This window comes from Nuphar pumila, chromosome 9 (genome assembly GCF_984573655.1).
Source record: "Nuphar pumila chromosome 9, dmNupPumi1.hap1.1, whole genome shotgun sequence".
Taxonomy (NCBI): Eukaryota; Viridiplantae; Streptophyta; class Magnoliopsida; order Nymphaeales; family Nymphaeaceae; genus Nuphar; species Nuphar pumila.
This window is the reverse complement of record NC_143257.1, coordinates 9,402,326-9,681,416: the sequence shown is the minus strand read 5'-3', so window position 1 is coordinate 9,681,416 and position 279,091 is coordinate 9,402,326. Positions and strand designations below refer to the sequence as shown.

At 37.2% G+C, this 279,091-nt stretch overlaps 5 protein-coding genes across 6 annotated transcripts; 2 read left to right on the top strand and 3 right to left on the bottom strand.

The window, feature by feature from the left end:
• The first annotated feature begins 42,248 nt into the window (after window positions 1-42,248).
• On the top strand, window positions 42,249-46,406 carry LOC149828398 (putative metal-nicotianamine transporter YSL9). The gene is made up of 7 exons (XM_090017554.1): window positions 42,249-43,010; window positions 43,362-43,534; window positions 43,859-43,956; window positions 44,053-44,187; window positions 44,269-44,458; window positions 45,120-45,234; window positions 45,298-46,406. Exons 1-7 carry the CDS (start codon window positions 42,605-42,607, stop codon window positions 46,218-46,220), a joined length of 2,040 nt encoding a protein of 679 aa, XP_089873680.1. The 5' UTR covers window positions 42,249-42,604; the 3' UTR covers window positions 46,221-46,406.
• Window positions 46,407-63,682: 17,276 nt separating this feature from the next.
• On the bottom strand, window positions 63,683-64,899 carry LOC149828397 (uncharacterized). Its single transcript, XM_090016834.1, has one exon. The coding sequence runs from the start codon at window positions 64,803-64,805 to the stop codon at window positions 64,098-64,100; it is 708 nt and encodes a 235-aa protein (XP_089872960.1). The 5' UTR covers window positions 64,806-64,899; the 3' UTR covers window positions 63,683-64,097.
• A 28,178-nt stretch (window positions 64,900-93,077) lies between these two features.
• LOC149828396 (protein HLB1-like) lies at window positions 93,078-179,147 on the bottom strand. Its single transcript, XM_090017555.1, has 14 exons — window positions 178,646-179,147; window positions 177,836-177,961; window positions 177,351-177,420; window positions 176,828-176,941; window positions 175,776-175,859; window positions 174,479-174,529; window positions 173,575-173,604; window positions 173,289-173,351; window positions 173,121-173,186; window positions 172,829-172,957; window positions 168,470-168,505; window positions 121,734-121,853; window positions 95,655-95,843; window positions 93,078-93,517 (listed from the first exon to the last, which is right to left on the bottom strand). Exons 1-14 carry the CDS (start codon window positions 179,029-179,031, stop codon window positions 93,407-93,409), a joined length of 1,575 nt encoding a protein of 524 aa, XP_089873681.1. The 5' UTR covers window positions 179,032-179,147; the 3' UTR covers window positions 93,078-93,406.
• Window positions 179,148-233,788: 54,641 nt separating this feature from the next.
• Window positions 233,789-237,904, top strand: LOC149828395 (cytochrome b5-like). The gene is made up of 4 exons (XM_090017556.1): window positions 233,789-234,033; window positions 234,133-234,221; window positions 237,153-237,219; window positions 237,411-237,904. The coding sequence occupies exons 2-4, from the start codon at window positions 234,135-234,137 to the stop codon at window positions 237,659-237,661; spliced, it is 405 nt and encodes a 134-aa protein (XP_089873682.1). The 5' UTR covers window positions 233,789-234,033; window positions 234,133-234,134; the 3' UTR covers window positions 237,662-237,904.
• Window positions 237,905-239,900: 1,996 nt separating this feature from the next.
• On the bottom strand, window positions 239,901-265,074 carry LOC149828394 (rab GTPase-activating protein 22-like). 2 transcript variants are annotated; one of them, XM_090017552.1, is made up of 5 exons: window positions 264,472-265,074; window positions 261,821-261,956; window positions 243,554-243,603; window positions 242,383-242,436; window positions 239,901-242,209 (listed from the first exon to the last, which is right to left on the bottom strand). In XM_090017552.1, the coding sequence occupies exons 1-5, from the start codon at window positions 264,690-264,692 to the stop codon at window positions 240,958-240,960; spliced, it is 1,713 nt and encodes a 570-aa protein (XP_089873678.1). In that variant the 5' UTR covers window positions 264,693-265,074; the 3' UTR covers window positions 239,901-240,957. The 2 variants fall into 2 exon arrangements, with proteins under 2 accessions (XP_089873678.1, XP_089873679.1); XM_090017553.1 differs by having other exon boundaries at window positions 264,757-265,030.
• Between the last annotated feature and the right edge of the window lie 14,017 nt (window positions 265,075-279,091).

Sequence of the window (279,091 nt, the reverse complement as noted above, 5' to 3'; positions counted from 1 at the left end):
ATTCAGCGGATCCGAATGCTCTTCAACAACAGGTTGAGTAGTAAACATGGACCAAGCAATGAGTTATAGGTGCATATTTCTTATGTTAGTAGCAACCACTCTTCCACAAGAAACTTTCTGTAATCATGTTCAAAGATTGGTACACGACTATTTAATTCCCTTGAAATAGTAAATATGCGAATTGATTTTCTTTGAAAAGCAGAATGCCTTTCCTTAAGAAATGAGAAAAATCAAATGGAAAAATTCATCAATACCCACGTGCTCATATAAGGCCGGTTAGTTTTTTCTCTTTTGCAATAGTATCAATTGTATACAATACATTCCTTTTTTTTATGGTCTGTATACAATACATTCTTATCTTAAACATAGGACGTATTCTGGCAACAAACAAGAGAAAACACGTTCCAATAAAACCTTAGATTGAAACAGCTAGTTAACACCAAGGACCAATCACCATTTTTTGCAAGGTCATGCTCGTTAGATATATAACCAATGGGTATGTAATATGACACAGTGTACATTCCACTCTTTGGAGCCTTGATTGAAACTTTTCACCAGATGTTGAAAATTTACCTTTTGTTCCTAATCTGCATCTTCACCTATAGAAATTGTAGCCATAGTGACAAACGTTTTTTTTCGGCAAAATCTGGTTTTTCAAAAACTCGCAAGAAATTGAATTTTTTTCATAAATTTCACAGTTTTTTGGCAAAATCTTGGCAATAAAAATAAATTAAAAATATAAAAAATAAATTTTATAAGAAAATATTAATAAAAATTATTTAAAAATAAAAATACATGGTTTTTTCATGATAAATAGCCGTTTAAAACGTAAATATTGCGTTTAAATCAGGGTATTCATGTTTTTCCATAAATCTCGTGACATTTTGAAAATCGTGCGAGAAATTGCCGTTTTAAACTTTCAGGCAATTTCTCATGATATTATTTGTCACTATGATTGTAGCTAAAGTCTTGTTACGACATGCTTGACTGGGCTTCCCTTCAATTGCTAAATTCTTAAAACTTGTGTAGTCATCACTTACACGACACTCTTTAACATCACCGACTACACACTACTGATAATTCCTCATTTTTCTGGTGTTGGTCAGATACAAACCCATTTTTCTGCTTTTTGGTCTTCTTCTAAGAGAAACCACAGTTCCTTTTGTGATTGGCGCGTTGATCTGGCTACTGTTTTATACGATTCACCTATCTTGTTAAGCCTTTCTTCAGTTTTGTTGACATCCATTCTAGATCTCTTCTGCCACTTTTCCCGTTCTGGTTTTGTCTCGGTCTCATCTTGTTGCTTAAACCTCCTGTGCAATTTCCTATTTGACACATTGCTTATTGCTCTTCCAATCTTGCCATAATATTGTTGACAAAATCAGAATGATCTTAAGTTCCACGAAGGAAAAGCATGAGCTGCAAACTTGGGAATCATTGAGTTACCCAGTATCACTTTCAGAGAGAAATAATGAAAATGCTCGTTGCCTGAAATCACTGTTCCAAAAATGCAAATATGGGAAACAATTGATTTACAGAGAGGCCCAATTGTAGATCCCACCATGGGAGTAGAAACTCGAGTGTGTTCTGGTTCTTTCTGCAAGATTGATGTCTTCATGGTTGAAGCTGGGTGTACTCCCCAGTGGACAGGGGGGGACCTCAAGATAATCTGCTTTTCCCAATTGATAATCTACTTCCTTAATAATCCGCTAATTAAAGGGGCCAAAAAAGTTTGCTGTCTTCAATAGGAAAACCAATGATTGATATCCCAAGCTAAAGGAGATTGAATGTTTGGCATGAAAATATACAATGTTGCCATTCGGATAAACTCAAAACATCTCTATCAATCCCTAATTACCAAGTTTATTGAGGCTTTTCCACATTATTTCTTAGGGAAAATTCCATTTAGGGCCAACCTCTTTCCCCTAATTCAAAATATGGGCCTCACATTTCTAAATTCCAAATAACTCTCTTTTTTCTTGGAAACTGCCAAACAAGTGCCTGCATTTATTATTGTCATCTGCGAATAGGTGCCGAGAAGTTGCAGCCGTGGCTCCTCTATATTAAATATCATGGGTCAGATACCAAGGTCAGCAGCTAATCATCAATAGTGAGAAGAGGAAACGAAGGAAAGTCTTCATATTTGGATGACAAGAACAGTAGCAGCTCGTCACCTGTGAGAACCACAAAGTTCTCTTTCTCCTTATGCCGAGAACGACTTTATTGACCAACCTCATCTTTTGGTTTCCCCATGTATTGAGGATCTTCATCCTCTTCTCTAGCTACATGTATAAATACTCTTGCCTACTGTTGAATGAAGCACAGAATGAACTGCGTTCCTTATAGTCATGGATGTAGGTTCATTTCTTGAACCCAACCCGGTTATATAACTGTATATTCCTTTTCCTGATTTTCCATATTGCAAAGCTGTACTTTTCTTTATAGTATCAGAGCATCAACAATGAAAATGTTGTCACTGTTCTTTCTCTTGATTATGGTCGTTAGTGTTATGGGTGTTCGGTGCCATCTTCTTCATTCGCTATCCATGGCATCCTATGCGTCGAGTAACACTTCCTCACTCTGTACACATATCCAGAACATTTTTGATGTACTGGGCTTTGTTGAAAAGCCAGGATATGCAAGGCTTTCTTACTAGTGAGATAGCCATGCCGAGCATGTTTATTGATGATTCGAACAACACTGATGCTGTGAATAAACATGTCCAAAATCCAGCCTATTCAATCTGAAGAAAATCTGACCTACTGCTAAAAGGTTGGATAACTGCTATTTTGTCAGAATCGGTTCTTAGGCTAATGGTTGGTTTAGAATCTTTTAAAGAAATTAGTCGTTTCTTATTGATTTCTTTACTCAAGATTCCCAAGAGAGGGAGTTTTGTTTGATTTAGCAGCTGTCAGCCTTCAAAAAAGGTTCTGATGGTTTAAATGAGTACACTAGAATGTTCAAAAGTGTGTGTGACGACTTGGCCACTATTGGAAAACCTATCGATGATAGAGCCAAAGCTTTCTGGCTTTCACAAGGTTTGGGACAAGAATATGAATTGTTTTTAACGAGTATGTTCAAACCTCCCGTTCCTTTATATGAGGATATAGTTCCTTTACTTCAAAGTGATGAGACAAGGAACTCTGTTAATGTGAACGAATCACACAATCAAGCTGCATTCTATGGATATCGGGGGCAAAACAAGAGGAAAGGAAATAACTCTTGATTTTTTTTTTTTTTAAGAAAACTCTAGATTCAACTCAAAGGAACCAGGTTTCAACCAAGGGGGAAACAATAACAGAAAATGATGGTACTATCCTCAAAATTTGGTGTGTTTTCTTAAATACCAAGAAATATGTCAAAATTCTCTACAAATCCTAAATCACAGATTTCAGACTTATTTAAGATCATTTTGCCCATATTTAATTCGTGCAGATCTCCTGACCTTTGCATCAATATCTTGCGAATCTTCAAAAGACATCTAACTAAGAAGATTATTTGCATGATATTTGCGTGCCTTCAAATCAATATCTTGCGAACCTCCTGAATACTAAAATTTAACTAGATAAGAACAAATGTAGATAGATCTTCACACAAAATATTGTTGGGTTTTTTCTTGAAATTTTCAAAACAAGAACAAATGTAGATAGACCTCAGAGCTATAATTCAACCTGCCATATATATATATATATATATATATATATATATATATATATATATATATATATATATATATATATAGAGAGAGAGAGAGAGAGAGAGAGAGATGGTAAATTATAATTCTTAAAGCTTCCAAAGCCCATAACTTTTTAACCTTTCCGATGCAGTTATTGACTAAAGTCAGTCGCCACCAAGTCAACATAAATTCAATGTTCACTGGATTAATAAATTCACTTTCACCTCGACAGGCATTGTAAAACCCCCCTCCAGCAAAGTCGTCGGAGGGGATAAGCAAAAAAAAAAATTATCAAAACAGTTTCCCAGTTGGGGAAAAACTGTTTCGAGGGTTCGAGAAGGGGTGAGGATAAACCTCACCCCCGAAATCCGCAGGAGGGGGGCGAGGTTTATCCTCACCCCCTCACCCTGCGTGAGGGTTATAAAAACCCCCACGCAGGGTCTCCTTCAGCACCCCAAACAGAGAGAGAGAGAGAGGGAGAGAGAGAAGGCTTACCGGCGGCGGCGACTGCGGCAACGACGACAAGGTGAGTGCCTTCCTCCCCTTCTCCAACTTCTTCTTCGTTCTCCTTTCCTGTGTTGAGCTAAGAGGGCCGATAGCCATGGCTGCCGGCGGATTTTTGGAAATGAAAAAAAAAAAAATCGACAGAGGGAGAGAGGTAGAGGGGGGTCGGCCGGCCTCGATGACCGGCCGACTCCGATGGTCAGCCCCGATGGCCGGCCGACACCGATGGCCGGCCCCGGAGGTCGGCCCAGGCCTGATGGGAGAGAGAGGGGGTCGGCAGGGGCCGACCCCTGCACCTGGAATCGGAAGAGGCACAACCCCTTCCGCTCTTTTAATGGGGACTGGTTCGGTCCGGGCACCCGGAACGAACCGGGTCGGTCTGGGTGCGACCCAGACCGAGCCCACTGGTGTGGGTCGCGCCCAGACCGAGCAATAAAAAAAAAATCAGAGGGGGGTTGGTTCGGCCTGGGTGCGACCCAGACCGAACCGGGTCGGTCCGGGTCGCACCCAGACCGAACCGGGTCGTGAGAATTGGGTGAACCAGTTCAGATCGAACCGGTTCAAGCCAAACCGGTTCAAGTCGAACCGGTTCAGGTCGAACCAGTTCAGGCCGAACCGGTTCAGGTCGAACCGGTTCAAGCCAAACCGGTTCGGGTTGAACCGGTTCAAGGCAACTGAGTTGGTTATGCTGGTTCGGGTCTAGATCTGGATTTTCAGTTCAGATCCAGTTCAATCTGGACCTGTATCAGATCCAGATTAACCGAGTCCAGATCTAACTAGATCAGTCTCGGATCTGGACTCAATCAGGCAGATCTGGATCCAATCAGACTGTCTAGGATCCAGTCCAGCAGGCCCAGATCCAATCAATTTGTCCTGGATCCAGTAAGAGATCATGGATCCTGTTCTGGATCCAGTTAGAATATTCTGGATCCAGTCAGACTTTCTGGATCCAGTCAAACAGTTTCAGATCCAGTTATGAAATGGATCTGAATCCAAACAGACAGGATTTGGATACATATCAGAATTGGATCATAAGAAAGTCTCGATTTGGCCCGAAATCCGAAATGTACCAAGAGATCCATTTAGATCCGTGAGATCTATTTCAGTAAAATGGACATATCTTCGCACTCCGAACTCGGAATCGAGTGAGGTTTGGTGCGTTGGATTTGTATTGAAAAGAGGAATCCACTCGTCTATGAACTCCACCGTGGTTTCTTTAATAAGATTCGGGCGGGGTATTTTGGTAATTTTAGTAAAAAGTTTGTGAACTGATTAAAGTATATTACCTTAATGACCAGATCCTAGTGTTAGAGCTTTGTGAGGCTCGATTTCGGAGAGAGCACAGTGTCAGCACTTGAGGTAAGGGATATTATAAGTAATCTTAGATGTCAATAAACATTTTTACGTTGGTTGTTATCGAAATGTTGTTATTGATTAGCATGATAGTTTTGAGAGACCATGACATGCATAAATTTCATGCTTGACATTTAGAGTTGATTTATATACATGTTGATGTGATATGCAAGTTAGTTTTGATATGTCATGCATGATGAAAAAAAATTTGAATTGTGATTGCATGTTTATATGATTGCTAAATATCATGCATTGTGATGAGATCTTGTTTAGTTTAGAGTCTCATTTAATCTATTCACGTGTGAATAAATACTTTGAGATCAGCATGCATGACCCCTTAAATCCCGGAAGTGGCGACCTGTGGCAAGGGCTACCTGGTTCGCGGCCAGAGTGCAGCCACCATGGAGAGTGGGCCGTCGGTGATTTAACGATGTACAAACACTACATCATTGCATGCTAAGTGAGAGAGGTGTGAGTCCTAATGTCACCATGAGATTAAGAATGAGATTGTTGTGATTAGTCATGACACCACTCGTGAGAGAACGAGTGAACTTTGAATGTGAGAATATTGTTCAATGTGTGAACTTAGTTATGACTTAGGATTTCACTCACACTGGTTTGGGGACTCTAGAGGATCATGGATGATTGATAACCATCATGTTTAGGATGTAGCATGAACCATGCCGAGATTGAGGGCTTGACCTCCCGGCTAGTTACCGGTGGGGTCCCCGTGGTGGTTCACTGCAGTGCCTGGTGGTCTGGGGACCACTGAGAGTGTATGGTTCATTGTTTGGCCAACATGTAGAATTGGGGTGTTCTACAGGGTTGCTACGCCCATAGATGACTATTACCAGTATAGCCAACATAGAAATAGTTGTGTGAAAGAGAGTATTTGAGAATGATAATGGGGGAAATTAAAATATACAAACATGTGTGGTGTATCGAGAATTAAAATAAGACTAGGGGCTTAGAGCCCACTACAGTTGTAAATTGTTGTTTATTTACTTATGATTATTTCTTACTGGGTTGTAGACTCACCCCCATTTTTGTTTAATTACAACTGTAGGTTTCAGGCATTAGATCATTCACTTGTGAGCAACTTGTTCTTCTTTAGGAGAGCATTGATATCTTTTACTTTCCTTGTCATTGAATAAGATGTATTTGTTTTATTTTATTATGGATGCTGAACAATTGTAAGGAAAAAGTTGATTATGGAAATAAAATAAAAAGTTTTTTTTTTAGCCACGTTTTCTCTGTGTAAGCTTTGCACTCTTCCCTCTGGGAGATAATACCAACCGAACTCGGACTTCTGAGGTCCCAGATTGGGGTGTTACAAAGTGGTATCAAAGCCAGGTTTACACAGAAAAACTGTTCATCATTCGTAATAAGACTCAATGACAAGATGTAAGTCTCTGCTTGTATAATGCACGTTAGTGATTAAATTATTGTGTAACTAGGAATGACTAACGAACAAGGGAACAACGAAGTCCCACGGGCTCAAGACCCATCTTAGCCTCCCGTGGTAGGAAGAGATGAATTCTTCGCCACAATGGCGATGGTTACTAGAGTCATCACAAGCATGACTCAAGTGGTTAGAGAGTTAACGCCACAGCCTTCTCCGATCTACATCATTCTCGGAGACCGAGATGTTTATCATCAGAACTATCCCTATACTACCCAGGGGCCACATCGTCCACCTTACGGAAGGAGGAATCGATAATGCAACTATCAAAGAGCAAGGTCGGCACGTGGGAGGATGGGGGGAAATCGGATGGCGGCTCAAGGAGAGCATCCCTTAGCGCAAACATTGCGTTTCAGGGAGGGTTTTGTATGACTAGTGCAAGGGCACAACATATGTTCCGAGCCATTTAGGTGACTGCCATGAGTGCAACCAATTGAGGAATTGTAAATTTGATCGAGGAGTTTATTGTTGAAGAAACTAGGAGATGAATAATTCAGGTCATAGACACAATATGACTTGCTGTATAAGCAAATAAAAATATCCCAAGACTAGGTTAGGGATGAGCAACATCTAAAAATTTGTGAGAGAGAGGCAAAGATGAAGATCTCACTGTTAATCTTGCCTCACCTACCCAACCTCTCACTTTACTCTTATGTAATATGGGTATCATTTTTATGCCTGACGATCTCACGATTGATCATACTTTACTCCTATATAACTTGAATGCTCCTTCTATGACCCACCCTTAGCAGACGCGAATTGGTTTAAAGAGAGAACCAAGCTGTTGAGTAATCAAAGAGTAACATGACGATGAATTTAGGGATGCTTAGCTTTATTTAGTCTAGTTCGATTATCCATTATTCTGCTCTGTGTTCTTTTTAGTAATATTTTATTTATGTGTGCTTGGATGAATAATAAAATAAAATAAAATATTTTGAGTAACTAAGTGGCGTAATCGCTAACATATGATAGAATTTTATACCAGTCTAAATGAATCAAATAATAAGCCTATTACGTGGTTAATTCAATATCACATATGGATTGTTTAACTCTATAGCTATATATAGTTTTACTACTTCAACTTTTAGAAAGCGGTTGTCAGTGACACCTTCTCGATTGAGTGTTTCTTATTTAATAAAGACACCTATAGGAGCAACCACTATTGTGGATACTGTGTATCCGGAAATTGCAAGTTACCTGTGAACTTGTTGCAACTCGACTTCAAAGATCTAGATGTTGTTCTGGGCATGGACTGGTTGTCGGACCATCATGCCACTATCGATTGTAGAAGAAAGTGTGTCAGCTTTCAGATACCTCATACTCCAACTTTTACATACCAGAGTGTTAGAAAGTTACATAAGTCAGCTATCATATCGTGTTTAAAGGCCAATATATATATTGAGAAGGGATGCATGGGATTCCTGGCATACATGAAAACTGAAGAGAAAAAAGACCTCACAATATCAGATGTAGACATAGTCCGTGAATATGATGATGTATTTCCAGAAGATCTTCCAAGTCTCCCTCCTGATCGGGAGACTAAGTTCCAAATCGATCTAGTTTCTTGAACAACACCCATTTCGAAGGTTCCCTATCGGATGGGCCCGACGGGACTCAAGGAACTCAAGGAGAAAATACAGGAGTTATTGGAGAAAGGATTTATTCAACCTTCAGTATCTCCTTGGGGTGCTCCAATTTTGTTCGTGAAGAAGAACGACGGATCACTGCGTATGTGTATCGACTATCGTCAATTGAACACAGTAACCATAAAGAATAAATACCCATTGCCTAGAATTGATGATTTATTCGATCAACTGCAAGGAGCGGCATGCTTCTCAAAGTTGGATTTGAGATCAGGATATCATCAACTGAAGATCAAGAAAGAAGATGTAGCTAAGACAATATTCAGATCAAGATATGGCCATTATGAATTTATGGTCATGCATTTTTGTCTGACTAATGCACCAACTGCCTTTATGAACATGATGAATAGAGTGTTCAGACCTTATTTGGACAAGTTCGTTGTGGTATTCGTCGATGACATCCTCATATACTCTACCTCGAAGGAGCAACATGAAGAGCATCTGAGGATAGTTCTGCAGACACTTAGAAAACATAAGCTCTATGCCAAATTCTCTAAGTGTGCTTTTTGGTTAGAACAAGTGTCATTTCTTGTACACATTGTTTCTAAAGACGGGATTATGGTAGACCCTGCAAAGATTGAAGCAATCACCAATTGGTCAAGACCCAAAAATCCTACTGAGATTCGCAGTTTTTTGGGGTTAGCTGGGTACTATCGGAGATTCGTTGAAGGATTTTCGTTGTTGGCAGCTCCTATGACGAAGCTCACAAAGAAAGATGTAAAGTTCGAGTGAAATGAGAAATGTGAGCAAAGTTTTCAGGAGATAAGGAAGCGTTTGACCACTGCTCCAGTGTTGGTCTTACCTTCTGGATCTGGAGGTTTCACTATTTATAGCGATGCCTCTCACAAAGGATTGGGTGGTGTTCTGATGCAACACGGAAAAGTGATAGCTTATGCATCTCATCAGCTCAAAACTCATGAAGTCAACTATCTGACACATGATCTGGAGTTAGCAGCGGTGGTTTTTGCCCTTAAGATATGGAGACACTACCTCTATGGCGAACAATTTGAGGTCTTTATCGACCATCAAAGCCTTAAGTATCTGTTTTCTCAGAAAGGATTGAATTTGAGGCAAAGGAGATGGTTGAAATTTCTGAAAGATTATGATTTCGAGTTAAAATACCATTCGGGGAAGGCGAATGTAGTCGCTGATGCTCTTAGCAGAAAGGTAGGAGCTCTAGCTAGACTTGCAGATTGGGAGTTATTTTCCTCGATGGCTCATCAGAAGGCAGAAGCTCAATGCTTACCAGGTCGATTATTATTCGTGCAAACCACATTGAAGTCAGAATTGTGGGATCAGATTAAGGAAAAGCAAACCATAGACCCAGAATTGATGCAAGTAAGAAAGAAGATTTCAGAAAATGTAGAATCAAAATTCAAAATTGATGATCAAGGGCTTATTAGATTTCGTCAGAGAGTGTGCATTCCCAAGGATGATCAACTTAGAAATGTGTTGATGGAAGAGGCACATCATTCTAGATATGCCATCCATCCCGGTAGCACCAAAATGTACCGAGATCTGAAAGATGCGTTTTGGTGGAGTGGTATGAAGAGAGACATTGCCGAGTTTGTTAGCAAATGTCTAGTATGTCAACAAGTGAAGATTAAGCACCAAAGACCAGGTGGTCTTTTGCAACCACTTCCCATACCTGAGTGGAAATTGACAGATATCTCGATGGATTTCGTGTCAGGGCTTTCAAAGACGAAAAATGAGATGGATTCAGTATGGGTGATTGTCGACAGGGTAACTAAGTCAGCTCACTTTTTGGCCTGTAAGACAACTCAATCTTGTGACCAATTGGCTCAATTATTTATTAAAGAGATTGTTAGACTCCACGGAGTATCGGATTCAATTGTTTCAGATAGAGACTCGAAGTTTACATCTCGATTTTTGCAAAGTTTTCAAGAAGCAATGGGAACACAATTAAAAATGAGTACAACATTTTACCCTCAGCTAGATGGACAGTCAGAGCGAACCATTCAAACCCTAGAGGATATGCTCCGGGCATGTAGTTTGGAGTATAGCAACTCGTGGAATGATATTCTACTGTTGATGGAGTTTGCCTACAACAACAACTTTCAAGCAAGTATAGGCATGGCTCCATTTGAGGCCTTGTATGTTCGACGATATCGAACTCCCTTGTGTTGGGATGAGGTCGGAGAAAGAAAATTGTTAGGGCCCGAGATGGTTCAGCGGATGGCAGACCAGGTGAGATTCATTCATGAGCTCCTTCTCACAGCGCAAAGTCGACAAAAGAGTTATGAGGACCAAAGACATCGTGATTTGGAATTTAAGCAAGGTGACCACGTATTTTTAAAGATATCTCCGTTTAAGGGAGTAATGTGTTTTGGTCGAAGAGGAAAGTTGAACCCCAGATATATTGGACCATTTGAGATACTTACGAGGGTTGGTCAGGCAGCATATCGGTTAGCTCTACCACCTTCCTTATCTCGAATTCACAACGTGTTCCATGTTTTTATGTTGCGGAGGTACGTGCCAGATCCCTCCCATATATTGGATACAGTCGAGACTGTATTAGATATACAAGATGACTTAAGTATGAGAGAAAAGCCATCGAAATTCTGGACACGAAAGTGCAAAAGCTGAGAAACAAAGAGTTATCTCTAGTTTTGGTTAGATGGAATCATCACGGCAATAAGGAGGCTACTTGGGAGCGTGAATTTGATATCCGCAAGCAATTGCCTCATTTGTTTCCAGGTAAGATTCAGGACGAATCTTCTTTTAAGGGGGGTAGAATTGTAAAACCCCCCTCCGGCAAAGTCGCCGGAGGAGATAAGCAAAAAAAAAAAAAATTATCGAAACAGTTTCCCAGTTGGGGAAAAACTGTTTCGAGGGTTCGAGAAGGGGTGAGGATAAACCTCACCCCCGAAATCCGCAGGAGGGGGGCGAGGTTTATCCTCACCCCCTCACCCTGCGTGAGGGTTATAAAAACCCCCACGCAGGGTCTCCTTTAGCACCCCAAACAGAGAGAGAGAGGGAGAGAGAGAAGGCTTACCGGCGGCGGCGACTATGGCAACGGCGGCAAGGTGAGTGCCTTCCTCCCCTTCTCCATCTTCTTCTTCTTCGTTCTCCTTTCCTGTGTTGAGCTAAGAGGGCCGACAGCCATGGCTGCCAGCGGATTTTTGGAAATGAAAAAAAAAAAACCGACAGAGGGAGAGAGGCAGAGGGGGGTTAGCCGGCCTCGATGACCGACCGACTCCGATGGTCAGCCCCGATGACCGGCCGACACAGATGGCCGACCCCGGAGGTCAGCCCAGGCCTGATGGGAGAGAAAGGGGGGTCGGCAGGGGCCGACACCTGCACCTGGAATCGGAAGGGGCACAGCCCCTTCCGCTCTTTTAATGGGGACTGGTTCGGTCCGGGCACCCAGACCGAACCGGGTCGGTCTGGGTGCGACCCAGACCGAGCCCACTGGTGTGGGTCGCGCCCAGACCGAGCAATCAAAAAAAAAATTTAGAGGGGGGTTGGTTCGGCCTGGGTGCGACCCAGACCGAACCGGGTCGGTCTGGGTCGCACCCAGACCGAACTGGGTCGTGAGAATTGGGTGAACCGGTTCAAATCGAACTGGTTCAAGCCAAACCGGTTCAAGTCGAACCGGTTCAGGCCGAACCGGTTCAAGCTGAACCGGTTCAGGCCGAATCGGTTCAAGCTGAACCAGGTTCAAGCCGAACCGGTTCAGGTCGAACCGGTTCAAGCCAAACTGGTTCGGGTTGAACCGGTTCAAGGCAACTGAGTTGGTTATGCTGGTTCGGGTCTGGATCTGGGTTTTCAGTTCAGATCCAGTTCAATCTGGACCTGTATGAGATCCAGATTAACCGAGTCCAGATCTGACTAGATCAGTCTCAGATCTGGACCCAGTCAGGCAGATCTGGATCCAATCAGACTGTCTAGGATCCAGTCCAGCAAGCCCAGATCCAATCAATTTGTCCTGGATCCAGTAAGAGATCATGGATCCTGTTCTGGATCCAGTTAGAATATTCTGGATCCAGTCAGACTTTCTGGATCCAGTCAAGCAGTTTCGGATTCAGTTATGAAATGGATCTGAATCCAAACAGACAGGATTTGGATCCAGATCAGAATTGGATCATAAGAAAGTCTCAATTTGGCTCGAAATCCGAAATGTACCAAGAGATCCATTTCAGTAAAATGGACATATCTTCGCACTCCGAACTCAGAATCGAGTGAGGTTTGGTGCGTTGGATTTGTATTGAAAAGAGGAATCCACTCATCTATGAGGTTTGGTGCGTGGTTTATTTAATAAGATTCGGGTGGGGTATTTTGGTAATTTTAGTAAGAAGTTTGTGAACTGATTAAAGTATATTACCTTAATGACCAGATCCTAGTGTTAGAGCTTCGTGAGGCTCGATTTCGGAGAGAGCACAATGTCAGCACTTGAGGTAAGAGATATTATAAGTAATCTTAGATGTCAATAAACATTTTTACGTTGGTTGTTATCGAAATGTTGTTATTAATTAGCATGATAGTTTTGAGAGACCATGACATGCATAAATTTCATGCTTAACATTTAGAGTTGATTTATATACATGTTGATGTGATATGCAAGTTAGTTTTGATATGTCATGCATGATGAAAAGAAATTTGAATTGTGATTGCATGTTTATATGATTGCTAAATATCATGCATTGTGATGAGATCATGTTTAGTTTATAGTCCCATTTAATCTATTCACGTGTGAATAGATACTTTGAGATCAGCATGCATGACCCCTTAAATCCCGGAAGTGGCGACCTGTGGTAAGGGCTACCTGGTTCGCGGCCAGAGTGCAGCCACCATGGAGAGTGGGCCGCCGGTGATTTAACGATGTAGAGACACTACATCATTGCATGCTAAGTGAGAGAGGTGTGAGTCCTAATGTCACCATGAGATTAAGAATGAAATTGTTGTGATTAGTCATGACACCACTCATGAGAGAACGAGTGAACTTTGAATGTGAGAATATTGTTCAATGTGTGAACTTAGTTATGACTTAGGATTTCATTCACACTGGTTTGGGGACTCTAGAGGATCATGGATGGTTGATAACCATCATGTTTAGGATGTAGCATGAACCATGCCGAGATTGAGAGCTTGACCTCCCGGCTAGCTACCGGTGGGGTCCCTGTGGTGGTTCACTGCAGTGCCTGGTGGTCTGGGAACCACTGAGAGTGTATGGTTCATTGTTTGGCCAACATGTAGAATTGGGGTGTTCTACAGGGTTGCTACGCCCATAGATGACTATTACCGGTATAGCCAACCTAGAAATAGTTGTGTGAAAGAGAGTATTTGAGAATGATAATGGGGGAAATTAAAATATACAAACATGTGTGGTGTATCGAGAATTAAAATAAGACTAGGGGCTTAGAGCCCACTACAGTTGTAAATTGTTGTTTATTTACTTATAATTATTTCTTACTGAGTTGTAGACTCACCCCCATTTTTGTTTAATTACAACTGTAGGTTCCAGGCATTAGATTATTCACTTATGAGCAACTTGTTCTTCTTCAGCAGAGCATTGGTATCTTTTACTTTCCTTGTCATTGAATAAGATGTATTTGTTTTATTTTATTATGGATGATGAACAATTGTAAGGAAAAAGTTGATTATGGAAATAAAATTAAAAGTTTTTTTTTTTTAGCCACGTTTTCTCTGTGTAAGCTTTGCACTCTTCCCTCAGAGAAGTAATACCAACCGAACTTGGACTCCTGAGGTCCCAGATCGGGGTGTTACAGGCATAAACCTAAACTCATCTTTAGTTTCTATTATTGGTTTGCCATATTATTAAGGAAAAATTACCAGAGTTCAAGCTTTCTAAATCACAGTTGATTGTTGAGATGATCTTAGCTTTCCAGCAATAGTATGTCTTAAATCATAGTTGGCAATTGTGATGATCCTAGCTTTCAAGAAAATCATGTCTCTCAAGATGCTGTAACTTGCCACATTTGCCTTTCATCTTGCATTATGATTGATCTACAAAACGATAAGTCTTTTCAATCCAGGCCCTCACATGCCCTTATCTCCAAGAAATGGCCATGTTGATATCACGACAAATGAAAATGATAAACAGTTATCAGGAAAACAGCTCTATCAGACAAAATACAAGAAATGCTAATCTTTTTTTTTGTGTTTTTCGTTAATGATATATAACGATTCAATGGATTAGAGCTCTTCGATATCACTTGAAACGGTTAATTTTAGTGACTACAACGTTTGCAGCAGCAACAGTAGAAACAAAATCACCAGAGTTCAAGCACTGTTTTTTTGGAAGGATGTGTTCAAGCACTTTTTATTCTGTGCTAATTGGGCTTTTGAAAGGTTTTCTCCATGTATTAATTAAAATCTGATCATACACGTGTTTGGCAGGACATGACAATTGGATAATATTTTTTTGATGAAAAACATGATTTTTAAAAATATCATCCATTGGCAACCATAACCAACCTTCTGACTATGCTTTTCCAGCCTCAAGACCCTTTTCATTTTTTTATTTTGCATGACTTTTTTATAGGTCTTTTATTTGCATAGTCTTAACCCACGGATTCACCTGAGTAAGAAGAACCCAGGCACGCTTCGCCAATAGTGCCTTATTCATGTCTATGATGAACAGGATGCCCACCTTCCCTCATTGGTTTACATACTTGATCCCAGGCCAAAAGCCTTGAATATTTAAGAAAATCTTAGACCATCAAATTTTAAACCTTATAAAAACCTATATGTGTATCAGAATCAGATGATCCAAGACTCCATTCCTATAAAAAAACATGTAAAATTCATCTGTACGGTCAGATTTAAGAAAAACATGAAAGAACCCTTAAAAAACTTAGCATAGTAATTAACTTGAAAAGTGATTAGCAGTTATCACCTTCTCTCTCTCTATATATATAGGAAAAATATATGGTGGTTTTTATACCATGATATCATACGGTTTTGACCTTGTGGCAAGTGATGCCTATTCCATATATCAAACTTGCCTTCAACTTGAAACACTTTAAGCTGACCCACCTAACCAAATCTGCTGAACGTTTGTGTGTTCTGTATATTTCTGCACAGTAAACATCCAAGACGTGAAAGGTGAATTCTTTGATGCCACCTTGGCACCCGTTTCGCATTCCCACATTGCCTAATGCCTATTGCTTGGATCTCACAGAATGATATACGATGATGCCTTCAAAGTACCAAACGAGACAAGTGCAATGAAAAGGTTGCATAGATAGAACCCCCAGGATAGGGCCTTTGACAAAGTAAAATTAAAAGTGAAGCTTAACTCTGCTTCTATCCACAAACTGGTGCAAAGGGACATTGATGTCGACTGTTTGGATTGGAATAAAATTAAGACAAAAAACACTACAAGAAAACCAGCTTTTTCTGGCGCACCACAGCGGTAGCGCCAGCGTAAAGTTGGTTTTCTTGGCGCAGAAATAGAATGCGCCATCCAAAAAGGTTTTCGCTAGCGTAGACCATACAAAGCCAGTGAAAACACTTTTTCTGGCGCAAGATAATACTGCGCCAGTAAATAAATGTGTTCACTGGCGCAACAAATTCCTTTTTTAGAATGCGCTAGCGAATAAATTTTTTTTATGCGCCAAAAATTTCCCTCGCTTTCTTTTTTGTTCCCTCTCTTTCCTTTTTTCTAGAACGTCTCCCTCTTTCTCTGAAGAAGCAGCGACAGCACAAGGAGATCTTCCCCTGTTTCACAGACGGATTTGGGAACCCGGCGATGACCGACTAAGGGACCTGGCAGGAGACAAATTTCGCGGCGTGGCTCTACTGCCTGGCTGGATTGGGCGTCGCCGCGGAGGGGGGTTACCAGGCCCTGGTCTCTAGGGTTTTTGTCAAGTACTTGGAATTGATCAACTTTTCGGTTGATGGAATTTAGTTCAGTCCAACTTCTTGCCTTGTTTCCGTCTTTGTTTCTTTGGGCTTATTTATCTTTTCATTTTTGTCAATTTTTTTAGCTTTTTCATCTGTCTTATACATGTTTATAATCGGATTATTATTTTTTGTTCCCAGCTCATCTGCTTTTAGTTAGCCATTTTTCATTTTTCTGCGTTTTATGAGGGGTGCCTTATTGCCTGTGCTAATTACCCTGAGTTTTGGATACAATATGTTCTATGCATGGAGGCCAGTGGAAGTATGGAGCTGGCAAAGAATGCTCTTGCTAGGGCTACTCAAGTATTTGTTAAGGTATTATGTTTATTTTTTATATGGTGGCCTAAATTTTGATTGGGAGTAATCCCATAAACTAGTTTTTCATGATACATTTGGTGTTTGCAAAAATGCCTAATGAAAAAAAAATTACAGAAGTTGGATAAAATAACTATAATACACATTTGAAAATTTAAAAAATTAAAACACCACTGACAAAATTACCATAATGCCCCCAGATAACTCAGTATTTCCCACAGTAACCACATCCAACTAAATATTACCTCTAGAAATATACTGGACAAGTCTTCTCTGCCTGCAGTACTAACTATGTGGGGATTCTTGAGGTTTGGAGTTACAAACTTCTCTACAAGGGAATCCAGATAGTCAATCCGCTTTGGAATAGACTGAATAGACTCCAAATGGATAATGCCCTACACAAAGACAAAAAGATAATGACTCAAATCCAATAGACACAAAAGGATGAGAACGGTTCCCGATGTTGAATAAGCAGCAAGCTGTGTGAGCCTAAGCAATATGACCAACCTCTAAAAGTGGCTTTGACAGAGGAACCCGTTCAAGGAATTCACTTAGAACCTCCCTAGCTTTCTCCACATTGCCAGCAACCTATATATCAGCAGCAAAGATAACAAATTAACTTAACATTCATGCAACCAATCCTGCATTAAAACTTGATAGATGCAGATGAATAGAACAAGCAACAAAAACATGTTTACAACTAAGAAATCCCTTTCTGTCCAAAGTTAAAACAAAGTATTCATGGTTGTTTGTCAACAAAATAATTTGAAAATTGACTGCATTCAGAAACACAAGGCCATCGATCAATATTAAAGAAAAGGACAATCATCAAACCTAATGGTGTTTACCAAAATAACAATTTCCCATCTACTGGACAAACATTGAAAAAATAATTTTAATTCAAAAGCAACAAAATTAACAGTTAAAATAACTTTTTCGGTTATGGCATAAGAGGAACCATTCAAGTTGGATTTCAGAAGTGGGCCTTTTAAAAGGTTCGTAAGAGAAGCAACCACTGACAACTGGTGATTCAAACTGAACAAAAAATATGCAACAAGAACAAAAGATATGTCAAGATCAAACAAATAATTTCTACAAAAAACAAACAAATTGCAGTTGCATTTTTCACTAAATGACAAGACTGCAAATTTTCATCAATGAAACATCTTAGAGATCACCATTTAAAAAAATCAAGTATGAAATATGCATATTCTTGGGTAGAAAAAATACATTAGAGAACTTGGCATATAGCTTATGTTTCATAAGTATTTGCAATACTATTGTTAAGTGCTCTATGTGTTGTTCCTTATTGGTTGAATAGATGAAAATATCATCTACAAATACCACTACAAAGTTATTCAAATAAGGCATGAATACCTGATTCATTAAATCCATGAATATTGTTGGGGCATTCATCACACCGAAGGGCATGACCAAGAATTTATAATGTTCATATCTTGAGCGAAATACTGTCTTGGCTACATCCTCCTCGTTGATCTTCAACTGATGGTACCTAGAATGAAGATCTAACTTCAAACAATACATTGCCCCTTAAAGTTGATCAAACAAATCATCTATTGTAACGCCCCAACAATTTGGACGTGAAATTTTGAGTAATTTTTTTTTTTTGAATTAGCGGAAGTGACAAGTTCAAGTGTTAGGCGAGTTACAGGGTAAAACAGAGAAGTACTGAAATCATTCTATTCATTAATTCAAGCATTAAGTGCATCTCATAAATGGAAATACAATTCTAACTACTCAGAGTCTAAACATAAACACTGAAAAACTGAGATCTCTTGACTACTTCCATATGCGACGCCCACGATGCTCCATTTACTCCCTACTTGAAAAAGATTTAAAGCAGAAGGGTCAGACTCCCCTGTCTGCGTAAGGAGTATTATATTCATATATGATGCTCAGTGTCCCGTGTACAAATATGTGCAACAATTTAATTTCAGAGCTAGCATGTAATTTGTGTTATTATAAGGAAGTAAGCATGCTTTCTACATCACTATACAGTACAGGAGATAAACAGGGCTATAGCTAAGTTTATTCAAACCAGCATGAGCTTATTTCTATCATTTCTATAGATTTTATGTCAATAATTTCCATAATTTCTCAAGAACAAGTTTATAGACCAATTCAATTCCTTTTTGTATTTATCTTACTCTTACACTGTGGGCACGCATAGGCATAGACATCGTAGTGGGACGAGACCATACGGTGAGACGCCTAGCTCTCATGAAAAATATGAGCGTCCATGAAGCTTGTACCACCTACCCTCTCCAAGGTAGACCATGGGTCCGGTAACATATACCATATTTCAGGTATACCCAGAGCCCAGAGAATCCGGTAACATATACCGTCTTTCAGGTATACTCAGAGTCTCGCAAACTTTATGACTATGCATACATTTTTACTATTCATTTATTCTCTTGTGCGAGCCATCGCACCACAAGGGATTTCCAAAATCTCAAACCCATGTTTGGGTTCAAGCACATGATATGCATATTACCATTTGGGGCATCTCAAAAGCACTGCCCAGTTCTGTATATTTCTCAAAACTCGGCTCGACTCGGAGCCCATATTTAAACATTCATTTTTTTTTATCTATGCGTACGCATTTGTACCCACAAACAAAGACATAATCACGACAAGCTTTGTTTATCTTGAATGTGCACACATTTTTTTTGTGTGTACTTTTATTGAGGTCACATAGACTTTAAACACTGCATCGGGTTGTAACATAACCGTCGGTGTCCATCCGAAAGCAACAACAGTGGCTTCCTGTTTCAGCCATATGATGGCAAGGCTAGCGTCAACAAAGGCAGATGATCTACGGTTTCGTTTCAGCCGAACACCGCCCATCGGTCAGATGAGCCAAGGTAACGTGCATCCCATTGGATCACATTACACCACTTTATATCTACATTTTTATTTTCCAAGGGTCGGATTCTTTACAAACTGTCAGCCACTAACATTTCAGAAATTTCTAATAGGTTGATAACGTCTAGAATGGTTTTGACATTTCAGTGAAAATATCCCAACACATTTTTTTCTTAGCTATTGTTTAGGACACACACACACCCTGCTCATGGTATAAGAATACACTCCAGTAAGCAATGTAAGTGTATTGACTTCTTTACACTGTGTCCTACACCTATATATATATATATATATATATATATATATATATATATATATATATATATATATATATATATATAGATCATGTGAATGTACTAGCCTTAGCAACCAATTATTGTGTTATGACTTGCACACCATATAAAGAAATAATACTACAACTATGTAAAACAGTGTTTGTACATCATCAACTATGTTTTCAAGATCTCATATTTAGGCATAATAACCTTACACATGATCCTGACCTATCCTTAACATATTTTTGTAGGCCTGGTATACTCAACTAAATGTCTTAACGTTACATGACATGAATAAACTAGTTAATTTGGTTGCGTATGGTCCTCATTCCAGATTTTTGTTTTATCATTCAACACTCATATAGAGGTGTAACCTCATCTAATCGGGTAACCACCACCCTTAACATCTACTACATGAAATGAACAATGAGCAAGAAGGCATAAACAACATGGACTACTCACGAGTAGTTGGTACGGGTAAACCACCCTCAACGTCAATCACACATGCCATGTGGTTGGCATTTCAAGTAGTTCACCTTCAGATCTGCGACCCACGAGGGAGTGCAACGCTATATATAGATAGCATGCACTTTAGTCTACATTATCAAGATAGCCCACTTTTTCTATGAAATTTGGTCATACCATCTCACAGTAGATGTACCTCTGCAACATCCTAGTTGGGATGAAAGCAAGTTGGATCCAGTCAAACTTTTGACCCAAGTCATCGCACCAATAATCCAACCAATTGGGCGACCCTTCTGTCTTGAGACGGACTGTTGGTTGGGCCACAAGTGAGAAGAAAAAAAAAAGAATCTAACAATTGAGTTTGTTTCCATATTCAGATCAGATTCATCCATGTGGTTAGATCTTATCATATATTATTTTCATTTTTGTACTGCTAAGAATGATTTGCACCCAAACTGTGAGAATCAAACCATTTTGCATTTAGATATGGCAATGTTTCAAGCTCAGTACTTCAAGAACTGTACACTCTTTGTAAATAATACATGACAGGGAAATTGGACCTGGACTCCCTGCACTACGAGTTAGATTTGGGCAGGTATAGGCCATGGCCTCGTTTGGATCCCATGCAGATAATGGAAAGTGCTACATAAGCATTATTTTTCTTTTTTTATGATAAGCACACTAGTACACAGATGAAATTTCCATCGTTCAAGCTCAAAAGCCTGATGCTTAAGAAAAAAACAACAACAATTACATGGCCTAAATTAGATGACAAATGCCCATCATATTAGACACGTTTTTTTTTTAAAAGAAGTAAGGAAAATTATAAGATAAGCTGCATCTCTCCACTAACATATCTAGAGGAAAATTTTAACCTAGAACTTTGGATAACTGGGCTAGGTATGGCTCGGTGATGAGTTTGTTTGGGCAAATGAAATAAGTTCGCTAACTCAAAAAGCCCATGTCACAGCTTAATATGTAACCATCAGCACTATATATATATATATACATATATATATATATATATATGGTGATCTGGTCATTATATACGTCCATGCTTATTCACGATAGTCCACGATTTGGTGGATTCCCAATCAACCAAACAAAAAAAAAGGTTTTGAAATATTCCATCAACAACCATGGTTAAGGCTCGTGACTACCGTAGTAGGTATGTTTCCTTTGCTTGTGTTCGGAAGGGGATGCAACACACTCATACTACAAGGCATTGAACACCCGCATACAAAAATAATACCCCTTACCTCTTTGTTGGAGTTTCAAGCTGACGGGGATGATGCTTCTACTTGGTGATGGTGCAACACATCGTCACGGGTTGGATGAGCTTCACAGTCCAACAATGGAGGCCGATCACCAAGGAGAGAGAGAGAGAGAGAGAGAGAGAGAGAGAGAGAGAGAGAGAGAGAGAGAGAGAGAGAGAGAGAGAGATGTCCAGTGTAACTCCCCACCATAAAATCCCTCATTTAACTCCCCCTTCTTAGGGGAGTTTTAAAACTTCAAAATCTACCTCAACCATATCCCACGACCTTTTTAGTGGGAGTTTTAGCATTTCCAAAATCGTCCTTCCCTTCTCTTGGCTACAATCCCTCTAACTTCCAAACCTTGTTGCTTTATTGGTACCCCTCTTCCATGTCACATGGGATTCTCCTCTTACTTTTTGGAAAAGGGGAAAAAGTAGCCAAAAATGTAGGCTTAACCCAACTCCCACGTTTTTACTATTACTATATATATTATTTATTTATTTATTTTTTTCTTTTAATCCCCATCATCCTCTTTTTGTGCAAAAAGGAAAAATTCATGCATATGGGGTTTTGAACCGAGGCCTTCAACCTAAGGGGTAACGAGCCCCACCACTTGTGCTACATTGCTTTTTGTTGTAAAGAGTATAAATTAAATTATATTTAACCCTATCTGTTTTGTTTCGGATTTCATGAAAAAAATATAATGCTTTTCACCTCTACATGGGCGTGGGCGACCTAGGGTTTTGAACTCAGGCTGTGGCTCCACACAACCATGCGTCCTACCACTACACCACACCATCATATGTTGTTTTTGCAAGGAAATTCCCTTTATCTCTTATTGAGACATTTTCCTCTGTTGGTGGATCTCTCCCGTTATTACATGGATTTTTCTCCCGTTTGTTTCAACCTTGCACTCTCTCACCTTAAATGTGTTTCGGATCTCACGCTATTATCTCGGAACCATCAGATTTCTCCACTTGGCCTCGTGAACCGGGTCAGATCATCGGATCTCGCTGAAGTCTGGATCCAAGTACCCTTTTTAGTATTCGTTACCAGGTTCGCTCTACTGGCCCGCAAGCCTCAAAATCACATTGAATATTTCATAAGCCATATTATTTCACATAAACACACCTTTTTATTTCATTGAAAATTCTTTAAAATTCATGGGTTTTACATCTATCCTTGGTAGTGGATACTTGCTCTTTATGGTGATTGCATTTAACTTTCTGTAGTTGATGCACATCTGCAGTTGCCCGTCCTTCTTTTTCATGAATAAAATTAGTGCGTCCGAAAGTGACACTGATGGTTGGATAAATCCAACATCAAAAAGCTATTGTAGCTGATCCTTGAGTTCCTTAGGTCCCATCTGGTAAGGTGAAATGGAGATAGGTGCAATACCGAAAACTAAATCAATCTAGAACTCTACTTTTCTTTCTAGTGGAAGTCCTGGTGCAATAGAGATGAGTGTAATTTCTATGTCTTTTTAGCCCCGCCACCCCCCTCATAGAACCATCTAGGATGGTACGCCCCTCTCATGGAAGCTCTCTTATAAGAAAAGGTAAGTTTTGACTTTTCAAAATTTGACTTGGTTTTAAGTAAGTTTCAATTTAACTTTGTTTTAAAGCACTATTTTTAATTTATCTTTTTAAAGGTTAAAATAGAGGGCCACATAGGTTGGGATGACCCACCTATGGACTCCTATAAGATTATAAAATTTAGATTAATTACAAGTTCCATTCCACTAAATAAATTCCTAATTAATTAAGTTGAAATTTGGAATTCAATTCTTTCAAAACTCAAATGTAAAATTATGTGAAATGACACTAAATAAAGTCTAAATTAGGTTCAAATATAGGTATGTGTCATCTATGGAAATTTCAAATATATATATATATAATTTAATGTATATTTTTCTTTGCTAAAGATATTTCAAATTCTTCAAAAATAATTTCTGAAGAAAGGGAATTCACTAGGGTCGATATGACCCTTGGGCGTGTGGATGTATTTCATACACTAAAAAAAAATTCTAAGTCATACATATCCTATAGCACAACACGTAGTCAATTTATCATTTTTAATTTATCACACAATAAGGAAATTACAAATATTTACGAAAATTCCTTAAAAAATTCTGAGTTTTACATCCAACCCCCCTTGAAAAAAAAATCATCCTCAAAATTTGGTTAAGGTTACGTACCGAATAGGTGTGGATGTTTTACTTTCATACCCACCTCAGACTCCCATGTACACTCCTCGAGTCCATGGTGCTACCATCGAACCTTCACTAACAGAATTATCTTATGATGTAGCACCTACTCTCGTCGATCAACTATCTCAATCGAGTGTTCATCAAACGTGAGATCCTTATACACCTCTACCTCATCATACTAAATGATATGTGTTGGATTTGTCACATACCTCCTCAACATCGACATGTGAAAAATATCATGGATATTTAAGAATTGAAGCGGGAGTGCTAGTCTATATGCTGCACCTTTGATCTTCTCGGGGATGAGGAAAGCTCCTACATACCTCAGACTCAACTTCCCTTTCTTGCCAAACCGAAACATACTCTTGGTTGACGATACCTTGATGAATACATGATCTCTCACTTCGAATGCGACTTCTCGGTGCTTCGGATTTGTGTAGCTCTTCTGACGGCTCTAGGTGATCAGAAGTCTCTTACAAATCAATTGCACCTAATTCGTGTAGTGCTGCAGAACTATCAGTGACTCGATAGCTCGATCACCAACCTCGCTTCAATAAACTCGAGATCTGCAGGGTCGTCTGTACAATGTCTCATAAGGAGCCTTGCCAATACTCAAGTGATAGCTGCTATTGTAGGCAAATTCGGCTAATTTCAGATGCTTACTCCAATCACCCTTCAACTCTAATGCATAAGAGCACAACATATCCTCTAGGGTCTTGATAGTCATCTCCGACTATCCATCCATCTGTTGGTGAAATGTCGTACTAAACTTAAGCTTTATCCCCAAAGCTTTCTAAAGTTGCCCCCCAAACTTTGATGTAGACATTGGATCTCTGCCTGAAATGATCGAGATAGGTACTCCATGTAACATGACGATCTCGTTGATATACAAATCTGTGATACTCTCCGGTGTCTGATTCGCCCTTGTCGGTAAGAAGTATGCTGACTTTGTAAGGCGATCCACAATAACCTAAATGGTGTCATACTAGTGTCGTATACTGAGCAGACCTACCACAAAGTTCATGGTAATGTCCTCCCACTTCCACTGTGGAATCTCAATCGTCTGCAACATGCCGCCAGGTCTCTAATGCTCTATCTTAACCTGTTGGCAAACCAAGCATCTTGAGACATACTCGACAATATCTCTCTTCATGTCGTTCCACCAGTAGTTTCGTTGAAGGTCCTTATGCATCTTCATACTACCCGGATGTATGGTAAACCTGGTTCGATGTGCCTCGTCTAGTAGCTCTTTTCTCAACTGTGGATCCTCTGGTACCCAAAGCCTCTGATTATACCAGATGCTTCCATCTTCTTCTAGATGCAGGGTTGTCTCATCCAGCTTGCATACAACAACTATCTTCATGAAGCTTGGGTCATCCTTTTGTAGAGCAATGATCTGATCTATAAGCTCCGTCCTTATAGCTAAATTAACAATCTGGATGTGACCTGAGTTTGTGTCAAAAGGTCTCCAGTCAATCAGATCCTCAAGTAATCTCCACTTGTCATTAATCAAACTCACAAGACTTTCTGCCTCTCTGCTCAAAGTATCTGCCACTACATTGGCTTTTCCTAGGTGGCAGGATATAGAAAAGTCATAGTCCTGTAAGAACTCTAGCCATCGCCTTTGCCTCATATTAGGGTCCTTTTGTGAGAAAATGTATTTGAGGCTCTTATGGTCGGAGAAAACCTCAAACTGTTTTCTGTACAAGTAATGCTGCCAAACTTTAAGTGCAAAGACCACTACTGCTAGCTCCAGGTCGTGTGTAGGATAATTTCTCTCATGCACTTTTAGTTGGCGCGAAGCGTATGCGATGACTTTTTCATGCTACATCAACATGTATCTAAGTCCTATACCTGATGCATCGTTGTAGACTACAAAGCCTCCCTGTCCTAAAGGCAAAGTGAGTATTGGGGTTGTAGTAAGCCTCTTCTTCAGCTCTTGAAAGCTTTTTTTGCACTATTGTGTCCATACAAATTTTATTCTTTGCGAAGTAGCTTTGTCATCGGTGTCGTGATATTAGAGAAGTTCTGAATAAACCTCCTGTAGTATCCTACAAGTGCAAAGAAACTACGATATTTGACACGATGTTAGGTTGTTTCCAATCTAAGACTGCTTCCAACTAATCCTAAAACACAAGATTCAAACATATTAAGATGAAGATCCAAGAAAAGTTTTCCTCAAAACATAATCGTCGAGGTGCATTACCTTAGCAAGGTTCACTGACACCCTGTCTTTGGATATCACATGTCTAAAAAACATGACCTACTCCAACCAGAACTCGTACTTAGAGAACTTTACATACAACCGATGTTGTCTAAGTGTCTTGAGGACAATCCTCAAGTGCTCTTTGTGGTCTTCCTCGCTATCTGAGTAGATCAGTATGTCATCGATGAATACAATCACGAATAAATCCAGGTAGGGCAGAAAGATCTGATTCATCAAATCCATGAATGCCGCCAGAGCATTGGTTAGCTCAAAGAGCATCACCAAGAACTCTTTGTGGCCATACCGCATCCTAAAAGCTATATTCTGATATCTGACTCATTGATCCTTAATTGGTGATAACTCGATTGAAGATTTATCTTGGAGAAGACCTTAGCATCTCAAAGTTGATCAAATAAATCATCGATTCGTGGAAGAGGGTACTTGTTCTTGATCGTCACTTAGTTCATTATGTGATAGTCAATGCATAAGCACATTTACTCATCCTTCTTCTTGAAGAACAAAACTGGAGCACCCTACAGTGAAATGCTCAGCTGAATAAAATCTTTGTCAATCAATTCTTGCAGTTGATTCTTCAGTTCCTCCAACTTCGCAGGGGCCATGCGATAAGGAGCTCTAGATATTGGGGCAGTACCAGACAACAACTCTATGGCGAAATCAACCTCTCTTGCAAGCGGTATGTCTGGTAAGTCATCTGGGAAGACATCCACGAACTCACGAACCATGTCTAAGTCCTTTATCAGGGTCGTGCTAGGGTCTATCAACGAAACACTAGCCAAGAAGGCCTCACTGCCCTTCTTCATGCATCATTGCACCTTCATCGCTGAGATCATCTGTCCTTTGCTTTCCTTCTTACTTACCTTGTACTCAAGTACAGGCTGATCAGGGCGAGTAAACCATATTCATTGCTCACAACATATCATACAAGCATAGTGCTCATATATCCAGTCTATACCGAGAATCACAACATAGCCCACCATGTTCAATAAGATCAGATTAGCAGAGAGGTTCTGCCATGAGATAATTACTTCTATATTTGGTAAATAGTTACGAGCGATTGATCCACCGCTCGATGGTGTGATAATATCCAGAATATATCCCAAGGTGATCATTATTATATCAAGTAACTTCGCAAACTGTGTAGACACAAAAGAGTGTGTGACACTCATATCAAACAAAACTTTAGCATCATATTTGGCGATGGGGATAGTACCTTTGATAACATTCGCGTCCTCTTGCAACTCCACTGCAGAACTCACATAAACTCTGTCGGTCACCCTCCTCTGTCCCTGAGCATGGGATTGTTGCTGGAGTCGTTGTTGCTGATGTTGTGCTTGAGGTGTTTGCTCCTTCTGCTAGTCGCTTGGGACAGTTCTGAATAATGTGTCCCATCTCTCCACAATGCAGGCATGCTCCTGTGAGTCTGTAGCATACTTCTGCATGCGCCTTTCTGTAGACAAGGCATACCATGGCAGTCTGCTATGGTCGGCCAATGCCACCCTGCTGCACCTTAGCCTTCTTCGCGGGCGGTGCTCTACTCGTCTCAACTACGGGTCTAGGGCCTTCGACCTGTCGAACCTCTTAGGTTGAATCTTCCTAGAAGACTTTCAATCGTTTTGTGACACGAGAATCTTTGTTACCAATTGTTTGGGAGTAATCTTATGGTTACAAAAGGAATTTTATTTTATTTTTCTACCTGAAGCACAATGGCCATCTCGATGAACTGGTTGAGATTCTGAGGTCGGCTAGTCAGCAGTCGAGCCCTCAACCCGTCTCACAGTCGGTGAACATACTTCTTTGTCCGAGCCTTGTTAGTCGTATAGGTATTCAGGTGATACTTTTCAAGGTGTTAGAACAATGTAGTGTACTATGCCATCTTCATGCTACCCTACTGGAGATCCAGGAACTCTTGCATCCTACGATCTCGAGCATACTAGGGGAAGTAGGTGTTGAGAAACACCTCTGAAAACTATGCTCATATGAGCACCCGACTCTCCTTTGGTGAATATTGCACCTCCCGTACAACCTCCCTCCAACTCTTGGCATCGCCCTGAAGTCACAGTAGGTGGCAAATGCCACTTTTCTCTTTGCGAGAACCTTGAGGATCTCAAAGATCTTGCCAATGGCACAAACTCACTCCTCAACTGCGTCTGGGTCCTTCTTCCCAATGAAGGCTAGATGATTCAGTTCCATGAAGCATTTATAGGATGCTCCATGGTTCGCAACATTCGACGTTGCATTCCATCAAGCTGATGGTCGTTCCCATTGCCATTACCTCTGTTATTGGCGAGGTACTGACAAGTGGCAGTAAGCTTGGCGAGGGCTTCCAAGAGGAAGTCCCTCTGGGCAGTCCATCCTAAGGGCTGTCATGCGGCCATCTACGATAAAAATTAATTCAAATTAAACTTCTAAATTTTGCACAAATAAAATATTTGTTCTGATGTCTCTACTAGGTCTCTATGTTATGAATTTACAACCGCTCATAAAATCTATATAATTTAAGCAGTTAACAATTATTTTCATATCAAAGCATAGAAACACAAAAAGAAAAATATACTCACAATGATGTCGGTTAGTTGGACAAGATTTGAGCCAACCTTTCTCTTATTCTCTGATACTAAGTTGCAACACCTCAAATTTTGCATATCAAAAATTATGATTTTTTTCTTTTGAAATGGTTTTATAAAAACTACAACAAAAAACTAAATGAGACAAAAACTTGGCTCATTACTTCCTGATCACATTCATATCCATACATGTCATAAATTGAATATTTAAATATTTATAAATTAATTAAATATCCATACATTTCCAAATTAATAATAATAGTCCATTTATCAATTTAAATCAAATGACCAGAGTCTTTGAGCATTTAAAAATGCTTGCAGTCAAAAAATACTTAGAGGTTGGAAAAGTCTTGGCTCGGTCCCCATCGCAACCTCTCACCATCACACGTGAGTTCACTCGCTACTTAAAGACATTTAAAATCCACAGGGTCAGAAAAACATGTCTCAGTAGGGTAAAGCTATTTAAAACACATAAATTAAAATTGGTATGCAGAAATTACTTCAATTTCTCATACATTCGACAAGATTAAATATAACACTAATTTAAACATGCGTTTCTAATATATCATTTAAGCATTAAGTTACTAAATTGCTTTCAATCAAACATTCATTAAATCTGAACAAGTAAAAGTGTATGAACAGTTAAAGTGAATGCACTTACCATTGCAGAAATAAATTTTATGCATGTGTTATTTCTTATCTTTAAATTTTTTTTCTTATATGATGCATGATGTCTTATTTTGTGAAAACTATTTAAAAAAATATTTTTATATGAAAAACAATGTAAAAGCCAGACACCAAAAATAAAAACCGACTCTCACAAGTGCTAGAGTCCGGGTCCAACTCAGGGAATGGGAATACTTGTATTCAAACACGCAACTAAACTATACTTTATTGCCTAAAATAGAAAATTATGAGAAAATAAAACTAACTATTACATCAAATGTTTACACTACGCAGAGGGTTTAAAATGATTTTATTACAAACCCAAAATGAATTAAACTCCTAATTCTAAAAGAAAAGTAAAAGTGTCTTCTACGCTCGTGCCTCGTGTCACATGTCACACATGCACCACCACATATCTCGCTCACTTTCCTTCACTCCATGCTATCTTGCACAACACGAATACACAAAGCAGAAAGACAAAACAACTAGTGCTATACTAAAAATGTAAAATACTGTTAAAGGTACAAAATAAAAGGATGTGACATGTAAAAATCAAAATAACTAAAATACCTAAAATGCCTAAATGGCATAAAATGCAATGCATAAAATGAAACTAAAATGCAATGCTTGAAATGCGAGATGAACTAATTAAATGCTAAAAGCTAAATTGAAACAAGAAATGATAATGCTAAAAGAATGCAATTACAACTATGAATGCAATGTTCACTAAATGAAAACTAAATGCTAAATGATAAGTAAACACAAGTAACAATGTTAAACAAAACAAATACAAGAAAACACATGCTAACAGCAAAATGCTAAACACATTACTAAATTCTAAACAGATGCTAAACTAAATGTTGTAATGAAAATCTTGGGTTACCGTAAAATTGACTTTAAAACATGTTGTGAAATTTAAATGTCATGAAAATGCAATAAAATGTCTAAAATGAAATACCGCGAGAAGTGAAAATAATTTGAAATTGAACTACCTTGAAACTTAAAAGACAAGCTGCTGTGAAAAATAAAAGACTCTGAAAACTAGGGATGGCAATGGACCGGGGGAAAGCGGGGCCCCGCCCCGCCTCGCCCCATTTGGACTGGGGATGAAGGGTATGAAATGGGGATGGAGGCGGGGACGAAGGTTAAAATCCATCCCCGTTTGGGGATGGAGGCAGGGATGGACGTACACTTTTCCCCACCCCGCCTCATCCCCACCCCGTCCCCATCACTTTTCCCCGCAATAGCCACACCCCGCCCCGCCTCATCCCCGTTTGAACCGGGGATGGAGGACATGAAACAAGGATGAAGGCGGGGGTGGAGGTTAAAATCCATCCCCGTGCGGGGATGGAGGTTCTAATCTTGAGGCAGGGCGGGGGTGGAGACCTTATCTCCCGCCCAGCCCCACTACCATCCCTAGTGAAAACCCACTACCGTGAAAAGGGCTTCACGATAAATTTCATTTGCCGTGAAAACCACAGTAGCTATGAGTGACTCAGGTGGACTCAGATGCTCAGTCGTGAAGATGCTCAGGCGTCGAGTGAATGGTGATCAACCATGAAGATGGACTGATGCTCAGTGAAGAAGCAGCCATGAATGATGGCTGCTAAAAGTTGTCGTGAAATGACTCAGGTGTCCTGAATGATGTAGCCGTGAAGAAAGATTTCACGGATGAACTTCCGATCAACAGAGGATCTCCAACAGTTTGGAAGAGGAATTTCACGGCCAAACAGAGGAGTTCCAGCAAATCTGATGGATCAGATCTGCTTTCACGGCAGATTCAAGTGGGTTTCGGCAAAAGTAAACCAAATCTGGTAGATCTGATGATGATTCCAGCAAAGGTAAACCACATCCGGCAGACTAGATTTTTTATTAATGCTTAGATGCTACTTCTGAAATGAATCGATGCAATGCAACAATGAATGCTTATGCTATGCAATGTAGAGAAAGAAAATTATGGATGCACAAAAATGCAGATGCAATGCACAAACAGAGATAATCAGATGAATGGATGATGCACAGAAAAATGCAAATGATGCTGATGAATCAGATGAAGAGGAATGATGCGGTAAAATGCAAATGATGCAAATGCTGAACTAAATCAAATACAGGAAACCGAGAATATGAAATGCAGGTACAAAAATTTCAGAGGAAGAGGAAATACATAGGGTTGCGATGAACAGAAATTAATGAAAAAGGATGCAATGCAAATTTGAAATCTACTGAATGAAAATTGTAAGATGAACTGACGTTACGAAAATGCAATTAAAACTGTAGATTGAAAAGAGAGAGGGAAAGAAGGAAGAAGGAAAGAAAGAGGAAAAGAGGGAGAAGAAAAGAAAAAGAAGCTTACGGTCTTGGTTAGGAAAAGAAGTGGACTTTCCCCTGGAATCAAGGCTCCTTGTTGTAGAAGACTCACACCGGTGAAATAGACTAGTTGAGAAAAGAGAGAGGGAGAAGAAGAACCAGTGGAGGAAAGGGGTTGAGAAGAAGAGGAGGAAATGTTTTTTTTCAAAGGGAAGCCAACCCCTCTCAAACCCTACGTGGGTTATTTAAAGAGAGGGGTTTTTAGAAAATGCCTCACTTATTTTCTAAAATTCCTAAAAAGGGCTTAAAATGAAAATGTTTTCTAAAAACTCTAAAAAAAACTACACTATTTACTAAACTACTAAGACTTTCTAAAAAAAACTATTTTGTCGGTTTATTTTTCTAATTAAAAATCTAAATCCTAAAGAAAATATCACTAACTAATTTCTAAACGACCTACATCGCTAAATTAACTCGCAATTTATGTTTTTTTATTTTTATCTTTTTTGCACGATTTCTTGAAACTAACGATAAACTTGGGATTTTAATGCGATTATTCATCGGATCATGCATGAATTAATATGATTTAAATGCTAAAATAAATGTATGATCAATGCATGCCATGCCTATCTAATGCACAGTCATTTAAGTTACAATTTCTTATCTCTTTGAGTACAAACACAGGCAGAAGTTCTGGGTCAGGGCTACAACGCAAACAATGTTTTCAAACAAAGGGTGACCTTGGCCTGACCAGGCACCATTTGCCAGTGATAGGTGAGAGATTTCAAGAGTAAGAGAAGTTCCCACACAACCATCCCGATGCATCACACTTTACTCATGAGATTCTATACCTCCATGCTGCAGTCTAATATAGAAGGTTCTCCTATCTTCGTTGTTGAGGAGGAGCAACCTTCCGTACTTAATTCAATACCCACAAAGCCAGACTAGTACCACTTACCTTCTCTTAATAAGTATCAATCTTTTAATGTTATATGTTTAAACTTTTAAATTATTTGTTTTATATGCAACATTCACATAACAAACCCATTCAAAGAATTCAGCCATTTCAAAGCCTATGGATACACATTTGAAACATTTAGTTCGATATCATTGCATATGCTTCATTCTTTTCAAAATTTTGCATATATGCATAAACAAGGCAATGATTTTTTTTTATACAATAGATGCATCCACTCATTCACATCATTATTATCATGTACATGAAAGTCATATGAAGAAAATTACAGCAAGCTCAGTTCGTTAACAATTCACATTTAGCATTGGGTTCGGAAACAATGCACAAGCTTAGTTCATCTCAATTTCTAGCCCACATGCACTAATGAAACAATGAATTTCTTTTGCCGCTAAATGCATTCAAACATTTCCATCTTTAACATCATTATATCAGAAAAGTGAAGCATGCACAATCCCATAATATTCACATAAATTTGCCACACAGACTCTTCAGTCCATTAATTCATGAGAGGCCATAAAGGCATGCTTGTGCCTTAGCACATCAATCAAATCATGCCTCACAAGTGGGCACTTAAATTTCCTACTGCAAACTAATTTTTAATAGTTCATAAACAGTATAATATAAATTCACAAGGGCACACACGAAAATGCATAAGATTCGGAAACAATCGATAGTCGGGTCCAAAACTGGTTCTAAACTTGCGAAAACCAAACTCTGTTCAACTGTTACAGAGGTTACAAAAAATTTTGCAATTGTTAGTCAGACATAAAATTTTCATAATCTTTAGGAAATTTTGTCAGCTTTCTGATGCCTCAAACAGTTCATAAAAATTCACCCGAACAAGGAAGTTATGAATGATTTAGTGCAGACCTATACTTTTTTGTTCCAACTATCATAGAACAGTGCTCAACCAATGAACAAAGCTAAAAATTTTATAGAAGCTGTGAAATTTTATTAGCTTTCTAACGCAATAAACCGATCATAAAAACTCCTCCAGACGAGAGACATACAAGTGATTTACTGATCGGGTGTCAGGCCAAATATACGTATTTATGGAAAATATGCAATCGGGTGGGCCAAAATAGGCCACCCGAATCCATATTTATGATTTTTTTTTACAAGAACAAGTTAAGTAAGGTCATAAAAACATTATTGCACTTCTTTTAATTAGTGTACTATGGACAAATTGTGTTTTCACAGCTGTTAGGTCAGAAAACAGACCTGTCTCCATGAAGCCTATTTCCTCATAAATAGTTTCGGTAAATTTTATAATATATTATATAAAACACATATTTTTCTATGACAAAAATAAGAAAAATCATGCTAATCATTACAACACATTCATATGATCATTAGCTACCATTTCTAATTAAAATTTGCAAGAAAATAATTAGGTTTTATATATATTTTATAAAAATTATAGATTTTATTTCTGACAAAATTGATAGCATGCATATATAGTTCTTTTTCTTTTTTAATTCAATAATTTAGCTACTTTTGGGGGTGAATTGATTTCTTCTAGGGGAAATTGAAATCAACCCCTTTCTATTAAATCCAATATGATTTTTTTGCTTAAATCCCCTTTTTAATTTCTTTTATCAAAGTTCGAATCAGGTCCTCAAACCGATTTTTTGGAGGAATCAATTTTTAGAGAGGGTTTTCTTTCGAAAGCCCTCTGCATCTTATATTTCGACAACCCTAAGACAAACTCATGTGTGGTGGGCACGATTTAGGTTCTGTCCTTATGAAAAATTGAAAGAACTCGTGCCTAGGAGTTCCGATTTATGTGTAGAGAATAGAACCCCCTACCTCTTTTGTGAAACTGACTCCTATGCTTGCAAAATCGAAGTTCAAGCATGAACCAACTGCCCAACATGTGTGATGACTATGCCAATGAACTCTTTTCGCTCCTCACATGTACCTAGGTGTCCTCCTTGTTGGGCCAAGATCTCAAAGCATAGGAGAGGCGTGAGCCCCTCCCATGCTTTTATAAACCTAAAGTGACGTAAAGGGCTGAAAAAAATCTCAGCCCTGGATCTTTCCATACTTTTCTTTCTAAATCTCTAAACCTCCGCCCTTCCCTTTTCCTTCCTTTTTAATTTTTTTCTTCTCTTTTTTTTTGTTAATATATTTTAGCTTAGGTTATATTATTTATTTTAGACATAGGATATAATATATACATTATATCATATATGTAACATTAGCCACATGGGTTGGTCGACCACTATGGTCCAAGCCCTTTCCAAGTTTGAAAATGTCAAACTTGTTTGCTTGGCAAGCAAGTTTGACTAGTCTTGTTAAAATTTTTGTTTTCTTCTTTCCTTTCTTTTTCCAATGTAATTTCTATTTCTCTTTTTAGCCTAGCCATCCGCCTCCTAGAACCATATAGGAGGGGATGCCCCTTTCATGGAAGCTCTCTTATAAGAAAAGGCAAGTTTTGACTTTTTAAAATTTGTTTTGGTTTTAGGTAAGTTTTAATTTAACTTTGTATTAAAGCTCTATTTTTAATTTATCTTTTTAAAGGTTAAAATGGAGTGCCACATAGGATGGGATGGCCCACCTATTGACTCCTACAAGATTATAAAATTTAGATTAATTACTAGTTCCATTCTACTAAATAAATTCCTAATTAATTAAGTTAAAATTTGGAATTCAATTCTTTCAAAACTCAAATATAGAATTAAGTGAAATGACACTAAATGAAGTCTAAATTAGGTTCAAATACAGGTATGTATCCTCTATGAAAATTTCAAATATATATATATATATATATACATTATTTAATATATATTTTCCTTTGTTAAAGATAGTTTGAATTCTTCAGAAATAATTTTTAAAGAAAGGAAATTCACTAGGGTCGATGAGACCCTTGGGCGTGTAGGTATATTTCATACACTTAAAAAAATTCTAAGTCCTACATATCCTACAACACAACACCTAGTCAATTTATCATTTTAAATTTATCAGACAATAAGGAAATTGCAAATATTTATAAAAATTCCTCAAAAAAATATGGGTATTACAACGTATCAACCCTTATTACTCAAAATAGCAAAAACAAAAGCACACACTACTATATACATCACAGAACCCCACTAGCCCAGTAAGGGGTACTTGGGGTGTATGTGGGCTCCTCCTAGTCTGAAGGAACCCTTACTGGTGCTAGAGAGGCTGAAACTACCAATGTTCATTCTCTTACATGAAAGGTACTGAAATATTAATGCATGTTCATGTGGCCTCTACCTCTCCTAGGTAGAGGTGCAGACCATGCGTTAAACTATTCGTCTCTCAAGTCCCTCCGAACCGACAACACGTCCGTCTTGCTGAGCCACAACCAATGGATTTATTGACCACCTTATGCCCTAGATTGTTCCTGTCCACCATTGATTATGGGTGGTTCTTATGTCCTTTGCCTGGCTTTAAGTGATGATAATGGGGTCCACCGCGATCCACATAGCCAACTACTGCACCCCTATTCTCTCAATTTCTCAATGGTCCTCTAGTGGGCCCAAGTGGGTAATGCCCACATGATACTGGTAACCCACTAGTCGGTGTCAGAGGTGGTGTTAAGTGGTCAGGTCCAATCCTTTTCCTCTCAATGTAGTCCTTATTAATCACAATAAAGACTGGTGTCAAGGGAGGAATGGAAAGCGTCATGAGTCCTATCGCTCTTGCCACATCCATTAGTGTTGTCACAAAGAACGTCAAGATGGTTGCCATTTGTTTAGTCTATATAGTTGTCGGGCACTCTCCCCTTTTTGTGTTCTTGTCCTCATCATAGTCCCTCTCATTTGTACTGTTAGCATCCATACCTGCTAACATGATTCAACTTATAAGCATGTGATTTAACTAACTATATGGACCCTCCTATAACTCTAAGCTATTAGATTGTACTTGGATAGTATAAATCTTTTTCTTATGAGATCTTGTAATCCTAATAATCCTCAATCATCTTTAATAGTCTTTTGATAACCTTACTCTTATACCAATTGTAACGACCTAAATCGAGACCTCTCAAGTCCAGATTCGTGAGCGTCACTTCTCAGAGAAAAAATACCAAAATAACCTCAAAACCAAACAATTTTTTTTATACATGTCATAATAAGGTCTAAATATCCAATAGGTTCCATCCATGCAAGAATACCAAACCATCCATGTTTATAATAAAAAATTCATAAATAAAATGAAGTACACTATAATACTTCAAGTCACCAGCAGTCGAGTATGAGTCCACAAGTCACGTCATCTTCGTCGCAGTGCTTCCTGATCCTACAGTTGTAACCAAGCAAGGGTGAGTTTAAAATTCAGTAAAATTTTATTTATAAATATAAGACACGACTATTACAACTGTAATGAGCTCTAAGCTCCTATTATGAGTTTAGTTCTCTAACTAACACACATGTTGTTTACATATTTTATCCCCCTTTTATACCTTTTTCATACCTTTCCTGAAATTATTTCTTATTTCTAGAGTAGAAATTTTTCAATGTCATCCTCTAAGCTAATCGGCTATTTTGAAAATAGCTTCACAGGCGTAGCAACCCATGTAGACAACCTCTAAAGTCTACGCTGTTGGCCAGGCATATGAACCACTCTATAAACAACATAGTCCAAACTGGTCTAGACTATGAACTTCCAATCGTTATAGTTTCGCTCATCGGTTGCAAGTCGGAGAGCCAAATATGCCCATTGATAGCTAGTTGAAGAGCCCTGAAGGGCTATACCTACCCTAAGGTATCCAAGAAACTATACCTGCCCTCAAGGTTTGTGGTTCATGCTACTTCTTACATACATCAAATAGACAATGTTTTCACTCACAAGGGTGATTTAGGAATTCTTCAAGATCCCAAGCATGAATGCGGTACACACATCTAATAAATCCCTAGACTATGTTCTTCCTAGTAGAGTTCTTTTATCTTTCTCTGTTGTTACCCTAGGTAAATTTTTTCTTTTCTTGCATTTCCCAGTGTTAGTGTATTATATAGTTTTAGATGTATGTTCACTAGCTAGTGTTCAACATGTAATCACATAGGCATGCTACAATTCTAGAGATAACAATCCATCACATAGGTACATTATCAATTAATCATGTCACAACACCTACAATACCCCACCTCAAGTATAAGCGTGACATTCCCAAAATAAATCATATTTTGAGAAACCTGAAACACTACCTCATTTTCTCAAAGCCTAGTATTCCTTTCTATTTTTTACAACATATTACATGTATCCAACCACTATCCCCATTTTAACAACAAACACATTCTAGATACAAGTCATATCATATGCTAACATTATGACATGATCAAGTATTAAGATAAACATATAATATTTACCATAATCCACATGCATCTTATTGAAAGTATCAGAAACACAGATTTTTAAACATGCAATTCAGTGGATCTATTCATGTACATAAAATAATCAGTATATTTTTAAAGCATATAGCATCACATAACATGATGCATTAATGAACAAGCCTATATCTTATTTGTCTAGAAAGTTATTTGCAAATGTTTCTTTACCTCGAATGAAAGAATCACTACCTTACTCTGCAGTTGAATCTCATATAGTCGTTAGATCTGTTCATCACACAAAGACTCACTAAATTTACCAAACCAAGATTTCTTTTATTTATAAAATTACCAAACTTTCATTTTCGAAGATTGTCTATTAGACCTCATTTTTTGTGTTGTGTGTTTGACCATAAAAATAGGATATAAAAATCCCTCTCTGTGTTCTACTTCTAATGCACTAAACCTCACCTGATTCTGAGATCGAAGTAAAGAGTTATGCTCATTTTACCGAAGTAGGTAGAACAGGGGCAAAATGGTTATTTTATCTCTTAACCAGGTTTGAATTTGAATAACAAAATTTGTGAAGGATTCAGCCGACCCTATGGGTCTGATTCTATATTCTGGATCAGATCTTCCTTGAATCCGTATTCTATAGGTCAACCCCAAAACATTATATATATATATATATATATAATTTATTTGCTATCTATGCCCAATTGAATTAGGTTGGCCAACTAGTTAGAGGTAACTAGTTCCCTTCTTATGAGAGGTTGGGGGTTTAAATCCTAACCCCACCCTCTTATACACACACATTTTTTTCTTTAACCACTCAAACATTCCTGGAACCACTGAACCTAACCTTGTTCTGGCCGAGTTTAGCTTCAATGCAAACTGAACCTAAATGGGTTAAGTCCCTATATCCAATTTTTATCTCTGCTATATCCAATTTTTATTTTTAAAATTTTAAAACTAACATAGCCGGCGGTAAAATATTGTCTATGATTTTTCTTATATCGATGATAATTATCGTCAACTATGCTAGTTTCAAAAAAAAAAGGATATAACTGACGATAAAAAAGCATCGGCTATGTGTCTTATAGCGACGATAATTTATCGTCGGCTATATTAGTAACAAAATTTTTAAAAATGGACATAGCCAACAAATTATCAGCCATATTGCTAATATTGACGATCAAGTATCATCGACTATGTTAGTTTAAAATCGATGATAATTATCGTTGTCTTGTAATTGGCGATGATTAATTATTATCGTAATTATAAAAGATTTTTAGCAGTAATTAGTTGTCATTATAATTTTAAAATCAACGATAATATCGTTAGCAATATCTCTTTCTGACCATCTTCTACATCTTCATATTCATATCACCGACGGGATAAGAGTGATAATAAAATATCGCCAGTAATAGATGTTTTCACTATGACATTATATGTTGTCGAAATTAAATTATCGTTGCTATTTTTTTGGTTGCAATGACATGTTTTTCTGTAGTGCTTGCAGCGTCCCAAAACAAAGTGACTTGCATTAACTGCCAGACAAGCGGAGCCCCCCTTTGGTAGCATGATCCAAGGATAGATCTTTAGCAAACAAACCATGTCGAACACATTTATGTGGTTAGATTGTATTGATACAACTTGAACTTATGATTTCTAGCTCATTAGTTTCTTACCTTTATTAGTAGCCAATATTTTCTAAGATATTATTTTACATCCTATTAGATTAAATTGGAATCTGACTTTTGCAAGGGAACCATTTTAAGCATAAGAATTTGTCTGGTATTAAAAGAAAAAAACATATGAATTTTGGCTTTAGCACTATCAGGTTCGCAATATCTGATTAAAATAATGAAAGCCCCAAGGGGAGGTGAGCACGTTATTTGACGAAGGAATGTCAGTGACAGACGCACGTAAGCAAAATTGATCAACGTATCTGAAAACCATTGTTCTTCCGAATCGTTTTTTAGTTAAAGAAACCACGATGTTAGTGAAGAATTCCATCAACCTTTTAGATTGATAGAATACCTTTAAATAATGGCGAAACTATTCGTGGTCCACCATAGGGATAGGCCTTCGAAGGCTGCTGTTAACGCAACAGTGATTCAAACTTTGGTTTTGTCTTGGATTTTTCAAAAACCAGAACAATAATGGAATTTAACGTCACACACACACATAATAATCCGTAAAAGTGGACTAGTAAATCGTCCAATGTCGGGTCGAACTTGGGATTAGCAGCAGCCTTTAGCGGCAGTTGTGACTGCTCTCAGCATAAATTCGGCCATTAGCCGCGGTCCACGATTACTACTAATGGGTCTTTTTTGCTCAAAATCAATGCACCCCGTGTGTCTGACGTTGTTTGATCACTTATCCGTCCACTGTTAAGGTTTTTCTATATATATATATATAGAGAGAGAGAGAGAGGAAAAGAGAGAGAAGGGCCTACACCCTTCTCAGCGAACGTGGCCTGACCTGCCTGACACATTCTTTTATTTTTTCGTGTTTATGACAGCTGCTAAAGATCTGGGAAAAAAAACAGCATTTAGCAGCAATCGCAACCACCACTAAATGCTGTTTTTTACAAACAAATCATGTCCCTCCACTGATCTTGTGTGATTAGCAACAGTAAAACGTCTCATTTTCATCCATACGCTTCTCTCTCTCTCTCTCTCTATATATATATATATATATATTTATATTTATATATATACACACACAAACCCGTATGATCGAATGGGTTTTCGTCGAACTTAGATTGGATGCGCAGCTGCACACCGTGCATTCAACAAATTTTCAAAATTTATTTTTTTAGCAGTTCTAAAGGCCTGGTTTTGGCATGGGTATTTAGTGGCGGTCAAGACCACTATTAAAAATAAATAAATTTGTGTGCCACTGATTGCACGCATGCACGCATGATCAGCCGCACACAAAGGAGTCCAAATCGGGTGCAATATGATTGCACAAAATTTTGGTCTTGGGTCCCACACCTTATCAGGTGCTTAATGCACAAATATTTGTTCCTGATCTTTTCACCACATAAAGTGTTCGATTTTTGTTGGACACATTGCCCGTTTGATGATATGTGATATGGGTTAATATATATATATATATATATATATATATATATATATATATATATATATATATATATATAGAGAGAGAGAGAGAGAGAGAGAGAGAGAGAGAGGTTAAATCTAATTCTTAAAGCTTCCAAAACTCATAAGTTCAACTTTAATTTCCTGTGCAGTTACTTGAATTCAATGTTCAGTGGATTAAGAAATTCCCATTTATCGAGGCAGTCATAAACATAAACTCATCCTTAGTTTCTATTATTGGCATGCCATATTGTTAACAAGGAAATATATCTCGTACCATATCACATAACAAAGTTTTAAGTTACAACAAAATATCAAGCCTCCAGACAAATAAAGATGCTAGATCCTTTAGCAGCGCTTTCAACTCTTGGATTTCGTACCACTGACAAGAACGCCAAAAATCTAGAAGCCCTAGGAATTCTGAAATTACCTATTAGAGGAATTTTGTGGATGTGTGTGTGCGCTCGCGCATGCGAGCATGGGTGTGTCTATGTGGACCTTTTCCTTTCAAAATGATGTTGTTCTCACAGTTGAGGCTATCGAAATGCTCTAAACAAGTTAAAGCTTAACCCAATTTTACAATCCTTTTAATGAGGTTTAACTGGTCTTAGGCCAGTTCGGTTCCACTCCCCTGTGTCATTCCCCATCTTCTTACTCCTTAAATCTTATGATTTCAGATAAAATCTGACTATAAATGGATTCAGCATGATCATTTTAGTAATAAGCTGCCTATTTTAAATGAATAGTCAAAAAAACTTTTTTTATATGACAAGATCTTTTGTTTTGTCAATAGTTAATTTTTGAATTGCAGTAAAAAAAATCTTGCAGAAAAGTTGGTCTTCAGTGGTTTAAATGTCATTTCTCACTGAATGAACAAAGTAGATCACATTTATGGTCTGATTTGATCTAAACAACTTACATCAATTAAATCCACAAGATAAGGAGCAGGGATCCCAAGAGCGGCCAAGTGCCATGACTATTAGAGGCAGCCAATCACATGACGGTATTTCATGTTGCGGCCTGCACTTTGCAGGTGTGAGCCCACACAATGCTGTCATGTGATTGGATATGACATTTAGCCGCGCTTTGATCTCATCTCTAAGATAAGTCTAAGATAAGGATGACAGAGAGGACAGGGATGAGATAAGGGATGAGAGGAACTCATTTACTAACGGGTCAGTGCCCTCAAAAGTCGCTTCCTGTCAGCTTCACGCGTTCAACAGAAGAGCACCAACAAAAATTTCCCTAAAAAAACCAGAAGGAAAAAAGTTGAGCCAAACTTAGTGCCTCGAGTTCCGAACGCGGCTTTTGCTTCATCGGAAGAAGCAAACGCAACAGAAAAGATAAAAGCAAGCCCCTACTCATCTCTAGAAATGATTGAAAGTTCAAACAGTTCACAATTTCCTCTCCTCTTAGGCAGTCGCTTCTTCCCAATATTCCACCCACCGTATACTACAATCTATACTTCCAAGAGGAGTACATTCCATTACATGGGCTATAAATGGAAGCCTTCTTAATAGAGAGGTTGAATGAGGAATACCCAAGTGAAATTGAGGATGAAAGAGGATGGGGGGACGATGGAGAGAAGCGTGGAGCTGCAGCCGCTCGATGGGGAGGAGGAAACGCAAGTAAATGGAGTCACCCACTTGGAGGACTCCAAGAAGCCGCCACCATGGTTCCAACAGATTAGCGCAAGAGGGCTGTTTGTGAGCCTTGTGATTGGGGTTATGTACAGTGTGATCGTTATGAAACTGAACCTCACCACCGGGTTGGTTCCTTCCCTCAATGTGTCAGCTGCGTTGTTAGCGTTCGTGTGCTTGAGAAGTTGGACTGCGGTCCTCCACAAGGCCGGCATCGTCACGGTGCCCTTCACGCGCCAGGAGAACACGGTGGTGCAGACTTGCGCGGTCGCCTGTTACAGCATCTCCGTCGGAGGTGAAGATGAAACCAAATTTTGGGTGTCATCTTCTTTATTATCAACAGCACGCTCGATAACAATGACACCCAAAATTCTCTGGGTTCTGTTTTTCTTTTCTTGATTGATGTTTACAGAGTTTTGGTGATGCTGTTTTGGATTTGCTATCTTCATTCCTTCTCTTTTCGGGGTTTTGTAATGATGTAGATCGGGATTCGTGTGAAACAGATGAAAATGCTTGATTAAGGAGTAACGCCCATAAGAGGAAATTGCCAATTTTATGCATAGAACTCGAAACTAACTTGTTGGTCACGCTGTAATTGAATGACTAAGATGAAGAATTTGATGCATGTTTATGTGTTGGTGAACAGGTGGTTTTGGATCTTATCTGCTGGGTATGAGCAAGAAGACTTATGAGCAAGCAGGGGTGGATACGGATGGGAATAGTCCTGGCAGCTATAAGGATCCAGCGGTTGGGTGGATGATAGGTTTTCTCTTTTCTAGTGCTTTTGTTGGGCTCCTGGCCTTGGTTCCACTCAGAAAGGTGAGATTGCAAGACTTGGTTAAGTTTTTTGTGCTGGGTTAAGCTTTCTCTTTGCTAGTGACAGCGCTTTTGTTGTTGGGCTTGTGCTGTTTTATCTGTTTTCATAAAGGGGTTATGTATTTTGTTTGGTATATTGGGTTATCATGTCTTCTGGATTATGTCTAACAATAACTCATTACCTCAATTACTTGGTTAAAATAACCAAAAACGCTTTTTGATTGGGTATTCTGGTTTCTGACTGTTAAACCCTCCATTAAAGTTTTCTTTTCTTTTCAGTGTCTACAACAGATTGCATTTGATCATTGTATCGTTGGAATTTTGCAGATTATGATAATTGATTACAAATTGACTTACCCAAGTGGTACTGCAACCGCCGTTCTCATCAATGGCTTCCATACTGTTCATGGAGATAAAACAGCAAAGTAATTCATGGACGCTTGCAACTTGAATCTTCTGCTTATCTTTGATCTTCTCTTTATTCTTACTAGTGATGATTAGGTGCCTGCTTTCATTGACAGGAAGCAGGTCCAAGGCTTCGGGAAATATTTTAGCCTGAGTTTTATTTGGGCATTCTTCCAATGGTTTTACTCCGGGGGAGAATCATGTGGTTTTTCACAGTTCCCCACTTTTGGTTTGCGAGCTTGGAAGCAAACGTATTCTAACACATTATCTATGTGAAGTTTACAAGGGTTAGTTTCTTTCTTGGTTCCTGAATTCCTGTTGTTGGTTTGCAGATTTTACTTAGATTTCAGCTTGACATATGTTGGGGCGGGGATGATTTGTTCACATTTGGTTAACTTGTCTCTGCTTTTTGGAGCTGTGCTTTCATGGGGGATAATGTGGCCTCTGATAGGTGACCTTAAAGGAAACTGGTATCCTGGGAGTCTACCTCAAGGCAGCATGAGAAGTCTTCAAGGTTACAAGGTATATCAATCTGATGTTTTCCCCAACTCGTGATAAAACTTGACATGACTCCAATTTTCTTTAATTTGCCACCCAAGTGCAGTTATCGAATCCTTAGATGGTTGAAAATGTTTTCTCTTCTGAATGAGTGGAAATTATTATAAGGCTTTTTCAATAGTGTGAGAAACCGATGTGCTGTTTGCAAGATTCAAGTAGCATGAATGCAAATTTTGGACGAGCAATTGTTGTTCACCCGTAGTTTGTCCTTATAAATCTGCAAGAGTTTAATGCTTCTCTCAGAGGAATTGCAAAATAATGTAGATTCTAGTGGATAATTTGTGAAGTTGTGAGTAGCCCTGAACCGCATCATGTTTCCATTGAATGAGCATGATGATGATGTTTTTTTCTGCTCATTGTTTGAAAACAGAATGTTCTCAACTCTGAGGTGTGTAAGTTCATTGAAATAATGTTCGTGGTTTGCATCTTCTGAATTTTTAAGTGTTTCACTTCTAGAAAGAAATTGGACCAATTATTCGTGGCTGATAATCAGAAATTTGACCAATTATATGAATTGTATAGGAAAAGTGTAAGCATACCTATTGGATCCTTTATTTTTATTATTGAAAGTAAGTTTAATTATCGACCTTTTAATGGCTTCATTTATGTTTTTGGTCTTTTGCAGGTTTTCATCTCCATTTCCCTTATCCTTGGTGATGGGCTCTACAATTTTGTAAAAATACTTGCCTTCACTATTAAGAACATATGCACTCAACTAAAGAACCAGAACATCAAACCAGGTAAAAAATGAAGTGAAGCAAGGAATCAGACTTGATTATGCTTCTAACTTTCTTTTTTTGCAGGCCCTGATGTGAATCCCAGTGAAGATCATGGACTGAATGAGTTTTTTATGAGGGAGAGGATTCCATTATGGCTATCTGCAGTAGGATATGCAGTTTTTGCTGTTATTTCCATCATATCGATCCCTTTCATGTTTCCTGAGATGAAATGGTATTATGTTATAATAGCATACATCTTTGCCCCTGCTTTAGGATTCTGCAACGCCTACGGGGCTGGCCTTACCGATATGAACATGGCATACAACTATGGGAAGGTCTCCCTCTTTGTGTTAGCTGCATGGGCTGGCAAAGATGGCGGTGGGATCGTGGCTGGCCTGGTTGGTTGTGGATTGATCAAGTCGATGGTTTACATCTCTGCTGATCTTATGCAGGATTTTAAAACTGCTCATTTGACTATTACTTCCCCGAGGTCGATGGTGATAAGCCAAGCCGTTGGAACTGCAATGGGATGCATTGTTGCTCCCCTAACCTTCTGGCTATTCTACAAGGCCTTTGATGTAGGAAACCCAAATGGAGAATTCAAAGCCCCCTATGCACTTATATACAGAAACATGGCTGTACTTGGTGTGGAGGGCTTCTCTGCACTTCCACAACATTGCTTGCAGCTCTGTTATGGTTTCTTTGGTTTTGCAGTGTTCCTCAATTTAGGCAGAGACCTGTTGCCAGAGAGAATTGGAAAATATGCACCGTTGCCTATGGCGATGGCGGTGCCGTTTTTGGTTGGTGCATACTTTGCAATCGACATGTGTATTGGCAGTTTGATTAAGTACCTCTGTGGTAGGTTTGACAAGAAGAAGTCAAGTATGATGATTCCTGCTGTTGCTTCTGGTCTTATATGTGGAGAAGGTCTATGGATCCTTCCTTCTTCCATACTAGCTCTGGCTAAGGTGAAGCCACCGTTGTGCATGAAGTTCTCCACAGCATAGTTGAAGGAATGCCATCACATGGCAGTTCAACGATCTTAAATTCACTGGTTACATCAGATTTTCTTAGGAATAACACCAGGTGATCGTATTTTTGATACAAAACTAGTCTATGTTGAGCAACGAAATGTGTTATCAAGCTCATAGCAACATGAGTGGGAATATATATATTTTGGAAATTCTACTTAATTTAGTAGATCAGCCAACTGAGATTGAACAAGTGAGCTTGGAGGCACGCGTAAACACGCTGGCTTTCAAGCGATAGTTGCCCAACTTAAGATCAAATCCTTAGTGCAATGGGTACTCGTGCAACTGTGCTCTCAGGATATAACTAAGTTTTCGCCAACTCGCAAAAATTTGGTCCATGCCCTGCAATGGGTGAGACCAATCACCTCAACACGAACCACCTTGAACAACCTCTTGACTTAGAATGAATGATCTAGGTATGAAATAGTTATGTATTTTGGGTTTAGATATGGATATAGATTCAAACTGCAAGTGGGTGTTTTTTCGAACAATACCCAAATCTGGATAGCAATTGGATCATGATCTTAGTAATGGATAAGTTCATCAACTAGATTTGGATAACGGATGAATCTAAATCTGAACTACAACTGAATTTGAATCTCAAAATTTGATCCGAACTGAAATCAAATTTGGATCCAAACTACAACTTTGAAACCGGATCTGGATTCAAATTGCAATTTTGAAATCGGATCTAGATCCAAACTGCAACTTTGAAACCAAAGAGGAGAGTGTGAGAGAGAGAGCAGAGCATGACTCGTGGGAGATAAAGAGAGAGCACTTGAGAGGAGAGTGGAGAGAGAGTTGAAGATGAGAGAAATGGGAGAGGGCTGAGGTTTATATAGGCCTCAACCCATGGCTACACATAAAGGCTATAAAGGGCCTTTAAGAGGCCAAAATGGTCAGCTATAAATGAGTTATGGCTAGCAAAAAATGGCCAGCCCTAAAAGCCCCAATGGTTGGCTAAGAAGGGTGCTTAAACAAGGCCCAAAATGATCCTGAAAGGGTCAAGTTTGACCTTGACCAAGTTAAAAAGGTCAACTATCAACAAGTCACGGATAAAGGGCAGCTACTGGACCGTTTTGGACCATAAATGCCCATGCAAAAATTGTTGAGCTTGGTTCAAACAAATTCGGATAAGATCCAAAAAAAACTTGCAGAGGATTAATGTTGGGTCAAAGTCAACAAATGTGCTTGTCAATGGTTAGTTTTAGACTTGGGGATTAAATTCATTCAAAGTACTAAAAAGATAAGTCAAAGATCAAACCTAAGCTTAAGCCTAAGTCCAAGATCTAAATCAAAATCCAAGTTCAAAGTCTAAAGTCAATAGTCAAAAGTCAAGGAGCAAGTGTCAAGAGTCAATATCAAGATCCAAGAATAAAGTGATACACAAGTTCAATATCTAATGATCTCGAGGGCCTTGTCCTTTAAGGCACCACCCCTCTATATAAGGACAATTTTTTTTCTAAAACCTTAAATGTGAGACAACTTTTGTTGAGAACCCATTACCCACAAACTTAGGAAAAATTGAAAAATTGAGAAAATACATGAGGATAGTTTTGAGTCAAAATTCAACAATCTTCTGTATGAGATCTTAATAGAGTTAACTTTTATTGAGAATTCTAATTGACCTTTCAAACACCATAATAAATATTTTCACTTCAGGTAGTTATAATGTGTTTACCAATATATATAAGTCGCACATTAAGGGTCTTGTATTATATCTCAGTTTGATGAGTACTTAAGAGACAAAGTCTTAGTCTCATAGAAGGCAATCCTCACATTTTACACTCACATAGCTTAATCCATCAAAGGTGTAAACCTGTTTGAAATACCTCAGCCATAAGACCTATGGATCTTATTAAAAGTTCAATTCGAACTCAACCTCCGTACACAGGTTTCAAGCACTTGACATCAGGAATGAAAAAATTATTAAGTGCTCAATCCAATCACTCATAGACTTGTTCTTTCCATTAAACTACTCGACATAGTTTGGCCATTATCATATGGTTGAGTTTTCATCAATAGTGATTACTTTTATAGATTTTAAATACATTTTTCTCAATATCTTAAATACGATAACTCGAGAAAGTCACTTTATCAATGGATCTGCTAAGTTTTGATAAGATTTCACATATTCAATTGAGATTACTTCTTGCTTGAGTAAACTATTCACATAATTGTGGTTTACACTAGTATGTCTAGATTTTTCACCATAAATATTGCTTTTTGCTTTGTATATAACTGCTTAATTATTATAATGCATAGCTATCGTGGGGTATTGGCTTATCTCTTAATGAATCTCCATAAGCGATTCTTTATCAACTTAGCTTTCATATTAGTTGATGCTAGTGCTATCGATTTTACTTTTAGTTTAGAATGGGTTATCACAGTTTGTTTTTAGAATCCTCAAGCAATTGCTTCAGATCCAAAGGTAAATATTCAACTATTTGTGGATAATGACAAGTTAAAATCAAAATTTCAGTTTATATCATTGTTTTGGATTTTCTTTTGTAGAATATTTTATATTTTAGAGTTTTTTTCAAGTACTTTAGGACTTGATATATTGCATCACAATGCTTCTATCTTGGATTACTAGTATATTGGTTCAACTTGCTCATGCTAAAAGTTATGTCTGATTTAATTCCATTCATAGCATATATGAGACTTTCAATAATATTTGCATATTCCAATTGGGATATGCTTCTTCTAATGTTAGTCAATAACTTAACACTAGGATCAATCAAAGTAGCAAATGGTTTACAATCATAATTATTATATTTTCTCAATGTAGTGAGTTTGAGTCAATGTATAATCATTCTCCTGTATAATCAGTTTAATATCAATTATGACATTAGCTAAACCTATGTCTTTCATATCAAATTTAGATAAAAGAAAATTTTTGGTATTATTTATGCATTCTACATTATTACTCATGATTAACATATCATCCACATAGAGACAAATAATTATAACATGATTATTTTTTATTTTGCTATATATGCATTTATTAAAGTCATAAATTTTAAAACCATATAAAATGATTACTTCATCAAATTTCCCATGTCATTGTTTAGGTGATTGTTTTAAACCATATAATGACCTTAACAATTTGCAAACTTTCTTTTCTTGACATGGTATTATTTAACCTTCTGGTTGTTTCATATAAATTTTTGTTTCTAAGACATCATTCCAAAAAAAAGTTTTGACATTCATTTAATGAATTTTAAAATTATAAATTGATGTCAAAGCAACCATAGTTCTAATAGATGCAATCCTACTTATAAGAACATAAGTATCAAAATAATCAAGTTCGATTTTTTGTTTAAAACCTTTAGCTACAAGTCTATATTTAAATCATTCAATAGAGCCAATAGTTCGAAGTTTATTTTTGAAAATCCATTTGCATCCCAAAGGTTTAAAATCAAGGGATAAATAAAGCAAAATCCAAGTTTTATTTTCTATGAAAGAATTTAATTCACTTTCAATAGAGCCATTAGTTCAAAGCTTTTTTTTGAAAATCCATTTGCATCCCAAAGGTTTAAAACCAGGGGATAAATAAACCAAAATCCAAGTTTTATTTTTTATGATAAAATCTAATTCACTTTCTATAGCCTTTCCAAGGAGTATCAGGAGAGATCATAGCTTTCGAAAAGGAAATAGGGTCTCTATCTATCATATAGAGATGGAAATTAGGACCAAAATCTTTTGGGTTTTTTTATCTTTTACTTTTTCAAATTTCAGTATTTTCAAGCTTACAAATTCTTTTTCTTAGATTATTTTCAATAACTTTTGGAGCTTCAAGTAATTTCAAAATTAAATCTTCTCTAAATTTGCTTAAATAGATTCTAAAATCACTTTGGTTTCAATATCCATAAATCTATATATTTTACTATTTTAAGAATATCCAACGAAGACACATGTTCTAGTTTTTGGATCTAGTTTGGTTAATTTTGGTTCTTTAAGCTTCATATAAGCAATATAACCCAAAACTTTTAAATAATTTAAATTTGGTTTTTTGCCTTTCCAAAGTTCATAAGGTGTAGTGTTTCACTTAGAATATAGAATTCCATTTAGAATATGACATGAACTAAGCAATGCATCACTCCATAGATTATAATCTATATCAGAACTAATAAGCAATTGAATTAACCATTATGTTAAGGAGTATATGGAACAATATTTTGTTTATGTATTTCATGAATGTCACAAAATTTAATAAACTTATTTAAAATATATTCATCACTTCTATCATATCTAAAAGACTTTATTTTGCAATTATGAAAGCTTTAAACTTTTGTTTTTAAAATATTAAATTTTTTAAATGATTCAGTTTTTGTTTTCACGAGATAGACATAAGCATATTTTGTGAAATCATCAATGAATGTTATAAAATAATTATTACCCCCACGAGTTAGAGTATTTTTTAAATCACATAAATCATTATGTATTAAATTTAATAAATTTAAAGTTTTTTCAATACTTTAGAATGATTTTTTCGTAAACTTTGCTTTAATATAAATATCATATTTTTTAAGATATTTAGTTTTGCATTTAGTAATAAGTTCTAAGCTACCCATGCTTCTCAAAGACTTAAAATTTACATGTCATAATCTAGCATGTCATAAATCATATGAGTCAAGCTTATAAACAAAAGCAGAATCAACTTTATTAATCAGATTGAGCTTGAACAACCCATTAGTGGTGTAACCTTTGCCTGCAAACTTATGGTTCTTTAACATTATAATACTATCAAATTTCATTACAACTTTAAAACCATGAGTTATCAGCAGATAGAAAGATATAAGATTTTTCGTAATGATAGGTACGTGGTATATATTTTAGAGGGTTAAACATTTCTCGAAGGTAAAGTAAAGTTTCACTCTCTTTTTTATGAACTTTATCTTCATGTATATCTCTCATATAAATTGTATGGTCTTCTCTTACGATTTTATATGTTTTGAACATACTTCTATCATTATACGAATGGATCGTCGATCCAGAATCTATATACCACCCTTTATCTGAATTAATCATAAATATCTCACTAACTATAACTACTAGGTCATCATTAACTTTACTAGATTTATTGCATTAGAATTTCTTTTTGTGTAGGCATTCTCTCTTATAGTGACCTGGTTTTTCACAAGTATAACAAAAAATAATCTTTCTCGTTTTAGCATCGAATTTGGATTTTGGGTTCTTGTTTTTAAGTTCGAGTTTGAATATTGATTACGTTCAACCATGTTTACCTTAGCACAAACTTTTTTTACTTTATCTTTCTTATTTCAAGATCGAGCTTCCTCCTCGATTCTAAGATGTTGAAGAAGTTGTTTTAAGGTAAACTCTTTATTTTTATGTTTTAATTCATTTCGATAATATTTCTAAGATAGGGGCAATTTGCCAATGATTGCAACCATCTGGAATGATTCATTAAGGTTCATACCTTTAAACTTGATCTGATTAGTCAAGATCTATATTTCATGGACTTGAGGTAGTAGTGTCTTATCATCAAAGAATTTGAAATCCATATACTTAACCAAAAACTTACGATTTTCTGTATCCGCCATTTTGTATTTGGTTTCACGTGCTTATCACAACTTCTTTGCAGTGATGACTTCTGAGTAGAGGTTGAACAGGGTGTTAGAGAGTGCATTCAGTATGTGCCTGTGGCATATGAAGTCATTATGCATCCATTTTTGCTTCTTTTGATTTTCAGCTATGGTTTCGTCCTCCTGTTCTTCAGACAATCCTCCATGAGCACATACACCACATTTGCAATCGCGAGGAAGATGGGCACCTTGTATTGTCATCGTCTAAAATTTGTGTTATCAAACAGAGACAACTTGAGTAACTCCTGGTTTTCAACCTTTACAATCGTCATTTTGAAGAACTATCACTTGAAAATTGTTAAAAAACTTGCTTAATTTAGTGGTCAGGCAACTGAGATTGAACCAATGAGCTTGAAGGCATGCATAAACGCATTGTCTTTAAAGCGATAGTTACCCTACTTAGGATCAAGTCCTCAATACAATGGATACTCGTGCAACTATGCTCTCATGATATAATCGAGTTTTCTTCTACTTGCGAAAATTCGGTTCACTCTCTACACTGGGTGAGACCGATCACCTCATCATGAACTACTTTGAACAACCTCTTAACTTGGAAGGAATGTTCTAGGTTCAAAATGGTTATGGGTCCTAAGATCAAATATGGGTATAGATCCAAACTGTGAGTGGGTATGGATCTGAACAGTACCTGAATCTGAATAGCAATTGGATCAAGATCTTAGTAATGGATTGGACCATCAACTAGATTTGAATAGCAGATGGATTAGAATCCAAACAACAACTAGATTTGGATTCGAAGTACAACTGAATTTGGATCTCAAGATTAGATCTGAACTAGAATTGAATCTAGATCGAAACTACAACTCTAAAACCAAAGAGGAGAGTGAGAGAGAGAGAGCAACATAGCAGAGCAGAGCTCGTGGAAGAGAGAGAGAAAGTACTTGAGAGATAGGGGAGAGAAGACACATGAGGATGAGAGAAATGGGAGATGACCGAGGTTTATATAAGCTTCAGCCCAAGGCCACCCATAAAGGCCATAACAAGCCTTTAAGAGGCCAAAACAGTCCGTTATAAATAGGTCGGTCAAAACCGTTAGTCATAAAATCTCAAACGGCTGGCTAAGGAAGGCATCCAAACAAAGTCTAAAATGATCATGAAAGGGTCAAGTTCAACCTTGATCGAGTAAAAAAGGTCAATGGTCAACAAGTCAAGGATAAGGGGCGGCTACTGGACCGTAAAGGCCCTTTTAAGGTACCACCCCTCTATATAAAGAGAGTTTTTTTCCAAAAACCTTCAATGTTGGACTAAACTTTTATAAAAAACCTATTACCCACAAACTTAAAAAAAATTGAAAAATAGAAGAAATATATAGGGATAATTTTGAGTCAAAATTCAACCTTATGTATCTTTGACAAAATCATATTCTTCATGAACGAAAGAGAATAACCATTCCAATTCTCAATATCTGGCAATGCTGTCATCAATGGCTTCTGTTGTCTGGTTCTCTTTTCCTTCTCTAGTGCAGATGATCGCAGAAATAGTTAAGAACTTGAAATAAAGAACATTCTCATATACACTTTAACATTCTCATATACACTTGAACTGCACTTGAAAGAACATTATATATTTAGAGTGTAAAAAGTGGATATAACATGTGATTTATCAAAGTTTATAGTATACTGAAGCTGGCTTGGTCAACGTCTTATTTTCGAAGTTCCATTAATACGACCACCTGACTTCCTGTGTTAAAAAGAGACACTTTGTAAACGTGGTAACTTCCAGTACTGTTGGCTGCCAACCCTAGCAGTACCCAAATTGGAGAGGGGGACAAAAGCTCGAGTCTGTTGTGCGTTGAGGCCATTTGAACGAAAATGACATGCACCATGGGAGATGAAGAGGTTCCATAAGAATATGGTGTTCGTTTATACGTGCCAGCAGATAGCTGTTCAAAATTCAAACTTACAGCATAAAATAACACAATCAGTTCATCAACAGCATGTTATTAGTTATGTAAATGGTTCAGATTCGGATCGGATGTAACCAACACCATACATATCCAACTAATCTGATAATAGCTAAAAGGATTCAGACTGGAGTGCTGAAAAGCTCATACCAGATCTTTTTTTTTTAAGTGTAAACAAACAGATTCAGATATTCATCAAATTTGGATATTTGTGGGATTCTGTTTCAAATTTTCAAAACCATATCTGCAACCAATTCTAATAGGATATGGTTTTGGCTTACTAAATGCAACTAAAGGAAATCAAATTCGGTTGGATATCCCTACATCTCTCTTGTATATGGTTTTATGCTCTTGCATATTTCTCTTGTATAGTGATTTTGTAATAGCACAAGACGAAATCAAATTCAGTTGGATATCCCTACATCTCTCTTGTATATGGTTTTATGCTCTTGCATATGTTTCTTGTACAGGTGATTTTGTAAGTGCACAAAGACAGGTGATTTTGCAAGAGCACCAAAGGGGCTCCGTGTGGTTGGTAGGAGCTGTCAGTGCACGTCTCCTTGTAGCCGATTGCAGGTTCAAATCTGCAGTGGTATGTTGAATAATAACCGGTGGGGGTCTGCCTAACCCCAGCTTGACTTTCAAAAAAAAAAATGCAAGAACAATTACCCAATCAAGCGACTTTCACATACCCAAAATGTCTTTGTCTCCCCCTGCCCATCCCTCCTTGATGTTCTGAATTGCTAGCTGCATTCTATTTTTTGTTAAAAAAAAAAACTGCCTAACCTCTTCGTAGAAGTAAATATTAAATTATTCTACCGAAAAGTCATGCCCCTCTCTCTATCAGTGGCGGCAGGGTCCTCTCTCCTAATATTTTTTTAGATTTTTCCCAATGTTGATCAACCTAAATTATATGATTTTATCTTTACACAGTTTGGCATTTATTTTAAAATTAACTTTTTTTTTCATTCTGTTATTAGATGGATAGGTAAACAAGCTGCTTGGTTAATCTTTTTAGAGCTTTCTTCCTCAACTGCAAGTAGCCTCAAAGCAATGCTGTCAGTATTGGCATTGGCCATGAATTGATTTTCAAAACGAATCAGGGAATTGGCTGATTCTGATTCTGATTCTGACCTGAATCAGCCAATTTTTAACCAGGTAATGACATGTGTCAGTAAATTTTAAAGTAATATTAAAACATTTTAATTATTTTTAACTACTTTTGAAAAAATAAGCCAAATCAGCCCTGTTTCGGATCTTGGGGCAGATTCAATACAAATCGGCCAATTCAAGGTGATTCGATACTGGCAACATTGCCTAGAAGGATATGTGTTGACTTTAATCATTTTCATATACATATTTTCAGTAAAAATAATAATTTGTTTTAAATGTGTACCTATTTTTATATCTTTATTAAAAAAAATTAACATAACCTTTTATTTATCTAGAGCTCAGCCACATGACGGGCTATTATACAAATGCTAGTCTATAGCCTTCAGATGTGGGCCATATAAGGAAGGGTGGTCTTGGGGCCCCACCCAGGGTTTTCCCACCCTTCAATGAGGGTTCCTTGTCATAAAAATAAATAAATAAATTTGTGCATGGTTACTTGTCTGTTTGTGGCTTGAGGTCCACCATGGGACCCACATGCTACATTTCTTTTGAGCCCACGAAGACTCCTTTTCTTTTTGGGGACTTTCCCATTACATTAGGAAAAGTGAGAGAGAGTGCAACTTATGTTTTGTACGGTGGTGGTATTGTGAGAAAACTAAGAACTTCTCAGAGTAAACAATGTGGGTTTTTGTCATCTGTTGAAAACCGTCAATAAGGTATTCTTGGGTGTTTCATCTTGGCTTGGATGCACTCATTGGTTTATTTGATGAACCGATCCATAAGTGTTTTTGTTTCTCGTTTATACTCTTGCATATCTTTTTTGTACAGTGATTGTTTCTCGTTAATAAGATCATCTGAATGTAAGTACATCGCCGACTTACATAAATTTTCTTGTCTTGTGGTTGATTATTATTTTTGCTTATCTTTAGGTAATTTGTGTTCTCTTTCATGCTCTATCAGATTCGAACATTTTTCTAGATTGTGTTTGACCTTAAAACTATAACAAATTGGTATTAAAGCCATATTTTTTTCTTTTATAAGGATTTGATATGGCCTAAAAAATATCAAGTGTCAAGTTTGAGGTAAAAAAATTTGATGGCAAAGAGAACTTTTGCCTAGAAGATTTTTTGATCGAACATGGTTTATTCTCTAATGAGCGGATTGATGAAATTGACGATGGTAGCCGATGGGCAACAAGCCACCACTTTAACACCCGCAATGGGTAATGAAGATTTAAAGTAGTTCAATTTTAGTGTTGCGAGCACAATCAGACTCTCTCGTATGATATCATGTATAATGTGCTAAAAATTGAATAAGATAAAGAGTTATGAAAGAATTGAGGAGTTTATATATGACAGGTCTCTACTTAATAAGTTGTATTAAAAATAATAACTCTATGAGTTTTGAATAAAGGAAGGTACTAGTGTTCTGAATCACTTGAATGCTTTTAATAAAATTGTAAGTTGTATATGTAGTGATTGATGAAGATGATAAGTCAATTCTTTGAAAGTCTTTGTGCCTTAAATATGCAAACTTGAAGACTATACTTTTATATGGGAAACAAGCTATTAAATTTGATGATGTAATTGTTGTTTTGCTTTTGAATGAGATGTTTGATAAGGCTTCTTTGAATGATAAAAAAAGTGAAGACTTGATTATCAAGATACTAAATGAAAGTAAGAGACAATCTAAGGAGTGCAGACAATCACCATATTATAGCAGGTTAAAATATCATATCTTTGAGTATATTGGATTCCAAAGGTTGCACATTTAGTGTAAGCAATGAGATTTTGAAAGTTACAAGAGGTGCACTTGTATTGATGAAGGGAGAAAAGTCAAGTAACCTGCACTGACTTATTGACACAACCATAGTTGGAGTTGTTGTTATGTCGTCTTCTATAGAGGAAGACAATATTGATCTTTGGCATATGATACTCAGTCACATGACTGAGAAAGATATGATTGAATTTCATAAAAAGAATTTATTGCATGACATAAAATCACGTAAGTTGGATTTTTACAAGTATTGTGTTCTTGGCAAGTAATACATAGTCAAATTTGAGACAGGTATGCATAAGAGAAGGTATCCTCTTAAGTACATACATTTAGATGTACGAGGACTATCCCCGGTGAAGTCTAAAGTTGGTGCAAATTGTACTTTCTGTCATTCATAGATGACTACTCTCGTAAGGTCTGGGTGTACTTTTTGAAGTACAAGTTAGAGACATTTATGAAATTTAAATAATAGAAGGCAGAGGTAGAAAAACAAATTAAAAAATATATCAAGTGCCCAAGATCAGATAATGTGGATGAATTTACTTCTTATAAGTTCAAAAGCTTATGTAGGAAAGAAGGGATCACAAGACGCTTTACCACTCCTGAGACTCATCAGCAGAAGAGTGGCAACAAAGATGAAGACGCTGCTAGAGATGACCAGATACATGAGATTGTGTGTTGACCTTATAAGAAAGGAGTTTTGGACTGATGTAGTTAATGTGATTGCGTACTTTATTAATATATCATTTACTACAATACATGAAGATTTGAAGAGTCCAGAAGAGGTATGGAGTGGCAAGCCTGTAGATGACTTGAATTTGAAGATTTTTTGTTGTCTTGCACATGTTCATGTGCAGAATGGTCATCACACCAAGTTAGATCTCAAGTCTCATTAATGTATTTTTATGAGCTATGAAAAATGTGTTAAGAGTAACAAACCTTAGGATCCTGATGCCAAAAGGATTATTCTTAGTCATGGTAGTGTCTTTGATGAGAACTCCATGTTGAAGGCAAATAGAAGTGAAGTCGATAATAAGAAGAAATGTGATAAAGCTTCGATGCACGTGGAGCTATAGGGACAAAACAAAGAGAATGGAGAAATATCTAGAGAAGAGTTGTCACAAGTATATTCACATGATGATGTTTCACTTTAAGAGATACCTTCATATTTGATTGCAAAGGATAGGTCGAGAAAAAAAATTCAGTCACGTATTTGCTACAGAGGAGATGATGTAGTCGGTTATGCACTTTAGTTGGATCTGAGGATTCATAAAATTATTAAAAGGTCATTGAAGCAGAAAACAATGCAAAGTGGTTGGATTCTATGAAGGATGAGATGCATTATTTGCATAAGAATCATATAGGGGACTTGGTGAAAGTTTTAAAGGATAAAAAATTCATTAGGTACAAATGGGTGATACAAAAGAAAAAAACATTTCATGAAGTCTCATAAATATAAAGTCAGACCAGTTGCAAAGGGATTTCTCACAAGAAAGGTATTAATTATAATGGGGTATTTTTTACAGTTATAAAACATACCTCTATTTGTTTGTTGCTAGCTTTGGTGGCTATGTTTCATTTGAAGTTAAAATAAATAACAGTTTTCCTACACAGTGATTTAGAAGTGGATATTTACATGAACCAACTAGAAGAATTTGAGAAGAAGGGTCATGAAAACTAGAACTATGCTTGTAAGTTGAAGAAATCACTTTATGCTTTTAAGCATTCTCCTGGGCAATGGTATAAAAGGTTTGATACTTGCATGATTAAGCATGGTTATGTTTGTAGCAATTATGATTCTTGTGTTTATTATCATAAGTTGGTTGATACGTTGTAGTGTTGGGTTTATATGTTAATGATACATTGATTGCAATCAAGAATATTTTTTATATTAATGCTTTAAATAATATATTGAGTTCTGAATTTGAGATGAATGATCTAGGTGCTGCAAAAATGATCCTTAGTATATAGAACATGATACAATATATGTCATATCACGTCAAGAGTGCCATCGAAGAGCGGAGATTGCATGTTCTTGAACCTCTCAGCCCATGAGGTGATGTCAGAAATCATCGTCTGAGGTTGACTTTGTTGGGCTCGGGTCGTTTGCAGAAGTTCATACAATATGTGATTCGTAGTGTATTCTGGTGGTATTCTTGTACTTTGACTCATCGGTGATCCAGGTGGAATCTCCATACATACTTCTCTACCCTCTCGTGGAGTATATCTCTCCAGTGTGTGAGTTGCCGCGTGACTTTCCTGAACTTGTGTCCCTTCCGTAGTAGGGGATGATGAGGGTGCTTTTCGCGACGGTCCGCCAATGATCTCCTTTTCTCACCTGACCGCTATTGTGTTCTTTGATAGGTAAGATATTCTCCTGTGAATGGCCATTGATACTACAGAGAAATTTATTATCACGTGATTCGTTGGTACTTATATAAAATTTCGTCACATATCATACAGTATATAAAAATCATTCATTTTATTCTATTCATAATTCTCATAAATGTACGAGAACATCACTAGTAAGGAAAAAAGAAATAATACAATTCAAACAATATGACTCGACTAAACGAACTAGCTAATCCTAATCATTCTTCAATCCATCCGAAGCATGGCCTATTCCCTATGTTCCTTTGAGCCTGATGCTGGTGAGTCTCAGGAGGAGCGTTTAGGTCGTACTGGAGCGAAGCAGGAGTATAAGTGGGTGAGGAAGATGTGTGGGTAGGTGTGGCAGAAGTGTATGTAGGTGAGGCTGGATTATCAATCGGGTCTTCATCCTCGCCTTCTTCTTCCGAACTCCTTGATGTTGCTCATCCTTGCCCAAACCTTGAGTCGCTTCGGTTGGCTTCCGCTGCCTGTCGAGCTGCCTGAAATGCAGCTCTTTGAGTTTCTTCGGACAGAAACTCTCAGACTGGAGGTGAAACTCTTTGGTTGCCCCTACTCATGGCAGTCACATAGCTCGCTCGGGACATATGTCGTCCCCGCACGCTGGCCATACGAGGCCCTGCCCGAGGCATAAGGTTTATGCTCGGAGATGCTCTTCTCCCGATTTCTCCTCGAGCCACCATCAAATTTTTCATCATCCGCCCACATGCAGACCTCGCCCTCTGACGGTTGAACTGACGATTCCTATTTTCATAAGGTGGTGGTTGACGCCCCTGAGTAGTGTAGGGGTAGTCTTGAAGGTACGAGCCTTCATCCCCAATTATAATGTAGATTGGAGGAGGTTGTGGTGTCAGATCTCTAACCACTTGAGTCATACTTGTGATGACTCCAGTGGCCATCACCATTACAACGATGAACTCCTCTCTTCCTCCGACGGGAGGCTCAACAAGGTCTTGAGCCCTTGGGTCGTCATGGTTTTCTCGTTTGCTAGTCATTCTTAATCACACAATAATCTAATCACTAACGTGCCTTATTCGAGCAAAGACTTATATCTTGTCATTGATTTTTTATTATGAATGATGAACCTCTTTCTGTGTAAACTTGGCTCTGATACTACTTTGTAACACCTCGATCTGAAACCTCAGGAGTCCGAGTTCGGTTGGTATTACTTCCCAGAGAGAATAGTACAAAGTTTACACAGAGAAAACGTGGCTAAAAAAAATCTTTTCAGTTTATTCCCATAATCAACTTTTTTCTTACAATGTTCATCATTCATAACAAAAGAAAATCAAATACATTTTATTCAATGACACGAAAATGAAATATACCAAATGCTCTGCCGAAAAGGTTAAGTTGCTCTAAGCCCCTAATCTTATTTTAGTTTTCGACACACCACACAAGTTGATATATTTTAATTACCCCCCATTAACTATCTCAAACACTCTCTCACAACAACTGTCACCAGGTCGGCTATATCGGTTATAGTCGTCTATGGGCGTAGCAACCCCGTAGAATACCTCAATTTTACATGTTGTCCAGACAATGAACCATACACTCCCAGTGGTCCCCGGACCACTAGGCACTGCAGTGAACCACTACAGGAACCCCACCGGTAGCTAGTCGGGAGGTCAAGCTCTCAATCTCGATATGGTTCATGCTATATCCTAACCATGATGGTTATCAATCATCCATGGTCCTCCAGAGTCTCAAACCAGTGTGAGTGTAACCCTAAGTCATAACTAAGTTTACACATTGAACCGCATTCTCAAACTCATAATTAACTCGTTCTCTCACGAGTGATGTCGTGACTGATCTCAATAATTCTTAATCTCATGATAACATTAAGACTCACACCTCTCTCACTTAGCACACAATGATGTAGTGTCTCTACATCGTTAAATCACCGGTGGCCCACTCTCCGTGGTGGTTGCACTCTGGCCGCGAACCAGATAGCCCTTGTCATAGGTCGCCACTTCCGGAATTTAAAGGGTCATGTGTACTAATCTCAAAATATTCATTCATACAACATGAATAGACTAAATGAGACTCTAATCTAAACATGGTCTCACCACAATGCATGATATTTAATGATCATATAAACATGCAATCATAATTCAATTTCTTCCTATCATGCATGACATATCACAGTTAACATGCATATCACAATAAACATGTATATAAATTAACTCATAATGTCAAACATGAAATTTATGCATGTCATGGTCTCACTCAAAACTATCATGTTAATCACATAACATCTGTAACACCATAATAACAAGCAACGTGAAAAATGTTTATTTATATCTAAAATTACTTATAACATCCCTTACCTTGAAGGCGAATCTGTGATCTCTCCAAAATTGAGCTTCACGAAGCTCCAATAATGTGATCTGGTTACATAAGATGTTCATGTTAATGCACAAAACTTCATACATTATTACTAAATTACCAAAATACTCCTTGAATTTAATCATGAACCTTCGATTTCTGTATTACTAATTTGATTAAATATCATGTACTAGTAGATTCCTCTCTACCATACGAGTCCAACACACCAAATCTCACTTCATTCCGAGTTCAGAGTGCAAAGTTATATCCATTTTACTGAAATGGATCTCGAGTATCCAAATGGATATCTTGGTAAATTTTGGATTTCGGTGTAACTCTATAATTACCCGATCTAGATCCAATTGTGATCTGGATCCAATACAATTCAACTTGATCCAGGACAGTCGGACTGGATCCAGGATAGTCTGACTGGATCCAGGACAGTCTGACTAGATCCGAACTTGCATGTCTGGATCCAGAACATTCAGACTGGATCCAGAATATTCAGACTGGATCTAGACCTACCTGACTGGATCTGAGATAGTCTGACTGGATCCAAACCTGTCTGATTGGATCTAGAACAGTCTGACTAGATCCAGACCAGTTTGACTAGGTCTAGACCCGAGACTGATCTAATTGGATCCATAATAGGTCTGGTTCAGTTCAACTGGATCTGAACCAAGAACCCTGATCCAGTAAGACTGGACTGATTCAATCAGACCCGGTTTGGATCAAACCAGTTCGGCTCAAACCCGATTTGATCTGAACCGATTACCCATGAACCGGTTTCATCCAAACTTGTTTGGGTTTGAACCGGTTCGACCTTGACCGGTTCACCCAAACCAAATATATATATAAATATATATATACATATATATATATATATATATGTATATATATTTTCCGTCTCGATTCGGTCTGGGTGCAACCTGGATCGACCCAGTTAGGTATGGGTCACTCCAGACCGACTCAACCCTTTGTTTTTTCTTTTTTTTTTGAATGAAGGCTCAGTCTGGGCGTGACCCAGACCGGTGGGTTTGGTCTGGGTCACGCCAGACCGACCCGGTTCGGTCCGGGTTGACCCCGGACCGACCTGGTCTGGGTTGACCCCGGACCGACCCGATTTCTATTAAAAAGAGCGGAAGGGGCTGAGCCCCTTCCGATTCCTAGGTGCAGAGGGGTCGGCTCCTACTGACGCTCTCCTCTGCTCTCATCCGGGCACGGGTCGGCCGTCGGGGCCGGCCATCGACGTCAGCTGGTTGCCGGGACCGGTGGCCCCCTCTGTTTCTCATCATCATCATCTTTTTTTCCGTTTTCCTGCAACTCGTCAGCAGCAATGGCTGCAGGCTCGCTTTTGCTCGAACAGAAAAGAAGAACAAAGAAGAAGATGAGGAGGGTGGAGGCTTACCTCGCTGCCATCGCCGGTAAGTCTCTCTCTCTCTCTCTCTCTCTCTCTCTCTCTCTCTCTATATATATATATATATATATATATATATATATATATATATAGGGTGCGGGAGAAGGGCTTGCATGAGGGTTTTTATAACCCTCACGCAGGGTGAGTGGTTGAGGATAAACCTCGCTCCTCTCCTGCGGATTTCGGGGGTGAGATTTATCCTCACCCCTATCTAATTTTTGAAACGGTTTTTCCAAATGAAAAACAGTTTCTTTGTTTTTCGTTTTTTTTATTTTATTTTTTGATGTTTATCTCCTCCAGCGACTTCACCTGAGTGGGGTTTTACAGCTAGGCAAAAAAGTTAATGAACAGTCACTTTATTACATCGGCGACCTGAGGGGGGTTTTACAGCTAGGCGAAAAAGTTAATGAACAGTCACTTCACTACATCGGCATACAGTGCAACAATAAACGGAATAATGAAAGTCTCAGACAGCAGATGAAAATCATTCAATCACAGACGCACACAAAAAAAAACATGTAAAAGACAAACAAACATGTTAATAGTTGGTGAAACGTAGCTTTCATGTCAGAATCAGTATTAACTTGACCACCTCAAATTCATCTTACAACAGGAATCCAAGGATTAAAAGAGGAAGACAAGCATAAGCAAACCGAAACCATGTATAAAATAGCGAGACTAACAGACAAAAAAAGAGTCACCAAAAGCCTCAAATGCAGAAAGTGGAAGTGATGAAACGGCTTCAAATGGAAGAAACAGCAAGAATGCGCTGAGCCAAAAGCAAAAAAAACTTCTAAAAGGCAACGTCTTTTCACATCCAAACACATTAATTACATAAAACCTAAAGTTAAGCCACCAGTGAGAATCATGTTATCGCACAATTCCACTGTTCAAGACCAATGGCAAGTTGAACCAAGAAGTACACTCGAGAAAGCAACCCGTGGAAAAGAGGAGACAAAGAAAAGGAGGATTTCAAAATAACCAACAACGCAAACCTCATGTAAATGCCAAGAAAAAGAAAACCACGTTTATTTCTTACACTATGATCGCAGTTCAAATGCCAGAAAAAAAAACAAAACAGGAAAGGCGATCTTTATCCTTCATCCTTACTACAACAAAATTACACCACCAGCCACCCTATTTTAATTACGACCCAATAACTGCAGTCTACAGCTCCCCATGTTAGAAGAACTCAATACACAAGAGGAGGAAAATAAGAGCCCACAATTCACAGAAGAAGTCTATGTAGAGAAGGAAAGACAGGAAGAGGGGAAAACGGAAGAAACCAGAGGTGAACGGATTCATTCCAGAAAACCAGTCTTCTGGAAAACGGCGTTCCGCACCCGCCGGAGATCCCTTCCCTTTAGGGTTCGGCCCACCCCCTCGAACACGGAGAACGTCGTCCTGTGCGACCTCTCAGACTGGAGAGCGACCAGCAGGTGGGGCGGCAGCATCTCGTCGTCCGTCTCGTCTTCCTCCTCAGCAAAGCTGGACAGGTTCACCGGCCCCGGCTTCCCCCCGGGCCAGACCGGCACGTTCATCGGCGCCGATTGGTGGTACTTACCGGAAGACCCCCCGCTCCCGCCGGAGAAATCATCCGAGCCCGAACGCGGGACCGGCACCGGCGGGACGAAGTTGCGCGCCGAGGAGAGGAGCGGGTTGAGCGCGGCCTTCCGCTGCACGAACGACCGGTTCTCGCCGGCGAGCGCGGCCGAGAGGCCAAAACGCTCCGGCCTGAAGGCGTGCACGCGTCGGCTCCCGCCAGAGGCGACGGGAGAAGGCGGCGCTGGCGACGAGGCAGCGGATTTGGTGCCGTTGTCGAAGGTACGGGAGGATTCCGACGACCGAAGGGGGGCAGACGGGTAGGAGAAGTCGCCGGACCAGACGACGTCGCTCTCGTTGAGCTCCAGGGCCCCGGAGTCTAAGTCGGGCTGCTTCAGTATGCCGAGGAAGCGAATAGCCGAGGAGATTCTGCTCCTGCGTGGGACGGCCGGGATCTCGCCACCCATTCCGTCGGAAAATCCCTTTTCCGTCAAGCCTCACGCTGTCGGAATCTAGACCATCGAGAGAGAGAGAGAGAGAGAGAGGAATCAACAATTGCAGCGAGGTGGAGGGGGGGAATTAGGCCTTGCCGTTCAAAAAGGTAGGCTTTCGCTTGTGGAGCCCATCTGCGTGAACGGCCATGTCAGCCTGAGTTCTCGCCGCCAGTTATCGCCGCTGGCACGTGGTTCGTGACGTGTAATCCACGGTGGACATGACGTGTGCTAGGAGAGTGGATCCGTCGGGGGTCTCGTGTAGGGATGACAGTGGACCGGGGGAAAGCGGGGCCCCGCCCGGCCCCGCCTTGCCCCGTTTGGACCGGGGATGAAAACGGGGATGGAGGCGGGGACGAAGGTTAAAATCCATCCCCGTCCGAGGGTGGAGGCGGGGATGGACATGCACTTTTCCCCGCCCCGCCCCGTCCCCACCTCATCCCCGCCCCGACCACTTTTCCCCGCAATATCCCTCCCTCGCACCGCCTAATCCCCGTTTGAACCGGGGATGGAGGACATGAAACGGGGATGAAGGAGGGGGTGGAGGATAAAATCCATCCCCGCCAGGGAGGCAGGCGTGGGTGGAGGATAAAATCTTGAGGCGGGGCGGGGGTGGAGACCTTGTCCCCCGCCCCGCCCCTCCCCATTGCCATCCCTAGTCTTGTGGATGCCATTGATGCACCAAAGACCGAAAAAAATTGGTAGGATCTGATCTGAAAACATGAGTCGCCCCGGCCATATAGCCAAACCCAGTTTCATTAGGGGTGGCAAAACCTGACCCGACCCGCCAACCCGCCTCTTAGGCGGGTTCGGATTGGGCAAAAATGAACCCGTTTAATAAATAGGTTGACCCGCCTAACCCATTTATTAGACGGGTCGGGTTCGTGTTAGGGGTATGCCAACCCGGCTGACCAGTTTAATAAACGGGTTAGGCGGGCGGGTCAACCCGCCAACCCACTAACCCGTCCGCCAATCCGCCAACCCGCCAACCTAACCTGCTAACCTGCCAACCCGTTTACCCGACCCAACCAGTTTATTAAGTGGGTTGGCGGGTCGTGTCGGGTTACCCGTTTAATAAATGGGTCGGGTTTGTGTTTCGACCCGTTTAATAAACGGGTCGGGTTCGGGTTGAGGTATGCTGACCTGCCAACCCGACCCGATTGCCACCCCTAGGTTTCATGCACAATGCTGAAATTTACAATTTTTTTTCCCTTCTACTGGGCCAAGGGAAAACCCCATGTCGATGACCGTATATCGGCAGTAAGGGTGTCAACTGTTCCGGTTTGATTCGGACCATTGATATGATGGTACCGGGTATGAATCCGAGTCTAAATCTAATATGACATAAGCGAAATCATACCTGGATCTTATAAGGATTACATATAAATAATATATTTTTTTAATCTTTGTTACATTAAAAAAGAACAGATCTTAGTCATAACTTGGGTCTTTGGTATGAAATTTCACAAACCATACCCAGTTCCATATATTAATCAGACCCATAAGGTCCAACCTGGATTTTAGGACCTTTTCATTTATTACCAAACCATATCCTTATAAAGTTTGGTACTAGTCGGATCCATGTCAAACCCTACCCATTGACACAACCGAGTACTGTAATTTTGTAGGGAAGCAATCTTTAAATATTTTCAAAAAGCATATTATAAGTACGGTCACCACACACACAAGAAGCCATCGTACACTTGAGGCAGCAATGCAAATGGGTCAGATCCAGAATGGAGGTTTGTAATTTTTTATTGTTCCATATCCTATCAAGTCGGACTCCCCCATGAATTTAGTTGTTCTAGATTCGAACCGTTTGCATTGAGGGCTCGTGTTTTTACATGACTTGCATCTGGTTGACTTCACAAGTAGGGCTGTCAGCGGGCCTGGTTTACTCAGACCCGACCCGAATCAAATCCTATAGGGTCCAAGTATGGTGATAATTAAGAAGAGCCGATTAAGACCCGAGTCCGGACCTGAAGGTCTGATTAATACATGGACCTAGGTGTAGTTTGTGAAATTTTATACTTGACCCGTACCCAACCTTAGTTTCGATTAAGACTCATAATTTTTCAATGTAAAAATGATAAAAAATATGGTTTTATCAGGTATGGTTTGGGTTTGGTTCATGTAATTCTTATCCAGTCCAAAAATGGTTTTTCTTATAATGAACCCAATTAAACCCAAGTCTGAACCCCATATCATACCCAAAAATCTGATCCAAGTCTGGTTCCCACCTGGGTCCAAACCAAACCCTACCCATTGACAACCCTATTCCATGCTTTGGACAACATTATTCAAAAACATTAGCTTGGCCCTCCACGTCCAAAATGAGATAAAAGATGCATAAAGCTAAAGGCCATCAAACAAACATTTATAAACAAACAATATTTTTTGACTTGTAAGCTTAACAATGTGGAATTGTTGCCGACCATACACGTTGATATCACACCTACTCGGTTCGAGTCTATGGGCTAGACCTTTCGTACACAGCTATGCAAACCAATAGCTATATGATTAATGTCCTTTTCTTCATAAGCACAACCAACTTAAGACTCCTATCTTGCATGCAATTACCAAGTTTATCAATTGCCTATGAAAAAAAATTATCAAGTTTATCAATTAGTGAGGAGATTAACTAATGGGCCTGATTAAGCAAATTGGCTAAAATTACATTTACTAACCAGAATAATGAAAGGAATGTGTGTGTGTGCACTAAAATCTATTGTGGCTCCGAACCATAGTTACATTTGTACTCGATACACCATAACGTATTGCGTATCGCGTATTGGACATACTAGTATCAGATATTGGTACAAAACTGGTTTATAAAACCATAAACTAAAGTATCAAATGTTTAAGAAACTTGTCTCAATTAAGTAAGAAACATGTACCATCTTATGTAAAAATGTTTTTATTATATTATAAATGAGTATCAAGTTTGTTTCTCTTAAAAATTTTCAGACAAACAACAATTTCATTTTATAAGTGCACTCTTTTTTATTAAGAATAATAAAAAGATTATAAATTCTGAAATTTTATTATGTAATAATGATTTATTTACATATAATGTCTAACCATTTTAATTTATAGGTATTTTTATAAAAATATATAATTTGTATAGACTTTTGAGAAACTCTTACCAATTCTTTTAAAAACTGTATCAATGTATGTTAGAAACTAGTATTAGTGTTTTTTAGAACAGTTTCAATATGTGTTTTAAATAAAAAATGCACCTGAAACTTTTAATCCCTCACTTACTCACTCGTACTTATTTTTGAGAACTATATTTTAAACCATGATACCATGTGGTGGTACAAACTCTTGTTTGTGTAATCACGTAAATGTCTTTAGCATGATTTATTTTCCATGTTAATATATTTAATCATCTCTAATACCACATTATATTCAATTTTTAAGGTAGTGAAAACTCAACAGATGAGCATGATTTAAGTCAACTCTAGTTAGGGATGGCAATGGACGGGGTCAGGAGTGGGGGACAAGGTCGCCACCCTCACCCCGTCTCAAAATTTGGACCTCCATCCTTGCCTTCATCCCTGCATGAGTTTGGATTTTAACCTCCACCCTCGCCTCCATTCCTGTTTCATGTCCTCCATCCCCGGTCCAAATGGGGGGTGAGGCGGGGCAGGGCTCCATTTCCCCTCGGTCCATTGCCATCCCTTAGAAGGATTGGGGATGAGACGGGGTGGGAGAAAGTGTAAGTTCATCCTCACCTTCATCGCCGCATGGGTTTTGATTTTAACCTTCATCCCCGTTTCATGTCCTTCATCCCCGGTCCAAACGGGGCGGGGCAGGGTGGGGCCCGTTTCCCCCATTCCCCTGCCATCCCTAACTCTAATGCATGAGAATGGTAATTAGATCATGCTAAGCATTGATTCAAGAGTTGGTTTTGGGATTTGAGAATAAAATCTATATAAATCAAGAGTGTAGTATCATTATCATTTTTCTTTTCTTTTTTGGTTAGGTCATATTTGTTTGCTATGATATTTTTAAAACATTAAATGTATTAAAATTTGATTGAAACTTTAATTTATCATCATTTGCTTCATTTTCTGTACTTTTCTTTTTCAAATAAATTTTTTGAATTAAAAAAATGTTATGATTTTCAAATTGTTACTTTTTTAAAATAAACCAAATGAAAATGATTTTAGGCCATTTTTCTAAATATTTTTGAAAAAAAATCCGAAGGAACCGGAACTAGGGCTGCTGAAGGAACCTTAAAAGGGTTGTTCGGGCTTGGATCATTTACAACTATATAGTGTTTGGGCTCAGCTCGAATGGTTCGTGCGAGCTGAGCTCAGCTCAAATGGGGCCAAGCCAAACAAGCTGAGCACGAGTTGGCTCACTTAAATAAAAAATTATTTTTATCAAAAGGGTTCGCATTGAGAGTTGCACCCTTGAATTGTTGGATGCAAGTATTCCTGACCACCCAGCTGAGCTAACATGTAATTTTAAGAACACATGTTACATATAATTCCACTTGGCTGATACTGTGAGACGTAGGGCCATCACAACCGTTCTCGAATTACAAGAGAATAAAATAATATAAGAAATTATAAGAAGATATTAGATCTTAATTTTTTATATTTATAAGTAAATAATTCTAATCCTATTAGACTCCTTAAATTGCTAACACTTTGAAAGATAAAACTCATCTTAATATAATAAAACTTGGATCTTGAATCTAAGATCCATTACAAATGATTCGAATACCAAAATAAATAATATGAATCTCAAACGATCCAATAGGTTGTGTGGATCTAGATATTATCGCTTCTACATAAGATTTTTTTTTTTTTTGAATAGCAAGAAGGGGTTAGGCAGACCCCTACCAGTTATACAACAATACCAATGGGTTTTGAACATGCAATGTCCCGACACAAGGTGGCGTGCACTAGCTGCTCCTACCAGACAAGCGGCGACCTCCATTGGTTCTTGCATCAGATTCGAATCCAAGTTTCCTCCTCCTCTGCCACTGTTTGGGAGTAGGAGAGAGGATGATATGGTTGGGAGAACCCAGAAATATTGATCTACTTAATTCTTTATAGAGATTCACGTTTTTCTGGCTTGGGGGAGAGTTCCTTGTCATAAAAAAAAATCTAGAGCTCTAATTGGGAGAGCCAATTGCGGACTATACCTTTGTTTGAAATCAAATCTCAAATGCCACCAATCCTGCACCAAATGCAGCCTATAAATTTTTTATTTCATATTTAAAATCCAATAATATTAGTAAACTTAGGAAGAAGGTGATGACCCCTTCGTCTTATCTCTAACTCCTGCAACAAAATACTCTTATTAAAAGTAGGGATGGCAGTGGACCCGGGGAAAGCATGGCCCCGCCCCGTTTGGACCGGGGATGAAGGGTATGAAACAGGGATGGAGGCGGGGACAAAGGTTAAAATCCATCCTCGTCCGGGCCGGGATGGAGGCGGGGACAAAGGTTAAAATCCATCCTCGTCCGGGCCGGGATGGAGGCGGGGATGGACGTACACTTTTCCCCGCCCCGACCCAGTCCCCGCCACTTCAATAGCCCCGCCCCGCCTCATCCCGGTTTGAACCGGGGATGGAGGACGTGAAACGGGGATGAAGGCGAGGGTGAAGGTTCAAATCCATCCCCGCCGGGGATGGAGGTTCTAATCTTGAGGCAGGGCGGGGGTGGAGACCTTGTCCCCCGCCCCGCTACCATCCCTAATCAGAAGATTACTGGCTTAGATGGCAAATTTTGTCAAAAAAAAAAATCAATAATCAGACCTATTTTCTTGGCTCAACCTGCTGTACTTACGATCACTATCCTGACAGCGTAAAACTTCGATCACTGTCCTGACGGCGTAAAACTTTCTTGGATTCACTTTTACCTCTAGAAAACACCATGTCTTGTTTGCTAAAAAAAGGTTTAAAAAAAAATTCAAAGGGGTCTCTCTCTCTCTCTCTCTCTCCAAAACAATGACTACTACACAAAAGTTGGCACGGTTGCCCCATACATCTCATGTGACGTGTTAAAGGCATAGTGACAAATATCGGGAGATTTATGAAAATCTCATGAAAATATCGCGAGAAATTGCCTGAAAGTTTAAAACGGCAATTTCTAATGAGATTTTCAAAATATTGCAAGATTTATGAAAAAAACATAAATACCGTGATTTAAATGCAATATTTACGTTTTAAACAGTTATCTATCGTGAACAAATCATGTTTTTTTATTTTTAAATAACTTGATTATTATTTTCTAATAAAAATAAATTTTATATTTTTTAATTACTTTTTTATTGCCGATATTTTGCCCAAAAAATGCAAGATTCATGGTTTTTTTTCAATTTCTCGAGTTTTTTGAAAAACGAGAAATTGCCGATAAAAACGTTTGTCACTATGGTTAGAGGACAGAGTGAATACTGACCAATAATAAAAGTTGGGAAAATTTATGTTTAACCACCTAACTTATGAAAAAATTTATGTTTAACCTACAGTTTAACATAAGTTTTCCAATAAGTGCATGCCTTTTCAACATGCTCAGGTAAAAAACCCCAGTCACTTTTTCCTAACGAAATTACTTATTTAGACTTAATTGCACTACCCTTATAAAGAGTGACTTTCAACAATCTAGAAAATAGAGATGGTTAAAGAGTCATTTTAATGAGCCAACTGGAGTGACGTGATAAAAAAACCTTTTGCAAAATTTTATTTATTCGACTTTACTATAAGCATAAAAAGCGACATTCAGTCAATTCAGAAAAAGAAAATGGTTAAATTGTTATTTTAAAGAATCAATGGTATGAAAACTAGAAAGATAATTATTTGGGTGAATGATAAGTTGGAAACTTGTTAATTAGGCTGGACTCAACCCGGTTCACATTGACTCTATGAGCTCATGGGCTGATCTTCAAACCTGAGCCTATTAAGAACTGGATCATCTCTGAGCCCTGCCGCACTTAAAGCCTGGTGGGCCGAGCTCTAAACGGGCCTGGGCCAGCCCAATGCCTACCCCCTATCTGTGAGTGTACCAGCCTGTGTGTGTGTGTGTGTGCGCGCATGCGCGCACGATATGAAGTTTGGTAATCTAGTGGAATTGTAAAAATAGTAGAATTTGTGTTTTCTATCCACATTTTAGGAAGGAAATTTCAGATGAATGGTTTTTCACCATATCCAAATGTTGTCATGCGTGCTAAGCCAGGTACCAAAACTTCCCTACTGCAGTGGTTATCCATGTGGTCAATGGAGTGATCTTGTTTCAAGCTAAGGCTCAGGTATCTCTGGTGCATGGGGGCTGCCATTGCTTTATCTCGGTTGGGGTCCGTAATATTGGACAGTCGTGTCCTCAACTCGGAGTGTTTTTCCTTTGTCATTAAAAAAAAAATGTGGAATCTTTGGCATAGTGGTGGTTTCATGTCATGCATGTTATTCCCAGGCACTTTATGTTAGGTTTTATGTCATACTTGACAGCCACTATGTTTAGGGTGCTCTTATGGCAAAGTGCTGCCAAATCACTTATATATATATATATATATATATATATATATATATATATATATATATATATATATATATATATATATATATATATATATATATATATATACATGGAGAAACGGCCTCCAAGATCAGAGATCTAATCGCACTAGTTTTGCCTGTCGTACTTACGATCACTGTCTTGGCAGCATAAAACTCCATGAGCATACCCCTTGCCCTTAAAAAGTGGCGACACTTCGGTTTGGGCAACTGATAATGCCCATGAGTGTGGCCAAATCACTTGATCAGAGGGTTTTACCTTTTTATTGCAACTATGTACATTCCAATTTAAAAAATTCAAAATATGGGAAAAGAGAGCAGCTGGACCAATATACTGAGACCACTACCAGCCTTCTATTATCATTGTTATTATTTTTTAGGATAATCTACGAGCCTTTTATTTAGGCAATAGAAATCAATATTTGTGCTCCATTGAATCAACCAAAGCAAGAAAAATAATACGAGGATAAGGAAACGGGTTACAGAAATCTCAGGGTGTCATGATCATCCGATTTGGCACACTCAAACAACCATTGGTTCATAATGACCCATAGGCTTTGTTGAGCAGGTTGTTGGAAAACTTTAGTTGGATATAGGCTACAAGGGGGAGGGGGATGCCCACAGTTTCATATTTTTTAATCATATTTATATGCTTTTATACTTCACTAACTTAGATATTTGTGACGTCCCTAGCAAAGTTTTCAACTTTGGTTGGTTGATTTGGACCTACAAGCATCTTGGCCTTAGAAGACAAAGTTTATCCCTAGTGGACAATGGCAAGTTTTTTTTTTTTTTTTAAAGGCAAGTTGGGGTTAGGCAGACCCCTACCAGATATCATTAAAATCTGAATGTGAAAAATACAGTGAAGCTATAATTCACCCCAGAAAGGAGGAGGGTGATCCTTCCATGATTTTCTAACTCCCTCCTTTGCTAACTTAGTGAGACTTCTCATAGTATAATTGAAATTATATTTGTACTTCTGAACATCAAAATTGACAAAACTATACAAAATTCAGGCAATATAGACTGATGAGAACTCTTGTTAGTTTGTTTGCCTCGCAGTAAACAACAAGTATTGACCATTATATCTGCCCTTCCTGACTCTAATGCAATGTTCTTCTATGGACTAATTAGAGTGAGTACTCGAGCCCACCCCCGGCCCAAGCCTATAATGTTCCACATTAACAGCTTCATCGATGACTGTTGGAGGTTATGTGAAGAGCTCCAGAGAATTTGGCTTGGGATCTCACTTCCTGCTCTCATGCCTGCTCCTTCAACAAGGACTTCATGGTGGAATGTAACTATAAAGGGTTTGATGCATCCATATCATCCTGCTGTGACTCAGGAACGATCAGGAGCTAGAGCTCGCATCGAAGACTTTTGGAGATATTCAAACTCTTACGTTTGTAGGAGGATCACTTTCTGAGTGAGGTTTTTTTCCTTTCCAAGGACACAAGCTCTATGTAATTTCCATGGTTTGGATATGGTACAGGCGGACAATAGCATTCTGTAGTCCTCCATGGATGAAACCTTCCTACACTTTAAGCTGGGTTTGCCTGCTAGAAGTTCGTCGCCCATTGCAGAGGGTAGATCGATGGTTGGGGACCGACCTTGGCCTATTTTCACTGAAGCATTATTCTTCTCAGGGCGCCCTTCATCCTTCTTGCGAGTGGCCATCAAGGGAGTGCTCTTCTCCACCACCATCGGGCTGCAATGAACAGGGAGTAGATCTTTATGTCTACGCAAACCATCTCTAGGAGTAGACGATCATTGGGAGTGACCCAAATCAGACATTCTCTTGTCGACTGATCTCGGGCAGTTGTCAGGCTTTGGATCGATGGCTAGCTGCAATATTATATTCTCTCTCTCTTTGGGGTGGGCTACATATGGTCGTTTTGTTCCTTGGTTTGCATTCAGTTGTTGGACTTTGATTCACCTGGGTTTGATATGGGACAGACTTGATGAGAGATTTTAACCTTCGTCTAGCCCTACTGTCAGTCCTCCTCCATTTGAACCGGGGTCGATTGATTGCTACAGGTAGTTGTTGAGTGGGCAATTGAACCGCATTTTGTGCAAAATCAGATGAAATTCTAATACACGACATCCTAGATATAGATGACTCCCTCTTCTACCTCTATCATCACTAAAGATTGGTAGAGCAGACCTAGAGGCACCTCCATCTTAACCCTAGCAAAATGCCTATTTTCTTTGGTCTTCATATACACATTTGTTCCAACGAATTCCCCTCTCAAATCCAAAGATATCCCAATGAAAATGTCTTCATACCAGAGCTCCAATAAAAAATCTGGAAGTTGAAACCAAATAGAGATAGAAGTATGCACTTGGAGCTTGATGAGGGACTACAGCTTCCAGCGACTTGTGACCAAGGTCATCCCCACTGCCTTCCATGAGCCTCTTCGAGTGATCATTTTGTAGTGTTCTTCTGACTGAACCGAGATTAGGAACATTCCATCATTGAGAGAAGATAGTGTTCTCCTCGGCATGGTAGGCCACTGAGCATTAAGCAGCTCGAACATAAATTGATAGGCGAGCATTTTGTTGGATTCTCTCCCTAGAAACTCGGCTATCATTGTCCACTTGAGCGGTTGGATGTAGTTTCGCGTAACGATCGGCTGGGATCCTTATCTTAGACATTGCATCGTTAGAATCTATGTTGTAGACGATCACTGGAGTTGTGGTTGTTTCTGATTTGCCTACAACCACCCTAGCCCATGACAATTACGTGAATGGCTGGGTTGGCTGAGAATCAATGTTGCCGCTATTGACTGAGGGGATCTGAGAGTTTGGTGAGACAACTTTAACCCTACCCCTAGTGATTAATGGAGGTCACCCTTCAGGTCCAGGTCTATTCTTTCATTCCTTTCTGTGCCACCTTCTTTCGCTTCCATCGCCATTGATCCTCCCTCTTGGGACAACAGACAATGGCAAGTCTAACCCAAATATTTATGATTAACCAACTACTGGTTTAGATTTGTATTGGAACCATCATCACCTGTCATGCCCTGCAGAAACAAAACTGAAGTAGGACGAGACTGACATATTGGGATTGACACAGTTGCTACAATCAGAAATGGCTGCCAAGAAACAATGCCTAAAGCTATTTTTTGATATTTACATAGAGAAACTGCCCCCAAGACCATAGGTTAGATCTAACCATGTTGGTTCTACCTGCCATACTTATAATCACTATCCTGGCAGCTTAAAACTCTATGAAGCGTTTAAAAAGGATAAGAAGAAGCGAGCAAGAAGTGATAATGAAAACAAACAAAAAAATAAAACCCACAAAGGCTATGCTCATCTGGTAGGGGCGACTTGTGAATGTCACCAAGTTGATGGAATATTGCAAGTTTGAAACCCACCAGTGGCGTCCCTTGCCCTAATGTCAAAGTTGGGTTTACTCCCCCACGGTGGTCGAGGGCACCTCAAGGGTTTTACTAACGAGAGGCCAGCCAATGTGTGATCAGTGATGGGGTTTTTTCCCTTAGATCATAAAAAGAAAAGAAAAGATAAAACTTGCACTTTTGACTTAAATACATCTTCACTTAATTTGCCCCAAAAATACCTATCATATGTTGGTTTTATAATAAAAATTTTAAAAAATAAATTTTCTAATTTAAAAAAAAGTGCCTTTCTAACATAAATGGATATTCAACATGGTTGAGAAAGCAAGCTACCATAAAGGTTAGAAAAGAAAAAAAACAAAACTTTCATTTTTACTTAATTACATCTTCACATAATTTGTTTGAAAATACATATCATATATATGATGGTTTTACAATAAAATCATAAAAAAAGTAAATTTCTAACATAAAAAATGCATTTCCAATATTAATCATAGTTCAATTTCATATACAGAGAAGTGTTCCACAAAGGGGTTTGGTGAAGTGGGATGCGGTCTAGGCCGCTAGGCAGACACTCTAGGTTCAAATCCCATGGACTGAACCCTTGCTCAAAATGAAGCATGGCAACTCCCTAGGGGCAAGGGGTAAGCCCACAAAATTTTACACTCCTAGGATAGTGATCTTAAGTACCCCAAGAAGAGCCAGCACGATTAGGTCTATGATCCTGAGGGCAGTTTCTCGGTATAAATACCAAAAAATTATTCAAGGAAGCATGACAAAAGTATGTAGTTTGAAGATTCAAAATCAAGCTATCAAAGTTTTCAAAAGCTTTCGGTAACTATGGATTGACACATATCATTTACTTTGGCTCATTGGCTTTCATTTAGAATGAGTACTAGTTCACATGCGAGTGAAAATCAAAGATTACCCACAAATTCAAGTCTCTTTATGATTGTTTAACATATGCATAAGCTGGTACCATTTCGATCATACCATTCTTCTTCACAAAAAGCATGGTGTATTTGATTTTTGAACTATAATTTTTCACCTGAATGTATTTTTTTTTCTTTCTTTCTTATCGACATTTTTGTTTCGTTTACAAAAAATTACCATATTGTATGACTAATTTGACACGTTTTCCTAAAAAAACCTAAAATTTTTGCTATTCTTTTGATGTCTAAAATTGCAAATACCCAACTTTGTTAGGACATTTCTACCATTCATAATTGTAGATTGATGGGATATTGTGATAGAGTTCTACCATTTATTGGCTAGTGCAAACTCCCACTTAAATCTAAAATCACACATTTTCTTATGCGAACCTCACAAACTCACATAAATTTATTTGCGAACATTCGATGAAACTGAAACCACTAAAATGATAAATATCATATTTTTTGCATATACTTCATGAATTTGCGTAAATATATTTGTTGGTTAGGTTGAAATCACTAAAATCACAAATATCCTACTTGTTCGCATATACTTCACGAATTCACATAAATATTGTTGCAAAAATTAAACCCAAACATTGCAAATATTCTACTTATTCTTATATACTTCATGAATTTGCACATTAAATTTAAATTGAATGTTGCAACATCATAAATATCCTACTTAAATATTTGCAAATTTATGACATATATGTGATATTTCTTTTTTTTGCAAAGTTCACGAATCATATATAAATTTGTTGTCCGCACCCTAGGAATATTTTTGCTTAAACTAGGGTTCTTTATGGACCCCAACTAGTGGTCCCCAACCTACTTCCCTTCGAAAACTATTTTTGGCAACTATTTCTGACAACTATTCATAGGTAGCACTTTATCATAGTTGAACCATCAATGTCTTTTTTTTTTCGGTAAGCACATCTTTAACAGTGTTCTCTGACCAGTGGTGCCCAACCTGCTTACCTTTAGTTCTTTGTTTGTTTATACGTTGTGTAGCTTTTATTATAAGCATGTCGTTAGAAGACCATTTTATTAGGGGATTTACTCATCCTCGCAATTAGCTTGTTTATTTTTTACACTGCTTTTCAATATTCTTTGTCTTGTTATTATAGGAAATTTTGAATTTGTTTATGCAATATGGCCACTAAGAAGACCATGTCGAAGGGGTCCACACCCACATCATCTTCTAGTGTTGGAGCACAACAACAAAATCCAACAAAAAATTACAAACTAGGTCATCTTGATCATTTGCAAGCACAACTTACTATTCACAAGTGGATAGAGAGGGAGCCTCATCCAAAGCAAAAAAATGTGGGTGTCCAACATTTTTCACAAAAAATCACCCTCAATAAACACAAAAAGCTACACTCAAACAATAAGGAGAAAAAAAATAACTACAAATTTCAAAGTGACCCATATCTAAGGTAGCATGTGAAGAAAATGTTGGTTAGTTTATGGCCATATTCTTGTTTCCCATCTCGAAAGCATATAAGGAGGGCGTGGGTGACCCATTGGCTTGCACTGAGGTTATTGCTAACATAAATGCCCTGATAGATTAAGCTAAAGATGGGGTTCACCTGTAATGACAGTGGCAAGATGAAGATTAAGAGGCAAAGCAAGTTCCTCAACAAGGGACCGAAATTAATGTGGACCCTTCTCAGGAAGTGGATATAAGTGAGAGTCATGTGGTTGGATCGGATGCAAACCCTAAGACTGAGGTTAATGTGGACCCTCTTCAGAAGTACGAGGTTGATGTCACAGAAGAGAAAGTGCAAGCTTCGAGGAAGAGGTCACAGTAGGGAAGAAGGTTTGGTGCTCGTGGAAAAGTGTTTTGTTTATTTATTATTTTATAATTATTGTCAATTTTATATTTGATCATTGATTTTATATAAATATATATATATTCAATAATTTATTAGTTTGTCATGTAGGTGTGAAATATGTAAAAATACATATTTGTATGTGTGTAATTCAATGATTAATTTAACCGATTCCAAAAAAAATAATTTTGATTATAGGATCCTCAATCAATTGATTCAAAAGAGCCAATATCCTATATGCACCAATTCCACTAGAACCAAGCACATCATTGGTTTGTAACACTAATGGAGGAAGCGAAAGAGTTGCTAGATCAGATCATTTTTGTAAATTCTTGGAGATCACACCATGAAATATCATTCACCCCCTCTTAGATGTCATTGTGCATTTTTGAAATCCGACAACCAACACATTCCAGTTCAGAGGTCTTGAGATGACCATTACGTTGGAGTATATAACATGAATCACCAGACTGAAGTGCCATAAAGAGCCAATGAGCAGACAACGGTGGAAAAATTTGAAGCACTTGTATGATATATATTTGAGAACGAAGGATGACGTGTTCGAAGGCGAAAGGATCAAGTTTTAATGGCTTGTGAGCCACTATGACCCCAGTATGGCGAAGATGGTGAAGACAAAGCTACCGTGTATTGGAGGGAAGGTCGGTAGTAGGGTAGACAAGGAGGTGAGAGTATTATTGCTCTACTTATTTAGCTCATGTTAGCGACGGATTAGCGACGGAATGTGGTCGTCGCTAATCTACTGCTTTGTTGTAGTGCAATACTGGTGGAAAGTCGGTTCATGCATCGTATAGCAAACTATTGCAAGACCTGGATTATGTCGATCAATGCGCATGGAGAGCAGCCTCACATACACACCTGTATGCAAGTTTGAATAGTGCAAGAAGTGGAAGAAAAAAATTTGTCAGAATGTTGGTGTTGTTAAAGGTTTATTCTTTTATTATACCTAAACTTTTGATTTATACTCATATATTATTTAACATTATATTATACTTGCATACTGTATATTAATTCTAAAGTTTTGATTTATAGATACATATTATGTATCAATCATTGTATTAATCCTTGCAAGTTTTGGTATAAGAGCACATATCTATTGTAAGACCCCAGATGCATGACTTTGTTCTTGAATTTTCACGTATCGCAATGTGGAGTCGATCACGCAATGAAGAGAATCATGACCAAAGATTGGTGGATCCTCACAAGAGACGTGCCAAATGCACTATATTGCTGCGCAGGCTGACCAGGGCAAACGTAAGTATTGCTGTTAATATTTTCTATGCTTTTTTTATAAATATATGCATATAGGCCTAACCATGAAAGAAATATAGGTAAACTACTGCCCTTATGAAGGCACAAAGGAGAAGGAGAATGCAGATGTGGTTGTGGGGGTGAAGGACATCACGAGAAAGGACATTTGGTTGCACAACATGAATGAAGTTGAGCGCCTTGAAGACTGGCATGAGGACAACGAAGACATCAGCTTGTCATCCATAGTACATGCCACCAATAACAATTTTGTAGCTACTCAACGGGTTTCATGTTATCTCTCTGCAAAGAGGGCCTTTCTGGAGGAGGAGAAAGTTGGGGCAATGCACAGAAGAACCTTAAGTGGATTGGAAGCAGAGTTGGCTCTTGCACTTTAAGAAATTCTCATGCTAAAGGATATGATACAGAGTCAAACTGGCATTCTTGAGAAAGCAAAAAAGGTCATTGATGAGCTATGATTGTGCCATTGACAACATCCACAACATTGACTTCATGTGACAAAATTTGGTCAATGTAAATTTGTATTATAAACTTCAAACATTAAGGTCTGGACATGAAGGATACATTGTAAACTTCAAACATTAAGGATGTAAATGCACACACACACATGAGATGTGGAAACAATTATTGTTCTTTTGTTATTGTTTGTATTGTTTAGATTCAGTTTTTATGGTTTGTACATGCAGACACACACTTGTATGAATCAATATATGTGAGCAGGTTCAATTTTTATGATTTTTATGTAAATATTTACTAGAATAAGGAAGTCCATATAATTTATCAAATTTGCAACTATTTTATGCGTAATATCAAGTTTCACAAATATTTTATGCAGAATATCAAGTTTCACAACTATTTTACTCAAATATGAGACTCGCCACATAAAATAATTGTGTAAATTGACAAATATTTGTGATGATAATGACACAAATATTTGTCTACTTTTGCAAATATTTTATGTGAAATGAAGAAGTCTGCATAAAATAATTGCAACACTCGACATTTCACATAAAATATTTGTGAAAGTCGACTAATATTTGTGCCATTATTGTAAATATTTGTCAATTTTTATAATTGTTTTATGCAGAATATCAAGTTTCATAACTATTTTATGCAAAAATGAGACATGTCGTATAAAATAATTACGTAAATTGTCAAATATTTATGATGATAATGACACAAATATTCATCGACTTTCGCAAAAATTTTATGCGGCCTTGTTCATCATTGCAATTATTTTATGTAGACGGAAGAAGACTATATAATATATTTGTGAAAATTGACAAATTATGTAGACTTTCGCATTCTAGTAAATATTTGCATAAATGTATTAGTATTCATTTATTGAAAATGAACCTACTCGTACATGTTGATACATTCATTCATTCATTCATGTTCGCACATATAGTCATTTATGCATGTGTGTGCATCTACAAACCATAAAAACTGAATCTAAATAATACAAACAATAACAAAAGAACAATTGTATCAACTGCTCATATGTGTATGTGCATTGACATCCTTAATGTTTAAAGTTTACAATACAAATTTATAATAAACCCATAATTGTCCACAACTCAGCTATCTAGACAATGACATCCAGTACCTCACTGACCAATGTCTCCTCAAACTCTGCCTTTTCATTGGCCTTCATACCCTTCGAAGCTCGCTTCTTCATGTGCTTATAGAAGTTGATCATATGATTTCTTATATCTATGACATCTTGCTGAAAAAAGGTTATTATCAAACAACTAATTACAATAGACATCTCAAAGAACTGAACAACTGACATATAAACACATACCTGCATAAAGTTCAATCCTTAGTTCCTGCCCAAGTATTGCATATACACTATGACAAATATACTAGAATCATATTTGTAACAATCATATACCAATTAAAAAACATATACATGTACAAATTGAGTTAACAAACCAATGAAAAATAATTACTCATTCTCTTGTTAGGAAATACTCTCCATGGTCTATGCCATCTAATCTATATAACTCAAATCACGCTAAAAAAAAAACTTGAAACACATGAAAGAAAATGAGATAACAAACATACGCAATAAAGCAAATATATTATTGAATACATTATGTTATTGTACTATTTGTTTGAAGCTTTTATCTATTAAATATGTGTTATGCGTAAAATTATACAACCAGAAGTCTTTTTCCTTCATGTTCATTTCCCAAAGAACTCAGTCCTCATTGCCCCAGTTGAAAGGAATTAAGAGTTGCAAAATAAATCTAGTTTAATGTTGTTGTGCACATGGAAATTTAACTTTTGTAAGTATGCAAAGTTGTGTAAGTGATACCTTGACAGCTTCAAGGAAATGATACGGCAAGTCCGTGCTCTTCAAGCAATCAAAAGCTACAACAAGTCCATGCTCTCTAAGGAAATGATACGGCTACTCAAGCTAAACTCCACCAAAGTGCACTAAGTGGTGAACCAAATTTCTTCCAAAAGTTTTTCATCAAATGCTTCATGCAAAATCTAACATGACATGTAGGCCATGTGTAGGAGACAACATATTTTAAACCTTTATGCCTATCTGAGATAATTGTCAGTATTCTCTTTCTAAATTCATTGAAATGCATGAATTCATGTTATAAATGCTCTAGAAAATATGCCCATGACTCATTAGACTCCTTATCAACAATTGCAAATGCTACAAAAAATATCTCACTATAAGGATCAATATTATGGGCTTATAACAATATATCTGCATATCTTTCTTTTAAGAACATGCCAACTACTATAAGAATTGTATGCTATCCTTTAAAAAACTATCGATGCATAGGAAGAAGGATACGAACATGTACTAAAATTGATCTTTTCGATCAATCTGAATATACCCTAGCGATCCTCAGTTAGCCTTCATCAGATGATTCAAATAGGTGAAAAGTGTCTTGATGGACTCTTCAAATAAATCATATAGTGCCTCCTTAGTCTGCTCCTATCCATGCTATGCTTATTTGTAAGTAACCTCCATACCTTCCTTGCAACTGAAGTCATTCATGATTTCTTATAGAGTTATCGTTGAGTTATCATGCATGTGTTTGTGAATAATACCTAAAATCTACTTTAAAGGCACTTTCTCTACTACAAGGTTGCCCAGTGATCCGCTACATGTATGCTTACTTTGATACTTCTTTACTTGAAAGAACCCTGCTCTGTATACCTTTGTGCAATGGATCTTTCAAAGACAATCAATCGCCATCTGCAAGTTTTTCATCGTGCATGATTCTATTATTACATCTCTTTAGAAATTTTGTTTTATAGTTATTCCTAGTTACATGATCTTTCAAAAACTCACAGTATTGTTGGAGATCATTAAACCTTTTACCAAAAGAAATTTCTTGATCGTTTGAGTCTATTGTTAGCTACTGAAATTGTTCACAATCATTAAGCTTTTTGTTACGCAATTGGTCATATAAATGAGATGTCTTTGTTTCAATAATTTTTAGTTGCTCTCATTGTATGAGAATCCATTGAACAACAACATATTTAACTACATCTGATTAGTGTAAAAACATAAACAAGTTACTACCCAATAAATGTTTATATAATTATACAACATATCAAGGGTTTAACTTCTTAAATGTTGTTGGTGCATCGCTTTCACTCGCCATTATTTGTCTCATGTCATTACTGTTTTTGTCCTCTCCTATTGACATGGTATACTCATCATCATCAATATCATCTGATTTTTTACTGTCAACATGATCATTGTTACCGCTATTTTACTATTCAGTTGCACAAACTAAATCAAAATTCATTGTATATATCGTTTTGTTTTCTTTCATTGGTGGTCCTCCACCACTTCAGCCCAACCAGTTCTATCCCTAAACCTTACCGGGTTCACCTTCTTGGCTAGCCAGTTTGCAACCTCTTTAGCTTGGTTCACACCCTCTTGACCCAGCTCTGCCCTTTAGTAATCGGTTCCCCTTTTAACGACCTAATTTTTCTAGTAGTTTGGTTCCTTAGTGACCCGATCTCTCTCAATTTGGTTCTCTCTTTTTACCAGTTTCCCATCACTTGATTCACGTAAATTGACTCCACTTCTATCGATGTACTTATGCATACGTAAGGATTGCCAAAAACACATTTGGAGGAAAATTCCTTGGGATATTTTGGAAATTTTTCATCACTTATCGATACACTCTACAGTGTAGGTCTATATACCAAATGCTCATAATTTTTTATGTCACAGATATATTCTTGTTGTGTATGTGCTAGTGTACGATTAATTATGTTTCGATAATCTCACATGTGTTTATATTACGCACTTTCAACTTGTACTACAAGCTTTCAACCTGTATTATGATTTTTCAACCTATATTACGATCTTTTAACCTATATTATGGGCTTTTAACCTGTATTATGAGCTTTCAACCTTTATTATGAGTTTTTTATCTGTATTATGCATTTTCAATCTGTACTATAGGCTTCCAACCTGTATTATAAACTTTTAACTTGCATTATGGGCTTTCAACCTGTATTATGAGCTTTTGACCAGTATTACAAACTTTCAACCTATACTACGGGTTATCAACCTGTATTATGAGCTTTTAACCTATATTATGAACTTTCAACATGTACTACAGGCTATCAACCTCTATTATGAGTTTTCAACCTATATTATGAAGTTTCAACTTGTATCATAATCTTTCAACCTGTATTATGAGCTATAAACTTGTATTATAAAATTTTAACCTATATTATGAAATTTCAACCTGTATTATGAGTTTTTAATATGTATTATGAGCTTTCAACCTGTATTATGGTCTTTTAACCTGCATTATGAGCTTTCAATCTATATTATGAGCTTCTGACTAATATTACATGCTTTTAACCTATACTACAAGCTTTTAACTTATATTATGCGCTTTCAACATATATTATAAGTTTTTAACATGTATTATGAGCTTCTGGTGTATATTATGTGCTTTTAACCTGTATTATGAGCTTTCAACTTATATTATAAGCTTTCAACCTATATTATAGGCTTTCAACTTGTATTATGAGCTTATGACCAATATTACATGCTTTTAACTTGTACTATGAGCTTTTAACCTGTATTATGAGTTATCAACCTGTATTATTAGCTTTTAACCTATATTACGATCTTTTAACATATATTATAAGCTTTCAAGTTGTATTATGAGCTTTTAACCTACATTATGAGCTTTTAAATTTTATTATGAGCTTTCAACATATATTATTAGTTTTTGACTTGTATTATAAACTTTCAACTTGCATTATGATCTTTCAACCTGTATTACAAGCTCTTAACCTATATTATGAGCTTTTAACATGTACTATAAGCTTTAAACATATATTACAAGCTTTTGAAATGTATTATGACTTTTTAATATATATTACAGGTTTTTGACATGTATTATGAGCCTTTGCCAGTGTGCAAGCTTTTACATATGCTTATGAGATTTCTAATAATACATATATGAATTACTTTAAATGCATAGGAATTATGAATGATTAAGGTTTAGATGCTTCACGTTTTAGAATACGCATATTTTGAATTATGTGATAATTCTGCTTTTTTTTGTTAAAATGTTGTATCATATAACTAATATATGCAATGAATGGTTTCGCTCAATGGATTGATGGGTCACGACACCCTAATAACTGTGTTAGCATGCCATAACATGCATGCATGAATCAGTATGGCTCATGTAGGAATCTAGGAGTTCAAGGAACTTCGATGGTGCCATTGGGCTCACTGGTGTAAATGATATATGAATGGCTGATATTGTATTGTAAGACATCAAGACACACTTATACGTTCTGAGTATAACTTATGATTGACATTGTATTGTAAGATGTCAAAACATGCTTATACATTCTGAGTGTGGCTTATGACCGCCATTGTATTGTAAGACATGAAGACATGCTTGTACATTCTGAGTATGGCTTATGACCATCATTATATTGTAAGACATCAAAACATGCTTGTATATTCTGAGTATGGCTTATAATTGATATTGTACTATAATATGTCAAGGTATGCTTGTACATTTTAAAGGTCTACATGAACCCTAAGGTGCCATAGACACCATGTGTCAATTTAAAACATATTTACAGACATACCTATATTTGTGATCTGCCTCATAGGCGAATTATTTGTATATACAGAACAATTGCTAATTGGGTTGGATATACGATAGTATGATTATTACCTCAAACGGGTATTTTGATCTCTATAATAAAAATAACCCTTCTGACCCATTTTATTCTGATCTCTACCTTAGAGAAGATAGATGGTACAACCTTGAGTGATTTTGATATAATTTTTGAAGCAAGGCGTCCTAGTGCTCTCCACTCACTCGTAAGTCTTGTAGTTCGAGACTATCCATGTGTCCTAAGTGATAGATCCCAACTACTGCAGTAGTCTAAGATGCATCCTATTTTTGTTTTGCCTTAGTGGAGACTTCTTTTGGTCACTAACTGCCCACTTTGGGTCTACTCAGTCAGGCACCCGGGTTAAAACATTTGAGAATAATATACCCTAAGTCACTTCGGTTGTATGCAATGTTGTGCTCCCCCACATACCAGAGTGGATAGTAAATATTGAAACAAAGACCATTGATCCATATAGTTTGAGATAAAAATATGCCATGATAATATAAACAATTAAGTATGTTCTTTTCTATATTTATCAACATGATTAGTGCAAAAAATATACTTTTCTGTGGAATAAATCTATATAAAATTGTTAATGGATTGTGACATCTGAGTTGCATAGATAGATATAAATTATGGCACTTGAATATGTTTTTAATATCCTGAGTTACTTGAAATTGGTATATATATACTAGATTGTCACAAGTCTGACCCTTTTTATGGCAGATAATTCCAGGTAAAGAATACGATGTAGAGTGGATGTGGGATGCAATGATGCTATCGATAAGCCAATCATTTTTCTTTTCCAGACACTGAATTCAGACACATAATATTGTATTAGTTTTGTAATATTTTAAATGATACACTACTCTTTTGAATAAGTATTTTATTTGTATCATGTTATCCTCTTTTGAATTTAGTATAATCATTTTGATTGTAACGTAACCCACTCAAGGTTTTGAATCCCTATTTGAAAAGGTTTGTACTAATGATTTTAATAAGAAAAAAAAAGTTTTAAATTTTCACCTAATTTTTCAAAGGGTTAGAAATCCTGGAGCATTACATGTTGAATATTTAGGTTCTGTGAAAAACTGTATCGGAAGATCATTGAATCTTTCACATATTCGGTTTTTTGAGATATCAAAGCCATAAATTATATATAGCTACTATTTTTTGAGATGATTATAGATCACCAAGTAGGGGAATCAATGTTAGAGTAATGTACTCTAACAATTTCATAGTCCATCATTTACTACCTACACCAACCATACAACATATCATTCATCTAATGAAAATAGCATGTGAGAAAAGACCATCCATATACACTTTATACATTCAATTAACATAACTACACGCAACAACCGCTCTAAAAACCAACTATCAACAATAAACTCTTAATCGCTATTCAATAGTTGTGCACATTAAAACCTAGTCCTATTACACCAACATACAAGAAAGCAAACATAAATCGTCTAAAACAAAAACAAATATATATATATATATGAAAAAAACCTTAAATGGTAAATCTGGTGGCTAAGAAAGTCGATGACTACACAGGAAAACATACAAAAAACATTCATAGCAACAACCACACATAAATATGCATGGGGCTATTAAATTATCATATCTAAAAAAAAAGTTGAGTGAAAAATAGACAATATGAATATATATAGTTTGTATGAAACTCACCTTTCGAACCTGTAGATGGGGAAAGTTGATGACAAAGATGATACCGCAACTTCAAATTACACAGGAATCGCTGCAAGAGGAGATAAAAAATGCAATTGGTTCTACAAGAAAGTTATTTGCAGACACAAACAAAAAGAAGAAACCCTAAGTACAAAATTGAGTTTATAAGAAAACTTGCATATGTGTAATAAATTCACAAATATTTATTATGGATATTTATAATGTTGCGAATTTTAGTTTCAGTGGGGGTTCGTATATATATTTACAATGTTGTGAATAAATTCATGAAGTATATGTGAATAAGTAGGATATTTGTGATTTTAGTGGTTTTAGACTAACAGAATATACACAAATATATTTATGCAAATTCATGAAGTATATGTAAAAACATTGGATATTTATGATTTTAGTGGTTTCAATTTCATCGAATGTTTGCAAATAAATTTATGTGAGTTTGTGAGGTTCGCACAAGAAAATGTGCGATTCTGGATTTAAGTGAGTGTTTGCACTAGCTGATGAGCGGTAGAACTTTATTGCAATATCTCATTAATTCACAATTGTGAAGGGTAAAAAGGTCCAAACGAGGTTAGATATTTGCGATTTTGGACATTGAGAGAATAATGAAAATTGTAGGGTTTTTAGGAAAATATGTCAAATTAGTCGTACAATACAATCATTTTTTGTTTAGTTTATGTCATCTAGGTGTGTGACCACTAGGCCAGGCGTGTGTTTGGACTTTGAAGTATGTCCAAACCGGGCCTTGGCATTTTAGTAGGCCAAGCCAGAGCCCAACTTGGATAGTCTAGGCCTATGCATGAACACACACATTTATGGACCATATTTGCTACAATCATTTGTAGGTACAAATACGTCTTTATTTATTTATTATTATTTTTTATGAAACTTACATTACAGATGTGATCTACATGTTTTTTAGTGAGAACTGGCTCTTAAATCACTCGATTACGATATGTAGGTTGTGTTTTATAAGGCTTTAAAAGTCAATGGCCTATAATACGTGATACTTTCCCGAGTTGTAAATTTTTTTTTCATAAAAAAATTGAGATTCAAAAGGTGATCCACATTTTTTTGGACATGTTGAATCCATCTATGAGGTCCAATTGGATCAAAGCAACCTGAGCTATAGAGATCGAGAGGTGTTTGAACCTACAAACTTTTGCAATAATACATAACCTACATTTACCATCTGTATGGTCAGAATTGAAAAATGAAATGAGAAAATACCAAAAAACCCATTTAGCATGGATGCAGGGGTGGAGCCATATTGTGGGCAGGGTGGACATGTGCCCACACTGACTCAAAATAACCCCAAAGGGGTTATGGGTCAAGGTGTCCACCCTGACCTGGACTGCAGGTGGGCAGTGTCTCAGGTCAGGGTGTGCACCACTTATGCCTGACCCAATCAAGGTGACCTCGAGATGAGTGGTGAGTACTCTCTCTCTCTCTCTCTCTCTCTCTCTCTCTCTCTCTCTCTCTCTCTCTCTCTATATATATATATATATATATATATATATATATATATATATATATATATATATATATATATATATATTTTTTTTTTTTTTTTTTTGACTCTGTCGACCCCACCTCTCTGTCTTTGTCTCTCTTGATTCTTTTGATCCCCTGATCCCACCTCTCTCTGTCTCTCTCAACTTTTTATGTGCCCCTCCTCAAGTCACCTTGGCCCCACAACCATACGACACATGTGACATGCTCATCGACCACAAGCCACCACCCCCGACCCACATCACTCAAAGTTTCGCAGGACTCCAGCTATTGCCCCTGGTCTAGAGGTAGCCTCTGACACACTGTGCACAAGACCAAGTCCTCTCTCTCTCTCTCTGGCCAGTGCCCTATGTCAGGCCATTCGTCGTGTGTTTTTTTTTTCTTTTTTGCATGCCCTTTTTTAGGATTATGGTTTTTGGTAATTTTTAATTAGTTTTTAATTAACTTTTTATTATAGTTTTTTTTCAATTAGTATATGAAATTAAAAATGTTGTTTGTTAGGATTATGATTTAGGTTTTTGATTTACTTTTTCTTAAATAGTTGCATTTCAGTAACTACGGTTTAGGTTTTTTGTGCTTTTTTCTAATTAGCATTTAAGTTTTTAAGGTGATGGATATTACTAAGTTATTTCTGTATTTTTTAGTCAGTATTAGACATAATCGACATGTTTGATTTTAGTTAGAAATTTGGGGATTTTGTTATCTTTTTTTGTTTCAATTAGCTTATGAAAACTATGAATGATGTTTGTCAAGATTGAGGTTTTTATTTAGCTTTTTTTAATGGCATGAATATTTAATTAGGTTTTAGAGTTTTTTGTATTTTTTTAATAGCATTTTGATGAGTATTTAATTTATGTCTTTTTGTGTTTTTAATTAATATTAAAAATAATTCTACATGTTTGATGAGCATAAATGCATAATTGATGATGTAAGAATTAGAGTTTCGATTTTCTATTTGTTTAAATGATATGAATTTTGGATTATGCTTTTAGGGTATTATGTATTTTTATTTTTAATTAGCATTAAACATGAAGAATGAATACTTGACTTTGGTTAGAACTTACAATTTTAGGGATTTTTTTTTCAATTAGTATAGATGAGAATTTTATGTTTTTTTTTTGTTTTTGTTTTTGTTTTTGTTTTTGTTTTTGTTTTTGTTTTTGTTTTTGTTTTTGTTTTTGTTTTATATAGCATGTATTTGTTTTTCAAATAGCAACTTTTTACTGTACATTTGTGCCCACCCTAGTTTAAATTCCTGGCTCTGCCCTTGCATGGATGTGTGTGTGTGTGTGTGTGTGTGTGTGTATATATGGTAACTAAAATATGTTTACCAACCATATATGTTTATCGGTATGAGCCAAGATTTTCATGGGTTTTTTTATTTTTTTTTTAAAATTTCATCATACAGATGTGATCTAGACACTTGGTTTTATAAAAATAGACTCTTGGATCATCCAATTACGATGTATAAGAATGATATTTTAAGGGTTGAAAATCAATGGCTTAGAATTTTCATAAATATTCATGCATAAAAATCACATTTCTTGATCTGATTAGGATGATCCAACAGACTATTCCTAGCAAATGGACCACGCCGAATGCATGTGCAGCGTTAGAATTATAAAAAAAAACTATAAAAATCTCGGTTCATACCAGCAAACATATTTGGTTGGTAAACATATTCCAGTTTCCCTATATGAGTGTTATTTATTTTACTGTTCAAGCATCAGACTCGGTTAATGGTGAAAGAGGGTGCCCATAAGGGATATCGGACTTGAATTCCATTGAAGAGGATGTCGTGGCACCCTCGTGTTGGAAGTAAACATACCCTAAAATGTCATCAAGTTTGAGGAATGCTAAGGGCATGTCTGTCCCATAGAACATGTGGCCTTTCCATGCAAATGCATGAAAAACTGAGTGCTTTTGTGAGCCCTACATTGACAAACAAACGAGGCACCAACTTTCCTTGTGGAAAACAGGGGACTCCAATTTTAAATGAAGTCCATATTTGCTTTGATCGTAGGGTGGATTAGTCATCATAATTGAAAGAGTTGATATGTGATTGTTGGTTAGAAGATCAGTCTTGTGACTACCTTTTCCCAGTTTTAAGGGAGGAGCATTCTCAAGTGAGAATCATAATCACAACTTACACTTTCTCATGTTTCAGTAAACTTGAGGAGATGAATGTAGTTTGCAATTAGCGGCTCTTGAGAAATCCAACTTTCACAGGGCATTGCAAACGTGAATGCCCCGGAGTGTGTGTGTGTGTGTGTGTGTGGGGGGGGGGGGGGGGGGGGAGAGGGCTCGATCCATGAATTTTGAAAATAAACTTTTGCCGGATAGAACCAGATATTTCCTTCCATATTACAAGCTACAAAATACCCAGATATCACTAGATTTGTTTGTAAATTGCAGCTTACAAGACGGTTTAAGATGATGGGACATCGAAGAATTGACATGGAATTCCCTTCAGCCACTCAAGCCAAAACCCCATGAATCACTAAAAGAACTGACACCCTCACCAACCCCAACGAGCAAGAATTTACACGTCAAAAATGCAGTTTCTCAAGAAATGATAGAAGAGACTAATATGTGGATCTTGAGATCCAAATATCCATTTTATTCGCCCCCCTCAAACTTTTGGCTCTGCATCAATTATTTGTTCAACCCCTTTCGCTGTCTGTACAGTTCGCAAGCACCATTTGTGAAAACATATGAATATAAGACCGCACCCAGATGAACAGAGAGTTTCCTCGGTGAAATTCGTACAAGGACCTATTCTGTTAGTGGAAGATAAACCCAATCAATTTGTTCTAAGAATTACATTTTTCCGGAAACTCAACGTCCATGTTCATAACATACAAGGAAATGGCTTTTTTTTATGACGAGAAACCCTCGCCAAAGCGAGGAAGATCCCAGGTGTATTTGTTGTTTTAACAGAGGAAAGAGCTCTCGCACGATTTTGAGCTTTCAATTCCAAAGGCCAAACAGCTCATTGTCTGCAATGCAGAAACCCAAGAGATTCCAGATGATAGCAAGACTCCCACTGGCAAACACATCTTTTTCAGGAAACGTTTTGTAGACTAAAATTTATATTAAAAAAATACTTCATAAAAAACTCAAGCATGAATTGAATTGTATCAAACTCAGTTTCAAATTGCAGCCTTGAATGTAGATCACGGTTCCCATACTGTAACTTTTATTTCATAGAATTATATGACTATTTTCCACCTCATTTTATAAAATTAGAAACAAATTAAACCCACATATTATTTGCTGACTCGGTCTTTTGAATGTAAAACCTTTTTAATCATGTTCTGGCTTCTGATGGTACTTGGAAGTGCCTTTCTGTACCACAGAGGATCCTATATCATTCAGATCCAGGATTTCTAGTTGTTAATGCAACCAAAAGCATCGTTAGATTAAACAAAAACATCTCGTGAAAATTCTAAGATGTTGACACTAGGTTGCACAAGGGGAACTTGAGCAACAAAAAATGGTTATAGACCTTTGAAATACCTTAATTGTGAAGAAAAAGGCATCCAAAATAAATAGAGATTAAGAACTTACACTTGTGGAGATTCGACAGTACCTAACGAACAACGAGCTTAGCAGTTTAACCAACAGATATCTAAGTGAAAAGAGAAACGAAGATATGACAAAAGTTTAAAAAGTATTACAGTTGTTTCCACGCACTCAGCATGACGGCATCCACAAACAAATCGGACCAGCAGCTTTAGATGTTAACCATTGAAGATAAATAAAGGATTTGGCAAACATCCATTTTAGTCTTTCAGCTGGATACCAGATTCCACATTATCTGTATAACAAAGATGAAAAAGCAGGGCATTCCTCGGTCTTTATGTCATCAAACAAATAGCGCTACCTGGAAAGTTCACTGAATCATTACTGAAGAGGCATAGAATGCCAAGGATCCGAGAAATGCTGAGGTCGATTGCATTGATGATGTATCCGAGCATGTATTAGAATACACTGTTGTCTAAATGTCGTATATCTGGCACTGTGTCCTATTCCAAACTAGGAGCTGCTTTGAGCTAAATGAGTATTCATTAACTGCTGTTTACACAAGCTTTCAGGTAACTCTGTGTGCTATAATTAATAATGAACAACATAATACATTGACTTCAATTATTTGCAACCTAAGAGATCGATATCAATTTGGAAGAAAGCTCACTCCAATAGAACAAACCAGTGAATTTGGCATAGGCTAAGAGAATCCCTCTGCCAAAAACTCTCCTAGACGTTCAGCCGGTTATAACACCTGCAAGTATGTCACTCTTTCCACGTGCATAGATGGTGTAAACAAGACGAACTGCATCCATCCATCCATCCATGGACTCCCATGTGTCAGCTACCTGAAATAAATGGTCGATGTTAATCATCCTTTGGTAAAGTAATTTATTGTGCATATCCAAGTCAAATAGGCACTTCCAAAAGAGCCAATCTAAAATAACACATCTTATAAGAAATAGCCATTGCAGAAAATATAAGAAAACAACATACGCAAGAACAGATTTTTATACTTTAAAACCTTTTCACTTGTGCGATTTCTTTTTACTGTATTCAACCGTCTACCAATAATAATTGATAATAAGAGTTTTGGAAGGGTAGCAAAAAGCAGCTGGTCAAAATAGGTGGCTTGGAAAAAGAAAAGGACTTACATTTGAAATATATCATTCCATTAAAACTATTCAGCAACTTCAACTAACAATTCCATTTAACATGCACAATTCAGGCATAAACCCATGATATAATGACAATTCCTTCAATTCAATCTCCAATATTGAGTTCCATAACAAAATGAAGAAAATGCAGACCACAGAACCATGGCTTGACCTAGCAAGAAATGCTAGAGAAAGCTGGATTTTTCTGAGTAATTTACAAAAAACTGCCTGACTTATCAGATATTTATAAAAAGTTGCCTAATGTTTCGGTTATTACATTTAGCTGCAAGCTTTTATAAGTAATATTTTCAAAGACATACTTGATCCTAAAACCAGTTAGTTGCCCATTAGTCAAGGAGTGACTTTGCTTATTTGTTTAACAAAAAACCATAAGATGACATAAGATCAGTTGCTTAATAAAAAAGACAAAATTGTTATTTAATACCTCAGGCAGGTATTTGGTATGCATCCAGATAAAGTAGGTGATTAGATGTAATAACTCAAATGTTAGGCAGCTTCTTGTACATACTGGATAAGTTAGGCAGCTTTTTGCAAATTACTCATTTTTTTTTCTGTAACAAAATACGCAGTGTCCAAGACTATCAATGCAACAATTTATTGTGCTTCAGAACACTAATTGCGGCCATTAGATCATAAGAATGATGACTTCAGATGCTATATCATTATCATCATAGGAGAAGTAACAATCCCAAAGCACCTTGGTCATCCAAAGCTTGTTTGCCAATAATGTTACAAACCTAGGAAGGTAGTTTTTATACAGGGTTTCTTTGCGTCTACATTGGAAAAGATGAGATGGGAGAAACAGAAGATTGGTGCGAAGACATTTCCTACACATACTGAAGTTCGTACTGTCTTCAAATCCTTTTAGAGTCTATGTACAAGTGTGCCATTGGACCCTTTAAGTATTTTGGCTAGTGACTATTCTGCTACATGTACCATGTTGTCGTCCATCTTCATCGCAATACAAAATTTGCATTTAGTATAATATAATAATGACCGCAAATATGAACAATATGAAACCGCTTAACAGTTGCCAAAACCAAAGCCAAAGGTATGGATGGCAACTTGCAAGACTCATCTCAAACACTTCTATTTAACGAGCTGAACAAAAGCGGTTCTGTGGATTGCTTAACATATGAACTGATATCAAATGTATACGCATCCAGGTCAGCTAGGATTGTTTAGGCTTCTTAAAGAAGCATCATTCACGTGTGTGCAGGTGTGCCTGTGTACATGCATGAACGCATGTGCAAAATTTGTGGTCATCATATTTGTTTCAGCAGATATGTGCTTCAGGCACTAGAACTCACTTAGATACGTCAAACAAATTGAAGCAAGGCACCATGCAATGACATGAAATGTCTATCACGGTGAAAAAATGAGCACACTGGACTGCAATCCCAGTATATAACTCCAACAGATGACAGTACAGTGGGAAGAACTTTCACCCCGTCCCGCATTTTGTGCTTTCTGAGGCCCATCTAAGTGGTGCACAGCACATAGTTCATGTCGATTTAGAAGATGTGTTGGTGTAGTGAAAGTGTTTGCATCCAAGAGCTCACAGGTTCAACAATCATTTCTCTTCTCCTTATTCCTTCTCATTTTAATAATGCAAAAAGGAAAACCTCTTCTCTCATGACTTTCACTCAGCTGCACCAAGCAAAGCTTGAGCATGGTTGTTCAAGGTTCTGTTTAATCATTTAATGTCAAGTTTAATCACAAGCCAAGTTGATAATTGGTCACTAAAGAACAGAAACATGGTCCTCTTATTTCCATTTCTAAGATAACTAGAGGTTAAGAACTTTACCAAGCACTGTGGTCCATGAACTGTGTCAATGCACAGGCCAGCACCTGGAGGTAGTGTAAGATCTGCACATGGCGAGACAGAAACAATATCCGGAATATCAATTTTGATCAATGATTTGTCAGCTCTTGTGCTGCTTCCAAGCTTGCTGGAAGGGCCCTGCGACAATTGCACCTGCTCAATCTTGTTTACCTGCACAATGCAGCAAATTCCAGGTTCTAAAATATTGACAATATGATTGGAGTTTAAATCTTTTTCTAAAATAAACGAATCGCTTAGGTCCATTTGTTTCAGGCTACTTTCATGGAAAATGCCATGATGGCACTCCCTTCTCACCATGGGTGAAACAAACAGGCAAAAAGTAGGTGGGAAAGTGCCAAGCTGGCCCAAGTAGGCCCCAGTATTTCCACCTCCCTCTTATTTTCATGTGTAAACTCAGTCAAACTTCCCCCATGGGGAAGGTATTTCACAGGAAAGGCAACGTAGCAGGAGTTTTTGGAGACTCATGCCAGTTCCATGAAAATAGACAAAAATATATAATATGAAAACCAAAGAAAAGGGATGAGCAATTGAAAATGACGCATCCAAATAATCTCACAAACAGTATCTCACAAATAATCTCTTATCCAAAAAGATGACACATCCAAATTTTTAAAATTCAGCTGCATTGGATGAACTAATGTACACACTTATTTCAGCTTCCTCTACCAAAGGAACCACTATAACAACTTTTGATAATTTGCATCATTTCCATGTATTAATACCATTTATTCCTTGATGATATCAAGATCATGCTCGCATTATTTACAGCACTGTTTAAATAATGCTCCAACGTACATTTCCTTGCTAAGGATTGGCATTCACTTATATCTTCCTATTATATTAGGTTATTTGATTTAGAAACTCCGAGGTTTACTAACAATGTATCATCTATAAGATAATTGTTTCTTTATGTCATTCATTGAATTAATTTATATAGCAGCTAATAATGGATCAAGTGACACCACATATACAAGAGGCGACCTCATGGCGTATGATTGCAGATAATTCGATGCGTATAACAAAATCAAGGAAGAGACTGTTAGACATCACGTCTGAAGGGGTATTTTTGGTATTTCCCATTTATGTATTTTGTTGTAATATGTTTAATACCTAAAAGGTATTATCGTATTTTCTCCATGTAATCTCAACATGATATATATACAAGAGGGACGTCCCAGCTAGGGCATGACCTCCAATTCATCTCCAATCTTTTCCCTTCTCTCTCTTCCTTGTGTAACAGGTCACACAGGCCAAGGGACACTACAGCTTTCACATGGTATCAGAGCAAGTCGAGGCGAACAACATCAGGTCGTGATTCATATTCTTTTCTTCTTATTTCCCATTCTAATCTGAATCTGGTCACGTTGAACCAGATCTCATTGTTTTCCTATTTCTTTTCTCAAAACCAAATCTGGTCACGTCAGACCAGATTTTTCCCATCGTTTTCTTATTCCTTTTGTCTAAACCCAAATCTGGTCACGTCAGACCATATTCTTCTTTTCCTTTCCTTTTATCATTTAACGTCAAATCATATATGATCACAAAAGATCAGATCCGTTCTTATCCTCTATTCCTTCTCATTCATTTCAGTTTTTTTTTAAATCAAATCTGGTCACGTCAGACCAGATCTTGGTTGTTTCAATCTCGTTATATCAAATTTGATCACATCAGATTAGATCTTGATTCCTTCTTATTCACTTTAAATTCAAACTCGTTCAATTTCGTTTAATCTCCTTTTGTTTTTGTTTTTTTATCTGGAATTTTATTATACATTGTTTGCTTCAGATCTAATCAAACCCAATCATCTCAACGTGAAAAATCCCTTTCCTTTTCACATTTTTCTTTAAGCCCAACAAAAGATTTTGACTCAACAAGACCTTGTCTCGATTTTGGCCAAGGGGAGTGTGAATAGTGGCGGTTCCAATGTGGGTAATGGAATGTGCTTTGTCATCACCAGTGACTATTCTCCCATTACCATAATAAGGATTAAGATTTGTGAGTTTACCTGCATCACCGGTGACATGGTGGGCAGCACCTAAATCTAGAAACTAAGCACCCGGTTGTGGGACCTGAGAAGTGGAAGAGGTTGTTCAGGTGGGCTGATTGAAGTGGTAGGCCATGGTGAGCTCATAGAAATTGTGGGTTTCTGATAAGCTCCTACTGACCAAGAGGAACTATGATAATTTCCAATGCCATGCATGCCAAATTGAGAAAAAGAGGCACTCAAGGAGTCCATATCCTGATTATGTCCTGGAGAAAAAGAAGATCCAGACCCTGTGAACGCATTGGAGGATGTTGGTCGTGGGCTTCTTCCCCCTCTCATACCGCTGACCTGTGGAGCAAACTAACGAAAACAGGCTGTGTAAGTAACTGTGGGAGGATGATACGTTGGGAGATATCTCCAATAGCAATTTGAGCACGAATGTTCCCGCTTTCCACATCTGACATATTACATTCTGCCGATTTTCATTTGTTTTGGAAGTATGAGGATTATGAAGAATCCCTAAATTTTTGTTATTATACTGATTTCGGCCTCTTCCCCGACTACGATTTGAGGTGGCAGCTATCATCACCTCATGATTGGGATGAGAGTCCTCTTTCTTTGATGAGATACCAAAATTCGATTAAAACTCATTGTGTTTATTCTGATCAGGCTTATATTGCTATCATTTTTATATATGTAAATGATCATGTTATTGCAGGCAGTGATCCAGATAGAATCACACATCTGAAGTCCATGTTCAGGAAGCAGTTCCATATGAAGGATTTAGGCCCTTTACGATATTTTCTTGGCATTGAGGTTGATCAAACTAGCCGCTCTCTCATTTTATATCAGTGAAAATATGCTCTGGACATTCTTTCTCATTTTGGGATGACTGACTGCAAACCAGTTCCCACTCCCATTGCAGTCAGTGTGAAATTGGTTGATGATGATCTTCAAGATCCTCCGCTGCCTTATCCAAAGCAATTCAGAAGTCTCATTGGAGCTCTTCACTATCTTACCTTCACGAGACCAGACTTAGTATATGTCTCCAGGTTTATGCAGCCACCCCGTCTCAGCCACATAGAGGCAGCTAAAAGAATTTTGTGTTATGTGAAAGGCACAATCAGCGATGGTCTTGTTTATAAAAGGCCCTCTTCTCAATCTCATGATGGTTTGGCACTTCTTATTCTAGCTTACTCAGATGCCAACTGGGTCAGTGATCCCTCCTCCAGGTGATCTGTCATAGGCTATGCAGTCTTTTTGGGACAACATCTTGTTTCTTGGTCCAGTCGATGACAGAAGACAGTTGCACGTTCTACTACTGAAGCGGAGTATCGTGACATGGCAGCCGTAACGGCAGAGGTCTTATGGACAAGACATTTACTAGTCAATCTCCATCAAACGCTATTGCAATCACTTCTCTTCTGTGATAATCGAAGTGCAATAGCTATTGCCACCAACCCCGTGCAACATGAAAAAATGAAGCATGTGGAGATTGATCAACACTTCGTCCGTGAAAAAGTTGAAAGTAAAGAGCTTCATCCTATGTTTCTCCGAGGTGAAGACCAAGTAGCAGGTCTATTCACTAAGCCGCTATCCTCTTTGTGTCATTGGTTCCTTAAGAGCAAATTGTCCATAGTTATTCAAGACCCATGCACAGTTTGAGGAGGGCTGTAAGAAATCACGTTTGAAGGGGTATTTTTGGTATTTTCCATTTATGTATTTTGTTGTAATATGTTTCATACCTAAAGGGTATTATTGTATTTTCTCCATGTAATCTCAACATGATATATATACAAGAAGGACGTCCCAGCTAGGACACGACTTCCAATTCATCTCCAATTTTTTCCCTTCACTCTCTTCTTTGTGTAACAGGTCATGCAGGCCAAGGAACACTGCAGCTTTCACAGAGACAACCATGGAACAAAACTCCAAAGAAAAGAAATTTAAGAGCCACTATGATGACAAAAGAATACATTAAGTACAATTCCAAAGAAAAGGCTAATGAAGAAAATAATATGGTTAAACTAGAAGTCCTATGGTAATAAAAATGCAATGATTCTTAACATTTGTGGGTTGGGTGACAACCCTAATATGTTAAGTCCTGGATGAATCTATTGGTGTTATCAACTAGAGGGATGTTATTTTATATTTTATCTTAATATCAGAATAGCTGATGTAGTCATGATTCAATGGTCCACTTTTCTCATTTTTTTGCTAGACATGTCCAGATTGGAATAAAAGAGAACTATGAATACTTTGGAAATTGCTACTTGGGTATCAAGAATATTGATTGTTAAAAATCACACATTATTATATACCTTGAATGTTGGGCAACAAAAAGCAACAGGCAGAAGAGAGTGCATGTAGGTAAAGTATGTTAAGATGAATGTGTGGAGTGACAAAAATAGCACCAATGAAATAGAATAGATTACCAAGTATGCTCTGAGATGATTTAGGTATGTCATGCACATGAAACAACATCATGATACAGGTCAAAGAAACTAACACAAAAGATGGCCTAATAATGACTTGAAGGGAAACAATAAATATAGACAAGGAAAGATAGTTGGACAGGGAATAAAAAATGGATCTGGACCTATTTTGTTTTGCATTTATACGTATCTGGTACCAATATAGCATGCAATGGAGAAATTGGAAGTTGCAAAGCTGACCCAAGTAGAGGGGAAAAAGCTTCATGAATATGATGACAAATATGTGAATTGATCCCCCTAGACAAGCTATTATACCAAAAAAGCTATTATACCAAAAACAAGCAAAGACAGTGAGTCACCTCAACAGAAAACTGAAGTTATAGCTTGGCATTCAGCATGTAAACTAGAATAAGCAACATTTCTATGATTTTGACTTTTAAAAAGAAAATTCAAGAAAAGCACATCATCTTGTATAGTTAGGGCCATGGATTTGATCAATCAATAAATTTCCAAGAGGCAACTAATTCTCATGAGAAAGTGGACAGAGATTAACTAAAAAAAAGTGGATGCCGAAATAGGCCCAACAAAACGTACCTAAAACAAACCAAGTTCTTTGCAAAAATGCAGCCATTTGAAAAGATTTAGTACCTTCCTGAAAGATAATCATAAAGCACAAAACCCAAAATTGTTTACTTATCTTCCTTTTTCTTGATCCTTGTTCTCTTAATTATGCAAGATAGCTGCTGGCTGCATCGTTGTTTGGATTTTTTTTTGCAATAGAATAAATTTGATTTTCTTTAATTGTGTGCACCATGTCAAGTTTGACAATAGATTTTCTTTAATTAGTGAGAGAATTATTCATCTGGCAGTGTAATGAAGTATCAATGACATGGCATTTATTCACTCAATGTGCACAGGTGTATGTGTTAATCACTCAATATTCATAGTTGCATACAGGAACTAGGCTTGGGACAGGCTCGAGTCAGAGCTGAAGGAGCTGAACAGGCTAGGAGAAATGTCTGATCTCAGCAGCCTTCACTCAGTTCTTATGCAGCTTGGCTCTAGGCCAAGTTTTTCTTAAGCCAAATACAAAAGTTGTCCCAGTCATATGTAGAGATGGGCTCAGAGCAAACCAACCAGGCCCCATTAGTTCACATTTTTTGCTTCCAACCTATGTAACATGGATACACCATTTTGACTCCCATCCCGTATCCCCTTATATACAAGTCATATTGGAAACTTCATAAAAATAGCCGTATCCCTGTATCCTCAGCCGTATCAACGTGACATGGCTTCCAATGCTAGGACCATTTTCATGTCTGATCAAACCTAGGCCAGGGTGTTAATATATATATATATATATATATATATATATATATATATATATATATATATATATATATATATATATATATAAAATTTCCTTTTATCCTTTGTAATGCTCACTAGGGGCAATTTAGTCTTTTCCTTTCAATGTAAAACATGCATGTCCATTAGGGTTATCCTTCTAGTTTCTTTTTATTTTTCTTATTTTTGTTTTTTATTATTTCATTAAATGATGTAAAGGGCCCTCATTAGAGCCGTTGGGGGGCTCCCAACGACTCTATGGGAGCCCCCTTGGGTCCCATTTTGTGTATAAATATGGGGCTTTGCCCCATCTTTCATTAATGTTTTTTCATATATTTCAATAAGAGATTCTTATTATTTTAAGCTCTCTGCTCCTCTTTGTATGTGTTTGGTGTTTGCCCTTTGAGGCATATAGTATCTTGTCCATTAAAGACATTGTGCTTATGTGATTGTGCCTTCTTGTAATCACTCTGTGACATTGTTTTTTGCACTTATTTCATTACATGGTATCACAGACCCTAGGTGTTTGAACACTCTTGGGACTTCTTTCTTTTGTATTTGAGTGTGATTAAGCTCCACGCTCTTGATCTTCAACTCTTCTGCAATGACCGACAAAGATGCAAAGATTGGCCTCTCATTCAAATTGAATGGGACCAACTATAGAACGTGGGTGGTCGCTATAGAAAACAACCTCAAAGGCAAGAAACTTTGGAGATATGTATGTGGCAGCGCTCCGGAACCACAATTAAAGCTCATTAAGAAGGAAGAGAATGAAGAAAAAGCTTTAGGTGATAAAGAAAAAGCCAAAGCTATTGAAAAATACCAATCCAAAGTTGAAGATTGAGAAAGTGAGCATGCCAAAATATTGGCATGGTTCATGAATAATGTGGAGCTCAAGATTTGTGTTAATCTAGCTAAATCTAAGAAGGCAAATGGAGCATAGTTCTTCATGAAAGGTAATGTAAACTCAAAAAGATCTTGCTAGGCATTTCTTTTTTACAAGAAAAAGTAAGACAATCCAAGCAAGGGGATATGAGTATTAGAGACTATTATAGTACTTTATCTTTTCTATGGGATGAGCTTGCTTTCCTTAAACTTTAATGGAAAGGAAGTGTTATTGCCATGAGGCAAGAACAAATGGAGAAAGAAAGATTTTTTCAATTTATTCATGGGTTTCGCCTCAAATTTGAACTAAGAAGATCCCTTCTTCATAGGGCTTCTACTCCTCTTAACGAAGTTCTTGCCAAATTTACGCCAAGAAGAAACTCGCTTGGCTCTTAAAAAAGACTTTAATAAGGTTCACGCGGTATCTAAATTGGGAAATAACATGAGGACATATAAACCTCCTCATTTTTGGAAAAATAACAATGGTGGAGGAAGAAAAATTATTTGTCACTATTGTAATGAACCAGGACATGTAATATCTCATAAAAACGTGGTTTTTTTAATTTTATAAATGTTATTTTTACTTAAATAAATATATTTTTTGAGGTTGACCTTAGCTCCAATTTTGACGCTACCATCAGGATCAGGAGGTTTTGTAGTTTACAGCGATGCCTAGAAAACCGGACTGGGTTGTGTCTTGATGTAGCGTGAAAAGATGATTGCTTATGCTTCTAGGCAGCTTAAGGTGCACAAGAAGAATTATCCAATGCACAACTTGAAATTAGCATTGTCTTTGCGCAGAAGATGTGGCGACATTACTTGTATAGAGAACAGTTTGAGGTTCTCTCTTATCACAAGAGCCTCAAATATATATTTACGCAAAAGGATCTGAACTTGAGATAGGGCAGGTGGTTAGAATTCTTCAAAGATTATGAGCTCTCCATTGTTTACTATCTAGAGTAAAGCGAATGTTGCAGCAGATGCACTTAGTAGGAAGACTTTAATTTCAGCAGCCAGTCTAATTGGGCAAAGTTGGGATTTACTTGAGGAATTCATCAAGTGATAGTCATTTGCGGATGAAGTCGGGCGTATGTATTGTACAGGGATGAAAGTGAAACCCAAGATCATAGATCGTATTGAGGCATTACAATCGGATGATCCGAACGTCGAGAAGATGTGTGAGAGCGCTTAGAAGACGAATGTGCAGTTCCACCGTGAGGAAAACGAGACCATTATGTTTGAGGATAGATGGTGGATTCTGAAGGCTCTTCGAGAAGAGTTGATGAGCGAAGCCCACAGATTGAAGTATTTTGTTCATCCTGGTAGCACCAAGATGTTCAAAGACTTACAAAGGACTTTTTGGTGGAATGGGATGAAATGGGATGTGGCAAATTATGTGTCCCGATGTCTTACTTGCCAACAAGTTAAGATCAAGCACCAGAGGCCTGGTGGGCTGCTAAAGGCTTTGGACATCCCATAGTAGAAGTGAAACGACATCTTGATGGATTTTATAGTGGGACTATCGATAACCCATCGTCAGCATGATGTTATCTGGGTAGTAGTGGACCGACTAACGAAGAGCGCACCGCACACTTTATGCCTATCAAGATGAGTCAGACTTTGGAGAGCTTAGCATACTTGTATATCGATGAGATCATCAGGTTACATGGTGTACCACTTTCGATCGTGTCGAATCGAGATCCCCGCTTCACATCACGTTTCTGGAGCCAATTGCAGAAGACTTTGGGTACCCGACTAAAGTTCAACACAACTTTTCATCTATAGACCGATGGACAATTTGAGCGGACGATCCAGACTTTTGAGGGCATGTTGAGAACATACGTGCTAGATTGGACAGGAGATTGGGATAAGCATGTGAAGCTTGCAGAGTTTTCATACAACAATAGCTATCACGCTAGTATTGGTATGGCCCAGTACGAAGCTCTATATAGTAGGCCTTGTAAATCCCCGATGTGTTGGGATGAGGTTGGTGTTAGAGCAATTGAATTTTCAAAGGTAATCCAACATTATTCAGATCATGTGCGATTGATTCACCGGCGATTGATAGCTGCACAGAGCTAACAGAAGAGCTACACCGATGAATGGTGCAGGGAACGCCAGTTTCATAGTGAGAGATCATGTTTTTGTACAAATATCATTGACAAAGAGTGTTTTCAACAACAACAACTACGCCTTCATCCCAAAACAATTGGGGTCGGCGATATGAACCAAAAAAGAAAATCATTCTGGGTCTGACAAAGAGTGTTTTCAAGTTTGAAAAAAAGAGGAAGCTTAGTCCTCGGTACGTGGGACCTTTTAAGATCCTTGAGCAGATTGGCGAGTCGGCATATCGAGTGACACTTCCGCCTCAGTTTTCTCGGATCCACGTCTTTCATATTTCGATGTTAAGAAAGTACGTATCAGACCCCTCACATGTTATTCAGTATAAGGCAGTCAAAGTACAACCAAACTTGACGACAAAAGAGAGATCGATGGAGATTGTAGATCGCCAAGAGTGGGTGCTTCGAAACAAGACGATTTCATTGATGAAAGTGCGGTGGCAACATCACGGATTTGACGAATGCACTTGGGAAACTGAGAACGATATGCGCGAGCACTACACACATTTATTCAGTACGTTATAATTCCGTGAACGAAATTCTTTTAAGGGGATAGAGATGTAATATCTCATAAAATTATGGATTCTTTAATTTTATAAATGTTATTTTTACTTAAATAAATATATTTTTCATTGTTTTAGGTTAAAATATTATATAATATATGATTTTAGGGGTTGACACAACTTTGGATCCCAATATGGATCATGGACCCGTTGGCCGAGATCCATGGTCCATCCATGTTAAGTTAAATAAGTCAAAAAAATATTATAATAATAATAAAAATAACTATCATAATATATATATATATATATATTTAAGAGTTTTTGTTAGGAAGAGACGTCTATTTCTGAAATAGGGACGTCTCCTCCTTAGAGGGAAACTCCCATGCTATAATAGGGTGTGACCCTCTCCCTCTCAAATCACGATTTTGAGAGAGAGAGAGAGGAGAGCAGCTTTAACGAGAAAGAGAGAGAGAGAGAGAGAGAGAGAGAGAGAGGAAGGTTGCAGCATGTTCACCCTCAACGTCTTCTTTATGGTATCAGAACCTTGAAAACTTTTAGATCTTGAAGAATTCTCACCTCGTTTTTTGTGCCTCCTTTGCAAAGGCTGATTTGTTCTCTTGTTCGTGACTCAAGAGGTCTATTTTAAAGAAGGAAAGCATTTGGAGGAAGCTTGACTACGAAAACTTGTATTGGTGCTCATTCTTCTCTTCTCTTCTCTTATCTTTCACTTTCTCTCTTTTTTCTTCTTTTATCTTTCTTTTTTTCTATTTTTTTCTTCTCTCATCTATTCTTTCTTTTTCTCACCCTTGTAAAAGATGGATGACAATGATAAGATCACCATCATACCCATGAAATTAAATGACACCAACTATGTGATGTGGGCTTCTATCACGAAGCACCACATTTGGAGAAAAGGGTTGTGGGGTACGGTGGATGGTTTCGATTCGAAACCGAAACTAATTCTCACAAAAGTTGAGAATGACAAAGAAGTACCTCTCACGGAAGGAGAGAAGAATAAGGCCTTGGCGACCTATAAGAAAAAATGGAAAGAGTGGAGGATAGGGCACGCCAAAATTATGTCATGGCTAATTAATATCGTTGACATTAAGAAATGCTCTAGCCTTGCTAAATTTGAGCATGTCGATAAAGCTTGAGAATATCTTAAGAATATGTATTTCCTTAAAGATATTGCACATTTGTGCAATTTGCAAAACAAAGTTCGGACGATGACTCAAAAAGACAAAACTATTAGGGAATATTACAATGAGTTATCCGATCTTTGGAAGAAATTGACTCTTCTTGAGCCAAAATGACATTGTTCTGAAGATATCGAGCCTCGCCAAAAGCAACTCGATATGGAACATTTTTATCAGTTTATAAACGGTTTAAGACTGAAATTTGAGTCGACCAAATCGGCTCTTCTACATCGAGGTAATGTTCCCTCTATCATTGATATTATAGAGGAACTGACTATGGAGGAAAACAGACTTAGGAAGAATAATCCAAAACTTGAAGATGATTCCGTTCTAGCTATGTCTAAACCGGGTAACTATGTGCGCACTTATAGGCCATCTCATTTTGGTAGACAAAATGGTGATTTTGACAAAAGAAAAATCATTTGCCACCGTTGTCATGAGTCAGGGCACTATAGGCCTCAATCTCCTAAGCTAAAAAAAAAAGATAAGAAAAAGAAAGTTTCATCTGTCGGATCGGAGTCAAAAGACCAAGATGTGCAGGTATCTATGGCTCAATTAATGGAGATCCTTCAACCTCTTCTCAAAGAAACATCATCCTCAGTTGTTTCATCATTTTTCGAATCCCGATAACTTTCTTTAGCTCCTTGACTCTGGTGCTTCTTTTCATATAACCTCAAATATCAAAAGCTTATCTGAATGTCTTAACAATAACCCAAGTGTGTCAAAAGTTTTCACAGTTGATGGTACATCACTTAAAATAGAAAGAATAGCCAATTTTGAAAAACTTCGTAAAACAAAAAAAAAATTATCCCAAAAGTTAGATATATTCCTAAACCAAATGTAAATCTTGTATCTGTTTCTCAAATATTTGATTATGGGTGTAATATCTTTCTCTTTTCATGATTGTTAGGTACAAGATCGTCAGTCAGGGAAGCTGATTGGTGAAGGCCATAAAGAAGGAGGACTCTATTACATGGAGTTTTTGAAATTGCCTAAGAATGCTTTATGTTATAATGTTCAGAAACTAGAGTTCGATTTGTGGCACAAAAGACTTGGTCATTCTCATATGTTTAAAATTCAACATTTTCCAAGTTTAGAAAAATTTTGTAATTCTGAAAGTTTTACTTGTAAAGATTGTATTCTTGGCAAAATGAAAAGATTACCATTTCATAATAGAACTTTTGTTTCCTCTAGACCACTTGAATTAATACATTTGGATGTTTGGGGTCTTGCACCAGTCATTTCAAAAGGTGGATATGTATATTATATAATTTTTGTCAATGACTTTTCTAGGCATATTTGAATTTACTTCCTTAAGCATAAATCTGAGGTTTTTTACACTTTCAGACATTTCATAAAATGTTAAAAATAAATTTCAAAATAATATTTTCATTTTTCGCACCGATTCAAGGAAAGAATTTATGTCCAAAGAATTCAAAGACTATCTCAACTTACATGGCATCACACATTAAAGATCTTGTCCACACACACCACAACAAAAGGGTCTGGCCGAACGTAAACATCGACACATTATAGAAATCACTAGGACTTTATTAATAGCAAATCAAGTTCCAAAAGCATTTTGGGCAGAAGCTGCCCTAACTGATACATATCTTATTAATCGAATGTCATCTTCTTCTTTGAAAAATATAACTCCAATTGAAAAACTTGTTAACTTATCTCTTGATTACTCTAGATCAAGAGTCTTTGGATGCAAGTGATTTGTTTTCACCAAAAAAAATGACAAACTTTCTTTCCGTGTGATTCCTTGTGCCTTCTTAGGATATGCTGATAATAAAAAAGGTTATATGTGTTTTGATTTTCAAAATAAAAAATTATATGTATCAAAAAATGTATCTTTTCTGGAAAAAAAAGTTTCTTTGAATTTGAAAAACCCAAGAAAGTCACTGAATATTCATTTTTAATGGATTTGACTTCAAAATCCAATGAATGTGATTTTGACAATGATCAAAATACTATTGATTTTGAACATAATCTTGAAGAGCAAACTCATAGGGACGTTAATCTACAATATTCAAGACATAGAGACTCAAATCTTCCATGTGCATTAAAAAAATATTTCGAAGTACCACCCAGAAGGTCATCCAGAAGATCTAGACCTTATGAAAAAATTGTGTCATACGAATCTTTCTCACCCACATACAGGGCAGTTATCGCATTAATACAATCATATGTAGAACCGTCATCCTATTCTCAATCCAAAAATCATATAGAACGGGTAGAAGCCATAAATGCAAAGTTGGATGCATTAGAAAAGGTTAATACTTGGACTATTCAAGATATTTCACTAGATAAAAAACCTATAGGCTGTCGATGGGTTTACAAAGTCACAACCAAGGGATGGAACTCTTAAAAGGTATAAAGCCCCATTAGTGGCCAAAGGGTTGTTAAAATATGTTGTACATATATATATATTTATATATATAGATCACGACACATACACATATATATATTAATTATATATATGTCTATGTGTCTATCTACATATATAAATATATATATATATTTATATCTTTTGTAAATAGACCCATATAGGGGTAAAACAGTCTTTTTACTTCTTATCGCATATTGTAATTTTTCTCCTTTTTCTTTATTTCCTTTTTTCTTTCTTTTTTTATTTTCTTTATTCTTTTTCTTTTCCACCTTGGAATGGGCCCCACCTACGAGGACGTTGGAGCATCCAACGGTCATATTTATGACCGTTGGAAGGGCTCCAACGTCCCTCTAGGAGCCCTTCCAAGGCCTCCTCTTTTGTCTATAAATAAAGGGGTTTCTCCCCATTGTAAAGCATGCTTCTTTGAAGCCTTTTGAGTGGAATATATATTTTTCCTCTTCTTTTGGGTGCCTTACCACTTTAAGTGGTTGAGTTGTTCTTTTGCCCATTAGTGGCTATTTGTGTATGTGCGTGCTCTCTTGTTTTGCTCTTGGAGACTTCATCCGGCACTTCATTACATGGTATCAGAGCCTTGGTTGATAAAGCTTCATCGGATCTTCTTTTGACAAGTAATATCCTTCTCTTTCGTGCATTTATATTCCTCTTCTACAAATGGCCAACAAGGATGCAAAAATCGACCTCTCATTCAAATTGGATGGGACCAATTATCGCATGTGGGCGGCCGCTATGAAAAACAATCTCAAAGGTAAAAAACTTTGGGGTTATGTATGTGGAACCATTCCGGAACCACAATTGAAGTTGACTAAGTTTGAAGGTAATGAGGAAAAAGCTTTGAACGAAGAGGAAAAAGAGAAGGCTATTCTTGATTACTCTTCTAAATTAGAAGATTGGGAAAGTGAGCATGCTAAAATTTTAGCATGGTTCATGAACAATGTTGAATTAAAGATTTGTGCAAATCTCGCCAAATTCAAGAAGGCTAATGAAGCTTGGTTCTTTATGAAAGGCATGTACACTCAAAGAGACCTTGCTAGGCATTTCTTTCTACAAGAAAAGGTAAGAGCTACCAAACAAGGTGATATGAGTATTAGGGACTACTATAGTGCGCTATCTTCTTTATGGGATGAACTTGTCCTTCTCGAACCCCAATGGGAAGGTAGTGCTATTGCTATGAGGCAAGAGCAAATGGAAAAAGAAAGATTTTTCCAATTTATTCATGGGCTTCGCCCCGAATTTGAGCAACTTAGAGGATCGCTTCTCCATAGGGCCTCTACTCCTCTAAGTGATATTTTGGCCGACTTATGTCAAGAAGAGACTCGTTTGGCATTAAAACGAGATGTTGATGAAGTTCATGCCGTATCTAGACCCGGCAACAATGTAAGGCCATACAAACCACCGCATTTTTTCAAAAATAATGGTGGTGGAGGAAGGAAAATCATTTGCCATAATTGTAATGAACCGGGCCATATTCGTCCGGATTGCCCAAGATTTAAAAAGAAGGTGGCCTCCGTTGGTGAAGCTCCTCCAAATGAAGATTCAAAGAAAGATGGTGACATAAAAGAGTCTCTTGCTCATCTTACCGAAACTCTTCAACAATTCATGAAGATGAGCTCCTCTCAGTTTTCCTCTACACCATCCACTTCCGGCGCCGCTATCTCCTCCTTCCCAGGTATGACCTCTTGGATTCTTGATTCGGATGCCTCCTTTCATGACTCCGAATGCATCACTCTTATCAAAAACAAGTCTCAACAAATTTAAATCTTTTGTCTCCACTGCCGATGGAACATCCTTGGATGTTGAAGGCATTGGGAATCTTGAGAAAACTTATAATGAAAACAAAGAATTTTTTGTTCCCAAAATTCGAATTATTCCAAAACTTAATTTAAATCTATTTTCCGTTTCCCAAATTACCGATTTTGAATGTAATGTCACTTTTTCACCTACCCATTGCTATGTGCAGGATCTCCGGTCCGGGAAGCGGATTGGGCAAGGCTATAGAAGAGGGGATCTTTATTATATGGATTTTTTGTCATTGCCAACCAAATCATTTTGCAATCATGTTCAATCCAAAGATATTGAGACTTGGCATAAAAGACTTGGACATCCTAGTGTTTCTAAATTGTATCTCTTTCCTTTTTTGGAAAAATTTTGTAATACAAATACATTCACATGCAATGATTGTATCCTTGGAAAAATTCATTCGCTTCCGTATTCTCATAGTAATTTTGTGTCAAAAAGACCTTTTGAACTTGTGCATTCCGATGTATGGGGACCGGCACCCGTTCTGTCCAAGGGAGGCTACTCCTACTATGTTAGTTTTGTTGATGACTTTACTAGATATACATGGGTATACATTATTAAAAACAAATCCGATGTCTTTAATAATTTTAAAGAATTTCATATTCTTATTCAAAACCAATTTCAAAACAATATAGCTATATTTAGATCCGACTCTGGAGGAGAATACATGTCTAAAGATTTTCAAAACAAATGGAATTTTACATCAACGATCTTGTCCTAAAACCCCACAACAAAATGGTCTTGCGGAAAGAAAACATAGACATTTAATTGAAACTACAAGAACACTTCTTGTTTCTAAAAATGTTCCTAAAAACTTTTGGGCCGAAGCTCTTCTTACCGCAACATATTTAATCAATCGTATGCCCTCTGCTTCTTTAAAAAATGTATCACCTTTTGAAAAATTATTCAAAATTACTCCAGATTTTAATAGATTAAGGATATTCGGATGTAAATGTTTTGTGCTTGTTCAAGGACAAGATAAACTATCACCTAAAGCTATTGAATGTGCATTCATTGGATATGGTGAAAATCAAAAAGGTTATAGATGCTATGACACTCGAAATAATAAACTCTATATATCAAGAAATGTAAACTTTCTTGAAGAACAAAATGGATTTGATATTCACACATCTAGAGAAAACCTTGACTATTCCTTCCTATTTGATCTTGCTCCTAGAATTGAAACACCAGATACAAGTACTTGCGATAATACTTGTGATGGCATCTCCCATCATAATGATATACTCCAACATGGTAATGATTCTCAAGTTGAGAATCTTAATGAAATGAATGTATATACCCGGCGGTCAGGAATTGAACATCAACCTGCTCTTGAAAGATATTCTCAAGATCTCTCATTAGAAGAACCTATTAATGCACCTAGGAGATCTTCTCGTAATAGTAGACCTCCACAAAAAATTGTATCTTATGAATCTTTCTCACCTAATTATAGGGCTTGTCTCATGTTAATTCATTCATATCATGAGCCTACTTCCTTTAAAGAAGCTAAAGATCATCCACATTGGATTGAAACAATGAAAGTTGAATTAGAGGCTCTTAACAAAGCTCAAACTTGGAGTATTATTCCCCAACCATTAGGAAAAAAGGCAATTGGGTGTAGATGGGTATATAAAGTTAAAACCAAGTGTGATGGATCTCTTGAGAGATACAAAGCTCGTTTGGTTGCAAAAGGCTATGCCCAAGAATATGAAATTGATTATGAGGAAACCTTTGTTCCCGTAGCTAGGATGACTAGTGTGCGAACTTTAATTGCCTTAGCCTCCATTAAACAATGGCCTATATATCAACTTGACGTTAAAAATGCTTTTTTAAATGGAAATTTATATGAAGAAGTGCTTATGGATCCTCCGCCAGGTCTTGAAATTGGTAAAGGAAATATTCTAAAGTTAAATAAAGCTCTCTATGGTCTTAAACAAGCACCTAAAGCTTGGTATGATCTTTTTAGCAAAGTAGTTCTTGATAATGGTTTCTCCTCATGTTACACTGATACTGCTTTGTTTGTTAAAAATTCTAATGATCACATTACAATTCTGTTATTATATGTTGATGACATGATTATCACAGGTAATGATAAGAGAGGTATTAACCTTATTAAGAATATTCTCAAAGAAAATTTTGATATGTCTGATCTTGGTTATCTAAGATATTTTTTAGGTATTGAAGTTGCATACTCTCCCAAAGGGTATGTCCTCTCTCAGATGAAGCTTGCCTCCGACATTATTGACAGGTCTGGACTGACTGATGACAAGAAGGTGGAGACGCCAGAAATAATCAATGCCAAGATGAGAGCCAGTGATGGCACTCCTTTAGCTGATCCCACACCTTATCATCAATTGATTGGGTCGCTCACATACTTATCCATCACTAGGCCCGATATTTCTCATGCAGTTCATAGTGCAAGTCAATTTCAGACTGCTCCCTCCACCATTCACATGGCTGCTGTCATGAGAATTATCAGATATTTGAAAGGCACCATAACAAAAGGATTATTCTTACCCTCTTCTTCATCTCTTACTTTACTTGCTTATACTGACTCTGATTGGGGTGGTAACCCCGATGATCGTATTTCTACCACAGGGTATTGTGTGTTTCTTGGAGAGTCACTTATCTCTTGGAGGTGTAAGAAGCAACAGAAAGTTTCACTCTCTTCTACTGAAACAGAGTATCGTGCGATGACCACTACCACCACGGAGATCGTATGGTTAAGAAGTTTGCTTAAAGATATAGGAGTCTCATTCTCAACTCCCTCAAAGCTGTGCTGCGACAACAAGAGCTCTATCTACATTGCCAGCAATCACACCTTTCATGAAAGAACAAAGCACATTGAGATGGATTGCCATTATGTTCGTGATGAGTTCCTACGAGGCACCATTCAATTGCCTTATGTTCCAACCGAGTACCAGTTGGCGGATTTCTTCACCAAAGCTTTGCCATCGCCTCGTTTCTTCTTTCTCCTTAGCAAACTCTCGGTGATCTCACCGTGTGTTTGAGGGGGGGTGTTAAAATATGTTGTACATATATATATTTATATATATAGATCATGACACATACACATATATATATATTAATTATATATATGTCTATGTGTCTATCTACATATATAAATATATATATATATATATTTATATCTTTTGTAAATAGACCCATATAGGGGTAAAACAGTCTTTTTACTTCTTATCGCATATTGTAATTTTTCTCCTTTTTCTTTATTTCCTTTTTTCTTTCTTTTTTTATTTTCTTTATTCTTTTTCTTTTCCACCTTGGAATGGGCCCCACCTAGGAGGACGTTGGAGCATCCAACGGTCATATTTATGACCGTTGGAAGGGCTCCAACGTCCCTCTAGGAGCCCTTCCAAGGCCTCCTCTTTTGTCTATAAATAAAGGGGTTTCTCCCCATTGTAAAGCATGCTTCTTTGAAGCCTTTTGAGTGGAATATATATTTTTTCTCTTCTTTTGGGTGCCTTACCACTTTAAGTGGTTGAGTTGTTCTTTTGCCCATTAGTGGCTATTTGTGTATGTGCGTGCTCTCTTGTTTTGCTCTTGGAGACTTCATCCGGCACTTCATTACAAGGGTATGCCTAGGAGTATAGCATCGATTATGAAGAAACTTTTGCTCAAGTTGCTCGAATCACCACTGTCAGAACATTAATAGCCCTAGCTTCCATTAGAAAATGACTCACATTTCAGATGAATGTCAAAAATGTCTTTCTCAATGAAAATATAGTTGAAGAAGTATACATGGAAGCCCCGTCGGGTATTAGTATCCTTAAGAGTAAAGCTCTTCATTTAAAAAAGCTCTTTACGGTCTTAGACATGCACCAAAAGCTTGGTATGGCAGGTTTAGTTATGTTATGCTTGATATTGGTTTTCAATCTTGTTTGACTGACACTGTTTTGTTTATTAAGAATCTTGATGCAGGGATTATTGTTCTCCTTTTCTATGTGGATGACATGATCATCACCGGAGGTGACAAATAGGAAGTTGAAAACATCTAAAAACCTCTTAAAACTCATTTTGAAATGACTGATTTAGGTTTATTAAGATATTTCTTAGGAATTGAAGTTACTTATTTCCCTCGTGTATTTGATATCTCAATCTAAATTTGCCTTTGATATTATTTACAGGTCTGGAATTACAGTTGATAAGAAAGTGGACACTCCAGAAGTTGTCAACGTTAAAATGAGAATTGATGATGGAGAATTTCTTGATGATCTCACTCCTTACAGACAGCTTATCGGAGCAATTTCCTATCTTTTCATTACTAGGCTAGATATAGCACACATTATACACACAGCTAGCTAGTTTCAGCAGGATCCCACCTTTGTTCACATGAAAGCAGTTTTGTGTATTATTAGATACCTAAAGTCCTATCTTTCATGAGGCCTCTTCTTGTCTGCTTCATCGTCATTAAATTTAATTGCCTATACTGACGCTGACTGGGGAGGTGATCCAAATAATAAATATTCAACCACTGGTTTTTGTGTTTTCTTAGGTGAATCCTTAATTTCGTGGAGGTGCAAAAAGCAACAGAATGTCTCTCTCTCCTCCACTGAAGCTGAATATAGAGTCATGGCGACCACGACAATGAAAGTTGTTTGGCTCAGACAACTGTTAACTGACATGGGAGCTGAAGCAACACAAGCTTCAAGAATGTGTTGTGACAATAAGAGTGTGATCTATATTGTCAGCAACCGGACATTTCATGAACGCACCAAACATATTGAGATGGACTGTCACTATGTCAGAGAGGAATATCTACATGGAACCATTGATCTGCCATATGTTACATCAGAATATCAATTAGCAGACTCCTTCACCAAAGCTCTTGCTGCTCCCAGATTTCACTTCCTCTTAGACAAACTTTTGTTCATTATACCGTAAGTATGAAGGAGAGCATTAAAATGTAAAATATAATATATATAATATATATAATAATAATATTATATTATATTATTATTATATATTTTTTATTTTCTTTTTCTTTCTCTTTTTATTTTATTTATTATCTAGTTCATTTAGAACTAGATATTATAATCTAGTCAAGTCTCAACTAGGACTTGACTAGAATATAGTCGTCGGACCTAGCCGTTGTCAAACGGCTATATTTAGAGCCGTTGGACTAGGTCCAACGACTCAAGGAGAGATTCCTCTCCCTTTTGTACAAATAGGGGTCATCCCCCTTTATTGTATATCAACTTTTTAAGCATTTCTTGTGAAGAAATAAAGATTTATTATTTTAGTGTGTTCTTTCATTTTTACCCTTTTATGGGTTGTGTTTAAGATGCCTTCAATAGACACTCTTTTGAAGGATTCTTGCACTTTTGTGGAAGATCACCATTTCATTACATTAGACGTTAGAAATACTTTTTTAAATGGGGACCTTTGTGAAGAAGTTTATATGGATCCTCTGTCGGGTCTTGATATTGTGAAAGAAAAAACTCTTAAACTTAATAAAGCTTTTTATGGTCTTAAACAAGCTACAAAAACTTGGTATGATCGTTTTAGTAAAGTTTTTTATAGTGGTTTTACTTGTTATACTGATACTACTCTTTTTGTTAAGAATGAAAGTGATCACATAACTATTTTATTGTTATATGTTGATGATATGATCAACATTGGGAATGATAAAAAGGGCATTGAGTTTATTAAAAAAGTTCTTAATAAAAAGGGCATTGAGTTTATTAAAAAAGTTCTTAAAAACAATTTTGATATCCTGACCTTGGATTTCTAAGGTATTTTTTAGGGACTGAAGTTGCATATTTTCTTCGGAGATATGTTCTGCCTCAAATGAAGCTTGCAAGTTTGACTTGACTGACGAAAATAAAGTGGAGGCTCCAAGTAATAAATGCTAAAATGAGAGCCAATGATGGACCTCCTTTAGAAGATTCCACTCCTTATCGTCAATTAATCAGATCTCTAACATATTTGTCTATTATCAGGCCAGACATTGCTCATGTTGTATGCAGCGCAAGTTAGTTCCAGAATGCTCCTTCTCCTACTTACATGGTAGTTGTCATGCGAATTATCAGATATCTCAAGGAAACTATAACAAAAAGATTATTCTTATCTTCTTCATCTCTAAATTTAATTGCTTATACCGACTCTGATTGAGGTGGAAACCCTAATGATTGTATTTCTACCACAGGTTATTGTGTTTTTCTAGGAGAATCATTAATTTCTTTACCATACCCTAGGTTCTCCTTTCTTCTAAGCAAACTTTTGGTGATCACACTGTCAACTTGAGGGGGGGGTATTAAATATATATATATATATATATATATATATATATATATATATATATAAAATTCCTTTTATCCTTTGTAATGCCCACTAGGGGCAATTTAGTCTTTTCCTTTCAATGTAAAACATGCATGTCCTTTAGGGTTATCCTTTTAGTTTCTTTTTATTTTTCTTATTTTTGTTTTTTATTATTTCATTAAATGATGTAAGGACCCTCATTAGAGTCGTTGGGATACCCCCCAACGGTCACAAATGTGACCATTGGGGGGCTCCCAACGACTATGGGTGCCCCCTAGGTCCCATTTTGTGTAAATATGGGGCTTTGCCCCATCTTCCATTAATGTTTTTTCAAGCATTTCAATAAGAGATTCCTTATTAATTTAAGCTCTCTCATCCTCTTTGTGTGTGTTTGGTGTTTGCCCTTTGTGGCATATTGTATCTTGTCCATTAGAGACATTGTGCTTATGTGATTGTGCCTTCTTGTAGTAGTCACTTTGTGACATTGTTTTTGGCACTTGTATTTCATTACACAGGTGTTCAGATTTAGGTGCAAATTCTTGGCCAAAACCCAATCCATTCCAGACAGGTTACCCAAAATCCCTAGATACCCAGCCCAAGGTCCATTCCCAAATATCGAGTGCTGAAGAAAGGACAATTTTGTTCTTTGAAATGTACCATCATGGTACTAGGTAGCATTGTTTGCCTTGATAAAATTTTCCATTTTGGATGATCTGCAAGAAATACCAAACATCAATGACTGTAATCTAAAATTCTTGAAGTTTATCTTCAATCGATTAATCATCCTAAATAACTGCTGTAATTTCTTATCATTCAAATTATTCAATCCATATGTAAAGAATGTTTAGTTGCAAGAGTGTTAACCTCACTTCCTCTTACATTCTATATTCTTTCAATCTTTCTCTATCTTTATTTCTTTGATAATGCTTAATGTTAATGATCCTTAGCATTTTCATATTTAATTACCTTCCTAAATCTTTCATTATGCAAGATTCACTCGTATAACCTTTCACATAACCTCCTCCTTCTCTTGTATCACACTTCCACTTCTTCTTTTTTCTCTTTTCGGACGTTCAGCATTAGTGATGTTTAGTACTATCATATTCAATTCCCTTCCTAAGTCTATGGTTCCATAAGTTCTAATCATATGCATTGTCAGTTAATTACATGCAATCTGATTACCATATAGAACATATTCACAATGAGAACTCTATTGAAGTTCTTGTTAAATATTACTACCAGTATCTTAGTTTTCAAGACAATTTAGTCAGGGATAAACTAAAAAAATGAACCTAGCCATTAAAGTGTATTATAATGAAAAAGCTTTTCTTGGACCTATTATGGCTCCCACACTCATCATGCTCCACTGTTACTCCACAATGAGTTCTTCCTAAAGACCTCAACCGGAAAATGCTGCTCTTTTTTATGAAAAACGCCTTTCAAAATTGTCACTGATAAGATTGCCACTTTGCAATTTTTGGTATAGTATAAGCTATCAGAATGTGCACTGCTGTGTGCAAAGTATAATACCAGGTAACAAATTGTTTAAATGAATACCATATGATAATACAAAACCAATTCCGGTTTTCAATAAGGGAGGAAGCATTGAGAGTGGAAATTATTATAGATCACTTTAGCTCTAGAACTGCTACTCAAAAGCCCTAGATAGAAAAGACACATTGTTAAGACTGTGTTCAATTAGAGGTCAAAATTTGGCCACAATGGTCGACAGAATGCAGTAAAACTTAATTGGTTTACATTTGAAATAGCGATCAACAGCCAAAATGCTGGTCAAGAACTTTTTATGAACAAAATGATCATCATTGCTAATGTGCTTTATGCATTCTATAAAATCTTTGTCTTTTGGAGGATGCAGTTGTTTACTGATACAATAACATGGTTGTGTGAAGACAGACCTCGGCAAGCAGTCATCATGGTGAAATTTTTTCTGGTAGGGTTTCAAAATTGCCTTGCACCATACTTGAAACAATTGTATTTCATTTCAAGCAACTCTAGAATTTTCTAATGGATGGTAAGTTGGAACCAATTAAACTTGCATTATTTTGTCTGTCCTACATGACTGAGTCATAGCATTTCTGGTTCTGCTCGAATTTACCACCAAAAAGAACAATTTATATTCATGATGGTATCAAATAACAGATCATGGACGATACTGTTTGCACAGCATCAAACATATGGAAGTAAAATTGGAAAAATGAAGTTGAACTCAACCAAACTGGACAAGTACCTTTAATAAACATGCTTAGGGATAGAGGATCCTTTTGAATGATGAATGTACTAAAGGTTTGAATGACAGACATTAACCTTTTGCCAGTGGAAAAAGTGTTCATGCCTTGGTAATGGAGAGCACCCATTTGCAGCTGGTAAGTATATGAATGGCATTCTTTTCATGGAAAACACTTGGCATGGTAAGTAAACTTTGAACAAAAGTAAAGAAAGATGAAACTAATGAAATATTCAATTTTCTTATAAAAACTGGCATTTCATGTTTTTCCAAATTCAGGAATCTTTACTTCAACCTTTCCCAGTGTAAGTTGGAATATGCCCCTATCAATGTCCAAAAGAAGATACTGTTCCAGTTACAATATGACAGATAGCTCAAATGACAAGCACACAATATTGACTTCAAAAGGTTTCCATTACATAGCATACAGCTTGACATGCCCGATCAACATATGGGTATCTCCTATGTCTGTGTAGGAGAAGAGTGCCGATGATATACAGGCATCAGTGAAGGTTTGAAAATCTACAATGAATTTCCATGTTCCTAGCATTGGGATGCAGTTCAACAACAACTACTACGCTTTCATCCCAAAACAATTGGGGTCGGCGATATGAACCAACAAAGAAAATCATTCTGGGTCTTCCACATGAATCCTTCTCCTCCAATCATTTCTATCCAATGCCATGTCCTCGGTGAGGTTCAAAGCATTCATATCCTTTCCTATCATCTCTATCCAACTCTTCCTAGGCCTACCCCGACCTCTTTTAACTAATATATTTTCTCATTTCTCCATCCTTCTAACTGGAGCATCATTAGGCCTTCTCCGAATATGTCCAAACCACCGTAAACGATTCTCTCTCATCTTATTTTCAATGGGTTCAACGCCTACCTTCTTACGTATCTCCTTGTTCTGAATCTTATCTTTTATTGTATTTCCACACATCCATCTAAGCATACACATCTCAGCTACACTCATTTTTTGAATATGATGTCTCTTGGCAGCCCAACATTCCGTACCATATAGTAAAGCGGGCCTAATAGTCGTCCTATAAAACTTTCCCTTCAACCGCAATGGCATTCTACGATCGCACAACACTCCAGTTGCACTTTTCCATTTCATCCACCCAACCTTTATCCTATGATTTACATCTCCATCAATTTCTCCATCCTTCTGAATGATAGATCCCAAATATTTGAAACAGTCATCCACCGGTATTTCTTGCTCACCAAGCTTCACTACACTCCCATCACTACTTCGTTGCTTACTAAACCAACATTCCATATATTCTGTCTTACTCTTACTCAACTTAAAACCTCTTGTTTCCAAAGTTTGTCTCCATAATTCTAACTTAGCATTAACCCCAGCTCTAGACTCATCAATCAAAACAATATCATCAGCAAACAACATACACCACGGCACATTTTCTTGAATTGATCTAGTAAGCTCATCCATCACTATAGCAAATAGGAAAGGGCTTAAAGCAGATCCTTAATGTAACCCAACCGTTATAGGAAAATTGGTTGTCACCCCTCCACAAGTGCGGACATTGGTTACTACTCCTTCATACATATCCTTAATTATACTAATGTACTTGAGAGAAACACCTTTCTTCATCATTGTCCACCTATCGTATGCCTTCTCCAAATCAATAAAAACCATATGCAAATCTTTGTTCCTCTCTCTATTTCTCTCAATAAGTTGTCTAAGAAGATGTATAGCTTCCATAGTTGATCTTCCAGGCATAAAACCAAATTGATTCTCCGATATCATGACAACCTTCCTCAACCTAGACTCAATCACTCTCTCCCAAAGTTTCATAGTATGACTCATGAGTTTTATACCACGATAGTTTGTGCAATCTTGTATATCACCCTTATTCTTATATAGAGGCACCAAAGTACTCTTCCTCCACTCATTAGGCATCTTATTTGTCCGCCAAATCTTGTTAAAAATATTTGTCAACCATTCTAAACCTTTCTCTCTCAAGCATTTCCAAGCCTCGATAGGTATACCATTTGGGCCAACTGCCCTTCTTGATTTAATTTTCTTCAAAGCCTCTGCCCTTCTGGGATGCAGTTCAAGAATTGATTATTAAAGAGTTAAAGCACAAGTCACTGCCAAGGTATACATCTTAAGGGCAATGTGGCTATCCAAGTTGCAATGACATGGGAAAACTGGTTTAGCAGAAAACCAAGTGCCAAAGTTCAAAGGCGAGCAGGCAACAAATTATTTGGGGTATTATGCATTCTTGAAGCTAATCTTAATCACAGTGAAAGGTACCACTCCAAATGTGTGTTTTCGGTGCTTAACACGGCCCATAAAACAGTTGATGCATCTTAACAAATCAGCGAAAAGAAGTCCCATATTCAAAGGAAAGAAATATACATAATAAAATAACAGAAAATCTAAAGCTAGTTTTTGAACCTTTTCAATAGTTTATAAATGTTTGGGCTTTTCTTAAATGTTCAAGCATAAAAGAGTTACTAATCCAACCACGATAAAATAGAAGCAGACAAGCATCAAGCATGCTGTATAATTCACTGCAAAAAAAAAATCCACAACCTGGACAAGCCACAAAATAAAAGGTAAACAATTATCCTGATAGAGTAACAAATATATACAAATTAGAGAGCAGAAAATAAACAAATGAGAAATTGGAAGTTCATATTTCAGCCTAGGGATATGTTAAAAAAAACTAATGATTCTATCACTTAAATAAAGTTGACATGTTTCCATACTGTATAATTTGGAAGAACTCCACTATAAAGCAAATACATGAGTACAACATGATTGACGGAGTTCCTGAATTGTATTTATCAAAGGAAATATGACCTGTCGTAGACCTTCATGATTCAAGACAAACTGGGAACTTTTCCAATCACCATGTGGCGCAACTGGATTCCCTGCAGGTGGTGCAAGCAAGTATCCCACCTTTAGGTAGGGCAGGGGCAGCTGTGAAACAAGATTTCATGAGAACAGCTAAAATACATCTATATATACTTTTTTTTCAGCATTTGTTTTCAGGTAAACCAATAGCAAAAGAAACTGACAAACTGTAATAAACAAAATTATCAAGATAGCAGCTAGAGCATTTGACTACCAAAGATGATAAATTGGAGACACAAACCAAAGCTCCAAACGGGTAATTAAAACCAAGGAACAGACAAGATGAACAAAATAAAAATTCAAAAAAAAAAAACTGGCACAAGTAATCCTTGACAGGGAAAAATGTGAAATATTGTAATGAAGATCATAATTCTAGCTTGGGATCGGAAACAAGCCAAGCTCGATCATGTTCCACTCATACAGAGCATCTTCAAACTTGTAAAATAGGCTCGGCAAACTGAATATGAACAATAGGTACTCAGCTTGGCTCGACTTGTAGAAGCTCGTAAGGTAGTAATAAATATACTTTAGATATATTTTACAAATATTTTGCATGTACTCTTTTGTAATCTTATTTCTCCCAGCTCTAAAACAATGTATTTTTTTCTATAAACAAGGCAGCTCAAATTCAGCTCATTTAGGTGGCGTGTTGAGAAAGATCGATCCGTTAAGGATAGCAATGCAGCTGCCAGAATACCACCGGAGAACATTAAGTCTCCTGGAGCTCAGCTTTCATCCTCAAGCATGCCAGAAGCCTGTTCGACCTCCAATTGGCCCTCTCTACGTATGGACGGTCAGGGGTCAATGGCATCCAGCACTTGGCAAGCTGCTGGTACCGGTGGCTGGTATTCACTGGCAGCAGGGGCTGTCGAGCAACCGTGCTGCCCTCTCGTGCCTGGGATGCCTGTTATCTGAGTGGGGCATCTCCTCCAGTTGGAGGAAACATCCATGGCTCGAACAGTCTTTTTTCTTGAAATTGTCAAGGGCACTTAAGGACTGCTTAGACACTGATTCGCTGTGTGTGGAAGATGTCCGTAGATTCATTTGGGGTGATTTGACAACATCTATGTACGAGCTGTGACTCAAAAAGATGATGGTGTTCCCATTCTTTTACATGGATCCCCCCTTGGAGGCTCTCTAAGAGGGGAAGGGTGCAGGGAGCGGGGCAACGGATTCAGGGTGAACGGGCGTGCGATCGAGAAGCTTTTTATGAGCTCGTAAGACACTTGGCCGAACGTCCAACCAAGGTGCTCGGGAGGGGGATTGGGTGTGCGAGAAGTGCTTCTATGTAAACTTCAGATCCAAGGGGTGCTGCAAGTGTGGAAAGGTGCTTGTCCTCAAACAACCCAAATCTCATCTTTTGCAGCTTCCCCGATTCAAAGCGGGCAGGAGCAGTGGAGGGACGAAGGACGGGAGACATTGCGGACTGAGAGGGGCATGTCAAACCTGATGGCTTTGCTGCACAGCAGTCATTCAGGTCAGCCCTCCTGTCAGGCATGGGTCCAAGAACGGAACAGGAGGGGGACACCTGTGTATGGCGGGAACGGTGATGGTCAAGGTAACACCGCTCAGTGAGTTCAGTAGGGTGACGAGAGCAGGGGGTGTCGGTTTGGCCGGGACCTTGCAACGTTGCTATTAAAATACAGCCCCGCCAAGAAGGTCGTCAGCAGGTATGGCGCCGGAAGGGACAACACAGGGAAGAGTGGCCGGCTTGTAGGGAAATCGGGCAAGCCGGCGAGCCTGCTCTTTTTCGGCAGGGTCAACTGATGAAGCTTCTTCGTGATCCAGGATCGAGCATTAAGGGAAAGGGAGGTGCTGATTGGGCATTGGAGGGTGGTGGCACAAGAAACTGCAAGAGAAATGATGATGTGAGGGAATAGGCTGACATGTTTTGGGTCTCATAAAAATGAAAATTGTTTTTTGTTATGAGTCGCTTACCATTCAAAGGAACTCAATGGGTGGGGCCCACTGCAAGAGGTTCATCATTATTGAGCCTCAAATGTTGCCTCCTTGGCCCCTTTGGGCAGTGGGCCTACAATGGCTCAAATGATCCTAGTTACCGTGTTTGGGATCTACCATGCAGGAGTCGCATCGCCGACCCCACTGCCACCCTCAATACTCGGTGCCCAGTCTGAGCTGCCCAAGTGTAATGAAACACGCAGAAATACAATGGACTAAAGGAAAACAAGAAACAATAAAGAGTCCACAAGCACTAGTGCACCAAGGGACAATACAATAACCAAGTGACAACAATCCCAAGCACACTATAAGTTCATACAAAAGCCACTAAGGGCAAGCACAACATATAAAAAATAAAATATACACTTGGAAAAGCATTGAGCATTATAAGAGGGAGAGTGCCTTTAAATAGGCACTCAAGGATTCAAATGGGCTGGTCCATCTTGTAAAGCCCAAGTTTAAAAAAAAAAAATTAATAATAATAATAATAATAATAATAATCCAGACCTGGGTCAAATCTGGATTCAAACCCGGTAAGACCCCCCACCCCCGTGCCTATTTAAAGCACGTAGAGGGGCAGGATTTCTCATTCGAGAAACCCTCCCCCTCTCACTGCCTTCTCTCTCCTAGCTCGCCCTCCTCCCCTGCGCCGCTCCCTCTCCCCTATCCAATCATCGCCCTAACCCCCCGCTCCTCCGTCCTCCTCGATTCGTCGGAGGAGTCCCAGCATCGGCAGCTCCCTGCATCCCTCTCCCTCTTTCCCTCTCAGTAGGTCGGTGGGTAGGGGCATGTTCCCCTGCCCCTGCTTCCTTTTTGGACCGGACAGCGAGCAGGGGCTGCACCCCTGCCCCTTCCTCCTTTCCTTCGTTGTGTGGCGGGCAGAGACGCTGCCCTGCCCTCTTTTGGGGTCTCAACCTCCTTTCTTTTTAAATTTTAAAGCATATATGATTCTCACTTTTTATTCTTTGCAGCTTGCGCAACAGATCCCGATCGCACCCCGCGGCCCGAGTCCTTCATCACTTACACTCGAAGGCCTTCGCAACCCCGAGACTCCCCAAAGTAGGGAAAAGTTGCGCAAAAAAGACAATGGACGAACTAAAATTAAACAACTAAAACTAAAATGAAAAAATGACAAATACATATATATATATATATATATATATATATATATATATATATATATGTACGCTTTTAACTCAAGGACGTGGTTTCTGAAATGAAATGGGGATCTTCGAAACACGAGCTTTGATTAACAAGAGCAAGTGTCAAGAATGACACTAAAGCATAACCCTTAAAAAGGGTATAACTGGAAACAAAATAAAAATAAAAATGTATTCTTTATTGATATGAAAAACCAATTGCTTAAGAAACATTGGAGTGAAATACAAGAGGGGATGCACCCCTTTATATACACAGCTGAAAGAGGACTCAATAGAGCTGTTGGGCACAGTCCAACAGCTCTATTTAGAGTTGTTGGAATGTGTCAGTCCAACAGCTCTATTAAGAGCTGTTGGACTGTGTCAGTCCAACAGCTCTATTGCTAGTCAAGTCTGGACAGGACTTGACTAGCAACAGTCATTCTAGTTCAAACTGAACTAGATGACATAAAGACAAAAAATAAAAATAAAGGAAAAAAAATACAGAAAAGAAAGAAATTAAAAATGTATTTATATATATATATATAATAATATAATATTATTATATATACATATATGTACAGTTTTACATTTTAACACTCCCCCTCAAACTTACGGTACAATGAGCGAAAGTTTGTCTAAGAGAAAGTGAAATCGGGGAGCAGCGAGAGGCTTTGTAAAGAGGTCTGCTAACTGATATTCTGAAGTGACATATGGCAGATCAATTATCCCGTGTAGATATTCCTCTCTGACGTAGTGACAATCCATTTCGATGTGTTTGGTGCGTTCGTGGAATGTTCTGTTACTGGCAATGTAGATCGCACTTTTGTTGTCACAACACATTTGTGAAGCCTTTGTTGCTTCAACTCCCATGTCAGCAAGCAGTCGTCGGAGCCAAACTACTTTCATGGTCGTGGTTGCCATGGCTCTGTATTCAGCTTCGGTGGATGAGAGAGATACCTTCTGCTGCTTTTTACACCTCCACGAGATTAATGATTCCCCTAAAAAGACACAAAAGCCAGTGGTTGAGTGTCTGTTATTGGGATCACCTCCCCAATCAGCATCAGTATATGCAATTAAATCAAGAGAAGAGGAGGAAGATAAGAAAAGTCCTCGTGAAAGAGAGGACTTGATGTATCTGATAATACGCATGACTGCTCCCATATGAACAGAAGTAGGAGCATGTTGAAATTGACTTGCTGTATGAACAACATGTGCTATATCTGGTCTGGTAATGGATAGATAGGAAAGGGCCCCGACAAGCTCTCTGTAAGGAGTAGGGTCTGCAAGAAGTTCTCCATCATCAATCTTCATTTTAACATTAACAACTTCTGGAGTGTCAACTTTCTTATCATCAGTAATACCAGACCTGAAAACAATATCAAAAACAAATTTAGTCTGAGATAATAAATATCCTCTAGGAGAATAAGCAACTTCAATGCCTAAAAAATATCTCAACAAGCCCAAATCAGTCATTTCAAAATGAGATTTAAGAAGTGTTTTGATTGTTTCAACTCCCTGTTTATCGCTTCCGGTGATGATCATATCATCCACATAGAGAAGAAGCACAATGATCCCTGCATCAGAATTCTTAATAAACAAAGCAGTGTCAGTTAAACAGAATTGAAAACCAATATCAATCATAACACGACTAAACCTATCATACCAAGCTTTTGGTGCTTGTTTAAGTCCATAAAGAGTTTTTTCTAAGCGAAGGACTTTACCCTTAGGAATACTTAGACCAGGAGGGGGTTCCATATATACTTCTTCAACTAGCTTTCCATTTAAAAAAGCATTTTTGACATCCATTTGAAAAATAGACCATTTTTTGATAGAAGCTAAGGCAATTAAGGTTCGGACAGTAGTCATACGAGCCACCGGAGCAAAGGTTTCTTCATAATCAATCCCATATTCTTGGGCATAACCTTTGGCTACTAAACGGGCTTTATATCTTTCAAGAGTACCATCACTCTTGGTTTTAATTTTATAAACCCATCGACATCCTATAGTTTTCTTCCCTGGAGGAAGATCTTGAATATTCCATGTAGAAGCCTTTTCAAGTGCATCTAATTCAACTTTCATGGCTTCTATCCATTTGATATCATTTTTTGCTTGAAAATATGTGGATGGTTCTTCATATGAGTGAATTAATGCAATAACTGCCCTATATGTGGGTGAGAAAGACTCGTATGATACAAACTTTTCTGGAGGCCTCGAGATTCGGGATGATTGTCTAGTTGGAATGTTAGAATATTTCTCAAGTGCACATGGAGTATTAGACTCTTGTCGCCTGGAATATTGAATACTAGTATCTCTATGAACTTCTTCATTTTCAACATTAAGATCAATAATTCTTGGATCATCATCAAAGTTACAATCAAGGTCATATTCATCAGATGTTGATGTTAGATCTAGCAAAAAGGAGTACTCAGTGACGTCTTTTAATTTTCTAAAATCAAAGAAGCTCTCCTTTTCAAGAAAGGAAACATTTCTAGACACATATAGTTTATTATTTTTGAAGTCAAAACATCTATAACCTTTCTGGTTTTCAGCATATCCTAAAAAGGCACAGGGAATCGCACGAGGGGAAAGTTTATCATTTTTGTCAGTAAATATGAAACATTTGCACCCAAATATTCTTAATCTATAGTAGTCTGGAGAAATGTTCATAAGTTTTTCAATGGGAGTGATATTTTGTAACGAAGAAGATGGCATCCTATTAATGAGATAGGTGGCAGTTAAGGCAGCTTCTGCCCAAAAGTCTTTAGGGACTTGATTTGCTATTAATAAAGTTCTAGTGGTTTCTATAATATGGCGATGTTTTCGTTCTGCCAGTCCATTTTGTTGAGGTGTATAAGGACAAGATCTTTGATGTGTGATGCCATGCAATTTAAGATAATTTTGAAAATCTGTGGATAAAAACTCTCCCCCTGAATCTGTGCGAAAAATAGTAATATCATTTTGAAATTTGTTTTTAACCATATTATGAAAAGTTTGAAAGTATGAAAATACTTCAGACTTATGTTTGAGAAAGTACATCCACGTATGTCGGGAGAAATCATCGACAAAAATAACATAGTAAACAAATCCTCCTTTAGAAATTACTGGTGCAGGACCCCAAACATCCGAGTGTATTAATTCAAGTGGTCTTGAAGAGAAAAAGGTTCTTTTCCAATGAAAAAGGACCCCAAACATCCGATTACAAGGAGAGAAAGAATAGGGATAGAAGAGAAACAAGAAGGAAAATGAGAAAGAAAGAAAGAAAAACAATACAACAAGATGTGAAATCTTTTCCAATGAAGTGATAAAACACTTCTCTTCAAGTGGCGAACACTTTTGCAAATGGGCACGGAAACCGAGGCAGCTTTTCCTCAAGATTTAGTACTTCTGCGGCTCTGATACCATGAAATGAAATGGGGATCTTCGAAACACGAGCTTTGATTAACAAGAGCAAGTGTCAAGAATGACACTAAAGCATAACCCTTAAAAAGGGTATAACTGGAAACAAAATAAAAATAAAAATGTATTCTTTATTGATATGAAAAACCAATTGCTTAAGAAGCATTGGAGTGAAATACAAGAGGGGTTGCACCCCTTTATATACACAACTGAAAGAGGACTCAATAGAGCTGTTGGGCACAGTCCAACAGCTCTATTTAGAGCTGTTGGAATGTGTCAGTCCAACAGCTCTATTGCTAGTCAAGTCTGGACAGGACTTGACTAGCAACAGTCATTCTAGTTTAAACTGAACTAGATGACATAAAGACAAAAAATAAAAATAAAGGAAAAAAAATACAGAAAAGAAAGAAATTAAAAATGCATTTATATATATATATAATAATATAATATTATTATATATACATATATGTACAGTTTTACATTTTAACAGTTTCGCGATCATTTCCTTTTCCTTTGTCATTTACTGTTTTCTGTCTTTACCTTGCCGTCGTGCTTTAGTGCACAGGCTTTTGCTTTCGTATTTAATGTTCATGTCTTTACTTTGCTGTCGTACTTTAGTACACAGGCTTTTGCTTTCGCATCTATTGCTTATGTCTTTACTTTGCCGCCGCACTTTAGTGCACAGGCTTTTGCTTTCGCATTTACTGCTTCTGTCTTTACCTTGCCGTCACGCTAAGTGCACAAGCTTGCATTTTGATACATGTAATTACATAAATGCAACCTCGCAGGGCGTGCAAGAGCGTATACCATTCTCGATCTTTTCTAGAAGATGTGAATTTGTGTATGAATACTACAACCTCGAGAAGAGGATTCCTTGCACAGATCCAGCTTCTCAAACACGCAGTCTTGCAAAGCAAAGTTTGAAAGCCTTGTAAGTTACAAAATAACAACTAAGTTTCCCTAAATCGACGCATTTGGGAGAAGTGTTTCAGATCTGTGGCGATCTTATATTATGCAAGTTGTACTTCTATTTCAAAAGACTAAACATGTCAAAATAAGTTATTTGATTACATCATGTCTTTGCGAAACTTTGAGTTGGGTTTTCTTTTGAGAAATCCATACCCCTCTCATCGTAGTGGTACTTTTAGATAGGTACGGTATGTTTTTACTCTGATGAGTAGAATGAGAGGTTTGTGGTAACCTCCAAGCATGCGAATAGCTCGTTGTGAAAATCATTTACATAGTGACATTTCGCTTTCACAGGCAAGATGCTCATGTTGGTTAAAAGGACCAGAGCATGTCAAATATAAATTAAAATGATTATATAGTTTCTTTTACAACACATTAAAGCTGGGGTTTCTTTCTAAGAAACCTATACCCCTCTCATCGTAGTCGTACTTTTAGATAGACACGGCATGTTAACACTACGATGATTAGATAAGAGGTTTATGCTAACCTCGCAACGTGCAAAGGTACAATGATGAAATGAAAATCACATAAATGGTGATGATTCGCCTTCACAGGTAAGATGCTCGAGTGGGTTGAAAGACCAGAGCATGTAGAATGGGTCATCAGCTAAATAAAACTTGACACACACATTCGCCCGTTGTTTTTCGTCAAGGGAGATTATGGGATGATACAAAAACTCTAATGAACAGGTTGTTAACAACCACCCGTCGGGCAAATGACTCGGTATCCCCAATCATTAGAGTTAGAGGACAGGACTACTGAAAATTATCCTAGGTGGCAGATCCCATAGACTTCTGCATAAGTTGGATGCATCCCTTAAACGAGTGGCCTTTGAGAAATTCTCTCTCGGTCATTGGTCGTCCCCTTAGGAGCGGACTCAACTAGCTACCCAAGGTATCGAAAATACATAGCATAATAAACCCCCGGATTAGTCTCAGTTGTTTCTACGATTCGCGTCTGTGCATACCCGCAGGCCAGCTAATATCGAAACAAAAGTTACCCTGCTCACATTACTTGTTGAATTGTGCATTTTGTGTTAATTAACTGCTTATATGTATTAGTTGACTGCTTATTACTTGTTTAAATCAAATGCTCATGCTAGTTATACCTTATTACTTGATAAAATTGCTTACCAAGTTAGAATGAAATTCATATGCTTAATTTTGTTCTATATTGTCTTAGTTATGCACCTACCAGTTTTTCGTGAAACTGGCATATTTTATGGGTACAGGTGATAATTAGGTTTACGAGACGAGCGATGACATGATTGCAAGATGGCTTCAAGATCCCACTGTTTCTGATGACGTTCTGCGTTCAGGATACATTTTAAAGTTTTGCATTTTGTATAAAGGTTTCCTCAAAAAATCCCATTTTTGTATAAACTCGTTATTTCCTTTTAATACATATGATTTTCTAAATGTTTTGCGAGGATTCAATCTAGTATGAAATGGAAGTTTTTACACTAACGCACCCAAGGTTGTTAACTTGTTTCTTTTCTTTTTTTTGTTTCCGCTGATTTACTAAAACAAAAACTCTGAAAATAAAAGATTTTCTAGTCTCTTTCCCACTTTTTGAAAGGTTTACAAGTTCGAAATTTTGGGGCGTTACACATCTAGTCATTGGACCAGCCCCAATGCCTATAAATATAGCCATTAGGACCAGTCCAACTTGACTTGTCCAACAGCTATAAAGAAAGAAAAATATCCTTTTTAGGAATCGAATGGATTCAGACAAACCATTTTCTGAGTCATCCCATAGAGGGTCGACACCTATTACATATGTGAAATGATTGAAATACCCTTGATGGGTATTTCAGTTTACATAAAACACTATGAATACATATACGTATATTAAAATATATATACACTATATTTTAACACTTTCTCTCAAGCTTACGGTGAGATCACCAAAAAGTTTGTCAAGAAGAGATACAAAATGAGGTGAAGGCAAGGCCATATCGAAGAAGTCCGCCAACTAACATTCTGAAGTCACATAGGGCAACTCGATAATTCCTCTTAAATATTCTTCTCGAACATAGTGATAATCCATGTTTATATGCTTGGTTTGTTTATGAAAGGTGTGATTGCCGCAATATAGATGATACTCTTTATTGTGGCAACATATCTTCGTTGAACTAGAGATAAATAAAACCATATCTTTGAGAAGACTCCGCGACCAAATAATCTTCATAGTTGTTGTTGTCATGGCTTTATATTCTGCTTCGATGGATGATAAAGAGACCTTTTGTTGCTTCTTATACCTCGAATATATAAGTCTACCAAAAATATAGAAACTAGTAGTTGAGACTAGCATTAGGGTTACCTCCCCAATCTACAACAGTATATGCAATTAAATTTAAAAAGGAAGATGATAGAAATAACTCTTTGGTTATAGAATTCTTAATATATCTAATAATTCATAGAACAACACTCATATGCACCATAGATGGAGCATGTTGAAACTGACTGGCTGAATACACCGCATGAGCAATGTTTGGTCATGTAATGGATAAGTAGGTTAAGGAACCAATCAGTTGGCGGTATGGAGTTGGATTTTCAAGAGGAGTTCCATCTTCCAATCTTAATTTTGCATTTACAACTTTCGGTGTGTCAACCTTCTTATCATAAGATTTATAACTCAAGCTTTGCATAACATTGCTACACCTATCATACCAAGCTTTGGGGGTTTGCTTAAGCCCATACAAAGCTTTCCTTAACCAAAGAACTTTTCCTTTCGCGATCTCAAGACTAGGAGGAGGATCCATGTACACTTCCTCATTTAGGTCTTCATTCAAAAAGGCATTTTTGACATCAAGTTGGTAAATATGTCACTTTCTAATGGATGTTAAAGCAATGAGGGTTCTAACACTAGTCATATGAGCTGCGGGAGCAAAGGTCTCCTCATAGTCTATCTCATACTCTTGTGAATGACTCTTGGCTACTAGTATAGCCTTATATCTTTCTAAAGAATCATTCCCTTTTTGTTTTGACTTTATAAACCCACCTAAAACCTATATTCTTTTTTTTTATGGGTAATGGTTGGATTTCCAAGGTCTTGGCCTTCTTGATGGCTCCTAGTTCTAGATTCATGGCATCAACCCATTCGAGAATTTCTTTTGCCTCATTGTAGGTTAAAGGTGTTAAAATGTATACTCAAGGATATTATTGTAAGTATAAATATATATACTTATATACATAGAGATACGTATACATATGTTATATGTATACGTATCTCTATATATAAGTATATATATTTATACATTTTCTCCTTTTTACCCGAAAAGGGTATTTTAGTCTTTTTACATTTTACGCATATTCCATTTGGAATATGCTGTAATTTTTCCTTTAATTTTTAAATTTCTTTTATTTTTTATTTTTCCTTTTTGTTATTTCAAAAAGGTGCATTGGGGGTCTCCCCAATAGAGTCGTTGGGGAGCCCCCAACGATCACAATTGTGACCGTTGGGAGCTCCCCAACGACTCCTTTGGGGAGCCCCCTTGCACCCCTCCTTTCTTGTATAAATAGGGGTGTTCCCCCTTGTTGTAACAAAAGCTTGAGAGTCTCAAGCATTTGCTTTTATATATTGAAATACATGCATTATTGCATGTTTATTATTTATACGCTTTTGTGTATTTTGTTCAAGTGTTGTGAGAGTGCTTTCGTGCACTTCTTTTATAAAGTTTTTATGCTTGTTTATGTATTGTCTCTTCGTAGACAATTTCACATGGTATCAAAGCAAGGTTGGTGATTGAAGATCGTGGGATCCTCTTTTGTTCGAGTGCCTCGAAAACCGTGCCTTCAGATCTTTAGAGATTGAAGTGGTGGATCTTGCTTCTCAAATATTTTAGAAGGATCTTGTGCAAAGTAGAAGTTGAAACATTGTATTGGTAAGTTTTTTTTCTCCTTCTCTTTACGCCTTAATGGGTGAGAAAGAGTCTCACTTTGCCCTTGGCTTCAAGTTGAATGGGTCCAACCATCATATTTGGGCCGGGAATATGGAGGCTCACATAAAAGGAAAAGGATTGTGGGGTTATGTGCAAGGAACGATTCCGGAACCGGAACCCAAGATAACCGTAATGGACAGAAGCGATATCAAGATTCTTGAGGGAGAGGAAAGAATCAAAGCTCTTGAGGAATACTCCAAGAAACACGACGAATGGGAAATGAAGAACTTCAAGATTCTTTCTTGGTTCTTCGCATCCGTCGAAACAAAGATTAATGCCAACATTATCAAATTCAAAAAAGCATCGGAAGCTTGGCATTATCTCGAGAAGATGTATACATCAAGAGATCTATCTCATAAGTATTACCTTCAAAAGAAGGCCCTCTCTCTTACTCAAGGTGAAATGTCTATTAGGGAACATTTTGCCGATCTTTCTTCTATTTGGGATGAGCTCTCTATGCTTGAACCAAAATGGAGTGGAGAGGCAATTGAACTCCGCCACAAGCAACTTGAAGAAGATCGTTTCTTCAATTTTTTAAATGGGTTGAGACCGGAATTCGAGCAAATAAGGTCATCTCTTCTATCCTCATTTACTCCTCCCTCTCTTGAAGATGTTCTCACCAAATTAAGTGGTGAGGAGACTCGTATGAATTTATGTAAACAAGGACCAAGTGTTCTTATGGTTCCTTGTAATCATGAAGAAAACAATGAGGTTAATGCCGTATCAAGACCCGGAAATAATGTAAAGACCTATCGGCCTCCTCATTTTAAATTCCAAAATCAAGGAGGAGATGGTGGACAAAGAGGAAAGCGGGACTATAGCAAGACTATATGTCATTTTTGTAAAGAACCGGGGCATATCAAGCCCGTATGTCCCAAATGGAAGAAGCTTCTCGCTATGGCCACCACCGGCGCACCACAAAAAGAAGAGGCTTCATCAAGTGGGTCACTCGTTGAACCAAATAATGGAAGCGCTTCAACCTCTTCTCAAGGGGGCTACATCCGGTGCCGCCGTGTCTACTTCTTCCATTCCAGGTAAAGTCTCTTGGCTCTTGGACTCAGGTGCATCCTTTCATATGTCCCCAAACATGTTTTCACTTTCCGATTATTCAAAAAATGCTTCTCCATCCTTTGTTTCCACTGCGGATGGAACTTCTCTTGAAATCAAAGGAATAGGTAATTTTGAAACTCAAGATTTTTTTATTCCAAAAATTAGATTTATACCTAAACTTAACTTAAATCTTCTCTCTGTTTCTCAACTCTCGGATCATGGTTGTGATATTAAATTTTCATGTGATAAATGTTTAATACAGGATCACCTATCCGGGAAATTGATTGGGGAAGGCTTTAGAAAAGGCGATTTATACTACATGGAATCTCTTCAAGTTCCAAAATCTTTTTGTAATGTTGCCCGAAACAAAGATATAAACATGTGGCACAAAAGACTTGGTCATCCTAATATCACCAAGTTATCTTACTTACATTTTGCAAAGGACCTATGTAAAAGTTCTTTATATTGTAATGACTGTATTCTCGGAAAAATGCAAAGTTTACCTTTTGAGCAAAGAACTATGTTCTCATCAAAACCCTTTGAAATTGTTCATTCCGATGTTTGGGGACCGGCACCTGTTGTCTCAAAAAGAGGCTTTTCTTATTATGTTATTTTTGTGGATGATTTCTCTAGATATTCATGGATTTTTTTTCTTAAATTCAAACATGAAGTTTTTTCATGCTTTAGAACCTTCCATTCAATGATCAAGAATCAATTTAATAGTAACATAAAGATTTTTAGAAGTGATTCTGGAGGAGAATATCTCTCCAACCAATTTAAAATATATCTTGAAGATCAAGGAATCATTCACCAAAGATCTTGTCCTAAAACTCCTCAACAGAATGGGTTGGCCGAAAGAAAACATAGACATATCATTGAGACCACTAGAACCCTTCTTATTTCCCAAAACATCCCAAAAAAAATTTGGGCTGAAGCAGCTCTTGCTTCTGTTTATCTAATAAATCGTTTGCCTTCTAGAATATAAGGAAGGATATCCCCTTTTGAGATTTTGTATAAACTCGAACCGGATTATAATAGGTTACGAGTCTTCGGGTGTAAGTGTTTCATACTTATGGATAAGAATGACAAACTCTCTCCCAAGGCTATCCCCTGCGCTTTTCTTGGATATTCCGAAACTCAAAAGGGATTTCGATGCTATGATCTTCGAGAAGATAAATTATATGTTTCTAGAAATGTAACTTTTTTGGAAAATGAAAGTGGATTTGAAAAAAATGTTTCTCAACAAGAAAATTTTGATTATTCCTTCCCTTTTGACTTATTGTCTAGTAATGATGATACATCTAGTGATGATGATATATCATCAAACCATGATGAGAACATTGAGAGTAATGTCGAAGAGCATAACCAACAAGAAGGCAGGATTTCAAGTAATCCTATAACATACTCTCGTAGAAACCAAGACACCTTTAGAAGTGCTATTGACCAATATAGTGAACTTGTTCTTGTTCTCGATCACCGAAGGTCTGAGAGGAATAGGAGACCTCCCACTCGTTTTGTCTCCTTTGATTCTTTTTCACCCCGATATAGGGCTTGTCTTAGTGTCATTCATTCTTATTTTGAACCAAGAAACTTTGAAGAAGCAAAGAAATGTATAGAATGGCAAGAAGCTATGCAAAATGAACTTAATGCTCTTAAAAGGGCTGAAACTTGGGTTTTTCAAACTCTACCTATAGAAAAAAAACTATAGGTTGTCGATGGGTTTTTAAGGTTAAAACTAAGAGCGACGGATCCCTTGAAAGGTATAAGGCTCGCTTAGTTGCAAAAGAGTATGGGCAAGAGTATGGGATTGATTATGAAGAAACTTTTGCTCCTGTAGCCCGAATGGTTACAATTAGATGTCTTATCACTATTGCATCTATTAAAAATTGGAATATCTTTCAAATGGATGTAAAAAATGCCTTTTTAAATGGTGATCTTAATGAAGAAGTGTATATGGATGCTCCACCTGGCATGGAGATCCCTAAAGATAAAGTCCTTCGTCTTCGAAAGGCCCTTTATGGTTTGAAACAGGCCCCCAAAGCCTGGTATGACAGATTTACCAGTATAATGCTGGAAAATGGCTTCTCCTCATGTTATACTGACACTGCTTTATTTACTAGAAAATCTAAGGCAGGGATTGTAATATTATTGCTATATGTTGATGACATGTTAATTACAGGTGATGATGTTCAAGGAGTCAAGGGTATTAAGTCCGTCTTGACTTCAAAATTTGAGATGTCAGACTTGGGTTTTCTGACATATTTTCTTGGAATTGAGGTTGCCTATTCGCAACGTGGTTATTTTTTATCTCAGTCTAAGCTTTCTTGTGAGATTATTGACAGATCAGGAATTTTTTATGACAAAGTATGCGAAAGTCCTGAAGTTGTGGGAGCCAAAATAAAGATTGACGACGGTGTTCCTCTAATCGATCCTACTCCTTACAGACAGTTGGTAGGTTCTTTAATGTATCTCAGCATTACTCGACCTGATTTGTCACATGCTATACATATCGCCAGCCAGTTTCAGCATGCTCCTACAACCGTCCATATGAGTGTTGTGCTTCGCATCATCAGATATTTGAAGGGAACGGTGAATAAGGGAGTATTCCTATCCTCTTCTTCTGAATTAAAATTGCTTGCTTATACTGACTCAGATTGGGGAGGTGACCCTAGTAACCATCACTCCACCACTGGTTTTTGTATTTTCTTAAGAGAATCTTTGATCTCGTGGCGATGTAAAAAGCAACAGAAGGTCTCCTTATCATCCACGGAAGCCGAATACAGAGCCATGACATCTACCACCATGGAAATAGTATGGATTCGACGTCTTTTGGAAGATATAGGAGTAGTTGTCAAAGAACCAACAAAGCTTTGCTGTGACAATAAAAGTGCAATCTACATTGCCAAGAACCACACATTTCACGAGCGAACAAAGCATATAGAGATGGATTGCCATTATGTCAGGGAAGAATACTTGAAGAAGGTCATTGATCTACCTTACGTGACGTCTGAGTATCAACTTGCGGACTTCTTCACAAAAGCTCTTTGTTCGCCTAGATTTCATTTCCTTCTTGACAAACTTGCGGTTATCACACCGTAAGTTTGAGGGGGGGTGTTAAAATGTATACTCAAGGATATTGTTGTAAGTATAAATATATATACTTATATACATAGAGATATGTATACATATGTTATATGTATACGTATCTCTATATATAAGTATATATATTTATACATTTTCTCCTTTTTACCCGAAAAGGGTATTTTAGTTTTTTTACATTTTGCGCATATTCCATTTGGAATATGCTGTAATTTTTCCTTTAATTTTTAAATTTCTTTTATTTTTTATTTTTCCTTTTTGTTATTTCAAAAAGGTGCATTGGGGGTCTCCCCAATAGAGTCGTTGGGGAGCCCCCAACGGTCATAATTGTGACCGTTGGGAGCTCCCCAACGACTCCTTTGGGGAGCCCCCTTGCACCCCTCCTTTCTTGTATAAATAGGGGTGTTCCCCCTTGTTGTAACAAAAGCTTGAGAGTCTCAAGCATTTGCTTTTATATATTGAAATACATGCAGTATTGCATGTTTATTATTTATACGCTTTTTGCGTATTTTGTTCAAGTGTTGTGAGAGTGCTTTCGTGCACTTCTTTTATAAAGTTTTTATGCTTGTTTATGTATTGTCTCTTCGTAGACAATTTCACAAAAGGTTCATGAAATGAGTAGATAGACATAAGGCAAACCCTATATCCAGTGTTGTGAAAAGCGTTCAGGCGTAGCGAGGCGCTCCACCAAAATCTGAGGCGAGGCGTAAGCCTCAAGGCGCAAAGCGTAAGCCTCAAAAAAAAATTTTAACTTAAAAAAAACTATAAAAATTATCTAAAATTATAAATAAATAAGAAATGCTTTATTGATGAAGCGCCAACCAACACGAAATAAAAAATCTCAAATAAATACGAAAAAAATATGAGATTAACATGTAAAAGTAACATTAATGCAGCAACTTGATCTATATAAGTATCTAATTGCATAAAAACGGAACTACCAAATGAACAACATTAAGCACTCTCAAAGTCTTCAAGTGCTAAGAAGAAAAAACGCATTACTGTTTCACCATCATCTGACCATTCACAAACACAGAAAACAAAGGGATGAGTACCAAAGACTTCCCTTGTTCAAATTCCCATAAACAGAAAACACAACAAAGGAGAAAATTAACAAGAAACCATAACTCCAAATGGAATATCACCACAACACCCACCTATCATAACACCATTACCACCATAGCAACAAGAACTAAATCCAAGCAAACCTCTCAAAAACCACCAAACATGGGAAAATTTCAATATGTGGGCGCTATAAAAAGCAAAATCAGGGAACACCCACTTTCCCAAACCATTGATTCAGCAATTGGGTATTGCATAAAATCACAGAAAAAGGAAGAATAATCAAATGGGCATATGGTCCAATGGCTTGAATGACAAAAAAGAAGTGAAAAAACAACCTATAGTTTCCTCCGTTGCAGGATTGATGACGGGAAGACACTCCCCATTGAATGGTTTTTCAAACCACCAGATCAACTCTTGAATCACAAACGAGATAAATCACTATTGCAGCCAAATCTATCCAAAATAAACCTCCAAATCTTCTTTAACTGGATAGAAAATAAAAACATGCTGATTGGACTCCTCACGACAACCACAAAGCAGACACTGGTTAGCCAGTTGAATGTCATAATGTTGCAGTCTGTCAAACGTTGGAAGCCTGCTCTTACAAGCTAGGTAAACTGTCCATAAGGCCCTAGGTACAACATGCTTATACCAGAGATATTTGTACCATGCCTCTGCAGGAAAACTCATGTGCAAAGTCCTTCCAAATCACACCACGAGGAACTGAATAAAAAATCGTGTTTCCCCACATGAGTTTATTTGGGCCCCAACTAAGCGAGATCGAGTGCAAGAGTGAGGAAGACACTAGCACATGAGAACGAGAACCCTTGCGCTCTCTAATGAAGTCAGCAGTCGATAAATGAAGATCTTTACGCACTAGATCATAGTCTTCAGCCACAACAGTGTTTAGTAGAATATGGGATAACCAGGGCTTAGTCTAAACTCTGCATGTCTCAACTCTCTCGAGCTATTAAACCAAGCATCTTGGGATCCATTCGTAAGTTTGACAAAGAAGTAGAAGTGACACGAATGTCTAGCAGAAAAATGGAACTACCAAATGAACAACAGTAAGCACTCTCAGTGAGGAGTCAACCAAGAGAGAAATAGGGAATCTGAATGGGAGTTAATAGGGAATCTGAATGGGAGTTAATACCCACCAAAGGCGACGACAGGCGCTCCGCCCCCTGTCGGTCGACCAAGAGAGGCAAGAGAGAAAAGCAGATTGGGGGCGACAGGGGGGCTCTGCCCCCCTGTTGGTCGACCCATCACTGAGAAGAAGAAGCAAAGAATGGACTGTGTTTACCTGTTACCGGAAAACGCAGAGGTCGCTGGAATGGACGGCGGTGGCTGTGAGTCGCCGGAATGGACGGCGGTGGCTGTGAGTCGCTGGCGCGGCGGGTCGTCGATGCCTTCTCAGCAGAGGAAAGAAGAAGCGATGATCGGCAACGGGTGGTGGCCGGCGGCGAGTGGTGGCCGGCGACAGCAGTGGCGGGGGACGAAAGGGGACGGAGTGGAGAGAGAAGGGGCGAGGGCTTTCCCTCGCCCCGAAGCGCATGTGTCTTTTTTAAAGACACAGGTTCTCGATCTTTTGAGAATACGGGCCCGGATCCGGGTCGAACTCGGGTCTGGGCCATCCGATTTTTAATGCGCGCCTCACTTTGAGGCGCGCCTCGCCCCAAGGCATACGCCTCAAGGCGCATGAGGCGTACGCTTTAATGACGTTGCGTTTTTTAAGTGTGCCTCAAGGCGAAAAGGGCCTCGCCTCGAGGCGAGGCGTGTTTTTTGCGCCTTGAGGCGCGTTTTTAACAACACTGCCTATATCTACGAGAAAAAGTCTCATAGGACACAAACCTTTCAGGAAGTCTAGAGGTTCTATTAGATTTTCTAATACTAGTTTCTCCTAAATTTTGGTTTTTTGAATATCACGGTTTTGGGTATCCTCCATGTGAACACTAGAGCCATCAATATGCATATCATTATGATTATCAACATGTATAATTTCATCAGAAGCCTTCTTAGGCAATAAATCAAATAAAAAAGAATACTCAAGATCATCCTTAGGCTTATCAAAATCAAAACCATTTTCATTTTCTAGGAAATTCATATTTCTTGAAATATATAATTTGTCATTTCATATCATAGCATCTATACCCTTTTTTATCATTAGCATAACCAAGAAACACACATTCTATAGCTTTAGGGGATAATTTTTCTCTTTTTTCAATACGTACAAAACATTTATATCCAAAAACTCTTAATCTACTTAAATTTGGAGAAGTTTGATATAGATTTTCAATTTGAGACATGTTTTGTAAAGATAATGAGGGCATTCTATTAATAAGATATACCGCACTTAAAGCACCTTCAACCCAAATTCTTTTTGAAACATTTTTTAAATAAGCAAAGATCTCATGGTTTCAATGATATGATGGTGTTTTCTCTTGACTAATCTATTTTGATGAGGGGTATTTGGACAAGATCTTTGATGAGAAATCTTACTTTCTTTCAAATAATTTTTGCAGTCATTAAACAAATATTATCCCCTTGAGTCTAATCGAAAAATAACAATATTAGTTGGAAATTGATTTTGTACAATTTTGTGAAATTCTTTGATGCATGAGAATACATCAAATTTTTGCCTAAAGAAATAAATCCAAGTATACCTAGTATAATCATCAATGAATATAACATAGTAAGAGAACCCTCCTTTTCACATGACCGGAGTCGGTCCCCATGCATCCAAATGCACAAGTTCAAAAGATTTAGAAGAGATAAAAGTTCTAGAGCCAAAACAAATGTTCTTCATTTTTCCAAGAATACAATCATTATATGTGAACTCTTTAATAAAAGAGTCTTTAAAAAAAAAGGACAATTTATATACGACCTAATCTTTGATGCTACAAAGTCATATCTTTTTCCTTAACAAAATGATTCTTTAGGAAGATGAATAAAATCAACCTTATACTCATAATTTGAAATTTAAGAAACTGAAAACAAATTTAGATTATGTTTTGGAACAACTCTAACTTTAGGAACTTGAAATGTGTGATTCTTAGCAATGTAGATTGCTCCCTTATTATCACAACATAATTTTGTAGGCCCTTGAACTTGAACATTCATATCCTTCAACAAGTTGTGAATCCAAACTATTTCCATGGTGGTAGATGTCACGACTCTATACTCAGCTTCGGTGAATGAAAGCGATAACTTCTGCTGCTTCTTGCATCTCCAAGAAATTAAAGACTCACCTAGAAAAAATACAAAAACTAGTGGTGGAGTGACAGTTATTTGGGTCACCTCCCCAATCAGAGTCAGTATAAGCAATTAAACTTAATTCAGAAGAGGAAGATAGAAATACTCCCTTGTTTACTGTCCCTTTTACATATCTGATGAAGCGAAGGATGGCACTCATGTAAACGGTTGTAAGTGCATATTGAAATTGACTGGCAACATGTACGACACGAGAAATATCAGGCCTAGTAATGCTGAGATACGTAAGGGATCCAACCAATTGTCGGTAAGGCGTGGGATCTTGTAGAAGAATGCCATCATCAATCTTCATCTTCGAACCTACTATTTTAAGAGTTTCACAGACCTTATCATCTGTGATTCCTGATCTGTCAAGAATCTCACAAGCAAGTTTAGTTTGAGACAAAAAATAACCTCTGTGAGAATAAGCAACCTCAATACCCAAAAAATATGTCAAAAAACCTAAGTCCGACATTTCAAATTTTGAAGTCAAAATTGATTTAATACTTTTGATGCCTTTAGCATCATCTTCTGTTATCAACATGTCATCAACATATAACAATAATATAACAATTCTTGTATCAGATTTCTTAACAAATAATGCAGTATCAGTATAACATGAAGTGAAACCATTTTCAGTCATTACATTATTAAACCTATCATGCCAAGCTTTGGGAGCTTGTTTCAAGCCATAAAGGGCTTTACGAAGACGAAAAACTTTATTTTTAGGGATTTTCATACCAGGTGGAGCATCTATGTAAACTTCTTCATTAAGGTCTCCATCTAAAAAGGCATTTTTGATATTCATTTGGTAAATATTCTATTTTCTAATTGAAGCAATGGTGATAAGACATCTGACAGTAACCATACGAGCTGGAGAAAATGTCTCTTCGTAGTCAATCCTATATTCTTGATTATACCCTTTAGCCACAAGACGAGCCTTATACCTTTCAAGAGAACCATCACTCTTGGTCTTGACTTTGAACATCCATCGACATCCTATAGTTTTCTTTCCACTGGGAAGAGTTTGAAATTCTCACGTGTTAGCTTTCCTAAGAGTTTTAAGTTCACTCTACATGGCTTCTCTTCATTCAATACATCGTTTGGCTTCTCCAAAAAAAATTGGTTCAAAATATGAGTGAATGGCACTCAAACAAGCTCGATATTTAGGAGAGAAAGAATCAAAGGACACGAATCTGGAGGGAGTCCTTCTAGTTCTTTCAGTTCTCCTAGGATGTGAATCATGAGTGGAAATAAACTCGCTAGGTTCACTATAGCTCAATAGCACTCCTAAAGGTGCTTCTATCTCTATGAGAATAGGTGATAGGTTCTCCAGTCATTATGATGGTTAAGAAAAAGACAAAAAAGAATACAAAAAAGGAATAAAAAGAAATAAAACAAAAATACAGAAAAATAAATATTACAAAGATATACGTATATACTTTAAATATATATTTATAAACATATATATATATATACATATACATATACATATATGTACTCTTATATTACGAAGAGTATGTATATATATATATATATATATGTTATTTTCTAACATTTTCTTCTTGAGAGGTAGAAGGGTTAGAGTTATTGTTGATTACAACCATTTCATTGTCACTGTTATATGTTGATTCATCATCACTAAAGATATCATCATCCTTAGATAATAGGTCAAAAAGAAAGGAGTAATAAATGAGATTCATTTTTTTTAAAACCACTATCATTTTTCAAAAAAGTTACATTCCTTGAGACATATAATTTATCATTCTTAGTGTCATAACATCGAAATCCTTTTTGGGTTTCGAAATAACCAAGGAAAGCACAAGGGATGGCTTTTGGTGAGAGTTTATCATTTTTATCGATAAGAACAAAGCACTTACAACCAAAAACTCTCAATCTATTGTAATCGGGTTTTTTTTATATAGAATCTCAAAAGGAGAAATTTTATCTAAATTTTTGGATAGAAGACGGTTAATAAGATAGACGAAAGCAAGAGCCGCCTCGGCCCAAAAATTTTTTGGAATACTTTGGGAAATGAGAAGGGTTCTAGTGGTTTCAATGATATGCATATGCTTTCTTTCGGCCAAACCATTTTGTTGTGGGGTCTTAGGACACGATCTTTGATGGACAATGTCACAATCTTCAAGATATTTCTTAAACTCATTAGAGAAATATTCACCTCCGGAATCGGTCTTAAATATCTTTAAATTACTATTAAATTGATTTTTGATCATCACATGATATGTTTTAAAACATGAAAAGACTTTATGCTTATGTTTGAGAAAATATATCCAACAATAACGTGAGAAATCATCCACAAAAATCACATAGTAGGCAAAACCACCTTTGGATATGACGGTGTCGGTCCCCAAACATCCGAATGAATAATTTCAAAAGGTTTAGTACTAAACATAGTTCTTTGTTCAAAAGGTATACTTCTCATTTTTCCAAGAATGCAATCATTACAAGAGAAAGTATTTTTACAAAGATCTTTAACAAAATGCAAATAGGACAACTTGATAATGTTGGGATGACCAAGTCTCTTGTGCCAAACATTTATGTCTTTATATTGGGCCACATTACAAAAAGTGTTTTTAGGAATTTGAAGAAAGTTCACATAGTACAAGTCTCCTTTCCTAGAGTCTTCCCCAATCAATCTCCCGGACATGTGATCCTGTATTAAACATTTTTTAGATGAGAATTGAATGTCACACCCAAGGTCCGTGAGTTGAGAAACGGAAAGCAAGTTTAAATTCAATTTTGGTATAAGTCTAATTTTTGGAATAAAGAAGTTTTGGGTTTCAAAATTTTCAATTCCCTTAATTTCAAGAGAAGTACCTGTTAAAATGCATCTCTCTTTATGTAAATATTTACATATATACATCATGTATATATGTATATGTATCTATCTCTATATATATATATGTAAATATATATGTTTCCTTTTTCTTGTAAAACCCGCAAGGGTATTTTAGTCATTTCTCTTTTGCGCATATTCATAATATGAATATGTTGTAATTCTTTTTGTATTTTTACTTTTCCTCTTTTTCCTTTTTTCTTTTCAGTTTTTTTGTCTTTATTTTTGTTGACTCAAAGTCAACTTGGAGGGCTCAACACTAGCTGTTGAGCCTCTCCAACGGTTAGAATTCTAACCGTTGGAGGGGCTCCAACAGCTAGTGGAGCCCCTCCAAGGCTCCTTTTCCTCTTATAAATAGGGGAGTTCCCCCTTCGTAAAATGCACTTCTTGGAGCTTTTGTTCTCCATTCTTCTTAATAAAATTCTTTATATTTTGTATGCCTTTGTGCATTTGAGTTTCTTTATTGTACCTTTGTGTACATTTGTTCTAAGTGTTCTTGTGCATTTGTGCACATTGGTGGTGTTGTGCTTATCGCACACTTTATCTCTTTTTTGAGATATTTTCACATGGTATCAGAGCTAGGCTTAAAGGAAAAGAAGATCGTGCTTTTTTCTCTCTTCGTTGGAGTACCTCATAAAGCGTGCCATTAAGTTGTGGTGGTTGGAGTGAAGACTCGGCTCTTTATTCTATATTTTAGAAGCTTCCTACATCAAGAAGGGACTCATTTCGCATTGTGGTACGCATTTATTTCTCTTTGTATCCTCTCTAATGGGCGAAAAGGATTCTCACTTCTCTCTTGGCTTCAAATTGAATGGAACGAATTATCATGTATGGGCCGGGAATATGGAGGCCCATATAAAAGGAAAGGGTCTTTGGGGATATGTTCAAGGAACTATTCCCGAACCCGAACCAAAAATTACTACCCTTGAGAGAGGGGAGATCAAGGTTCTTGAGGGAGAAGAAAGAGAAAAGGCTTTTGAAGATTACAATAAGAAGCATGAAGAATGGGAAATAAAAAATTACAAAATACTCTCATGGTTGTTCTCTTCGGTTGAGACCAAAATTAATGCCAACATTCTAAAGTTCAAAAAGGCATATCAAGTATGGGAATATCTTGAAAAAATGTATACTTCAAGAGATTTGTCCCATAAATACTATCTCCAAAAGAAGGCTTTAACCCTTCAACAAGGAGAAATGTCCGTTAGAGAGTATTTCGCCGAGTTATCCACTATTTGGGATGAGCTTGCCCTCCAAGAACCTAAATGGAGTGGTGAGGCTATTGAATTGAGAGCCAAACAATTAGAAGAGGATCATTTCTTTAACTTTTTAAATGGGCTTAGACCCGAGTTTGAACAAACTAGATCCTCTCTCTTATCTTCTTTCTCTTCCCCTCCTTTGAAAGATGTGCTTACCAAATTAAGTGGAGAAGAAACTAGATTGGGAATGAATAAAACCAATCTAAGTGTGTTAGCCGTTCCCTCTAAAGATGAGGATGAGGGTGTTTATGCCGTCTCAAGACCGGGGAATAATGTTAAAACCTATAAACCCCCTCATTTTAACAAAAATCAAGGAGGAAGAGAAAATGGTGGGCATTATGGAAGAAGAGATTATAGTAAGCTCATATGCCATTTTTGCAAAGAACCGGGTCACATTAAACCGGTATGCCCTAAATGGAAGAAGATGGTGGCTATGTCTACTACTTTCCAATCAACTAAGGAGGAAGGTCCTTCTACTTCCAATCATGCTACTTTGTCTCTCAATCAAATCATGGAAGCTCTTCAACCACTCCTCAAGGGATCCGTTTCCGGAGCCGCCATGACCACCTTCTCTCCTCCCGGTAAGACTCTTTGGCTCTTAGACTCGGGTGCATCCTTTCATATGACTCCAAATGTTTTTTCACTTTCTAAATACTCAAAAAATTTGTCACCGTCTTTTGTCTCCACCGCGGATGGGGCTTCTCTTGAAATAAAAGGAATTGGTAATTTTGAAAGACAAGGTTTTTTTATTCCAAAAGTTAGATTTATACCAAAACTAAATTTAAATTTGTTTTCCGTCTCTCAACTATCGGATCATGGGTGTGATATCAAATTCTCATCAAATAAATGTTGGATACAGGATCGCCGGTCCGGGAAGTTGATTTGGGAAGGCTCTAGGAAGGGAGATCTTTATCTCATGGAATTTCTTCAAATTCCAAAAACCTCTTTTTGTAATGTTGCCCAACATAAGGATATAAATGTTTGGCATAAACGCCTTGGGCATCCAAATATTGTCAAGCTTTCGTATTTACATTTTGCTAAAACCTTATGTAAAGACAAATTCAATTGTAATGATTGTATTCTTGGTAAAATGAGAAGCTTACCTTTTGGACAAAGAACTATGTTTTCAACTAAGCCTTTCGAAATTGTGCATTCGGATGTTTGGGGACCGGCACCCGTTGTGTCTAAGGGAGGTTTTTCGTATTATGTTATTTATGTGGATGATTTTTCAAGGTATAGTTGGATATACTTCCTCAAACATAAACATGAGGTTTTCTCTACTTTTAAGGTTTTTCACATGTTAATACAAAATCAATTCAATAGTAAATTACAAATTCTTAGAACCGATTCCGGGGGAGAATATCTCTCAAATGATTTCAAAAGTTATATTGAAAATAATGGGATTGTTCATCAAAGGTCTTGTCCCAAAACTCCCCAACAAAATGGGTTGGCCGAACGAAAACATAGACACATAATTGAAACTACAAGAACTTTGTTAATTTCTCAAAAAATTCCAAAAAGATTTTGGGCCGAAGCGGCTCTTACATCGGTTTATCTCATCAACCGACTTCCATCCAAAAACTTGAATCAAATATCTCCATATGAAATCTTGTATAAAAAAGAACCCGATTACAATAGGTTAAGAATTTTTTGTTGTAAATGTTTTGTTCTCACCGATAAGAATGATAAATTATCTCCCAAAGCTATTCCTTGTGCGTTTTTAGGATATTCGGAAACCCAAAAAGGTTTTAGGTGTTATGATATTAAGAATGATAAACTATATGTTTCAAGAAATGTAACCTTTTTAGAAAACATAAGTGGTTTTGAAGAACACAAAACTCATGAAGATAATGCTGATTATTCTTTTTTGTTTGAACTATTATCTAGAAATGAAGATTTTTTTAGCGATGATGAATTAAATGAGAATGAGGATATAAGTGAAAGTATTCCTCAAACCATTCATGATGAAGAAGAAATGATAAATGAACCAATTACCTATACTCAGAGATAAAAACACTTTTAGAAGTGTTATAGAGAAATATAGTGATCTTAGTGAATCTTCCAACAACTCTCGAAGAACTGAAAGATCTAGGAAAAATCCTTCTAGATTTATATCCTATGAGTCTTTTTCTCCAAAGCATAGGGCATGTCTTAGTGTCATTCACTCATATCAAGAACCTAGAAATTTTAAAGAAGCTAAGAAAATGATAGAATGGAGGGATGCCATGGACAACGAACTTAGAGCCCTCAACAAAGCCAAAACGTGGGTTTTTCAATGTCTTCCAGAAGGAAAGAAAACAATAGGATGTAGATGGGTTTTTAAAGTCAAAACCAAGAGTGATGGCACTCTTGAAAGATATAAAGCCCGTCTTGTCGCAAAAGGATATAGTCAAGAATACGGCATTGATTGCGAAGAAACCTTTGCTCATGTTGCACGAATGGTTACTGTAAGGTGTCTGATCACCATTGCATCTATTAAAAAATAGAATATTTATCAAATGGATGTTAAAAATGCATTTCTAAATGGGGACCTTAATGAAGAAGTCTACATGGATGCTCCTCCTGGTATGAACGTACCAAAGGGGAAAGTCCTTCGTTTGCAAAAAGCGCTTTATGGTTTAAAACAAGCCCCTAAGGCTTGGTATGATCGATTTAATGATGTGATGGTTCAAAATGGTTTTTCCTCATGCTACACTGACACTGCTCTGTTCGTCAAAAAGTCTGATGCAGGAATTGTGATTTTACTGTTGTATGTTGATGATATGTTGATAACAGGTAGTGACATAAAGGGCATCAGAAACATTAAAACCACTTTAAAAGAAAGGTTTGAAATGTCAGACCTGGGGTATCTGACTTACTTTCTTGGTATCGAGGTAGCCTACTCTCATAGAGGCTATTTTTTGTCTCAAACTAAATTTGTCTGTGAGATTCTTGACAGATCAGGTATTACTGATGATAAAATCTGTGAGACCCCTGAAATTGTGGGATCAAAAATGAAGATCGATGATGGGAAACCTTTGGAGGATCCTACCCCCTACCGGCAACTTGTGGGATCTCTAATGTATCTTAGCATCACAAGGCCGGACATCTCTCATGCCGTGCATACTGCAAGCCAATTTCAGCATGCTCCTACATCCGTTCATATGAGTGTCATTCTCCGAGTTGTCAGATACATAAAGGGAACTTTAAACAAGGGAGTTTTCCTTTCCTCATCTTCTGAGTTGAATTTAATTGCATATACTGACTCTGATTGGGGAGGTGACCCAAATAATCGTCACTCCACTACAGGCTTTTGCATTTTTTTAGGTGAATCCCTGATCTCATGGAGATGTAAGAAACAAAAGAAGGTGTCTCTATCATCCACCGAAGCAGAATATCGAGCCATGGCGTCTACAACTATGGAGATTGTCTGGATTCATCAGTTGCTGCAAGACATGGGGATTCCAATTCAAGAGCCCACAAAGTTGTGTTGTGATAATAAGAGTGCAATCTATATTGCTAAGAATCACACGTTTCATGAGCGGACAAAGCATATTGAGATGGACTGCCATTATGTCCGAGAGGCATATCTACAAAAAGTCAACGATCTTCCTTATGTAACTTCAGAATATCAGTTGGCAGATTTCTTCACCAAGGCGCTTTGCTCTCCAAGATTCAACTTTCTCCTTAGCAAACTTTCGGTCATTGTGCCCTAAGTTTGAGGGAGGGTGTTAAAATGTATCTCTCTTTATGTAAATATTTACATATATATAAAGAGAGATACATATACATATATACATCATGTATATATGTATATGTATCTATCTCTATATATATATATATGTAAATATATATGTTTCCTTTTTCTTGTAAAACCCGCAAGGGTATTTTAGTCATTTCTCTTTTGCGCATATTCATAATATGAATATGTTGTAATTCTTTTTGTATTTTTACTTTTCCTCTTTTTCCTTTTTTCTTTTCAGTTTTTTTGTCTTTATTTTTGTTGACTCAAAGTCAACTTGGAGGGCTCAACACTAGCTGTTGAGCCTCTCCAACGGTTAGAATTCTAACCGTTGGAGGGGCTCCAACAGCTAGTGGAGCCCCTCCAAGGCTCCTTTTCCTCTTATAAATAGGGGAGTTCCCCCTTCGTAAAATGCACTTCTTGGAGCTTTTGTTCTCCATTCTTCTTAATAAAATTCTTTATATTTTGTATGCCTTTGTGCATTTGAGTTTCTTTATTGTACCTTTGTGTACATTTGTTCTAAGTGTTCTTGTGCATTTGTGCACATTGGTGGTGTTGTGCTTATCGCACACTTTATCTCTTTTTTGAGATATTTTCACATTACCATCCACGGTTGAAACAAAAGAAGGTAACACATTTTTAGAATACTCGAAAAGAGAGGAAATGTTTGAGGTCATATGAAATGATGCACCCGAATCTAAGAGCCAAGAAGTTTTACCTGGAGGAGGAGTGGATATGACGGCGCCGAAAATAGCTCCATTTTAGAAGAGGTTGAAGAGCCTCCACAATTTGATTGAGAGATAGAGCTTCATTTGAAGATTCCTCTTTAGATGGTTGAGAATCTGAGATGTAGTTGCCATTGCTAGAAGTTTCTTCCATTTTGGGCAAACTGGTTTGATATGACCCGGTTCTTTGCAAAAGTGGCACAAAATTTTGCTATAATCTCTTCTTCCTCCTTGATTACCTTGATTTTGGTTCTTAAAATGAAGAGGTCTATATGTCCCTAGATTGTTATCGGGCCTAGAAACGACATTAACACCGTCATACTCTTCTTGATTTGTTGGCATTGCAAGCACACTAGGATTTTGCTTGCTAATGCCCATACGAGTTTCTTCTCCGCTTAATTTAGTTATAACAACTTCAAGAGAGGAAGAGGTGAAAGAGTAAGAGAGAGGATCTTATTTGCTCAAACTCGGGCCTTAGCCCATTCAAAAAGTTGAAGAATCGATCTTCTTCTAATTGCTTATGACGAAGCTTTATAGCTTCTCCACTCCACTTGGATTCAAGCATGGCAAGGTCGTCCCAAATAGAAGAGAGTTTCGCAAAATACTCTCTTATAGACATTTCTCCTTAAAGAAGAGTTAACGCCCTCTTTTGAAAATAATACTTATGGGACAAGTCCCTAGAAGTATACATCTTCTCAAGGTATTCTCATGCTTGAGAAGCCTTTTTAAACTTTATAATGTTGGCATTGATTTTTGTCTCAACGGAAGAAAAGATCCAAGACAAGATCTTGAAGTTCTTCATTTCCCACTCCTCATGTTTCCTACTATACTCCTCAAGAGCCTTAGTTCTTTCATCTCCCTCAAGAATTTTGATTTCCCCTTCTTTAATCAAAGTAATTTTAGGCTTCGGTTCTGGAATCGAGCCTTGAATGTAACCCCAAAGCCCTTTCCCTTTGATGTGAGCTTCCATATTTCTGGCCCACACGTAAAATTTTGAGCCATTTAGTTTGAAACCAAGAGAGAAATGAGAGTCTTTTTCGCCCATTAGAGAGGTAAGATGAGAGAAAAGAATATGTACCACAATAAGATTATAAATCTTGTAGTAATCTTCTAAAATATTGAATGAAAAAGAGTCTCCACTCAAATCACCAAAAATTTTGAAGGCACGCTTTTCGAGACACTTGATATTATGAAGAACCGCACCAATTTCTTTCTCCAAACAACCTTGCTTTGATACCATGTGAAAATCTCTATACAAAGAGATTTTGTGTAGCACCACAATACAAGAAAAACAAAGAGTGCACAAAGGCACAAAGGAGAACACTCACAAGTGCACAAAGGCACAGATACCTATGTCACATGGGTGCGGGTGCGGGGATGTGGCACTTCCAAAAAACCCGAGTGCGAGGGTGCGGCAGGGGCAAAAATGTAAATATATATATATATATATATATATATATATATATATATATATATATATATATATATATATATATATAATTTTGAAGTTTTAACAGTTTAACATTTAACAGTTAACATTGTCATAATATCATTCATCATGCATGCAGTATATCAACCTAAATATCAAATTATCAATCAAATAAGTAAAGCAATTACATAAATCGACCTAAATATCAATCAAATAAGTAAAGCATAAAAGAACTAAATTACATACCAAAGTATATCCTAATGAAGTAATGGATGCTAATAATTTTCTTCTTCATCATCAAATGCATCATTAGAAGGAATACTGGGCTCAGCTAAATCCATGTTTGTTATGTTGAAATCATGTTCTCCCTCGAAGTCACATTCTTCTGGGTTTACATCCCAAAATTTGGATGTTCCTTGTCTGCGTTACAAACCCAATTTGAAAATGTTAAATACAATACAAGTATATTTAAATAAAAACTAAGAAATAATCAAATAACTAAGAGAGCAAATTAGTATCTGTATTCATCATTGCTTCGCGAAAGTAATCGAAGATTTGAATGAACATATACTAAATCCTCTACAGGCTAGATGGTGAGTTTGTTTTTCTTCATGTTATAGATTTGAGAATATGTGCTCCAATTTCTTGCTGCGATAGCAATCTTAATGCAAGACGTTGGAGAAGAGATGTTTCTGATCCAAATGTTGACCACCATGTGATAAGATCTATATTATCTTCTTCTCTCGCGAATAATGTCGGTCCATATAATCTCGAAGATGAAAATTTTCCAAACTCTTGTGTGACTTGATATAGAAGATATACTTCTGGAAAAAGTCTTGTCATACACATATTTCTATGTCTTGATAGCTCTGGGTCTAAATTTGGAGGGGCACGACCAATACCACCAGCCCGACACTTATTTGCATAATATTTTGGATTAAGATAATGTGTCATGCAATGCAAAGAAGTGTTGCTCTTATCTCATCTTCTAACTAAAATTGAATGAATATGATTAAAAAAATCTGAGTCATCCAATGCAGGATTTTTTTCTTCATGCTTGAAAACTATAGCTTGTGTTTTTTCAATCATATTATCCCACATTTCATAAACTCTGTGAAGTATGGGCTCATCTTTATCAACTTCTCTTAACATTTCCCAAATAGATTGCGTAAATTGAAGGAAGTATACCACTCTGTCCCAAAACTCATCATCAAGAATCAATTTTTTAATTTCTTGAGCCTTGATATTATCATCAGCACGATAAAATGTCCAATTTTCATCAGTCACCATGTTAATCAAAGCATTCTTCACTCTTTTAATCATCTTCATCATCACAATGATGGACGCAAAACGTGTGTCAGCGACCTTCAACAATTTCAAATCAGAATGCCTATTAAATATAGCATTAGCACGATGGTGGTTAACAACAAAATTCTTAATGCTTTTGACATTTCTTTCTAAATCTTCAATCCATGAACATAAAGCATATGCTTGTGAATTTTCTTCTTCTTTGAAGTTGAAGATGCTCTTTAGGGCTAGATTTAAGTTGTGTACTACACAGGGAGTCCAAAAAATATGAGGGTACTCACTCTCCAAACTCAACGCTGCAGTTTTACAAACTGGAGCGTTGTCTGTAATGATTTGTACCACTTTCTGATCACTCACTTCTTTTATCACTTCTATAAACAATCCCTTCAAATACTCTGCATTTTTATATTCCCCAGATGCATCAACTGTTTTCAAGAATATTGGGTCACTAGGCGAACAAGCAATGAAATTGATTAATGGACGCCTTTGAATATTTGTCCATCCATCAGACACAATAGAAACTTCATTTTGCTCCCATGAATATTTTTTAATCTCCAGCAACCTCTCCACATTTCCCCTCTCTTCTGCAAGAAGTGTGGTTTGTATTTTTTCTGAACTTGGAGGCACATAACCACTCAAATTACAATTTGCCAAGGATGTTACTAAATCCTTCCAATAAGGATTTCTAGCCGCATTAAATGGGAGTGAACCAGAATAAAAATACCTCCCAACTTTTCTATCCAATTCTTCTCTTCCATATGTATTGAATGTTGCTTGTATCGTTCCTCTACCTCCTACATTGACTTTTCTTTTTTTCAGCATCTTTTTGATGGCTTGCAAATGGCACACTAATTGCAAAAGAATCGGCCATTGTCTTTCTCTTCTCATACTCTTCTTTTATTTTCTTACATTGTCTTCGCATTGCCTCAACAACTTTTCTGCAAGCTGAAATGCCATGTCCTGGTATCTTCAACAAATGAGCCTTCACTCTTGTGTAAGACCCAACAAAATCTTTTTCGCAGAGCTTGCATCGAAATCTCTTGTTTCCACTACCTCCTTCTCCAGTTTTTGCAAGTTTATCTACATGTACCAATAGTAGCCCCACATCATCAATCCCACTACAACTATCAGCAAAACTAGCAGCAGAACTCACATGTTGGGATCCCCACATCATCAATCTCACTGCAACTATCAGCAAAACTAGCAGCAGAACTCACATGTTGGGATGACGCAAGTCCTTTCCCTTTATCCGTCATTTTTATCCTGAAAACACAAAAAAAAAATACATTCAAATTTTCAAATCAATTATACTCGACCCCCTCCCCCTGTCGAAAACACAGGGAGAAGGAGGGGCTCAGCCCCTCCCCTGCCGACCCAACAAGAGAGCGAGAGCGAGGGGGGCTCGGCCCCTCCCCTGCCGAAAATAGAGGGAGCAGGGGGGGCTCAGCCCCTCCCCTGCCGACCCAACAAGAGAGCGAGAGCGAGGGGGGCTCGGCCCCTCCCCTGCCGAAAACAGAGAGAGCAGGGGTAGCTCAGCCCCTCCCCTGTCGACCCAAAAAGAGAGCGAGAGGGGGGGCTCGGCCCCTCCCCTGAAATCAAAGGGAGTAGGGTGGGGGGCTCAGCCCCTTCCCTACCAAAAACAAAGGGAGCAGGGGGTGCTCAGCCCCTCCCCTGTCGACCCAACAAGAGAGCGAGAGGGGGGAGGGGCTCGACCCCTCCCCTACCGACCCAAAAAGAGAGCGAGAGGGGGGGCTCGGCCCCTCCCATGCCGAAAACAGAGGGAGCAGGGGGGGCTCAGCCCCTCCCCTGCCGACCCAACAAGAGAGCGAGAGAGGGGGGGGGCTTGGCCCCTTCCCTGTCGACCCAACAAGAGAGCGAGAAGGGAAGGGGGTGCTCGGCCCCTCCCCTGCCGACCCAACAAGAGAGTGAGAGGGGGGGGGCGAGGCTCGACCCCTCACCTGTTGAAAACAGAGGGAGCGAAAGGGGGGGCTCGGCCCCTCCCCTGCTGACCCAACAAGAGAGCGAGAGGGTGCAGGGGGGGCTCAGCCCCCTCCCCTGCCGACACAAGAAGAGAGCGAGAGAGGGTACGTACCTGCGAAAGGAAAGGAGGAGCCTGGGAGGTGGAGTTGGGACGTCGGTAAGAGAGAGCTCGAGCTCAGGGGGAGAGAAGAGGAGAGATTAGGGACAAAAAAATTTTTGCCCTAATCCTCCTTTTCATCGAGGAATTTTTTTTTAATGCCAAAAAGTGGACAAAAATGACCCTGGGTGAGTTGACCGCACCCGGTGCCGCACCCGCACGCGCACCCACATCGCGTCACGTCGACGCGGGTGCAGCACCTGTTTTGCCGGGTCCCTGTGACTTAGACAGATACACATGCACAAAGGCATTAAAAATTATGAACTTCAATATATGAGATCCCAAGAGGGGCTTTACAAAAGCTTAACAAACCTAAAGGGGATTCACCCTTATTTATAAGAGAAAGGAGCCATGGGGGGGCTCCAATACACATGTTGGAGCCCCTCAACGGTTAGAAATGTAACCATTAGAGAGGGCTCCAATGTGTGTGTTGGGGGTCCCCCATGTTACATCAAATCAAAGCTACAAAAAGCAAAAAGTAAAAAAGCAAAAAAGAGAAAATAAAAAAGGAAAATAAGTTACAATCATATTCTCAAAAGAGACTATGTGCAAGACATGTGTAATTACATAAATACCCTTACGGTATATAAATATATATATATATAAGATACATCATATTTTAACAATTATGCCCATAAACCTGATGTGGTGGTTCACCTCCCGACCACGGTTTTAGGGAGATTTAAGCCACTTTGTCTGAGGGTGGTGTTGTTGACTCAGCTATAATTTTGGTAATACCAAGAAAGTAGCGTCAATGGTTGAGGATTTTCATTGATGTCCCGGCATTAGGTAGAGATTTCTAATGTTCCGATAGGAGGTGAGGATTCCTGATATCGGTCAAGGAACAAGTGTGGAACCCAATAATAAAGTACAAATTGTGTGTTAAGCTACAACTGGGAACTTAACTTGGACTTCGACAATTTATGCCTCTTTTGAGTATCTGCGAGTTTAAGAAAAAGTGAAAATTAAACTTGTGTGCATTTAATAAGGACATGTATGAAAAAACAACTCTGATAAATAACTTAATAAGTTATTCATGCATATGCATCAAATCATGCATATTTATTGTTCAGCATTAGTTCATGCATTTATGCATATTTGACTTTGCATAATATTTGTTATTGCATGATATTTTGTTTAAATACATGAATAGTAAGTTGATTGTGTTAAGTTGTTTAATTGTGATATTTTTTTGAAATTTATGCATGAATTTGTTTATGCTATTTTCTTTACCGTTTGGATTTTTAGAGGAATTCGTACAAAGGACTTTGGTTCTTACCCGTTTTCTTAAAATTGTTTTACAGGCATAGATGCTCAGTGATATCCTGACTAACTGCCAGGAGACTACGAACCTCGTGACTGATTTTTTGGTTTATGACAGTGGCTCTACTGAGACGGACGATTTTGTTGTCCTAGATTACTTGACATTATTGATTTAATAAAGTTGATTCTTCTTCTTTTGATTCAATGCATAGTTTGGTTTGTGGTTTGGTATATTAAATTTGTGAGGCCTCGGATCCATAGGTTAGTTTCTACAATTGTTTTAAAAAAAAAGTCCACTATTTTTATGAGGGTCAGTTGGGGTCGTTACAAAAACTATATTTTTTTCCATGTTCTCTCTTATGAGTTGTTAGTGTATCTCTTTGGGAGATTGTATTTGGTGCATAAGTGGCCTCTTTGTATTTGTGATCTCTTGTAGCCCTTAGTGGCATTCTCTTGTATTTATTTTGCTTCATTACATGGTATCAGAGCTATCAGTATTGAGATCCGTGTGAAGCTTATTCGCATAGATGCGAGATTGTGGATCGTGTGATCGTGAGCTCGTGGTGTCCAAAGGAACCTTGCTTCCATGCTCTCTTTATTTCTTTCTCTTTCTCTCTTTATATCATTTTTTTCTCTTGTATAAGTAGAGGATGAACGAGTAGTCATCATTTTCTTTCCCGTGAGACTCAGTGACACTATGTGATATGGGCATCCACAGTGAAGCATAAAATTTGGGAAAAGGGTTTATGGGGTTTGGTGAATGGCTTCGAGAAAGAACAAAGCTCGTACTTTTCAAGAATGAAAATGGCACTTCAATGAGATTATATGAATAAAGTCATTGTCGACTACGAAAAGAGATAGAAAGGCCAAAATCATGGGATGACTTATCAATAGTGTTGACATAAAAAGGTGCTCTAGTTTGACAAAATTTAAGTTTGATAATGACGCTTGAAAGTATCTCCAAGATATGCATTCCCTAAGAGATATAACCCATGTATGTAACCTCCAAAAGAAAGTGAAGACCATGAACCAAGGGACATGAACACAAAAGAATATTATGATGCACTTTCTCTTCTTTGGGATGAGTTAGCTCTTATAGAGCCTAAGTGGCATTGTCCAGTAGACAGAGAACTCCGTGAAAAACAAATCAAAATAGAGCACTAGACCTGAGTTTGAGGGGACAAATCACCTCTCCTTCGTAGAGGACGTGTTTCTTTCATAGTTGAAACCCTAGAAGAACTATGGAAGATAATAGATTAAAGAAACCCTCCTCCACAAAAGATGAAGAATTGGTGATTGTTATGTCAAGGGCTGAAAATCACACAAGGGTTTATAAACCTCCACGTTTCGGAAGAAATTCAAATGACTATGATTCCAAAAGGAAAATTATGTCATCTTTGTAATGAATCGGGTCACATCAAGCCGTTTTACTCAAAAAGGAAAAGAGAAGATAGAAAAGAAGAAAAGAGAGTGGCCTCTATGAAGTCATCATTCGAAAAAGGTGGTGTAAATGAAAGCTCCAAAAAATATTGAAAACATGTCCCTTGATCAACTCATAGAAGCTCTCCAACCACTATTCAAAACTCAAACTTCTTACTTTTTCGGTGCGGTCATCTCTACATGCGTGGACCCCAGTAAAACTTCTCCAATTCTTAATTCTGATGCTTCCTTTCATATGACTCCTAATGAGTCTGTACTATCCGAATGTCACATTAACCCCAATGAGTTATGTTTCAATGGTCGATGGAACATCTTTAAATATTAAATATCTTGCAATTAAGAATATGCTACATGACTCATACTTTCATATTAAATAAACAAAAATATTATGGCAATAATTGCACTCAATTTTCAATCGGTTTTCACTCATTACTTGAGTGCCCCATTGTCATGTCGGATCATTTGATGTCATTTTTGTTAGAGTGTGGAGCCTGATTTCTATCTTGAAATAAATCTTTAATTTTCGCGGATCCAACTTCGCGGTAAGTTGGCCAAGGGTTGTAGGGGCAACGCCCCTGAGGCAAAAATATTTTGGAGAGTAGCTTTGTAATTTTACTCAGAATAAATATTTTTTTACCTTAACACATTTTCTTGAGTAGAAAAATGATGAAAATGCATTTTTTTTACCTTAACCCACTTCTTTGGGTGAAAAGATTGGGCCCAAAACGGTCTCACGGCTCTTAGGGTGCGTGGGAAGCTCTCCAGTATGTTCTATGCGAATGAGGATTTCGGCCCTCAAAAGCTATTTAAAACCCCAAAACATAAAAGGATGGTTTTGCCCATTTTGAAGTCTACAAGGACCGTATCGTAAGATACATGCGATACACCTATGATACACACCCGTATCGAGATACAGGTGTGTATCGGTTTGATCTCTTGCATCGATACAATACGGACAGCATTCATATCAAGGATGTTTTCAAGTCCAACATTGATACGACAGATCTTGATTTTTTACGTTACTTTTTTGGTATTGAAGTTGCATATTCACCTCGTGGTTATTTTTTGTCTCAAAGTAAGTATGTTGTCGAGATAATAAAACAATTTGGGCTTCTGATGAAAAAGAAGTTGATACACCCGAGTAAAGTTGTTTGTATTGTGTTGTATCGTAGGATACATATCGTTACTTTTGGGGTTTATGATATGATACACACTTGTATCGCAATACAAGTGTGAATCGGGTGTGTCGTACGATACACCTGTATCGTACGATGCGGGTCTGGCGCACTTAAAAAGACCCGAAAGTCAAAAAAAAAAAATTTTTTTTTGGGGGGGGGGGGGGTTAAAAGGCCTCTTGAGGGTCGAGTTCTCCATATGTCTAGAAGTTGTTAGAAGGGAACCCACGCACCCTAGGTTTCATGAGATCGATTTGAGGGTTGATTCGTGCGCAAGGGAAAGGGCTTTTGCGACTTTCTCAAGAGTGCATTTCTACCCATTTTTTCACTCAAGGAAGTGGGTTAAAGTAAAAAATCTTTATTCTTTGCTTGTTATTGAGTGTTTTTGGGAGAAGATGACATCGAAAGATCCGGCATGGCAATGGTGCACTCAAGTAACAAGTGGAAACCGATTAAAAATCAAATTCAACTATTGCCAAAATAGTTTAGCGAGTGGTATCTCTTGGTTGACACATCATTTAGCCGGGACACAACATAATGTGCATGCATGCATGTCAAGAAAATTACTGGATACCGTAAAATGGCAATGTCAACAATTACTTGATGATCTAAGAGGAAAAAGACGTGAGATGAATGAAGCAAAAATGGAGTATGTGAAACCTTGGGAGGATGTCTATTATGAAGATGAGCTCCCTACTTCTGATCCTACAGCCCATAACATATGATCAGAGTAGCAAGTTCTACAGCGAAGGGAAAATGTGTGGTTGGTGCCAGTAGTAGTGTCGTGGTTGCCGCCGCAGGCACAAAAAGAAGAGGAGAGAGTTCTTTAAGAGGAGTACTAGGAGGTAGAGCTAGACTCTCTTAGGAGCTTTTTCCCTCCTACGACTGCTCCTGAGGCGCAACCCAACATTCGTACTGCAATGACTCCTCAACATTTAGTCGAGCAAGCGGATGTCACAGTTGGGAGATGGTTCTATGATGCTTGGATTCCTTTCAATGCGGCAAATTCCTTTTATTTTCAGGTCATGGCAGATGTCATAACCAGTATCGGGCCTAGATATAAAATGCCTAAATATCATGCTTTGAGAGGAAAAGTTTTAGATACTAATATGAAAGAAGTGAAGGCATAGTGTGAGGAGATGGGGCAGTCATGAAAAGAAACTGAGTGTAGCATCATGGCAGATGGGTTGACAGACTGAAAGTCGAAGACCTTGATAAATTTTCTTGTTTATTGCCTCAAATAAACTATGCTTTTTAAATCAATTGATTTGTTTGATATGCCCAAGACAGTAGATGTATTAATGAGGATTTTTAAACAGCTTGCAAAAGAGGTTCAGTCTCAAAACATTGTATAGTTTATTACTGATAATGCAGCAAATTATAGGGCAATAGGCAAAGAATTGGCATAAAATTTTGGGTCATTCTTTTGGACCTCGTGTGATGCTCATTGCATAGAACTCATGCTTGAGGACATCGACAGCATGAATGAGGTACATTAGACAATTGAATGCTGCCAAAATATTACTAAATTTATTTGCAATCATGCATGGGTTTTAAGCCTAATGAGAAAGTGTATTGATGGTGTTGAGTTGATTCATAGTGTAGTTACTAGATTTGATACGAAATTTTTGACAGTGCAAAGTCTAATAAAGAATAGAGCTGCACTAAAAAAATGTTTTCATCAGATAAGTGGAATGCACATCTCCATTCACAAAAAAGAAAACCTGGAGAAATTGTAGATATTGTATTCAGAAGTGAATTTTAGGATTCATGCGTCAAGTTGTTGAGAATAATTATACCTTTGGTGAAGGTGTTTCGACCAGAGTTACCGGAAGCGCCTAGGTAAAAGGGGAAGCGCGCTTCGGAAGCGCAAAACGTCGCGCTTTCAAAGCGTGAGGGGAAGCGTCCCCCTTTTTTGGGAAGCGCGCTTTCCCATTTTTTCCATTTTTTTGCTTCCACCTCGCTTCCGGTTCGCTTCCGAGACGGTTCGGAATTTTCTTCTAAGTGGTCCCACACTTTCTAAATTTTTGAAAGTGCCTCGCTTCCCACTCCCGCTCCCGCTTCCTCGACTTGTAACTCTGGTTTCGACTGTTTGACAGTGAAGACAGACAAACTATGGATTATCTCTATGAGGCGATGGATAAGGCAAAAAGAAGTCATTAGAGATAATTTGAAGGGGAAAAAAATTGTGCATGCCTATATGGAACATCATTGATCATAGGTGGACTGGGCAACTTCATCAACATCTTCATATTGCAGCATATTATTTAAATTCTGCATTTAGATACTCCCCTACGTTTAAAATGGACAGGGAAGTCAACAAAGAACTTTTGCATTGCATCGAAAGGTTGAACTCTGATTATAGGGTTCAAGATCAAATTCATAAGGAAATGAAAACTTATGATAATGCATTATATAATATGGTGAAACCTACAGTAGTGTGAAACCATGCCACGATGCATCCAGGTAATTTATTTTGTTTATTTCAATTTTAATTTCAAATTGTTATTTAGTTATGATGTTTTGTATAATTGTATATTTGTTATTGCCATGTGGTGGGCCAGGTTTGGAAATGATGTTTCAAATTTGAGAGCTTTTGTCATTCGCATTTTGAGCAAATCCATATCAAAAGAAGAAATAGATTACAACACTAAAGCCTCAATGATCTTATTTACGTTCTCTACAACTTACGATTGAGCTAGAGGTATATAAAATTATAAAGTTTATTTGTCATTTTCATTCAAACCCAACTAATTTTAAATTTTTCATGTCATCTTTTTAGGCAAATCGAAAAGTTTTCAGCAACGAAGCACAAAGAACAATTTGATCCTAGCATATTGATTGTTGGTGTGTATTGACCGATCGTGCTCTAATATATCAAAATCCCTATGTGATTGTTTTGATTGTTGGTGTGTAAGCTTGATACACATGATATAACCTTGGAACAATGAACACCACAAAACCATAGAGACCCTACCTCTTGGCTGTTTTCACCCCTTGCTGCAGTGGTTGCGTGAAGCCTCCTTCTCTGGACCGTGTGAGAGAGAGAGAGAGATAAAAGATGGATCACGACATGCTAGGGTTTTTATGATTTTCGTGAAAGGGAGAAGGAGAGGTCGTGGGTGGAAGTTGGAGATGAATGGGGAGGAAGAGAGGTCGTGGGTGAGAAGATTGGGGAAAAAGGGAAGTTAGAGAGGGTTTTCCGCCCCCACCCTCTCACCCTCATGCGTGAATGGGGGGTTTCACGCCCCCCTCCTTTTCTTTTTTTTTCTTTAGTTGTATTAAATTTTTTCTTTCTTTTTGTTGGGGTTCAGTATAGACCCCCCCCCCCACACACACACACACACACACCAAATATGCGTTATACAATATAGGGTTTGAACATGCACAACCCAACACTTGATAGTGTGGGTTTAAAAAAAAAAGAACTCGTGATTTGTTATCATTATGATATAGGTAAAATTTTTTATTGGATCTTTCATATGAGGACCCACGATCCAACACGTATCGGATCCCTAATAGGACTTTCTGGGTCCATCCCAAAGATCCGAATCTTCTAGTATTAAATTTAGAGATTCAAACTTCCGATATGGATCCAAATAAAATACTATGGATCCAATATCAAAATTTTAATTGGACCATTACGATTTCGATGTAAAATCTACATTAAGATATTGAAAATTCGATGTCAAAGATCCACACAAAGCATTTTGGATCCAGTATTGGATATCCAAATACGGTTTCTAGAATCTGATATCGAAGATCCCAAAAATATCCGGGATCCAATATAAATCAACTTAAAAATGAAAATACTCTCGTACTACATTTTGGCCATGAAATTCAAGTCTATTTATGCGATAAAATTTACAAGTATTACATCACATGTGATTTTATAGTTTTATTTTGCGCAATTCATCATTATTTAATGTGATATGATTTTTTTAGAATTTTTACTAATTTTTTCTGAACTTTTTATTTTTGGGGATTTTTTAGAATTTTTTATTAAAAATTTATGATACGATACGATATGGTGTTACTATTGGGCCGACCGATTCGAGTAACAATACGCTACTTACAACCTTACTCTAGAGGTCATCAACGCTAAGATAAGAAAGATGATGGAGAACCTCTAAAGAACTCAACTCCGTATAGACAAATGATTGGAGCCTATCTTATCTCTCTATTACTCGTCTTGATATTTCGCATGCTATTGATTTTTTAGAATTGTGCCGACCCTAATTGTTTTGGGATGAAGGCGTAGTTGTTGTTGTTGTTGTTGTTGTTGTTGTTGTTGTTGTTGTTGTTGTTGTATTCATTTTGTTAGTTAATTTCAGCATGCCCTTGCTACATGACACATGAATGTTGTAATGATAATTATTAGATATATTAAAAACACTATAAATTATGGTTTATTTCTTTCATCTTCTTCTGCATTAGAAGTTATTGCATATTCTGACTCTTATTGGAGTGGAGATGTGAATGATAGACGCTCAACCACCAGTTTTTTTATATTTGTAGGTGACTCGCAAATTTCGTGGAAATACAAAAAACAACAAAAGGTGTCTCTTTCTTCTATAGAAGCAGAGTACTGTGTCATGGCGACAACTACTTTCGAATTAGTATGGTTAAGACACTTATTAAAAGACTTGGGAGTTCACGTAGCATAACCCTCAAGACTGTGTTGCGACAAAAAGAACGCAATATATATAGCAGGAAATCATATGTTCCATGAAAGAACCAAGTACATTGAAATAAATTGTCATTGCGTTCGTGAAGACCATTTAGTTGTTATATGTACCATCTGAGTGCCAGTTACTTCTTCACCAAAGTGCATTCGTCGCCCAGATTTCACATTCTCCTTGACAAACTCTCGATTTTTGCACCATGAGTTTGAGGGGAGGTGTTAAGATATTGTGTCTATCTAATATGTATATTTATATATAATATATATAGTTCTATATATATATATACAACAACAACAACTACGCCTTCATCCCAAAACAATTGGGGTCGGCGATATGAACCAACAAAGAAAATCATTATGGGTCTTCCACATGAATCCTTCTCCTCCATTCATTTCTATCCAATGCCATGTCCTCGGTGAGGTTCAAAGCATTCATATCCTTTCTTATCACCTCCATCCATGTCTTCCTAGGCCTACCCCGACCTCTTTTAACTAATATATTTTCCCATTTCTCCATCCTTCTAACTGGAGCATCATTAGGACTTCGTCGAATATGTCCAAACCACCGTAAACGATTCTCTCTCATCTTATTTTCAATGGGTGCAACGCCTACCTTCTTACGTATCTTCCCGTTCTGAATCTTATCTTTTATTGTATTTCCACACATCCATCTCAGCATACGCATCTCAGCTACACTCATTTTTTGAATATGATGTCTCTTGGCAGCCCAACATTCCGTACTATATAGTAAAGTGGGCCTAATAGTCGTCCTATAAAACTTTCCCTTCAACCGCAATGGCATTCTACGATCGCACAACACTCCAGTTGCACTCTTCCATTTCATCCACCCAACCTTTATCCTATGATTTACATCTCCATCAATTTCTCCATACTTTTGAATGATAGATCCCAAATATTTGAAAGAATCATCCACCGGTATTTCGTGCTCACCAAGCTTCACTACACTCCCATCACTACTTCGTTGCTTACTAAATCGACATTCCATGTATTTTGTCTTACTCTTACTCAACTTAAAACCTCTTGCTTCCAATGTCTGTCTCCATAATTCTAACTTAGCATTAACCCCAGCTCTAGACTCATCAATCAAAACAATATCATCAGCAAACAACATACACCACGGCACATTTTCTTGAATTGATCTCATAAGCTCATCCATCAATATAGCAAATAGGAAAGGGCTTAAAGCAGATCCTTGATGTAACCCAACCGTTATAGGAAAATTGGTTGTCACCCCTCCACAAGTGCGGACATTGGTTACTACTCCTTCATACATATCTTTAATTATACTAATGTACTTGAGAGAAACACCTTTCTTCATCGTTGTCCACCAGAGAACATCCCTAGGTACTCTATCGTAAGCCTTCTCCAAATCAATAAAAACCATATGCAAATCTTTGTTCCTCTTTTTATTTCTCTCAATAAGTTGTCTAAGAAGATGTATAGCTTCCATAGTTGATCTTCCAGGCATAAAACCAAATTGATTCTCCGATATCATGACAATCTTCCTCAACCTAGACTCAATCACACTCTCTCAAAGTTTCATAGTATGACTCATGAGTTTTATACCACGATAGTTTGTGCAATCTTGTATATCACCCTTATTCTTATATAGAGGCACCAAAGTACTCTTCCTCCACTCATTAGGCATCTTATTTGTCCGCCAAATCTTGTTAAAAAGATTTGTCAACCATTCTAAACCTTTCTCTCCCAAGCATTTTCAAGCCTCGATAGGTATACCATCTGGGCCAACTGCCCTTCTTGATTTCATTTTCTTCAAAGCCTCTGCAATTTCTTTCTTTTGAATCTTGCGCATGAAGTCACGATTCATCTCATAAAAAGGAATTGAAAAGTCTCCAAGATCCTGAGCATGACTTTCATTAAATAGCTTATCAAAATAATCTTTCCATCTCTCCTTAATCTCCTCATCTTTGACTAAAACCCTATGTGTTTCATCTTTGATACATCTAACCATACCCAGATCCCTCGATTTCCTATCTCTCATCTTTGCAAGCCTATAAATATCCTTCTCACCCTCTTTGGTATCCAACTTGTCATAAACCTCCTTATATACCTTATCCCTCGCGTTCCGAACTACTTTTTTAGCTTCCTTCTTTGCTATCATATACTTCTCCAAATTCTCATTATCACGATTTTTACTTAGATTTCTATAACACTCTCTTTTAACCTTAATAGCTAATTTGACATCCTCGTTCCACCACGATGTATCCTTACCTAGCGGTGCACCGCCTTTAGACTCACCCAATACCTCCTTAGCCACCTTTCTCATGCCACCCGCTATCTTATTCCACATAGATTCTGAATCCTCCTCGAGACACCAATCAACTTCCTTAACTACCCGCTCTACAAACATTCCTTGATTAGCTTCTTTCAGTGCCCACCACTTAATTCTAGGATCTATCATATGTCTATCCCTTTTGCGGTATTGTCTAATTCTAAGATCTAAAATTAAGACTCTATGTTGTGTAGCTACACTTTCTCCCGGTATAACCTTACAATCGATGCAACAACCCCTATCTCTCTTTCTAAGTCGAAAAAATCTATCTGACTCGTATTAACCCCACTTTTAAATGTTACTAGGTGAGACTCTCTCTTCCTAAACCAAGTGTTTGTTAAGATCATATCATAGGACAAACCAAAATCTAAAATCCTTTCTCCACTTTCGTTTCTTTCTCCTATACCATAGCCCCCATGGATACTCTCAAATTCATCCCTACTAATGCCTACATGCCCATTAAGGTCACCGCCGATGAAAAGCCTTTCTCCATAAGATATCCCTTGTACTACTCCATCTAAATCTTCCCAAAATTGACGCTTAATGGAATCATCTAAACCTACTTGAGGTGCATAAACACTAATAATATTAATAATATTCGTACCTAATACTAATTTAATAAGTAAAATCCTATCACCCTTCCTACGGACCTCAACTACATTATCTATAAACTCACGACTCATAACAATCCCTACTCCATTCCTATTCCTATTTATTCCTGTATACCAAATCTTATATCCCCAAGGTTCTATCACTTTTGCTTTCTCACTTACCAATTTGGTCTCTTGTAGACATAAAATATCAATCTTTCTCCTACACATAACATCTACTAACTCTACCAACTTACCTGTTAAAGATCCTATGTTTCAAGTGGCTAACCTAATTTTATGGTCTTGGACTAACTTCTTTACCCCCACCCGTCCAACAAAGTGAGGGAACCCTTGCCTATTTGACACCACACCCGGGCGCCGGTGTGACGCGTCGCTTCCGGGCGACGACCTAGCAACCCTTGCCCGGAAGTTATATATATATATATATATATATATATATATATATATATATATATATATATATATATATATTGAATAAATATTTTTTATTTTGTATATATTATATATAATATTTATATTTTTTCTGTGTATGTAAATTGAAATACCCATCAGAGGTATCAGTCATTTCACTCTTGCAATAGGGGGCAGCCTAGTAGGGGGCTGCACAGTACTTTTACTTCTTCTTTTTTTGCAGATTTTCTGTTTTTTTATTTTTATGTTTTTAGTCAAAATGGCTGTTGGGCAGTCCAACTAGTCGTTGGACTGCTCCCAACAGTCATAAATATGATGTTGGAGGCAGTCCAACAACTAGCTGACTGCCTCCCATCTCTCATGTTTGGTTCTATAAATAGAGCCCTCCTCTATTTTGTAAGTAATGCTTCTCTAAGCATATTGGTGATTAATACAAAACTATATTTTTTATGTTTTATGTTATGAGTTGTTATTGTGTATCTCCTTTGTGAGATTGTATTTAGTCCATAAGTGACCTATTTGTATTTGTGATCGCTTGTAGCCCTTAGTGGCGTTTTCTTGTATTTCTTTTGCTTCATTACACTAATTTGGTAAAATGATAAATGAAGTCTTAGTTATTGTTCTGTTCATCAACTTCAAAGGTATCAAAGATAGAGTTTTGAGGAACAACCAATTTGCATGCCTTCTTTTTCCTAATGGCCAAGGGGCAAGTAATGGAGATGATGTCAAATTCCAGCAACACGTTACTGGCAGTATGAGGCATCTGTTGCTAGAGCACCATGAAGAAAAGGCTAACTCAGATGATTATGGCCTACCATGCCGTTTCAGGTTATAAGATCATACATATGTGCCGTATAGGGCTCTACTGTTTCTGAAGGGTACTAATTTGCGACTAAACTTATGTTTATTTTTATGAATCAACATGTAAATTCACTCTTTACATAATAAGTTATTTGCCCCCATTGAAATGAATAAGGCAACAACGTTTTTTTTCACTTCACTGGAACATAGTTGATTGTAGAAAGTTTCTAAAAGTTTGATTTTTTTTTCTCTATGCAGTTAAATTGAGTCGTTCAAAGCAACCTAAAAGGGGAATAAAAAAACAACCTACAGCAGGTTTATGTGGGAAAAAGGAAGTCTTGAGAGCTGACTACCACATCCAGTGTAATGAAAGTTCTCCAAAAGTGTCTCCACTTTCTATTAGTTCCATAGCTGCCACTGAAATTTTTGTACAAATGGCAGAGTGAAGTGATGGAGGTGATGTTTGGTCAGTCTGGGCCACTGCATCACCAATCAGTGAAAAAGAAAGAGAAAAAAAGAGGGATTCCATTTTCCAAAACAAAGAGAAAAAAAGAGGGATTCCATTTTCCAAAACAAAGCCAACTAAATATCAAGGCAGACAAGAAGAACGCACATTCATTGGCAATTTAATTATTATCAACTAAAATACAAATATATGCATAATAGCTATTCTGTACTAACCATGGATCGTACAAGCCTCAAGGCACTTCGGTAAACCTGCATGGCCATGCACAAATAACCATGAAAAAGGTTGCTTCCGTGCAGCTAATTAATAATTGCAGCAATTGGAGGAAAGGAAGATGAACAAGTGGTTTTCAATCACTAATGTATTTAAGAGTGTTTCTTCTTAAGGCAGATTGAATCAACATGCAAGACTGAGAAGACAACTAAAATCAGTCAGAATCTTCATCAATGATACAGCCAAACCTAACAATTTCTTTGGCTTTGATAAGAGATCATCCTACTCAATTCTATATACATGGAAACAAAATCTACTTTAACCATAGAATCATAACAATAAAGCAAATAAAAATAACATTTATAGCATAAATGAAAAATAAGAAACATAAAAAAAAAATTGACTTGCAATCAGCACATATATTTTGCATGGACAAGGATAGCAAGTTGCACATGTGGTGGCAGTCAAATCCACTAGTCTTACAATCAGATTACTTATCTTTATTTGGGCTATTTATGTTAGCAATAACCAGCATCAAGGGAGAGAAAACTAACGTATAAAATTGTAGACTTATGCTAGTTTTAGGTCTCTCCTAGAGATCCAATAAATTACAAGGATATCACTGATGCAACCAAATCATGATATCCTTTTCCCATACCCTAAGTATTCCCGAGTGTCTTAGTGCACCACCTCTACATGTATGTATTTCTGTGTGGTATGCTTTTACAAAACTCCATTGTTACACAAAGCATGTTAATGTGATATTCACGCCTGTGTCTGCATCATGTAACATAGTGTATATGCCACTCCAAGAAGGCACCAAAAAGGTTCAGTGAGAAATTGGATAAGGGGATATCTGGTACATTTTGCCCATCTTACCCATTAAATGTGTGCCAGCTCACATTCATGTGAAGATGAATTTTTCACACTAGACCAAGTGTTAGATGATATCATGATGATACATATTATCTAATTCACCCAACATGAATTTTATCCCAAACACAGAACTTGTCAAATTTCTGATCCTCTCTTTCTGCTTGCTACTTTTGGCACTCCTAAAGCAGTCTCTCTCTCTCTCTCTCTCTCTCTCTCTCTCTCTCTCTCTCTCTCTCTCTCTCTCTCTCTCTCTCTCTCTCTCACACACACATCTAACTCTAATGAGCTCCTCTCCACCATCTCCTCATAGCAACATCTATGGAAGACACCATCCTATGCCTCTTAGCAAGTCTTTGCCAGAATGGTAGAATATCAAGAAGGTATTTCAAGATCCCAGTAGAGATCCAAGAGAAGTGACCACTCCTCCAAGAATCCTAAAGGACTTCATTGGTTTCATTCTGATGTATCATAGCACAGAGATTTTATTAGATCTCTTTTGTCAATATTTATGTCACATAGGTGCGGGTGAGGATAGTGGTGTGGATGAGGCAATGGGGCACTTTAAAAAAACTTGGGTGTGGGGTGCGGAGAGGGTATATATATATAATTTTTAACAGTTTTAAGTTAACACTACATGTATGTGTGTGCATTTATGTATTTATATATATATAATATAGATAAAACTGGACTTAGTTAGGATTAACTGAATCTACTTTTGGATAGAAATGGACTCAGTGTGGTTGACTTCACCTGACACAAAGGAAGCCATATCCAAGTGTAGCACCCGCATGGGTGCGGGTGCAACGCGGGTGTGGTGCCCTGTTAGAAGAGTCTGTGTTACATAGGTCAATATGATGTTAGCTTTCTTTTTGGTTCTTTCTTGGCCAATCAAGAATTAAAGAAGGGTTTCTTTATTGTGGGATGTATAATTTGTGGAGGAGGTTTCGGTTATGATGAATGAAAGGGCACTTCTTTCATGGACCGCATCAAAATATCGGAATGAGAACCACACAGACTTCTAAATGAAGAAATGGGGTTTTGGTTGATGCTTCTTCACAGCCGTGGTGGAGGAACTATGATGGTACAACTAGCCAAACCTTTTATTCCTCATTAAAGCCTCCTTCAGATGACACACAAAACCAGGTTGTCAAACCAGGTTTTACCCTTAAAACCTGGTTTGGTGGTTGTTTGAGTATCACCAAACCAGGTTAGGTACAACCTGGTTTTTTTTTAAAACTGGGTTAAAACCCAGATTTGAAAGACCCACCCCCACCCTGATTTTTCACTAAGTAAACTTGGTTTATCGGGTGAGGGCGGGAGGAGAGGCGGAGCCCACTTCTCTCAACCCCACTCCACATACCTCTTTACAAACCGACCACTGGCCAACCAGATTCTCGCTGGCCAACGGTTGAAAATCATTCTGGCCGTATTGTCCCAGCCATTTTCCAACCACTAGACGGCTGGAAAATGGTCATATTTTATGTTTTTTTTTTTACTTCATTGTCCGGCCATATTTCGGCCAGCTATTGGCTGAAAAATGGCAAGGAAGAGTTTCTTTTTTACTTCAAAAAATAGCCAAAAATTTTATCTATTTCGCTATTTTTCAGCCAGCCACTGGCCGAAATGGCGGGGATAATACCATCCAGCACGGATGGTACCAACCGACCTATGTTACATGGACACTTCACCTAAGCTGAACTGTCGGTGTCAGACACTTTCCGACACCGACACCAACACGGCACCGACATACTGTTTTTAAAATTAGAAGTGTCCAAAATTTTGGACATGCGTGTTGAGTGTTCGACACTTTAAATTGTGTTTGGACATGCCATGTGTAAGGAGTGTCCATACAAGTGTCCAGTTCCTTGCATAAAGGACAGGGGTGTACAACTTTATGGACACTTGTTAAACAAGTGTCAATTAATCTAGAGTGTGGAAGAGCCTATGAAGTATCCATCACGCATTAACACTTGCATTAGTCTTGATGATTTGTTTTTGACTTTTTGTACTTACAATCTTAGTTGTTCATAAAACTGTGAATTATCAAGGATCAAAATTCAAACTACAAATGGGAAGGGAATGTGCATTTTATATTTTATGGTTTTGTTTGCATAATTCTTTAAATCTCTGTTTTATCTCTTATATATACATTGCCATGTCCAAGTATCTAGTTTTTTAAGATCCACCGTGTCCCACACTTCTTCCTGTGTCCAACACCGACACCCATGTCAGTGTCCAAGTAACATAGCAACCGACTATTTTCCGAGCAATGGCTGACTGAAAAATGACTAAACACTATTAAGAAAAGAAAAGCCTTTTGGTCATTTTTTGGCCAGCCATTTTCTGGCCATTGGCTGACCAGAAAATGACCAAACACTACTTTTCCTTTTTTTTAACCTTCTTGAGTTTTGGAAACTCAAGACCTGGTTTTCCAGGTTTTATTGTCATCCAACAAGCTAAACCAGGTTTCTGGCAAAACCCAGTTTGCTAAAAACATGATTTTGAGGGCAAAATCTGGGTTTGTAAAACCCAATTTTGCCCTATGACATCCAAACAGGGCCTAAGAAGGTTTTTCCCTTTTCTGTTGACAATTTGTAAAATCAGTCTGTGACAGATTTAGTTTTTGCAAAATGTACATCAGTTATGGTAGAATGCCAATGTTTTCAAGATCTGAAAATTGTTGAATATGTCAAAAAATTGCCTTGAGAGAATTAAGACTGAACCTTCTCGTCATCAAGTGTTCTTGTCAAAGTGTTTGCTAAATGGATGACATTAGTGGCCACGTCAGCACCTCACGTCCCGGCTAAACTCAAACGCAAGGCCCAACTTAATTTGTAATCAGATCTATAGAAACCAATCCATTTCATAACACATCTATACAAACATTTTTACTTATGAGAAGAATTTTTTTTTAGAATACGAAGAATAAAATATTTAAAAAAAAATTAAAACATAGATGAAAAGTCAACACGCATGGAAAGAGTTTACAGAAATTATGGTTCCATGGGAACTCCAATTTGTGGAGCACCCAATCCAGAATAAGTCTGTTCACAGCCATTTTTCTTTTTCATATATTAGGATTTCCACCTGATTTCTCCAACATATTAACGTATGCATCTATAATTTTCCCAAACCAAGCATAATACATGTCTACAAGTTTATATTCAGAACCAAAAAAGTTATGAAGTTGAATATGTTCAAACAATTCATGTTTCTAAACAAAATTTTAGGGAATGAAATGTATTTGTGCTGATATGGACAGCAAACCATCATGGGACATCATTGCATAACTGAAACATCAGAAGCCCTAAAAAGAAGAAAACGAAAGTCTGTATTTTGCAAGCAAATGTGTCAAGTCAGATATTGATTCCAAATAGGAAGTACAAAGAACTTTCCTAGGCCACCAAATTCTATGCTGAACAATCCTCTCCAGTTCAGCAATAATATACAGAATATAACTTGTAAAGAGAATGGATACAACTTACCGAATAATTTGGTTTCAATGCATGGGAAGCAGCAATATAGATAGCAGACTGGCTATACAGCTCATCAGGTGTAATTTTTTTTGCATTAACCTGGTGTCCAGTTCTTAATGTGTCTTCTGCTAAACCATACTACACAAAAACTCAAGTTCCATGACATGATAAAATTAATAACTCACCTTCATAGTAATAAACATGATAGAATGCATATAAATTTCAAAAACCATATCTCTAATGATGACAAAAATCAGCTTTATAATTTAAAACTAATAGATAACTGAATCAAGAAACGAACCAGAACTGTGCCCAGATTGTAAATTGCTCGATGGAAGTCAAATTGTAACCTGATTGCTGCACGGAACTAGCAAGGTAATAGCAAATTAATAGATAATCAAGGCAGAGAATGCAACTTCTACACAATTTTCTTGATTAATTACACAAAAGTTTATTATAAATGCTGCACCTTACTGATTGCAGTTCTTACTATGGTCTGTTTTTCCTTAAGAGCAACAATAGCACTTAATTCCTGAATGTGACATCAAAACCAGACCAATCACAAATATGCAGATAATGACAGGAAAAGTCACATATTAGGATTAGAACAGTATGGTGAAACTGAAACCAAGCAACAAAAGAAGAAGCGTGGAAAGAATTAGGTAAAGGAAAAAGAAAAAACAAAAGATTTTTTAAATCATGCACTGCATTACAAAAGAACAAAATAAACCACATAAACACTGCATGGTGAATACCTGTAGAGCAAGCCCCCAATTGTTGAGTGCCTATAACAAACAAGACGAAGCAATGTAAAAAGTAAGATAAATGAATCAAAATTGGTTCAAGGTTAAATTGTACATACAAAACATGTATGTACGCACACAAACAGGGGCATAGCATTTTTTTATGGAATCTAACCACGATACCTTCCTGTGACTTTTGGTTTGCATAGGTCCAATTGTCAAAGTTAGAACTAACTTCAGGGATATGTTGGTATAGCCAACTTGCTATTCCTATACGCCAAGTATAATATGACAATTGGACCAATTACTTGGTCATGAAAATCTTTGTTTGTTTGGTATAGACCATTAATTTTTCATTCTCTCATCTAATGTTAATCCAAGAACAATGAAAAAAGAAAGAAAAGAACATCAACCAGCATTAGCTCATTTTTTCTACAAATAACATATCCACAATAACTCAAGATGCAACAACTTTTTTACCCCCCTTCCCAAGCGAAAAAAAGAACAAAAATGGGAAAGATATGCCCTGCTCACCTCCCAACTTGTTCATTTAGAATTTTCTAAATGGTTGTTTTAGATGCCTGAACACACTAAAAAGAGAAGGATGCAGGAAGATGCAGATGAATTCAAACATTTGTTCACCTTATTGAAAAATGAAAACATTGCAAGTTGGGATTTGACATAAATTGTCACAATAAAAAAGGTTCATAGTTACTTAAAAGATGAAAACATGAAGTTAGAACAAATGTTGAAAAAAATGGAATGGGAAAAGAAACAGATAACTAGGATCATGAGCATTTGATGTTGCAGAATGGAAGGATGTTGCAGAAATGGAAGGAACCATTTGATTACAAGACACCGAGCAGTAGATGCTAAGGGGAGTAACAAGACAATATAAAATCTTCAAAAGCAATACCTGTGGACTATTCCAGTTGAGTTGAACAGCTCTCTCATAGTTCTTAGTAGCCTGCACAAGGTGGTTATTCAACAAATTATTGTTATCAGGTCACACAAAACATTTAGAATAAAAATCAACCACTGCCTGAACCATGCTACCAGCACTCAACAAGGATAGCACAACTTGGCGTGAATTCAGAAAATTGACAATATAACGCAGCATTGAGATTCAACATATTGCTTCAAATAAGTAAACTCTCAGAATCAAGATATGGTGGCCAAGATTTCCAGAGGAAGTTGTATCAATGAGAAGCATAGTCACCAGTATCAGTCTCGCTATTTCTCAGCAAGTGTTTTTCAAGCAAGATTTTAGAAAAGCACAAAACCTCTCCATTTTTAAAAATTGAAATTTTTCAAAAATGATAAAATAAGAAACAATAGGTTTTCATTTTTTTCCTTAATAAAATATAAAGAATTAGTCCAAAAAGTTTTCAACTACAAAAGAAACAAAGAACCTGATAAAATATATACTTAAAATTATGAAAATAAGAAATTTTTTAAATATTGCAATATTTATAGGATATTTGTGTTGCAGTGGTATTTTAAAAACATCATGTTATTTTCAAGTTAAATATCACAATATTTTCAAAATATCAGCAGTATTGGTGACTATGGTGAGAAATACCATCTTATTTGGACTAGGCTTAATCATGAAATGGAGTAAAATAAGTCCATTTGATGTCAACAGAGCTCCAGTGGCCACAATGTCAAAAGGACAAACTTGATAAAACAGTAAACCTGATCCCAGAAAATCTTATAGCCACAAGATATCTTAGCAAGTGGTGAACCTGTCTGTGTAATGGCAAGCACCCAGGTTCTCATGCTCTCAAGACAAGAATTTGGTTGCTTGCACACTGTTAGCTAAGTCCCAGAAAAAGCAAGAAAATAAAAGAAAAGAGAGACACTATAGAAAGTAAGGAAACGAACTTTGAGACAGTATGATGCTTTGCAAGGAGGCAATAAAAGAACTTCCTACCAGACAGAGGAAGGATGCCAAGGCCCTTGGAATGGTTGTCACTTATAGGCTGTTATCCACTACTTGGAAAATAAATGGTTGGAAACTGATTGTAGTGTACTGCTAGCATGTTGTAGATGCTTCTAGTCTACTGGTGGTAAGTTGGTATCTTGCAGCCTTTTTGCTCTTTTGGGATTCTATATAAATTTATATTTTGAACTTTATAGGTCAATTGTGTTGCAACAGACATGTTGCAATGAGAATATATGATACCAAAATTGCAAAGTTAACATGAAGGCACCTGCTTCCATAATTCTTCTGCTTCCCTGGTTCGACCACGCATTTTTGCCCGGTCAGAGATAGCGATGGCCCAATTGTAGAATGCCTGGTATCAAACATAACTTGTGTATCAATTAGAAAGCACCAATGTAATCAGATTTTGAGTGCAATAACTAAAGACAGTTCTCACCAAGCTCATGAATTTTGGATTGAAGAGAAAAATCTAACAGATGATTACTGGCTATCAATCTAAAAAACACAACCTGGAAGCTAATATTCTATGACAGAATAACACGATAGCAAAAATAACTTCAAACTTGATACCTCTAAAAACCTCAAAAGAAGAACATAATATGTTAAAAAAGGAGAAACAAGAGCATAACCCTTTCAAGCTTCTCACTCTTGCTAGTTAAGCCCCCACTTTTCTATTCACTTTATTTCAAACAGAATGATACTTAAGGCATGTTTGCTTTGGTCATAGGTGGGATGAACGATTACAGCTGAGAATCCAAAAGCTGCGATTGTTGGTCACAAGGTCAGTTTTGTGACCAACTTTCACAGGATTCAAGGGAGAAGCAATCTCAAGTGAGAATGACATCAAAACTTGCACTTTCTCATGTTCCACCAAACTTGAAAAGGTGATGCTATTGTGATTTACAATGACAGGAAGCTGAGAAAACCCAAGAATCACTGGGCGTTGAAAACATGTCCTTACATCCAATAACCGAAAAACCAAACATATGGTTCCCATGTTTTCACTGTTTTAAGGGACTATTATCAATTGCATGTACCACAACTACAGCAGCAAAAGAACCAGCTTCATTCTTCAAATGGTCATGAAATACTAAGTAGGGGTAACACTCTTAGTAAAAGGGCAGATCTAGAAACAACCTCCATGTGTAAATAACTTTCAACAACATAGAGGTTACATACCAAGGTTCACTAGTGTTTCAGATTCATGGAAGACAAACAAATCAGTGTTAAAGCAATTCTTTCCCATGAAATCCAAAATTGTAAGATCCATATCAAAAAACAAATGGCATTGAGGAACAAGACATGGATATGCAAGCATACATCATGAAGAGTAGGGCAAAGTCGAGTAGCCTCATCATATTTCTTACAAGCCTCTTCAAGCAAAGCATCTTTTGAAGGCAAGATAGAATCTGGGCCGACATTATCAGCACTTTCCTGCATGATGAAAATGCCCTGGGTAAGTCCTCAATGATTGAACCCAAAACAAGAGAAGATATAAATCAATCAGCACTCAGATTCCATGCAGTTGTCTGAAGGTAATAGAACTATTTATCTGAAAGTCTAATAAGTTATAACAGATTTGAATAGCACAGCTACTTGTGGATTATCAACTTCTACTAAATTACATTTCTGTTAAGGCAACTGAGAAGAATGAGTGAAGCATGCTTTGGACTCATTTAGAAAAAAGAAAAACTAACATCAAAGTCAAACATGAAATCAGATGCTCTATAACCAAACATACTGCAAAGGCAGCATAAAGCAATCACATTTTCTTCATTTTTCAACAGCACCTTTTAATAAATTCAGAACACAGGTTACTCAATCGAGATGCTTAAAACATAACCTGAAGAACTAATGCCCAATTGTAAAGTGCATCATAGTCTTCCGGATTCCTTTCTAATGCATTAGCATACCTGTAAGAAATCACCAAAGATATCATTTGGGATGGTGTGGAAAAACCAAAAAATGTTTCAAAATAAATAAATAAAATGTTTCACTAGCAAACTGTCAAGTAGAAATAAGGTAGCATGCAGAAAGTAGTACAATAGAAAATTTGAAATCTAAGCAGAATTGAAATGCCAAAAAGTATGTCATTGGATATGGCTACAGAGATGGCAGTATAGAGTTTTCTGCTAGTACAAAAAGGGAATAAGGTAAAGAAGAAAATGGAGTATCTGTGTTACAGGCCTAAAGGTAAAAAATGATTGTTACTGAAAACAAAAGACGATTGTTCGGATGCACCAAGGAACCTGTGAATCCCAAAGCAAGTCAATGGGAAAAGTATACAATGTAGATTACCAAAAGCACAAATTAATAAAGGAACAATACCGTTTTGCAGCAAAAGCAAGAATACGCTGGTGTGAACGTCCCTCCTCATCCACTCCAGTGACACTGTTGATCAAATCCATGGCAACATTTTTTTGGCCAACATGTTGCTGTTGTGCAACTTCCTGGCTGATATCAAAGAGGGAAACAAGCGTAAGTTATATAAATGACAGAAACGTTCATTGACAATATAAACAACACTGACAATACAATATTATCAGTGAACCAATCAGGAAATGCAGCATCTAGCTGACAAATTTATTGCAAAACTCAATCGGAACCTAATGATTTATGGCAAGAGATATAACCCAAAGTTCCTCGTTCATTTTCTGTTAAGAACCACAAATTGAAGCATTCTAAAAATTTGGTTCTACTTAGATAAAAGAACCCTGCTTCCATGCAATTTCAGAAGCCATAGAACTGTAACGTAACCACTGCTCAATAGCTATAACGAAATTCACTCTGCCTGAGGAAATTTAACTCAGAATAAAATTCAAAAAGAAAAGGAGTACACATCTCAGTTCGTTTGGCTTCGGAAGCATTACGCCTAAGTTGAAATTTAAGAAGCCTAGTATTCTTTGATCATAAATTGCAGTGTTTAGGGCAAAATTTCTCGCCGTCCCTAAGACGACGCAAACATCTATTAAACTAAAAATGAAACGCAAAAGGAAATCAATTTCCACGAATCTTGCAGAGCTCTGAGATCCGAAGAAAAATCTTTGTTTCTACTGCAATTTCTCAAAAAACTTTATCAAGTACTGGAAAGTTAAAAGTTGAAGAGACAAATTTATGGCCTCACAACAAGATGCTTACTTGTACGAAGGACCCTCGTTCGGTCGAGCTGCATCGGAGGCCTCGGTGGTTCTAAGCAATCCTCCATCATAAGCTCCCGCCTCTTGCTTTCTTTCCCCGTTCTTCTCCTTCAATTCATCCAGCAACTCCCTCATCGTGAACGTCCGGCCACCTTCCCTCAGCGGCGGCTCCGTTTGCCCGCGTTCTTCCGAGGCGGGATCTTCCGCGGCCTCAATTCCGGATTTCTCCACATCCTTTTCCCGATCAGCCGCACTTTCTACAATCTCAGGCTCCGGCCGATCTCCTGTCTGCGAATCCGATCTACCGATTGCATTTTCCTCGATTTCCCGCAAATCCGCCTCGCCGACGCCCTTGTTCGGCTCGGATTCATCGACATTTCCAGACATTTCGAAGGACTGGGGCGAGAATCAACAGAAGCAGAGAAGATCCGATTGGGAGAGTATACTACACGCAGTCTTCTCCCTCCTTCCCTCTTGCGTAGTAGTATGAAGCGGGAAGCAGCATACAGTTACGAAACGATTATGAAAATACATGAAAAATGAAAAGAAAAGCATGGAAAACAATACGAAGCACCGACAAAAAGCAAATTTACCTAAATAAAAGTACAAAATGATATAAAACTAACTTAGTAACGTGTAAGCTACTAAGCTTGTTACAAAAATAACTTTTATTCTCTAATATGAAAAATGTAGAAAGTAATGAGGAAGCTAGAGAGAAACGTTAAGGAAGCGTACGAAAACCGATTTGTGAAACGAAGAGGAAGCGTAAGAAAACCGGTTTGTGAAACGAAGAGGAAGCGTAAGAAAAAAAACGATTTGTGAAACGAAGAGAAAGCGTAAGAAAAAAACCGATTTGTGAAACGAATAGGAAGCGTAAGAAAACCGATTTGTGAAACGAAGAGGAAGCGTAAGAAAAAAACCTAATTGTGAAACGAAGAGGAAGCATGGCCACTAAAAAGAACGAGTTTCTCACATTTTGCAAGCGGGTTTCTCAAAGCTTCCTCTCTTTTTTAGCGAAGTGATTAATTTTTCACTGTCAAAGCGCGAGGCAAGAAGCTTCTGGGTCCAAACCAAGGTCAGACTCGATCTATTTTGCATGTTCCCAGTGGATCCAGTACCACAAACTCAGATCAGACCCTTATCCTGAATTCTGTTACGAGAACTGGGGATGGGCATCGGGCCGGCCTGACCTGGCTCAAGCCCGTTTACAGCTTGGTCCATCGGGTTTTAAGTGTGGCTCGGCTTGGAGATGGCCCTATTCTTAATGGGCTCAGGTTTGAAGAGCATCCCATGACCCGATCCATTGACTCAATGGGCCAATGTGAAGCGGGTCGGGTCCAGCCCAGCCCAACCCAAACTCATTTGTAGCCTTGTAGGTTATTTTTTAATAAAATTAATAAATTGATTCTTATAAAATTAGTGCAATTAATTAAGTAAATAATAATAATTAACAACTTTCCATGTACCCAACTAATTATCTTTTAGTTTTGATAAAATCAACGTTATCATTTGCATCGCTGTAGTCAGCGATGGCAAACAATCGCTGTATTTGTCTTCGCCAATAGTTTGCGCGCTATTCTTTCGAGGCGAAGACAAATACAGCGACTGCGAGGACAAAGATCTTTGTAATAGTAATTTCAATTATAATCATTGCATTTTTGGAAAAATGAGAAGCTTGACTTCCGAACAAAGATCTACGTTTACAAACAGATCTTTTCAACTTGTGCACTCGGATTTATGTTGCGATGCCACAGATCGTTGTCTGACTCAAAGTCGAAGTATCCAGCGATGGCAACAAATCCTTTCCTTATCTATTGATTATTTGCATCGCTGTAGTCAGCGATGGCAAACAATCGCTGTATTTGTCTTCGCCAATACTTTGCGCGCTATTCTTTCGAGGCGAAGACAAATACAACGACTGCGATGACAAAGATCTCTGTAATAGTAATTTCAATTGTAATCTTTGCATTTTTGGAAAAATGAGAAGCTTGACTTCTGAACAAAGATCTACGTTTACAAACAGATCTTTTCAACTTGTGCATTCGGATTTATGCTGCGATGCCACAGATCGCTGTCCGACTCAAAGCCGAAGTATCCAGCGATGGCAACAAATCATTTCCTTATCTATTGATTATTTGCATCGCTGTAGTCAGCGATGGCAAACAATCGTTGTATTTGTCTTCGCCAATACTTTGCGCGCTATTCTTTCGAGGCGAAGACAAATACAGCGATTGCGAGGACAAAGATCTCTGTAATAGTAATTTCAATTGTAATCATTGCATTTTTGGAAAAATGAGAAGCTTGACCTCCGAACAAAGATCTACGTTTACAAACAGATCTTTTCAACTTGTGCACTCGGATTTATGCTGCGATGCCACAGATCGCTGTCCGACTCAAAGCCGAAGTATCCAGCGATGGCAACAAATCCTTTCCTTATCCATTGATTATTTGCATCGTTGTAGTCAGCGATGGCAAACAATCCCTGTATTTGTCTTCGCCAATACTTTGCGCGCTATTCTTTCCAGGCGAAGACAAATACAGCGACTGCGAGGACAAAGATCTCTGTAATAGTAATTTCAATTGTAATCATTGCATTTTTGGAAAAATGAGAAGCTTGACTTCCGAACAAAGATCTACGTTTACAAACAGATCTTTTCAACTTGTGCATTCGGATTTATGCTGCGATGCCACATATCGCTGTCCGACTCAAAGCCGAAGTATCCAGCGATGGCAACAAATCCTTTCCTTATCTATTGATTATTTGCATCGCTGTAGTCAGCGAAGGCAAACAATCGCTGTATTTGTCTTCGCCAATACTTTGCGCGCTATTCTTTCGAGGCGAAGACAAATACAGCGACTGCGAGGACAAAGATCTCTGTAATAGTAATTTCAATTGTAATCATTGCATTTTTGGAAAAATGAGAAGCTTGACTTCCGAACAAAGATCTACGTTTACAAACAGATCTTTTCAACTTATGCACTCGGATTTATGCTGCGATGCCACAGATCGCTGTCCGACTCAAAGCAAGAAGTATCCAGCGATGGCAACAAATCCTTTCCTTATCTATTGATTACTTGCATCGCTGTAGTCAGCGATGGCAAACAATCGTTGTATTTGTCTTCGCCAATAGTTTGCGCGCTATTCTTTTGAGGCGAAAACAAATACAGCGATTGCGAAGACAAAAATCTCTGTAATAGTAATTTCAATTGAAATCTTTACATTTTTGGAAAAACGAGAAGCTTGACTTCCGAACAAAGATCTACGTTTACAAACAGATCTTTTCAACTTGTGCATTCGGATTTATGTTGCGATGCCACAGATCGCTGTCCGACTCAAAGCCAAAGTATCCAGCGATGGCAACAAATCCTTTCCTTATCTATTGATTATTTGCATCGGTGTAGTCAGCGATGGCAAACAATTGCTGTATTTGTCTTCGCCAATACTTTGCGCACTATTCTTTCGAGGCGAAGACAAATACAGCGACTGCGAGGACAAAGATCTCTGTAATAGTAATTTCAATTGTAATCATTGCATTTTTGGAAAAATGAGAAGCTTGACTTCCGAACAAAGATCTATGTTTACAAACAGATCTTTTCAACTTATGCACTCGGATTTATGCTGCGATGCCATAGATCGCTGTCCGACTCAAAGCAAGAAGTATCCAGCGATGGCAACAAATCCTTTCCTTATCTATTGATTACTTGCATCGCTGTAGTCAGTGATGGCAAACAATCGTTGTATTTGTCTTCGCCAATAGTTTGCGCGCTATTCTTTCGAGGCGAAAACAAATACAGCGATTGCGAAGACAAAGATCTCTGTAATAGTAATTTCAATTGTAATCATTGCATTTTTGGAAAAATGAGAAGCTTGACTTCCGAACAAAGATCTACGTTTACAAACAGATCTTTTCAACTTGTGCACTCGGATTTATGCTGCGATGCCACAGATCGCTGTCCGACTCAAAGCACGATGTATCCAGCGATGGCAACAAATCCTTTCCGTATCTATTGATTATTTGCATCGCTGTAGTCAGCGATGGCAAACAATCGCTGTATTTGTCTTCGCCAATACTTTGCGCGCTATTCTTTCGAGGCGAAGACAAATACAGCGACTGCGAGGACAAAGATCTCTGTAATAGTAATTTCAATTGTAATCATTGCATTTTTGGAAAAATGAGAAGCTTGACTTCCGAACAAAGATCTATGTTTACAAACAGATTTTTTCAACTTGTGCATTCAGATTTATGCTGCGATGCCACAGATCGCTCTCCGACTCAAAGCCGAAGTATCCAGCGATGGCAACAAATCCTTTCCTTATCTATTGATTATTTGCATCGCTGTAGTCAGCGAAGGCAAACAATCGCTGTATTTGTCTTCGCCAATACTTTGCGCGCTATTCTTTCGAGGCGAAGACAAATACAACGACTACGAGGACAAAGATCTCTGTAATAGTAATTTCAATTGTAATCATTGCATTTTTGGAAAAATGAGAAGCTTGACTTCCGAACAAAGATCTACATTTACAAACAGATCTTTTCAACTTGTGCACTCGGATTTATGCTGCAATGCCACAGATCGTTGTCCGACTCAAAGCCGAAGTATCCAGCGATGGCAACAAATCCTTTCCTTATCTATTGATTATTTGCATCGCTATAGTCAGCGATGGCAAACAATCGCTGTATTTGTCTTCGCCAATACTTTGCGCGCTATTCTTTCGAGGCGAAGACAAATACAGCGACTGCGAGGACAAAGATCTCTGTAACAGTAATTTCAATTGTAATCATTGCATTTTTGGAAAAATGAGAAGCTTGACTTCCGAACAAAGATCTATGTTTACAAACAGATCTTTTCAACTTGTGCATTCGAATTTATGCTGCGATGCCACAGATCGCTGTCCGACTCAAAGCCGAAGTATCCAGCGATGACAACAAATCCTTTCCTTATCTATTGATTATTTGCATCGTTGTAGTGAGCGAAGGCAAACAATCGCTGTATTTGTCTTCGCCAATACTTTGCGCGCTATTCTTTCGAGGCGAAGACAAATACAACGACTGCGAGGACAAAGATCTCTGTAATAGTAATTTCAATTGTAATCATTGCATTTTTGGAAAAATGAGAAGCTTGACTTCCGAACAAAGATCTACGTTTACAAACAGATCTTTTCAACTTATGCACTCGGATTTATGCTGCGATGCCACAGATCGCTGTCCGACTCAAAGCAAGAAGTATCCAGCGATGGCAACAAATCCTTTCCTTATCTATTGATTATTTGCATCGCTGTAGTCAGCGATGGCAAACAATCGCTGTATTTGTCTTCGCCAATACTTTGCGCGCTATTCTTTCGAGGCGAAGACAAATACAACGACTGCGATGACAAAGATCTCTGTAATAGTAATTTCAATTGTAATCTTTGCATTTTTGGAAAAATGAGAAGCTTGACTTCTGAACAAAGATCTACGTTTACAAACAGATCTTTTCAACTTGTGCATTCGGATTTATGCTGCGATGCCACAGATCGCTGTCCGACTCAAAGCCGAAGTATCCAGCAATGGCAACAAATCCTTTCCTTATCTCTTGATTATTTGCATCGCTGTAGTCAGCGATGGCAAACAATTGCTGTATTTGTCTTCGCCAATACTTTGCACATTATTCTTTCGAGGCGAAGACAAATACAGCGACTGCGAGGACAAAGATCTCTGTAATAGTAATTTCAATTATAATCATTGCATTTTTGGAAAAATGAGAAGCTTGACTTCCGAACAAAGATCTACGTTTACAAACAGATCTTTTCAACTTGTGCACTCGGATTTATGCTGCGATGCCACAGATCGCTGTCCGACTCAAAGCCGAAGTATCCAGCGATGGCAACAAATCCTTTCCTTATCTATTGATTATTTGCATCGCTGTAGTCAGCGATGGCAAACAATCGTTGTATTTGTCTTCGCCAAACACCCGTAGTATCTAAGGGAGGATTAGCTTACTATGTTATTTTTTTTTATTATTCAAGATTTTGTTGGATATACTACCTTAAACATAAGCATTAAGTCTTTGCATCGTTTAAGACATATCATATGATGATTAAAAATCAATTTAATGATAATTTAAAAATCTTTAGAGTTGATTCCGGAGGAGAGTATCTTTCAAATGATTTTAAAAACTATCTTGAAAACCATAGAATAGTTCATCATAGATCTTGTCCAAAAACACCACAACAAAACAGTCTAGCTGAAAGAAAACACAGGTATATTATTGAAACAACTAGAACTTTACTCATTTCTCAAAACATTCCAAAAAGTTTTTGGGCCGAGGCGGCTCTTACATCTGTTTATCTCATAAATCACATTTCTTCAAAAAATCTAAACAAAACTTCAGCTTTTAAAATTTTATACCAAAAGGAACCCGACTAAAATAGGTTAAGAATCTTTGGATGTAAATGTTTTGTCCTTACCGACAAAAATGACAAACTCTCACCAAAAGTCATTCCTAATGCATTTCTTGGATATTCTGAAACTCAAAAAAGATTTAGATGCTATGATGTTAAGAACGACAAACTATACGTTTCTAGGAATGTGACTTTCTTAGATAACGTTAGTGGTTTTGAGAAGGATGAATCTCATAAAGAGAATATGGATTACTGTTTCTTGTTTAAGTTACTATCTAGAAATGATGATATTTTTATTGATGATGAACTCAATTAGTTTAGTAAAAAAGAAAATATAGATGAAGACAACCATCCTTCTTATCAACCTACTAATCCTCCCATAGAGGAAAGTTTATTTATTGCCGAGACCCAAAGTCGGAAAGATGTAATAATAAAGAATTAAAAAGTAAAAGAATTTCACGTTACCGCAACTCATTATACAATTACAACAAATGTATAGCGTGATAAAAAATAAAATCTAGGATTTATTCCGAGTCACTGGACGAATCAGATGAAATTTCATAGACTTGTCTCTCACTTTTTATTGGTGGACCGTCTATCCTGGGTGGCCTCCACGTTGCGACACCTTGCCTAAGAAGACTGGTCATCATGTCCACCACTGCATTCAATTGGGTCCCCATAGTGCTTACTTTTGTCCTTAATTTCTTATTCTCCCTCTCAATAAGTTCGAACCTTGCGGCAGAGACAGTCTTCTCTTTTGGAGCAAGAGTTCGGTCTTCCTCGTGATTTGTTACTGATGGACTAGTCGTATTAACCTGACCGAGGCGACGTTTTGGTTGTAGAGGCTGGGCTACAACATGAGAAGGGACAGTTGGGAGGCATGGGTTGACAATTTTCTCAATCTTCCGATTTCGCCGCATTGGTTCCCAATAGCTTTCGAAATAGAAGGGATCAAATTGTCGTCCTTCATGATCATACGGTACGGCAGGGACACCACCTGAGTTCCAATTCAATAATTCGTCCCTGTACCAATCGCTCCAATTCACGTGCCTGCCCCCACCATTATTCATCTTCCTTCTCACCTCCAAAGGCTTATTTGGGATAGACTGCCCCAAGCCAGATTGTAGGAGAACTCGACTACCTTGCTGCATCTCGGCTTCAAAATTGCAGAATACCCACAAATCGCGGCCAGACAATCTGGCAGCCTCCGCAACAACGTCTTCATCATCGTCCTCCCCATCTCCATAAGGTCTCCACAAAACCTGTACATTGGTAATTCTTTTTAATAACGAATGACAAATATATTAAAATTTATTTACGCATGATATGGAAACAACGATATGCACTACGGAAGACAATCCTGCAGCGATGTATACTTAAGAATGTTGAACATTACAACGACTTATAATACTCAATGGTAAATGCTGACGCGATTGTAAACAATTTTAGAACGTTTACCTCGTTTAATTGCAGCCCATCCAAAATGGACTTAGCATTATAAACTGCGACGTTTATTCTGGCCCAGCGACCGATCTTTGGAAAACCACAAATCGGAGGGCCACACCGTGGACGCAATGGGATAATATGTTCTAACGCCCAGGCCTAACAAAAAAAAATATTATTAGCAACGCCACAGACTGCAATGAGATTTGTCTACAAATACTAAGTATGTAATCAACAAATACCTGAACAAATGGCCAAAATCCGCCAACTGTTTTCGTACCATTACTCGCACGGTGGAGTTGACTGTACAGGTGTGCGAGCATAGCGGCACCTCAGGCATAGTTGTCGACTTCGTCTAAGTCTGCCAGGTACTGCAGCCACATGGAACTTATTCTCGAACCAGAACAATCGAAAAATAATGTAAGAGCAAAAAAATATAGAAGGAAGCCGCGCAACTCTTGGTCAGCTGTTTCAGATGCACAAGTAGCGGAGTGGCATTCCCATTTATTACGGAAAACTGAGACCTTCATTGATGTGGAATTGCTTCCACCAGAAATACATTGACTCCATTCGTTCATCGACATTCCTAGAAGGGCAGTGCAGTTTTCCCTTGCGTTATAGTTTGAATGCCGTAATAGGACAGCACTGTCAGCGCACTTAAGGCCAGTGATCCTCGCCACATCTTCTAGAGTCATGGTGATCTCAAAAGAATCAAACTGGAATGTGTTAGTCTTATCATTCCACTTATTTACCAGGTGAGTCATGGTATTCCAGCAAGTTTCAAAATATTGCTGGTCCAAAAGGCCACCGAAGTGCATATTTCGTAGTCGGTCCTTCTGATATGCACTCAGTTGACCATACCAAAACAGAACTACAGGCCATTGACAACGACCTCCGAGCTTTTCACTTGGTGCTCTACTTCTCCTGTGACCTCCCTGTAACACAAAATAACATATTATTCCTACAAATTATAAATTACTTCCATTTGTACTTATAAATACTATTCTACTAACCGCTATAAATAATATCGGTTGCAGACATACTATCGCAGTAATCGCTATAAATATCAATACCTAACACAGTAATCGCTATACCAAAATCGCTAAACATATTATTAAATCTTCGCAGATAGGACGGATATATTTACCTTGGTCGCTATTTTCTGCTGTTCTCGCTCCAACCTGGGACTTTCTGGTGGGTCCACTGCCTCGAACTGACTTTCAATCTCCATCTCTACCGGCTCCACCGTCGCCTTCCTTTCTCTCGCCTTCCTTTTCTCATCCTCCTTCTGCTTCCTTTCTCTGTCCCTATTCTCCTCCTCCTCCTTCTGCTTCCTTTCTCTCTCCTTTTCCGCCTGCTCCTTCTGATTCCTTTCTCTCTCGCGTTTCTCCTCCTCCTTCTCCTTCATTTCTCTCTCCCTTTTCTCCTCCTCCTCCTTCCTTTCTCTCTCCCTTTTGTCCTCCTCCTCCTTCTGCTTCCTTTCTCTCTGCCTTTTCTCCTCCTCCTCTTTCTGCTTCCTTTCTCTCTGCCTTTTCTCCTCCTCCTCCTTCCTTTCTCTCTCCCTTTTCTCCTCCTGCATCCTTTCTCTCTCCTTTTTCGCACCCTCCTCCTTCTCCTTCCTTTCTCTCTCCTTTATCTCCTCCTCTTTCTGCTTCCTTTCTCTCTCCCTTTTCTCCTCCTCCTCCTTCTCCTTCCTTTCTCTCTCCCTTTTCTCCTCCTCCTCCTTCTGCTTCCTTTCTCTTTGCCTTTTCTCTTCCTCCTTCTCCTTCCTTTCTCTCTCCCTTTTCTCCTCCTCCTCCTTCTGCTTCCTTTCTCTCTGCCTTTTCTCCTCCTCCTTCTCCTTCCTTTCTCTCTCCCTTTTCTCCTCCTGCATCCTTTCTCTCTCCTTTTTCGCATCCTCCTCCTTCTCCTTCCTTTCTCTCTCCTTTATCTCCTCCTTCCTTTCTCTCTGCCTTTTCTCCTTCTCCTTCTGCTTCCTTTGTCTCTCCCTTTTCGCCTCTTCCTCCTGCTTCTTCCTTTCCCTTTCCTTTTCTTCCTCCTCCTTCTCCTTCAGCCGTCTTTCTTTCTCCTTGATTTCTTGTTTCCTTCTTTGCAGCAGTTCTTCCACCTGCTTCTTCCTTTCCCTTTCCTTTTCTTCCTCCTTCTCCTTCCGCCGCCTTTCTTTCTCTTGCAGTTGTTATTTCCTTCTTTCCTGCAATTCTTCCTCCTGCTTCTTCCTTTCTCTTTCTTTCTCTACCTCCTCCTCCATCTCCTTCCGTTGCCTTTCCTTCTTTTCCTCATTCTCCTTCTGCTGCCTTTGCATTTCCTTAGCTTCCTCGAACTCCAACTCCCTCCTTCGCCTTTCATTTTCTTCCTCAAACTGAGGAATATTCTGTTCCTTCTCTTCCTCCTTATTCATTTGCCTTTGCCTCTCCTCCGCCTCCTTCTGTCGCATTGCTCTACTCTCCAAGTTTCTCCTATGAGCCTCCGCCATCATATTGCTAACATCCCTTTCCCACTCCTCCACATTCTTCTTCCTCTTTTCCCTCGCATGTGCGTCAATCCTCAGCCTTCTTCTCAAATTCTCAGCAATATTTCTTGCCTTTGCCTTCTCTTCGTCATCCTTGTTCTGCATCTTCCGTTCTTCAGAGTTCTTCCTTTGGTCCGCAGCATCGATATCTGATGGATAATCCTCCGCAAAATATGATTCCAAGGCTTTTTCCCTGTCTTCATCGTTCTCAATCTTAAGTATATTTTGGTATCTTTCAAAAACTTTAGATAGATGGGACTGGCGGATCACTTCTCTAATAGACAACCCATAGAACGACGGGGTATCTCTAATCTGATGAGGCGCAGACATTGCTAACCTGCACAACACAATACACGATCATCATCATTAGAAATCGTCGGAATATTTGGGTTCATAATACAAATCCTTGTATAAGAACCAATCTTCAGATTGAAGAAAGAAAACTTACACGAAACTCACCGAAACGATGGGAATTTGGATATTCCAACTGTAGAGTAAGCAACAGTAACAACTAATACGCAACAGAAGGTGGCAACGATGCTGCGACTGCGCGTAAGACGGAAACAGATGCTTTGGTAAAAAGGAAAGGATGCTCCGGCAACTCGAGATGAAAGCAAAGAATCTCCGGTAGAGTGCTTAGAGCGGAAAAGGATTTTTTTGAACTATTTGTATCATACAACATAACGCTTGCTACATACACAAACTCTGCGGAACGTTTTCCCGCGATATCGATGGAGGGCAGTTTTGTCATTTTCACAAACCGACGATTCAGTTTTCTAGAAGGAGGGCATTTATGTCCGTCCGAGGAAGAGGAACCGACGATTCAGTTTTCTAGGAGGGCATTTATTTCTGTAAATTTTCAGCGATATCTATTATAATTTCATTCCCCATTTTAACTTCAACGATACATTACAACCACTTGCGGAACGTTTTCCCGCGATATCGATGGAGGGCAGTTTTGTCATTTTCACGAACCGATGATTCAGTTTTCTAGAAGGAGGGCATTTATGTCCGTCCGAGGAAGAGGAACCGCCGATTCAGTTTTCTAGAAGGAGGGCATTTATTTCTGTAAATTTTCAGCGATATCTATTGTAATTTCATTCCCAATTTGAACTTCAACGATACACTACAACCACCTGCGGAACGTTTTCCCGCGATATCGATGGAGGGCAGTTTTGTCATTTTCACGAACCGACGATTCAGTTTTCTAGAGGGAGGGCATTTATGTCTGTCCGAGGAAGAGGAAGCGAATGGCGGTAAAGGTTACTTGAGTCTTTGCTGCGGCACCAAATTACGATGCAATATGATGGCGACCCACATGGGGATACATGCTGGTCTGCATCTTAACGTGGCCCGGTTTGGAACCCCGAACATGAGATCTCAGTACCGGCTCTGTAAATAATTCTGCAAATCGCTATAGCGATTTGTAGTGTCTTCCGCAAATCGCTATAGCGATTTGTAGTGTTATTCAGTAAGCAAATCGCTGTAAATCCCGACCTGAATTAGGACCAACTTGTCAGGGTCATATCTCCCTAACCGGAGGTCATATTCCAAATCTGTAAAAAGTGGTGTCTTCGTTATTGAGTCTAGTTTATTTCTGTAAATTTTCAACGATTTCTATTGTCAGTTCATTCCCCATTTTAACTTCAACGATACATTACAACCACAATCATCAAAAGAAAGATTGCCCAAGCCTTGCCGGATTCTGCACTGTTGCTTTAGAAATTGTTGGGGTCCTCTCGAGCGAGCTCTCCAAGCAATGGGAGTCCCATCATCGCCAAATCTTCCAAGGTGATCGTCATCTCTCCCCACGGAAACACAAAGGTGTTGGTCTCCCAGCACCATGCTTCAAACAGAGCCCTTATCACGTTGGCCTGGCACTTTATGTTCCTTAAGGATGCCTTCAAAGCCCCGTAGATCCCAACCTTGTTTCAACCTCCTCCGAACTTGGGTTCCAGTCGCCGAAACTAGTCGGACAGCCCGGGCAGCGGCCTCATTGAACCTTCTAACCTGCAATTTTCGGACCAATCTGCCCTGCCGGACTTGATTTCGGCTTCGAGGGGTGGCATTTCCATCGACGTCTCAAACGCCGCAACCTCCTCTTCTTCTTCCACCTCTCCAACGATTGGCTGCAACAGTTGGGCTTCACCCTTCCAAACAGCTATGCTCAGAGCAACATGTCAACGTCCCACTGATAGGCAAAACAACATTTTAAAGGTTATTTATCATAATGCCAGCTTTAGTTGAATCCGTTTTGATTGCAATGTTTGAAGCATCTCTTTCTTGTTTTGATTGTTTGTGTTTGTTGCTTGCTGCTTAAGTGCTTCTCAGTAAGCAGAATCTGGCCCTCATGCTCATTTCGATTGGATTACTGAGATTCCACCAGTAAGATCCGTAGTCCTTCTTGCTGCTAACTCTTTACATTTGCAGGTTGTTTCTTCAAATGATTATAATAATGACAAATATGCGAAGGAGTTCAGTATCAGTGTTTCTAATGCGCTTGCTACTTGTCCTGCTCGGGTTTTGCCAACTCCTCGTGTGAGTTGATCATATGTAATTTATTGTTTTGTTCATTATTCTGATCAACTCACACGAGGAGTTGGCAAAACCCGAGCAGGACAAGTAGCAAGCGCATTAGAAACACTGATACTGAACTCCTTCGCATATTTGTCATTATTATAATCATTTGAAGAAACAACCTGCAAATGTAAAGAGTTAGCAGCAAGAAGGACTACGGATCTTACTGGTGGAATCTCAACCCTCTAACTCGCTCTCTCTCCCTTCTATTTATGCTTCTGTGCACATCCATCAGAAGATCCTACATTGCTCCATCAAGCACCGACTGACCTGCACATTGACTGTTGTGGGTCCTTACTGATGAGCTGCCTCTAAATTTATTCGACTCTGGGTCCTTACTACACTTGAAGTTGAGTTGTTGTATTTTTTGTTATTCGGTGGGTGGTGAGGCCCTCCTCTACTCTCTCAAGACTCTTAGCTTGGGCAATCTTTCTTTTGATAGACTACCATGATTGTGGTTGTAATGTATCCACAATCATCAAAAGAAAGATTGCCCAAGCTAAGAGTCTTGAGAGAGTAGAGGAGGGCCTCACCACCCACCGAATAACAAAAAATACAACGACTCAACTTCAAGTGCAGTAAGGACCCAGAGTCGAATAAATTTAGAGGCAGCTCATCAGTAAGGACCCACAACAGTCAATGTGCAGGTCAGTCGGTGCTTGATGGAGCAATGTAGGATCTTCTGATGGATGTGCACATAAGCATAAATAGAAGGGAGAGAGAGCGAGAGAGGGTTGATGAGCCCCCGGACCCCCCTCCTGTAAGGGCAAAAGGCCATGAACATGCTGGGAGGAGCCCTCAGACCCCCCTTCTGTAAGGGTAAAAGCTCTAAATCAGACTCCATAACTCTTCAAGTTGAATGATGCTACCCACACTGGGAGGAGCTCTCAGACCCCCCTTTCTGTAAGGGTAAAAACTCTAAATCAGACTCCACAACTCTTCAAGTTGAATGATGCTACCCACGCTGAGAGGAGCCCCCAGACCCTCCTCCTGTAAGGGTAAAAACTCTGAATCAGGCTCCACAACAGTAAATGTGCAGGTCAGTCGGTGCTTGATGGAGCAATGTATGATCTTCTAATGGATGTGCACAAAAGCAGAAATAGAAGGGAGAGAGAGAGAGAGTGAGAGTTGAATGATGCTACCCACGCTGGGATGAGCCCCCAAACCCTCCTCCTGTAAGGGTAAAAACTTTGAATCAGGCTCCACAACAGTCAATGTGCAGGTCAGTCGGTGCTTGATGGAGCAATGTATGATCTTCTAATGGATGTGCACAGAAGCAGAAATAGAAGGGAGAGAGAGAGAGTGAGAGGGTTGATGGCACTGGTTGGAATGTTTGTGAATCATTGCTTTCTTCCATGATGCCTAACGACAGCAGTAATGAAGAGAAGACACTGGAATGTTTTGTAACACTGGAACGTTGATAATGGGAGCACCGTTACAACAGATGGCGCAGGCGAACGTCTCCACTTTAAATGGTTAACATCGAACTTTCTGGAATTTCTGCTTTTTTGTCCTTTTCCCCACCCGTCGTTTCACAACTTTTGAATGGAGGATATTTTTGTCATTTCCTCGAACCGTCATTTCAGGGCAAGAAAAGCAAGTAAGGGTGATTAAGTCTTTGCAACATCACCAGAGTCCGATGCAAAGTTATGTCAACATACACGGGAATACGAGCCCCATGTGCTTGTATACGTGGTGCTCATTCAAAGCCCCGAACACAGACGTGGGATTCAGTGAATCATCGGGGGGGGGGAACATATAACCTGCTCTCCCTTTTATCTGTTATGGATTATTTTAAAGATCTGTTGATGATTATTAAAGATTTTAATTGTATATTAAATGTCAGAAAACAGGGTTGCCGCTTCCTACTTAGTCAAATTGCCATTTTCAAGACTTCATTTCTACAAAAACCCTTTTTAAGATTCATGATCTTATGCATAAGTTCACTTGGACCAATAATCAGAAAGAAGAGAATAATGTACATAACAAAATTGATAGATGCTTTGTAAATTATCAATAATTAGATGATATAGGTACGGGGAGTTCTCTTAAAATCCTCCGTAGGATTATCACTGATCATAGTATGCTTATATTTAATATGGATGGTATTGTTCAACGGAAGAAGGCTGCCCCGTTCAATTTTTATGCTATGTGGTTACTGAAAGAAGAATGTCACAAGATTGTGGGTAGTTGTTGCAACTCATACCAAGTTGGTTGCCTTAGGATTTGCTTACTTAACAAACTTGATGATGTGCAAAAGAAATTAGTTGATTGCAATAGGTATTTGTTTGGGAAGGTGGGTGACAAAGTAAAGAATATTACAGAGCGGCTGCAATGTTTGCAAGCATCTCTAGATTCTAATCCAGGACCGACTGATTTTGAAGAAGTGATTGGGTTCAAAAGTTAGCTTGAAATAGCGCTTTTGCAGGAAGAGCTCTATTGGAAACAAAAATACAAAGTTCAATGGATCTAGTGATGGTGCTAGGAATACAAAGTTTTTTATTGCCTCAATAAAGGGGAGGCAACAAAGGAACTCCATTCATTCTCTTCTTGTGGATGACAATTGTACAGAAAACCCTGAGCGTATCCAGGATGAGTGCCTCCAGTTTTTTTAGTATTTGCTCTCCGAAGATCAGGTCAGCTAGGATGTGATGCCCATGCAACCTAGTTTATGTGTTTTAAGCAAGGAGAATGATAACTTGCCACGATTTTGGATGATGAAATTAAGATTGTGGTATTCCAAGCTAATGGTAATAAGGCACCCGACCCTGATGGATTTTTAAGTATATTCTTATAGAAATTTTGGCACATTGTGGTACCTAGTCTCTCTTTAGTTGTGAAAGATATTGTCGCTAAAGGGAAGATTGTGAAAATGTTAATGCTACTCATATGGTGCTTATTCTTAAGACTAGTAATGCCCAATCACTCTAAAAAATTTGACCTATTTCACTGTGTAATTTTGCATATAAGATTATTACTAAAATCATGGTGAGTAGGACGAGTGATGTAAACACTCATGGCGACAAGCCGACGATACACTTTGATACCAAAATGATGGCATAAACATAACTGCTCTGATACCAAAATGATATCGGAGTCGGCACAGAGGCCAATCTACGATGCAAGATCCAACTGGATCTAGACATGCACAAAAGCTAACAATATGCAGATGAGTCCGAACAAGACTCTAGAAAATGGAAATTTGGGGCTCAAGCACTCTGTTTTGACAGAGGTGGCCCAAACAAGAAAGTTATGCAATGTATACACCTTTCTAACGGATCTGAGATCACTAGAACCAGATCCAAACTGCTTGATCCACAGGTGAATGGCTGGAGCAGTGAGGCTGGTCTTTGACAGACTGACTAAACACGACAGTTAGTTGGTTCGAGAAGGATTTTGAACCATCTAACAGAAAAGTTTTAGAAAACCCCAAACAGACGATTCGAAGATCAGATCAAGATCTTTCTAGAATATCAAAGAATGAATTTTTTGGATTATCCTACTGGTCTCTACATATTTTTGAAACCTAGATTTTCTCTGTTCTAACTGATGTGAAATGAGGAGCAAAGTTTGGATCATGCAGTAGACCAATAATGAATTTCGAACATTCAAAACACTGAATCATGCAAAACTCAAAACAGGAACAAGATTTATCAGAATAACAGCTAACCGGAACAGGTTTTAGTTTCATGAACAAAGCACAAATTATCAGGATAATTAGCAAAAACTAAAATCTATACAAGAAAAAAATAACAGGATTTGAAATCATGATTTTCTGCAAACCGAGAAAGATAGATATTTTAGGCCAACGTCGGTGTTGATTCAACAAAAATTATGAACATAAAAGTTGCAGAACTATGTCTTAACTTTCCAATAAACCAAACCACATAAATTTTCATGCAATAGTTAGGCAAATATGAAGGAAATATGAAATACTTTTCGGAAGTGTTCTGCACAGGAGAGGACTCAGAGAGTTTTGTCTGTCCAAAACTTAACAACAATTTTTTAGGACAAACGAGGATGATTCATGCAAAACCTTAAACTATAATAAAGTCAGACTGAGTCTTAGATTTTCAACATGGTAAAGAACTCCTGAATCGGACCTGTATCCAGGTTGATATGGTTGAATCACTGGGGTCATGTCAGATAACCCGAGTGCAGAGCAACGTGTTCCTCAACAAAAACAGAGTTTGAACAAACCACAACGTGTACGAAGCTATAACGATATTTGAAAGCTATCACGAACATAAAACTTTAAAAAAAATCATTTAAGATCATAAATAAAGTTTCTATTAGGTCACAAGAATCAAGAACAACAATATAAAGACAATAACAAGAAAGAGTAACGATGTAAATTGAGTTATCTGTTTTGCAAGCCAACGAAGAAGGTGCAGCTGTGAAATAGCAGCAACCACCACACCAGAAGAAGGAAAGCACAAGCTTCCTCAGATATGTCACCAACCACCAGATTGAACACAGCCTTCCAAAGAGAAATCCTCTCTACTAAAAACACGATTTTTCTTCAAACAATAGCAAGCTACCTTGATGCCATCAGTAGGCAACTTGCTAGTGACTTTAGAGGCTTAATCAAACCAAATCAAGAAAAATAGTAAACATAAAACTTGTAGGGTCGGATCTTAGCTTTCTAACAAACTAAAGATCATGCAATTTGAACTGGTATCTAGGGAGATACGGTCAAAATACTAGGACTATTTTCACCCTTCAAACATTTCTTCTCTATCATAAAATTTTTTGAATTTTCTTTTCCAAACAAGCAATGCTCTCTCCCCTTGGTCGACCTCCCCCACTTAAAGAAGCATGAGGAAGAGCCACATTAAAGAGAAAGTGGCCTTCCCAAGCCAAGCTCATTCCATGAGTTTGACTAGTCTAGAAATAGCCCATGGACCTTAAAGAGGGTCCAAGAGTCATTTTGACTTAGGGCAGTCAAACTTGAATTCAAATGAGAAACAAAATGGTCCATACCAAGTGGCGCCAACTAGGGGCCTCTTGGGTATGGATCTTGGTCCAGATCCAAAAACGCTGCAATTGGACCCTACATAAAAACGCATTAGAAGTAATGCAGATTAAAAAAATAAAAATTACCTGAATACCACATACACCCTCTAGTGCCACAAAAGAGATCCTACGAGGCACTAGAACTATCCAGATCCGTAGAATCCGACACCTAAAAAATAAAAAAAAAATAAAACAAATTTAATATGATTTTTTAATATGATAAAATAGAATCGAAAAACAAAATTATAATCTTTGAGAAGATAAATGCAAAATATTTAAAAATTTAAAATGTGATATTCAACATGGATTTTCATTAGCAGAGATCCAATTGGACCCAAATAGTCCTGCACGATTGGATCTACAATGGATCACATCCTAGATCAGATCTTGAGAATTGGATTTGGATCCAATTCATCTTCAAAACTCGGATCTTCAGGATGCTCTGCATCAACGAGGGGTATTTTGTCTAGAATTATTTCTAGCAATCAAGGTATTTTTTAAAAGGTAAAGATATTTGTGGCAACATTTTATTAGCTCATGAATTTGTAGACTCTATTATGAAGTAGTAAGCTTTGAACTTATGTACTAAACTAGATTCCTCTAAGGCTTATGATAGGATTAAATAGAATTTTTTGGAGAGCACTCCTTTGGTTGCATTTCCACTCTTTGTGGGTTGAGAGAATTATAATTTGTGTTTCTACTCCTTTTTGTGTGGTAGTTAATGGGGCTCCTAAAAATAAATTTTAGACTTTGAGAGGTCTCAAGAAAGGGGATTCGATATCCCTATATTTGTTATTTATTGTTATGGAACGATTGTCAAAGATATTGGCTTTGGGTATATCGAAAAATCAAATTAGAGCCTTAAGTTTCTCTTGTTATGATAAATGTATCTCCAATTTATTTTTCATGAATGATATGTTATTGTTTACTCAACTTAATCTCATATACCTTTATTAGTCTCAACTAATTTCCTCTTTTCTTCTCCTAACTTAGCCACTATATAAGCCCCTTAGGGAGTCACACATTGGCTGCAAGGATTTCTACACATAGTTCATATGTTAGGCCACCCACATAAGACCCAAATAAGGTCTCTGGTCAACATATGGAAACATAGCACAATTTATCAAATTTGGTTTGGTAGTTTTTCAATGACATCTTTTATTTGAGTTGCGTTAGGGAAACATGGTAATTCACTAGTATAGTGGGGTCCAAATTACTTCAACAGTGCTTGCAGTCTATTTTTCTACATACTATGCTCAATTTACTCTTTCCATGAGTCTTGAAACTCTTGTAAGTCAACACAATCAACCGGTTCATAATTTTGCATAACCATAAACATTTTTAAATCTTTGCATTTGAGTGTTAGGTGCCATTTTAGCATAGGTCTTCAGACCTTCTCTCAACCAACAGAAAATATATAAGTCTCTAATTTGGGCTTAGACTCTTTCATTTATTCGGATTCCATTGCCGAGTTTGGAAAACTTTAATTCTTTTTTAATTTTGGATGTCTAGTTTGCTTCAAGCAAGCCTCAACGTATTTTTTCTACTCTTCTACAAGCTTGGCCACTTTGTAAACCCCTATGAGAGTTCACATTTGCTGCAAGCACTTCTCTACATAGCTCATCCATTAAGCAACCCACATAAGACCAAAATAATGTTTATTGGTGAACATATGGAATCAAAGCACATAGTTCCTCGTATTTAGTTTGGTAGTCTTCCAATGACATCTTTTGTTTGAGTTATTGTAGGGCAACATGGTAATTCACTAGTATAGTGGGCCCAAACCACTACAATAAAGCTGAAAAAATGTGTGCCCAATTTGGTTTTCAATGTACTAGGCTCAATTTACTCCTCACTTGAGTCTTGGGAGTGGTTCATCATTTTACATAACCATAAACATTTTCAAATCTTTTTATTTGAGTGTCGGGTGCCATTTTTCATTACCTTGATAGCATAGACCTTTGGACCTTCTCTCAACCAACAGAGAATATGTAAGTCTCTAACTTGGGCTTAGACTTTCTAAATTCCCTTGCCGAGTTTGAAAAACTAATACTTTTTGAAATTTGGATGTTTAGTTTGCTTCAAGCTAGTTTCAAGGCTTTTTTTCTTTTTATCTACTAGCTTGACCACTTTATAAGCACTTGCCAGAGTTGACATATTGGCAGCAAGCACTTCCATAAGTAACTCATCTGTTAGGCAACCCACATAAAACCAAAACAAGGTCTAGTGGTCAACATGTAAAATCATATCATATAGTTTCTCATATTCAGTTTGGTAGTCTTCTAGGGACCCTTTTTGTTTGAGTTGCTTTAGGGCAACATATTAATCCACTAGTATAGTAGGTCTAAACCTCTCCAAGTCCAGTGTTTTTTTTTCGTGCACTAGGCTCAATTTACTCATCACTTGAGTCTTAGTACTCTTGTATGCCAACACTATCAACCGGTTCATCATTGTCTATAACCATAGACATTTTTTCAAAGGTTTGGATTTGAGTGTTAGGTGCCATTTTTCATCACCTTAAAAGAATAATCTTTTAGACCTTCTCTCGTCCAACTGAGAATATGTAAGAGTCTCTACTTTAGGGTTAGACTCCTCCACTTTCCCAGTTTGGAAAACTTTTAACTCTCTTTGAAATATAGGAGTATGCTTCAAGTAAGTCTCAACTAATTTATTCATTTGTTCTACTAGCATAACCACTTTGTAAGCCCCTTCGAAAGTTAACATATTGGCTCCAAGCACTTATATATGTAGTTCATCTGCTAGGACACCTACACCTACGTAAGACCCAAACAAGGTCTCTTGGTCGACATGTGGAACCACAACACATAGGTTCCTCATATTCGGTTTGCTAGTCTTCCAAGGACCCCTTTTGTTTGAGTTGCTTTTGGGCAACATGATTATTCACTAGTATAGTGGGTCCAAACCTCAACAAAAGAGCTACATCAAAGTGATACCAGCCTATTTTTCCATGAACTAGGCTCAATTTACTCCTTACTCGAGCCTTAGGGCACTTGGAAGTCAACACTATGAACTAGTTTATTAGTGGCCATAATCATAAACATTTTCAAATCTTTGCATTTGAGTGTCGATCGAGTGCCATTTTTTATCACCTTGACATCATAGGCCTTTGGACCTTCTCTCAACCAATTGATAAAACTTATGAGTCTTTACTTTGGACTTATACTCTTTCGCTAGGTTGATAGTTATGTCGTGATTGAAAAACTTTAATTTTTTTTTGAAATTCAGATGTCTACTTTGCTTCAAGCTAGTCTCAACTAATTTCTTATTTTCTTCTGCTAGCTTAGCAACCTTGTAAGCCCCTTTGGGAGTTGACACATTGGCTATAAGCACTTCTATACGTAGCTCATCCGTTAGGCCACCCACATAAGACCCAAACAACTTCTCTTGAAAAATATGGTGAATCATAGCACATAGTTCCTTATATTTGTTTTGGTAGTCTTCTAATAACCCCTTTTGTTTGAGTTGCTTTTGGGCAATAGAGTAATTCACTAGTATAGTGGGTCCAAACTTTTCTAAAAGAAATGGAAAAAAGTGTGCCCAATATGTTTTCCAATGCATTAACCTCAATTTACTCACTTGAGTCTTGGGACTCTTGTAAGTCAACACTATCAAACGGTTCATCATTGTCCATAACCATAAATCTTTTCAAGTCTTTGCATTTGAGTGCACAATGTAATTTTTAAACAACTAGATAGCATATGCATTTGGACATTCTCTCATCCAATTGAGAATACATAATGGTCTATACTTTGGGCTTAGACTCTTTCACTTGGTCAACTTGCTTTGCCGAATTAAGAAGACTCTAATTCTTTTTAAAATTTGGATGCCTAGCTTGCTTCAAGCTAGTCTTAATTAATTTATTCTTTTCTTCTCCTAGTTTAGCCACTATGTAAGCCCCTTCATGAGTTGATACATTGGATGCAAGCACTTCTATACATAACTCATCGATTATATGACCCAGATAAGATCCAAACAAGAACTCTTGGTTAATATGTGGAAACATAGATCATAGTTCCTCATGTTCGGTTTGGTAGTATTCCAATGACATATTTTGTTTTAGTTGCTTTAGGGAAACATGGTAATTCACAAGTATAGTGGGTCCAAACAACTCCAAGAGTGCTTCAACAAAGTGTGCTTAGTTTGTTTTTCTACGCAATGAGCTCAATTTACTCTTTAATTGGCTCTCAAGTCTCTTGCAAGTCAATACTATCAAATGTTTCGCCATTTGCATAACCATAAACACTTTTAAATCTCTGCATTTGAGTGTCAAGTGTCATTTTTTGTTACCTTGATAGCATAGGCCTTTGGAACTTCTCTCAACCAATGGAGAATGCATCTCTAATTTGGGCTTAGACTCTTTTGCTTTGCTAGATTACCTTGCAGAGTTTTAAAAAATTTAATCTTTTTTGAAATTCGAATGTCTAGTTTGCTTCAAGCTAGTTTGAACACATCTTTTCTATTATTCTGTTAGCTTGGCCACTTTGTAAGCCTCTTTGAGAATTGGCACATTGGCTGCAAGCACTTCTATATATAGTTTATTTGTTAGGCAACCCACATAAGACCCAAACAAGGTCTATTGGTCAACATGTAGAATCATAACATATAGTTTCTCATATTTGGTTTGGTAGTCTTCTAATGACCCCTTTTGTTTGAGTTGCTTTAGGGCAATGGTAATTCACTAGTATAGTGGATTCAATCCTCTCCAAGAAAGTTGAAACAATGTGTGCTCAATCTATTTTACCACACACTAGGCACAATTTACTCCTCACTTGAGTCTTAGGACTCTTGTAAGTCAACTCTATCAATCGGTTCATCATTGTCCATAATCATAAACATGTTCAAATCTTGCATCACCACCAATTTGTAGTCATTAACCTTCATTTCTGCGGATATCTCAAATTCTTTTAAGATCATAAAACCATCTTGAGCCGATTGAATCTGTTTTGGGTTGGCGGTTTGATGAGCTTCCTATAAAGTAATTAGGAGTCCCATTATTTGTTGGTAAGCTAGATGTTGATATATGCACTCTGATTGTCTCAAAAGTGCATAAACGAGTAGAGGCCTAGAATTCCAAGTTGTTGTCTTATGCAGGTAGAGTTCTTATTCACTTGCATATGTTGGCCATCTCTTTTGAAGATCCACTTGAAAAACTAGCCATCTCTTGCATCCAAAAGTAATTACTCTCCCACCATCTCTTTTGAAAAACTTTTTTCTCTTATAGATCCACTTGCATTCTGTAGGCATAATGCTTTCATGTATATTAACTAAGGTCCAATAACTCATTTTCATAGGCTAAATGGTTTTACCTTTTAAACTATTTAAAAGACCATTTTCACTAAGCTCTTGATCTTATCAAGATAAACGTGACTAAAAAGTAAATGCTATCAATAAGTGGGGTTGTATTTCTTTTTTCCTAATGCTTGTGTCATAGATACATTAATCGGTACTTGGTTAACCACTGATACACTTTCGAAATTATTCATTGGAGATATAATATATAAAGTCATTTTCAAGTAAAACATAAACAATAATTATTTTATTCATCAAAACAAATATCCATCAAGGAAAGATTTGAAATATAAAGTAAACTTTTATGAAATTATGAACAATAATTCAAAATCAGAATCTTTTAATTCTCAATGAATTAACCACTCCAATGAATTTAATGGCAACACTTTCACTTAACCAATAAAGAGAGTTTGCTCATTTTTCTCTAGGTTTTTTTATCTCCTTGAGTGTTTGCAACATATTATAAACATGCATTGTGGATCAAGAGTTAACACACTATGAATTTGTTGGACCATCCAATATATTAGATCTTGAAATAATAAAAATTGGTTTATACCTTCTTCTGAATCTTCGTATTTCTTCAAGGTGGCCAAATAAGAAAACAATTTCTTTTCTAATGTCATGGTTTCCACAATGGAAACAATTTTCTTTTTCTTGCTTTTTAACAATTGGACCTTCTTTTACAACATTGCCAACATCTAACTTGTGTTTGGGTTTACTCTTAGTCATTTTCTTTCTTTTTCTACTCTTGGATATAATTTTTATAGATTTAAGATTCTTTATCAGCATAGCATTATTTGGTAATCTTGCTTTTTAATTACATTATCTAGTTCTTGTAATGAGTTCAATCTCAGAAAGATTCATCTGAATTTTATTTAAATTATAATTTATCACGTATGAATTAAATAAAGAAGGTAGAGAATTCAAAATGGTGTCAATATGTGTGATAGCATCCATTTTTCCACCTAGGATCTTCAGTTCATAAATCACTAATGTGTTCAACAAAGCTTTGAGCACATTTTGCTTCTAAGTCCTATTTTTCTCTTTAAACATCTCATGCAAGTGGAGCATTATATCGAATATCTAAGTTTTAATGTTGATGTTGCAAAATGTTTGACATGGAAGCAAGTATGTAACATTTTGCTAACTCATTTTTTAATCATGTGTATAAACATCCCAATATGAACATGCCATCAAACACTCAAAAAATTGATAACATGCTCTAAAACTCAGGTATTGAAAACTTGATTACTTGTATAAGTAATGTAGTGCTTTAACTTTCCATTATACTACATTAATCAAGTATATATAACTCTATCTATTGTCATTTCAATAGATCAACTATCTTTTGATCTTCTGTTTTGGTCTTTAAAAATATATTATGCTCACCTTTTTGGGAATATTTTATGATATATTTCTAGTCAAGTAGCAACCCATTGTAACATTTACCTTAATCTCATGAAAACTCATTCTTTGGGAGTATTGCTCCCACTTAATTAACTAAACTTTTCACATAATTAAAAATCAAAAGGAAAATAACTAAGTTTGGCTTTGGCTTTGGCTTGGACTTAACTACATTTCTTTTTACCCTTCTATATACGCACACAATGGAAGACCATGGTGCATAGGTAATTATGCCTTGCCCCATTCATGCAAAATATTAGTGATAAGGGGTTTTATGCTATGTTAGAACCCCGACGCCTAGTGAGGGATGCTTTCTACAAATCCGATCTCAAGAAAGCTTTGGCGCAGAAAAAAGCCTAGAAAGAGATAAATTTGTTCTTGATCTGGCTAGGCTCTGCATCAGATAGAGCCAGCAGTAGGACAAAGAAAAAATAGTAATCCCTCTAGGTGGACTGCTATTGAGAAAGATGTGGAAGAGGAGAGGGAGAAAAGGTGTTTCCTCTAGAGTTATGACACAAAAACATGGAGAACGACAAAAAAATAAATCTACTATTTTCATTTATAATTAATAAAAAATAATAACACTTATTTATAGAGTTTACCAAAAAGTCCTAAAAGAAATAAAAGACCAAATAGAAAGGGCATCCTCTAGTCCCTATCAGACTTGGATGCTTGGGTGGATCTGGATCCTTTACGACTTCTTGTGGTCAAATTTGAGATGGTTCATAATGTGCTATGAGTTACAAAATACGTTAACATGCATCATACACATATCATGCATCATAAAAAGAAATTGAAATATAATTAAACATAGGAAAACCAAATATGCATAGCCTCCTGTTAATTAGAAATCAGATATGATATTTTCCCTTTATAACCCACATAAAAAAGAAAACATAAGGGATGATATGAACCTTAGCATGGAATAACATATTTGAAGGAGATAGATAAGAAGATAAGATTATAGAGGAAAAGAAGTCATTCACATGCATTTTATTCTAGCATAACTTGTAATCATAGATCTCATACATCAACTTGTTTGAAGGATAATGCCATAAGCCAAAAGATTGCATCTACATAAAACATATATTTGTGTTGTATTTCCATAACATAAATACATGTCATATCATGAATTTTCTACTAGAGATTAAAAATATGCTTGGAGCATACCTCTATGCGATATAAAATATTAAATATGCATGAATGTAGAATAAAACAAAATAAAGGCTGTAAAAAATTATTTTCCTAATGCCTTAGCAATGCATGTACAAGTTGGATTTAATTTGGGATATCAAATATTATAAATAAAAACCTAAAAAATTATTTGGATTCAACTATAATTGAAATTGATCTTATCATGAACCAACAAAAAAATGATTTTTAAAATATTTAAAAATGAATATTTAAGTCAAAATTAGATTTAAAACATGAATAATTAGAACTTATTGCATAATGGTATAAATCTGCTGAAAAACTTGCATAATCATTGTATTTAATAGACTATTATTAAATTGGATCTTATTTTAGATCTAATCTCGATCCAACTAAAAAGCAACCATAGATTAACTAAATATCAACAATATATGGATATAGACAAAGCTCTAACAATACATCACATGCAATCAAGATTCATGAATGAGTTATTGTCGAACAATAAACAATCATCTTCATTCAAATCTAATCCAAATCATATTTGGATTATATCTAAATATGATATATTCCATCCATAGTTCTATATCCAAATCTAATATGGATCAACAAGTGTTTGAATATGATACTATATACAGATATAAACCAATTAATTGAATCCAAATCTAGATCCAGATTGAATCTCATGGATAACTATGTAATCAAAGTGATTAGATCCAAATCTAGGTCTAGAACATATTTAGGTCACATTCAGTCATATCAGAATCCATATTAGAACTATATTTGGATCATATGATAATATGATTTAAATAATCAGATCCAAAATCCATATGTGAACCATCTCTGAGTCAGATAACTATATGATTCGAGTGATCATATTGAAATCCATATTAAATTTATATTTAGATTGGATGATGATATGGTTTAAGCTTTACCAAATCCATATCCAAAACCATAGATTTAGATTCATATCTATGTTATATTAGAACTGGATCATAATTTGATTCATATGGTCAAATCTGAATCTAGATCCACAACATATCAAAATCGGATAACAATCCAATCCAAATAATCCGGTCTGAATCCATAATAATCCGATCCAACTCCAATGTGAGCTTTGACTTTTAGGACTCCTAGTTCTCTTGAGACTTTATCTCTAACAGCCCCCGCCAAGCTCAACATCTGGCATAGTTTAAAAACTCATCGGGCCAACCCGATGACTCAGCTCAGATCGCCCAGTCATTGGGTAAAAACCGATTATAAGCTCATTTTAAACAAAACTTGGTCGAGTCACCAAGTTGACCCGGTCGAGTCATGGACGAGTCAACTGAGTCATGAGGTGAGTTAGCCGAGTCATGGTCGAGTCAGTCGAGTCATGGGCAAGTCATGCATATATATTCATATATAATATATTATATATATAATTACATATATTATATAAAATATAATATAAATATTATGTATATTATGTATAAAAATATGATTATACATATAATAATAAAATTATACATTAAATATATTATAAAAATATTATATAATATATTATAAAAATATTATAAAATATACATATATTTATATATTTTATATAAAATATAAAGTTAACATGACCCGACTGAGTCACGGGTCATTCAAAGATAAGCTGAGTGACGAGTCAATGAGTTTTAAAACCATGGCATCTGGGGTGTGACGTTGAGCTTGGTTATAAAAAACTGGAACTATAATACTAGTAATGGCTTAGCCAAGATGTTTGCAATCTGATCACAAGAGGACAAGTTCTGAACATATAATTGTCATTTGGTCACCTTTTCACGGACAAAATGAACATCAGTTTTAATATGTTTTCTTCTATTATAAAATACGGGTTGAGCTACAAGGTACATGGCACATACATTGTCACACCACACGACTAGAGGAGAGAACATCCAAACTTTGAGCTCACGAAGAAGAAACTGAACCCAAATGACTTCAGTGGCAGCATTGGCCACAACTCAATATTCAGCCCAAGTACTGGAGTAGAACACTACATGTTGTTTTCGAGAGCTCCAAGACACAAGGTTTGGTCCCAGATAGAGAGCATACCTTGAGGTTGATCATTGGTCATCTAAGTATCTGGCCCAATCTGCGTCGGAATACACTGATATTCCCTGAGACTTGGATGGTCCGAACATGAGTCCATATTGAATAGGGAACTTTAGGTACCTCAGGATGCATTTGATTGCAGCCCAGTGCTCCACAGTTGGATGGTGTATAAACTGGCATACTTTGTTCATACTGAAGGAGATGTTTGACCTGGTCAACATGAGATCCTGCAACACACCTACAATACTTCGATATAACATGGGATTATCAAACTTTGAACCACTTGATGTTGAAAGTTTATTGGAGGTAGACATTGGCATGGATATGGGCTTCATGTTAAGCATGTTAGATCTCATAAGGAGATTTGGAATATATTTTCTTAGTGAGAGCGCAAGGCCTTGCTAAGTGTAGATAGCTTCTATTCCAAGAAAAAAATACAACTTGCCAAGATCTTCAAGAGCAAAACTGTTTCCCAACAGATATAACAAGATCATCAATATAAGACTGACAATTCCCAGTGACCAGAACATTATCAACATATACCAAGATAAAAACCTGCACTTTGTCTTTATGGAACATAAACAATGAAGGATCAATTTTGGAACTGAAGAAGTTGTCAATGCATTACTCAACTCTAAAAACCAGGCACATGGTGCCTATTTTAATCCATATAGAGCTTTTTTAAGTTTAGTAGTTAGAAAATTTTGGATCTTCAAAACCAGGTGGTTGAACTATGTACACATCTTCTTCTAAAGTACCATTAAGGAAGACATTATTAACATCAAGTTGTCTCACATCCCATCCTGCACTTAATGCAAGAGATAAAACAATATAAATGGTGGTTGGCTTAACCACTAGACTGAACATTTCAAATAAATTAAGTCATTCTTGATGGAATCCCTTGGCAATTAAACAAGCCTTATATTGCTCGAGTCTCATCACCTCTTCTCTTTATCTTGTAGACTCACTTGCATCCTATAAGATTATGACTCTTATCAGGAGGAACCAGCTACCATGTGTTATTTATGATAAGGGCAACATACTCCTCATTCATGGCTTACAACACCTAGGGTCCTGAGCAACTTGTTTATAGGTAGAGGGTTTCTGATCTTGGTTAAGTTCACTTAACAAGGCTATGGGAAGGGAGTATTTTGACACATGATATACTTTGGACTTTATAGTTTCATCTTGAGCACGTGTTATCATCTAATTTGTTCTATGAAGACAGGAGGAGGTGGGGACTCATGAGTTGGTTCAGGTACTTCAGGTAGAGCTCCAAGGTTGACATCTAGATTAATACCAGCTGAGTGAGGAGATGCAAATATCAATGGAAATGATAACTGGAACATTGGTGTGACTAGGTGGACTGTGGATCTCCTAAGTTTTGCCTAGGAAAATTTCATTCATACAAAATGACATCTCTAGAGATGATGATTTATGAGATTGAGGTTCAAGACAAATATACACATGGTGGTTGTTGCTATACCCTAGGAAAATGTGGACTTTGGATCTAAAATCAAGTTTATTTTTTCTATAGGGTCTTAGGTTTGGGAAGCAGGCAAAACCAAAGGTCTTGAGAAACTTATAATCTAGTATGTTCTTGAACAAGATTTCAAGGGAACATTTAAACTTAAGATTTGGGAAGGTAGCCTATTCATGAGGATCACCGCTATAGAGAAGGCATAAGTCCAATACTTTTGTGGGATATTTGCATGAGCCATTAGAGTCAAACTAGTATCAACTACATGTATGCGCTTTCGTTTAGACATACTATTTTGCTCCTGTGTATGAGGATAGAAGATACGATGCCCAATACCAAATTCTTTTAGGAAAGGATCACGAGCTTTATAATCACCACCACCATCAGTGTGTAAATACTTGATTTTTTTTTCAATGAGATTTTCAACCAGCACCTTGAATTTACGAAAAATATGAGCAATGCCAAATTTATAATTCATCAAATATGACCATGAGTACTTTGAAAAGGCATTAACAAAGACAACATAATATCTGTAGCCATTTTCACCATCCATCGAGGATGGGCCCCCCACATCAGAAAAAATAATTTATAGACTTAAGATTCTCATAAGAAACACGAGAAAATGGCAATTTATGTTGCTTTCCCATTTGACATGCAGAACAAATGTGAGTATAATCGTTAATATAAGGCAAACCAAATATTTAAATCACTTTTTGAATAATCCTTAAACTCGCATGTCCAAGTCTATTATGCCAAGTATCAAAATCAACATTTTCACCTATATAAGCACTTTTATTATCAATGCTTTTAAATGAATCAATAAAATAAAGACCATCTTTAGCTTTCTCGCAAAGAAGCTCTTGCCTAGTTTTGTCATCCTTCACACTGCAATGGGACAGATGAAACTCGAATACTACTCCATTGTCTTGAGTGAATCTTTACACAGAAAGTAATTTGTTGGTCATTTTAAGAACATGCAAAATATCACTAACAAGAAATTTAGATTTCTCAGATTAAAAAGAAGAGCTACCAATATGAGAAATTTTCAAACATTTACCATTACCAATCTTCATAGCCTTTGGGCATAGATATTCTGAGTAGGTCAACAGGGTGTTGAGATTTGGGGAGATGTGATGAGAAGCCCTTGATTAGGGTACCATGCATCCTCCTCTAAGACTGAATGAGTAGCGTGATACTTGTGAGGTGGCATATTTTGATTTTCACCTGTGATTGACCTGCAAGCCTTGGTGGAGTGCCCTGCCTTGTCACATAATTAGCAGATGATATACTACCTATTGCCATAATCATTGGGCAATGACTGCCATGAAGGCTGACTGGGTGGTCTCCCATAGAACTAGCTACCTCTTCCACGACCTCCAAAGCGGACTTTAGCACCTTAACCTCCATGATAGTTTCCTCGATACCAAGGGGGGGGGGGGTGAATGCTTGATTTGGGTACAAAAACTAAGGCAGATGGTTATAGCTCTGATACCATGAAAGAACACCATACTTGCCAAACCACAATCAATGCAAACACACACACATAAACATTTTTAACATGGTTCGATCACTTGGATTTATGTCCATAGTTGGTCCTCTCACAATCTCTCTTGTTGTTTTAGGAGAGAGGAGCAGGCTTTATTTATAGAGAGGAAAATCAAGGGGAATGTCCCATACAGAGTCTCACTCTATGTGGGTGTAAACACACAAAATTTTCCATCTTCGCTCACAAACCCTTTCCTCTTACCACTGGGACCCACTCTCTAAATCCTTCAGGGAACCAATTGGTCGATATCTGAGCCGGGGCCATTCAAGACCCAAATTTTGCCCCAAATTCAAATATTCCAAAAATCAATCTCCATTATGGCTCAATTTCAATCATCAATCTTTACCTCTGAACAGAAATGTTCAGTTCTTGGTTTCTACTAGGAGTCTGGGGCTTCAAATCCCTCATCTAGGGTTTATATTTCATATCACTCCATATCATCATTTCATTGCATTTCATAGCAATTGCATGACATTTTTGAGATCCAACACTCTGGTTTTTCAAAATCTTCAAATCCAGATTTGATTTTAAAACTTTTATTTCAAAATCAATTTCAAAACCTAGGTTTTAGATCGATATTTGTCATTTGTTAACCCCTAGGATCTTATATTTTTTTACTTCAAAATATTTTTCTTAAAAAATAATCTGGATTTATTTTTAAACTCAATTTTAACTAATCTCAATTTTTAGATGAGACCCATCTAGGTGGTTTCGCTTCTGGATCCCTTCTTTCATCCAAATTTCTTAAATTTTAGAGTCCTAGTTGGATCAGGACTTTGTCTTTTTACATTTTTGGACCTTTTCAAAATTTTATTTATGTTTTAAACCAGAAGTAGTCCTACCCCTTGTTCATTCTTTTCATTTTGGCCAAAATCTTAAAGTTTCAGTAGGACTAGAACTCTCTTCCATCTCTATTTTTACTTGTTTTCAACAAAATCTGTCAAAATCTTTCATTTTGATCAAAATTTTAGAGTTTTAGTCAGACTAGGACTCTGTCTCAAAGTTTCAGTCAGATTAGGACTCTATCTTTCACCTCTATTTTTACCTATTTTTGAGAAAATCTTTCAAAATCTTTTATTTTGGCCCAAAATTTTAGAGCTTCAGTCAGACTAGGACTCTATCATAGAGTTTCAGTTGGATCAGGACTCTATCTCTCATTGTTATTTTCACCTATTTTCATAAAAATCTTTCGAAAGAAGTCCAAATTTTAGAGTTTTAGTTGGATCAAGACTCTATTCCAGAATTTCAGTTGGATTAGGACTCTAACCCTAACTTCAATTTTGAGAAAATCTTTCAAAAATCTCTTTATTTGTCTTTCAAAAAAACAAAAATAAAGAGTTTTAAAATTTCAAGACTTTGTCCTAGAATCCTAATCGGGTTAGGACTCTATTCTTAATCTTATTTCCACTTTCAATTCTACTTGTTTTGAAAACCTTTTCATTCATCCTTTAAAATTTAGTTCATTTACAGAGTCCCAATTGATTTAGAATTCTATTTTATAGTTTTGGTTGATTTAGGACTCCAACCCTGACTGCATTTTCTGACTTATTTTCATTTGTTTTGAGAAAAATTTTTAAAAACTTCTTTGCTTGGCTTTCAAAAACCTAAATGTCAGAGTTTTAGTTGGTTTAGGACTCTAGTCTAGAGTTTCAGTTTGTTCAAGACTCTATTTTCAAAACCTCTTATTGTCATTTGATGATTTTAACTCTGTTTTAAAACCCTCTCTAGTCTTTATTTCAACTTTTTTTCAAAACCCTGATATGGGGCCCACTCAGTTGGTGCCACATTTGGAGGAGTCTTAATCCATTCAAAACTCTTATGGACTCAACTTTCAATTTCAAAACCAATTTTATTTTAAACCTCTTTTTGAAAACCTATATTTTCAAGTTTTAAAATCATTTTTGAAAAATCAAGTGGGGCCCACTCTGGGTGGCGCCACATTTGAAAGAGTTAGGGTTAGCTTAGGGTTAGTCAGTGTTCTAATTAGGTTAGGAAACTAGAAGAGTCAAAATTGATTTTAAAATTTCATTTTTACTTTGGATTTTAACTTAGGTTTTTAAAGCTTTCAAAATGTAGAGTTTTAAAAACCAAATGTGGGCCCGCAGGGGTGGCGCCACATTTGAGGATTATTTTACACAATTAGGATTGAATTAGGATAGAAATTAGGGTTTTAATTAGGTTAGGAGAGTTTAGAAAAATCGCCCTCCATGTGGTTTATCCAAAACCATTAAGAAGAGTCCAAAAAAATTAAAACGCTTCTTAAACCAAATCCAAAAAAAATCTATAAAAAGGGGCATAGGGGGGGTCGACCCATGCTCTCTCTCTCTCTCTCTCTCTCTCTCTCTCTCCTCCAGCAGCCTTCCTTCCTCCATTGCTGCAGCAACACCAAGGTAAGTTTTATTTATTTTATTTCATGCTTTTTTTATATTAATTTGTATTTTGAGTATTTTAGCCCTTGCCACCCCTTTGGTGTTGGATTAGAGCCTCGTTTTCGTTCAAAACCCATAAGAATGATTCAAGGAAGTGATCTAATGTTGCATAAGGGTGATCTACATGTTTTTGTTCCATTAAAATCGTTGTTGATGGGTACGGTATGGTAAACGTCCGAAAAAGATCGAGATTTCGATCGTTCGATGGTTGAATCCATCTTTTAGAGGCTAAATCAAATTCCAACCATGCTTTTCCTGAATTTTTTTCATTAGTTTATCATGCTCATGTTTGTTTTACTCATTCAAGTATCAAATCCAATTTTGTTATGTTATTTATATGTTTTCTTTATTATTTTTCATGTTTAGATTAGATTTATTAATGCTTTATCGATAATTTGTAGATCTCGATCCCAGGCACACGCGAACAGTGTTATTTCATGTTCTATTTTCTGTCAAAAAAATATGATTTTTTTAAGGAAGAACCGTGCATATGTCAGTGATTTACTATAAAAAAAATAGATTATTTTGGGTTCTATAACCCTGTCCAAAAAATAAAAAACCGAACCATGCCTTGTGAACCGTGAGACAGTTATGTGGATTCGAGAATGACTTTTCAAGGTGATATGTCCCTCATCGCAGATTCGAGCGATGATCTGTAAGTTGCAGTGTGTTTGTTATTATGTTTAGTATTTCTTGTAAAACTTTCAGAATTTTATATATTTATTTATTATTTTTCCTATGTCAGAAAGCAGAATCAATTTTACAGAGCCCGTTATGCATTGTTTAAACCCTAGATTAACTTGTGGAGATTGTATCTGCCTAACCGAAGATTCGATTGATGATCTGTAAAATAGAGTATCTTCATCTATGTGTTCACTGTCATCTAAAAATTTTTTAGAAATTTTAAACACCGTTTGCTATATTTTCTTATACTTGAAATCATATCTTGTTATTTCAACTTGTTACGTATAAGCCGAAATCAAGCATATATTGCCAGAATAATATCTCCCTAACCTGAGATGGTTTATCTGATCTGTAAAAAGAATTTTTTTTGTTTATCTGTCTAGTATCTATCTATAAAGTTTTATGAATTTCTATGGTGGTTTAATCACTAATTCGGGTTCAACATTGTGACAGGTACGTGCCTACAGGCAAAAGTGCGTATTTCATATTTTTATTTAATTTTTATATCAAAATAATGTCAAAATCTTTATTTTTCAATTTTATTTTAATTTTAGGGTTATCATAAGTGTCATTGTTGTTTTTTTGTTATTTTTTTAATTCATTTGATATATTATTTGATTAAATCATAAAAATAGGATGCCCGAAGAGTCCCGATTCGAGTAAAACACCAGCAAAAATCACTATTTTTATAATATTTCAATTTTTATAAAAAGTTTTATATTTTAGGACTTTATAATGTTTATAATCATGATAGGGTGCTTCATACCCAATTTGGTGTTGATTTGAATCCGTTTGACTATTGAATTCAAAGTTTTACCAAAATATTCTTTGAAACCCCTGATTTCAAGGCCATAGTCTTGCTTTCAGGGGTATTTTTGTTATTTTTCTCAAAATTCTGAATTTCAAAGTTGTTTATCTTTATTATTTATTTAATTTTACATCATATTTTATTATTTTTATCTTAAGAAAACATATAAAAAGGCTTATATCTGGATAAATTCAGCAATTTTCAAATATTGTTGGATAAATCCAGAAAAGCCGACATATCGTCACTAACAAGTTTGCTACTTTTGAAGGAACATTAAAGACTGTATTTTTTTTTCTTTATTTCGATTTATTATTAATGTAAATTATAAAAACTTTGAAATAAGAATTTAAATTCCTGCTTAGAATATGATTGCATTGCATATAATTTTATTTTTCAATAATGTTAATGTGTGATGGATGATGATTCATGCATATTCAAATTGACCATGGTCTACACAAATGACACATGCACTAGCTTCTAAGGAGTTGATAAACTCGGTGGGTTTCGTATTTGTGGTCATAGTCAGAATACAAACAAAAACCTAAGTTTATCACCTTTTTCTAAGTCATAATTGGCCAACACTCTTAGGCTATCTTCAAAAACCATTGCATATCTCAAGGTTTTCTATATATTTTTCTCATTTGAAAATCAAATGGGTTATATTCAATCCATATCTGTGGTCATAGTCAGGGATATGATGCAAATTTGCTCCATTGAAATTCTATAAGGCACATAAACTTCCTTTTTCAAAGAATTTTCTCAAAATTTATTCAGAAAATATCTTTTACAAGACTGCATTCATGCATCACTCAGGTTTAAAATGCATCATGAAAAGGGTTTTACATTATTACATTTCTCTCTTTTTGATCAAATAAAAAATCCAATATGAGAAAACTGATTTCTCAAAGTCATCCTGAATTTTCTTCACAAAGTGATTTTCTCAAAAGCATTAAAGTTTCCCTTCATTAAAAATGATTTTCAAATATTCTCCAAGTACTTTTCTAAGTTCAATTTATTTTCTAAATCCCCATTTCAAAGTTCAAGTTCAAGAAGAATCAACTTTCTCAAAACCATTTGAGTTTTTCTCAAAAATCTCCAAATCTTCTTCAGAAATCAATTTTCTCAAAACCGCAGGACTTCTTCAGAAATCGATTTTCCTTTTCTTCAAAAGTATTTCCTAAATGAAATTCATGATTTTCAAAGTGTTCCTTTTTCCAAGTATTTTCAAATATTCTAAGCAAATATCAATTGGTCTAAGTATCATGCATGATCATGCATACCATTTAGTCTAATTATCATGCTTAATTCTTATGTTTAATATGCAGTCTCATATGCCATCATGCCCAAATAATTTAAATGTATACATAGAACATATTCATGACAAATTCCACATTGACATATACATGATTAATATCTCATATCATAATCAAGCACATGGTTTTAGAAAAATAATTTTATAAGTCAAGATATTATCTAAAAGCAAGAACTGTATAATATCAGAATTTTTATGTTGTTCACAGGTTTAACAGACCATCAAAATGAATAGATATAACTCTATAAAAATTCATAGTCATATAAGAGGATATTAACTTTCAATTCCAGTTGTAAATCTTAGAAAAATAATTTTGTGTGCCCACGCAAATTCATGGACCCGAAACTATTTTTCTGTTCTTGATAGAACCTACCAGAATTTTGCTTCTGAAAAAAGCTGTCACCAGACCAATCTGAGAGAGATTTCGTCCTCCCAATTTTTTTGATGAAAGGTATGCTTATTAGCTTTCAGAATCATCTAAGTTTGTCAAAAAACTCCATCATATACATTTTCTAGATTTTCTGAACCAGACCCTACCTGAGACAATTTCACATCTAGGTTTTCTGCAAAATCTTGAAATTTTCACGATTTGTTTGAGCCTTCAAGATTTACAAAAAATGAAATGTTTTTTTATTTTTATTTTTATTTTTTTATATCAATTTATATAATGTGAATGACATATACAAACAGCAGTAATTAACTTAAAATCATTGATTTAATAGTTTTTCTGTAAAACCGACTGTCAAGAATCACTCTACACGCATGACATAATTTTTGTCTTGGGTTGTAATAGCCATAACCCTCATTTTGTACCACCAATAAGACCAAATATTTTTCAAAGATACCTCTTATATTTATCAAAGGCTTTCATAAAAGGGTTCATTGGTGATCCCATTTGAGAGGTAAATTTATTTTACCATGATAGATCGGTCAAGAAAATCAAAATAGCATGAAAAATATAATACAAATCATGAAAAAAACAAGAAAACTCAAGCATAAACATGGAATATCATTTTTTCATAATTAATCAACACATGGACAATATCTAAACACCATCTACAGTCATAAAGATACATCATGTGATCATAATACCTGTTTTGGAATCTAAACTATCAAAATAAATCATGATTCTTATACAAAATAACTAGTTTAAAATGCTAGCATATGAAAACACTATAAAATGCATAAAATAAATTTGCAGAGACATGATTCATGTTGTAAACACATGCAAGAAAGCAAATATACATCCATTCATGTTGAAAACAAAGATTTAACGATCTAACATTATGTAGGAACACAAAACTATGCGTTTTAGGTTACCTGATTTTTCGGTTTAGTCATCCGGACATAGATTTACAAAAAATGATTTTGTAGATCATTTTTAAAGCATGATAATGAATTAAAAACACTTTTAAAACCTTTTTAAACCTATTCGAGATCTGTTCTATCATGAATCAGCCCATAGAATCAGCAAGATGCATGGTTTATGTGTTTGCATTCGATCTATGCTATGTGTAGGTTGAATCCTACCTAAAAGATATTTTTGAAACTACCAACAACTTTATCTCATATCCTAGCACCTTGGTGCAGCTTCAATGGCTGCTGAAAAAACCCTGAGGAAGAAAATGAAGAAGATGAAGAAGATGAAGAAGAGAATAGGAAAGAAGATAGGAGAGAGTCCTCTTTTTTTCTTTTTCTTTTTATATTAGAAAGTCTACAAAATGAGGGGGAGGGGGTCCCCTTCTTAGAGTCCAATCCCTATCAAAACTAACCTAATCTCATCCCTAAGAGTCTTATTCCAAAATTTCACTAACTAACCACTTAATTAAATAATTAATTAATTTAATTAACCACTAATTTATCTTAATTACTAACTAATTAATTTAATTAGTTGAGGGGGTCCACTAGGGGGGCATCTCACCCTCTCTAGATCCTTCTAGGGTTTAAGAAATCCTCCTAATGAGGTATCTAGAGTATGGAGTGGATCCCACTTGAGTCCAGATCCAAAAGTGACCTAGATCCAAAAACCCAATTCAGATCCAAAACTTGATCCAAATTCAAAATTTTGATCTAGATCCAATCCTTATTTGGGTTGGTTCTAGGAACTAAACAAAGAAATACAAATCCAAAAATCCATTTAAAAATCCATATCTAAACATAAGATCCAAATTCATATTGGATCCAAACTTAGGTTTGGATCCGAACCTAACTCATCCAAGATCCAAAAAACACTGAATAACCCCTGAACCCCTGTGGGCCATACTAACCATGCCTAACACCCTCACTGGACTGAGAGTGACCCCTTTGAGCCTCTTTTGGATCTTGGTTTGAGTCCAAAACACTGCTTAGCCAACTTAGACTTTTGAATTTCACCTGAATCAAAAAATAATTTTAACTTGAATTTAAAAGTTAAAACTAAAACAAAATCATAGGTGTTACATTCTCTCTTCTCTCATGACCTTTGGTCCTGTCTAGACCCTCCAAGTATTTCAGTCATACAAGGGTTGGACGTCCAGCCCCTTCACTCAATCTTGAGCTCCCCAAGTGCCCAGACCATGTGTTTTGCCTTTCTGATGAGCCAAGTGGCCTCTCTGTATTGCAAATCATGTATCCGAATTCTAAAGCATAATAAACTCAATCTTAGTCTACTACATACATTCAAGGTACCTACAAAACCCCCTCTTTAGCCTTATATTAGGTTTTCTTGACTTCCTAGGTCCCAAAACTGTATCCTGTCAGGTGCCCAAAACTCTTGAATTCCCTAAACCGACAACCTTGACCATCAAAAGCCTCTTTCTATAGTTAGGTCATATCTTAGACCCTCTCATATGTCTCTAGGTGTTCCTAGAACCCCTGAATGAGAGCTTTTCAGTTCTAGACTAAAACTACACCCCAAAATGCTTATCGGGTTCAAACCGCTCTTATCTGATTTAGTTATTTAACCTTTTTTCACTGTTTTGCCCAATTCTTAACTATGAAAAACCTCAAAGCTCTTTTCCACCGTATCCAGCAGGGTTCTGTACCTCCAATACATGTAGCTAAGGTCCCATAATCTAAGGATCTCAGGTTTGATACTCTTGAGTCTGTCAGGCTCAACTTGTAATACCTATCTATCTGGAGTTTAGACCTACCTTCCGGGCTTTCTTATAAGCCATCAACTTTAGAAGTTTCAGAGGTTCTAACATAATATTTTTCTCTTTTCAAAAGCTAGTGTGTCTACTTCTTTGTTATCAATCGAGTTTTGCCCGCTCGACAACAAAAAGGGTCATCTATAGACACACAAATTTTGATTGAATCATTTTATGTCAGAGTCTTGAACCAAAATCTAGTGATTTTGGCCTATTTTAAGGTTCTGCTAGTTTCAACTTCATGCTTGATTTTTAAAATGACATCCTTAAGATTTGTTGTCTAAAAGAGAAATTAAACTAGAGGATCGCAGCTTTTCAATGAGTCAAAAATTAGTTTAATTTGACATCAGGATCAAAAGTTATGGGCAAAATAACCTTTCAGTCTCTAATGACATATTATGTTATCATCAAACCTTTTGAATTATCGTCAGAGCTACCTTGAATTGTCATCATCCTTGCCTCATTGTCACCATCATCTTAAAATTATTGTTATTGCCTTCAAAGCATCATTAGAGGACCTTTTATTTTGGAAAGATGATGTCATCCACCCCTGATGACACATTAAGTTGTCGTCAGGACCCCCACCGATTGTCACCATGGCTGCATCGAGTCATCAATTATCGTTAATGACTATCTATAATGATAACTAACTTGTCATTAAGAAAAGAGTTGTCATCAACACCACTTGTCATCAACTCTTGTCAACTCCAGCTTGTCGTTAGTTGCCTTTTTTATGCTCCTTTGGGACGAGATTTGCCTTCTCAGCCTTCCAAAATCACATTTGGTAACCTTTTCATTCCAAAAAGCCCTTTACTTAGATAAAATCTTCCTCCAAGAAAATAAACTTTAGATGAATCCCAGACTTTCGTTCAAAGGCAACCCATTTGTAGGTCATCCATCTAGATGGATCTCAAATACACAGAAAATGTATCTGAATCTATAAATTGGGAGCTACCCCCCCCTATTCCATCATCTGGTCTTTGTTCTTCCTAGCATTATCACAATGTTGAAACCTCGACAGACCCTAACCTAGCCTAGCCTAGTCTAGGACTCAGATCCCTTGTCTCACCCCCTTTTTAGAGTTTGTGCCTAGTCAAAGTGTCGTATGTGCTCCTTTGCGCTCATCAACCATAGAAAATGGCCACCTAAGCTTGAGGTAAGATTTTGCTTTTATTTCTGCTCATATTTTATTTATTTATGTATTTTCTAAGTTTTGATAGTCCTAACGTTCCTATGTTATTCATTTTCGTGTCCTTTTTTTTAGTTTTGGTAGTTCCTACTACTAAACTCGTTTTCTTCTAGGTCTGACATACGAGGTATGAATCTCTGCAATGATGTCGCTCCAGAAACAATGATTAAGGGTTTCTGGTTCAGCTGATCCCTGCTCATCAAAAAAAGAAAGACACTTTACCTTCAAGAACGGTCTACACATTCTCTCAAAGTTTGGATTCAATTTTGAGTCCATTTTAAAGAAAAAACAAAAAATGATCATACTCTATAGATAATTTGACCTGATTTCTTACAAACCTTATGATTTCTAATATTCTCTTGATGTCCACAATCACAAATATTCAACATTTTTAGGACCCTTTTACCCTTCACAATTGTGAACTGAGGACTTATTGTGATAAAATTGGACTTGTTAGCGAGGTCCAAGTCCCACTTAAATCCAAAACCATAGGTTTTATTACGTAGACCTCATGAACTCACATAAATTTATTTATGAATTTTTGGTGAAACTGAAACCACCAAAATCTCAAATATCTTACACTTTCACATATACATAAATATTTTGCATATACTTTCCAAAATTTCATAAATTTATGTACAAAACCATTTACCACTAAATTCGCAAGTAGCCTACTTATTCACATATACTACACAATCTTGCATAAAGTTATTTATGAATCTTCTTATATCACAAATATCATACTTTAATATTTGTGATATTTCTTATTTTTGTAGATTTCTCGAAACATATATAAACCCATTGTGGTCCCCAACCAGATTATTTTTGCATAATCTAGGGTTTTTTTTGTCTTTTGTCCCCAACCAGTGGTCCCCAACCTTCTTCCCTTCTGGCAACTATTTTCAACAACTAATTTTGGCAACTATTTCCAACTCATTTGCATATAGACTTTTTCGCATATACGTTCTGAAATCACGTGAAGTATATTTGTGAGGATCCTACTAATCAACAAAAAACTAACTGTTTTGTAAAATTATTTCTCCATGTATAGACAAGTCAATATGATTAACATAGAACTAAATATAGTTAGTTTGCAAGAAATTAGATAACTTGAAGTTTAACAATTATAAAGTTACATTCAATACATGAACTTCATTACAAATTTTCAGTCAAAGTTTAACTTGATGTTTAACTTGATCAATTCAATTACAAAGTTTAACTTGATCCATCCAATTACAAATATAAGTTTAACTTGACCTATTTCAAAGGTGCATAATTGTCCACAACTTAGCTAGTTGGATAGACTCTTTAGGCACCTCTCTAATCAATGTCTCTGCCTTTTGTTTGTCGTTCACACCCATGGAAGCCCTTTCCTTCATGTGCTTGTAGAACTTGAACATATGATTCCTCATATCTTTGACATCTTACTGAAAATAACCCTTTATTAGCAAACAATTAACTACAGTGAACATCTCCAATTGATATATAAACACATACCTGTGTGAAGTTCAATCTCTGATTTCTGCCCAAGTACTGCATATACTGTATGACAAATATACTACAGTCATACCTGTAAAATGAGAAAATACCAAGTAAAAAATATACACATGTATGAAATCAGTTAACAAACAAATAAAAAATAATTACTTGTTCTCTTGTTGAGTAATAGCCTCCATGGTCTGTGTCATCCAATCTTTGTAATAGTCAAATACAAATTGCGCTAAAAAATGAACATGCAACACATATGCACGAAAAGGATATAACAAACATACATCTCAACCATAAATTACATCAAAATTGCACCTTGTACCTAGCATTGTCGTTTGCTTAGGAAGGCCACATGTTATTCAAAATATTGCGATAAAGATCACTAGCACTTCTTTGTCCACGTGGTTTCATATCCTTTGCAGTGACCCATTGATTATGTACAACATCAATATCGTCCATTGTTTGGGACAGTTGGATAATCGGCAAAGGACTCAACTCGATAGATGGTACCTGAGATACATACACATTTTCTATAAAATTCACATCATTCCATTGATCAACTACTCATTGTTTAACTGCTCCTATATTAACTTTGCGTACTTTCAAGTAAACATCACTACTAAATAACATTGATTCTACATCGTCATCATCTTCAATATCTATCCATATTTTTTGGTTGTATAAGTTTGAAGAATAACTATACTGAAGGCTCAAAAAGTCGGTCGCATATCGGTTTTACGAGATATCAAAGTTACAAATTCCTTAAAGGTAATATTTTTGGAGACCATTATAGATTTTGAATTAGTGTAATCAGACCTATGGTAGTGTAGTTTAACCCATTTAGATGTCATCATTGATTGCCTACAACAACCATAATAGTGTACTTCAGCTCTTTAATGCTTATGCACAGTGAACCTTAACCCCATTTCACCAATACAAGAACAACAAATATTAACTAAAGGACAAACAAACAATCATAAATCATCTACAATAATATATATTTCTATGAAAAGACTATAACATAGTAAACCCTAAATGGTAAATCTGGTGGCTAGAGAAGCAGATGACAACACAAAGAAACATATAAAATACATTAATAGCAACAACCAAAAATAAATATGCATGGGATATTCAATGATCGTGAAGTGGATCCGTTCACACTCCTGATTGTAGGCTTAAACAGAAATGTGTGTGGGGATACACATGTATATATTTTATGAAACTTATATTTTGAACTAAGAAGTCGATCACAAGGATGATACTTCAACCTCCTCGGAATGGAGGAATTGCTGCAAGGGTTCTATAGAGAAGTTCTTTGTAGACACAAACGAGAAGAAGAAACCCTCAAACAAAAATAAGTATATATGATTCAACAAAATCATAAATATTAAGAATAATCCTATATAATAAAAAATTTACAAATATTTAAATAGAATATTTATGATTTTGTTGGTTCCCTTTAAGTGGAGTTTCGTGCATAAATTTATGTGATTTTGAAAAGTATATGCAAAAAAGTAAGATATTTGTGAGAGGTGTTTCACAAATATATTTATGCAAAATATTTACATATGTGAAAGCGTAGGATATTCACGATTTTGGTGGTTTCAGTTTCACCAAAAAATTGCAAATAAATTTATGCAAGTTCATGAGTTTTGCATAAAACAACCTATGATTCTGGATTCCGCAAATAAGCGGGTGTTGGACCTAGCCAATGGACAATACAATTTTAACGCAATAAGGCCTCAACTCGCAGTTGTGAAAGGTAAAAAGGTCCTAACAATGTTAGATATTTGTGATTTTTGATATCAGAAGAATATAAAAATTATAAGATTTTTAGAAAATTGAATCAAATTATCCATACAATACGGTCATTTTTCAAAGAAAAATTATCTTTTAACAAAAAACCCCTAGCTTGTGTTTTTAAAATCTGGGATGATTTGCAACTAGTTTCATAAAAAACAACAAAAAAAAAGGTGTTTGTATCTCATGTCATTATTACCAAATATTATCCTTATATATCATACTTTCCAAAGATTGTGTATAACATTTGACATTTTTTCCTCGAAATATAAATGAATAGAGATGATTTTTTGGTGTATTTATGGCTTGGATGTGATTCTTGATATTCTTGATTTGCTTGAATTAATGATGAATTTAATCTAAACTGATGTTGAATTGTATCTGATATTCTTGGTTAGTTTAATCTTAAATTGAAGTGAATTTAAAAGGTGAGTGAAAAAATAATATGTTAGTTAAAGAATAAATGTAAAGTAATTGATCATTTATTTTGATAATATGCAATTAAATATAGATTAATTATGGATCTTCGATATGTTGATAATGGACCTAATCTAGAATTTTTGAAATACATTAGGGATCCAATTAGTGATAATTTGAATCTGGGTAATTAATTAGATCTATTTGAACCTATAACAAGTGCATACATTTTTTTTTTGGATCCAATCTCATTTGGATTGGACCCATAGAGTTTGACGGCCCATGTGGGATCCACTTAGAATTGATTACTTTATTTAATTAATTAAATATGAGATGGGGTTCTAATTAATTGAGATGAGCTCAAGAAGGTGGGACGTCTCCACCTCTAGCTCTATTAATTAATTAGTTAGTTAATTAATGTCAAGTTAAACTAGGAAACCTAAGTAAGAGTCTTAATTTGGATAGGAAGTATAAATATGCTAAATATAAGAAATTCAAACCGAATGGGACTCTCTCCCCAATTCACATGGTTTTGGGGAGAGAGAGCCCCATTTTAATGTGTACAAGGGGTGGATAAGGTTTATAAAAACTCACACGCTCCTCTCAAATAGAACTCTCTCTCCAAGTTTCTCTCTCCTCTCATATTTCTTATCTTTTTCTTCTTCTCCTTCTTCCCTCTCTTATTCACATATTTAGGGTTGTGTTTGTGTGTGTGTGTGCCATTAAAACAACATCAAGGAGGTGGAGCTTCCTTCAACATTTTCATCAAGTCCTTCAAAACGTTTTTGAGGTAAGTTTTTACATTAACTTTGATTTCATGCATTGCACCAAGGGTGCATATGCATGTAGCATATTTCCATGGTTTTGATTAGGTTTTTAAAAGATTTGATGCATGGTATTTTAGAGAACATTTTTTAGGAAAAACCCCTAAAATTGAAGATATTCTATATAAAATTTATGTAAAAGAATTTTATGTTTTGAGGGTTGTTCTACATGATTATGTTTAGTATGTATGCATGTAACCATGATAGATATGTAATTTATTGGTTTATAATTGTTTGGTATTCAAAAACCCAAGAAAAACCCTAAATAGGAAAAATCGATATTAGGGTTCTTAGAGCTTCTTTTGAAAAAAATGTTTTTGTTGAAATCTATGCATTAAAATTTGTTTTAGGACTCATGTACAACATGATCTGTAATTTATGTATGTTAATCTAATGTTATTATGTGTGGCTGAAATCAAATACATAAATATATTCATGTATGCTATCCCAGTTAGGGTTTATGGGAACCTTTTTCAGGAAAAACAATTTACATGTTTGTGTTTATAGATTTGCATTAATTAGGTTGATGACCAGCCTATGTAGATCAAATACATGTTGAATCAAGGTATGTATGACATGCATTAAATAAAAAATTAGTTGGTTATGTTACTCTATTGGGTTTAGATGAGTTTTTGTATGAGATGTATAAAAATCTTGATGTACCTCTTGAAAAGGGCTATTTGGGTTAGAAGTTCATGCTATGTATGGGTGATTTACATGAAATCCATTGTTAGGAGATGTATATATGCTTGAATACTATGTCTATCATGCATGTATGTGGTGTTGATATGATTTCATGGGCTGAAAATTGATTAAATAGCTTTCTTGAAATCGATTATTGATTTGATTAACTATGGATGAGTTTCTTGTGCTATCTGGATTCTGACTAAACCTAAAGAAACGTCCATGGTTCCCAGATCGAGAACCCTAAAATTCTAAAAATTTGGGAGTTATTCTAGACAAAATTTTAAAGATTCAAAAAGAAAAATTGGGTCAAACTGAGCTGGGTTGGAGAGATATGCACGCTACAACTTGACCCAATTTTTTTTTTATGACATAAAGTAAACATAGACTGTCAAATTTTGTTAGATTTGTTTCTCTTAATCTGTTCATGATCTATAGCCCAACTTTTTATGAGAATTAGTCTTTCTATATAAGAACTCTTAGTTAAAAGCTTGTATATTAACTCCTTTCGGATTAAAAATTAAAAATCTTGGAAGTTGGTTCCAGAACTATGAAATTTCTGAAACTATATTATAGATTTATGAAAACTTCTCTGGGTGTCAGAATTTTTATTTCCTCATATGAATAGATTTTGGGGCTGGATTTCTTCTTGTGTATTTTCGACATACTCACCATCTTCAATAAAAAGATGGAAATTTTATTGTGTTGCAATGATTTCTGTATGATTTGTTATTGGACCACCTGTTACAAATAAGACTGGTTTGTTGTTAGGAAGCTTCCCTTGGTGTCAAATTTTTTATTTCTTCGTCTAGAATGATATTGGAGCAGAGTTTCTTGCTGCATGTTCGTAACATCTTCATAAATCTTCAATAATATTTTGGGAATTTAATCTACTCTGAAGAATTCATGACCGATGTTGCATTAACATATAAAATTTAGCAATTATTGTTTTTATGCCTAACTATTTCGGGTCTGATGCATATGATGCTATACCTATAATATGATATTGATTTAATTATGCATGTTGATTATGTTATATTGATTAGCATATGTCCATGATGATTAGCATGATAATGGTATGCATATGATTAGAAGAATGCATATAATGCTAGGACATGAGGTATAAATGCAAAAGGATGCATCTGAGGGTTGTATATGCATGGAATGTTGTTTTGCATAGCATGAGGCCATGACATATTATTGATGTAATGCATGCATGTGTTAATTGTGGCATGCACATGGATCGTGGCAGCATAATATAAAATGTGCATATGGCATGAACTGACATTTAATGAAGTGCATGTATGCTCTTATGAGAATGTTGAGCATTGGTTTTGAAAAAAACTTTTGACATAGTTGATGAAGCTGAGGTCTTCTGTATGATTAATGTTGCGCCGACCTATGACCTTAATAAAGGTAACCCCATGTTTGTGATTTTTGGGTATACCTTGAGGAGATATATGTCACTAGAAATCTTGGGTTCTTTGTACACCTTATAGAGGTGTATGTTATCAGTCAACACATGCTACCTTGGAGAGGGTAGTGGTACACACTCCTGAAACCCTTTGTTTTTATGTGAGGGTGAGATGTCTCACTTAGTTTTCAAATCCGAGTTAGAGAATCGGACTAACAATGCATCCTAGGTGGCATGTCCATGTCTCTGCAGAGTCTTAGGATTGGTCCGTCCACTGTTGCTACTAGTGGAATTTCACCAAGTCACAAACCGTCATAGTAGATGCTTTCTTAGTCAAGCCACTCGATTATATCAAAATACATGGCATAATAAACGTTGAGTTAGGTTTGGTCTGGGTTTAATAAATACACCTATTATGTACCCGAGTGATATAAATACAAGATGTAATAATGTGTTACCTAAGTAGATGCATGTTTTTGATATTGCAAATGTAGTTATGCAATTATATCTGTGTTGAAAGCATGTTATAATTATTGTTGTTATGTTATCCTAAATGTAATTATCATAGTTATTCAGATGATTATTGTGCTATCTTGAATTCAACTGTTATAGTTATTTAAATGAGTACATGCTATTATGATTAATGTGTTATCTTAAATAGAATTGTTATAGTTATTCAGATGTATGCTTGTTGTTGTTTGATAACCTGCATAATTGTTGATACAGGTATATGTATTCTTGATGTTGTGTATGAACTCATTCTTGATGTATTCCTATTGATGCTTGGAATGAGTTCTGATGGGATTTATCCCAAAAAATTTAAAGTACTAAGGAGTAATTTATGAAGCAATTGTGGGATGTTGTGTAAGGGCTCCATGTGATCCAAATTTATTAAACTCTATTTATTTTGCTTTTTGGATTTTTGTTAAACTCTGATATATGCATAATTTATTTAGTTAAAGTATTTGAATTGTGTTATGGTTTGTCAATGTTGCTTTAACTTGTAACTCACCCAAGATGTATATCTATACGTGAAAGTATATTTTCGTTGTTTAAAAAAAAAGTTTATAATTTTTTGTTTATAACTTTGGGGCATTATAGAATTAGTATCAAAGCTTAGAGTTAAATCTTTTGAAATAATATTATTTTTGTTTTGTATCAGAGTTTAATTGATTTAAAACACTTAGATCAATGGATAATGAACTTTCTAGCACTCCAGCAACACTCTGTAAGTATTCCTGATTTTTGTTTAAATTTTGATTGTAATATTGTTTGTTGCATAGATGGCTTGGGCAGCAAGGTGTAATATGGACACGCTGAACAACCTGACTGGGGTTGTGCAACAACAAGCAGCTACAATGCAGGCCATGGGCAATAACCTATAATAGGTTGCCCAAGAGAGGCAGGGTGCCCAGAATTAACCTATTGTAGGTGGTGGGATCACCTATAAATGATTTATGAATATAGACCCTCTTACTTTTTTGGGTAAGGTGGATCTGGAAGCCGTTGAGACCTAGATACACGAGATTGAGCATATCTTCTGTGTTCTAAACGTACCGAAGGACCAGAAGGTCAACTTCGGGACATACTATCTGAAGGACTACACTGAGAAGTGGTAGGGCATAGTTTATGAAGTTTGTTTTCAGAACAAAATTGTCACTTGGGAACAATTTATGGAAGTGTTCAACGTTGCCTACTTTTCCAAACATGAGTGGGGAAAGTGGATATAGGAGTTCTTGGACCTACAATAGGGGTCTATGTCGCTCCCTGACTACGTCACGTGGTTTCGGGCATTGGAACGTTAATGTCCCAATGTCTATGTCATAAAGGAAGAGTGAACAATAAAGATTGCTTGAGGTCTGAAGCCAACACTGAGGACCAAGGTTCTTACTAGAGGGCCGAAGACACTAGACGATGCCATTAAGGCAACGACTCTCTTGGAAGATGATTGGGAATCAGGACAAAAATTACAGTGGGGCAAGTTCATGTAGCAACCGAACAAGCAGAATAATAATGGCAAGATGAGGTTTTCTGTCAAGTATTTCACTCCTCAAGAAAAAAAGCTGAATAAGAATAGAGGAGGCAGTAACCGTCAATAGCAGACGCAACATTGCCCAAAGTGTAGGCGGCCTCACAAAGGATAATTGTGCCCTCGTGATATAAGAGCTTGTCTATATTGCAAGAAGATGGGGAACTATATCTACGAGTGTCAGAAGAAGCAGACGAACAAAATGAAGTGTGCAACTGAAGGTCAGCCCCAACAACCTCAGTAGCAACAACAAGGTCAACAGAAGATCACTAGCCACGTCTATGCTACCACAACTTTTGGGCTAGAGCAGGCCATCAACATCATCGAAGGTACCATCCCTTTCACCGATTTTAATGCTAGGATCCTTTTCTATTCGGGGGCAACCATTATTTTATTTCTGCTATATTTTCATGTATGTTGAATATATCATCGGTGTGTCTGAACTATGTACTTGAAATTGTAACACCCTCGAGAGATAAGACCATTACTCGTAAGTATTTACCTGATAACTTGGATCTGGGTAATTAATTAGATCCATTTGAACCTATAACAAGTGCATACATTGCTTCTTTGGATCCAATCTCATTTGGATTGGACCCATAGGGTTAGACATCCCCACCTCTCTAGCACTATTAATTAATTAGTTAGTTAATTAATGTCAAGTCAAACCAGAAAACCTAAGTAAGAGTCTTAATTTGGATAGGAAGTTTAAATATATTAAATATAAGAAATTCAAACCAAATGGGACTCTCCTCAATCCACACAATTTTGGGGATAGAGAGCCCTATTTTAATGTTTAGAATGGGTGGATAAGGTTTATAAAAACCTCCTAAATGCCCCTCTCAAATAGAACTCGCTCTCCAAGTTTCTCTATCTCCTCTCGTATTTTCAATTTTCTTCTTCTTCTTCTTCTTCTTCTCCTTCTTTCCTCTCCTATTCACACTTTTATGGTTGTGTGTGTGTGTAGCTGCCATTAAAAACAACATCAAGGAGGTGGAGCTTCCTTCAACATTTTCACCATGTCTTTTAAAATATTTTTGAGGTAGGTTTTTACATTAACTTTGATTTCATGCATTTCACCAAGGGTGCATATAGATGCAGCCTATTTCCAAATCTGATTATCAACTATGAAACATCCATGGTTATGGTATTGATTAAGTTTTTTTAAATATTTTATGATTTACATGGTGTTTTTTAGAAAACATTTTTTGGGAAAAACCCTAAAAATCAAGATATTCTATGTAAAAGTTATGTAGAATGATTTTATGTTTTGAGGGTTATTCTATATGATTATGTTTAATATGTATCCATGTAACCATGATAGATATGTGATTTATTGATATTCAAAAACCCAAGAAAACCCTAAATAGGAAAAATTGATATTAGGGTTCTTGGAGCTTCTTTTATAAAAACATTTTTGGTGGAATCTATGATATTAAAATTTGTTTTAGGACTCATGTACAATATGATCTGTAACTTATGTATGCTAATTTGATGTTATTCTGCATGGCTAAAATCAAATACATAAATATATTCATGTATGTTATCCTGGTTAGGGTTTATGAGAGTCTTTTTCGGGAATAACAATTTACATGTTTGTGTTTATGGATTTGCATTAATTTGGTTGATGATCATAGATCAAATACATGTTGAATCAAAGTATGTATGACATGTATTAAATAAAAAATCAAGTGGTTATGTTGCTCTATTGGGTTTAGATGAGTTTCTTTATGAGATGTATACAAATATTGATGTAACTCTTGAAAAGGGCTATTTGGGTTAGAAGTTTATTCTATGTATGGGTGATTTCATAAAATTTATTGTGAGGAGATGTATATATGCTTGAATATCGTGTCTATCATGCATGTATGTGGTGTTGATATGATTTCATAGAACAAAAATTGATTAGATGACTTTCTTGAAATTGATTGTTGATTTTAAGAAACTATGGATGAGTTTTCTATGCTATTTGGGTTTCGACCAGACCCAAATAAACATCCATTGCTTCCAGGTCGGGAACCCTAAAATTCTAAACATTTGGAGAGTTATTCTAGACAAAATTTTGAAGATCCGAAAGGAAAAATTGGGCCAAACTAACTGGGGTTGGGGAGATATACAATCTGCAACTCAGCTCAAAATTTCTGTTATGACATAAAGTAAAAATAGACTATCAAATTTTGTTAGATTTGTTTCTCTTAATATGTTAAGAGAGTTAGTCTTTCTATATAAGAACTCACATCTAAAATCTTGTATATTAACTCCTTACATATTAAAAATTAAAAATCTTGGAAGTTGGTTTCAAATTTGTAAAATTTCTAAAACTATGTTGTGGATTTATGAAAACTGCCTTGGGTGTCAAAAAATTTTTTCTCATACTAAAGGATTTTGAGGCAGGGTTTTTATTTGTGTATTTATAACATACTCACCTATCTCCAGTAAAAAGATGAGAATTTTATTATGTTGCAATGATTTCTATATGATTTGTAATTAGACCACTTATTATGGATAAGACTGGTTTCTTATTAGAAAATTGCTCTGGGTGTCAGAATTTTTATTTCTTCATTAAGAATGAGATTGAGACAGGGTTTCTTGTTGTGTGTTTGTAACATCTTCATGAATTTTCAGTAAAAATTTTGGAATTTAATTTGCTCTAGAGAATTCATGACTGATGTTGCACTAACATATAAAATTCAGCCATTACATTTTTTATATCTAACTGTTTCAGGTTTGATGCATATGATACTATACTTGTAATATAATGTTGATTTGATTGTGCATGTTAATTATGTCATGACATATTATTGATGTAATGCATATACGTGTTAATTGTGGCATGCATATGGGTAGTGGTAGCATAATATAAATTGTGTATGACATGGACTTTAGTATGAATACAGTATGATATTTAATGAAATGCATGTATGCTCTGATGAGAATGTTAAGCATTGGTTTTGAAAAAGAACCTTTGACATACTTGATGGGGCTGAGGTTCCTGTATTTTTATGTGAGGGCAAGGCATCTCACTTGGTTCTCAAATCCCAAGAGTTAGGGAACCAAACTAATGCATCCTTGGTGGTATGTCTCTATCTCTGCAGAGTCTTAGGATCTACTGGTATAATTTCTTTTAATCACGAACCACCACAGTAAATGTCTTCTTAGTCAAGCCACTCAGTTAAATTAAAATACATGGCATAATAAATGCCAAGTTCGGTTTGGATTGGGTTTAGAAAATACACTAATCGTGTACCCGAGTTGTATAAATATAAGATATAATAATGTGTTACCTAAGCATATGCATGTTTTTGATATTGCAAATATAGTTGTGCAATTACATTTGTGTTGAAAGCATGTTATAATTATCGTTGCTATGTTATCTTGAATGTAATTGTCATAGTTATTCAGATGATTGTTGTGTTATCCTGAATTCAACGATTATAGTTATTCTGATGAGTGCATGCTATTATGATTAATGTGTTATCCCGAACTGAACTGTTATAGTTATTAAGATGTATGCTTGTTGTTGTTTGATAACTTACATAATTGTTGATACATGTATATGTATTTTTTATGTTGTGTATGAACTCATTGTTGATGTATTATCCTATTGATGCTCGGAATGAATTCTGATGGGATTTATCCCAAAAAAAAATTAGGTACCAAGAAGTAATTTATGAAGTGATTGCGAGATGTTGTGGAAGGATTCCATGTGATCCAAATTTATTAAACTCTATTTATTTTGCTTATTGGTTTTTTGTTAAACTCGGATATATGCACAATTTATTTAGTTAAAGTATTCAAATTGTGTTATGGTTTATCAATGCTGCTTTAACTTGCCTGAATTTCGCTTAGAATGTATAACTCTACGTGAATGTATATTTTTGCCATTAAAAAAATAAGTTTTCATGATTTTTGGGTTATAACTCTGGGCCCATATATGCTACAGCATGCATATATAATTTTGTTGTTTCAGGGATGGAATTGAGTTAGGCTTTAGTAAGGTTGGGGTTTGTTGAGAGCATTGGGTGCTTAATAAACTTGGGCAAGATCAGGCCTACTCGTACTAAACATGTCCCAAAATCAGGCCTCGTATGGGTCTTTTCCTGCCTATCCAAGAGCAGGCTTGAGCGCTGAATGCTGACAAACGCCATCCCAAAAGAATGGTCCTGCCCTCGGTGTCAACTGGTCAGGTATGACCCCCTCTGGACGCTTGCTAGCTTCAATAGGATCCGGGTTTGGTATGAAATGAATATGTCCCATTAAGAATTCAAGTCATACATAAGGTATGACTAATATAGGGTAGGATATGGTTTATGAATTTTCATATAGGACTTGGGTTTGATCCATTTACTATTAAAATCTGCAATTTTTCAATGTAATTTTGTTTTTTCAGGTATGGGCCGAGTCCGGTTTATCTAATCCTAATTGGACCCCGGTATTGTTTTACCTATAGTAAATGGGATACCTCCCGGGTCCAGATCTGATACAGATACCTCTTATTCAGATCCGGTTCCAGACCCACCCATTTCTACCGGGCTCCAACCCGTTGACTCCTCGATGAGAGGAGTCTTTTCTGATTTGTTAATTGTGGGTAGGCTTTGGAATTTTCTCTTCTGTTCAAACCTACTTTGCCGTCTCTTTGGACCAATCAAAAGCTCCAATTGCAAGTGATTTGCCGTCTCTTTGATCCAATCCAAAAGCTCCAATTGCAAGTGGACACTTCAGTTAGGTTGTTGGGATTTCTGTGGGCGAAGTGGGTGAGCCCATGGACCGCAGCTACCGGTTTCTAAATTTCAGCCATCGTTTTACTTACCAAGAGTAGGACACCCTCATTAACGGTGGGCTCCCTGTTTGGTAGGAGTTATCAGTGCACGTTTCTTTGTGTTGAGACATTGCAGGTTCAAAACCTGGTGGTAGGTTGAATAATAACTGGTAGAGTCTGACTAACCCAGCTTGCATTTAAAAAAAAAAACATCATCCAAAAAAAATACCCTCAATTCCCCGGGGGAAGTTACATGTCCTCCTCTCCAAACACACACTGTAGCTACACTGCATGTTTGGGCTCTCGACTGAGTGTCATGTCTCGTACACTTGTCTGCGGGTGTACGGCGGTGTACAAGGTCCCATACACCCGACTGAGCATCACACGGTGCTCAATCGGGACCCCAAACATGCACTGATGAAGACGCAACAGCCTCTCTCAATTCTCAATCTCATATCACACCATGTTAGGGCTTTGAATTCTTAAAGGGTGTTTGTTTCGTGCAATGTTGCCGGTATTGGTATCGGCCAAAAATAATAAAAATTTAGTGTGTCAATCATAACGTGACATGCGTACAAATTATTAAAATAATTTTAAAAAATAACTTTTGGCATTTTTTAAATTTATTAAAAAATAGGTGATTCGAACGACTTGCAGCGTATTGAAATTCTGCCGATACGATGTGTATCGGCCGGTACACACCGATACTGGTAGCATTGGTTTTGTGCCCTATCTTATGAAAGAGTCTCTTTCTTAAGAAACATAGCTCTGAAAACTGGTGAAACAAACATGTTGGTGAGAAATATGAGGTGGCTATCACATATTAAATGCAAAAAGGCAGATTTCCTCTCAAAATATGTTTGGTACCTCCTTTTCATGAAAAGCACTTAGCCTCTAAAATGGCTCTTTCAAAAGAAAAGAGCTTCCTTTTATTGGGAATGTAACAAAAACGCCCCCATGAAAATGCAAAAATTTTCCTTTTTTAAAATACAATTTAAACAAGTTAGATGGTAATTGACTTTTGGGTTTATTACATAAATTTCACACACACACAAATTTGTTAAAATTGCTGCTAGTTTAGCCATTAGAACTAAGGATAATTCAAGACATTTTTGGTATTTTTGCTTGAAAAGCGTGATTATTTTGCTTCTCTTAAAACCCAGTTTTTGGTTTGTCAGGGTAGCACAAGTCCAGTTGCTCAATCATCAACGGGACCAAAAAGGGGAGTATCTTGTCTCTATCACAGTTCTTGTACTTTAATAAATGTGATTAAATGATTATCCAACGAGAGAGAGAGAGTAAACATCAACAAAACTAGAAGGTTGGTAGACAATATTGCGCACAGAATTACAGAGTTGGGACCATAAAAACTGAAGGGGTTAGAACTTTCGCGTACCTGTAAACTTTAGTCATTTACTATTTCCAGTGAGACCTCTATATAATCACTCGGTTTTCTCCACGGGTAGCTCTGCTCTCTTCTGACTTCGCGTTCTCCAATTCCTGGTAGTGAAGATTTCTTCTTCTTCCTGGTAATCCTTGAATCTTTTTATCTGGATTGGTGTTTTCTTTTGGTGAAAAATATTGATCCGAAAGCTTGGTGATATTTTCTCTTGTTTTTCGGTGAGCAGAAATGGCTTCCGATGGAAAGGTTCATACGTTCCAGGAGGTCTCCAAGCACAACCTCCTCAAGGATTGTTGGCTCATCATCAACGGAAAGGTTGGGAGTTTTCTCGTTTGGTACTTTGGTTTTTCGGTTGTGTGATGCCCGTGTTTGTTGGATCTTTCTTGTTGATCGACTTTGTGTTGTTTATATGGTTGATTTGCATGTTCTAGCCAGAATATTCTGGTTCAGATTTTTTGGCGGTTGTTTTTTGGTTCATCTTTTGGTTGTGGAGTTTGATTGAATTGGGTTCCGATTGTGAAAAGTGGTGGCTATGATTTGACCTTTGTGTGCTGGGTTTTCTACCTTTTTGTGGGGTCTCTCAGTGTTTTGATTCTAAAATTTTGGTCATGGAAAAACTTTAAAAAAAAAAGACGGGAAGCGAGCACACCTCTCTCTCTCTCTCTCTCTCATGTTTGCTTTATCCAAACACCCAAGCTCAGAGGATCACTCTTAAACCCTGAAAAATCCAAAAGCTAGAATTATTGAAAATTTCTAGCTTTGCTGCCTGTCTGATCACTCATGCCGACTGTGGTACGGCCCTATCAGCCATCCTGCTGGTCACTTCTAGCTAGTGGCTGGTAGCTGGCCTGATCTCGGCCGAAGAAGAGGGGTTGATGATAAATAACACGAATCAGATATGACCGGGGCCATTAAGATCCAATTTGATCCCATCTTGTTCTTTGGGTATTTTTTTAGTTTTGGAACATAATTTGTATTTGAATTTCAAAACTATATTGGATCTATATTCATTTAAAAATGTTTATCAAGATAGGAAACTTATCATAATTAGGGTTTATCAAATTAGGTAGATTTTATCGGTTATCATTGTAATTCCTCAATTATAAAAAAAACGAGAGGGGTAAGAGTCAAAGCAGTTCAGAATTGAGATTAATTAATTATGAGTTTATTTTCAGTTTTCCTTATTGTTATTTCTTGTTTTCTTAGATTATCTTAGATAAATTAGCTTATTAGCTGTGCTAAGGTGCTGATTCTTGTGAGGTCCAAGAACGATCCTCCTGTTCACTGCATCACCTACCCATGTCCAAAGCTACCCTTATCTCCCAGCCACCTCTATTGAATTCCCATATTAGTAAAGCCATGCCTTCACTTAAGCAGATGGGCCTCTGAAACAGTTTGAGGCTGATGTTCTGTAGTCCACTATCTATCAGAGTCTTTTTATCATCTCTTGGAAGGAAAGATCTATGGGTGTCGACTCACCATGGGATCTTTTTAATGAGTTGTTCTGTCCTAGGTGGAAAGGCGGAAGTTTATTCAGTAGTTGGTCGGTTCTCTTGGTATGGTGGACAAATTTCTTAGGCAGAAATACCAGAATCTCCCGTGATACTCTTGGTGTTTATGTCACTGTGTCCGCAGATTGATCCGTCTCACTGGCAATGGTAACATGGATTAGAGCTCTGCTGTTTGGACCGTAAACTGCATCTTTAGCTGCAAGCCATTAAGGATGCAATTCATCTTTCCCAATTTCTCCTAGTAGCTTTTTCTCCTCCTACTCTGGTCTTCTCTCAATTTCTTTGCCCTTTTAGCATGTGAAATCCTGATGAACAAGTCTTTTTATTCAAGCTCATAAAATTTTTATCTTGTACTCCGAAAGATATTCATAATAGTTGTTGACCTCTTTATAATTTGGTGGTTGTCTTCAAATATTTGATGTATTTGTGTGGTGCATTTATTTGGTTTGATGAGTTTCTAACTCAGACAAGTTGAGATAACTCACCTACCAGTGGTTCATCTGCTTGGTGGAAGGGGTCAGTTGTGGTTAACTGGTGATTATGTTCCTGCTGCATGTAGAAGTTTCTGATCTGCATTCCGCTAAAAGATGAAGATTGATTTACATATGATTTAATTCTCATATCAAAATTCAAACTGGGGATGTACCTCAGCATTGGCGACAAAGAGTACAAATGGTATAAATCTGCTGTAGTTGGATGGGGTACTTTCAAAGAAAAGTCTAAAAAAGTTCGCCATAGGATGCCTTGCTTTGATTGACCTGTCAAAATCCAAATTATTAATGTACCTTAGCATTGATAATCAACTGTGAAGAGTGCAGCTCATTGCTAATCGTACAAATCTGTATGACTTGATCATGTTCATTTTTTTTTAAAGAAGATCATGCTCACTTAAAGGGAATGAAAAGGTCAAATTTAGGGCACGTTTTCAAAGATTGTCACCTGAGAAAGTAGACCATTTTTTTCTCAGATGAGAAAGTTCTTTGGAGCTTTGCAAACATGTGATTCATCTCTCTAAGAAAAATGACCGAAAAGGCCGTTATGTTCCGGTGAGAAGTGTACCTGTGAAACTTCTCTCCCCTTCATGAGAAAGAAAAAATCTCAACCACTTTGTCAAGGCTACCGACTATTTTCCTGTTTGCATACGTGCCCTAAATTCTCCAACAGTAAATTTGCTAGTTTACTAGAAATCAAAGGCAAAGACAATGATCTTACTAATGGCAGAAAATTGGTGTGATTTTCATTTGAAGGGTTTTATTCTATGAAATGACATTATAGTTCTAAGATTGATAACATTCTCTTTTTTTTCTTGTTTTACTAGAAGTTGGACCGCAATAGAAAGTTGGCTACATATCTGTTGGCTCTCCTGTTGCAACTCTCTGCATTTTCCTATTGAACTATTCCAGCTTTTACCTGAAAGAATTAGCTTGTGTTCTTTGTAAATTCCATGGCATGCATATTTGCCCCTTGCTCGAAAATTGATATGTATATCTAATATAAATGTTTCATTTATCCATTCATTGCTGGTTGCGTTGTCAATTGCTCCTTAAAACGCTAGTGTTGGACGGGTTATTCAAAACAGTGCGAGCTGAGTTTTCTTAAAGAGTAACTAATTCTAATAATGTTTTATTAAACAATGAAGTCTATTTTGCTGTATATAATGATGCCCCTCTTCCCCTTTGATCCACCTTTTTGGATACTTAGGTTCCAAACTCTACTTTTCTTTTCTTGCCACCAGGTGTATGACGTGTCCTCATTCATGGAGGATCACCCTGGAGGAGATGAGGTCCTGCTGTCCGCAGCCGGTAAGTAGCCACGGTTTCTTTTCATACTGAATCAGACTGTATCCATCACATTGCAGCAAAGGGGACACACACACAAGTTTTGCTTGTTTTTTGCTCTAAACAAACTGATAATTTTTAGCATTCAAAGAAACTGGGACTCCTTTCGAGGTCCTTGGAACATTGTCTAAGGAGAATCATCTGTCCTTTCGCAGGAAAAGATGCGACAAATGATTTTGAAGATGTGGGTCACAGCAATGAAGCTAGGGACATGATGGCGCAGTACTGTATAGGCAAGCTTGATGTCTCAACTATCCCCTTGAAGAAAAAGTATGTTCCTGCGAAGCATGTGCCTTACAATCCAGATAAAACCTCCGAGTTTGTGATAAAGATTTTGCAGTTCCTCATACCGCTATTGATTTTAGGATTGGCCGTTGTCGTAAGATACTATACCAAGAGCAGCTGAAGAAGTTCCCTTGTTGATTTTGGTCTTATTATACATGGCTGGTTGGACCTTTTATTTACCATCTTAGATTGAGCGATGGATGCAAATCATGGGTAGAACAGTCCGTTGTTTGGTGAAAATCTTTGTTCCTTCCTTTAGATTAGACTGCATATTGCCAATCTTCAGTAGCATGATGGTTTTGTTTGCTTTGAACAGAGTACTGGAGATGATTGTGAACTTGTTATGTTCAACTAGTGATTCACATACCTGTGTATCGTGCCTTTCTGTTTGTGTGTGCATGATTCTTAATGCTGGGATCCAGCCAGCGTCCGATCTCTATGTTGTGTCAATTTTTAGGTGGGAAGCACAACTTCTTGTCATTGATAGTTTGAACGATGAATCTGAAGAATGCAAGAGCTAGTTTATAATTGATCGAAATAATTTAGCTCCCTTGTCTGATGCATGTTTGGCAAGTGTGCAATATGATTACCTATCAATCAAGAGCGGAGAGCTCATGACGGCTTATCTAACATTAAACATGAACTAAATTATTCTGATAATAAGATGAAAAGTGAAGAGTGGCTGCAATGAAGGGTACAGAGGCGCATCAGGTTCGACAGATTCAGCCCACTGTGGGTTTGTTCATATGGCTTGTTAATAACGTCAAGCGGCCGAGTTATTTTGTTTTAGCTCTCATCCTTTTTTCTCTTACTGTATTGGTGGCATGAATAGGCCCGAGAAGTGGGTCAAACCGTTCATAACTGAGCTTGGGTTTTGCTTGAGTTTGTGCAATGCCACAAATTTCTCTCTGAAAGATCTCAACGAGGGAAAGTCTAGCAACAATTTAAAATTTTACAATTTTCTCGAAATATCTTGAGAAGAATTTTGCATATATAAAAATAAAATGTCTGTAACATAAAAGTGTATATACTTTCAAAATAGGACTCGTTTCAAAAGCAGCATTTTTTTAGTATTATATTAGGGGATAATACTGGCTACCCTCGAGTGTACCGTACTCTTTATTAGAAAGGTTTTTTTCTTCACCTTTTTTTTTGTGTGGACCTATCACTATGGATATGATCTATATGGTTTGTTTACTCAAAGCAAGTTTTAGATGGTTCAGTCACGTTATATAAGCAGATTTTTTAAGGGCTTTAAATTTCAACAGTCCGCAATGCGTCAAATTTTGCAATGTTCAAAATCATATTTTTACATCATCTTACACACAGTGGGATCCCACCTTATGTCAATCCTAGCCATCCAAGTGCACCAGTTCAACCACTATGATTAACATAGGAACTCATCCTGTGTCATATGTCAGAGGATGTGATTCTTTTCCAGGTGTTATAATAAAAACTCTGAGTCTCATATGCTAAGCCCTCCCTTAAATACATATTCAACTTCAAAAGGACAAACCTACACCTAAGAGTGTAAACCCCCCCAATCAAGCTTTAGAGATGGTTCACACATTGCTTGCTAAAAGATAGAGCTCAAGCTTTTGAGTTTGACCTTGGTTTGATCTTTTCTATGAACTTAATATTGTCTTCAAGCTTAATTTTGAGTTTAGATGATTTATTAATCTCAATAAGGTTATTTATTTAGAGTATCCATTCTAAGACACTATATTGCCGCATGAGGCATCAAGTTCAGCTGTCTTCAGAACCGGATCTCCTTTTGTGGAAGGAATGGCAGTGACCAGGAGGAAGATGTGGGAAGAGATTAGATGCGCCGTGTCGATAGGCACTACCGCTAACACTCCATCATTTCCACAGCTCTTCTCACGATAGATTTCAACATTGTGGTACGCTCCTAGCCAACCGGTGTCACTTGTGTATGTGAGGAGACACCTTTTCCTGTCCAGGCCTGTCGCGTCTAATATCTGGGTCTACCTATGCTCCTTATTTGGATTGATAAGATCCCTGAGTAGAAGCCTCTTGGAAGAATTCAGGGGGTGGTTCGATCACAAGTTTGGTAATGCATGGCCTACTCCTTCCTGTCCTGACGTGTTCCACCTAGTGCTGTGTGAAAGAAATGGGTCTGGACATGAAGGGTGTAGCCTTTCTATCAAAGGAAATCAAGAAAGCTATTTGGGCTGTTTGCTGTGAAAACTTTTACAAGCTTGATTGGCCCCAGGAGCACAAACGCTTGGTAAAGATTTCGGAGCCATGTGGGTATATTTTGGAGGGCAGATCACGAGGAGAAACATGCACCCGGGTTCAGATTTAGCTAAGGATAGCAATATTCTTTTGTAATTTGTTAGTTTTTGGTGTACAGTAATTAGTTTATAGCTTTCAACAAGAGCTTTGTCTAATCGAACACATCAAAGCTTGGTTTGGATTGAGCTTTCAAACTTGCCATTTGCGTTTGAGCTTGCATTGTTAGTTTAAACATGGAGATCAAACCGTCTTTGAAGGAGTCAAATTCGAGTCTAGCTCATGTAACTTGGATCGATAACCAACCCAATGCGTGATGGGGTCATATAAATCATCTCCAGCTAAGCTTAATACACCATCAATGAACACAACCAGGCCCTACCTGGCTATACCTCAGGATCGACACACACTGAGATCATTTACCTCCCTCAAACCAATGTGACAAACCAGGGTATCCGGAAGCATACAGCGACACATTTACCTTGCTCACACACTGCTCTCAAACCATTGTCACAAGTGTTAGTATCCGATGAGGGAAAGTCTAGCAATAAACTAAAAAAAAAAAACTTTTTTGTAAGAAGTATTGAGAATAATATTGGCACATAAACCATTCAAAAATGAATATATAACAAAACTTAAAAAAAACATTTTCTTTGAATATAAACATTGAAAAGTGCTAATATTACCTCAATAATATCACAGCAAAGTTATAGAATTTAAGCGATATTTTAAAAATAATTACAATTTTGTTCTGCGCTTAGTGATTCCTGAAAATCTGTAGACATAAACTTGAAATGGCTTTTGAAAATTTTTAACAGTAATGTGAGAGGGGACGTATCTAATAGCATGCATTCTTCCCCTAAGGCAATATAATGGAATCATTTCTTTTGAAGAGGCCCCACTGAAATGGGGATCCTACAGTATGCGGGTACGGCATCATTACAACGGCCGTGGCATCCTAACTGCTGTGTCCATGGAAATTGCCCCACCTCATCATAAGATGGTTACTCACATGGGGTTAGAAAGGCAAATTTAAGTAGTGCTGCTTAATTTTTTTCAGCAGCAGTGGCTGCCCCACCTCAAAAGGCAAACAAAGACAAAGCTAGAACAAGTAATGGGGATAGCCAAAGAAGATCCTGGAAGTGAGAACGGATCTTGTCAAAGCTATATCTTGTCATGAAGAGTGACCACCAAGTCATGAGCATCATCCAGCAACTTCCAAACATCCAGTTGCCCGGCCATATTATTGCATTCCCTAATGATCTCGTCCATGCTGCTGTATTTCTCAATTATCAGCTTCCTTCTCTGCAGAACACATGCAGCTATCGCGTACAACAGCAGATCATTGGTAGGTGGTGCCCGTTGCCTTATCCTTCCCCACGCAGATTTGCCAATCCGGGCCCTGATTGCAGCCTGGTCTGCCCACATGACCTCCCACAGGCACAGTGTCTGTTCAAAATTCAACTCTCTTCTGAATAGCACCACCACCATTCTGTATACAAAGAAACAGTCCTCTGCTTTGAGCTTCTCTAAATGTTTATATAAATGGGAGTCCTTAGACTTTATGATCTTGGACACTATGTTCAGCTGCCTTCGAATTCCAACCTCATCAAGCCTGAAATTGTGTCTAGCGTTATTCATAAAACCGACAAAACACCAGAATGCTTCATCATCTTCCTCCATGACAGCAATTATTGGTGAAAGTAGATCGCTCATACCCTGACAGTAACCAATCTCTGGGTCATAAACTGCATAGGCCTCAAGTATAGCAATTAAACGGGCGGCATGATATATCCTGCACGGCTCCAATTCGTCATAGTCTTTCAGGCCTACAGATTCAGCCAGCTTTCCTGCCACATCCTCTGAGACTGCTGCTAGAGCAGGTGAATATGGTATCCACTCAGCATTCGCACGGACAGCATCAAGACGGATAATTCTCTGCCATGTGGCATAGTCCTCGATTATCTGTCCCCGAGATTTCTTCTCCTCAAGGGGATCTGTCAAAGCATTTTTGGTGCCATTTTCCATAGAGGGAAATGTCTGCATGCTTTCTTCTTCTGTTGAGGATTCACTGTCTGACGATTCTGTCTCCAACACATCAACGTGGCCAACAGGTGATTGAGTGCTACAACTAGCTTCTTCTGTTATACATGAACTAATTTGAGAGTTCTCCACCTGATCAGGTTGATCATCCACACATGCTACAGTAGGCCCACTGTCATCTATGCTTCCTCCCTCAGTGGAAAGCGACTGCCTGGCACTAACCACATCCTCAGAACAAGGTGATTCTGGATTCTCCTGTAAACTAGAATCCTCTCCTCTGCTGCTGCTGCTATGCAACTCCTTGGGACTTTGATTTTCATCAACATTTTTTAAAAGATTTTTGCATTGTCTTCTTAGGTCCTCGTACTCTTTTCTGCACACACAAACCACAATCGATGCATTTTAATAAAAAAACTGAAGTATTGCAGCTGAATGTAACATAAATGATCAAAAGGAAACCTAACCATCCCAGACAATTAAGCGCATTCTGTATACTTTTAAAGATCACAAGAAAAACAACATAGTTAACAGGGACTTGAGATATACCGCTTCTGAGCCCTTGTAGCATCTCTATCAATCTTTGTACTGGCCAGTTCATATCTGCATCTCAGAATGTCATCCTACTTAGAGATAATAATTACAAGAAAACTGACGAATCAAATACATAAAAAGAACAAACTTGTCAGTGCATCAGATAAATTATGCCTGAGTGACAAAAAAATATGGCATTAAAACCACAATTTCACTAAGAAACTTAATCAGAACCCAAGAAAGTGTTTGCATTCCATGAATCTCAGATCTGAGGATTTCAGAGACCCTAAGATTATAAATCTAATCCTTCCTCCTCAGACCATAAAGACAGTTTCTATACTACAAAGGGATTTAAAATCTATATCTTTTAGGGGAGCCAAGATCCCATGTTTGAAAGCCTTGGATCTCTGATCGATTCTTGGATCATAAATTCAAGGAAATAAAATACTACCAAAATGTAACAAGTTCTTTCTTCCTACATAAGTGGAATCTGAGGATGCCCACAAGGGCTCCACTCATCTGGTAGGGGTGACTTGTGAATGTCACCAAGTTGACGGGATGTCACAAGTTTGAAACCCACGGGTGGCATCCCTTGCCACAATGTCAAATCTGGGTGTACTCCCCAGTAGGCAGGGCCCACCTCAAGGGTTTTAGCAACCGGAGGCCAGCCAATGTGTGTGTAGGGGGGTTAGCTCGGACTATCCAAAAAAAAGTGAAATCAGAGAAAAAAAAAGGTATACCCTGTGGCTGAATTGACCAATAGGTTCCCACACTACCCTACCAGCAAGGTCACAAGAACTTTTGAAACATCTAGTTCAATCATGATTTTAAGGTGAAAACCAGGTCTGAGAAAAGGAAAAAAATAAACAAATACATGGACAAGACAAAACAACACATCACAATAACATCAGGAAGAAAATGAGACATTATCACTACTATTTTCGCCACATCAGGAAATCACAGAAAAAGTCTTTAAGTTTGAACATATAGACAATTATAGAAGGCAATTGCCCACAGATTGCAGCATAAAATGCCACCTTAAAGCAGCATGACTTTGCATAAATGTAAGCTTGGTACCCAATATAAAGAAAAACATGTGTACATGCACGTGCACACACATACACACACAGGGTAAGGGTGCTAATGCATGATAAGTAACAAAAGAGCAGAGTTGATGAAATCTTACACTCCAAGGAGAAAAGGCCAAACCTCCTTCCTTATGCTAGGTTCAATTCCCTGCATTATAAACAAGAATGAGAAACAACATATCAAGCAAGAATTACTACAGGAAAAGAAATGACAACATAGCCTCTGCAGCAACAACTGAAGTACGGATGAAGATTATAAGAATAGGAACACAAAACAAGGTGCCACAAAATCTAAAACAGAATAGGTCCTGAATAAGACGAATTGACCAGAATAAACCATCAATGAGATATCCATCTCTGAATAGATAGACAAAACCAGTTATGCTGATTGGCAATAAATCAAAGCAGGTCAAGACTAGAAAACTAGCTAGCCATCACCATACACATTAATCTCAGCTAAAACTACAAGTGCAACCATTAAGGATTGTTGTGCATGTAAGAGGTGGTAGACATGCAGGGATAGGAATCGTTTGTTTCACGTCGGAAAGAGTAGGCTACACTCACAGTGAGAGAGTCACTTAGTGCTTTTGCAAACAATCATGAGCTGCTATAATGAATCCCCTGCTGGCCATCGGGGACTGAGTGGTAAGGCCATGAGCTGCAGGGGAACGGATCACTCATTCTTCCATTCGGGACAGGTGCACGAATGACATGCTTATTCAGTGACCTGTTTGAATTATATATATAAGAGGACTACCATGAAAGCCCTCAAGTTGAAAGAATGTGTTAATATATGTGAGCCCCATCTCTCCCACTGGTTTACCAGGCTCTTCTTCCTGGGTTAATATTCGTTGACCTAGACTTACCTGACTTATAACTAATCCAAATCAACATCCACCTTCCTTGCATATACGTGCGTGTGAACTAACTCCAACCCATACTAAACAGTCCCATTTTCAGTTCAATATCATGCCCATGAAGTCCATCATTAAGGATGTCACACAACCCAAATGTTTGATGAAGTTGACATTTCTTTGATAAGATGATTGAAAGTGATCTACAAAGACTATTTGTCCTTCATAATAGGTAAACAATAAAAATAAAAACAATGATGCCCTCCTCTTCCCAACCCCAATCACGTGATTACATTCTTAGGCCACTGGCCATCAATAACTACAGGCACCAGTGTCAGGATGAAGCCATTGACTCGCCTTGATCTGCACCTTCAGGCCTTGGTTAAAGCTTACACACTAAATAACATTGATGTTGCCAACAAGAATCACACACATTGTTCTCATTCAATTTATCAAGATTTTTCATCCACTAAAGCAGTGTACCTTGAGTCCAACCTAAAAATAAGCATATAATCCTGGAGCATTCACTCCCACTTTCTTTTACATTAAGCCTCAACATAAAGGATACCCACACAATACAATGGGCATGGCCTCTCCACAGCATTATAGTTGCTTCCAGTTCCAGCCTTCCATCAATGAACATGAAATAAGATCATTTTCCAAGGGAGTCATGACTCATGAGTCTGTCCATACCACATGCACTTTCAGTTTTTTTAAGTTCTAGAAATATGACATTGGAACTGTTAAAAAGTGTAACTATATATAATATAATATAATATAATTTTCATTTACTTATTTTTCTTTTTTCTTTTTCCTTTTTATATTTCTTATTTTTTTGTCTAGTTCACAATGAACTAGATTTTTGAACTAGTCAAGATTTGACTAGTCGATGTAGTTGTTGGAGCTAGTCCAACAGCTGCAATTAGAGTCGTTGGAGGGGACTAGCTCCAACGACTCTATGGAGCTTCTTAGAAGCTCCTTTCTCTCCTCATTTGTGTATAAATAAGGGGTGATCCCCCTCTCCATTGTAAGCATTCTTTCATGCATTTCATATGAATGAAATAAAGCTTATAATTTTTATCTTGTGTTCTTTCATTTATGCCCTTTTGTAAAAGGAAAAAGGTTGGGTGGATGAAATGGAAAAGTGCAACTGGAGTGTTGTGCGATCGTAGAATGCCATTGCGGTTGAAGGGAAAGTTTTATAGGACGACTATTAGGCCCGCTTTACTATATGGTACGGAATGTTGGGCTGCCAAGAGACATCATATTCAAAAAATGAGTGTAGTTGAGATGCGTATGCTGAGATGGATGTGTGGAAATACAATAAAAGATAAGATTCGAAACGAGGAGATACGTAAGACGGTAGGCGTTGCACCCATTGAAAATAAGATGAGAGAGAATCGTTTACGGTGGTTTGGACATATTCGGCGAAGGCCTAATGATGCTCCAGTTAGAAGGATGGAGAAATGGGAAAATATATTAGTTAAAAGAGGTCGGGGTAGGCCTAGGAAGACATGGATGGAGGTGATAGGAAAGGATATGAATGCTTTGAACCTCACAGAGGACATGGCATTGGATAGAAATGATTGGAGGAGAAGGATTCATGTGGAAGACCCAGAATGATTTTCTTTGTTGGTTCATATCACCGAGCCCAATTGTTTTGGGATGAAGGCGTAGTTGTTGTTGTTGTTGTTGTTCTTTCATTTATGCCCTTTTGTATGTTATGATTGTAGTGTCTCCAATAGGACACCTATTGTAAGCTTTTGTGCTTTTGTGGAAGATCCTCATTTCATTACATGGTATCAACTTGGAAGCTTTTAGATCATGAAGACTTTCCACCTCATTTTTCGTGCCTCCTTAGCAAAAGTTGATTCATCCTTTTGTTCGTGATTGAAGTGACTTTTTGTGTCATCTTCATTGAAGAAAGAAGACATTTGGAGCGTAGATTGGCTACACAAAATTCGTGATTGTGTTCTCGTCCTTTTCTCTCTTCTTTTTTCTTTTGTTTTTCCTTCTTTTTTTTCTCTTCTCATCTATCTTTCTTTTTTTTCTCACCCTTGTAAAAATAGATGACAATGATAAAGTCACTATCATGCCCATGAAATTAAACGATATCAACTATGTGATGTGGGCTTTAATCATGAAGCACCGCATTTGGAAAAAAGGGTTGTAGGGAACAGTAGATGGTTCTGATTCGAAACCAAAACTAATTCTCATAAAAATTGAGAATGAGAAAGAACTCTCACAAGAGGAGAGAAAAATAAGGCATTGGCTACCTATGAAAAAAATGAAAATAATGAAGGATAGAGTACGCCAAAATTTTGTCACGACTAATTAATAGCATTGACATAAAAAAATGCGCTAGTCCAGCCAAATTCGAGCATGCCAATAAAGCTTGAAAATATCTTAAAAATATATATTCCTTAAAGGATATTGCGCATGTATGCAATTTGCAAGACAAAGTTTGGACTTTGACTCAAAAGGATAAAAGTATTAGGGAATATTATAATGAGTTATCCGAACTTTGAGAAGAATTGACACTTCTTGAGCCAAAATGGCAATGTTCCGAAGATGTCGAGCTTCACCAAAAACAACTCGATATGGAACACTTTTATCAATTTATAAATGTTTCAAGGCCGAAATTTGAAACAACCAAATCGGCTCTTTTGTTGGTTAATCTCGTATATTTTTTCAGTTATTTCAGTCATGTAATTAGTTTCTTAATATATTTTAACTTTTGTTGGTTAATCTCATATATTTTTCAGTTATGTAATCAGTTTTTTAGTTAATTTTATATGTTAATCTCATGTTTTTTAGAATAATCTCATATATTTTAACTTTCGTAGGTTAATCTCATATATTTTTCAGTTATGTAATCAGTTTCTTAGTATATTTTAACTTTTGTTGGTTAATCTCATATATTTTTCAGTTATGTAATCAGTTTTTAGTTACTTTTATATGTTAATCTCACATTTTTTAGAATAATCTCATATATTTTAACTTTTCTAGGTTAATCTCCAGTTATTTCAGTTATGTAATCAGTTTCTTAGTATATTTTAACTTTTTTTGTTAATCTCATATATTTTCCAGTTATGTAATCAGTTTTTTAGTTACTTTTATATGTTAATCTCATATTTTTTAGAATAATCTCATATATTTTAACTTTTGTTGGTTAATCTCATATATTTTCCAGTTATGTATGTTAAAATGTAACATATATATATAATAATAATAATATTATATATATTATATATTTTTTCTATTTTTTATTTTCCTTTCATTTTTTATGTAATATATATTATCTAGTTCATATTGAACTAGATAATATAGTTTGGTTAAGTTTCAACCGGAACTTAACCAAACTGTCTAGTCGTTGAAACTAGTCCAACGGCGAGATTTCTAGCCGTACGACTAAAAGGGAGAGCTACTTATGAGCTCTCCCCTTTGCTCTTGTATAAATAGGGGTACAACCTCCTCTTGTATTTCCACTTCTTGTAATGCTTTTCAATCATCCCTTTACATAAATAAAATTATTTATTATGTGTGTGTTGTTCCTATTTTACCCTTTTTAAGGGCTTTGCTTAAAGTGTCTTTTAGGCACTTCTTTTGAGTATTCCAAGGGCGATCGTGGATGACCACCATTTCATTACATGGTATCGGAGCTACGGGAATATTAGATCTTGGAGAAAAAGCTGCCTCGGTTTCCATGCAAAAGCATTTCGCCACTTGAAGAGAAGTGTTTTATCACTTCATTGGAAGAGTTTCTACATCTTGTATCTCTTTCTTTTTCGTTCTTTTATTGTTCTTCTCTTCTATCCCTATTCTTTCTCTTCCTTTGTAATCGATGGATGACAATGATAAAGTCACCATCATTCCCATGAAACTAACTGATACGAACTATGTAACATGGGCTTCAATCATGAAGCACCATATATGAGGAAAAATTCTTTGGGAGATTGTGGATGGTTCCAAGTCGGAACCTAAACTATCTCTTACCAAAAAAGAGGGAGATAAAGAGGTTCCTCTATCGGAAGAGGAGAAAATCAAGGCCCTAGTCTCTTATGAAAAAAATGGAATGAGTGGAGAATGGCTCATGCAAAAATAATGTCATGGCTTATCAATAGCGTTGACATTAAAAAGTGCTCAAGTCTTGCCAAGTTTGATCATGTCGATAAGGCATGGGAATACCTTAAAAATATGCATTCCTTTAAAGATATTGCACATGTGTGCAACCTCCAAGAAAAAGTTCGAATAATGACCCAAGGAGATAAAACAATTCGTGAATACTACAATGGGTTGTCGGAACTTTGGGAGGAATTTTCTCTCTTAGAACCAAAGTGGCATTGTGTCGAAGACATCGAGCTTCGTCAAAAGCAACTAGATGCTGAACACTTTTACCAGTTTATAACTGGATTAAGGACGAAATTTGAAACCACCAAATCGGCCCTTCTTCACGGGGGAAAAATTTCGTCCATTGTTGAAACTATTGAAGAATTAACAATGAAGGAAAATCGTCTCCGAAAAGGTTCCTCTAAAGTTGATGATAGATTTTGTCTTAGCTGTGTCTAGGCCTGGGAATCATACTCGCACTTACAGGCCACCTCATTTTGGGAGGCAAAATGACGAGTTTGATAAAAGAAAAGTGATTTGTCATCACTGTCATGAACCAGAGTACTATAGGCCTTAATGTCCAAAATTACAGAAAATAGATGAAAAGAAGGTTGCATCAGTTGAAGAATCAAAAGATCAAGATACACCTGTTTCTATGGCTCAACTTTTGGAGATTCTTCAGCCTTTTATTCAAAAGGCCTCTTCTTCCGCTGAAGCCTCAACTAGAGCGACAGTTGCATCTGTTTCCGGTCCAAGTAACTTTCCTTGGCTTTTAGATTCTGGTGCCTCGTTTCATATGACCCCGCATTATAAATGCTTACCTGAATGTTTTAAAAATAACTCAAGTATTTGAAAAATCTTTACAGTAGATGGAACATCTCTTGAAATAAAGAGAATTGGGTGTTTTGAAAAAACCAAAACCTTTTGTATTCCAAAAGTTAGATATATCCCAAAACTTAATTTGAATCTCTTATTTGTTTCTCAAATTTCTGATTATGGATGTAATATATCATTTTCCTCTGATGGTTGCTGGATACAGGATCGCCAGTCAAGGAAGCTGATTGGGGAAGGCCATAGAGAAGGAGGACTGTATAAAATGGACTTTCTAGAACTACCAAAGAATGTTTTTTGTATAAATGTTCAGAAATTGGAAACAAACTTATGGCACAAAAGACTTGGCCATCCTCATCTGTCTAAAATCCATTATTTTCCAAGTTTGGGAAAATTTTGTAAATCTGGAAATTTTGCTTGTAAAGACTGCATTATGGGAAAAATGAAAAGATTACCTTTCTCTAGTAGAACTTTTGTCTCTTCAAAACCTCTTGAGTTAATACATTCGAACGTTTGGGGACCCGCACCAATGATTTCTAAAGGTGGTTTTGCATATTATGTCATTTTTATAGATGATTTTACTAGACATACTTGGATTTATTTTCTTAAACATAAATCCGAAGTTTTTACTCACTTTCAAATATTTCATAAAATGGTCACAAACAAATTTCAAAGTAATGTCTCCATTTTTCGCACTGATTCAGGGAGAGAATTTATGTCTGGAGAGTTTAAAAACTATCTTAATTCATATGGCATTATTCATCAACGATCTTGCCCAAATACCCTGCAACAGAATGGTCTTACAGAACGCAAACATCGTCACATTATGGAGACCACTCGGACCTTGCTAATAGCAAGCCAAATGCCAAAAAGATTTTGGGTTGAAGCAGCTTTAACTGCTACTTATCTTATAAATCGAATGCCATCTTCTTCTTTAGAAAACATATCTCCGATTGAAAAACTTTATACCTTAGCTCCAAACTACTCCAGGTTAAGAGTATTTGGTTGCAAATGTTTTGTATTTATAGAAAAAATGATAAGTTCTCTCCTCGTGCTATTTCATGTGCCTTTTTAGGATATGCCAAAAATCAAAAAGGGTACAGATGTTATGATGTTCAAAATAATAAGCTATATGTGTCAAGGAATGTGACCTTCCTTGAAAAAGATTTTTTTTTTTAAATGAAAAACCCAAGGATATTACTGAATATTCCTTTTTAATTGACGTAACTTCCAAATCCGATGAAGAGGATTTTGAATGTATTTTTGACAATGATCAAAGCCCTACTAACTATGAACATGATATTGAAGATCAAACTAGTAGGGATGTTAGTCTTCAGTATTCAAGACGAAGAATTGGAGAGCAACGCCCTCCACGTGCGTTAGAAAGATTTTCTGAAGCTTCTCCTTGTAGGACTTCTAGAATCTCTAGACCCCCCGGGAAGTTTGTGTCTTATGAGTCCTTTTCACCCTCATATAGGGCAACTCTTGCTTTAATTCAATTTTATGTTGAACCTTCCTCATATCTTGAAGCAAAAAATCATGCAAAAATTGAAGCTATGAAATTAGAGCTAGATGCTTTAGAAAAGGTCAATACTTGGTGCATCCAAGATTTACCTCTTGGAAAGAAACTTATAGGTTGTCGATGGGTCTATAAAGTCAAAACCAAAAGTGATGGGATCCTAGAAAGATATAAGGCACGACTTGTAGCCAAAGGCTATGCTCAAGAGTATAGCATTGATTACGAAGAAACCTTTGCTCCTGTGGCTCGAATGACCATAGTTCAAACTTTAATTGTCTTAGCCTCTATTAAGAAATGACCTATATTTCAAATGGACGTTAAAAATGCTTTCTTAAATGGAAGTCTTGTTGAAGAAGTGTACATGGAAGCTCCTCCTGGTATTAGTCTTCCTAAGGGTAAAATTCTTCGTCTTGAGAAAGCTCTTTATGGTCTAAGCCTGGTATGACAGGTTTAGTCATGTTATGATTGATATTGGTTTTCATTTTTGTTTGACTAACACTGCCTTGTTTATTAAGCAATCTGATGCAGGTATCATCATTCTTCTTTTTTATATGGATGATATGATCATCACTGGAGGTGACAAACAGGGAGTTGCTAATATCAAAACTCTTCTTAAAACTCATTTTGAGATGTCTGATCTAGGACTATTATGATATTTCCTAGGAATAGAAATTGCTTATTCCCCCAGAGGGTATTTGATATCTCAATCTAAATTTGCTTCTAACATTGTTTGCAGGTCTGACATCTCAGATGAAAAGAAAGTAGATACTCCAGAAGTAGTTAATGTTAAGATGAAAATTGATGATGGAGAATGACTTGAAGATCCTACTCCATTTAGACAACTTGTTGGAGCTCTTTCCTACCTTACTATCACTCGGCCAGACATTGCACATGTCGTCCACACGGCTAGTCAATTTCAACATGCCCCCACCTCTATTCACATGGGAGTAGTCATACGCATTATTAGATATTTAAAGAATTCTCTTTCACGAGGACTCTTCTTGTCCGCATCATCCTTTTTAGATTTAATTGCTTATACGGATGTTGATTGGGGGTGATCCTAATAATAGGCACTCAACCACTGGGTTTTGTGTGTTTTTAGGTGAATCTCTCATATCATGGAGGTGCAAGAAGCAGCAAAAGGTTTCTCTTTCCTCCACTAAAGCCGAATATAGAGCCATGGCAACTACCACAATGGAGGTTGTTTGGCTCCGAAGACTATTAGCTGACATGGGAGCTGAAGCAACACAGGCCTCGAGCATGTGTTGTGACAATAAGAGTGCAATCTACATCGCAAGCAACCAGACCTTTCATGAACGCACCAAACACATAGAGATGGATTGTCCCTATGTCCGAGAGGAGTTCCTGCATGGCACCATTGATCTGCCATATGTTACATCAGAATACCAATTAGCATATTTCTTCACCAAACCTCTTGCAGCTCCCAGATTCCACTTTCTTTTAGACAAACTTTCACTCATTGTACCGTAAGTTTGAGGGGGAGTGTTAAAATGTAAATATATATAATAATATTATTATTATATATATTATATATTTTTTCTATTTTTTATTTTTATTTTCCTTTCATTTTTTATGTAATATATATTATCTAGTTCATATTGAACTAGATAATATAGTTTGGTTAAGTTTCAACCGGAACTTAACCAAACTGTCTAGTCGTTGGAACTAGTCCAACGGCTAGATTTCTAGCCACTGGACTAGTCCAACGACTAGAAGGGAGAGCTCCTTATGAGCTCTCCCCTTTGCTCTTGTATAAATAGGGGTACAACCCCCTCTTGTATTTCCACTTCTTGTAATGCTTTTCAAGCATCCTTTTACATAAATAAAATTATTTATTTATGTGTGTGTTGTTCCTATTTTACCCTTTTTAAGGGCTTTGCTTAAAGTGTCTTTTAGACACTTCTTTTGATTATTCCAAGGGCGATCGTGGACGACCACCATTTCATTACAATGTAATCGGTTTCTTAGTATATTTTATCTTTTGTTGGTTAATCTCATATATTTTCCAGTTATGTAATCATTTTTTAGTTACTTTTATATGTTAATCTCGTATTTTTTAGAATAATCTCATATATTTTCCAGTTATTTCAGTTACGTAATCAGTTTCTTAGTAAATTTTAACTTTTTTTGGTTAATCCCATATATTTTCCAGTTATATAATCAGTTTTTAGTTACTTTTATATGTTAATCTCATATTTTTTACTACTTATTTGAGATTTTTTATTTCTTATTGGCCGTTATTTCATCAATAAAGCATCTCTTTATTTATTTGTATTTTTAAATATTTTTTTATAATTTTTTTAAAGTTTTCAAAAAAAAATTTGAGGCTTACGCCTCGCCTCGGTTTTTGGTGGAGCGCTTTGCTACGGCTCAACGCTTTTCACAACACTGATGTGCACACTTATAAGCCGCCTCACTTTGGTAGACAAAATAGTGTTTATAACAAAAGAAAAGTCATTTGTCACCATTGTCATGAACTGAGGCATTATAACCCTCAATGTTCTAAGTTGAAGAAAAGAGAAGAAAAGAAAGTTGCAATCGTTGGTTCGAAATCAAAATATCAAATCAATCAAGATGCACTTGTATCTATGACACAATTAATGAAGATCCTTCAACCTCTTCTCAAAGGAGCATCCTCCTCGACTGAAGCCTCAACCAAAGCAGTTGTCTCATCCTTCTCCGATCCCGGTAACTTTCCTTGACTTTAGTACTTCTTTTTATATAACCCCAAATATCAATAGTTTGTCTGAATGTCTTGACAATAACTCAATTGTGTCAAAAGTTTTCACAGTTGATGGTACATCTCTTGAAATAAAAGAAATAGGAAACTTTGAAAACCTTCAAAAATCTAAAAAAATCTTTATTCCAAAAGTTAGATATATTCTTAAACTAAATCTAAACCTTTTATCTGTCTCAAATATTTGACTATAGGTGTAACATCTCATTCTCTTCTCATGGTTGTTGGGTACAGGATCACCAGTCAGGGAAGCTGATTGAAAAAGGCCATAGAGAAGGAGAACTCTACTATATGAATTTTTTGAAATTACCCAAGAATGCCTTTTGTTATAATGTTTAGAAATTAAATTTGGATCTATCGCACAAAAGACTTGGTCATCCTCATCTATCCAAAATCCAACACTTTCCAAGTTTTGAAAAAATTTGTAATTCTTAAAATTTTAATTGTAAAGATTGTATTTTTGGAAAAATGAAAAAAGTATCATTTGATGATAGAACATTTGTTTCATCTAGACCACTTGAGTTAATACATTCGGATGTTTGGAGTCTCGCATCGATCATATCAAAAGGTGGATATGCATATTATGTAATTTTTGTTGATGACTTCTTTAGGCATACTTGGATATAGTTCCTTAAACATAAATCAGAAATCTTTTCACATTTTCAAACATTTCACAAAATAGCTAAAAGTAAATTTTGAAATGATATTTTCATTTTTCGCACTGATTCAGGGAGAGAATTTTTGTCAAAAGAATTTAAAAACTACCTCAATTTTCATGGCATTACACGTCAAAGATCATGTTCACACACACCTCAATAAAATGGTTTGGCCGAACGAAAACACCGACACATTATGAAAACCACTAGGACTTTATTAATAGCAAATCAAATTCCAAAAGAATTTTGGGCAGAAGCAGCCCTAACTGCTACCTATCTCATTAACCTAATGTCATCTTCTTCTTTGAAAAATATAACTCCAATTGAAAAACTTGTCAAATTATCTCATGATTACTCCCGATTGAGAGTTTTTTGATGCAAATGTTTTGTCTTCACCAACAAAAATGATAAACTCTCCCCTCATACCATTCTTTGTGCCTTCTTAGGTTATGTAGATAATAAAAAAGGCTATAGATGTTATGATTTTAAAAATGAAAAATTATATATATCAAGAAGTATATCCTTCCTCAAAAAAGAAAGTTTTTTTATTTTGAAAAGACCAAGGAAGTAACCGAATATTCCTTTTTAACATATTTGACTTCAAAATCTAATGAATATGACTATGAACATGACCGCGACGATGATCAAGATATTGTTGATTTTGAACATAAAGTTACTAATGAAGAGAAAACCCATAGGGACACCAGTTTATAATACTTACAACGTAGAGAATCCAACCTTCCATGTGCATTGGAAAAATATTCCAAAGCACAAACTAGAAGGTCTTCTGGAGTCTCTAAACCTCCTGAAAAATTTGCGTCTTACGAATCTTTTTCACCCACATATAAGGCATTTATTACATTAATACATTGATATAAAACCTGCATCCTATACTCAAGCCAAAAATCATACAGAGTAGATAGAAGCCATGAAAGAAGGACTAACACTTGAACCATTCAAGATATTCCATAAGGAAAAAAACCTAAGTTATAGGTGGGTTTATAAAGTCAAAACCAAGAGTGACAGAACTCTTGAAAGATATAAATAAAGGCAGATTAGTGGCTAAGGGGTATTCCCAGGAGTATGGCATTGATTACGAAAAAACTTTTGCTACTGTTGCCCAAATGATCACAGTCAGGACACTGATAGCCTTAGCCTCTATTAGAAAATGACTCATATTCCAAATGGACATCAAAAATATTTTTCTTAATGGACACTTAGTTGAAGAAGTTTATACGAAAGTACCTCCTAGCATTAGTATTCCTAAGGATAAAGCTCTTCGTTTAGAAAAGGCCTTTTATGGCCTTAAAGAGGTACCAAAAGTCTTGTATGACAAGTTTAGTCATGTTAAACTTGATATTGGACTTAGAACTTGTTTAACTGATACTGCTTTATTTATTAAGATTTCTGATGCAGGAATTATTATTATTCTTCTTTATATGGATGACATGATCATCACCGGAAGCAACAAAGAGGGAGTTGAAAACATTAAAAAACTTCTTAAAATTTATTTTGAAATAACTCATTTAGGTTTATTAAAATATTTTTTAGGAATTGAAGTTGCTTATTCTCCACGAGGATATTTATTATCCCAATATAAGTTTTCTTTTGATATTATTTCTAGGTTTGGAATGACAAATTATAAGAGGGTAGATATTCCAGAAGTTGTCAACATCAAAATGAGAATCGATGACGGACAACCTCTTGATGATCCTACTCCTTACAGACAACCTAAGTCACATGGGTGCGGGTGCGGCACTTTAAAAAACCTTGGGTGCGAGGGTGCGGCAGGGCAAAAATGTATATATATATATATATATAATTTTGAAGTTTTAACAGTTAACAACAATAACACTATTATATATAAGGGAACCTTGACAGTTTCAAGGTTGGCATAGTCAGATAGACCATTTTCTTAGTCAACTATATGTCTTGGACTGGTCAAAACAGGGGTACATTGACCAGGCTATATGAACATATACATGCTTGAGTGATTCAATGTAACTTCATATTTCTAACATTAAACCTTCTGCAGCATGTGTCATTAAATGAGTTATGAAACGAACTGCAGCAGAATTATGACCACGCAACAGAAACTATAATTTCTGTTGACATAGTCAGATAGACCATTTTCTTAGTCAACTATATGTCTTGGACTGGTCAAAACAGGGGTACATTGACCAAGCTATATGAACATATACATGCTTGAGTGATTCAATGTAACTTCATATTTCTAACATTAAACCTTCTGCAGCATGTGTCATTAAATGAGTTATGAAACGAACTGCAGCAGAATTATGACCACGCAACAGAAACTAAAATCGAGTACAAACACATATAAGCATACACCTGGAAGAGCAACCAGCAAAAGAACTTGAATGAAGAGAATACCTTGTGTTTCTTGAAACAGGAAAGTGAGCAACTGCACCTTAAAATATTGACAAATCAATAACTTCTGTAACTTGGTAGATCTTATAATCCTATGAACTGAACTTAGATAATGAATCAATCCCAAAACAAATAAATTAAACCCATTACATGCCCATAACATAGCAACACATTTTAAGCAATGGTTGATAGAACGACATTTCAAAAAAGATGAAAGTAACATTTGACCTTAAGTCATCAAGCATAAGCAACTAATAAAATAGATTGTAAACGAAATAAAAAATCAAGAAGCTCCACAAAACCCATTTTAGCATAGAATCAAAAGCCCCAAAATCAAATAGTCAAAGATCCCCAAAAAATAAATACAAATTTCATTAACTATATACCTCTATAGCATCATCAATTCATCGAAAAATTTTGGAATGCCCAAACCCCCCAAATAACATTATTGAAAAAATTTCGGAATGCCCAAAACCCCCAAATAATATTATTGAGAAAATTTTGAAATGTCCAAAAAGCCTATTAATAAAAAGTTAAAAACCCTAGAAGCACGTTTCGAAAGCGAGAAACATCACGCTCCCGAAACGCATAGGGAAGCACGTCTTTTTTTTGGGAAACATGCTTCCCTTTTATGGGAAACGCGCTTCCCATTTATGGGAAGCGCGCTTCCTTAGCGCTTCCCACATGCTTCCCCCTCGCTTCCCCATTTTTTATTTTTTATTTACTTTTTTTTTCGCTCCCCCCCCCCCCCCCCCCCCTTCCGGGCTTCTTAAATTGTATATATGGATGGATCAAGGGGGACTTAAGGGTAACGCATCGACATTTAGTAGCATTCTGTACTGACGCTAGAGCTGTAGAATGGGGACTTCAGATTCATAATCTGAGTATAGTTCTTGGGTTTGAGTTGAATTTGTATGTTGGGTCTGCTCTTGTTGGTTTTTATATGCAATGTTGGAGCATAGATGATGCAATCAAAGTGTTTGGTTTAATGTCGGAGCGAACTTTGGCTACTTGGAACTCGATACTTTGTGGATATAGCAAATATGGTCGATCAGACCAATTGCTTGACATGTTTGGAAAGATGCAGGCAGCAGGCATGGAACCAAATGGAGTTAGTTATAGTTATGTCATTCATGGGTGTGATCATGAAGGTGTTTTGAGCCAGGGAAAGCAAGTGCATTGTCGCATGATTAAAACTGGATTGGCTGAATCTCATTTTTTCATCGCTAATGCAATAGTTGACATGTATTCTTCTTCTGATTGCTTAAGCGAAGCCATCAAATCATTTGAGCTAATGCAGTTTCAAGATGTGATATGTTGGAATTCTATTATTTGGGTCCATGCCAGACATGGATATCTGCACAGAGTTGTAAACTTGTTCAGCCAAATGCATCAGTGGGGGAAAAAACCCACGATTCATTCACTTATTGAACTCTTGAATTCGAGTACTGGCTTGCAAAGTTTTCAACTTGGGAAACAAATATATGGGCCCATTCATCCACATTTTTTTTTCGCTTACCCTTAACTTAAGCCCTGCTTCCCCATTCGTGATGTTCTTCTAAGTCATCCCACGCTTCCCGCTTCCTAAAATTTTGAAAGTGCATCGCTTCCCGCTCCCGCTTCCTCGACTGGTAACTCTTGTCGAGCCATTAGGGGCTCTATGGTCTTTTTGACCATAGTCTTTGGGAACTCCCAATGGTCTCCCTTTTCATACATAAATAGGGGTGTAACCCCCCTTCTTCTTTATGCTTTTACTCAAGCACTTCGCAGGCACATTGTGAGTTGATCTTGTTAGCCCTTAGTGGCATTGGCTTGTGCATTTTTTGTGATTACAATATTGTAAGCCCTTAGTGGCATTGTTTTTATCACTTCTACTATTTCATTACAGCCATAACCCACTTTTAGTAGTTTTTTATTAAGAGTATATAGTATCTTCCACTAACTTCTAGTGGGACCAACTGCGCATGGATCAAGAAAACCATATCGACATCATAAGGGCATGTTTGGAAGCAAGAAATAGTAAGAAAAATGCAAGTAGAAAAGAAAAAATGAACCTTTCCAACCATTCCAAAAGAGAAATTTTTGAAAGGGAAGTTTTTCTAAAAAGTGTGATTTTTTATAGGAAAAAATTTCTCAAGCTGGGGCAGTGGAGGAATTTTCCCTATCAAAAATTCTTTTTGATTAGGGCAATCATTCAACCACAACACATCTCATCCCATGGTGGAAAATGAGAGGGGGGGGGGGGGGGGGGGGGGGGTAGATCGATCCCCTCAGAGAGAGAGAGAGAGAGATGGTGGTGAGTGGGAAGAAGATGGAAGACACACTTCTTGTGGCAGCCCATGGGATGAGATGTGTTGTGGTTGAATTCATGCTACACAAACATGTGAGAGTTGTTCATTTAGAAAAGTTTGTTAAAATAGGTTACACACACACATATATATGTACATTTACAGTGTTGTCATTTGTACTCCCCTCAAGGGCATTTTGCTCTTTTTACTGCATGTAATAGTTACTGTTCACTAAGAACAATTCTGTTTTTTTTGTCTTTGTTGTAATAGAGCATGGGCTCTATGGTCAAAGACCATAAAGTCGTTGGGAGCTACCCAACGGTCATATTTATGGCAATTGGAAGCTCCCAACGACTCTATTGGGAGGTCCCCAATAGAGCCCAAAGCTCTCTAAAATGTACAAATAGGAGATGATCCCCTCTCTTATATTGAATGCTTCTCTTAAGCATTTTGTGTCTAATAAAAACTATATGTTTTATATTGTGTTCTTTTGACTCTTGGAGTATTGTATTTGCACTTTGTGCTTTTGTAGTCTTAGTGCTCTTGTATTGTCCTTTATTGGACTTGTGTTAGTGATTGTGCACTTGGTATTTGTTTTTCGTATCATAGCCTTACTGCACTTGGTCTTGTGGAGGTTACCATCTAGTGTTCGTGTGTTTGTAACATGCTCTCCAAATCTACCCCTTTCTCTCTCTCTTTCAACATGGAGCATGATTACAAGATTGACATTTCCTTCAAACTCAGTGAAACATACTACATGATGTGAGCTTCCGCCATGGAGAACAACCTCAAAGGAAAGAAGCTTTGGATATATGTGATGGGCACTATTCCCAAGCCTCAGCTTGTACTCACCAACAAGGAAGGAAATGAAGTTAAATCTCTTTATGGTGATGATTGTGTCAAAGCCATATAAGATTATCAATCCAAAATAGAGGGTTGGGAGAGTAATCATGCAAGAATTCTTGCATGGTTTAAAAACAATGATGCCATCAAAATATGTGCCGACATTGCAAAATTTAGAAAGGCCAATGAAGCTTGGCCATTTATGAAAGGCATGTATACGCAAAAAGATCTTGCAAGACAATATTTCGCAAAAAGATCTTGCAAGACAATATTTCTTGTAAGAGAAAATACGAACTACCAAACAAGGAGACATGAGTGTCTAGGATAACTTCAGTACCCTATCCCCCTTATGGGATGAGTTGGCACTTCTTGAACCTAAATGGTTTGTCATTGAAGACATTGAACCAAGACGGGAGCAAATGGAGAATCAAACTTTCGATATAACTCACCACAAGTTTGAAGGAGGTGTTAAGATGTACGTATATAATGTATATATAATGTATACATATATTATATATAGGATATTTTCATCTTTTCCTTGTGTAATAAGTTCGGTCCTCTAGAGACATATTTTCCTTTTTCTTTATTTTAATTTTTGTATTGTCTTTATCCTAAAAACCAAGGATGTTAAGGTCTTTTGCTCTTAAGAGTCGGTGGAAGCATCCCAAGGGCTATATTTATAGCCATTGGGAGCTCCCAATGACTCTATGGGAGCTCTCTTTTGGCTCTTCCTTCGTGTATATAAGGGACCTCTTGTCCCCATGTTATATAATGTTTCTCTTAAGCATTTATGCTTAATAAAGATGAATATTTTTACATTTTGTGTTTTTCTATTTAGTCCCTTAATGTTTTATATGCACTTAGTGCTTGTGTTGTTGCCCCTTGATCACTATTGTTTTATCCTATAGTGGACTTGTGCCTATGCACATTGTGTTGCGATCTTGTAAAGCCCTTAGTGGCATTGTTTTTGTATTTTCTGCTATTTCATTACAATAAATACAGGTGTAGCCACCATGGTTTTCATCGATATACCATGCTAACCTCATGTTATGGATATAAGGCAAGATTACCCCTTTCTAGGTAATATAATTGGTGGAAGTAAGCTTGACACTCACTTTAGGAAAGAAAACAGAAGACTGAATCAGAATAGAAGATGAAGTTATATTGAAAAATTAACAGGGCCAGAAAAACAGGTCTCACTTTTTTTTTGTTGAGACCAAAGGAAAATTAGTTCTGGTTACACACCAATACTGCAGCACAAACTCTTATGTAGGCCCTAAGTGACAAAAGAATTTATGTGGCACGATTCCCAAGAAAGTGGCACGTTCCATGAGAAATTGATGTCAGGCTGAAAACCGACCCAACAGCAATAGGATGCAGATAGAAGATATTTTTTAAGAGAAACTGAAAGATAATGTGACACTTTAGAGAAAAGAAATGAAGAATGAAGAAAAAAAATAAGACGAAAGTTGGGTCACTCAGTATGATATAAAGAAAAGATCGGTGGACAAGAAAGACATTAGAAGTCCAGATCTAAAGAAAAGAATCAGATTCAGCAGTACACAAACTTGATGATAGGAAAACATCAGAGAATAAAGAATAGAAATAAGGGTGAAAGAAAGGGAAAGTAGAAAGAAAAGAAGACGAATAGAAAGCAAAGGAGGAAATAGGAAGAAGGTAGACTTACCTTTACTCAGTACCGAAATCAGCAAGAGCCTGGGATCGATGGCTCTGATACCATGAAAACTGACACAACACCTAGATAGAGAGAGGGAGAGAGAAGGAGATATGGAGGATCGTATGCTCCCGTTGGCCCTTAAGATTCTTTCTCATGTGAAGAGCTGCACCTGTGATTTCTAGCCCTAAATGGCAGATTATAGAATAGTACAAATAAATTTTAAATATTACATCCATATCCCTATAGGGGATGTCCCGTACAGACATACAAGGAAACATTCAACTTAATTGACTGTTTTGTCCCTGATATCCATTTATACAGATTCTAAGAGTAACAAGAAGAAACAAAATATTTTGAACAGGTTTGTATAATAAAACTGAAAGTTAATGGAGTTTAGTTTGCTTTCAACAAAAAAAGGATAGAGCACAATGAAGACTCACCCCACTGCGAACTTTTTTCAAAAAGTTAACTCCACCATCAAGAAGTTTTCCATCTGACGAAAATAAATTATGCCATTGTTGACATGTTAGGGCATGTTTTCTCCTCCTACGAGACCATGGAGATTTAAGACTACCCCTGCAATTAATTCAGCAGCAGCATGATCAATTGGTGTTAAACATGGACAAGGAAAGAGTATGTTCATTATTAAACACATCAAGGAATGAAAACATGGAAAAGGAAAACTTGGTCTAAGGAGAAAACAACGGGAATGACTTTATGATGATAATTCATACAGACTATACTGCACATGTAATGGAAGTTTGATTATGGCAAGCGATCGCACAACAACCATCAAATTTTCAAAGTAACAATGCTAGCATTAGAATTTCTGAGCTATATTATAAACAGCAAGTTAACAATGTTAGATATGAAAAGTCGGTTTTCAAGCACTGATAAGAGCAAATGATGTTTAACAACATACTAGGAAAATGTACTTAAATTTTGAAAAAATAACACATATATATTATCCAATTAGTCATGTTAATGTGTTTTTAACATATTTTAATATGATTTAACTTGATATTCATAAGATTTTTTTTAATGGATTAATAACAACTGACCTTTAATAATCTAGTAAAGTAATCTTAAAGTTGTCATGAGTAACATGTCATTTTGAACATAGCACCATTTTATGGTACCTGCAACTACAACCATGCTTGTGTACTATCACTAAACTGTAAAAGATGTGCATTTATAAGTACAAGAAATGAGATTAATTTCTCCAAAAACTCTTGGATGTTCATGCATTCCCAGTTTACATTTTATAAATCAACAGATATATTGCAAAGTAAGTCAAAGCTAACAGAAGACTGGACTGTGAACTACCATTTACAATTTTACCAAATACTTCACCAGAAGTGTGTAAATCATAATAAATGAGTTAGTCATTTTTACTTGTTTATAATCCCATTGCACTCTTAGATATGTGAATGTATTGAAATCCTGGCTCACACTTTAACTTCATTCAAATTAACTTACAGATGAGAAGATGCACAAGAGCTTTATACTGTTACCAAAAACCACTTGCTATGGAGGCATAGTTCTAATAATATCATCTACCTTCTAAATGGCAGGCCCTTTGAGATACATCTGCCCTGGACCCCAACAGTTTCAAATGATACCCCTAAATGATTTTGAACAAGTTCCAACAAACCCCCAAACAAGTGATGATGCAAAAGCCATCTCCAAACCTTTTGATCTGTTCTCCCTCTCTCAAACTATAGCCTGAACATTTTGGAGACTTGAAAATATTATGAAGTTTGTTGCCATGTCCCAACTTAATTTTACATTTAGGTCACCAGAAACCCCAACAACAAGGCAACGAACTCAAGAAGCTGTCGTTGGTATGGTTAAGGAATCAGTTTTAGACCATCACCCGAAAGCAAAACTATGCCTGAATGCCCAGTCAGTTCCTCAGTTTTAAAAACCACAGGAAGGCCATACAAAACAAAAGGCTAATAGAGAAAACAAAATGACTGCCAGATAAGAGGTACATCTTGAGAAGGCTTGTTTGAATCTATACCAGCAAAAGTCATCAGCACCCAAGACACCCAATTATCCCATCCAGAAGAATTCAGCATTCAACAAACCAGAACCAAGTCACAAACACCAAAAGAATTGAATTCACCAAAAGGTCATCTCTGTTAATCATGTCAACGTATAAAGGACCAGAGCTTGCCGATCAGTCCAACAACAATACTAGGTCGATGTCTATTCCCTTCCGCAATTCCCTGTCGGTTGCCCCAATCACAACATATCCTACCCCCTCCTCCTCTGAAAAGAAACACGTGAAGAATACACAAAAAAAAGTCTTATTTTTTCTTTCTGCATTATGAGAAATAAATCTTTCGGTTATTTTCCGTCATAAGAACCACGCACCAGGTCAATCACCTAAACCAAGCTTGGTTTATTCTTATCTAGTTGAATTGATGGATGAAAAATAATACAAAAATGAAAATAAAAAGAAAAAAAAGCAGATCCAGGAGAACAAAGGATCCAATCTGCTTACTAGCATTCATCCAGTAACTGGGCACCTTTCAAGTTTCTGGGAACTGAACAGCAGGGGCTAGATTTTCTACAAATAGTAAGTCTAAATTAGTCAACTAGGTCTTCCAGACGCTTTTTCTGGTTGCCGCCCATCAAACCATTTGTAGACGCAGTCACTGATGGGCATTCAACAAACAATCCGTACATTCAAAGGGAAAAGAAAAGAAAGAAAGACAATGGTAATACAAACCAAGGATCAATCTTTTACTGTAGCGGTTCACCGAAAAAAAAACAACAAATTCACACCAAGCAGAAATCAAACCCCACATAAAATTCCTCCCTTTGAAGACCATAAGGGGAAAATTCCAATATCAGATCTATGAAAATACCAGAACCAACTCATTCTAATTCCCCTATTTCGAATCACATAAAGGAACAACAAACGCCTAAACTCCGATAAGAGATCACGATTATCCAATCAAAATAAGAAAAAAACGAGTAGAGACACGGATCCAGGACGAGAAACAACAGAGAGAAGCAGAGAATCAAAGACGGCGAGAGTAAAAAAAGCAGAGAGAGAGAGAGCAGGGAAGGGAGGACTCACCGTCTGGAGAGGGGAGAGGGTGACGATGAGGATGACGACAGCAGCGGCAGCAGCGATGACGACGATGAAGAAGGAGGTGAGGAGGAGGAGGAGGAGGAAGACGCAGACGAGGCCGCCACGTAGAGAAGCGATCGTATGTGAATCCACGACGAGGAAGAAGAGGAAGAGGAGGAGGAGGAAGAAGATGAAGAAGAAGTATGGGATCTGCCTAGGGTTCTCATTTACAACATCTCTCTTTTTAATTTTCCTTTTTAATGTCTCTGGTGGTGATCTGCTGATGATTACCTACGAGAGTAGATGAGGGCGGCGGCCAAGGCCACGCCCGTCATGGCCGTGACGAAGAGGGCTAGGCCATTGGAAGCGCCCCAGAAGGCACCACCGCCACCCCGGACGCTGCTGGTGGTGGTGCTGCTGCTGCTGCTGGCCAAGGCGCTAAAGAACATGGAAGACACGCGAACTCCGATTCCGCCACCACCTGCTCCGCCTCTCGATTGCCACTCCACCATCACCCAACACCCACCCCCTCCCACACTGATCCTGCCTCCTCCTTTACTCTCTCTCTCTCAATTGGAGGAAGAACTATTAGATGATCTCCCTTTTTTCAAAATAAAGGGGGAAATAAAGGAAAAGATGAGGGCTTGTGGAGGATATGGCAGATTACGGTAGTGCCCCTTGCTTTCCTCTCGGTTTTCTTTTCTAGTCTGGATTTACAAATGTGCTTTTTATTTAATTTCATCGGATGGTGTCTTCCGTAATCTGTATCACAGAGACACGTGCACATGAGGACACGTTATGGATATAGATGGCCTTCTTGCCGGCCCGATTAGGGCCCGATAAGTCTGACTCATGTTTTGGCCCATACCCGACCCAACCCTCGGGCCGAGCCTCTTAGGCCTGACCTATTTAATGGGCTTATGATATGTCTGGTGACTGTGGCCTGTTACTACTACAACAACAACAACTACGCCTTCATCCCAAAACAATTGGGGTCAGCGATATGAACCAAAAAAGAAATTCATTTTGGGTCTTCCACATGAATCCTTTTCCTCCAATCATTTCTATCCAATGCCATGTCCTCGGTGAGGTTCAAAGCATTCATATCCTTTCCTATCATCTCCATCCAAGTCTTCCTAGGCCTACCCCGACCTCTTTTAACTAATATATAGCCTGTTACTAATACCTTAAATTCAGATGTAGGTCTAAATCCACACAAATCCAATACATTGACAAGCTTACCAGTGTCATTTTTTTTAGTTTTAGTGGCACTCTTGACTATAATGTTTAAAGGATAGTTGCTAGAGGAGTACAGTACAGGTACACAAAGCCCTCAAAAGTTTCAGAGACATTTTAATTGAAACATGATTCCTAAAATACAAGTTTTTAATACACAACAATACAATGTTATAGAAGTAGTTTTCTTAACGATGGTACTAGTTTCTAAAAAATATATAATGTCATTTACCTTATAAGAATAATATAACTGGTAGGGGTCTGCCTAACCCCAGGCCAATCAAAGAAAAAATGATGTTATATTGATTGAGATAAAAGGAATGTTAAGTAGCAACATAACCCTTGCATTAAAACCCAAAATTCAATATATCAAAACCCTTAACAATTTTATAATCTTTTAGGGGGATGCGCGGGATGCCATGATGCATATCAAACTCTCTTCTTCCTCTTTACTCAAGAGTAAGATTGCAGTCTGGCTCATTCAATGCCCACAAGGGCACGTTTGGAGGAGAGAAAAACTCTCATAGGAAAAGAAAGTTTTGTCTATGAGAGTTTTTTATATGAAAAGTTTTTTCACTTATTTGTATAGCATGAGAAAAACAGAGCAAGAAAATGTAAAAAACGAGAGAGAGGAGGGTGGTGGTGACGAGATGTGTGGTAAGGAGTATAAAAATAATTTTTCTCTTGGTAGGAAACATTCTCCCCCCCCCCCTCCCCATGCCAATGGAAGAATGTTTCCTGTCAAAAAGTGTATTTTTTAGAAAAACTCTTTCAGTGAAAAAATCTCTCGTTTGGAAGGGTTGAAAAATCCGTAAGGATTTTTCATTTTGCATAATTTTTCCTACATCTTTCTATTTTCCAAACATGCCCTAAGTGTTGCTCTTCTTTCTCATTTCTATTAACGATTTTATATGAAAGAAGAAACAAATTGCGGGCCATTTTATTATTATGTTCTTATATTTTGATTAGCAGTCCTTGTGTAACATATACAATGACTGCCAATGAAACCAGGTTTCATACTGGCTTCAATTGTACAAGAGATTGCTTCCTAAGTAATTGTAGACAAGTTAGAAGCGAGTTTCTTTTCGGGATAAAAAGAGTCAGCACCTTCTTCCCATGCCCACTGCCACTAAGGCGACTCATTTAAGAGTTTGATTTATATATATATATATATATATATATATATATATATATATATATAATCAAAAAGGGCAGTTGCCCCAAATGGTATACCTATCGAGGCCTGAAAATGCTTGGGAGAGAAAGGTTTAGAATGGTTGACAAATTTTTTTAACAAAATTTGGCGGACAAATAAGATGCCTAATGAGTGGAGGAAGAGTACTTTGGTGCCTCTATATAAGAATAAGGGTGATATGCAAAATTGTACAAACTATCATGGTATAAAACTCATAAGTCATATTATGAAATTTTAGGAGATGGTGATTGAGTCTAGGTTGAGGAAGGTTGTCATGATATCAGAGAATCAATTTGATTTTATGCCTGAAAGATCAATTATGGAAGCTATACATCTTCTTAGACAACTTATTGAGAGAAATAGAGAGAGGAACAAAGATTTGCATATGATTTTTATTGATTTGGCGAAGGCATGCGATAGAGTACCTAGGGATGTTCTCAGGTAGACAATGATGAAGAAAGGTATCTCTCTCAAGTACATTAGTATAATTAAAGATATGTACGAAGGAGTAGTAACCAATGTCCGCACTTGTGGAGGGGTAACAACCAATTTTCCTATAACGGTTGGGTTATATCAAGGATCTGCTTTAAGCCCTTTCCTATTTGCTATAGTGATGGATGAGCTTACGAGATCAATTCAAAAAAATGTGTCGTGGTGTATGTTGTTTGCTGATGATATTGTTTTGATTGATGAGTCTAGAGCTGGGGTTAATGCTAAGTTAGAATTATGAAGACAAACATTGAAAGCAAGATGTTTTAAGTTGAGTAAAAGTAAGACATAATACATGGAATGTCAGTTTAGTAAGCAACGAAGTAGTGATGGGAGTGTAGTGAAGCTTGGTGAGCAAGAAATACCGGTGGATGATTGTTTCAAATATTTGGGATCTATCGTTCAAAAGTATGGAGAAATTGATGGAGATGTAAATCATATGATAAAGGTTGGGTGGATGAAATAAAATAGTGCAATTGGAGTGTTGTGCGATCATAGAATGCCATTGCGGTTGAAGGGAAAGTTTTATAGGATGACTATTAGGCCCGCTTTACTATATGGTACGTAATGTTGGATTGCCAAGAGACATTATATTCAAAAAATAAGTGTAGTTGAGATGCGTATGCTAAGATGGATGTGTGGAAATACAATAAAAGATAAGATTCAGAACAAAGAGATACGTAAAAAGATAGGTGTTGCACCCATTGAAAATAAGATGAGAGAGAATCGTTTACGGTAGTTTGGACATATTCGGCGAAGGCCTAATGATGCTTCAGTTAGAAGGATGGAGAAATAGAAAAATATATTAGTTAAAAGAGGTTGGGGTAGGCTTGGGAAGACATAGATGGAGGTGATAGGAAAGGATATGAATGCTTTGAACCTCACCGAGGACATGGCATTGGATATATATAAATGATTGGAGGAGAAGGATTCATATGGAAGACCCAGAATGATTTTCTTTTTTGGTTCATATCGCCGACCCCAATTGTTTTGGGATGAAGGCATAGTTGTTGTTATATATATATATATATATATATATATATATATATATATATATATATATATATATATATATATATATAGAGAGAGAGAGAGAGAGAGAGAGAGAGAGAGAGAGAGTATGTCAAAAAGCATTAAAGAAAAATTCTAAGGTTAAAAAAGATGGTTGGATAGTTAGCTCACACTATTGTGTTGGAAAAGTCTCAGGTTTGAATCCCCCTGGTGTGATCTTTTTCTGCTTTCATCATATAATAATAATAATTATAGATTTGAGATGTCCTCATAAACATATGAAGTGATTAACTTTACTTTAAAAGCACAAGCATGTCTCTCAAATGGAAACAAGCTTAAGGAATTGCACTTTGGAATTTAAAGAACACCGGACTTGCCAAACCAAAATCAATGCAAGCACACGTACAAATACATTTTTAACGTGGTTCGATCACTTGGATCTACGTCCATGGTTGGTTCTTTCGCAATCTCGCTTAATTATAAATGAGAGAGGATCACATGTATTTATAATGTTTACTGAGCTACATGGTATCCTACTTGAGTATGAGAGAGAGTCCTACTTGAGTATGAGAGAGCTCCTTTTTGGAAGATAAGATTAGGTCTCTTGAGAACTCCTTTTTGGAAGCTTCTTGATATGTTTTAGGACATCGATTTATGTTTGCTCAAACCTCCTACCCGAATTCGATTCTTTATTTCTGGGTACGGATCCTTAAAGTAAGGTTTGAAAGGGTATTCAGATTTACGTTGTTCAGAAAGGATCGTATTTGGATTGGTGTTTCATGTCAGATTTATCTTCAGATTCAAATCTAATCTGATCCATTGGTGCACTTTACATGTAGAAACCTTGACTTTGTTCATCTTTTTTGGGATCAAGTATTATCACACACACACACATACACCTATATATCAGATCCAGATTCAATCATCTTATTTGGTTGAGACTCAGATTTGGGTTGACCACACGACATTCGGATTCAAATTTGGACCAGATAGGATCCGGACCGTGTTCGATCCATTTGCAGCCCAATTTCGTACAACCCCTGAAATTCGTTTATTTCTTCTACGGCCTTTTCGATCGTTGGGCAGACAGGTTCTATTTCGTAATCAAGGGCACTTTTGACATTTCCTGATTTCAATACCGTCTCTGGTGCTCCTTCTCCAACCTGGTGTGACTTTTGGCTCATTGGCTCCGCTTGCTTCAACGAGACGACGGTCAAACCCCACTGTTGAGAAAGAGGTTGGAAAAGGTGCCCAAAATTCTGGGATGACGAGTTCACCCCTCCGACTTTCCGATGCAGCAACCAAACCGCCGGAAACGCGTTTCCAAAAATCCCCTACGTACCCCTAACAGACAAAAAATGCGCTTCCCATGGAACGGTCCCCCACAAAAAACTGTAAATTACAAATCGCCCCAAGTAGGTGCTGAGCCTTCGACTCAAGAACAATCGGGTTCACGTGGCTCATATGCACTAGGTTCGTTTCTTTATTCGGACCTGCTCGGCTTGTCGCGAACCGCGTGAGCCCAGTACATGGGGTTCTCATAATCTGTCCTTTTAAGGGTATCTTAGTTAATTTCTCTAGAGTACTTTTGTAAATAACTAATCAGTTGATGTACACGTAACTTTTGTAAAATAAAACTCTTAGGTAAGTCCGTGCCTTGGGCCCCAAGGGGGTTTGGGGTAGTGGGGTGGCTATTAGACACTGTCAAGGTTCGATTCTCATGGGCGTCGCCCTTACCTTCAAGCCAATGCAAAGTATAGGCCCTGGGGTAGGGGTCTTAGCCTGGGAGTTTTTGGCTGTGGATGACTGTATTGTAGGGGTGGCAATCGGGTTGGGTTGGCGGGTCATGTCATACCTCAACACGAACCCAACCCATTTATTAAACGAGTCGGTTGTGGCAGACACGAACCTGACCCATTTATGAAACAGGTAACCCGACACGACACGGTTAACCCGTTTAATAAACGGGTTGGCAGGCAGGTTAGCGGGTGGGTCGGGTTCGTGTTAGGGGGCGGGTTAGCAGGCGGGTCGGGTAAACAGGTTGGCTGGTCTGGTTTGGGTAAAGGGGTTGACCCGCCCACCTAACCCATTTATTAAACGGGTTAGCCGGGTTGGCATACCCCTAACACGAACCCGAGCCGTTTAATAAACGGCTTAGGTGGGTCGACCCGTTTACGACACGAACCCGTTAAAGCCAAACCCAAACCCGCCTAAGAAGAGGGTTGGCGGGTCGTTTCAGATTTTGCCACCCCTATTGTAGTGTAGGTATGACAGACTGAGCCAGCATGACCAGGTCTTTGTGACGGGTACAGTTTCTCGAGTTATAAATTAAACAAAAAAAGTCTGTACCTTGGTGCTCATTTGTTTGTACAATGCAGAAATGATGTTGTCCTTGAAAGGGTTCCACCAAGTATCGGTCCTGAATCGTTCAGCCAAGGATTCAGGTGGATCATCTTATATCGATACTCAAGTGAATTGTTCTGAATCAACTAAAAACTAATTAAAAAATATTATGTGCTTTGTGCATTTTCATGAAAACCTCTATGACATGCAAATGTACCCTTAGGAGTAAGGATGCACAACGAACTGAGCCGGTTAAGGCTCGGCTTAAGGCTCATCCATGCACTTAACAAGCCAAGCTTGTACATTAGTTAGAGGCTCAAACAAGCATACAACCGTTCAAGCTAGATAAGGCTTGTCTGGCTCGAAAAGGCTTGGGTTATGAACCAATAGGGATTTTGAATCAGACTTGCCCTGCCCTGCCCCCATTAACCCTTTTAAAGAAAACCTTAGAATCTAGGGTTTTCTTTTATTTTTCTAAATCCCCCCCCCCCCCCCCCAACTTGGTGTTGATCTCTCCTCGTCTCCTCACAACTCCTCCTCACCATCGCCGTTGTTGCTATCATCATCGTCTTTCACCCAATCACCACCTTCTTCATCACTACGCCGACGACCTCACACTCTAAATTGTCCCTTTCATCAATAGTTTTTCTCCTTCCCCTCCCCCTTCTCTGTTTCACTATGTTCTCTCTCCTTGCCTGCTTAGCCTTGATCGAGCCTGACTTAGCACGGTTAGGGTTTCATTTTTTACGGACCCAATCATGGATCGAGCCCAGGCTAGCTCAGTTTGCTATGCTTATAACGAGCTGAGCTCAGCTCGATTCAATACTCGGCACAAGCCGAGCTTGTACACCTAGTAACTTGGGCAAGCCAAGCTTGTACATGCCAAGCTCATCTAGACCCCGATTCTAGCTCATTAGAAAGCTCGTCAGTGTTGTAGATGAACCAAGCTTATACATTGTTTAGAGGCTTGGATGAGCAAATGAGCCCAGCTTGATTGGCATACTAGGCTCGATAAAAATCTCATATATATATATATATATATATATATATATATATATATATATATATATATATATATATATATATATATATATTTAAAGTCATTGTTACCCTAGGATTTTCCTTAGAAGGTGTTGAGTTTGAATCCTCTCTTTTGCCGTTTTTGGGCTGTACTTATCTAGAGAACTATTACTATGTATATACTTTTTTTAGTAGACATTCTTTGTCTTAGTGGTGGGTCACTTGGTTAACCTTTAAAAGGTTGGAGATTCAAACCCATATTCCACAATATTTTTTTATAAAATACCGTTGAAGCTCAAGCTGAGATTTGACAAAGCCATTTTGAACTAAGCCTAGTTCGAACAGCCCAGGGCTCGGCTTGTGTGCATCCCTACTTACGAGGTCACAGGTTTATCGTGAAAATCATTTTCCTCTAGAACAAAGTCCAAACCTCCCCCTTTGGGAAATGTTTCCACATGGAAGGAGGAGGGTGCGTCTTTCCAAAAGTTGCCCTTATGTTTGCATCATCAGGTGGGAATGCAACGCAAAAACAGTGTTTGTTTGCGCAGGATGTTGACGCACCCTTGATATCTCGGTTTACAGCCCAGGCTCGGCTTGTGTGCATCCCTACTTAGGAGGTCGCGGGTTTATCGTGGAAATCCTTTCCCTCTAAAACAAAGTCCGAACCTCGCCTTTGAGAATTGTTTCCACAGGGAAGGAGGACGTTATGTTTGCATCATCAAGTGGGAACGCAACGCAAAAACAGCGTTTGTTTGCTCAGGATGTTGACGCACACTTAATATCTCGGTTTTCTTTACATAATGGTTTTTCTCATAAATTCTCAAGTAAGCGAAGGACACTTTTGGCTTTTGAAACAACTCCTTGGCAGGCTCTGCGATAGACCGTGTTTGGGAACGGAAAAGATTTTCATAAGATGATTTAAACTTCCTATCATATACAACATATACTCTTGCACCTGTTTAGGTGGGGAAATTTTTTATATTACGGGTAAAAACTTTTTTTTTTATATTGCATTCGTTTGGAACAACATGAGAAGATTCTGTTTCTTAAATTCACTTCGAAACGTGGCTGTAGGCCATGTTTGTGTGCGTAAAAAGAATGAACCAAATTCTGTATAAAATGTGAAAAATGGAACATTCTTGAGTTGAAAATAATCTTTATATTTTTGCAGTCGTTTTTACTAGGGATGGCAGTGGACCGGGGGAAAGCGGGGCCCCGCCTCGCCCCGTTTGGACCGGGGATGAAGGGTATGAAATGGGGATGGAGGCGGGGACGAAGGTTAAAATCCATCCCCGTCCGAGGGTGGAGGCGGGGATGGACGTGCACTTTTCCCCGCCTTGCCTTATCCCCGCCCCAACCCCGCCCCGACCACTTTTCCCCGCAATATCCCCACCCTGCCCCGCCTCATCCCCGTTTGAACCGGGGATGGAGGACATGAAACGGGGAAGAAGGCGGGGGTGGAGGATAAAATCCATCCCCGCCGGGGATGGAGGCAGGGGTGGAGGATAAAATCTTGAGGCGGGGCGGGGGTGGAGACCTTGTCCCCCGCCCCACTGCCATCCCTAGTTTTTACCAGCCAGCGATGAACATACAAAGTTTCTCCACCTATAGAGGTGTAGCAGTGGTGCCCAAAATTTTCACAGCTGCATAGCCCTTGCTTTCGTGCATGTGAATTAACAAAATTCGAACTATTTACAAAACGGGCCCTAATCCTTTTTATATTTAAAGCAGTTGGGACATAACATTTACAAAATTGCAGTTTACATATTTTAATTTCAATTCACTATAAATGATAGAGGGTTAATATTTGGTGCTATTGAAGGCAAGTGTTGAACTGAAAATCATAGGTTCAAGCTTTATGACTCAATCCAGCCACATAGATAGTTCACATGGTTTGTTTGTTAAAAATCAAACCTTGTTTCAGTTATTATCAACTTTTAAGTCATGAAATTTTGAGTTCAATCTGGACCATTGATTTTTTGATACCCTTAAAAACTTGTTTAGGTGATGACCACATGATTAGAAACTCAAATTTTTTACTAAACAAACCTTGTACATCATTAACTCTCCTTTAATCATGGTTAACGTCATGAGAGTTAATCCAGGAGGCTCTTTGATGTATTGGAGCAAACAACAGCCAGTTAATTGTAATTAGTGAAATATCATGCCTGTATTGGAAATACATGAAATGCTAGGCCTGCACTTCCCAACGTAACCCGGTGTGGCAGCATGGAGAAAGAAGAAGAAAAGATTGGCCCTAACTCTTATAGAGAATTAATGAAAGTGCCCTCCAAAGAACAGGATGGCATGAGTGTTATTTTATTGTGTGTCTGTCTGCTCCTGCTAGGGATGGCAGTGGACCGGGGCGGGGGCGGGGGACAAGGTCTCCATCCTCACCCCATTTCAAAATCCGAACCTCCATCCTCGTTTCATGTCCTCCATCCCGGGTCCAAACGGGGTGAGGCGGGGCCAGTTTCCCCTTAGTTTATAGTAATCCTTTGAAGGATTAGGGACGGGGCCGGGCTAGGCGGGGATTGGGATGGGGTGTGGCGGGGCGGGGAAAAGCACAGTCCATCCCTGCCTCCATCCCTGCACGGGGATATATTTTAACCTTCATCTCCGCCTCCATCCCCGTTTCATGCCCTTCATCCCCGGTCCAAACAGGGCGAGGTGGGGCCGTTGTCCCCCTGTCCACTGCCATCCCTAGCTCCTGCCCCTCCCCCAAAGCACCAGCTACGTTGCTTCCTGGCTCTGTTAGGAATTTCCATCTCATAATTAGCCTCACCACATTGTCAAAATGCAGTAAAATAATCATAAGGGAATTCCTGATGCCGTTCATCATCAGAGAGATCAATGGTGCTCAACAGTCAACACGCAGATGGACTTCTCATTGATGATGGTCCCTGTGGCAGCGTCAATAAAGAAACACAGATACAACTATAGTTAGCAGATATTTTAATAGTTACCAAAATCTTCTTTGAAACCTCTGCCTCGAGTCTAAGGGGTTTGACATAGTGAAGGGGCCTTGACCACTAGATGGGTGGTCAGGGTTCCATTTTCATGAGCATCAGTCCCTTGCATTAACAAGAGACAATCCCTTGCTCCCCCGAAGCTCGGCGATTCCATGGAAACAAGAGGTGCACCATGTGTTTACGCCATCGGGACAGTTACTGTAAGTACAACAGGCTTAGCCAACAAGATTAGGTCTCTAATCCCGAGATCAGGTCATGATGAACATGAGCTTTTTGCTCATGCCAACATCGTGGCCGTCTGTTTTCATTTTAGATGAATGCCACGTAGCATATAATTGTTCCGTTGACTTTTTAACTTTTCAAAATACAAAACCGACGGCCACGATGTTGGCATGAGCAAAAAAAGCTCATGTTCAGCATGACCTGATCTGCTTCCGTTTCTTTCATGCTTAAGAAACTTCATGAAGAACTTGCTTCTCCAATTTGGAAAGCTTGCACTCCCAGATATAAAAATGAATTTGTTTTGTATTGCAAATGTCTTTCTCCTGTTAATAGAATTGTATATTTTTTAATTTATGTAATAAAATCTAAATATATAAAGACTATTTGTATAAAGTACCTAAAATTTGTTTATGAATACACTTATTAAACTATTTTTTTAGATTGGCACACTTGTTAAACTGTTATCATTCTTTATTCATTCTATTATTATTTCTTATTCATTTCTTCTTATGCTTCCAAAATGTCAGTTTCACGTTCAATGCATTACTTCTCGCACCCACTTTTTACCCTGATAACTATGGGTGTGACGCATACAAATTCCAATAAGGTGATTGCAGAGTTTATGAAGTTTTAGATAATAGAAAAAATGAGCATGCAAACAGTAATAAATAATAATGCAATAATTAACTCCCACGACAACGTAGGCTATGTTCTTCTAAAGAATTTTCTATGAAACAATTAAAAAGAATGTTGAAAACCTTTAAAAAGGTCTGCCTATTGTAGGAACACCTGGTCGTCCAGACTCTTAAGAGAGTCTCAACTAAATAATGAGTCCACAATGACTCACAGTTTGGTGAAGGACTCTGATGAGGAGCATAGTTCACGTTTGGTAAAGAACTCTAGTGAGAAGAGGAGATTACCAACGTGAGCTTAGCTTGTCTGGTAGGAGCATCTAGTGCACGTCACCTTGTGTTGGTAAGTTGCAAGTTCGAATTCCAATGGTATCATTGTATCACTGGTAGGGGTCAGCCTAACCCCAACTTGCCTTAAAAAAAAGTGTCAACAGGAGAGCATGTCATGGTTGGAGAAGGTTTCTAATAAGATACAAGGGTCCAAACCTAAAATGAAACGCATTAGAGAAAGCTATGAAACAAGGAGTCCTATTAGGACTACTAAGAAAAGAGTAAAATAAGATCTTAAGAGGAGCTCTACATGTCATGTAATGTGAATATAAAAATTATAAATAAATGACATGTGCCCTTTTTTTTATTATTGAAATAAAATCAAGCATTGAGAGGGTTGGGCTATGGACGTACACTACAAGAAAAATGTGTATTAGCGACGAGCGTTATCCATTGCTAATCCATCGCTAAACATGTTAGCGATGGATTTTGCGACGAAATAGCGATGAATAACATCCGTCACATAACCCTAGTCGCTAAACTGTGACAGAAATTATCTGTCACTATGGATTAGCAGTGGATCATGTCCATCGCTAAATAGAGATTGATTTGGTTATGCAACGAAATTTAATCCGTCGCTATTCTTTAACGAGGGATATGTATCAATCGCTAATGTCCGTCGCCAAATTGGCGACGACCATTAGCGATAATTTAAATTTTGTCACAAACCAACAATTGCTTTAAATTGGCGACGGAGTAGCGATGGATCATATCCGTCGCTAATTATTTTTTTTTCTTTAATATTTTGAAACTCGAGAAAAATTTCTCGTTATATAATTCATATAACCTGCTTATTAAAATCAAAGTATACATAAAAAATATATATACAGGTGAAACAAATTTAACACAAGTTCTAAGTTAAACAAACTTTAACAACCAAATATTGTCCTTGCCAAGTTATAATTAGTTACAAGTACGTCAAATAAATTAAACAAATGAATCTAATCATCGCCAAGATTCTGGGCATCATCCTCTTCATTTTCTCGATCTACCCCTCCCTCCATGCCTCCATCAGCTCCTCTACGCTGATCATCTCCAGCATCCTACAAGAGAACCAAAATGTTAGTATTTATAAACAAAATATAATGAAATAAATTATATGCAATGCACCTAATCGAATGCAACAAAGTAAATGACTGAATGACACATAGACTAGCAGTAAACTGAAAGATATTAACAGAATTCAAATATGTGTTATAAGACTGGAAAAAAAATTATAGTGATTCAATCATGTAGATATGCGTTCTAAGGTTGTCAAAGAATGTCACAGTGATTCACGCATGCATATATGGTTTATAAGGCTGTCAAATAAATGTGTTATGTATCACAATCATGCATATATGTGTTACAAGGCAGTAAAAAAACTTTCGTAGTGATGAAATCATGCTTATATGTGTTCTAATCTTGTCAAAAAACTTTCATAGTGATTCAATCATGCTCATATGTGTTCTAAAGCAGTCAAAAAACTTTCATATTGATTCAATCATGCATAAATATGTTCTAAAAAAATTATAATAATTTAATCATGCATATATGTGTTCTAAGACAGTAAAAAATTTTCATAGTGATGAAAGCATGCTTGTATGTGTTTTAAGGTTGTCAAAAAACTTTCACAGTGATTCAATCATGCATATATGTGTTCTAAGGTTGTCAAAAAACTTTCATATTGATTCAATCATGCATATATGTGTTCTAAGGTTGTCAAACAACTTTGATATTGATTCAATCATGCATATATGTGTAGCAAGGTAGTCAAAAAACTTTATATGTGATTCAATCATGCGTATCATGTTCTAAAGCAGTCAAATTTTTTTATAGTGATTCAGTCATGCATATATGTGTTATAAGGAATTAAAAAACTTTCATATATGCTAATATCAAGCTCATATGTGTTCTAAGGTTGTCATAGTGATGAAAGCATGCTTGTATGTGTTCTAAGGTTGTCAAAAAACTTTCATAGTGATTCAATCATGCATATATGTGTTATAAGGCACTAAAGTAAATTTTATAGTGATGAAATCATGCATATAGATGTTGTAAGGTTATAAAAAAACTTTCATAGTGATTTAATCAAGCGTATATGTGTTATAAGGGTGTCATAAAAACTATATAGTGAATCAATCATGCATATATGTGTTATAAGGTGTCAAAAAAATTTATAGTGAGGCAATCATGCATATATGTATTCAATCATACATATATGTATTCAATCATACATATACTAGCTTGAAATCTAATGACATGAATCTTTATACCTGACAGGCGGCACCAGAGCTCATGTTGAATGCAGACAAAATTTCTCTGTCCTGAAAAAGTTGCACAACTCATTACAGACAATGTTGTGAATGACTTCATTTAAAAAGTACTGTATTTTGTCCTCAAGACATTGACAGACACCATCCCAAGACATAGCAGGGTCAATAGGATGTTGGAAGTTGATGCTGGTGTGAGAACTCTGAGAGCCATGGTTACAGAAGGCAACGACTGCTGTGATGTTCATGTTACTCCCAAAACCGAACACACAACCCTTTTTGGGTTCACCGGTTGCAGTCACTCATGCTGCAGGATCAAAAGATGGATGCTGAGTAGAGTCATCACCATATTGTTGTACCATTTGTTGCACGTATGACTCCTACAAAGTAATGATTAGAATATGAATTCATAATTAATAATTATAATATTTATGATAACGTAATTTATAGTAACTTGTATATTATAATGTTTATTAATACAATAAATATATACCAATGTCGCTCTCGCCTTCTCTGATACAAAATCTTTTATGCTCTTACATTTATGTGTTTCAACAAACACATCCTTGTAAGGCACAATATCTTATTTTTCTGCTCCTACAATGTTAAATGATAAAAAAATTGATTAATAAGTATGTTGAAATACTTACAAATTTGACAATATATATATTGATGAGTTACGATTTTTTTCTGGTAGCTTTCAAAAGTCCTAAATCCACTTGTGTGTAGATGAACATCGAGCATCTTCACTCAATTTTGTGCAGTTTTTGCTGAGCGATTTCAAAATTTATTGCTCGCCCACTTGTCGCACATGCCTTCCCAATAATCTCTCCTGATAGTAGAAGGCTCATGGTCCTTCCACTGCAGTAGATCATCTATCCCACCAACTATTTTTTTTTGCTGAAGTCTTCATATTGTGCAGCA

Coding starts and splice junctions, on each gene's coding strand:
- LOC149828395 (XM_090017556.1), top strand. CDS start 234,135: ATGGCTTCCGATGGAAAGGTTCATACGTTCCAGGAGGTCTCCAAGCAC. Junction 234,222..237,152: donor GGCTCATCATCAACGGAAAG/GTTGGGAGTTTT, acceptor TCTTGCCACCAG/GTGTATGACGTGTCCTCATT. Junction 237,220..237,410: donor GGTCCTGCTGTCCGCAGCCG/GTAAGTAGCCAC, acceptor GTCCTTTCGCAG/GAAAAGATGCGACAAATGAT.
- LOC149828394 (XM_090017552.1), bottom strand. CDS start 264,692: ATGAGAACCCTAGGCAGATCCCATACTTCTTCTTCATCTTCTTCCTCC. Junction 242,437..243,553: donor TGGCCTTTTCTCCTTGGAGT/GTAAGATTTCAT, acceptor TCTGAGATGCAG/ATATGAACTGGCCAGTACAA. Junction 242,210..242,382: donor GCTACAAGGGCTCAGAAGCG/GTATATCTCAAG, acceptor TTGTGTGTGCAG/AAAAGAGTACGAGGACCTAA.
- LOC149828397 (XM_090016834.1), bottom strand. CDS start 64,805: ATGGGTGGCGAGATCCCGGCCGTCCCACGCAGGAGCAGAATCTCCTCG.
- LOC149828398 (XM_090017554.1), top strand. CDS start 42,605: ATGAGGAATACCCAAGTGAAATTGAGGATGAAAGAGGATGGGGGGACG. Junction 43,535..43,858: donor CCTTGGTTCCACTCAGAAAG/GTGAGATTGCAA, acceptor GGAATTTTGCAG/ATTATGATAATTGATTACAA. Junction 45,235..45,297: donor GAACCAGAACATCAAACCAG/GTAAAAAATGAA, acceptor CTTTTTTTGCAG/GCCCTGATGTGAATCCCAGT.
- LOC149828396 (XM_090017555.1), bottom strand. CDS start 179,031: ATGTCTGGAAATGTCGATGAATCCGAGCCGAACAAGGGCGTCGGCGAG. Junction 172,958..173,120: donor ACAATCTGGGCACAGTTCTG/GTTCGTTTCTTG, acceptor GTTTTTGTGTAG/TATGGTTTAGCAGAAGACAC. Junction 121,854..168,469: donor TGAGGCTTGTACGATCCATG/GTTAGTACAGAA, acceptor CTTGTTTCACAG/CTGCCCCTGCCCTACCTAAA.